The sequence below is a fragment of the Pipistrellus kuhlii genome, unplaced genomic scaffold (genome assembly GCF_014108245.1).
Source record: "Pipistrellus kuhlii isolate mPipKuh1 unplaced genomic scaffold, mPipKuh1.p scaffold_m20_p_10, whole genome shotgun sequence".
Classification (NCBI taxonomy): Eukaryota; Metazoa; Chordata; class Mammalia; order Chiroptera; family Vespertilionidae; genus Pipistrellus; species Pipistrellus kuhlii.
This window is the reverse complement of record NW_023425405.1, coordinates 38,797,801-39,086,158: the sequence shown is the minus strand read 5'-3', so window position 1 is coordinate 39,086,158 and position 288,358 is coordinate 38,797,801. Positions and strand designations below refer to the sequence as shown.

The 288,358-nt window shown below is 39.4% G+C and overlaps 9 protein-coding genes, 1 long non-coding RNA gene and 1 pseudogene across 37 annotated transcripts; 4 read left to right on the top strand and 7 right to left on the bottom strand.

The window, feature by feature from the left end:
* Window positions 1–7,661: 7,661 nt before the first annotated feature.
* On the bottom strand, window positions 7,662–33,849 carry KRIT1 (KRIT1 ankyrin repeat containing). Of its 11 annotated transcripts, none has more exons than XM_036429477.2 (17): window positions 33,482–33,849; window positions 31,015–31,118; window positions 29,312–29,471; window positions 27,857–27,949; window positions 26,898–27,027; window positions 24,422–24,665; window positions 23,970–24,085; window positions 23,658–23,801; window positions 20,311–20,467; window positions 19,549–19,656; window positions 17,612–17,768; window positions 15,898–16,049; window positions 12,018–12,184; window positions 11,240–11,327; window positions 10,291–10,497; window positions 8,647–8,763; window positions 7,662–8,153 (listed from the first exon to the last, which is right to left on the bottom strand). In XM_036429477.2, exons 2-17 carry the CDS (start codon window positions 31,114–31,116, stop codon window positions 8,085–8,087), a joined length of 2,211 nt encoding a protein of 736 aa, XP_036285370.1. In that variant the 5' UTR covers window positions 31,117–31,118; window positions 33,482–33,849; the 3' UTR covers window positions 7,662–8,084. The 11 variants fall into 11 exon arrangements, with proteins under 11 accessions (XP_036285370.1, XP_036285368.1, XP_036285367.1 ...); XM_036429475.2 differs by lacking the exon at window positions 33,482–33,849 and adding an exon at window positions 33,321–33,425; XM_036429474.2 differs by lacking the exon at window positions 33,482–33,849 and adding an exon at window positions 32,912–33,266.
* A 30-nt stretch (window positions 33,850–33,879) lies between these two features.
* On the top strand, window positions 33,880–136,686 carry ANKIB1 (ankyrin repeat and IBR domain containing 1). Of its 6 annotated transcripts, none has more exons than XM_036429469.2 (20): window positions 33,880–33,987; window positions 70,190–70,467; window positions 72,759–73,059; window positions 81,508–81,690; window positions 93,415–93,532; window positions 100,597–100,805; window positions 101,748–101,836; window positions 103,092–103,236; window positions 105,139–105,305; window positions 110,989–111,077; window positions 118,803–118,933; window positions 122,718–122,852; window positions 123,898–123,984; window positions 124,073–124,139; window positions 126,415–126,560; window positions 127,379–127,557; window positions 128,341–128,392; window positions 132,055–132,151; window positions 133,100–133,233; window positions 133,539–136,686. In XM_036429469.2, the coding sequence occupies exons 2-20, from the start codon at window positions 70,280–70,282 to the stop codon at window positions 134,280–134,282; spliced, it is 3,261 nt and encodes a 1,086-aa protein (XP_036285362.1). In that variant the 5' UTR covers window positions 33,880–33,987; window positions 70,190–70,279; the 3' UTR covers window positions 134,283–136,686. The 6 variants fall into 6 exon arrangements, with proteins under 6 accessions (XP_036285362.1, XP_036285361.1, XP_036285365.1 ...); XM_036429468.2 differs by having other exon boundaries at window positions 132,037–132,151; XM_036429472.2 differs by lacking the exon at window positions 81,508–81,690 and having other exon boundaries at window positions 132,037–132,151.
* Window positions 63,613–64,294, bottom strand: LOC118714313 (annotated as a pseudogene).
* A 3,827-nt stretch (window positions 136,687–140,513) lies between the features above and the next one.
* Window positions 140,514–151,715, bottom strand: LOC118714585 (protein lifeguard 1-like). Its single transcript, XM_036429955.2, has 9 exons — window positions 151,445–151,715; window positions 149,548–149,626; window positions 149,314–149,367; window positions 147,910–148,000; window positions 145,126–145,163; window positions 144,954–145,041; window positions 143,238–143,327; window positions 142,440–142,487; window positions 140,514–140,992 (listed from the first exon to the last, which is right to left on the bottom strand). Exons 1-9 carry the CDS (start codon window positions 151,713–151,715, stop codon window positions 140,849–140,851), a joined length of 903 nt encoding a protein of 300 aa, XP_036285848.1. The 3' UTR covers window positions 140,514–140,848.
* Window positions 143,377–176,625, top strand: GATAD1 (GATA zinc finger domain containing 1). 3 transcript variants are annotated; one of them, XM_036429455.2, is made up of 7 exons: window positions 143,377–143,384; window positions 143,473–143,482; window positions 164,519–164,905; window positions 165,868–165,996; window positions 167,544–167,603; window positions 170,220–170,403; window positions 175,096–176,625. In XM_036429455.2, exons 3-7 carry the CDS (start codon window positions 164,639–164,641, stop codon window positions 175,284–175,286), a joined length of 831 nt encoding a protein of 276 aa, XP_036285348.1. In that variant the 5' UTR covers window positions 143,377–143,384; window positions 143,473–143,482; window positions 164,519–164,638; the 3' UTR covers window positions 175,287–176,625. The 3 variants fall into 3 exon arrangements, with proteins under 3 accessions (XP_036285348.1, XP_036285347.1, XP_045434396.1); XM_036429454.2 differs by lacking the exons at window positions 143,377–143,384; window positions 143,473–143,482 and having other exon boundaries at window positions 164,466–164,905; window positions 165,871–165,996; XM_045578440.1 differs by lacking the exons at window positions 143,377–143,384; window positions 143,473–143,482 and having other exon boundaries at window positions 164,466–164,905.
* LOC118714584 (28S ribosomal protein S15, mitochondrial-like) lies at window positions 160,699–161,452 on the bottom strand. Its single transcript, XM_036429954.1, has one exon. The coding sequence runs from the start codon at window positions 161,450–161,452 to the stop codon at window positions 160,706–160,708; it is 747 nt and encodes a 248-aa protein (XP_036285847.1). The 3' UTR covers window positions 160,699–160,705.
* Window positions 176,626–192,192: 15,567 nt separating the features above from the next.
* PEX1 (peroxisomal biogenesis factor 1) lies at window positions 192,193–243,713 on the bottom strand. 7 transcript variants are annotated; one of them, XR_004986541.2, is made up of 24 exons: window positions 243,523–243,713; window positions 236,444–236,587; window positions 232,619–232,702; window positions 232,317–232,431; window positions 231,491–232,230; window positions 230,043–230,162; window positions 226,869–226,992; window positions 226,537–226,640; window positions 224,929–225,011; window positions 223,686–223,818; window positions 218,557–218,653; window positions 216,734–216,904; window positions 214,940–215,094; window positions 210,906–211,095; window positions 210,524–210,690; window positions 208,455–208,589; window positions 205,073–205,137; window positions 202,266–202,408; window positions 202,083–202,186; window positions 201,164–201,340; window positions 199,890–200,120; window positions 198,594–198,777; window positions 198,180–198,310; window positions 192,193–192,303 (listed from the first exon to the last, which is right to left on the bottom strand). XR_004986541.2 is itself a non-coding variant. In XM_036429435.2 (24 exons), the coding sequence occupies exons 1-24, from the start codon at window positions 243,643–243,645 to the stop codon at window positions 192,219–192,221; spliced, it is 3,810 nt and encodes a 1,269-aa protein (XP_036285328.1). In that variant the 5' UTR covers window positions 243,646–243,711; the 3' UTR covers window positions 192,193–192,218. The 7 variants fall into 7 exon arrangements, 6 of the variants coding, with proteins under 6 accessions (XP_036285328.1, XP_036285329.1, XP_036285332.1 ...); XM_036429435.2 differs by having other exon boundaries at window positions 198,589–198,777; window positions 243,523–243,711; XM_036429436.2 differs by lacking the exon at window positions 243,523–243,713 and adding an exon at window positions 239,261–239,523 and having other exon boundaries at window positions 198,589–198,777.
* LOC123651962 lies at window positions 192,324–197,011 on the top strand. Its single transcript, XR_006740978.1, has 2 exons — window positions 192,324–193,479; window positions 196,573–197,011. It is a non-coding gene; the product is annotated as an uncharacterized LOC123651962 (long non-coding RNA).
* Window positions 243,714–243,920: 207 nt separating the features above from the next.
* Window positions 243,921–251,280, top strand: RBM48 (RNA binding motif protein 48). Of its 5 annotated transcripts, none has more exons than XM_036429441.2 (5): window positions 243,924–244,152; window positions 244,668–244,858; window positions 247,027–247,172; window positions 248,333–248,886; window positions 250,977–251,280. In XM_036429441.2, the coding sequence occupies exons 1-5, from the start codon at window positions 243,934–243,936 to the stop codon at window positions 251,061–251,063; spliced, it is 1,197 nt and encodes a 398-aa protein (XP_036285334.1). In that variant the 5' UTR covers window positions 243,924–243,933; the 3' UTR covers window positions 251,064–251,280. The 5 variants fall into 5 exon arrangements, with proteins under 5 accessions (XP_036285335.1, XP_036285334.1, XP_036285336.1 ...); XM_045578439.1 differs by having other exon boundaries at window positions 243,926–244,197; XM_036429442.2 differs by lacking the exon at window positions 244,668–244,858 and having other exon boundaries at window positions 243,921–244,152.
* LOC118714306 (EF-hand calcium-binding domain-containing protein 1-like) lies at window positions 251,149–264,487 on the bottom strand. Its single transcript, XM_036429448.2, has 6 exons — window positions 263,081–264,487; window positions 260,123–260,278; window positions 259,006–259,110; window positions 256,518–256,672; window positions 254,014–254,118; window positions 251,149–251,704 (listed from the first exon to the last, which is right to left on the bottom strand). The coding sequence occupies exons 1-6, from the start codon at window positions 263,232–263,234 to the stop codon at window positions 251,651–251,653; spliced, it is 729 nt and encodes a 242-aa protein (XP_036285341.1). The 5' UTR covers window positions 263,235–264,487; the 3' UTR covers window positions 251,149–251,650.
* A 357-nt stretch (window positions 264,488–264,844) lies between these two features.
* Window positions 264,845–288,141, bottom strand: FAM133B (family with sequence similarity 133 member B). Its single transcript, XM_036429447.2, has 11 exons — window positions 287,988–288,141; window positions 283,774–283,871; window positions 281,991–282,069; window positions 280,867–280,941; window positions 280,396–280,428; window positions 279,934–279,996; window positions 279,169–279,261; window positions 276,415–276,465; window positions 270,521–270,613; window positions 268,304–268,351; window positions 264,845–266,431 (listed from the first exon to the last, which is right to left on the bottom strand). The coding sequence occupies exons 1-11, from the start codon at window positions 288,009–288,011 to the stop codon at window positions 266,345–266,347; spliced, it is 744 nt and encodes a 247-aa protein (XP_036285340.1). The 5' UTR covers window positions 288,012–288,141; the 3' UTR covers window positions 264,845–266,344.
* Between the last annotated feature and the right edge of the window lie 217 nt (window positions 288,142–288,358).

Below are 288,358 nucleotides of genomic sequence, written 5' to 3'. Positions count from 1 at the left end.
CCTTAACCCTCAACTGTTATCCAATTATTTTAGTGTATGGACCACCCAATCTCTTCCATCACCACCAAATTCCAATTTGGAATTTAAAGTTCAATACTGAATACAATCAACTTTACAGAATTTATGAAAAGCAGTGAGGCTCCCTTTTTTATGGAATAACTAGAGGTTCAGTGCATGAAATTCATGCACTTAGGAGGACAGGGGTGTGGGGGGGGATTCCCCCAGCCTGGCCCGTGCCCTCTCAGTGCGGGAGCCCAGTGTAAGATCACCCCAAAGAGGTAGGCCCTGCCCACCCATCCAGGGCTCCTCAATGGATTGCCCCAAAAAGGTAGGCTGGAGCCAGGGGTCCTGCCTCCACAGGTACAGGGCCACGGGAACCCCGGTGGAACCTGCCCTGAGTAGCTGCCGAGGCCCCGCCCCTGTGGTGCAATGGCAGGGCTGTGGGAACCCTGCCTTCACTGTGCCCATAGCTCTCTTGTGATGGTGTGAGGGCATTTTAATATATATACATATTTAAATAGATTTTATTGATTTTGTACAGAGAGGAAGGGAGAGAGAGAGAGAGCTAGAAACATCGATGAGAGAGAGTCATCGATCAGCCGCCTCTTGCACACCCCCTACTGGGGATATGCTCGCAACCAAGGTACATGCCCTTGCCGGGAATCGAACCCGGGACCTTTCAGTCCCCAAGCCGACGCTCTATCCATTGAGCCAAACCAGTCTCCGCATGTTTTATTGATTTTTTACAGAGAGCAAGAGAGAGGGATAGAAAGAAACACCAATGGAAGAGAAACATCAATCAGCTGCCTCTTGCACACCTTCTACTGGGGATGTGTCCACAACCAAGGTACATCCGTAGGCTGATGCTCTAGCTGCTGAGCCAAACTGGTCAGGGCCACCTAGGCTTTTATTAGTATGTATGTGTGTAGCCTTTTGGTATGCTATTTCATGGATTGGATTTGCAGGTTGTCATCTGCCTAATGACCTAAGAACTTGGTGACTAATTGGCAATACAATTTGCTGGTGTTCTAGAAATCTGTGTTGTTTTTATTAAGTTGAGATGTAATTGACATATAATAGATTAATTTTTGGGGTACAAAATGATTTGATATTTGTATATAAAGCAAATGGTGACCACAAAATATAGTTAACACATGTCACCACACATACATTTTTTTCTAGTGATGAGAACTTCTAAGATCTACTCTTTTAGCAACTTTAAAATATACAATACAGTATTATTAACTATGGTCACCATGCTATACATTTATCACCAGGATTTACATTATTACTAAAAGTTTATACCTTTGACCCCCTTCATCCATTTCCCCTACCCTAAATCCCTTTTTAAAAATATATTTTTATTGATTTCAGAGAAGAAGGGAGAGAGAAAGGTAGAAAAATCAATAATGAGAGAGGATCATTAATTGGCTGCCTCCTGCACGTCCCCCACTGGGGAACCAAGCCTACAATGTAGGCATGTGCCCTTGACCGGAATCGAACCTGGGACCCTTCAGTCCACAGGCTGACACTCTATCCATTGAGCCAAACTAGGTAGGGCCCTGAACCCTTTACCTCTGTCAACCACTGATCTGTTCTGTGTATCTATGAGCTTGTGTTCTTGTTTGTTTGTTTTGTTTAGGTTCTACATATGAGACCATATGGTATTTGTCTTTCTGGTTTACTTATTTCACTTAACATAATTCCTTTGAGATCCTCTATGTCCAGATTTATTTTTTATGGCTGAATAATATTTGTGTGTATTACATTTTTTAAGCCACTTGACTATGGATATTTAGGGTTTGTTTTTTTTAAAATATATTTTATTGATTTTTCACAGAGAGGAAGAGAGAGGGACAGAGAGTTAGAAACATCGATGAGAGAGAATCATCGATCAGCTGCCTCTTGCACACGCCCTACTGGGGATGTGCCCGCAACCAAGGTACATGCCCTTGCCTGGAATCGAACATGGGACCTTTCAGTCCGCAGGCCGACACTCTATCCGCTGAGCCAAACCGGTCTGGCTAAGGTTTTTTTCTATGTTTTGGCAATTGTAAATAATGCTGCAATAAACATATGGATTCATATTACTTTTTAAATTAGTGTTTTTGTTTCCTTGAGATAAATGCCCAAAAGTGGAATAGCTGGATCATATGATAATTCTAATTTTTTTAGGAACATCCATACTATTTTTCTTAGTGGCTGCACCAATTTACATTCCCACCAACAGTGCATGAGGGTTTCCTTTTCTCCACATTCTCATCAGTTATTTCTTGACTTTGATGATGGCCATTCTAACAGGTGTGAGGAGATATATCGTTATGGTTTTGATATGCATGACGCTAATTAGTGATATTGAGCACTTTTTGCATGTACCTGTTAGTCATCTCTATGTCTTTGGAAAAAATGTCTATTCAGATCCTCTGCCCATTTATTAAAATCAGATTTTTTCCCTACTGAGTTGTATGAGATCTTTATATATTTTGGATATTAACTTCTTATCAGATTTGAAAATATTTTCTCCCATTCAGTAAGTTGTTGGGATTTCCTTTTCATTTTCTTGATGGTTTCTTTGCTATGAAGAAGCTTTTTAGTTTGATGTAGACCCACTTGTTTATTTTTGTTTTTGGTGTCAAATCCAAAAGATCATCACCAAGGTGGATGTCAAGGAACCTACCCTCTGTTTCCATTTAGGATTTTTAGGGCTTCAAGTCTTACCTTCAAGTTTTTAATTCATCTGAATTAGTTTTTGTGGATGATGTCAGATAGCTGTCCATTCTTTTGCATGTGCTTTCCAGTTTTCCCAAAAGCATTCATTGAAGACACTATCTTTCTCTGTTGTATATTCTTGGCTGCTTTGTCATAAATTAATTGACCATATATGTGTAGGTTTATTTCTGGGAATTCTATTCTGTTCTATTGATCTATGTGTTTAGTTTTGTGCTAATACCATTTTGCTGGAAATGAAGATAATTTGCTGGTGTTCCACAAGTCTATTTGGGGGTGGGGGAGGTTTTGGGCATTAAAAGCTGCTGTTTATTAGTATATTTACCTTCTTTACTCAGCAAAAGGTAGAGGTGGAAAAAGCTTCATAATCTTAACATGGGAATTTATATTACAAGTGGTATTTTGGAATATAATTAGTTTATTTGAATCACAAGTTTATTTTCTCATAGCTTAGATAGTTTTGGTATCCTCCCCCCTTTTTTTTCTTTTAGGGAGTTTAAATACTAAGTTTCTGATTTGTGATTTAAACTCCATATTAGAAGTAGATTGGGATTAGCCTTATTTAAGAATTGTCTCAAATTTTATTCTTTAAAAAATATTTATAAAAAATATTTTTATTGCTTTCAGAGAGGAAGGGAGAGAGAGAGAACGATAGAAACATCAATGATGAGAGAGAATCATTGATCAGCTGCCTGGGGATCGGGCCTGCAACCAGTGCCCTGACAAGGAATCAAACCAGGACCTCCTGGTTCCTAGGTTGACTTTCAACTACTGAGCCATACCGGCCAGGCCAAAATTTCATTCTTAACTTGAAAATAAGTTCCAAAAACATTTTGTCCTGTAACTCCTATTAATAGCATTTATCGATTGGAAATTTTCTTTGCTGTATCTTTCCTCATTTATACAATAGTGTAAATGTGAAATATCTTACTATTTATTTCATGACTGATTATGATTAAGAAAGAGGAGAAATGGTTATTAACTTTATAGCACTTAGTAAAATCCTGTGTTTAAATTGTTGTACAACATAAAATAATATGTGGTCTGGGAACATCCATATACTTTTACATAGTAAATAACAAGTAAGCCAACAAATGAAACTAATTAAGATCCTGTGCTGTGCTCAGCATGGCCAGGGATGAACATGAGGCGGCAGGGGGCAGTGAAGGATTAAAGAAGACAGACAAGAGACTAAAGCTGAGGTTAGGGGGGGGCATTGCTCTTGGATGGAGAGACAGTGCCACAGCCTAAAAGCCGAGTATTTTATAGGCAGATCTCATGAGGCAAAGCAAGGGTGTGGTCAAGATGTTTACAATGTTCTTACAAGTTTCAAATCTACTTAATTACATGTACCTGAGAACTCTATCAAGCTTTGTTTTGGCAGCACTTGCTCCACCTATATCACTTAGCTACCTGGGACCACATAAGTTCAAGGTTACAACCATAGCTTTTGGCTATAATTGTGCTGGGAGGGCTTTGCCCTCCAAGCTGGGACCTGCACGTGGCTTTGCCACGAAAGGACTGTGGCCTCTCATAAGTCTGAGGCTTGAATCTGTCCAAACGCTATAGCTGCTCTCCACAAGATCCAACTTTTAGCTATATATACATATAATTATTTGTCAATGAAATGGCTGAAATAAATTAAAAATCCAGACTGGCTTTTCTTCCTGGTGGTTATGTAAACAAAATTCAATATTAATTGAAAGCAAACAATTAAGAAAAAAAGGCATTCATTTGACTTTAATAAAAATTGCTTATCTGTTTTCCTATCTGCAGATGACTGACCATTTTATGTTCACTTCCTTTCACTGCCCTACTGATATACAATCAGTAAAAACACAAAAAATTAGCATCTATAAAATATAATTCAGAAGGCATGTTATTAAAACATCATTTAGCATATTCCAAAAGCTAACAAATGATGCACTAATTACTGATTTGGGATACTTGTGTTATTTGCTCATATAATTAAGTTGATGGCATAATTATATGATTCTGTAACAAGTGAAGCATTTGGTGTACTCTGGGAGAGACTTATTTTAAGTCTTGACCCTAGCTAATTTGATTCAGTGAATAGCATGTCAGCCTGTAGACTGAAGGGTCCTGGGTTTGATTCCAGTCAAGGGCACATACCCAAATTTTGGGCTTGATCCCCAGTATGGGTCGTGCAGGAGGCAACCATTCAATAATTTTCTCTTGAGGATTAAAAATGGCAGAGTAGGAGGATGCTGCACGGACATGCACCAGGAACAAGCTGGAATTACAACTGAAATACAGAAAGGCTTCCTGCGTAATCAATGGAACTCACAGGAGAGAACTCTGATATTCAAGGACCGAAGATGGAGATGGCATAGAGACTGGTTGGAGGGGTGGAGGCATGAAAGGGCTGGCTGAAGTCCTGGAGACATGTCTCAGCTCTGGGGGAAGGAGGGACACTGAGAACTCTGGGATATAATACCAAAGCTGAGCCTCCCAGCAGAGAGCACCAAACTGAAGAGGGTATGTATCCACATAACATCTAGCTGTGAAAAGCAGTGGAGTGCTGTCTGCCAGGGAGTGGCAGCTGAAAGTTCAGACACCCTCTTAAAGGGCCAATGCACAAAAATTCCCTGTGGAGCCACCCACCTTGTGCTCTGGCAGAGGAAGGGTGAAGTGGACTGGAACTGTAAGAGGGAGGACTGGGGGGAAAGAGCTCAAAAGGCAGGCACTCCAAGTTTCCTGGGCTGAGTCATTCTCACAGCAGAGGACATCTTTCCCACATAGATATCTGCCTTGCCTGGGTGAAAGACATTCAACACACCATATTGAAAAACACCTTGCCCTGAGGCCACTTAAGAGATTAAAAGTAACAATTAGCCTCTAATTTTTCCTGGCAGAAGCAACTGCCAAAACTCTTGCCACACCTGAGAACGATTGTCTGGGGGCAATTCAGGTCTGAATCCTATCAGTCTGTAGACGGAGTCAGTCTCTGGAGGCTTTGAGTCTTTGCCTGATCCAATTAGTCAGAAACAACCTTTAACACTGTCCTACAGTAGAGATGGAGAGGTAAAGAAAGGTTCTACCTAAAATATAGTCACAAACCCAGACAACCAAAATGAGGAAACAAAGAAAACCACCACCTAATGAAAGAATTAGTAAATCCTCTAGAAGAGATAAATGCAGCAGAGATAATAAATTTATCTGAAACAGAGTTCAGAGTAATGATGTTAAAAATGCTCAACAGTATGAAAAATGATATATATTTTTCCATTTTCATTGTACAGAAATCATTCTCTATAGTTTAAGGTATGTGACGGCGTATTAAGGGCCCTGTTCTCAATACTAAAGAACTGAAGTTTAATTCAACATGTAGTGAAAAGGGTTTTCAAAGGGTAATGAAATAATCGGATCGATGAGAAAGGTTAGGTTGGCACCAGTGTGACAGATAGGTGAGCAGGGTGTCGAGCCTGAGTCAGAGGAGGAAGCTACAAGGAGCCTAGGAATAGATGGTGCAGACTTGAACTAGGATGGTTGCTGTGCAAACAGGGAGGAAGGAATGGGAAAGGACTGACGTTACATTGGGCAGAATTCAATAAATAGAACATGTAGGATGATTAAAGAGGGAAAAGTTGAGACCACTCTCAAGATTGCCAGGCTAAGTAATTGGATGAAATTTGATAATGCCATTAACCAATCACATAATACAAGTATAGGATGGAGCAAGTAGACAAAACAATTCTGTTTCTAGTTATGATGAAGCTAAAGATCCTTGTGTAGGTCATTTAAGTGGAGCTAGAATAGTAGGAAATTGGAAACTAAGATCTGGATTTCAGAGAGAGATTGAAGTCTTAGATTTGGGGGTCAACAGGGCTCTTAGTAACAGCTGAGGCCATTGGAATGGATGAAACTGAACCAGGCAATTGTCTATACAGAATCAAAAGTGCTTAGCACAGAATTAAATCAGGCTTTATTATTAAGCTTAACAACATAATCTTAATTTTATTAAGGCTCAGATAGAACATCATTCAAAATAAGCAGATAATGCCCTGGCTGGTTTGCCTCATTGGATAGAGCATCAGCCTTCGGACTGAAAGGTCCCAGGTTTGATGCCAGTCAAGGACACATGCCAGGGTTGCAAGCTCTGTCTCCAGTTGGGGAAATGCAGGAGGCAGCTGATTAATGATTCTCTCTCATCATTGATGTTTCAATCTCTCTCCCCTTCCTCTCTAAAACAAACAAACCAACAAACAAAAAGAAGCAGAAGTTAATGTGAAGAGATGATGATATATAAATCCTGCAATCTTTGGGTAATTATATTTATTTACTTATTTAAATTTATATTTTTTGTAGGGTAATTTTAAATATAACTATATATCTTTGAACTTACTTAGAACAAATCAGTGTATTGGCTTGGAAATGCTAGTTTCTAACTTTACTAAATAGCAGATTAATCAAGTTAGCTACTTGATATCAGTAAAGACGGTCCTAAATGAAGCAACTAAGTATTTGCTGATCTACAGCCTACAAAGGCCATATAAATAAATCATGAAGCCAACTCATAAACATACAACATGGACTTAATAAATGCAACTACAAATATCTAGAGATTGTCATTTAATCTGTTTATCTATATACATATGTGCTGTGTGCCAGGAAGTTTTATGTAATTTGTTTAACTTTAGGACATTACTTGGTCTGGAATATTTCAACAGAAAACTAACTAAAACTTAAGATTCTCTAGGTCCTGCTATTTCCAGAGAGTGAGTGGATTTACTTAAAGTGAGTCTCTGAAACCCTTATTTTATAAGAGGTTCTCAGGTAATTATGATGCAGTGGGTTCAAGAGATATACTTAAGAGAAATACTAGCTTATCTTAGATCCGTTTTAACCACGTCTTTAAAAAACGTGCTGAGAAGTGTTCACAGAAAAATGTTTTAAATAAGTGTTATTATGGCTTAAGTAGAAAATACATTTCTTTATTAAAATCATGTTGACGATAAAGTATATTTTGAAATGACACACAAAGTTATAGCAAAGCTATATGTATTTTAACTTCATCACATTCCATTCTAAATTCTTTACCATTTACCAAAAATAACTTTTTATAAGCTTACTATTTTGTCTAACATTATACAGGCTATCAACCTATACTTTTTCGTGCATTTCTCTGAAAAATTAGAATAGTTTATGAGGATATTATATAAAAGTAATTGGTATATTACACACCAAACATAAGTACAGATTCTGTACAACATAATAGTATACATATATATTACAAGAGTCTTGGTGCCTAGTTAAAAATAATAGTTTAAGAAATCTTTCATGGAAAAAAGTCTGTATCACAAAATGCGGTGGATTAAATATCAGTTGCTTCCCTCTCAAGAATTTCTTTCGGTAGGCATTAACTGTCCATTTAGCTTCATTAACAGTTTCACCACAAGGCCAGCCTACAAAGTAAAATGTTGACAATAAATAGGAAGCATGTTAGATGAGTAAATGACATAGATGGAAGTGGGCAGTTCTCTAGCTATTTTAAAGAACTTTCGTATCAGGATACATACAGCCTGTCAAGAATATTTACTTAAGCTTGAAGGGATTTAGAAAATGACCTGCTGGATTCAACTGGTGGCTCAGATAGGATACTGCTCAAGAACAGGGAAGAACCACCTGACAGAAGAGAGAGGCAATCCTCCCCAGAATTTTTTATAATGGCAGAAAAAGAGAGTTTCATGTTATAAGACTGAAATAAATTATTCAGATAAGTTTCTGACTTTGTTTGCTTAGGAAAGACCTGCTTTCCCCCCTTAAATGTTTTCATTTCATTACATATCGATATTAGCAGTTTTCCTTGAAGTAAAATGGATTGTTCTTTTATAAAAAATAATTTTACTAATATAATAGCTCATTATTAGAAATCCAGAATAATTGATGAGTACTTACCTGTTTTGTATGTACTATAAAGCTCATTTTATTTTCCATACTATGGATCTGAAAACATGTACCAGCATCTCCCAATTGCCACATAAAGCAGCCATACTTAAGACTGATGAGTAAAGCCTACAACATAATTAATAATTATTGTATATTATTATTAAAAGCACCAATCTTCTCTTACTATCTACACTTTCCTAGTCAGGTCTAATGTTAGAATAAAACTTATTCAAAGAAAGCACCACACTAACTTAAAACAACCTGCAGTACAGAGATACATATATAGTAGGCTCTCAAGATACTGCCTCAAGCAATGACACATCTTTTTTTTTTTTTTTTTTTTAATCACACTGATGACAATTTTTAAAGATGCCCATTCTGTGGTATGTGTGTACATGTGCATGCACGCATGCACACCCCCCCAAGCATATTATTCAGCCATGAGAAATAAAATCCCTGTCATCTGTGATTACATGAATAGATCTTAAGGGCATGACATTAATTGAAATAAGTCAGATACAGAAAGACAAATACTATGTAACACTTGTATGTGGAATCTAAAAATGCCAAACTCATAGAAACAGGTAGTAAAATATTAGTTACCAGGGGTTGGTGGGTTGGGGAAATCCAAGGGATGTGCGTCACAGAGCATACCTTTCAGTTAAAAGATGAGTAAGTTTGCCCTGACCGGTTTGGCTAAGTGGATAAAGCATCGGCCTGTGGACTGAAGAGTCCCAGGTTTGATTCTGGGTTGCGGGCACATCCCCAGTGTGGGGTGTGCAGGAGGCAGCTGATCAATGTTTCTAGCTCTCTATCACTCTTCCTTTCTCTCTATGAAAATCAATAAAATATATTTTAAAAAAATGAGTAAGTTCTAGTGTACAGCATAGTGACTAGAGTAAATAATGTTGGATTGTATACCTGAAAGTTGCTAAATGATCTTATATGTTCTCACCACAAATAAGAAATGATAATTATATGATGTGATGGAGGTATTAGACAATTCTTATTAGACTTATCTATTATATTCAGTTTTGTATTTTTTTTGGTAATATTCCACATATAAGTGAGATCATATAGTATTTGTCTTTCTCAGTCTAACTTACATCACTTACTGTAAGGCCCTCAAAGTCCATTCATGTTGTCACAAATGGCAAGACTTCATTTTTTTTATTTTTATGGCTGAATAATATACCATTGTGTGTGTGTATCACATTTTTTTAAATGTAGTCATCCATCGTTGGACATTTAGATTGTTTCCATATCTTGGCTGTTGTAAATAATGCTACATCAAACATGGTAGTGTAATTTCTTTGAGTCAGTCAGTGTTTTGGTTTTCTTTGGATAAATACCTACTTCCCCCATTTTTACACAAAAGGTAGCATAATACATAGGCTTTAGCACCTTGCTTTTCTACTAAATACATCTTGGAGATCATTCTACACAAAAATATTCTTCATTCTCTTGTATAGCCAAAAGATACAATATTTCAATGTAGAAATGTACTATAATTAACATGCTAATCCCTAAAGATAATAATTTGGTTTTTAACCACCTATTTTTCAATTGAAAAATGAAATTGCAATGATAGGCTTGCACATATGCCAATACTGTTGTTTTAGCTATTATAGTCAAAAAGAGCTGAAAATCTACCTTAGTTTCCATGTTGAGGAGATGAAGTCCTTTTATATTCACTCCTACATACACAGGAATGACTTTATGATTGCTGGGACTTGCCTTTGTAAATATCTGTCCTGTGAAAAAAGCTGCTCCATATGTAGGAATTTCCCAACAATTCTGTAGGAACATGCGCTGAAGGTGATGCATTTCTTTACTGATACCCTCACTTGTACTAAGATTCTAAACCAAAAAAAGTAAAATAAAGAGATGTGAAAGGAGAAGGTACCTTTGATAATCCAAAGAGGCCAACTAAGCAGTTTCTAAAATCAAGGCTAACCTCCAAGAAGAATAAGTGACATTATCCCAAAAGCAATTTTTCTTTTGAGATTTTACATTAAAAAAGAAAAAAGAAATATCAGGGTCTAAAAATATTTGTCTATCCTGCCAGGTTTTTTAAGTGCCTCATGGACAGAGATATTATTTCATGTGTTGTTGTTTTTTAAAATCACTAGTCCTTACCATCGTATCCAGCACATAAAAAGTATTTATGAAAAGATTGTACATTATTTAAAACAAAAATAACTTTCTTGCTCTGGCTAGGTGATTCAGTTGGTTGAAGCATCATCCTGTACACCAAAAGGTTCCAGGTTTGATTCCCGGTCAGGGCCTATACCTAGGTTTCAAGTTAGATCCCAGGGTCAAGGCTTATACAGGAGGCAAATGACTGATGTTTCTCTCTCATGGATGTTTCTCTCTCTCCCCCTCTTCCTCTAAAATATATTAAAAGAAAACAACAACAACAAAAAAACACACACCAGAAATATAAAAATGTCTTCCTTTCAGTTTCAGGCATGTAAACCAAAAGATCCTGTTTTAATTTCAGGACTATACGTTTATGAACTTTGTTTAAAGCATATTAATAATACTAACAAATTTTCAACTCTCTTATAAAATGTCCTTTTAGTTTTATTACACAACTTACCTTATATTCATGAAGTATTCTGTTTGTCCAGTGAGGTGCCTTACTTTTCAATTTGGTAATAGGTACAATAGATTTTAGATTTTCTTCACTGTAAGCAAATATGCCAACATATTTTTAAAAATCTTTACTAGCTAAAGTAATATAATCATTTAGACACAAAAGGTTTTTAGTAACTTGAGTTTTTAGTTAAAAAATACTGTTGTAAAATATCAAGAGAGCTCTAAGAAATTTTTAAACAAAAGCCACAATCTTAACATTCAATTCAGAGAAATGTTTTTTTTTTCAATAACCACAAAGTATTTTTGAAAATTGAAAACCACAATAAACAAATGTAAGATGTGCTAAAACCTGTTTTCTCTCAACATGAAACTAGTTTTTGTGGTGAAATTTTTAAATGCATCTGCCTTATAACATTTTCCTACCACTCATTCAAGCTTTAGTGAACTTAGAGAGTAAAACTTAAAGGATGCTTTACATAGATTTTTTGTTTTGTTTTTTTTTCCTTTCTCATTCCATGCTTTGTATTACAGTTATCTCTTGGTATCTAAGGGGGATTGGTTCCAGGACTCTCGAGGATGCTGTCCCTCAGTCAGCTCTCTATATGCGTGGGTTCAATCTGAAGTTGATTGAATCTGTGAATGTGGAGCCCACGGAAACAGAGGGCTGACTGTACTTAATTCCAAACTAATGTATAAATATTTACTTCTAAATATTCTTGGTTAAATTGAATCTTAAGCATAGCACAAGACCACACATTACATTCACATGAAATACTTACTTTAGGAAACCTTGCTTGTGCTTCTTACTCTCATAATTTCCATAAACTATTTGCAACAACAGACTTGCTAATGTTATCAGTTTGGCATCTGGAGCTGTATAAAAGCCCTTCAGTAAGTTATATCTTGCTTCGTCAAAGAGAATAAGAATAGCTAGTGGGTCTTCAATCTTAAAAGAAAAAGTATAATTTGGTTATTAAGCTATAATTTCCTGTTACAAAAGTACAACTTGTCATTATCTAATATAGAAAAATAAGAATTACATTTATGTATATAAATAAGCCATTAGTACTTAAGAGCAGGGGCTAAAAGTTTTTTTTATTGAGGACCAGACAGAATACTTAAAGTTTTGTGAGTCATAGTCTCTTATAATAACTCAACTCTGCTATTGTTAGCACAAAAGCAGCCACAGACAATACATCAACAAATGGGTGTGGTGGTATTCCAGTAACACTATATACGTGATTATTGAAATCTGAATTTCATAAAATTCTCACATGACATGAAATATTGTTCTGAAAATTTTTCAATCTAGTAATCTGCAGGATATATAAAAATATGCAGCAGATTTAGATATGGCAATAGGCCATAGTTTGCTAACCTCTGATTTACAGTCCAAAAAAATTTTCACCAGTTTATGGATATGAGATATGGTAAATCTGAGCACAAATTTACTCAAATTCTTTATATCCTTCAAACATTCTTCTATTTATGCTTCTAAAAAGAACTCATACTAAACTCAAAGAAGATAAACGGAAGTGTGTTAATTCTCAGAAATATGGTACATGTAGTTAAAAAAAATTTAATACAAACATGTTTTATTTGACTAAAAATACTTTGCACTTGCAAATAACATTAAAGGAGAGCATATGCTTCTTTTTAGGTTTTAAAAACTTTGAAGTTTCATTTTATCCAAAAAGATTAACATACTAAAAAAATGCTACTCTACAGAATATACCTCTACTTGGAAAAAATCACCAATTAACAAAGTTTCTGAATGACTACTTAAAATACTTCCAAGTATAACTTACAATGATCCAATTCTTTATGGTAAAGATTATTTTTGCCACTTTAACTAAAATAATATCTTATAATATTTTATAATATAAATATAGAATTTCATGGGGAAAAAGGAGGGAATTATTCCAGATTACAAGAAACTAGTAATCAAATGCAAAGCATGACCCTTGATTAGATCTTACGAATGGGAGCTATAAAAGACTTTAAAACAATTGGGAAAAATCTGAATACAGATCTGATATTAGATGTTATTATAGAAATATTAATTTTATTATAAAGGGTAATGTAGTATATAGATATGTCCTTTGGGAAATGCCTGTTGAAATATGCAGAGATGAAGTGCCATAATGTCTGCAACACTCTTTTAAATGGCTCACAGAGGAAAGAGAGAAAATATGAAGCAAATGTAGCAAAACATTAACTATAGTAATTAATTGAATGGGATATGGTGTAAATTTTCTTTTTCAACTTTCCTATGGGTTTTAATGTCTCAAAATAAGATGTTGGAAAGAAGATTGAAGAAAACATTTTTCTAATAAAAATTGACTTAGTGAATTTGAAGTTCCAGCTGAGTTATAATTCCTAATAGTATGTTCAGTGAGTATCAATCAACTATTGTTCTTTTTAAATGAAATCAGTCTATTTTAATCCTAAAAGAATGATGCTAACCAATAAATGCAATTATTCTATTTTTCAGACAGTACAAGTAGGAATTTCTAAATTACAATAAAAAGTGAAAGAAAACACTACTTTTCCAGATTATGATATTGATTTACCTTAAGTACTTACCAAGCCTTGTTTTTTCCCCACTTGAGCCTACTTCATATTATTTATAAAATACTTATGCAATTTATCATATATGTATTATCATTTTTGTTCTTTTTCTCTAGCAGCCAACTTCTAAAACATTACTTAGGTGAAGAAGGAAGACAGACTAAGTATACTTATATTGTTTCTAGATTTCATGAATCTAATATATTTTTAAAAGCTATGTTAAAATACATACAAATTTTTTTTTCATTTTAACCATTTTTAAGCATACAGTTCAGTGGCATTTATTACATTCACAATGTTGAGCAACCATGACCAATCACTATTTTAACCACCTAAACAAAATCTGTAACCATTAAGTGGTAACTCTTCCTTCTCCCTGTGCCACTCATCTATGGCAACTCTATAATCTACTTTCCGAGTACATGAATTTGCCTATTCCAGATACTTAATGTAAGTAGAATCATACAATATTTATCTTTTTGTGTCTGATTTATTTCATCATAATGTTTTTAGGGTCCATCCATGTTATGGCATGTATAAAGACTTCATTCCTTTTTACAGCTGAATAATATTTCATTTTAGGGATATACTACATTTTATCTATGTATCTCTTGATGGATAATGTGTTTCCACTTTTTTGGCTATTTGTGAATAGTGTTGCCATGAATGAACACTGCATACAGGTAACTGTTTGATTTCTTGTTTATAATTCTTCGGGTATATACCTAGGAGAGAAAGTGCTGGATCATATGGAATTCTGTTTAGTTTTTTGAAGAACCACTAAATTTTTTTCCATAGAGATTGCACCATTTTATACTCTCATCTGCAATGTACAGGGGTGTTCTAAATTCTCTACAGCCTACCTCACCAATACTTGCCATTTTCCTTTATAATTTTTTATTATAGCCATCCTTAATAGGTTTAAATTGGTTTCTCATTTGTGAATATAGTTTTAGTTTTCTCATATTTGGATTATTTGGATGCCTTTTCATCTTTTTTTTTTTGTCGTCTTTGTCTAATTGCTCTGGCTAAAACATCCAGTACTATGTAAAATAGCAGTGATGAAAACAGACATCCTTGTCTCGTTTCTGATCTTAAGAGGAATGTTGTCAATCTTTCAACTTGAGTATGATATTGTGAGTTGTTCATAAACTCCATTTACCTTATTGAGGAAGCTCCTATTATTTCTAGTTTTCTATGTTAGTTGAGATGATCATGTAGTTTTATTTCCTTAATTCTATTTGTACAATAATTCTAACATATTTTTAATAAATAATCAAGATCTTAGTTTTTGGTAAATTTAATACAAATTTTGATATATCTTCCAGCATATTTGGGTAACAGGATCAAATCTCAGAGGGACAATATGAATAGTCAGGCAAAAAACATTTACCAAAATTGGACATGGTCACTGAAATTTTCTTGTGCTGACATTTGCTTAATTATATGCATTATTATATTTTTTTCACAGTTTGAGACTTTCCTCCTACCGCAATTTTCATAGCTATCTAACCTTTATAGTCTAATTCAAATCCAAACATACTTGTTTGGAACAGATATTTTTATCCAATGTAAATTGTATTCTTTTTTTTAGTATCTATATAATTCTCTGCTTGAGAACAGCTACTTACTGATTGTAGAGAACAATCTTTTATGTCCCCTTTGCAAATATAATTTTCTCCACTTAGAATATTCTTTTCCGTACTCCCCATTCGACGGTATCTTTTTGCTCCTTTGAAATTTACACACTTTATTAGCCTTTTATTAAATTTCTCTTTGACACTATACTATTCTGAAAAAAATTTTTTTTTGTATAATCAGCCTTCTATCTGGTTGCTAATAATTCTCTTTAGGATAGACTTTTGCATTCTAAGACAATGGAAGGAATACAAGAAAACCAACCAGGGGCTTTAGAAAGAGGTTGACTCAAACTCTACCATTTACCAAAGGGATGTGAGGGTTGAACAGAGAAACCGAAGTAAACCCCATCTGTACAGGAAGAGCACAGTTTCTGCCTGTAGTGCCTACCATAGGAACTCAATAAATTCTGTACATTTACATGACTGTAAGTAAGATTTTCAAGCAAACCTTTTTTTCAACTTCCAAAGGAAGTCTCACATCTCTTCTTAGGAAAAGCTGTGGTGTTTCCCTCTGGGGATCCAAATTAGTCAATTCAGCCAGTATTTCTGGCCAGTCCCGAACGTGTTGCAAGGGTTTATGATATGGTTTGAGTTGAAGGCCTGAAAAACATCTTTCCTTTTATAAATGATAATGTAAAAATAGATCAATTATATCAATGCATAGAAACTTTGTATTAAACTCTTTGCACTTAAGTACTGAATACACACAAATTAAGTGCAAATTTAAATCAACATTGATTTGAATTAATACTACCCAACTAGAGTTGATTGCTTTTGCTTTTAAGAATATAAGAATTGGCCTGGCTGGTGTTTCTCAGTGGTGAGAGCATAGCTGCAAGAACTGAAGAGTCACGGGTTAGATTTCCAATCAAGGGCAGATATCCTGGTTGCAGCTTCCATCCAGGGCCTTGGTAAGGGTGCCTGAGGAAGGCAACCAGTCGATGTTTCACTCATGTTAATGTTTCTCTATCTCTATCTCTATCTCTATCTCTATCTCTATCTCTATCTCTCTCTCTCTCTTTCTCTCTCTCCCTCTCACCTTCTCCCTACCTACCATTCTCTTTAAAAATCAATGGAAAAAATATCCTTGGGTGAGGATTTAAAATAATAATAATAATAATAATAATTATTATTATTATTATTTAAGAATTATGAGGATAATTCTTAAAAGAAATAAAATTTATTAAATCTATTTAAGATCCTTAATTTCATGATAGCCTAATTAATGATACTATGAGTAGTACTTTGTTTTAAAAAATAAACCATTAGATAACCAATCAAAACAACCTCAATTAGCTGAAGCCGGTTTGGCTCAGTGGTAGAGCTTTGGTCTGCAGACTGAAAGGCCCCGGGTTCGATTCTGGTCAAGGACATATACCTTGGTTGCGGGCACATCCCCCATAGGGAGTGTGCAAGAGGCACCTAGTCGATGTTTCTCTCTCATCAACGTTTCTAGCTCTCTATCTCTCTCCCTTTCTCTCTGATAAAAATCAATAAAATATATTTAAAAACAAAAAACAAAAAAACCTCAATTAAATCCTTTATGTATTTGCAATACTTTGAGAGATAAATCTATAGTGAGATTGATTTTAAATAAAAAAGATCTGAAAGAAAATTTATATAAAGGAAAAAATTTATATTATTTTGAGCACTGAAAATAAAGGCAAGTTGGATGAGCCCACATTTAATGACATTCAAATAAAACTCCATTGCAAATAAGAAATGTTTTGGTTTTTACCACTTAAAATATTGTTTGAGTTAAGTGAGGAGGAGGCTAACCTGTTTCAACAAATAATTTATATAAAAGAGTACAACCGGGACCAGTTTGGCTCAGTGGATAGAGCATAGGCCTGCGAACTCAGGGGTCCTGGAGTTGATTCCGGTCAGGGGCATGTACTTTGGCTGTGGGCACATTCCCCGGAGGGAGTGTGCAGGAGGCACCTGATGGATGTTTCTAACTCTCTATCCCTCTCCCTTCACTCTGTAAAAAATCAATAAAATGTATTAAAAAAAACAAACTACAAATAATTTATATAAAACACTGTATCATTTTAATATTTAAAAGTTAGTAATTAACTGATGTTTGATGTTAAGTGAAACTGACCAACTCACTCTCAAAAAAGAATAATGATGTTCACACAACAAAATAATAACTTTCTTACTGAGGTTTTCTGAACAGATCCAAATAGTGAAATATTGTTGTGTTTCTTGAGAGAGACGCATTCCTTCCATTATCTGCTGCACTGTGGTATTATTTCCATGCTTTAGTTCAACAGAACGGTATGATCCATCCATTCTGTAGATTCGAACTTTTTCATACTAGAACAAAGAATGATAATAAATTATGCAATCTGGTTAGAAATTATACAACCAAACCCACCAAAATGCTTTAATTTCAACTTCATCTGCTTAATATAGATTTCTAACATGGAAAATATCAGAAAAATGGCTTCAAGTAAGAATCTGCTGGCAATAATTTTTAAATTTTTACTTTCATTATCTACATTTTCTAATACATTTTCCTCTGGATATCCCGTCGTCAAATAATTTTGAGAAACTAAGACCAATTAGTTTTTTTTTTTTATAATATATTTTTATTAATTTTTTACAGAGAGGAAGGGAGGGAGATAGAGAGCTAGAAACCTCGATGAGAGAGAAACATCGACCAGCTGCCTCCTGCACCCCCCCCACCGGGGATGTGCCCGCAACCAATGTACATGCCCTTGACCGGAATCGAACCCGGGATCCTTCAGTCCGCAGACCGACGCTCTACCACTGAGCCAAACCGGCTTCGGCCCAATTAGTTTTTTAAAAATTCAACTTCAAAATCTTCTGAGAGGATTTTTTTATAAGCTGTTATGTCCAATGTAGAGATCAAATGGGGGATATACATTGGTTAACTAAATCTGGTGTTAGTCAAATACCTCATAAGTCTAATGGGCCACAAATTATACTATAGAAATGTGCAGGTAGAACTTTTAAGCAATGGACCTTAAGCCAGTTTTTTTTTTTTTCTTCCAGTTCAGAAATTCCCAGAGACAAATGAAATTCTCAATAACATTTTTGTGGTTATGGGGCCTCCAAACGACTTCCAGGACAGTTCATTTTGGATAAAACACCTAATTCCTTTTATCTTTTACATTCCAATATAAAAAGTATGGCAAGGAAAAAAAAAGTTTTTTAACTATACTAGAAAATTAATTGCAAAGAAGTTTAACATAAAGTTGCCTATATACCACATCTATTTTCTTGCCATTGTCTTATGCTTATAGTGTTTTGACAGAATGTGCACGAGTATGCAATAATCCTTAAAGGGAGAGATCATATATTTTTTTATCAGTTATCAATTTCAGCATTTCATGGTGTTAAATTCACAGAAACATTCAAGAAAGACTTACTGTCTCGTTGATGGGAATGTCTGGAAAGACTCAGACATGAGTTATATCTGTTGGTATCAAACTTTTATCCTATATCTGTTGATATGAATCCTTTTATCTGGTTTGCAAGTTTTCAAATCTTTAAATTAATGATAGATTTATAATCATTATAACTTTTAGGATTGAGTTTTTTTCTAATTGTTAATTCTTTTCTACCTTAATGTCTCTGCTAGTAATTTTGGACATAATTAGATGGAAAGCCAGGGTGAATAGGCAGGAAAAAAAGCTATGAAATCTCCAGTCTTAACTCATTCACTTTCTTGAGGAATAAAATGAATCTGTAATAGATAACTTGCTGAAACTAAATTAATGAATGATGTTTAATGTCAGTATTTACAAATATAAAATATTGCTGAGGAGGCCTAAGTAGAGACATATGCTTCAATGAACAGATTACAATTAGTAATTAGCACAAGTATAGAGATTATAATGAAAAATAAATTAAATTTAAGTGATTAAAAGATTTACTTATTCAAGTTTCATTTTGTTAAGCAAGAATAAATGTTGAACCATTATGGATAACAAATTTAATGCTTATGAAGTCTAACCATGAGGTTTTATAAAAGCAGTAAAACCAGCCATCCTTCCACTCCTGCCACAGAACCTGAAATGACTCATCAATTTAAGTAGAATGCCTGGCTCTACTATGAAGATAATCTTACTGGTTTGTTAATGGCTTCCTTCAACAATTTCGTAGTTTCTTCCCAATTATTTTGTTTGTTTTCTTCACAAATATTTAAAGGGGATTTTCCTTGTTGGTCTGTTATATGCTAAAAATGTGGGGGGAAAGAAGAGGATAAAGAAAAAAGGCATTATAAATATATGGCAATGTAAAGGCAAATTAAGTTTGATTTAAAAAAAGACTTTTCTCAAGTAGTAAGTAAATAAGAACCATATTTAGTACATGCTATACTTAAACATGAATTACCAAATACGAAAGACTTAAAGCACAGATATCAATGTGATTATTGTTTTTCAAAAGTTCTGATTACAAATACAACTCAGGTTTTGTTAAAAATATCTTTTTTTTCCCCTTCACAAAATACTTGTTAATACAAATTCTAGAAAGTGGGTAGAAAATCTTTTTAATTCTTAAATATATTTTTGAAGAATACAATATGAAATGAAAAGAGGTTAAATTTTATGTACATTCTGTAGAAGATTGAACAGTAAAATAAACATACTTAATGCCACTGAACTGTACTCCTAAAAGTGGCTTACATGGTACATTCTATGCAAGGCATATTTTATCATCATCAAAATGTTTATGTATAAAAGCAAAGTTTACACGTAATAGGTATAGTAAGTGAAATTTGTTATTTTTCAGCTAACCTCTCAAGTATACTACTGAACATTTTAGTGCCATTATTTGTTATTCACTGCTTAAACATTAAACACACCCAACAACCTGGAAAATAACTTACTCTGTCAATTTCTGGATGGTTTAAGAGAATCTGTACTATTTCAGCATGTCCTCCACCAGCAGCAAAATGAAGAGGAGAACTAAGATGTCCATTTAAAAGGTTTGGATTGCACTTTCCTTTTTCTAACAGTATGCGAGTGGCCTCAACCTTTCCAAGCCTATTAAAAAAAAAAAAAGTCATTTCAAATGTTTTAAAACTCCAAATTTTAGAAGATATCGCAAAGAAATCTAAGATTTTTCTAGGCAGAGAGTAAGGAACTAAGATACAGACAATGTTTTCAGTGCCTAGGGACTGATTTCTTATTAATTATTCTGGTTCAATTCAATTGTGTTTATTTCTGATCAACTCCAAGAAAATATAACTTCAAACAAAAGACAGAGCACATGGAGTACAAAAATTATAAATTAAAGAGAGAAAGTTTTAGTCAAAACTTATGTCCAGAATCAGAAAGTAATTCATAAACTTTTCACAAAGGCCTGTGATTTAATAGGCCCAAAGATGTAATTCTGTATGTAGCTGCTATGTTAGGTAATGGATGACACATAAAGATATGTAAAATACAGAGTCTCTGCTCTAATAAAGGAGTACAATGTAATCAGAGAAGTAAAACAAAAACATGGAATAGTTACATAATGCTCTAAAATTTAAGTAACAGTTTAGGATACTAACCAGCAAAATAAGGTACTATGTACTTATCAAGATAGTATATAATTAATGCTTTAAAAATATTGGAAAAGGAAGATTATTATTTCAGTCTAAGATGGTCCTGTAAAGAAAGCATTTTAACAGGCAAACAACTTTAACTGGATTTTAAATAGGACTAAACTGAAGAGATATTGAAGAGAGGTCAAATATTTTAGGTAGTGGGAAAAGTAATAAGCAAAGAAAAGACCCAGAAAAGTGAGTAGTGAGTCCAACATTTGGTTACAGCCAAATACTTATGTAAGGACATAGTTTGAAGCAATGGTGGAAAAGTAATTCATTGTTTAGAAGTAAATGGGTGGGAGAGGGCAAGAGGAAAGGAAATTTGTTTTTAGATATGGTGCATTTAAGGGGGAAATTGCACATCTTCAAAACTGACCTGATTTGTTTTCATTGATTTTTAGAAAGAAGGGGCTGGGGGTGGGAAGGAGAGACATCAATCAGTTGCCTCCTGTACATATCTGGACTGGGAATAGAACCTACAATCTAGGAATATGTCCTTACAGGGAATTGAACCCACAGCCTTTTGGCAACGATGATTGATGCTCCAACCCACTGAATCACCTGGCTAGGGTGACACAAAGTTAATTTTATCAAAGGATAAAACTTTTCCTTGGTGTATTGTAGTAATAAGATTTTAAAAAAAATACTGAAGATTAATGAACTTTAGATTTAAAATAAAAATCTTTAAATTATTACAATACTTTAATAGTAATAGCCAATATTTATTGAGTGCTTATTATATGCCAGATACTCTCAAAGCATTATTTGCATTTTCTTCTTTAATCTTAAGGAAGGTACTATGAATAAGCCCATTTTGTAGATAAAGAAACAGATCCTTATAGATTTTAAATAACCTTGCGAAAGGTTATACTTTTAGGAACTAAAAATTGAGACTGAAAACTAGGGACAATCCAAAGCACATTAAATACTATATCATACTTCTGCTTTTATGCAATAGATAGTTGAAAATATTACCATTCTTTTACTGGATGAGAAAATAACCCCGTCCTTCCCCCTTTCTCCCAAAAGGGCAACAATATAGCCAAATGTAAATTGGGATTCCTAAATAAAATTCATGCCTATGTCTTTCCTAATTCCACAGTGTACTTTCTTGGGATTTGAACTACAATATATTCTCTATCTCTTTTTGTTTATTTCCAGGTAAACCATGTGCAGTTTTCTTAGTACTGTTGATACTAGTAGTATTTACTAGTAATATGTATAAACAACTGTTAAGTTTAATTTAGAAGATTTAGGGTGACTCCAAATTTGATATAAAAACTTGCTGTAATGGGCAGAGAAGAGCATATGAATAGAATAAAGAAGCATATTTTTAAGGAAATGGCATAGTTTAAAGGGAGGAAAAATGTATATTTAAAGCAACTATATTTAGCTTCTTGATCACAAATATTGGAATCAGTAAAACAAAAGACTTTGAGCTGAAAAGAACTCTAGATATTATCTAATTAATGCATTTTACATACAGATTTAAAAAAATGAGAGGCAAACAGGTGAAATGAAGTACCTTGCTCAATATCATGCAGTTAAGTATGAACATTTAAAAAGCACATAATAATATAGGCACTTCTTAAATGAGCCAAAGAAGTTCACTTTAATAAGTCAAAAGCAACTTTTCCATAAAAAGTAAATAACTTTATTACTTGCTCTCTAAAGGATGGGCTAACAGCAAACATTTAACTACTGCTATGAATACAAATTTAAGAACTCAGACCAGCGGAGTCTATGGTGTGAGAAAAGTAACTGAGCTAGAACCACATTTGGACAACTAGTGGGAAAAGCCAACCTCAAAAAAAAAACAACAAGGAAGGCTTTAATGCTAATGAATGCTTCCCAAAGAACTAAAAAGATACTTTACTAATATAATGCAAGGTCAAATCATAAGTAGCTAACACATAGATTTTATAGTAAGGGTAAACAAACATAACTCAACTCCAGTATAAAGCAGATAAATTAGGTTCCTGTGCTGGGCAATGATATTTGCTAGTCATCAGCTATCTTTCTGTATGGCCTGGTAATGCATGAGAACACTAATGATACTTTTCCTATGGGGTATACCTGGCAATTCTGAATGAAAGCACATATACAGGCACATCAAAGACATAAATAGAAAGCTCATTAGGCAAACATAGTAGAAAAAAAGTGGTTGTAATGAGTTTTGAAAAGGAACACTAACATTTATAACGAATAGAGGCCCAGTACATGAAATTCGTGCACTGGGGGAGGGCCCTCAGCCAGGCCTGCACCCTCTTGCAATCTGGTACCCCTTGACAGACATCGCTCTCGCAGTCCGGGACTCCTCACTCCTTACCACCTGCCTATTCTCTGCTACTTACCGCTCTACTTGCTGCTCCTTAGCACTGCAGAGGAGACAGAGGCAGGAGAGGCTCCTGCCACCGCCTCTGTGCTTGCCAGCTGAGCCCGGCTTCTGCCTGAGCGGTGCGCCCCCTGTGGGAGTGCACTGACCACCAGGGGGCAGCTCCTGCATTGAGCATCTGCCCCTGGTGGTCAGGGCGCATCATAGTGACCCATAGGTTCACCAATGGTTCAATTTGCATGTTAGGATTTTATTATACAGGATGATTCATTCTTTCTAAAAGGAAAATAAAAAGTAATCTATTTACCAGCATGCATAATGAATGGGCGCCCAGTGGTCATTATCTAATTGATTGACTGAAAATTTTTCATTGAGAAGACGAGTTAATAATTCTGAATCTCCTTCACAGGCACTTCGATGGAGAGGAAAATCATCTACCCATGGTCGTTCCCTATTCATAAAAACAAATTGAAAGCTATGTATCATTGAGAAGCTATAAACTGAGTCACTTATGCAATGATTATATTACATATTAATTGCATATTACATGTTAATTTTAAACCATAACAGTAAAATGCAAGTTTTAAAAAAGCAAGGTGGAGTAAAATCAAAACAGTACTTGTCTTCTGTGACACTGCTCATGCTTCTTTGCCATTTTTCCTGCTTGGGAATTTGGATTTTTGAGTAGTCTGGAGCTCCTAGTCCAAAGTATGGATTTATTACTACTTTATCAACCTAGAAAGGGAAAATAAAACAAACAAAAAAACCTTTAAGAGCTTTAGATATTTACCTTCAATATGTAAGGTATCTCCCTAAAATGTATACATTTTTTGAATAATTATAAAGACAGTATTTATTAAAATACATTTCATTTTTAAAATGTAATAGAAATCAGCTTTTAAAGTATATATACATTTTTTGGGATAACCCGTGTATAAATAGAGTTAAGTATGGATGTCATGTTAATATTTACAATTAGTAATATTTCAATAGATGCATTTATCTCAGGGGGGAAAAAACTACATTTGAGATGTCTTTTGAAATCAAAGCCAAAATTCATTCAATTCTTACCCGGTTTGTATATTGAAGATCTGATCCAAATAAAGGGTTGTAAATACAGGTATCTGCTTTCTCTAGGGCTAACATTTTACTTTTTATTTCTAGAGCACTATAGCCCATATGTAGTGAGTTTTCTGTCTGACCGGATTCAGTAGCATATGCAGGATTTATGACATTAGTTTTTATCCGCTCAAGAGGAGATGGACGGAATAAAGCTGGAATAAAGTGAGACACTGCATGACGTTCATCTAACCACCTGGCAAAATAAAGAATGAATAGTAGATACATTTGTTCAAAAGTGAAGATAAAAATAGAATACTATCCAATTCTTGTATGTGATACTTTCTAATGTTCAGATCTTTATATTTTTAATTAATGTTGGTTAAATACTTCATTTACTATTAATAAAAATTTTGTTCATGGACATAGCAAACTACTTTAAAAAATGTATAAACCATTATAATAATAAAAACCCTTTTCAAAAAACATGAAGCACTTTTAAAATTTAAACCACTGAGACACAGGTACATTAGCCCTGTTATTACAGAAAGACAAAGGCATGGTAGATTAAAAGACTTGTTCAATGATGAGAGTATCTCAATACGAAATCTAGTTTTATAACAAAGGAATCTTCATTAAAACAAGGCATTCTTTGGCATTTTTGAAGATGACATTAACATGTTGCAAGCAAACAAGGACAATCCTATCTTTGGAGTTTTTCATTTTTATATGAAACTTCAAAAACTTACCATTTCTTGCAAATCAAAACCACAAGGTATCACCTCATAATTGTTAGAAAGCTATTATTTATTTACTAGTGGCTCAGTGCACGAAATTCGTGCACAGGTAGGGTTCCTAGTGGCTGCCTGCCACCACTGTTGGCCAGGGCAGAGCTGGCCAAGGGGAGGGGCCAAAGGTGGTTGGCTGGCCAGCTCCACCCGAATGAGGGGGAAATGTGCATATTAGGCTTTTATTATATAGGATTCTTGGTTAATCCTCACCAGAGGGTATTTTTTCCATTAATTTTTAGAGCGGAAGGGAGGTAATGAAGGAGGAGGGAGGTAGAAAGGAGAGAGGGAGAGAGAGAGAAAAACATCAATGTGAGACAGACACATGACTGATTACCTCCTGAAAGTGGCCCTGTTCTAGGAACCTTGAAACACAGGTATGTGCCCTTGACCACGTACTGAACCTTAGAGCCTCCAGTGCAAAGAACAGCGCTCTAGCCACTGAACTCATTGGCCAGGGCTAGCTAGAACGGCTATTATTAAAAAGACAAGAAATAACAAGTGTTGATGAGGATGTGGGGAAAAGGAAACTATCAGGCACTGTTGGTGGGAATGTAAATTGATGCAGCCACTATGGAAAATGATATGGAGGCTCCTTAAAAAGATTAAGAATTGAACTACCATATAATCTAGCAATTCTTGTTCTGGGTATCTAACTAAAAAATATGAAAACACTAATTTTAAAAGATTTATATATCCCCTATGTTTACTGCAGCTTTATTAATAGCTAAGACATAGAAATAACCTAAGTGCCCATCAACAGATGATTGGATAAAGAAGATGTGGCATATATACAATGGAATGCTATTTAGTCATAAAAAATGATGCAACATTGCCATTTTTGACATGATGAATCTTGAGGTAATTATGCTAAGTGAAATAAGTCAAACAGAAGACAAAAATCTTATGACTTCACTCATATGTGGAATATTAAAAAAGCAACAAATGAACAAAATAAACTCATAGATTCAAAAAACAGAATAGTAGTTACCAGAGAGAAAAAAGATGGGTGAAGGTTAATTGGTTAGGGGGTCAAATATATGATATGGGAAGGAAAATAGACTTTGGGTTATGAGCACACAATAGAGTATACAGATAATGAATTCTAATATTGTACACCTGAAATTATTTAATGTTATTAACCAATGTCATCTTATAAATGTTAATTTTTATAAAATTTACCATTTAATGGAACTGGAGAGCATTATGCTAAGCAAAATAAGCCAGAGAAAGATAAATATCACATGATCCCACTCATTTGTGGAATATACTGAACAACATAAACTAACTAATAAAAATAGAACCAGAGTCATAGAAGCATCAAATAGACTGTCCAACCTATGAGGGAAAGTGGGGGGTAGGGGGTAAGAGATCAACTAAAGGACTTGTATGCATGCATATGAGCATAACCAATGGACAAAGTTGGAGAAGGGAAAGAGGGGAGGGCATGTGTTGGGGTTTGGGGGCAGCCAGGGAGAGGTCAATGGGGGAAATTAGAGATGTATGTAATACATTAAACAATAAAGAATTTAAAGTAAAAAAAAAAAAAATTAAAAACGAGAAAATAATTTACCATTTATGAATACATATAGTACTAATTTCATTATTTTCTTCGCAAAGTGTTGGTATCTATCAGAGCTAATTTCTATTATCAGCATGTATTTGATTTATTAAAAAGTATTTTTAATGGCAGTTCTTACTTATCCAAGGCTATTAGCATCCTTGCTGTAAGAGTAGCAAAGTGAGTGCTGGATTCACTACAGACTCGCATAATATCTTGTAAGCAGTAAAAAATTGGGCATCCTGGAGTATATGTATATTTAGTATTATCTGGAAAAGAAAAATGAAGAATTATGCCATCATATAAAACGTTTACAACAGCATATTTCTTATTTTAAAGAATATGTTTATAAAAATTGTTAATTATAACATAAAATATTTTAGATTTCTTTTTTAAAAAAAATATTTTTATTGATTTCAGAGAGGAAGGGGGAGGCAGAGATTCAAACATTGAAACTGGCTAGGGTTATTTTACATTTCAAATTAGAAGACCTGGAGTCAAGTGATGGGCAGCTCTGTGACCTTACCCACTTGGGTGAATATAGCATTTATAATCTTGGAAAATTAAATAAATTATTTTCTCTTTCTCAACAATATTATAAAACTGATCAATAAGATTTCCAAAATAATTTAAAATACTGAACTTTTTCCCCCGAAGTATGGCTGGGAAAAACATTAATTTTAGTCTAGAAGCCTGAATATTACTTTTAAATCAAAACATCTTTGTTTAGCCTTACCTGGTTTCGCTCAGTGGAAAGAGCATCAGCCTGTGGACTGATGGGTCCTGGGTTTGATTCCGGTCAAGGGCATATGCCCAGGTTGCAGGCTCGATCCCCAGTAGGGGGCATCTAGGAGGCAGACGATCAATGATTCTCTCTCATTATTGATGTTTCTAACTCTCCCTCTCCCTTCCTCTCTCAGTCAATAAAAACGTATATTTAAAAAAAATACATTTAAGTAACAAATTTCTCCATCTTATGTTAATTACAACATGTATTTATATAACAGTATTATGGAGTAACTATGAATGCAAATTCCTAAATAGATTTTAACTTAGCATGTAAGGCACAAAAAGATTAAGATAAAACTTGAACTTTACCTTTGACAACTGATGGAACAATAAACAATGCTGCTTCTCTGCCCATCTTCTCCCCATCCAAAGGAAATTTCTTCAGTAGTACTACTCGTTTTCCTAATCATTTTTTGAAAAGTCAGTAAAGATAAAAAAAAAAAAAAAAAATGGGCTTTTATATTTGATAAACTACTGAGAATTAAAATTACTTCAAAAAGGCATTAAGGACAGTCTATTTTTATAATATGCCCTAATAAAAACTGATAATTCTGATAACGTTTGCTTTGTAGACAATCAACGAGTACACTCATGGTCTTGGTCTTAATTCAATAAAAGGAGTTTCCTATGCCTGGCAAGAAAAACTGTCCTGCTAAGAACTGTCAGAGCAGCTCAACAGTAAGGCATTCTGCAGGTTCAAAAGGCATATAACTCCTCACTTGGCGGGGATGCAGATGTTAAGAATTTTACTACAGTCAAGGAAAAGTGGGTGGTGTGCAAGTTGCAAAATCTTAAAAAGTTTAGCATTTCTTCACTTAATCTTCAACATTTGTCCTCAATTTCAGATTTTTATTAAAATACTAGAGGCCCGGTACACAAATTTGTGCATGAGTGGGGTCTGGCCACACACCCCACTGGGAGCCCAGCCCATCAGGTCAAACCAGCAGGGGAGAGGCCATGGGAGGTTGGCTGGCCGGCCATGCCCTCAATTGCAGTGGGGGAGGCCTATTGGGGGTGGGCCGATTGGCTGCTGCAGTGAGCATTATAGCTACCAGTTGTTCCAGTTGTTCGGTTGTTCTGCCATTCTTGTCACTAGGCTTTTATATATATATATATATATAATATATATATATATATATATATATATATAATATATATAAATATATATAATATATATATACACACTGTATACACACACACACACACACACACACACACATATATATATATATATATATATATATATATATGATTAGGCTACAAACTATTGTTTTGAATTCACCACCATTCTTAGTTTATTTTCCTAATGTGGCAGCAAGGGAGACAAATAATAACCTACAAGTCTTGTACTCTAAAACCTCTCATCTTTGCAGTTCTAAGATACCTATGAAACTATGTTTCTAGCAAAAATAGTTTGTATTTTAGTTTCATGGCACCCCTCTCCCCTTGGTTGTTCTCTCTAAATCATTAAAAAAAATTAAAGTCAGGTTACTTTTTCTTTACTCAGGTTATATCTTCAAGGGGCTTAGCTGTACATTAAAATATTTTTCTGTCTCTTTAAAGTTTTTAAATGAAAAGGAGCATAACAAGAAATTGATTTTAATATATTTTTTAAATGTCTTTCTCCATAGGCATTTAAAGCAACTGTATTAAAGAAAGAGCAGCAGGAAATAATAAAGATTTATTAAAATTAAATTTAAAAAAGGAAGAGCATAAGAAAGAAAAAGAGAAAGAAACAAACAAAGTTTTATTGTTGTTTTTTACCTCTGATACCCTGGTTTGCAGGAGAAATTGGTTTGGTAGTTTCTACTACATAATCCAATATGCCTTGTGTTATTTCACTGTTGCCTTGAAGTTTAGTTTCCAACAAAACTTTCTTCCTCTTTTTTTTCTGCCCTTCAATGGGAACTTCGTGCAATAAAATCTTAAATAAGAAAAACAATAAGAGAAAGTTTAAATCAAATTTATTTACCCTAGAATATAAGCCAGCTGCATATTAGACACTAGTTGTATATTAAAATAATCTGGGAAGCTTTTTAAATAGTATTGATACCCAACTTCATCTCAAACCTATTAAATGAAAATGTTTAGGGTGCGGGGTCCTGGTACTGGAAGTTTTCAAGTTGTCCAGGTGATTCAACAGTGCAGCCAGGATTGACAACTAGGATACAGAGCACTGCTAAAGCACAGCCTTCTGAGAACCCCTGAGATATTCTAATAGATTTCAGATAACCAACCCTAAAAAGTCATTTAAGCAAAATGCTACAAAAATTAGCTGGAGTTAGGTGAGATTAGAAGTACTTTATGATGTTTGGAATCTACAGCATAGAAAAGATAATTCTATTTTGGGGTCCTCCCCTCCCATCACATCTACATGTAAAACAGGGTGTGGCAAAAGTATATTTACAGTTGTGAATACACAAAACAGTTTATTCTTGTATTATTATTTATTAATTATTAATTATTGTATCATTTTCCATACAAACAATTGGAAATCTACTTCTACTCCACTCAGTATAATTGAAGACTAAAGAAAAGTAACTTAATCTCCTAAAACTTTACTAAAGGTAAAAAGATATTTTTTAGTGAACTGTTAAAAAAACAGCTCCTTGGGAGAATAACAAAGAACAATGTGTAGACTGTAATTTTGAATAAGCTGACTTTATTTTTTTTTATTTTTTTATTTTTTTAATATATTTTATTGATTTTACACAGAGAGGAATTGAGAGGGACAGAGAGTTAGAAACGTCAATGAGAGAGAAACACCAACCAGCTGCCTCTTGCACACTCCCCACTGGGGATGTGCCCGCAACCAAGGTACATGCCCTTGACCGGAATCGAACCTGGGACCTTTCAGTCCGCAGGCTGATGCTCTATCCACTGAGCCAAACTGGTCCCAGCTGAATAAGCTGACTTTAAAATTTTTTTCTTTAATTCTGAGAGTCATTTCATAAATTGTACTAAAAACCAAATCTATAAATTATCTGGAAAACTCAAGTACCTTTTTAAAAAATATATATATATATATATACTTTATTGATATTTTACAGTGAGGAAGAGAGAGGGATAGAGTTAGAAACATCGATGAAAGAGAATCATCGATCAGCTGCCTCCTGCACACCCCCTACTGGGGACGTGCCCGCAACCAAGGTACATGCCCTTGACCGGAATCGAACCCTGGACCCTTCAGTCCACAGGTCGATGCTCTATCCACTGAGCCAAACCGGTATTGGCCAAACAAGTACCTTTTAATATCTAATAACTTATGTATCAATGAATAGAAAAATGGTCAAAAATATACAGCAGAAAAAAAAGTGATGGGCAGAGATCTAGGGTTGTCAATTTTAGCTTGTCAACATCTAGGCTGTCAACAAGGATTTACAGGATATGATAAGACTACATGTAAATAAAAATAAATGAGAATGACATTCAATAGTAGCAATCAAATGTTAGCAGATTGAACTCACTTCATATGACTTAGCTTTGTATTCCCGGGAATTTAGACTGGCAGTATTCTTTGGACGAATAACAGCAACATAAGCATCTTCTATGTTTTCTGGATTCCCCATTGCTTTATAAAACAAACAAAGAAATACCTTCAAAGATTACATTAAAGGACACATAATCACTTTGTAACGCTTCTAAATAACATTTTTATTTTTCTATCTTAGAATATATATACTACTTAAAAGGCAAGCCAGAGATGATTGATTATATCTTATCATTAAACTATTCAAAACATTAGCTTGTAATTTAAGACTTTCTTCTAATCTTTTTCCCCTTTTCTGTTAAAGGTAAAAAAACAAAAAACAAACAAAAAACCCCAACACAACATATTTTCAGAAGTTCATAGTTTCAGAAGTCTTAATTGCATAAAAATCTTCCTTTTATATTCAAAAAAGTGATACAACCCTAACCGGTTTTGCTCAGTGGATAGAGCGTTGGCCTTCGGACTCAAGGGTCCCAGGTTCGATTCCAGTCAAGAACATGTACCCTGGTTGCGGGCACATCCCCAGTAGTGGGTGTGCAGGAGGCAGCTGGTTGATGTTTCTCTCTCATCAATGTTTCTGGCTCTTTGTCCCTTTCCCTTCCTCTCTGTAAAAAAATCAATAAAACGTATTAATTAACAAATTAAAAAGTGGTACAATTATAAATTGCACAAAGTGCATATTATTTGGTTAATAGTTTGGAAGCTGTAACTAGGTAGCTGCTGCCATTGACTTTTTCCAGAATCTTTAGAGAGAACTTTGTTATGTGACATTTGAATGAGTTAAGTAAGGTATAGTTTATAATTTCCTTTGGAGGTGCCTGACACAGTCAAAAACATTTGGTTAGTTGATAAAAGCTTTCTGACAATATGTACTAGTAAAAATATTTTCTACTTCCAGAAATACAATTTTTTTCTTCCCATGTATTATATATATATATATATATACACACACACACACACACACACACACACACACACATATACATACATGCATACATACATCTGTAGACTTTTTCCCCCCGACTAATTTTAAATCTTCATTGAGCAATTTCCAATGAGTAACTGAATTTCAAGCACCCTCTTGGTTGTTTAATAGTTCTATGTTCTTAAGTGCTATTATTAAATGTTCTCATGGCTAGACTAAAATGCATCTCTTTGTATTGAATATATTATATTTATCTTCTTAAATAAGCTTTTCTCATTTACATGCCAGCAAATTTTTTTAAAAAATTGATTTTTAGAGAGAGGAAGGGAGATAAAGGGAGAGAGGGAGAGAAAGGGGAGAGATTTAATGAGTTTATTTGAGAAAAGCATGATATCCCTAGCATACCTAAATATGCTATATATTAGGTGTTACTGTGGTTCTGTAACCCAATTCTAAGGGGGGGGGGGGAAACATGGGGTTAAGGGGAGAAAGAAGATCATGGAATGAGTTTATATTGCTATAAAAATATTTTTGAGTTTCTGACATTTCCTCCAAATAAGATGAGGACAGCAAAACCGTGAAAAGACAAGATGCAAGAAGAAACCGTGAAGACGCACAAATTCTCAGAGTGAGATGAGTATGGAAGTGAGAGCGAGCTGGGCCCAGCTAGATCAGCCTGCCGGTGAAGCTAAAAGCAACGTGGAGAAAAAGCAAACAAAGAAAGCCAAAAACCCCTTTTTAAAGGATGGAGAGAGGTGTGTAGCGAGGAGAGCCGAGCTGGAATCGCGTACTGTGAACAGGTTTCCCACAAATGACAACAAAGCAATCCTTTGCCTGGGTGAGACGCTACCCCATCACGGGGGAAGGATGTGCACGCCTCTTTGCTCAAAGAACTGCCGCCCCCCCAAAAAAGTGGCTTTGGCGAACTTGGAAGAAATAAATTCCTTGCCTGGAGAAACCAGATGTAGAGTTAGTCCAGCCTCCCACCTCTGTTTTTCTCGCTGGAGTCTTGGATCTTGCAGCTCCACGTCTCACCCGTGCGGGCTGCCAAGCACACCTCCCAGACCGCTACATTCGCTCCCCTGGGTGAGACAGTCACCCTGGGGCGGAGGACAGTCAGTCACCTGGGGGCGGGGGGCCGTCCCCGCGGCCTCATTCCTCCTTCCCTTCCTTTCTCCCTAGCGGCCCGGCCCCACTTCCTGTGGCAGGAAAACGCTCGCTCGTCCCCCCGGGAGTCGCCGGATGTGTCCGGCCGCGCTCCCTCCCCCGCGCCTCTAGAGCTCGGAGGTCTGGGACTTGGAGAATCTCTAATTGTCCTTCCCTCTCTTCGCACTTCAACACCATAAACTCCGCCGCACCCTTCTCCCGAACTAGGGGGTTCCCAGATCATTCATAGGCGTTCGCTTTCATCCCGCTGCTACCGGGGCGAGGGAATCGCTTCCGGGTTCACACCCGTGACAGCCTCGCGGCGGCGGCGGCGGAAGAGCTTCCGGGTCGGCCACCGAGCCGCGGCCGTTACCTGCTGCTTCACGCTGGGGCCGCGGGCTGCGCGGGGCTGGCGGCGGCGGGAGGCTCGGGCGTCGGCGGTGGGTGCGCCCGCGGCTGAACGAGGGGCGGGCGCGGGAGGAGCCCCGGGGCTGTGCGTGCGCGGGCGCGCGCGCCGGGCTGGAGCATGAGCCGAACTTGACCGCGAGGCGGAGGCGAGAGCCACCGCCCCCTCCTCCCCTCCCGCGAGAAAGGCGGCGCGGCGGCGGCGGCCGGCGAGGGATGGGGGGCGCCTGCTGACGGAGCTGCCTCTCCGCCGACGCCCCCGGCTCACGCAGCCTTCCCCGCGGGTCCCCGGCGCTCACCCTCGGCCCCAGCAGCCTCCGCCCGGCGGGCGCACCCGGGCGGGCGAGGATAGAGAGGGGCGCCCGTCCGGGTGGGTGGGGCGGGGAGGAGGGTAACTGAGGTCACGGACTCGGCGGTTGCGGAGCTGCGGAGTCCTCCCGACCCTCACCCTCACCCTCAGCCTGGGATATAACCGTAAGTCTCCGCTTCGCGGCGCGCGTCTGTTGTTGGAGGCGAACTCAACCCATTGGGGCTCCTGGCTCCGCGCTGCCCGGTTCACGCCCTCCCCGGCTTCCTGCGAGCGCGCCTCCTTGCTCCCGGGGAGGGTGGCCCGTCTGCCGCCGTTCCTGCCGGCCCCTCCCGGAGAGTGTGCCAGCCTCCGATCCTCCCCGTTCCGGATGCCTCTCCTGGTCCCTGTCCTCAAAGGATCTGTGTTCCCCCCCCCCCCCCCTTTTTCCTTACTGCACCCCAGGCTTCACAGCCCCTCCTTGGAGATGGGGACCGCGAAGGGATCTCGAGGGCCTGAGTCCTGAGCGGGTGGGTGGGAGTGCTCTGCGGGGCTGGGATGGGTGCAGATGGCTCGTGCGGAGATGATGGTGATGATGATGATGATGATGATTCTTTGGAGCTTTTTGCCACCAAAACAAAAGAATGGGCCTATTTCCTGGACCTTCATTCCTCTCCCTTCCCACAAGCTGTTTTCTCTGCGCTGCTGTTTTGAGCCTCAGGAAATTGGAACTAGAGTTGTAATCAAGCTTTCTCTCCTAAGGAGGTTTTTGGGAATTAGTCTCACGAGCTCGATTCGCACGGAATGGAATATTGAACAACCTTGTGTTGAAGTAAAGAGCCATTCCATCGGAGCTTTCATAGTAAATCTGATAAGTGAATGTGAAAACGGAAGTCTGACGTTTCAAATGTGTTTTGGAATTTAGTTGTTAATTTACAAAGTGCGTGTGTGATGTGAAAATCTATTGGAAGTTTTTGTTTTGTTCGTGGTTAAAAAAAAAAATCCCACTAAAGTGATTTTTAAAGATTGCATCAGATTATATTTGATAGGGTATTATTTTAAGTTTTTAATTTCAGAGAGGCCTTTTTAAAGATTTTTGATTCATTTGGATCAACCACCTTGGTGCGATGTTCTTCCCGTTTCTTAGTTAAAAAAAAAAAATTAATTGTATTTCCAGATTTTGGACTAGGCATTTTTCTCACTAAAAATTTGATTGGCTTTTAAAATTGCCACTGCAGAAATTAGATTTAAAAATAATTTGAATGCTGTCAATGACTGGACAATAGCTTTTACATGCCTTCGTGCATTTGATATTTTTCAAGGCACCTTAGGAAGCAAAAGATCATGTAAGAATAACTTTACTCTGCATTGCAGACTTCTTTTATTCTGTAAACTTCCGTAACATTGCCTGTTAGCACTGGTTTTTGTTTCTAAAACCATTGTCATCTTGTTAAAGGTAGATGTGCCTGGTGATGATTTTTCTGTTTCTTTGCAAAACCTCCTTCAGGCAGTGGACTTGGGACTGTTATCTGATTTGTAACTTCAGACTGTTCACAGATTTTTAGTTTGAAGTAGGCTCAGGAGATGTAGCTCCAGCTGTCTCTCTGGAAATGTGCTTTGTCTTCAGGCACATCCCGTCCTCCCCAGGTTCAGACACCAAGCACTGTGTGAAGTTGAGTGTATTAAGTGTGCCATTCATAACATTGATCAGTTTCCAAATAAGAGTGTGGTGCCGCCCTGCTCTGTTGGCTCCATCTGTTGAAACATTGTCGCAGGCATCAGGTCAGGGCGCTGCGTACCCAGGCTGAAAAAAAGAGTGGTGGCAGACAATAACTTTAAAGGTCTTTTTTTAAAAAACTCTATTGAGCCCTATTATTCTTGGACGAAAGGTACGGAAGATAGGACTATATTTCCATATTACACTTTTTTCCTTGCCCACTGCACTGAGAATTTTGAGTCTTCAATTCAAGGTTTCCAAAACCCAGCAGCCTGTCTGCCTAAGTGTGCGCTCTAGCAGGTGTCTGCTGAGACATGGGAGAGTTTTGTTAGGTACTCTTTTATACTTTTTAGTACTGCCCACTTTTGGAATAATTGATTTTCTTTCTTTTCTGGGGTTTGCTCTCGAACTTGTGAAAGTGAAATACGTGTGTTTACGACTTGTAGTTAAAAGTTTAAGCTAATTTTTATGTATATATAGATGGAAGAGCTATGAATTAAACTTATCTGATTCTCCTTGACTGGAAGTTAGAAAAGATTCCTCAGTGTTTGGGGTACTTTTTCCATCTTTGAGGATGCACACATTTTATTTAGATAAAATTTTAAAATACTCTCTGATATTAGAATTTTTATGTGACACATTTGCCAAAACAGATTTGAGAGCGGCTCAGTCATTATTAAAAAGACCAGTCTGAAGTGAGTTTTTGTGCATGGTTCTGAAAATGCTTAGGTGTTTTCTCACAGTGACTTGCTTAGGCGCATAGTAATTTTTGGATTGCTTATTTTTCAGACTACCTCTTTCTGTCCCCCCACCCCCCCTTTCCAGATAACTTACTTCATACTCACTTCATTTCAGTAAACCTTTATTAAATACCTACTGTGTGTGCCATTCACTGTGTTAGATTCTGGGACTACAAGGATAAATAAGTTCCGATTGTTTTCCTCACTGAAAAAACTTAGGTATTTAACTATGAGTCTATCCACTGCCTTTACAGATTTCTCTTATAGGTTTTTAAGTCACTTGACTGTATCTCAGGATTGTTTCACATCCTTGCTATAATAATAAACACAATTGCCCAGCGAGTATGCCTTGATGGTTGAACATCTATCTATGAACCAGGAGGTCACTGTTAGATTGCCAGTGAGGACACAGGTTGTGAGCTCCATGCCCAGTAGGGAGCTTGCACGAGGCAGATGATGGATGATTCTCTCTCATTATTGAATTTTTTATCTCTCTTCCTCTCCCTCTCTGACATCAGTAAAAGTATATTTTTTTTAAAAAGAAGAAACACAATAAATACTGTTAAGTGCTTAATTCTTTTTTTTTTCAACTTATTTTCATTTTATTTATTTATTTATTTATTTTTATTGATTTTGTACAGAGAGGAAGGGAGAGAGATAGAGAGTCAGAAACATCGATGAGAGAGAGTCATCGATCAGCTGCCTCCTGCACACCCCCTACTGGGGATACGCCCGCAACCAAGGTACATGCCCTTGACCAGATCGAACCCAGGACCTTTCAGTCCCCAAGCCGACGCTCTATCCATTGAGCCAAACCGGTCCCGGCAAGTGCTTAATTCTTGCTAGCCACCATGCTAAGTCCTTTATCTACATTATCTCATTTCATTCTTAGAACAGTTCTAAGAAGTATTTATCTCCATTTAAAAACCATACCAAAAAAAACCCCCAAACCATACAGATTCTGGTTTATAGTAATGCTAAATTTTGTTTTATTTATAATATGCTAGAAAAGATTTGACCTTACAATTTCTCCTTATGGGGAAGAAGTTGTAATATAGTTACAACAGTTTTTAAAATATATATATTTTATTGATTTTTTACAGAGAGGAAGAGAGAGGGATAGAGAGTTAGAAACATCGATGAGAATCATCGATCAGCTGCCTCTTACCCCTACTGGGGATGTGCCCGAAAACCAAGGTACATGCCCTTGACCGGAATTGAACCCAGGACCTTTCAGTCTACAAGCCGACGCTCTATCCATTGAGCCAAACCGGTTTTGGCTAGTTATAACAGTTTTTAAGTTCCCTAATAATGCTTTAAATTGAATGATTTTACTTTTATCGGTACCTTTTGTTTTCTAGAGCAGATGAATTGTTATCAAAATGTAATTTCCAGTTGCTTAAACCTTTGAAAAGACACTTCTGAAGTTTATTATGGTTAACCATAACCAGTCTTTAGGCATTTATAATTTCTTTTTTACTAATTCAGCAAGGGCCTATAACACATATTAAAAAAATGTGTGTGTTCTCCAGGAAGGACGTAGTATTGAGGTATATGACATCTATTTAAATGCCTTGGAGAGTTTCTGTGTCTGTAATGAAAATATATTCCTTCACATTTATAAATGATTATACTCATCTATTAATAACATATATATGCTTTATTAGCAATTTCATATGTTTTATTTTAGTAAATTTTCAGACCCTCACATTTTTTAAGGTCAGTCTTCCACTGTCAACTCTTTTTACCAAAAGCCCCATTGTATTCTAAAATTTTTATTTTATTTGTGTGTTTTTTGTTTTGTTTTTGTTTTGTTTTTACCAAAAAAAGTTTGCCATTCTTTAGGCTAAGACCTTTTGTTACTAGTTACACACTCTTCTGTTTTTAGGACTGTAGGGCAAATAATTATTCCTCTTCTAAGTTTTTAAGAAAGGTAATCCTATCTACTAATCCTATCTAATAAAGAGGGAATATGCTAATTGCCTGGCCCTCAAATATGGTGGTGCCCACAGCCAATAAGGAGGGAATATGTGAATTAACTGCCACGCCCTCATAGATGGCGGCGGCCACAGCCACAAGATGGTGGAGTCCAGTCCCCTCAGCTCTGCCAGGGTGGCATGTGTGCCACAAGGCTGGGCCCACCCCCAGGAGGGCCCAGCCACTCTGGGCACCTGCCTCCGGAGTCCCCCAGCCCCCCAGCTGCCCCAGGCCAGCCCGAGGCTTAGGCAAGGCCCAAGGCTTGCACTGCTGGCAGTGGCAGCAGCAGATGTGTGATGGGGTGTCACCTTCCTCCTGCCCCTAAGGCTCTCAGACTGAGAGAGGAGGCAGGCCAGACTGAGAGAGGAGGCAGGCCAGACTGAGGGACCTCCCTCCAATGCATGAATTTTCATGCACAGGGATCTAGTCCTTGACATTTTTCTATGCTCAGTGTGATATACATATTTTAATTTGACATAGGCAGTTTCTCCCTCCCATTGTAGCAGAGTCCTTGATAATCAGGTCACTGTATTTTTTTATTGGAATAATATTGTATGTAGAATTACTGTTCAAAGACAGAACAATGATTGAATTATAATGTGTTAAGTGCCGAGACCACAAAGATGAATAAGTCAAGATTCCCTTCCTTTTTGAACTGTTTAAAGTTCATGATGAGAAAACATTGACATGCTCTTCTATAAATAGGCATGAAAACATTGCCCTCCTTATTAATGTATCGCCTCAGAATAGGGGTGTCGAACTCAATCAGAGAAGGGGCCAAAATCTAAAATCCAGCCTAAATCGCGGGCTGAATGGTTTACTGAACAGTCATAAACTGTCATTGTGATGGAAACGCAGCGGAGTGCAGTGATGACAGCGCGGTTCGGGCCACATTGCAAGGCCTGGCAGGACGGATTTGGCCCGCGGGCCTTGTGTTTGACACATGTGCCTCAGAACATTGTAAAGGAAGCCAAGTAAATAAACATATTGAGCAGGGTTTTCACTCTGTCATGGCCTCAGACAATAATGATTATCATTTGCTCTAGCACTAAATGATATATATTACATCTTTATTTCACATTTTATTATTCTGAAATCATTTCAAACTTTCAGAAAAGATTCCAGTACAGTACCAAAGTACTCCCTCACTCAAATTCTACCATTGTTAATTTTTTACTGCATTTGTTCCATCACCTGTGCGCACGCTCGCACACCCTCTCTTTCCATACATACATTACATATGTGTGTAAATACATACCCATTATATTTTTTTCTGGATCTTTTAGAGGAAGCTGCAAACATCTTCATTCCATCACCCATAATCTCTACATGCCTGTATCTCAGATACAACGTAATCTTATATAACGAGCACTTAACCCTCCAAATCAGAAAATGAGCATTGGTCCAACTACCCTCCAGTCCAAAGAACCTCTTCATATTTCATGACTGTCCCAGCAATATCTCTTTCTTTTCTGGTTCAGAATCCTATTCAGGAATACATGTTGTATTTAGTTATATCTCTTCAGACTTCTTCAGTTGCTTTTTTCCTTGACAGTTTTAGAAAGTACAGGCCCTACATTTTGTAGGATAACCGTCAACCTAGGTCCATGTGATATTTCCTCATGACTTCAATCAAGTCCTGCATTCCTGGTACGAATACCACAGAAATGGGGTTGTGCCCTTTTCAGTACATCTAATGCAGAGGACAGTGTCAAACCATACCACTACTGGTAATTAATGCCTTCATCATGTGGTGTACTTTCATATTTGATCAGTATTTGTGGAGAGGTAATCCAAAATTATACTATCATCCTGTTTCTCATCAAACTTCTGCTTACTAGCCTTAGTGGGAGTGTCAGGGATGACTCCTACCCTAATTCACCACTTTTATGATAATTGCCAAATGATAATTCTCTATTTGTATTATTCCTTTTACATGTATTGGTATTTTTTTTTTTGTAAGGTAGAACTTTCCTTTCTCCCATTTATTTGTTTATTAATAATCAGAAAGGACTCATGGTTTTCAATTTTACTTAGTGTGTTGTGATTTATTACTGTTATTATTTATTTTGCTATTTACATTGTCCCAGATTTAGTCACTGGAAATCTCTGCAAGCTGGCACCTATGCCTGTTTATCATGTGCCCATCTCATTCATTGTGCATTTCTGGCAGAACATGCTGTTCCTGGTTCATCTTGTACTTTGCCTGGTCTAGTCCTGGAATCAGCCATTTCTCCAAGGAGCCCTGTTTGATTATTGTTTATTTTTGTAAAAGATGGTATTTAAAAACAAAGAGTTTAGGGGCTTAGTGTGTTCATGGCTACTGAGGTGTCGTTCCTTATGCAGGGGTGGGGAACCTTTTTTTCTGCCAAGGGCCATTTAGATATTTATCACACCATTCTTGGGCCATAGAAAATTATCAACTTAAAAATGAGCCTGCTATATTTGTTCAAACATTTAAATAACCCAACCCCAGTGCCTTGGCAGGGCCAGACCAAATGATTTTGTGGCCTGGACGTTCCCCACCCTAGCCTGTAGGAAGTAGGAAATGTATGAGTATGTGAGTATGGTGTGTGTGTGTGTGTGTGTACGCACACTAACTAAATGTGTCCTAGAATCGGTGAAAATTGGACCAATCCCCTGTCCTTTGCCCGCTTGAGGGCCAGGTGTACCCCTTACTGGGACAAGTTTCCCCTTTTTTGGGAAGGGATCATGTATGTTAACCATTCCCTTGCTCAAGTCCTTACAGGCTCTGCAGTTTGCTTGTTCCAGATGCACTGCCAGTGCCCACCGCAGACCCTGTAGCCCGGGAACTCAGTGTGGGTAAAGAAATTCACTTCCCAAGGACTCAAAGGGACGCTGCACTGTTATCCTGAGCACACACACACACACACACACACACACACATATATGCACACTCTCACATACATTCATAATTATTTCTATGCCTGTACATATTATAAAACCATAAGTTATGTTTCTATATTTCCAATTCCAGTCCAGTTCCCCAGGCTTCTTTCTAGTCAACCTCCTTTCCATGTTTATAAATGCCTTCTCTGGCAGTAAGAAACTTGGCTTCACATTAAGCTCAATATGGTTTTACGTACTTGCTCATTGTGTTATTCTCCCTGCCATGTAGCCCATCCTGTATCTCCCTCTACTGCCCTGCATCATTGACTGCTGGGTTTGCTGGCTATTCCTCTTTGTGGGACTACAACTCCTTTCAACTCCCTATCCCCTCTCGGCACCCCATTATTCTTGGTTGTGGGCCAGTTGGCTCAGACCTCTGCAGGCCTTCCTAACTTGCCCTCAGTGCCCTGCATCTTCAGACAGCATGCTATTTTGCATGGCTCAGTATTTCATTAGTTAATTTTTAATTATATTACCAAGGCTTTACCAACATGCATATATGTGATGAAATATATACAGAACTTCCCCACATACAAATGATATCACACTATAGTAAATGTTCTATATCTTGTTTTTTTAACAACTACTAGTATATTGTATTTCATTGTGTGTGTGCACGTATGTGTGTATACATCCCAATAGACAGACACATACACACAAACGCCTCCTAACCTGAAGTAGGTTGAGTAATGACCTTAAATCCTCCCACCCTGGTATGCAGTCCCCTTTGCAATGTGATTTTGCTGCTTCTCCTAGCTAGAGGTGGAATCTGTTTCTCCATCTCCTGAGTCTTGGCTGGCCTTGTGATTTGCTTTGACCAATAAATATGGTGGAAATGATATATGAGTTCTGAAGTTTGGTCCTTAAAAGGCCTTCAAGGAATGCTTTCCTGCAACTGCCATGTAAAGACGCTGGTCTAGCCTGTAAGAGGATGAGAGGTCTTTTGGAAGAGAACCAAATATGCCTAGGCTGTCTTAGACCTACTCACTCAGCTGACCCTTAAGCTCAATGTACCTGCAGAGGAACCAGAGGTGAAAGCAACAAAGAAACCACCCAACCAACCTACAGAATGTTGAGAAATAATATTGTTTTGAGGCACTAAGTTTGGGGTCATTTGTTCTGTAGCAGTAGATATCTGAAAGCATATCTGTGTTCATTTTGAACATTTAGTTGTCTCTAGTCTTCTATTATAAACAAGATGACAATGGGGAAAAATATATATGTGTGTGTGTGTGTGTGTGTGTGTGTGTGTAATATGCAAATAAACCAGACGGCAGAATGACGGTCAGCTATGACACGCACTGACCACCAGGGGACAGACGCTCAACACAGGAGCTGCCCCCAGCCTGCGGGCCCCAAACACCCAATTGGGGCCTGCTGGCCAACCTCTCAGCCCCTCCTCCTGGCTGGCAGGTTCCGATCACCTGATAGGAAACAGGAAACTGGGGGTGGGTGGCAATATGGCCACCAGGGCCCCAATTGCCCTGCCAGTTGCCCCACATACAGAGGGTGACCAGTGGTGGCGGAGGGGCGGGGCCAGTGAGTGGGTGGGAATGACCAACATCTTGGTCCCTCCCCCTGGCCAGCAGGTTCTGATAGCCCGATGGGGAACCTGGGACCTAGGGTGGATGGCAGCTGATGTGAGTAGTGCTGCCCCCACCCCCCCACCCCGTTAGTCCCGCTGGTTGCCACACACACAGGGCAACCATGGCAACAGCAGCAGGGGGTGGGGCCAGCTGCTGACAGCCTGGGAAGATCTGCCCTGATCGCAGGCCAGGCCTTGGAAACCTACCTGTGCAGGAATTTCTTATGCCAGGCCTCTGGTCTTATATATAATATATATAATTTTAATTTTAATAATGCCAGATTATTTTCCAGAAATGTTGACACAATTATTGCTGTCATTAATGTCTGAGAGTAACTTTCCCCCATAAGCTGATGCTATCACTGATGCTTTTGTTTGTTAATGAGTATAAAGTTATTTTTTATTCTGCATTTTCCTAACTACTTGTAAAGCTGATCATCTTTTAATATACTTGTTGGTCCTTTTGGTTCTTCAATTCTCTGGATTGCTTATTCATATCTTTACTCATTTTTTTTATTAGTTTTTCCTTATCAATTTGTTGGTTTTCTTTGATATATTATGGATATGATCCTTTACTTTCGTTTGCAAATATGTTGTTAGTCTGTCTTTTGTTTTTGTCTTACGTTTATGGTATTGTTTACCATACTTTTTTTGTATTTCATATAATCATTAATGTCTATCTTTTTCTATATGGCTTTGATGAGAATATATCTCCCATATTCTAGGTTTTACTAACTTTTTCCTAACTTTTCTTCCAACTTTGTGTTATCTTTCCTATCAATTGGGAAATGATTTTTAAAGTGTGGTATTAACAAATTAGGTGGTTCATTTTCCTTAATGAGAAATTAGAGGTAGGCTATCCAGTGTGGTATGGTGGTTCCATGATGCTATCAGGAATGTAGACTTATATATCTTTCTGTTTAATCCTCATAGCAGGTATTTGTCACCTCTTGGTCCCAAGATGGCATTCCAGGCTGAGCAGCAACTTTTTATGCTCTGGGGATGGGGCCAAGATAAAGCAGGTCACTCATAAGAGAAAGTTCTTGTGAAACATATTTCTTTCTTTGAAGAAAAAAAAATAATGCTGATTTTGCTTTCTGAATCATAATAAATGTGTGTGCAAAATAAGGCCTGAGAATCTTTTTCTTTAACCTGTTGGGCAGCCCTGGTCTCCCAACCCCCAAAATTATTTATAAGCAAATAGGGAAATAAACATGATTATATTCTCAAATTGAGAAAACTAATGTTGTTGAGAACATAGGACTTTATCATTATGTTCAATAGATAATATTAAAGGTGTTTTATATGCCAGTATAAAACTGAATATTTTGTGATTCTTGTCTTCAAGAAGTTTGCCAGATAATTGGGGAAGCAGATTAAACATTTCATTACAGTATTTGATGGTAAGTGAGTGTGTTTTCAAGTTGGGGAGGCAGGACATCTATGTTGGTTGAGGTTGGAGAACCATGATCAGGATAGCTAAGTGACTAGGAGGAGCTTGTAGGGGGATGGTAAGAACATTCCAGGAGTTATCAGAGATAGGCAGTGATGATATAAATTCTGGTCTAGGCAGGACTTTTTCTTATATCCTTAAGAGCTGGGAGCCTTGGGAAGGTTTTAAAATGGAATTGGACAAGATCAGACTTGACAAAGTTAAGCTAGTTGAGTGGTGGCAATGTGGGGAGAAGAGGGTGGATACTTTGGGGAGTGAGATCTTCCTACCTATTATGTAGGAAGTTTATCTGATGTGTTAATATCTCGTCTGTATTATTTATTGAATACCTATGTGAATATAATGGAGGGGAGGAATACAGAGATATTGAAAATAGTTCCTAATCTCAAGGAGTTTGTATTTTAAAATAACCAAAGACTAGGTATCAACAATATGAGGCAGTATACTATTATTATGGCTTCTATCCTATAAAGTGAGGGCAAGTAAAGACAAGAACTAAAACTTGAACCTAGAAGATGTTCAGTGCTCCAAAGCACATATTCTTCCCATGTATACTGTGCTGCCTTCCACAGCACTTATTTAATTCTCAATATGTTGCCTGTCAGTTACCTAGAACCCTTGTGACATAAGATTGGAATACCATTACAAAGGTTTCCAGCTTGGGACACAAAGTATCAAAGGCGCTCCAGACTTTCTCCAAGCAGTTTTTCTGTTGGATCGAGTATAACCAGGAAGATAAATGTTGGTCAGAAAAATTGCCACATTATCTGAATTAAGTAGTGTTGTAAATAGTCTTGAGATTAGTTTCTAGGAAACATAATATTGAACTAATGGGACTGTGGAGGACAAGACTGGCATAGCATGCCCTGTCACTAGATAACTGATAGCATTCTTATTAATGTTAATGGTCTTTTTTCCCTTGTTAATCTGTTAAACTATTAGCTTGACTCAGGCAAAATAAAGATGGCTAGAGATGATAATTTTATCCTTTGGTGTCTAATTTTATAAGTTGATACATTTGGATAAGTACTCTTCTGAGGGTTCTTCTTACTTTGAAATGTGACTTGACATGACATCCACAGAATTACTTAAAAAGATAGGATATGAGCCAAAACCGGTTTGGCTCAGTGGATAGAGCATCAGTCTGTGTACTGAAGGGTCCCGGGTTCAATACTGGTCAAGGGCATGTACCTTGGTTGCGGGCATATCCCCAATGGCAGGAGGCAGCTGATCGATGTTTCTCACTGATGTTTCTAGCTCTCTGTCCTCCCTTCCTCTCTGTGGAAAATCAATTATATATATTGAATATATATATATATATATATATATATATATATATATATATATTTTTTTTTTTTTAAAGGATAGGATATGATATTCTGATTAGGAGAACATTATCTTTCCTATAGAATAGGGAGGACTAGGAAGGAGAGATAAAGGTTGGGCTGATACATTGGTATCACAGATGAAGGAAATTCAGAGGGAAGAGTACTTAACGATTTTTTAACTGTTCAAAAAACAATTTGTAGGTTAAATGCTAGATATGTAAGACGATTGAGAGAGAAACATTGATTTATTCTGCTTATTTATGAATTCATTGGTTGATTTGTATGTGCCCTGACTGAGGATTGAACCTACGACCTTGGCATATTGGGACAATGCTCTAACCAACCGAGCTGAGCTTCCCAGCCAGGGCCAACATCAGTGGCTTTATGTCTTAACATTAAATTGTTTATACAAAAAGTATATAATCTATACATTGCCAACTTCCAAATTATATCTCCAGCTCAGACCTTTTTTTCTCAACTTCAGATTTGTATATCCTTTGGGCTACCTGACATCTAGTAGGCCTGTCAAATGGAATGTGTTAAAAACAAAAAAAGTAGATTTCCCCCTTCCCTCTCATACCTTACCTCCTTCAATCTTGCCCTCTCAGTAATGGTAACTCCATCCTTCCAGGTGCACATGCCAAGAAACTTAGAACCATTCTTACCTTTTCCCTTTCTCTCAATGCCTACTTCCAAGATGTCAGCAAATTCTGTTGGTCCTTACCTTCATGGTATATCCAGAATCTGATCACGGATTCACCATCTCCACTGCAACCTCCCAGGTCCAAGCTACCATCATCTTTTACTTGGATTAGTGCAGCTGCTTCCTAAATAGTCTCCTTGTTTCTAGTCTTGCTGCCACCCTCATTAGTCTTTTAGACAGACAGCCAGGGTGATCTTGTTAAGTTAGGTCATTTCATTCCTTTGCTAAAAACCCCCTAGTGGCTTCCCTTTTCACCCAGAATAAAAGCCAAGTGATTTATGATGACGCTTCAAACTCTAAACAGTTCACCTGCCCTCATTACATCTCTTTGACTTCAGATAATACTTTATTCCTCACTCTACACATGTAACACTGGCCTCTTTTCTGTTCCTTGAACAGATAGGGTATCCTCCTTTTTAAATTTTTATTTTTATTTTTTATTTTTAAGAGAGGGAGAGAGAGATTGGTTCCACTTATTTATTCATTCATTGGTTGATTCTTATATGTGCCCTGACTGGGGATTGAACCTGCAACCTTGGTGTAGTGCAGTGGTTCTCAACCTTTCAAATGTTGCGACCCTTTAATACAGTTCCTCATGTTGTGGTGACCTTCAACCATAAAATAATTTTCATCTCTACTTCATAACTGTAGTTTTGCTACTGTTAATGAATCTAATATAAATATCTGTGTTTTCCAATAGTTTTAGGCTCTACAGCGGCGGTTCTCAACCTGTTGCGACCCACAGGTTGAAAACTGCTAGCAGGGTCGCCTAAGACCATCAGAAAACACAAAATTACAGTTATGAAGTAACAACGAAAATTATTTTATGGTTGGAGGTCCCCACAACATGAGGAACTATATTAAAGGGTTGCGGCATTAGAAAGGTTGAGAACCACTGGTGTAGTGGGGCGATGCCCTACCTAGGAGGGTATTTTCAGTGGCTGTTTCCTCTGCCTGGAATGCTCTTACCTCTAGATATCACATGGCTCACTACCTTCTTACTCAACTGTCAGTTTCTCTAACCATTCTTTTAAGGACATCCCAAAACTCTATCTCCTTTCTGGCTCTATTTTTTTTTTTTAAATAATACCTTACACTATTGAATATAGAATGTGTAAATCCTATGTGGGCAGCAATTTTAGTTTGTTTCTGCTGTATTCTCTTACACCTAGAGTAATGCCTGACACATGGTAGGTGCTTAATATTTGTTGCATGAATTGACCAGTCATTGACTTCCAGCCCTGCTATTTATTCTGCTTCCCCTTTTCTAAAAACAATGTCTTGTATGCCTCTGTTTTTAATTTGAAATTATTGTTTGGCTAATTTTTATTACAGCATACTTCCCTTGGCAAAAATTCTAGTTCCTAAGTTCATGTATTTTGGGAAATAATTAAACATCCTTTAATCCTCTGTAAAGTATATGAAGTTATTAATTCTTGTCATTGAATGTGGTGTTTCCTAACAGTCATAGTAATATTGGTATGCATCTTGCTTTTAGATGACTCTATATCATGATTTACAACTTTATCCCATAGCTTCCTTCATATTCTCCAACAAAGGCCAATCTCTGTTTCTTCTTATAACAACCTGGATTGAGAGTACGTGGTCTTGTTTTGGTTTTTGAGAGTTTTGTAGGTTTTAGTGTTTCTTTGTAGCCAGTGCTTAATAACTACCTTCATTGGAGCAATTAGGTCCCACAAAGGCAACTTGCTCTCTTATTATGGTTTTTTTTTTCCCTCCTGGCCCAGCAAGACTAATTTTATGTACTTGCTGTGGAAGTCGTACACTTTGAATTTTTCATTTCAGGTTTTGTGCCGAATTGTTGAATCATGTTTTGAATTATTAACTTTGCAGTTTGAAAAAGAGTCACTTATAGCACTTACTAGTATGTTCATCTTGTTGCCATTTCTTCAGTATGCAGGGAAGCATAGGTGGCTCAAATTTCCATCTTTCCTATCTTTTATAGATGTCAGTTATTATATTTTTGCCCCTCATTAATTCATTAAGATATAGAGAATATAAAGTGAATTTAAGAACATTAAGTCAAATACATAAGATTTAGGTACTTGTTTCTGATGGTGAGTTTTCATTTTCTGACTGGGTCAATGGTTTGGAAAACAGACGAAGCCCTTAGCCTTAATTATGTTTGTCACTATGGCAATAGAATGTTCTTAATGCTAGGATTTGATATTAGTAGCTAAAGATATGTAAAGTATAAATGAAATCTTTCTTCTAGATGCAAACCAGACGTGAATGTCCATATGTATAGTAATAGGTAGGGGCTTTGTCACCAAAACAGAACCTACTACATGATTTATGACATCCTGTAGGTAAAAAAAGCACAGGTAAAAAATACATGTTTACCCATAATAGTGGACAAATTAGAACCAACTTATATAAAGGAATAAAGGAATAAATTATTATTTGTATGTCAGACTTTGATAGTATTCGAGGGATATTCACATGGGAACATGTTCATGATAAAATTAAGTACAAAAGAAAAAAATGCCAACTTTATCATACAGCATGATCCAGTTCTGCACTTAAAAGACAGCTTTATAGCCTGGCCATGGTGGCTCAGTGGTTGAACATCGACCTGTGAACCAGGAGCTAACGGTTCAATTCCCAGTTGGGGCATATGTCTGAGTTAGGGACTTGATCCCCTATCGTGCAAGAGGCAGCCGATCAGTGATTCTCTCTCATTGATGTTGCTATCCCTCTCTTCCTTTCCCCTGCCTCTCTGAAATCAATAAAAATACTTTTAAAAAAAGGCTTTATACATATAGAAAGAAAATATTCCACTATGTTACCAGTGATGATTCCAAGATTTAAAAGTTATAGTCATCTTTTTATTTTCTTCTTTATATTTTTTTATATATTTTCTAATTTTATTCTTTTTGTATGTAATTTTATTAAGTATTTTTAAAAAGAACAATTGTTACTCTAGGCAAGTTAGTAATAATGATGATGACTACATTATACTGACTACTTACTGTTTAGCAAATATTGAATGTATTTTATATATTTTACCACCCTATTTTTTAATAGCCCAGAATGAAGGCTTACTTGTCTACTTTTACATATGGTGGGGGTGGGGAGGAGGGAGTCTCAACATTTTAAAGTAGCTTGTAAACTAGTGAGTATTCAAACCAGGATTGGAACAGAAGTTTGTCTTCAGAATTTTGTAAAGATACCATAGGCCTTTCCAAAATAATTAAAATCCCAAAGCCTATGTTTCTTTACTGTAAAATGCAGGTGGGATTGTTGTGCAGATTAAATGACAGAAAATAGATAAACCACAGGATTAAATTTTGTTTAATTCTGCAGCCATTTTTGGAAGTCTCGTTTTCATGAGAATCTGATATTTTGTTTAAAGGGGTAAAATTATGTTTCTTACCTTCCTTAAAGATGTTTTAAGAAACCTGCTGTTTTGTTGGAAGGACTTCCTTTTTTTCCCTGAGTTCTGAACCAATTGGGAGGTCAAAACATTCATTTTTCTCTCTCACCTAGTTTGCTAATCTCCTTAAGGTAGATGAAGGTCAGGAGTAAAATACCCATTGAGCTCCTTTCAAATGGTAAGAAAGCATTAGGAATGGGGGAAAAGTGTTACTCTAACACCTTTTTCAAGTTTCATATTTTTACTAAAGGCCCAAGTGCATGAATTTTGTGCACAGGGTGTGTGTGTGTGTGTGTGTGTGTGTGTGTGTGTGTGTGTGTTTTGTGTGTGTTTTGTGTATGTCCCTCAGCCCAACCTGTACCTGCTCCAATCTGGGACTCCCTCGAGGACAGTTTGGATGATCAGTCCAGCAGGGGAGAGCAGTTGGGAGGGACCAGGCCTGAAAGGGAGGGCAGTTAGGGGCAAACAAGCCTACAGGGAAGGCAGTTAGGGGTGGCCAGGCCAACAGAGGAGGGAAGTTGGGGGGGACCCAGGCTTGCAGGGGAGAGCAATTGGGGGAACCAGGCCTGCAAGGAAGGGCAGTTTAGGGTTGACCAGGCCTGCAGGGGTGGACAGTTAGGGGCAAACAGGCTGGCAGGGGAGCAGTTAGGCATCAATTCAGGGGAGTGGTTAGGGTGTGATTAGGCTGGCAGGCAGAAGAGGTTAGGGGCAATCAGGAAGGAAGGCAGGTGAGCAGTTGGGAGCCAGCAGTCCTGGATTGTGAGAGGGATGTTCGACTGCCCGTTTAGGTCCGATCCCTCAGACATTCCTCGAGGGGTCCCAGATTGGAGAGGGTATAGACTAGGCTGAGGGACACACACACCCTGCCCATGAATTTCGTGCACTGGGCCTCTAGTTAAATCATAAAGACCTATTTTAGCATATGGCTTACTCTTTAAGTTTTGATTATTAAGTTTAATTTTATGTGAATCAAGTCATTAGTAGAGACGTAAAACAAATCAGACTGATAAGGTGAAAGTGACCTATATGCATTTTAAGGCTGAAGCAATGTCCTAATAGCTTACACACAAAAATAGTACAATTCCAGAGGCCACACATAATACCTCTGAAAACAACTAATTCATAATGGTTGGTATATTTCAAGAAGGGACATATATTAGGTAATACAGGTTAAAGAACCCTCAGTGTGACTTATTGTGTGGCTCTGACCCTACGGTTCCTAGTCTAGTCCAATTAATTCAGTCCTGTATTTGGTTTCAGGACTCCCTTAAGGCAGACAGTTCCAAACAAATTTGCTTATTCTTGATATCAGTTTATGCTTCTCACAGATACTATTGATATCTCAAGTTATCCTCATGGAAAGTATGGGAACTAAGGTTGTCAGGTGTGATCAGAGCCCAGTTTGAATTCAAAATGCTCATTGCCTCTTGGAAAGGCGGCATTCGGAGTTGCTTCAGTAAGAGGAGAATGGACTGGATGAAAGAAGGTGAAGTGATTAGCCAAAGAACATATATGCATAACCCATAAATGGCCAGAGGGAAGTGGGGGTTAGTTTTGGGTAGATGTAGGCAAAGGGGGGTGAGGAATGAGGACATCTGTAATATTGCAAATAATAAAAATAAAGTTTAAAAAAATAATTCTAAAAAATAGAGATCATTAATATCCTTTTCCATGTTTCCCAGGGTGCTAGGTTTTTATTTTGTCTCTTGCTACAAAATGAGTGTGCCCTATTTAGCAATCATAGCTACATTTTTCAGTCATCACCTGTTCTGACCCAGACCTTTTATCCACAAAGATTGGGTGCAAAAGATACAGAAATATTTTTGTAGAAAACATTTTCATGTAATTTAACCAGAAAGACACATTATGTTCAGGATTGGTTGGGATTAAATCCTGACTTTTCAAAAATATTAAAAATTGGATAACTTATCCTCTTTTTTTGTCCTGACTAATTATCTGATGAGCAGTCTGGAAAAGGTCAACATTCTCTCTCTCTCTCTCAACTGTATTTCTCTCTCTTTCTCCCATAGTCAGTAATTAAAGTGCTTCACTAAGGTGTGTCTACCAGGATAAAGGTGAGGGAAGTAGAGCTGGGCTATCAGTCCATTGTTGTAAATTGTAACTAATTTGGAAAACCATCTCCCATGGGAGTCCAGAATCCAGTCTGTCAGGAGTGGAGTGAGTGGAGGGGTCATCACACTCCTTGTGATGTGTTCTCCAACTTGCAGCTTTTGGCAGGAATCATAAATTAGGAATGCAATTAGCCTCTGAATCAGAAATATAGAACTGATCAGTAGCCTAATTTTAGATGGTCCCATCCGAGAATAAGTCATTTCTGTGAGGCATGTGGATGTGAGCCAGACAGTTCAGCCAGCATCCAATGATGTTTTCATAGTTTAGGGCCTCACAAAGAAGTGTCCTAAATCCAGAACACTATCAGAGTCTAAATTCTGTTCATTGAGCCTCTGCCTGCCTTCTTTTCAGCTGAGCTTGTGCTGAGGCTGAAACAGCCCCTATCAGACAGCTTCAGTTTTGTTGTTGTTTATTAATCTTCACCCAAGGATATTTTGATTTTTAGAGAGAATGGAAGGGGGGGGAGAAAGAGAGAGAGAGAGACCTATATGAAAGAGACACATCAATTAGTTACCTCCTGCATGTACCAGGGCCCAGGGCTGGGTATTGAGCCTGCAACTGAGGCCTGCAATCGAGGTACATGCCCTTGATTGGAATTGAATCTGTGATCCTTTTAGTCCACAGGCCAACTCTCTAACCATTGAGAAAACTGGCCAAGGCTGACAGCTTCATTTTTTAGCAGTCATGCCAAGGTGATTGGGAACTGAATTTAGAATTCCAACAAATGTAGCAGTTAGTCTTTTGCAGATCCAAAACTCTACAAGGCCAGATAGCTGTGTTCCAAATCCAAAACAAGCATGGTTTTCTCAGCCCTTTTATCTTGTCAATCTTAGAGTCCAAATTGACCCACTCAAAAATATACATATCAGGCTGAAGGAGCATTTTCCTCTAAGGATCAGAAACTTGATTTCATAAGACCTCATTAGCAAATAAAAACTGCTTTTTAGAACTCTAAAAGTGTATCTACATCTAGAAATTGCCTCTTTTTATGTTGCCTTCTTTCTTGCAGAGGCTGCAATCGACAAAGTTAATCAGTTATGGAGATTTACTCTGTTTCAAATATTCAAAGAGTTTAAATTCCATCTGCTCACCAGCAACAAAAGGCATGGAATGGAAGTTTTGTCCCACTGCCCTATTGGTTATTTGTTTTTTGTTTTTTTAATTGCAGCCTTTTCTGATGGGGGTGAGCATTTGTGAAATTAATAAGCACATAATATTTTACATTTGTTTTCTCATACATCCAGATGTGATAGCCATAAAAAAAGGCATTTTGTAAAAATTTCCCCTTTTTTCTCATTGCAAATTTTTAAGATATCTTCATTTTGAGAGTGTTACAAATGCTCCCCTTCTTCCCCCCATTGCCCTCCCTCCAGCTAGTTCCCACCACACCCCAAGCCTTCACCACACTATTGTCTGTGTCCATAGGTAATGCCTATATACCGTATTTTTCGGACCATAAGACGCACTTTTTTCCCCCAGAAGTGGGGGGGAAAAGTCCCTGCGTCTTATGGTCCAAATATAGCCTACACATATACTTAAAAAAAAAGTTTTTTTACTTGCCCGGCTCTGTGTGGTCTCTGTGTGCTTGCCCGGCTCTAAAATGGTTCTAAATGCTGCTGTTTACTTTACAGGGTTGATTACATGTGTTTATGACTGTGATGTTGGGTTTTAATGCACATAAAATATTTTAGGACACTATTTGTTTCAGAATCTTTTTTTCTTCATTTCCCTTCTCTAAAAACTGGTGCGTCTTATGGTCCGGAGCGTCTTATGGTCCGAAAAATACGGTAAGTCCTTTGGTTAATCTCTTCCTGCTCCCCCTCTCCCCTTCCCTTTGAGACTCCTCAGTCTGTTTCATGTTTCTATGCCTTTGGTTCTATTTTATTCATCAGTTTATTTTGTTTATTAGATTCCTTGTTCATTTATTTTGATTTTTAGATTCAATTGTTTATATTTATTGCCATTTTATTGTTCATATTGTGTATCTTCCTCCTCCCCCTCTTTCTCCTCCTCCTCCACCTCCTCCTTCTTCCTCCCCCCCTCCTTCTAAGGTTCTTTCTTTTTCTTTAACCTTTGGCATTTTCATTATGATGTGGGCCTCTTTGGTTTACTCTTGTTTGGGACTCTGCTCTTTCTGGTCTAATAAGTCTATTTCTTTCACCAGATAGGGTAAGTTTTCTGTCTTTGCCTTCTGGCACCTCCATAATGTGAATGTTGGTACCCTTGAAGTTGTCCCAGAGGCTCCTTACTCTATTTTCATATTTTTGGATTCTTTTTTCCTTTAGCTCTTCTGATTGGGTGTTTTTTGCTTCCTCATATTCCAAATTATTGATTCGATTCTCGGAATTCGCTACTGTTGAATCACTGTAAATTATTCTTTATTTCATTTAGTGTATGCTTAATTTCTGACTTGTCCTTTATCATGTCTTTAAAATTCTCACTAAGTCCCCTGAAGCTCTCATTAAGATTCTTGAGCTAACCCTAGCCGATTTGGCTCAGTGGATAGAGCATCAGCCTGCAGACTGAAAGGTCCCAGGTTAGATTCCAGTCAAGGGCACGCCCAGGCCATGGGCTTGATCCCAATGAGGGGCATGTAGGAGGCAGCCAATCAATGATGCTCTCTCATCATTGATGTTTCTATCTCTTCCTCTCTGAAATCAATAAAAATGTATTTAAAAACATCCTTGAACAACCTTATAACCATTATTTTGAACCCCGTATTTAGTAGTTTGCTTGCTTCCATTTCATTCAGTTCTTTTTCTGGAAATTTCTTCTGTTCTTTCATTTGTGACATCTTTTTTTGTCTCCACATTTTGGCTGCTTCCCTGTGTTTGTTTCTGTGTATTAGGTAGAGCTGCTGTGTTTCCTGGAATTGGTAGATTGGCCTTGTGTATTAGGTGTCCTTTAGCCTCCCCAGACACCTAAGCTGGGCACTCTAGGTATGCCCCTGTGTGGCTCTGTGCATCATGTTGTAGTTGAGCCTTGATTATTGTTGGCATCACTGGGAGGAATTGATCTCCAGACCAGTTGGCTGTGAGGACCAGCTGCTATGTAGGAGACACTCCTATGGAGCAAGATTTGCTTCAGTGGGGCTCTGGTGCTTACAGAGTCTGCCTCTTGAGTGTATCACTTGTGAATGTATAAAGTTGTAATCTGATATGGTCTGAAGCCTCCCAGGAGGTGAAAGGTCAGCCACTGCTTAGGGCCACCTGGCAGGACCTAAGGAGCAATCTGCAGATGGCTGCTACAGTGTTGGGCTTGGAAGTGCCCAGATGAGGCCAAGCTGTCTTGGATCTCTTATTAATAGGTATGGGGCATGCTGGCAGCAGCTGGTGCTTGTTTGAGAGATTTTAGGAAAGTCTGAAGCCTGAGCAAGGATAGGCATTCATATGGGAAAACTGCTTGAACAGCTTGGGCGGGGCTGCAAATTGGATGAGGGAAGGTCTTAGGGAATCACTAGGGTAGAGCAAACAGTGTGAGCGAAGCTGATGGAAAATCAGATATGGCTGTCAGTCAGTACTGTACTGGGGAGGTCTCAGCATAGGGACAGTGATCCCTGTGAGCACTTGTGTCTGGGAGAAAGCCGTCCTGAGTTCTTGCTCTGATGCAAGACAATCCATTTCCTCCCTGTCTGTCCCTGGATCCCCCTGAGCCATTTCCCCAGTGCAGGAGCTCAGAGGAAGCAATTCTGTGTAAGTTTATGTGCCAACCCTTTAAGAGGAACTGCCTAGGTCTCCAGCAGCCTCCATGTCACTCAGTTGCTCTCTTCACTGGTTTTTACAGCCTTAAGTTAAGGGGGCTTCTCTTCCTAGCTCTGGAAACCTGGGTTGAGAGTCTGGTGTAGGGCTAGGACCCCTTGCTCCTCACTGGAGGCCTCCTCAGCAGAGCTATCCCTCCCAATTAAAAAAAAATTCACTCGTAGGTTTTAGATCAGCCTTCTGCCCCTCTGTCCCTCCTACCAGTCTCCTGTGCTTCTTTACTTCTCTAGTTGTAGGACTTCCATTCAGTCATATTTCAGATGGTTCTGAATGATGATTATTCTGTATTTTAGTTGTAATTTTGATGGGATCGTGGTAGACATGAGTACTAGTGTTTACCTATGCTGCCATCTTGGTTCTCCTCTCTCATTGAAAATCTATTTAAATATTCCTACAAGTTGCTGGGCCAGCATGGCTCAGTGGTTGAGCATTGGCCTATAAACCAGGAGGTCATGGTTTGATTCTCAGTCAGGGCACATGCCCAGGTTGTGGGCTCAATCCCCTTGTGGGGTATGCAGGAGGCAGCTGATTGGTGATTCTCTCTTATCATTGATGTTTCTATCTCTCCCTCTCCCTTCCTCTCTGAAATCAGCCCAATCAGAGGGTTGGGCCCATTGGCCAGCCTCCCACAGCCTCTCCCCCTGGCTGGACCACCCCTGATTGGACTCTCCCACCCTGATCAAGTGTGGGGCCAGCCGGCCAAATGCCCACCCCCCTACCTCCAGCTCCTTCTCTTCCCCCCAGCTAACCAAACCCCTGGCCTTCCCGGTCCCCCAATACGGGGCAGGGTCGGCCAGCCAACCTCCTGCAGTCCATCCAAGAGTCACCTGAACCCACACCCACCCCAATAGGGGGCAGGGCCGGCTACCCAACCTCCCACAGCCCCTCCTTCCAGCCAGCCTCACCCCTTATGAGTTCCCACCACCCTGATCAACCCACAGCCCCTGCCCCTGGCTGGCTTCAGCCCCCACCCCAATCAGTGGCAGGGCCCAGTGACCAATCACCCATGGTCCCTCTCCTCAGCTGGCCTTGCCCTGTTCAAGCCCTGCCAACCTCCTGCCATCTCCTCCTCTGGACAGTCCCAGCCCCAATCTGGCCGGATTGGAACCAGGCCGACCGGTCCCCATCTGTGCACGAATTCATACAATGGGCCTCTAGTGCGTGTGTGTGTGTCTATAGATATATTATAGATATAGATATAGATATAGATATAGATATAGATATGTATTAAATATACCTAGAAGTAAATTTAGCATTTACATGATTACCATTACGTGTTTGTGTGTTTTGGGTTGGGAGTATATCCTGGCATAATGCTAGAGGATTGTGTTTACTGCAGCAGCAGCAGCTAGGTTAAAGGAACCGTTGAAGTGTGGCTCCCTCCACTCCTCCTTTCCCCCCCCCGGGTTTATCTAAAACTTTGCTCCAGCCCTGGCAACTGATATAACCCTTTTTTCCTCTCACTTGCAGGAGAGAACAGTGCAAACTTTCAACATTTTTGGCCTACCCAAAGCTCACCTTTGAGAATGTTTAGGCCCTTTATTCTCCAACCTTCAGAAAAGAACAAAAACCAAAGATGTCACCTGGGATGTAATTCCCCCCCATCCCCACATTTTGGCCAGTTCAGGCAAAGCAGCCAGACGGTCAGCAAACCAACCATTTGAAGTTTCAGAAATTAGCTCACCTGCTGTTTCATATGGATAACTTCATAGCTATCCAGGGACCAAGGGCTCATTATTCCCCACTCTTTCAGTCTTAGATTTCTCAAACAGTGCTTTCACCATAATTTAATGAGTCCAGGGTAGTCTAGCAAATCCCACTTTTAACAACACTGTGACACCACTTCTGACCTCACCTCCATGCTCAGTGATTCTTTTGAAGGACTCACAAGATGCAGCATGTAGTTGTACTCACAACCCAAATTCATTACAGCTAAGGCAGCAAGTTAAATGCATTTAGGGCAAAGTCCAGAGGAAGCTAGACACAAGTTTCTGAGAGTCCTCTCCCCACAGCAAACAGGATGTGTGATTTCTCCAGCATCAAATTATGATAACACATGTGAAATGTTTCTACAAAGGAAGCTCACTAGAGATTCAATACCCAAGGCTTTTATTCAAAGCTGGTTACGTAGGCAAATTTTGCCTAAAATGTACCAAAATTCCAGGCTCCCTGAGGAAAAACAAATGTTTAGCATATACCACATTATTTATACAAACAACTTAGGTACAGTGAGCCAACACCAATCAGTTGTGGAATGGGGTACACCCTCCTTAAATCCACGTTTCCACACACCAGTCAAGGGCCAATCTTGTAAGCAGGTCTTTCTAAGGATAGCTATCTGCAATGCTAATAACTCTTTTCTGTAGAATAGGGTAGCACATCCTCAGAGAAATGGGGCTGTAATAGTGAATAAACTTAGTTTAACTTTATACATTATTTTAGGTTTAGCAAGACAATGGGTAAGAAATAGTATGAGCTCCTAGAAGCTAAGAGGTATTATACCTTGACTCAATATAATACTTCTAGATTTCTACCTAGAACAATAATTTAAAATGAGTCCTCCAAATGGAAGATATAGCAAAGCCATGTAGACTCAGTGAATTTAATACATTTTATTTATGTTTCGTGGTTAGCATGAGAAAGGGATTTTTTTCTCTTGTAATATTATTTTGTAAACTTGTACTAAATTTGAATATTAGAGATATGTTAGGGAGCATTGTTCCCTGACATTTAGACATCTAATTTCCAGTAAAAATTATTACCTTTATAAATAATATGTGATTACAAATTTCTAAACTTCCATAAATGGTATATATATATATATTTCAATTAGATAGACAGCTGATTTAAGTTTAGGGAGCCTCAAGTTTGAGGCTAAAGGTTTGCCTTTTGAAACATAAGTAATTTTGACTTTTTTTTTTCAATTGTATCAACTTCAAGACCTTGGCTTCCTAATACCAAGATAAAAGACTACCAGTTTAACATTTTTACTTATGTTTATGAAGTAAGGACAATACATTATTCAAAAATTGTGAACCACAAACATTGCTGCACAATCAGAGATGCCACAGTTGTTGAAATTAAGCAACCATAGCATTACAGCCTTAAATGTTAATTTTTCAGCACTATGAAATTCTGAATTCGAACTATGAGAAATTGTTGTGAAGGGAGAGTTAAAGTATAACATAATATTTTGAGTAGTCAAAAAGTCAAATGGATGAAAGCTGAATATTTCCTAAGAAAAATTTTAGCTAACTGAAAAATGTATTTGTGTGGAGAGTTCTATATTTTGTGATTATTATGTTTTGGTAGGAAATAGAAAAGTGAGAGTGATGCTTCACATATTAGTTGTACCCCAAGTTTGAACTCTACCACTTGTGGCCCTCATGCTAGCTATTTTTAGTGTTTACTTGCCAGCTTGGCAAAAAGGGCAGTCAGCTGCTGCCCTTTGCAGCTATTTTCATTTCTTCCTTCTCTAACTTCCATCCTTTTCCCCACTGTGAAAGCCATATAGATATAAAAAGTAACAAGAGCAGCAGAATATAAATAGAACATATACTGTATATATTGGGTTAATCTCCTTTTTCTTAGTTGCTGAGAAACCTCAGGCAGCCAGACTACCACTTATAATTTTTTAGTGTTATACCTTTATGTTCATGTAGCCATTTTGTTTTGAATCCTGCCTTATTTTAAGATATCATAATAACAATTCTCATTTTGGAGTGCATATTACAGGGAAGTTGCTTTCTTTGTTAAAAGATTTTTCTCAGCTTAGATCATTGTCATAATATTCGCTAATACTCATAAGTTTTCCTATAGACTGTGAGTTTTCATGAACTTCTTCCAGGAAGCCACCAAGAGTAATGCCATATTTGACTTCGATTTAATATGCAATTAGGCAAGCTAAATCCCAAATCTCTCAAACTATACTTCATTTTTAGCAACATTGTAGACTAAGATCTCTTGCTTTCTGCTAATGGTGTGTGTGTGTGTGTGTGTGTGTGTGTGTGTTCATTCCATATACTCAACAATGTGAGATTCTATCTACTGTTCCTGGTTTTATACTAAATTCTGTATCCCTTCACTTAGTATTTTTAAGTGTAATTACCTAGGAGAGACTTGTTAATATTGACAGAGACCTAGAAAACTAGTGAAAATGTAGTTATCTTGGTTCAGAAGATAGTTGAACATAGTTCCCAAAGGTCGGATATCTATTATCATAAAGTCTAAACTACCAGTTATCTGAAACAAAGGAGTTCGTGACAATTTTCTTATGGTTTTACTTTAAAAAGAATGAGTATAGCTTGCAAATCCTGATAAGGGAAGGAAGATAAAATATGTTGAGTACCTGCTATGTGCTAGGCATTGTATTACCTAGTACTTTATCTAGGTAATCTTGACAATTCTTCAAGGCAGGTGGCTTTACCCCCATGTTACAGATGAGGAAACTGAGATTCAGAGAGGTTAAGTGATTTGTACTAGAACTAGGATGTAGTAAATGTGGAATTCCAGCCCAGATTGTTCTCTGCTATGCTCCTTCCATCAAATCAGAGGTTGGCAAACTATAGCCCCTTAGCCAAATACCCATGTCTATTTTTGTAAATGGAGTACAAACACTACCACACCCATTCTATTACACATTGCCTATGGCTTTCAAGCTACAATAGCAAAATAGAGTACAGTCATGTGTTGCTTAACAACAGGGATACATTCTGAGAAATGCCTCAGTCATCATGCAAACATCATAGTGCACTGGATGTTATAACCTACTACATATCTAGGCTATATGGTATAGTCTATTATTTCTAGACTACAAAACTGTACAGCATACTGTAGTGAATATTGAAGGCAATTGTAACAGTGTATTTGTATATCTAAACAGAAAATGTACAGTAAAAATAAAGTATAAAGAGTAAAAAATGGTACACCTCTATAGGGAGATACTGACCATAAATGGGAGCTTGCAGGATTGGAAGTTGCTCAGGATGAATCAGTAAGATAACGATGAGTGAATATGAAGACCTAAGACATTATTGAATGCTACTGTAGACTCTATAAACAGTATATTCTTAAGCTATACTAAATTTATAAAAAAGAATTTTCTTTAATAATAAATTAACCTCAATTTACTGTAACTTTCTTTATAAACTTAAAAAATTTTAAGCTTTTCTACTCTTGTAATAACACACACATTGTACAGCTATACAAAAAATATATTTTTATTTGTATCCTTATTCTATAAGCTTCTCCTGATTTTAAGTTTAACTTTTTTGTACTTCATAAACTTTTTTGTTAAAAGCATAGACACAAACACACACATTAAATTAGGCCTATACAAAGTCAAGATCATCAGTATCACTGTCTTCCATCTCCACATCTTGTTTCATTAGAAGGACTTCAGGGACAGTAACATGCATTGAGCTGTCTTATCCAATGATAACAATGCCTTCTCCTGGAGTACCTCTTGAAGGACTTGCCTAAAGGCTTCCTTAAGGAGATGTCGTTCTTTTCATGTTGTGTTTCCTATGGTTTACTTGGTTTGTTTCTTCTTTTAAATCATAGATTTACTTGTAAGCAGATAGTGCACCATGAATATTTTTTTTAAAAAAACCTTTCAGTATTGTTGTCCATGTTTTCAAACTTTAAGGAGCTTGTTTATTCAGGTCTGCAAAAGCTCCTGTTAAACCTTTCACTGATTTCTCTTGGGGTTCTTCTGTTCTCCTGTGGTTTCCTTTTCTCTTGCCTTTTCTTCAGCTATTTGTTGTTGTTGTTGTTCCAGGTCCAACAACTCCTTATTAGTCAGTTTCTTAGGGACCACTTCTGGGAACCCCTCAATGTCATCCTCATCCATAGTCACATTAAATTTGTTTGCCATCTCAACCACAGCCTTTGCGCTATGACATTTTGATAGCTATGACATCAGTAGGTGATAGGAACTTTTCAGCTGCATTATAATCTTACTACAGGCTCAGTGCATGGATTTGTGCACTGGTGGGGTCCCTCGGCATGGCCTGCGGGGATCAGGCTGAAACCAGCCTGGTGCAAGAATTCGTGCACCAGGCCTCTGGTATGCATATAAGATCTTTGGTTAATCTCTTCCTGCCTTCCCCCCATCCCCTTCCCTCTGAGATTCATCAGTCTGTTCCATATTTCCATGCTTGTGCATTGAGTGTCTGCCCCCTAGTGGTCAGTGCACATGATAGCTACTGGTCAAAGGGTCACTTAGGCTTTGATAGGTAGGTAGGTAGATAGGTAGATAGATAGAATCACTGTTATATATGCAGTCCATCATTGACCAAAATATTATGTAGTGCATGACTGTATTTTATTCTTTTAGATTAGGGGTGTCGAACTCAATCAGAGAAGGGGCCAAAATCTAAAATCCAGCCTAAATCGCGGGCGAATGGTTTACTGAACAGTCATAAACTGTCATTGTGATGGAAACGCAGCGGAGTGCAGTGATGACAGCGCGGTGCGGGCCACATTGCAAGGCCTGGCGGGACGGATTTGGCCCGCGGGCCTTGTGTTTGACACATGTGTTTTAGATGCAGTTGTAAATGGGATTGTTTTCTTAATTTCTCTGATATTTTGTTATTAGTATATAGAAATGCAACAGATTTCTGCATATTGATCTTGAACCCTACAACTTAGTATCATTGTGTATCACTACATCCATTAGAACGGCTACTGAAAGGGTAAAAAAAAAAGAAAGAAAGAAACCTGGTGATTCAAAATGCTAACCAGGATAATGTATTTTTAAAAATATATATATTTTATTGATTTTCACAGAGAGGAGGGTGAGGGATAGATAGCTAGAAACATCGATGAGAGAATCATCGACCAGCTGCCTCCTGCACACCCCCTAACCGGGGATGTGCCCGCAACCAATGTACATGCCCTTGACCGGAATCGAACCTGGGACCCTTCAGTCCACAGACCAATGCTCTATCCACGAGCCGAACCGGTTTTGGCAGGATAATGTATTTTTTTTAATGAAGTGAAATAACTTACCACATGTCACAGTAATTCCACACTTGGATATTTGCCCAAGGAAAATTAAAACACATATTCACACAAAACTTATTTGTGAATGTCATTGTAGCTTTACTTAACAGTTGCCCCAAACTGGAAACAACCAGCATGTCCTGTAATATGTGAATAGTTGTTCGTTTGTTTTTGTTTTTGTTTTCCTACACCAAAGAAAATTTTTATTGATTTGAAAATATACGGGAAAAAATACACAGGAAAAGACAAACATACAAAGGCATTATCATACAACTGATTTCTAAAGTCAATACTTTTGAAATATAAAACAATTATCCCCCAAGTCAGTTTATTGAAACAAACTGATTTTAAGTTGGTCTATAACTTTTCATTCAATTTTGTTTACAAATGTTCCTAGAGTTTTCAGTTTCATCCCATATTACAACTTGGTTGTTTGGAAATCGAAGCTTCTCTAAGTCACAAGAATTCAATATGGCTGCTGCTTTAGAAATAGTTACCCTATTGGTTTATCTACAGGAAGACTCATGTACAAAATATTTCCTTTTCTAAAGAATGGTAGACTTAAATAATGAGATTGCTCAATCACATAAGCAGAGACTTTTAAGTTAGAATATACTTTAACTGTGAAATAAATTATTTTCGTAATTGACTTAGCAGCCTTGGGTCTGCAAAGGCAGCAAACCCCATTTTGTTCACAATTAGAAGGCTGACTCAGACTGTTTGTAAGATGCCTAACTACACCAGTCCGTCGTGAACATGGACCTTCCAGAACTCAGTTACTCAATGTGACAGCGATCTCATCCATCGACACACATGTTGAGCCAGCAAAATGAGAAAAAAAGTCCACTCACAAGGTAGAAATTGGCTTATGTAAAACAAGAGGGCATGTCCTCTACAGCATAAGAGGAACATATATGGCAAAAAACAACCATCTACATCAGACCTGGGAAGAGATGGTTTTGGTTTACGTGTAAGTTGGCTTAAACTGACCATGGTGGAATGATTGGAAAGTTTCTTCTCTAACATAATGCCCATTCGTTATAAACTAAGCTGGCTTAGTTTCTTATAAATCTTATTTCCTTGGATTTATCTACTATCCCCTCATTCTATAGCCATTTAACTTACAAGCTGGGCCTGCCCAGCCCACCTCTGAAGCCTCTTTTGAGAAAGGTACCCGCTGCACTGAACAGGGGCAGGAAGAATCTGCACTTCAAACAGCACAGGAAGAACCAGTACTGGGCTCTCCGTGTAATGCCTCTCATTTCACACTACCAGGGAAGCAGTGAGTTTACCAACCACCCCTTCCTCACAGGCAACTCAGTAGCTGTAAAAGCTTTTCTTCCGTTTCAACGCTTTTCAATACTTGTTAATTCCAAAAATCCAAACAGCATGCAGCTGTGGCACTTTGGGAATTAGCACACTCAGGAGAGAAGCTGTGTTCAGCATGAAGTGAGTTGGGTCATACTTCGTATAGAAACTTGCCAGAAAATATAGGATTATTGGAGAGATGGTGAAAAACTTAAGTGAAGATGTGAACTGTACTCCATAGTCCAGTTGCTCCCAGTGAGTGAGGAGCCTGGCCTTACCCTGGTCTGGTGTTTCAAACGGTGTTCCTTTCACCGCGTGCATAAACACATACATCCCCAGGCCACGGGAACGCTGAAGAAGGGGATGCTGAGCAGCACGATGTGGAGCAGGCCCACGCCCAGGGCGTACCTCAGCCAGATCCCATGGCTGTTCATGACCCGGTGTTGGGGTTCACCTCGCTGTGGGCCACGCCGACGTTCATGTTGGCCCCCGCCACACAGGAGCGGCTCCGCGGCATCGTGTGTCCCAATATGTGAATAGTTAAACGAACAGTGGTACATCCACTAAATGTACTACTACTAAGCAACAAAAAGGATTGAACTGTTGATTCATTCATCAACACAGATAAATATTAAACATATTTTTCTAAAAATGCTAAAGCCTGAAAAAGATGTAGCTCAGCCCTAGCTGGTTTGGCTCAGTGAATAGAGAGTTGGCCTGCAAACCAAAGGGTCCCATGTTCGATTCCTGTCAAGGGCACATGTCCGGATAGTGGGCTTGATCTCCAGTAGGGGGCATGCAGGAGGCCGCCAATCAATGGTTCTCTCATCATTGATGTTTCTATCTCTCCCTCTCCCTTCTTCTCTTAAATCAATAAAAATACTTTAAAAAAAAAAAGATGTAGCTCAAAAACCTATGATGGCTCCCTATCACAAACAATAAAATAAAATTTTGCAATATTTATCTTTATAATCCTACCACAATATAAACACTATAGATGCATTGGTTTCTATTTGCTCACTTATATTTGTTAACTTAAGAAAATAAATATTAATATTTCTGGTGTATAGGTGAAGAAACAACTCAAAGAGGTTAAGTTATTTGGTAAAATAGAAACAGATTTTGAACACAGGTCTTTCTGACTATTACCTTCCTTTTCCCAGTCATCACAGTTCTTGCTAATACATTAGGCTTAGCACAGTTTCAAAACCAATCCATGGTCCTTAATTTAAATCTGACCGTGTACAGTAAACTGGATAGGTTTTTAAATTTTCACTCTGGCTTCGTCCACCCTAGACCAGTTGAAATCACCCCCGCCCCATGATTCTAGTGCATGGTGATCAATAAACATTACTGCAGTTATTGAATGAGTGAATGAACAGAGTTGTTAGCTTAATATATTATTTGTCCATATGGTTTCTGTCTGCTGTAGTATATTGACTTTTCATGACTTTTTCCCTTATTTATTTTTTTATCATACACCTTAATAATTCTCTTAGAGTCTTTTTTTAAACCATCCTCTCATTTTTTTTAAATCATCTTCTAAATAACAATTAGAGCATTTCTTTGGAAATAGAGCTTTCTGGAATTTTCTTCCTTGAGGCACATCGTTCTGATTTCAAGAGGGGGGTGCAATTGGAGATACTGTTTGAATGAACTTTCTACTTGTTTCTGTTCTGGCTAAAGGAATGTTAATTGTAGATTGAGATTACTGTTATCAGTTGTTGTTCTTACCTGCAGAAAGTTGCAGGATGGTGTGTGTGTGTGTGTGTGTGTGTGTGAGAGAGAGAGAGAGAAAGAGAGAGAGAGAGAGAGAGAGAATGCGTGCACATGCACGAGGGGGTCTTCTTCCAGTTAAGTGAAAAATATGAGTCACTTATTTTGTTTAGGACAACAATTTCAATCCATAATTATGACTTTAAAATAATTTACTTTTGTGGGAACAGAAATTAGGTATTATTTATATCTGAAGTATTTCATCGTCTGTAAAAGGTTTCTGGCGATAGTTTATTAGTTTAAGTGCACTTGAGTTGTTGCACCTATGAATGGGGAAGTTGAGAGACAAAGGTTTAAAGCAATAGTTATAGAGCCCTTCACATTTAAAAGTTAATGAAAAATTAGGGAAAGCTCTCTGCTGTTCATTGGCGGTATATTTTTTCTTATTTTTTTCATTAAATACTTATTAAGTGATGTGCTTTACTAGTCAATGATGAAACTTCACCTGGATTTTTCTGTATAACTTAAAAGCCCAAAATAAGAAATTATTTTGTCTCTTTGATAATCCATCACTTGTATCTTGAAGCTGTCTAAGAGTTGGAGGAATAGTACTTAAGTGTTTGATTTCAAAAATAAAGAGGGAACAGTCACCTCAGGTTATGCTGCTATAGCTATGAAAAAGCGGAAGGACACATCTGGCATTTTTCTAGGCAAAACTTGTGAAAATAAATCTGAGAGGGAATGGAACTATGGCTGTTTTATTTATTTATTTTTATTTTCGCTTTTTTAGTTTGACGACTAGAACATTTTACATTACAAATGTGGTTCCCATTATAATTGTGTAAGGCAGCACAGAGTCAGAGCATTAAGGACCAAATTAGGTGGCTGTTCAGGTGTTTGGGGACACTTAAGCTCCAGACAAATGACGGCTTCTGTGGCTGCTGGGTTCTAGGGGCGGGCTGGGGGTGGGGGGGGTTTCCTGTCATACAAGCAAGGCAAGCTCGTCCTGGTAGTCAGGGAAGACTTCCTGGAGAAGGAGACACTTAAGTGGTGTCTTCACAGAAGAGTGAGCCTTTGCTCCAGCGAGCAGGGCTGAGCAGGATGCTCCCAGGTGGCAGTGACTGCCTGGGGTCGGGAGAGGTTAAGTGTGCTAAACCTGATGCTGGCTGCGGCCTGCCCATAGCCTGATGATCTATGGCTGTTTTAAATGATGCATTTCCTGGCGACTTTCAGGCTTATTGAACTCATATTTTAAAAATGAAACATACTTGAAAATAACTGAGAACCACAAAAAGATTTCCTGATGCCATTATGCTTTCAGCATGAGTAACAGTAATATTTAAATGCACATTTAGAGTATTATTGATTTTTTTAAAGTATCTTGGTTTTTTTTTAACTAAGTACTCTCATGATGATATCATTGCTTTCTTAGATACTTTTTTCACATATTGGATAGAAATTCTTTTTCTTTTTTTTTTTAATATATTTTATTGATTTTCCACAGAGGAAGGGAGAGGGACAGGGAGCTAGAACCGTCGATGAGAGAGAAACATGGACCAGCTGCCTCCTGCACACCCCCCAGCGGGGATGCGCCCACAACCAATGTACATGCCCTTGACCAGAATCGAAACCGAGACCCCTCAGTCCGCAGACTAACGCTCTATCCACCGAGCCAAACCGGTCCTGGCAGAAATTATTTTCTTATAGGACATTTCTCTAAAGTAATAATGTAATTCAACAAAAATGTGTTATTTTTTAGTCTAACCCAAAACTCTGAAAATGTCCATAATTTGAGCAATAGTCTATCAGGGAAGAAAGATAAGGCCAAACAACTGAAAGTTTCTAAATCCTTAGGAAAGACCTTTTAGAACCCATATAATATTCTTTATATTTTTTATAAATAAAAATATACAATAAGTATTTATAGTGTGTGTATATATATACATATATACATATGTAGTATATATGTATATATATGCATACAAACACATATTTACATATATTATAAATAAGGTGGTTATTTATCAAAATGCTAACAGTGGTTATCTTGTTATCAGTAACAAGACTATTAGTTTTTTGTCCTTTTTCTTTTTTCATATTTTCAAAACATTCTTTGTATTTGCATTTTTAGAGTAAACAGTCAGTAACAACCTTTAAAAGAACCAAAAGATAACCTCATTAAGTATAGTTGTGTGGCCCTAGCCGGTTTGGCTCAGTGGATAGAGCATCGGCTTGCGGACTGAAGGGTCCCAGGTTCCATTCCGGCCAAGGGCACATGCCTGGGTTGTGGGCTCGATCCCCAATAGGGGGCGTGCAGGAGGCAGCCGATCAATGAGTCTCATCATTGATGTTTCTATTTCTCTATCCCTCTCCCTTCCTCTCTGAAATCAATAAAGACATAAAAAAAAAAAAGTATAGTTGTATGCCAGAAAGTGTGCTGCTATAGTAAATAGGTAGTTAATACCTATCTCTAAAATAAGTTCAACAGATGTCTTGCCCTGCCTGCTCACCTTGATCTCCATACTCAGATATAACATTTAGCTAGAGGTATTCAGGAGCTTTTTATACAGTGGTGTGTGCACATTGAACTCACCTAAGGAGCTTAAATTCCAAGGCCTGGGTGCCACCCACTAGAGACTGATTTGATTCAACTCGGATGTAGTTTGGCCATTGGGACTCTGAAGTTCCCCATGTTATTAAATATATAAGCCAAAGTTGAGAGCATCTGTTATACAGAAAACTAAAAGAGAGAGAGAGAACCACCACCCCAGCCAGTGAGGCTCAGCATCGTCCCAGGAACCAAGAGGTCGCTGGTTCAATTCCCAATCAGGGCACACGCATGGGTTGCAGGCTCAATTCCCAGTAAAGGGCATGCAGGAAGCAGCAGATAGGTGATGTTCCTCTCTCATCCATGTTTCTATCTCTCTATCCCTCTCCCTTCCTCTCTCTCTAAAAATCAGTAAAAACATATTCTAAGAAATGAACCAACTAATTTGTTTTTCACTCCTTTAATTTGTATTCTGTTAAAACTGTTACTGCCTCTACAAAGCTTGTGTTGAAAAAGTATGTATTATTTTCAACTTTTCTTAATGCTGTTTTAATGTCCAGCCTGCCACTGAGTTGAATGAGTAACATGATTCTTGTATTCTCTTAAGTTTTCCTTCCTCTATCTTCTACAATGTCACAATAACTAATTTTCCAAAGCATAAAATAATTATATCACTGCCCTTCATAAAGCCTTTAATTATCTGTTCTTTACAGCTTAAAGTAAAAGTTTCTTAGTCTGGACCCAACCTATTTTCAGTTTTATTTCCTGGTAGTTCAACACTAGAGACCCTGAACTTCATCCGTACTTAAATAAGCATTTTGTTTTATACCTGCCTTTGCGTATGCTGTTTCCTTTATCACTTTTTTTTTTATTATAGTTCAAGAGTAGATTTAGAATCATTTATTGGAATGGAAGGAAGCTAGCATTTATTGAGTACACTAGTCAAGGACTGAGGTAGGTACTTCAAATAAAGTACTTATAATCCTCACAGCCATCCTTAAGAAATAGTCATTTTCTGCTCTGCCAGTGTGGCTTAGTGGTTTAGTGTCGACTTATTATATGAACCAGGATGTCCTGGTTTGATTTCTAGTCAGGGCACATGCCCGGGTTGCAAACTCGATTCCCAGTGTAGGGCATGTAGGAGGCAGCGACCAATAATTCTCTCTCATAATTGGTGTTTCTATCTTACTTTCCCTCTCCCTTCCTCTCTGAAATCAATAAAAATATATTTTTAAAAGAAATAGTCATTTTCTTTTACTGTACAGTTAGGATCCCAAGGCTTTTAGAGGGTAAATAACTCAAAATTGCAGAACTAGTATAGGTAGATAAGAGATTTTGAGTGCCACATCTAGTGATTGTTTCCATGTCCTTCTTCCTCCACCCACCTCACATTGCTTCAGTAGTTATTGCCCATATGACCATTACCATAGCCTGTTTCTAAACATAGTATTTGATGTTTTCAGTTTTGTTTTAAATTCTTTATAGTAGAAGGAAATGTAATGGTCTTTAAGATAAACAGTTTCCATTCTGTGTAATAATCAGTTTAATAGTTTACTGTGACTATCTCATTAATCACTCCAGTTGTATAGTCCTATATGTTTACATTTGTAGCCTTTTCTCTAATGTCCTTATAAGTACTGAGCAGTTTCAGTTTAACATCTATTCTGGAGTTCTTAGATGAGCAAAAATAAAAATCTACATTTTTCACTATCCGACAAATTGGTTGAGTCAGATTTATACATAGTTTATACAGAGATTTAAATACATTCACCCATAAAATTCAATTAAACGCATTCCCTGCCCAGGTAAAGAGGAACATTAAAAAGCTACTGCATGCAGATAACTTTAATAGTGCAAAGTACAGCCTCTGAACCCTTAACAGTCTCTGTACAGGAAAATGTTACAGTTTAACAAAAAGTTAATTTGGACAATGTTAAAAATTTGAGGTTTTTTTGGCTAGTAAGAGAAATTCAGTTAAATGTAATATAAGTTGTCACTTCACATCCTCTTTCCTGCATTTTATTAAGTGTTCCTAATTGTGATGGTTTCTTTAGGATACTGCTAAAATTATTGTTTCCCAATCTCATTTGATCATTTTTTTTCCTTTATTAGAATGTGAAACATGTTGCAGAAGCATTCAAGAAGTGGCTGAAGGGGGAAGGAAAAAAGTGCCACTGCCTGTCAGAAAACAACAAAACAAACATGGGAAATACAACCACCAAATTCCGTAAAGCACTCATCAATGGTGATGAAAACCTGGCCTGCCAAATATATGAAAACAACCCTCAGCTAAAAGAATCCCTTGATCCTAATACATCTTATGGGGAACCCTATCAGCACAATACTCCATTACACTATGCTGCTAGACATGGAATGAATAGAATATTAGGGTAAGTATTAGTGTAAAACAGTTGATAATAAATCAGTCAAAGGGGAAAACCATATTAGTGAAAGGCGGGGGGGGGGGGGGGGGGGGGGGGCGGGACTCTGACCTTTGAAAATATATACATACAGATGTGGGTGTTATATGGTATTGAGTGAATTGAAATTTCTAAAACTGAAATATGCTTAAATTATTAGGTATAAGTTTTTAAAATTAAGTCTAAATTAGACCAAAAGTTTTTAATAGTGAAGTTGGTTCACATATTCTTGTTGCTACAATGATTTTGATTCTAGAAAAGTACTTGTTGGCTATCAACAAATTACAGGGTCTAGGGTTTACAGCAAAGTTCTTAAGCTCTGATTCATTAGTTGAAGTTAAAAAACAAGTACCTTTGCCTTATCTAGAATGATCAGATTTGAATTTCTTTTAATGGGGTTTAGTTACTTGAAAAGTCTTTTCTAAAAGTGAAACATTTCCTTAAAACTTAAATTACTGCCGAAACCAGTTTGGCTCAGTGGATAGAGCGTCGGCCTGTGGACTAAAGGGTCCCAGGTTCGATCCCAGTCAAGGGCACGTACCTTGGTTGCGGGCACATCTCCAGTGGGGGGGGTACAGCAGGCAGCTGATCGATGTCTCCCTCTCATCAATGTTTCTAACTCTCTATCCCTCTCTCTTCCTCTCTGTAAAAAAATCAATAAAATGTATTTAAAAAACACAAAACTTAAATTACTAACAAACTTAATGCTTTTAAAGCATTAGTAACAGGAAGTATATTTATTCGAAGATTCTTACCTAATTACAAAGGAATTAAATTTTATATTTGCTAGCTTATAACATGAAAGAAGCAAAGAGTAGAAAAGTAGCTCCAAAATGAATTTATTTTTCTTAGAAGTAGATTATGCAGCTTTGGGAATCTGATGCTAGAACAGAAATAAAGAAACACTTCTTTGCTTACACAGTGAAATATAATTCTTAAACATGTATTCAACGCTTTTTAGAACTTAACAAAAAACTTTCAAGCTTTTTAAATTTCATTTTATACAAATAAACTAATATGATTTTAAGAAAATAATTTGTTCAAATTTTTACAAAAATATATATTTTATTGATTTTCCACAGAGAGGAAGGGAGAGGGATAGATAGCTAGAAATGTCGATGAGAGAGAAACATCGACCAGCTGCCTCTTGCATACCCACTACTGGGGATGTGCCCACAACCAATGTACATGCCCTTGACCGGAATTGAACCCGGGACCTTTCAGTCCACAGACCGACGCTCTATCCACTGAGCCAAACTGGTTTCAGCTAATTTGTTCAAATTAAGCTGCTTTTTTAATATACCTGAATATGCCATGTGTGTTCTTTCTACCGTGTCCATGCTGCTCTCTGTGCCCCAGTATCCCCTTCCCCACTCCACTCAGCTTTCTCTTTCTTTACCCTTCCTTCCAGGTCGTAGGCAGGCTTTATCTATCTTCTTAGTCTATCACAATCCACACGAACCTTAGTCTTTCTTTCTTTTTTAACATATATGGCTCTTTTTTTGTTTGTATTACTTGTTTGGCATACACTATTTCATTGTATTTTATAATTTTGTTTATCTTCTCTCTGCCTAACTAAATTGCAACTTTGTAATAAAAGTGTCTTTTTTTGTACTTCTAACATCTAGCATAATATCATACACAAAGTAAAAAGAAATTTTATAAAATCTTTGCACAAGGGGCCTGCCTGCATAGCTTAGTGGTTGAGTGTCAACCTATGAACCAGAAGGTCACAGTTAGATTTCCAGTCTGGGCACATGCCCAGGTTAGGGGCCAATCCCAGTGTGGGACATACAGGAGGCCGTAGATCAATGATTCTCTCTTATCATTGTTGTTTCTATCTCTTTCCCACTTTCTTTCTCTCTGAAATAAATAAGAAAAACTAATACGCTTTTAAGAAAATATTTTAAATTAAAAGTGACAACAATGAGAAAATCTGCATAACTCAGTGAATCAGTACTTTTCAGAAGATCACACTGTATATGATTTTTAAAAATTATGCACGGGTAAAAGATTATTTATAATGCAAGACAGAGCAATGAATTTTAATGTAGCAGTATAGAAGGTTCATTGATATTAATTTCAGAATCTGAACAGTAATCTTTAAGTTTGATAAGCAATAAATGACAACTTGTTAAACTTTTGGTATTATATCAAATGTGCATATTCATAATTACCTTTTAAATTTTTTATCTTCTATGTATTCTTATTTCAAAGTAGGAAATAACTGGTGTTTGTTCTTTCTTTCTTTACTACTTTAGGACTTTTCTTTTTGGTAGAGATGGAAATCCAAATAAACGGAATGTGCACAATGAAACATCTATGCATTTGTTGTGTATGGGACCTCAAATTATGATATCTGAAGGAGCCCTTCATCCTCGTTTAGCACGCCCCATGGAAGATGATTTCAGAAGAGCAGATTGTCTGCAGATGATCTTAAGATGGAAAGGAGCAAAACTTGACCAAGGCGAATATGAGAGAGCAGCTATTGATGCTGTCGATAACAAAAAAAACACACCCCTGCATTATGCTGCTGCCTCAGGGATGAAAACCTGTGTAGAGGTAAAACTTCATTGTTTTAAATATTCTGCACGGTAAAATTTTTGTCTTGAAAATATGTAATATTCAGTGTTTCTTTTGCTTTTTTAAAACTTATTTATTTTGATCTTCATCCAAGGATATTTTTTCCTTCGATTTTTTTTAGAGAGTCTAGAAGGGAGGGAGGGAGACACAGGGCTGGACAGAGGGCTGGAGTCAAACCTGTAACCCAGGTATGCACTTTTGACCACAACCCTTAGGTTTAAAGTCTGATGCTCTAACCACTGAGCAACCAACCCGAGCATGTTTTGCTTATCTTAACAGTTAATTTTCCTAGTTGTTTTTATCCCTTTTGTGGTTCTAAAAAAAAAGCAGGATTTCTTTTACATAGTCATTCCCCAGTTTTAGGGGAAATATTAAAAACAAATCCACAGTTACACCGTAAACCTTGGGAATAAAACGGTATCAAGAGCAATTGAAAATTTGCTAACATCCTTGAAGATAATAGTAATCAATTAAACACTATCATATTGAGAGTAATAGCTTTAGTAAAAAGTAGCTTTTCTACTTTTTTGCTGATTTTTAGTAGACTTTGTATAATAAAATTTATGCATATTGGGTATGGCAACTCTTGGCAATAGAAACTATAGTTATAGATCTAGAATTGATCATTAAGCAAGGGATGAATATTAATGAATACATTTATTGGGGTCTTTTAAAAATCATTGATAATTTTAAAATGTGTTTCTTTTTCTGTTTAATGGGTATTAAAGTATTCCTGAATATTGTATTTGAGCTTCTTCTATATATTTCATATTTATATCTATATATATCTATCTAAAGGCCCAGTGCACAACATTTGTGCACCGCTGAGGTGGGGGGAGGGGTCCCTCAGTCCTGCTGGTATCTTTTCACAGACTGACATCCTCAGTGCTGCCGCAGAGGCAGAGGCAGGGGCAGGAGAGGCCACTGCCGCTGCCTGTGTGCTCACCAGTCATGAATGAGTTGGGCTTCTGGCTGAGCGCACTGACCACCAAGGGCAGCTCCTGCATTGAGCATCTGCCTCCTGGTTGTCAGTGTGAGTCTTAGCAACCGGACCTTCAGCCGTTCAGTCAATTTTCATATTAGCCTTTTATTATATAGGATATCTAACAACAGGCTTAGATAAGGTCAGCCATATAATGTAGAATCTTAAGATAAGAAATCATTACTCTCTTTATAGGATCATCACTACTTATAACAGGTTTTTCTCAGTTACATTGATGTCAATTTATACATAACTCATAAAAGTTCTTTCGTATAGATATATTTATGATGGGGAGCACTCTCCATAAAATCACAGAGTATCTACCTTTCCAAAAGGTAGACCTTTATTGGAAAAAAACAGCAACAATCATAATCAGGTTAAATTATATTTCTGAAAAATTACTATTTCCTTAATATTATTCATGTATATATACTTTATACTTCTGAATTGATACCAAAAATATGGATACCCTTCATTTTCTTACTCAGGTTAAAATATTACAGTTATTTAAATGATTTTAGTGTATCTTTTTTTGTTGTTATTCACAGTTATTTACTGTATCTTAAGTGTCAATTCTTTTCATTTCTAAAACCCTTATCTTTCGTTTACTATTATTATTTGTGATATTTATTAATCTTTTAGAGTGTTTTATTTCTTGGGTTTGTGTCACCTTTGCCCACTAGTTAGTCAGTGACAGTTATTAACTTGAAACTTTTTTTTTTTCAGGCAATGTTTTCTAACATTGATTCACAGCCTGGTAGAAAGATATTCAGGATTTTGGGGGGAAAGGAGGCTATTGGCAGAATTCCTGAGGCTTTTACACAAGCCTTTTTGTATACTGTTCTATGCCCACCTCCCATGAAAGAATCCGTGCTGTAGTGACTGACCATTACTGATGGGACTGCGTCATATTTCTCAAGCGAGTGAGAGTAGACAATAGCTCAATCTTTTTTTTTCTTTTTTCTTTTTTATAGCTCATTCTTCATAGTAGTAATAATACTCTTAATTTGCTGCCTTAATATCTTACTGCCAAAAATTCTATAAACATTGCTTTAGTAAACATTGATTTTAAATATTTTTATTAATTTTTTACAGAGAGGAAGGGAGAGAGATAGAGAGTTAGAAACATCGATGAGTCATCGATCAGCTGCCTCTTGCACACCCCCTACTGGGGATGTGCCCCCAACCAAGGTACATGCCCTTGACCAGAATCAAACCCGGGACCCTTGAGTCCGCAGACTGACGCTCTATCCACTGAGCCAAACCAGTTTCAGCTGTAATGGATTTTAAACTATGTTTGCAATAACATTCTTATCAAATTGTTCAAAAACACATATAATGTTTTTACCAGCATTATTTTTTGCTCAGTGAATGAAATTGGTGCCAGGTTTTATTCTAAACTCTCTGACAGGCCTGATGATTTGCTTCATGTGAATGTCTGTATATGTTTTAACTGTTTATCAGCATATCATATTACATAAACCATACCATTTGATGACTTTTTTTTATTTCTATATATTCAGAGGAACTCTTAGACTTAATGTAAAACCTCCCAAATAAAGCCCTATAAAGCCCTAAAAACAGCCACATTCAGGCTGTTCTCAATGTTAATTGTTCAGTTGTAATTTTGATGTGGTTCTGAGAGGACATGTGTATCACATTCACCTAGGCTGCCATCTTGACCAGAAGCCTTTATTGCTTATTTCAAGGAATATTCCTAGAAATTTATAAATGTGAAATGACAACCTCTGTCATATCAACCATTTATTGGAGATTATGAATCTTAAGCCTCTAAGGCTAAATTGATTATTTCATGGCTAAGGTCAAGCTGTTTTGTTTTGTTTTGTTTTCATCGAACTCATGCTGCTTGTTTGCAGGACAGAGCTCTTGTCTCTTTTGGCCAGCTCTTCCTTTTGTTTCTGTTGTCTGCTCTTTCTAACACCAGGTCCTTACATTGAACCTTCACTTTGGGGTATTTTCACAATTTTCTTAAGTAGGAAAATCTGGAGTTTCAAAAATATTAATCATTCAAAATTATTTATGAGATAAAGTAGTGGACTGTATTGGTTTAAGAATTGGAAATACTTATATGTTAAAACATTAATTAAGGACAAACTATAAATAAAGCCCTTCTAATTCTAATTTTTTTATATTTCAAAGAATTGTTCTGAGGATCAGCAAACGTTTTTTCTGTAAAAGCCCAGATAGCAAATATTTTAGGCAATTGTTCAACTCTGCAACCGAAAAGGAGTCATAGAACAAATAGGCCTGGCAGTGTTCAATAGAACATTGTTTATGGACACTCCCACATAAATTTCTTATACATAGTATAAATAGTCTTTTTATTTTTTTTCAACTGCTTAAAATGTAAAAACAGTTTTTAGTTTATACAGAAACAAGCAACAGGCTGGGTTTGGCCCATAGGCCTTAATTTGCAGTGGATCCCTGCACTATGCAAAGAACTGGAAAAGGAAAGCTTCAGAAATTTATTTTAAATACATGAAATAACATTATCAATATCTTCAAGTGCTGTATGCTTTAAGATTATACAAAATGGAACTCCTTTAAAACACATCTTCCAAGACTTTAATAGAATAAATAATGGACTTTTTTCTTAGTTGTTGAGAGTTTTTGTTTTTCTACTTTGCAATAGAGATGGACTTTGGAGAGGAATGGTGGTTAGGTCCATTAGCATGGCCCAATTAAAATCCAGTGACTTTTCTCCTTTTGGCAAACTCCCTAGAGAATCCTCGTCAGGAGACCTCATTTTATTTATATTAGTGCTTCACATGCCATAATGATTCAATAAATGGTTGATATGATAGAGATGTATTTTTAAAAAAATAGGGCTTAAAAGCATCTTTTTAAAATGAGTATTATCTTAGGTATTTTTTGTGCATTCATGTTCTATTTGTTTATTCACAGCTTTAATTGTAGCTGCTTGTCAGATCAAATAGAGGTCACTAGAAAACCAAAGATGCTAAGTCACACTTTTTCATTTCCAGCCACAGAACCTGTTTGACACTTTGGCAGCTATCAAAGCATTTCACACTTCATTGAAAAGCCATAAAAATCATTCACAGGTCACTGAAGAGTTTTACCTAATTATATTGTATTTTAAATACCTGGAATTTTATTTATTTATTTATTTATTTATTTAAATATATTTTATTGATTTTTTACATAGAGGAAGAGAGAGGGATAGAGAGTTAGAAACATCGATGAGAAAGATCATCAATCAGCTGCCTCTTGAACACTCCCTACTGGGGATGTGCCCGCAACCAAGGTACATGCCCTTGACCTGAATCGAACCCTGGACCTTTCAGTCTGCAGGCTGATGCTCTATCCCACATGTGTCAAACACAAGGCCCGCGGGCCAAATCCGTCCCGCCAGGCCTTGCAATGTGGCCCGCACCGCGCTGTCATCACTGCACTCTGCTGCGTTTCCATCACAAGGACAGTTTATGACTGTTCAGTAAACCATTCGCCCGCGATTTAGGCTGGATTTTAGACTTTGGCCCCTTCTCTGATTGAGTTCGACACCCCTACTCTATCCACTGAGCCAAACCGGTTTCGGCAAAATACCTGGAATTTTAAAACTGAAAAGAATACAGAATTTATGGTCCCAGCTCAGCAGTGGAGTAACTCTGCCTCTCTGGGACTCAGTTTTCTAATTTTTAATCAAGAAAATTATGATCTCGTTATTGCCTCCAAAATATTATGATGCTAAGGGCCATATTAATCGCAATGGCTCAACCTCCCCATACCATGAGCACACCAGCACCTCTCCCCTCCTCTGTTCTTTCCCCCACTCAGGCATACACCTTCTAAACTCATAAGGAACCCCATGAGGCATAAGGGACCCCATGAGGCTTATAAACAAGATAGCAATGGGCAGTGGTAATTCATCTCAGGGAAACCCCCCTGAGCCTCTCTCCAAGGTCCCCTTTTCTCTGACTTTTTTTTCTTTTAATAAACTTTTATTGTTCAGATTATTACAGTTGTTCCTTTTTCCCCCCTCCTATAGCTCCCCTCTACCCGGTTCCCACCCCACCCATTGACCTTACCCCCCCCCCCATTGTCCTCATCCATAGATGTATGATTTTTGTCCAGTCTCTTCCTGCACCCCTTTCCCCCTGAGAATTGCCAGTTCACTCCCTTTCTATGCCACTGATTCTATTATATTCACCAGTTTATTCTGTTGATCAGATTTTTTATTCACTTGATTTTTAGATTCACTTGTTGATAGATATGTATTTGTTGTTCATAATTTTTATCTTTACCTTTTTCTTCTTCTTCCTCTTCTTAAAGAATACCTTTCAGTATTTCATATAACTCTGATTTGCGGTGATGAACTCCTTTAGCTTTTTATTTTATTTTAAATCTATGAAGCTCTTTATAAATGTCCTCTAAAACTCACCTGGACTTGTATTGTGAAATCTTACCTACACAAAGTCAAGAACTCACACCCAGGTCCATTTTCTGTTAATAGTAGTAAGGTTTGAGTAGGTATGGTTTTACTTTTAAGTATTTAGAGAAGGCTATTCAAAATGTGGCCCTCAGACTTGTAGCATCAGTAACTACCGGGAGCTTGTTATAATTATAATCCACCAGACTTCCAGATTCCAAGTCAGAATCTCTAGAAGGTAGACTCCAGGGATGTTTTAAGCAAGTTCTCTGTGTTATCTATTTATTTGCACATTACAGTTCTATAAAGCACTATTCTAGGTCTCAAATATATAGATTGAAATATTTTGTGGAAGGAATGATAAGACAGATCCTGTAAAATGAAGATAGAGTCCATACAAGGAGAATAAACAAAATGCCAAGGTCAAGAATTTGGGATTTATTTATAGAAAATTGAGTCACTGAATATTTTTGATTGGTGAAGTGCTATTATAAAAGAAGATACATTAAGATTAGCTTAATGGTTGTAATGTAGGACAGATTTGAATGGAGTAATTATAAAGTAGCGTTTCTTAAGGTCTTGCTATACACAGAATGATCCTGAAACTGGTGTTCTGTTATCAATCATTAGAGGCCCAGGGCACAAAATTCATGCACAGGGGAAGGGGTGTCCCTCAGCCCAGCCTGCACCCTCTCCAATCTGGGACCTCCCAGGGGCAGTCATACATCCCTCTCACAATCCGGGACTGCAGGCTCCCAACTGCTTGCCTGCCTGCCTTCCTTATTGCTCCTAACCTCTTCTGCCTGCCAGCCTGATCACCCCTAACCACATCCCTGTCAGCATGATTGATGCCTAACTGTTCCCCTGCCAGCCTGGTCACCCCTAACTGCCTTCCCCTGCAGGCCTGGTCACCCATAACTGCCCTCCCCTACAGGCCAGGTTCTCCCAATTGCCCTACTCTGCTGGCCTGGGTCCCCCCCAATTGCCCTTCCCTGCAGGCTTGGTCACCCCCAAGTTTCCTCCTCTGCCAGCGTGGTCTCCTCTAACTGCCCTCCCCTGCAGGCCTGGGTCCCCCCCCCAACTGCCCTTCCTGCAGGCTCGGTCACCCCCAACTTTACTCCTCTGCCAGCTTGGTCACCCCTAACTGCCCTCCCCTGCAGGCTTGGTCGCCCCCAACTGCCCTCCCCTGCTGGCCATCTTGTGGTGGCCATCTTGTGTCCACATGGGGGCAGGATCTTTGACCACATGGGGGCAGCCATCTTGTATTTTGGAGTGATGGTCAATCTGCATATTACTCTTTTATTAGATAGGATAGAGGTCTTGTGCACGGGTGGGGGCCAGCTGGTTTGCCCTGAAGGTTGTCCCAAATCAGGGTGGGGGCTTCCTAGGGAATGGGGTGGCCTGGACAATGGACCTGTGATGGTTTTCAGGCTGGCCACGCCCCCCGGTGACCCAAGCGGATACCCTGGTATCAGATTTATTTACCTTCTATAATTGAAACTTTGTAGCCTGGAGCGGAGCCAAGCCTCCCTCTCGCTCCTTGGCTGCTGCCATTTCTGTTGGAATGTATGTATCTTCTATAATTGAAACTTTGTAGCCTTAAGCAGAGGCCTGGGCCTGCCAGGGTGTGTGGAAATCTTGGCTTCCTCCATTGCCAAGTGGCCATAGCCATCTTGGTTAGGTTTAATTTACATATTAATATTTGCTCTGATTGGCTGGTGGGTGTGGCTGGTGGGAATAGCAGAGTGGTGGATAATTTGCATATTACTCCTTTATTATATAAGATTTGGAAACTTGCCGGAAATGCAGAATCTCATGCCTCACCTTTAACTAACTTTGCCTGGCAAAAAGCTGCTCCTGTGTACCTCGCCCTCAGGCCAGACAATTCAGTTCCTTCCCATATGTCCCTGGTACCTTTCAAGCTGCTACCATAGGGAGTGAGTCCAAGTCCATGCATGGGCCCTTTAAGAGGACTGCCCAGACTCCAGCAGCCTGAGCCTCAATCCCTACTGATTTTTACAGCCAGAAGTTATGGGGATTTCTCTTTCTGGCACAGGAACCCTGGGCTAGGGGGCTTGGTGAGAGACTGGGACACCTCACTCCTCAGAGGAAACCTCCATAAATGAGATATTCCTTCCAGTTTTTATGTGCTCCATATGGGTGTAGGACCAGCCTCTGCCTCCTACCAGTCTGGATGTGACTTCTTCTTTACATCCTTAGTTGTTCCACTAGATTTCAGGCTATTCTCAATGATAATTGTTCAGTTATAATTTTGATATGGTTGTGAAAGGATGTGTGTACCACATTCACCTATGCTGCCATCTTGACCGGAAGCCTTTATCACTTATTTTGAGGAATATTGAAAACTGTTTTGCTCATCCTAATTTCATTTCAGTGTTTGACTGAATAACAAATGATACAAATAAAAATTTTTGTCCCCTATGTCAGGACATCCAGGTATTTGTGGCTAAAGTAACTGGTATCCTTCTTGTTTAAGAATGATTCCTAGAAATTTATAAAAGGGAAAGCATTGAATAACTATAAATTGTTTTACTGATAAGTAAAACTTTATTTTTGAATTGGGCAGAATGCTTATGAATTTCTTTTTTAGCTCTAGCCGGGTAGCTCAGTTGATTAGAGTATTGTTTCCATACACCAATGTTGCAGGTTTGATCCCCTGTCAGGGCACATATAAGAATCAATCAGTGAATGGATAAATAAGTGGAACAACAAATCGATATTTCTCTCTTTCTCTGAAAATTAATTTTCAAAATGACTTTATTTTTAAAGTATAAGAAATTTGTGTTGTTGTAGCTTTTATTTTTAACCAAAGGAAATCATCTTAATACTAATAAACAAAAATTGCCAATCTTAAAATCAGAAGCAACTAATATCTAAATAACTTTTATTGTCATTTCAGGAACATAATATTGCATTTTTTGTTGTGTTTTCTTTATTAAAGGTTTTATATTTTTAACATAAAAATAACTTATTTAAATATATTGTTGCAAGTTTTTGAAAAAAACCTCTTTTTTAGCTTTTAGTAAAACATGGAGGAGACTTGTTTGCTGAGAATGAAAATAAAGATACTCCTTGTGATTGTGCTGAAAAGCAACACCACAAAGATTTAGCTCTTAATCTGGAATCCCAAATGGTATTCTCACGAGATCCTGAAGCTGAAGAAATAGAAGCTGAGTATGCTGCATTAGACAAACGAGAGGTAAGGTGTGTTTTTCTAATTAAAAAGTTATATGGATTTTAAATTAAAAACTTTTTTCTTGTGTAAAACCTAGTTTGTGTGGTTTTTTTTGCAATGGTAAATATCCAGTCATCTACATAGCCATAAGTATAAAAATACATTTAGAAACCTGGAGGTCTAAACTTTCCTCTAACATACATGAGTGTACATAAAAAGAAAAGCTGGCCTAACCTGTTTGGCTCAATGGATAGAGCATTGGCCTGTGGACTGCAGGTTCCAGTCAAAGGCATGTACCATGCTTGCGGGCACATCCCCAGTGGGGGGCATGCAGGAGACAGCTGGTCTATGTTTCTCTCTCATTGATGTTTCTAACTCTCCCTCTCCCTTCCTCTTCGTAAAAAATCAATAAAATATAAATACATATATATACATATATATATATATGTGTATATATATGTGTGTGTGTGTGTGTGTATATATATATATATATATATTTTTTTTTTTTTAAGCACAAAAGCTGATGTGTGGTATGAATCCTAACTGCTCCTACTAATCCAAGACTCCAATCCTTCTGTTCCTCCGTCTCTCTGTCTTCTGGATTGTTCTTGTCAACAAACATGCTTTGATAAATCCTATTGTAAAAAGCAAAAACAGCTAAACAGTCTTTCCATTGATCACTATTCCCCAGCCCTGTCCCTGTCCCCTGCAGTTGTAGACCATGTCTCCCATCTTTATATGGGAAAAACCAACTTAATTGTTGTCCGTCCCTACCGAATACCTCTTTCTTCCCTTCTGTGATGTAATTGAACTTATTATCATGGACATCAAGAGTCATTTAAGTCTTTCTTATCTGAGTAAGTATTACTGAGTTGTTCAGCATAAACATCCAAACAATCTGGGAATCCTGTCAGTTTTACCTTGAAAACTATAACCTAAATCAGTTTTACTCCTCCCATTCTCCACTCCTACTTCCCTAGGCACTTGCCACCCTCATTTCTCATATGGGCTAATGTAATAGTTTTTCCTTACTGGTCTCCTTTCTATTCTGGTTTCCTTAGAATCTGTCTTGTACACAGAAGCCAGAGTGACAGTTTTAAATTAAAACAAGGTTATATCACTTAAATCACTTAGTAACTTTTTATGGTACTTAAAATCCAAACTATTTACTCAGATATAATACCTTTTACGGTGTGGCTACTACCTACCTCTTCAGTGTTATGTCAAACATTTTTTCTTAACTCCCTTTGCTCTAATTACTATACCTAGACTACCAAGACTTTGCATTTGCTTTTTTTTTTTTGTCTGAAATCTCCCAGTTTCTCTCTTGACTAACTCAATATCACTTTTTCAGATAGGCAGTCTTTAATCATTCTTTCTAAAATAGGTCCATCTCCTTCCATTATTCTTCATTATAATATCCTGTTCATCCTTCTTAGCATTTATCATGTGCTGTAATTATTTTTTATATGTTTGTTTACTTGTTTACTTCCTTTCTGTCTTATTAGATTGTCAACTCCACAAAGACCAGGGTCTTAACTTGCCTTACTCAACAGTGTATACTCAGTGTCTAATCCACTAGTACACAGTAGGCACCAATAGATATTTCTTAGATAGAAAAACTATATAAGACACAATAAATTTTTCCTCCTCAAATGATCCTGATTTTAAGTTCAGTGCTAACTTGATTCTAAAAGAAATTTTATTACTCTTCTTTGTGTTTAATTGTATTGTTACTTTTCTTTTTCCCATGAATTCCCAGCAGTTTGGGGGCTGCTATACTTTCCAAATCGGCAAAAGAACTGAGTTTCTTAGAATTAAAAGATTTCCGTTTCTTTACCTTTTGTGATTCTTTAGTTAGATTGTTTAATATTTATTCAGATTAAGTATACATAGAGAGAAGGCTGATGTCCTAAGCACTTTAATGTGGTTGTTGAATTCACATAGTAACCTTGAAATGACAATTAAGACCCCTTCTTTTTTTAAAATGAGGAAGATAAACCAGAAAATAATTGAATAACTAATCTGGACCAAAGGGAGCTGAACCTGGTTCTTATGACTTAAAAATCTAAGAATCTCTATTTGCTATGCTGCCTACCTTTTGACAGCCCATACATAGAAATTATAATGCAATAATTGATAAAAATAATTCAGTCAAGACATTTAAACAATAGTATTCTAGAAATAATGTTGGTGTGAGTAAACTGAACGACATTTAGGTCTTTTCATCAAGATATCTTAATTTATTAGTAAATTTTAAAAACAGTGGTACTCATCAATAGATTTAATATCTAAATGAACATAGTATAACTATAATAAACTATTATGTTAAGGCAAAAATATTTACAGAACAAGAAAAAATATTTACAGAACAATATGACACTAATTGAAGAGCCCTACTCACAATAGCCAAAACTTGAAGACAGCCAAAATGTCTATAACACATAAATGGGTAAAATGATATATATATAAGCAATGGAATACTACTCAGCCATAAAAAGACCTGAAGTACTAAACATATGCTAAAAATATGATCAATCTCAAAAACATTATGCTAAGTGAAAAAAGTCAGGCACAAAACGGCACATATTGAGTAACTCCATGTATATGAAATGTCCAGAGTAAATAAATCCATAGAAATGAAAAGTACATTAGTGATTGCCAGGGGCTGGGAGGAAGAAGGAATGTGACTATTTTATGGATATGGGGTGTCTTTTGGGGTGATGAGAATGTTTTGGAACTAGATACAGGTGGTGGTTGTACAACATTGTGAATGTACTAGAGGCCACTGAACCTACACTTTAAAATGGTAAATTTTAAGTTATGTGAGTTTCGTAACAGTTTTTAAAAAGAATGTTTGGTGTTTGTTTTTTTATTTGAATGTAAACAATGCTTTTTTAAAATTCATTTTTGTATCTTTGACCCTGATCAATTTTTGGATTATTCTGTCTATGCTAGATTTTACGACCTGCTATGTAATTGTATTAAGTTACATAATTAGGACTTTTTAAAATTTATGTTCCCAAGGTTCAGTGTTTATTTTAGCTAAGGCTTCTTTCTATTCAGTTAATGATCTGGAGAGTGTATAATATTATATCTCTGTAATTTCTTTTTTTTTTAATAAATGTTTATTCTTCATATTATTATAAAAGTTCCTCATTTTTCCCCCTCCACCAGGTTCCCACCCCATCCTCTGCCCTTTCCCCACCCCCCATTGTCCTCATCCATAGGTGCACAGTTTATGTTCAGTCTCTTCCTTTCCCCCCTTCTCCCCCTTTCCCCAAGAATCGTCAGTCCACTCTCCTTCTATACCTCTGATTCTATTATATTCACCAGTTAATATTGTTCATAAGATTTTTTTTTAATTCCCTTGGTTTTTAGATTCACGTGTTGATAGTTACATATTTGTTGTTCATAGTTTTTATCTTTATTTACTTTCTCTTCTAAAAGAACCCCCTTCAGCAATTCATATAATTTTGGTTTCGCTGTGATGAACTCCTTTAGCTTTTTTTTTATTAGTGAAGCTCTTTATCTGGCCTTCGATTCTGAGTGATAGCTTTGCTGGGTAGATTATTTTTGGCTGTAGGTTCTTGCTATTCATTAACTTGAATATTTCTTGCCATTCTCGTCTGGCCTGCATGGTTTCTGTTGAGAAATCAGCTGACAATCATATGGGTGCTCCTTTATAGGTAACTACCTGCTTTGCTCTTGCTACTTTTAATATTCTCTCTTTGTCTTTTGCTCTTGGAATTTTAATTATGATGTGTCTTGGTGTGGTCTTCTTTGGATTCCTTTTGTTTGGAGTTCTGTGCGCTTCCTGGACTTGTAAGTCTAATTCTTTTACCAGGTGGGGGAAGTTTTCTGTCATTTCTTTCAGTATGTTTTCGATATCTTGCTCTCTCTCATCTTCTGGGACCCCCATAATTCTGATGTTGGTTCGCGTGAAGTTATCCCAGAGGTTTCTTAAATCATCTTCAACTTTCTGGATTCTCTTGACTTCTTGCTTCTGTGGAGGAGTATCTTCTGGCTCTTTATGTTCCAAATCTTTGTCTTGATTCTTGCGATCTTCCATTTTGTTTTTAGGACTCTGTATAATATTTTTTATTTCAGACAATGTATTCTTTATTTCATGTTGATCCCTTATTAGTTCTTGTTGATCCCTTATTAGTTCTTGTTGATCCCTTTTCATCTCCTCATAGGTCTTATCTACCTTTTCTAGGAAATTCTTAAAAAACCTTATAAGCGTGGTTTTGAACTCTATATCCAGTCTCTTCTTTTCCTCCATTTCTTTTGTTTGTGATCTAATTCCTTGTCTTGGCATTTTCACAGCTTCCCTGAGTTGGTAGGGTGGCTTTGTGTGCTAAGGTGTCCTATATGGTTCAATGAGTCAGCCTCCCAGTTACCTGAGGTGGACAGTCTTGGTGTAGCCCTTTGTGGGATGGGTGGGCAGTCTTGTTAAGCCTTGCTTGTTGTTGGTATCACTGGGAAGCGTTGATCTCCAAGCCAATTGGCTATGAGGATCAGAAGTGTCTCAGCTAGGAGGGTTTCTGTATTCTGCTTGGATGAGCGGAGTCTCGGGGTGGCATAGACAAGCTTTGTTGAATCCCGCACAATTGGTTGTAGGCACGCGCACCTCTTTGGTATAGGCGCAGACAATCTTTAGATTCCTGTCTGCCCCTCCCTAGGAGAGTCCTATTGGCAGCGAACAAGGGAGCTAGCCTCTGGAAGGGCCTCTATGCTCTGCTTGGATGGGGTGTAGTCTCGGGTGGTGCAGACTTCCTTTATTCAGCCCCTCCCTACGAGGGCCTGGTTTCTGAGTCCCGCAGTAATGGCCGCTGGCTTCACACACCTCCGAGAGATCTCTGCCCACTGCCTGAGAGACTGGCCTCTCCCTGTCTGGGGCCGTCTGTCAGCGCAATAGGGTGGTTTTGTTTTCCTCCTGAACAAGAAAGCCAGCCACGCATTAGCTGTCTGCCCTCTCCGCGCACAGGGAGTAAGCTGGTAGCGAACTCGGCCCGCCCTCTCCACGCTCTGCAAGCCAGCTGGCAGCGAACTCTGCGGCCGCTTTTTCACGCACACAGTTTTCCGTACCTTCACAGTTACTGAGGTTCAGCGCGCCTTCTCTCTCCTTCCCAGATGGTAGAGCCTCCCTTCAGCCAGCCATCCGGCGCTTCAGGGTGATGTTTCCCCCGTTTTTCAGTTCTAAATTCAAACTTGTTGTGGAAGGCTGCATTTGGGTGTCTGCCCTATGCCGCCATCTTGGTTGTCTCTATCTCTGTAATTTCTTATTGACACATTTTAGTTGAGCTCTTTCCTCTGCATGATTAGTTTATAAATGTAAAATCTACTTCATTTATTCATTCTACAAAACTGAGTAACTGCTCTGCCAGACAATGTTTTAGGAGCTTAGCGATTCAGTGAGGAACAAAGATAAACTCCTGCCTTCTATGGGCTTATGTTTCATCATGAATAGAGAGACACACACAAATAAGTTTAAAAATAAATGAACATGATTTCTGAGAATGGTAACAGCCATAAAAAAATAAAAACAAGATGATGTATTAGAGTGATGACTGAGAGCAGTGTGTTGGATTTATGGGAGCCCCAAGAAAGAGCAGAGAAACTAGTAAGTAATGGGCCTCATAGAGGACAGGCTGTAGGAGTGGAGTGTGTGTTTGTACCTAGGTAAATGAAGGGGAAACTGAACATTGCACTGCTATGAAAGTCATCTAAAGATTCCCACCTTCCAATCTGTAATTCAGGAAGGTTCCAGACTCTTTTTCTGGTAGGAAATTTATATGCTGGACTTTGCCTTAATTAGCTACCCCAGTTAGCATAAGGCTTAATGTACTCCATGTGCCTTCCTCTTAGTCAAAGTACACATTAGGGTAGCATAGGTCTTGATAGCCAGATGAGAACAGCTGAGTAAGTAGCATGGAAACTAAAATGAAGGGAAGAGTCTCAGAATCCTAAAGGCATTCTCTAGCTATTTGTTCCCCTCTCTTCCAGGCTAAGCTCATAGATCATTAAGGAGAGATTCGTATTAAAATGAATTGGAAATATCCTCTCCTTTCCCTGAGTGTCTTAAAATTTTAACAATTACATTATATTTTGGTAAAGAAGTACTCATTTTTTCATTTTTTAACAATGAACATGTTTTACCTATATAATTGGAGGGAGGGGACAGCTATTTTCATTGTGAGAAAAAAGAAATACTTCTTTCATAACTCCTTTGTCATAGTCTTTTCTGAAACAAGTAGGGGCCCGGTGAATGAAATTCGTGCACTGGGGCGTGGTCCCTCAGCCTAGCTTGCCCCCTATCACATACTGGGAGCCCTCAGGGGATGTCCTATGGATGGCTTAAGCCCGCTCCCCATTGGGAGCAGACCTAAGCCACAGTGTGGCCTCCGTTTGCGGGAGGTGACTGGGCTGATCAGGGGAAGGGGCTGAGAATGTTTTTTAACAGTTTTTAAAAACCAAACATTGTTTTTAAAAACTGTTATGAAACTCAAATAACTTAAAATTAACCATTTTAAAATGTACGGTTCAGTGGCCTCTAGTATATTCACAATGTTGTACAACCACCACCTGTATCTAGTTCAAAAACATTCTTATCACCAGCCCCATCACCCCACTGCTGCAGTCACTGCCAGTCACCACAGCTGCTAAGGTATTTTCATCAACACGGACTCCAGTCCCTTCACCATGAAAAATGACAACTTTCTTTAAGCATTTTTAAGATGTGTCTTTCATAGGATATGACATTTCTTTTTCTTTTTTAAAAATATATTTTATTGATTTTCTTTTACAGAGAGGAAGGGAGAGGGATAGAGAATTAGAAACATCTATGAGAGAGAAACATCTATCAGCTGCCTCCTGTACACCCCTTACTGGTACATGCCCTTGACCAGAATCAAACCTGGGACCCTTGAGTCTGCAGGCCGATACTCCAAACCAGTTAGGTCGGATATGACATTTCTTTCTTTATTTTTCTTTTTATCCTCATCTGAGGATATGTTTCCATTGATATTTTCCCCTTTCTTCCAATCCCAAGCTCAGTCCCTCCCCAAGCCTAAAGCCTCTGCCTCTCTTGCCCCCCCCCCCCCCACCTAAAGCAAGCAGGGCGGGATGGACAGGGCCTGCCCACCCCACCGTGCCCAAGGTTACCTCCTTCATCATCTCTGCAGCTGCACGCCTTGCCCCGCTCCACACGCACTGCCAGTGCTTTCCCTCCAGCAGCCACAGCCACCTTGCTTTCTACTTCCCCTCCCTCTTCCTTCTATGCGGTCTTCAGTTTTCACTCCTCTCTTCCTTTGTGTATTCAAATTAACCGCCATCTTTGTTGTTAATTTGCATACTCTGGTTGGGGGGTGTGGCTTGTGTGGCTGAGTGATGGTTAATTTGCTTATTACTCTATTAGGTTATATTTTGAAGGTACTATCACTTTATACATGGTATCAAAGTGGTTTAGTTTGTATGTTGGGCTGTTTTGCATTTCTTTGGCGATATTTTTATAGCAATAGTACGTACAGATGCAAAAGAGGCACTTTCAGCCCAGTTGGTGTGGCTCAGTGATTGAGTGTCAAGCCATGAAGCATGAGGTCACCGCTTTGATTCTCAGTCAGGGCACATGCCTGGGTTGCAGGCTTGATCCCCAGTAGGGGTCATACAGGAGGCAGCCCACTGATGTTTCTCTCTCTCTATTCCTCTCCCTTTCTCTCTAAAATCAATTTTTAAAAAACATTTAAAAACAAACAAAAAGTCATTTTCATACTCTTTTTAAATTAGGTTTCTTTTTCCTTCTTTGTATCAGGACTGACTGCTTTGAAGGTTATTTGTGTTTAATCTGAAAGTAGAAGCAGTTTGTCTTTGCAACAGGAAAGAGAAAGGCACCTTCGCTTTAATCCTTCCTGCAGAAGCAAGGACTGGTGCCCACTTGGGACTGAGCATTGTATTGAAATGCTTCACATGACCTAATTATAGTTCTGTTGCAGAGATTCAGAGTGAATATCTTACATACTCATGAAGGCAGCATGTCTTTCTCCTTCAAGAACTATTTTTCTTCTATTGTAACCTATTTAAGATTTTAAAACTGCATTTTAAAGAAACTTTATGCAGATTGCTTTTTTTTATCACTTCGTTAATATTTCTAAAGTTAAATCTTATTTTGCTCAACATAAATGAGGTAGAAGGATGGTTATTCTGGGAAAAAAATTTTTTTTTAACAAAATACCAGGAAATACACAATTGCCACCACTAGAAATACCAAGAAATATTCACCCTCTGCTAATTTAAGAGAGGTACCTGGGAATTTGGAACTCCATTTTTTAGAAGCAATGATATACATAATGTATAATTTCTAGCCTGGAATGAGTACTACAAATCCTATCTAATAGAAGGAATATGCTAACTGACCCTCACACCATCACAAAGATGCAAGCACCCACAGCCAATAAGGAGGGAATACGCTAATTGACTGTCCCACCCTCAAAGATGGCAGCGCCCACAGCCACAAAATGGCGGCACCCAGGGCTGACCTGAGGTGCAGGTAAGCCTCTGATTGCGGCTGCCTAGCCACCCAGGGCCACCCAAGGCTCAGATAACCAGGGCCAGCTGAGGCTTGTGCTGCCAGAAGTGGCAGCATCAGAGGTGTGATGGGGCGTCACCTTCCCCTGATCACTGGGTCACCTCCCATCCCTGAGGGCTCCCCGACTGTGAGAGGGAGCAGGGCAGGCTGAGGGCCTCTAGTTTAACCATAAAAGGACTTGTTAGGTTTTTGCAAGGGAATGTGTGATTCACAAGTTACCTGTACATGATGATTTGAGGAGCTTTTCAAACAATGGTTTGGATTTACTTGCAATTTTTTTTCTTTTGTAGTTAATGGTACCCCTATATAGAAGAGGTTAAATTTTCTTTTCTTTTCTTTTTTTTCTAGTTATGTTCATATGATATCTGTATATGTAGAGGTTCATAGCAGTATATGTGAATGCATACATAGATGCAGTAGACAATGCATTGTCATACGAAATGTATTTAGCATAGGTTTTCACTATTTTTAAAAGGAATAGCAGTGCAAACTGCGTGTATGCTCTGCCACTGTTGAAAGTTCTAACATCTCCAGTGATTTATCTTTTATTTTTTATTATTTTTTTCCTACAAAACATGTTCTGCATAAAAAGCAGAATGAAATGTTTATTGTTCTACTACTTATAAATAATCCTTGTAACATTGTGCAGGATTGTCTTCCATTTTTCATAACTGGAGTGATATTTTATATCTTACAGTTTCTTTCCTCATTAGCATTTCTATTTTTATTATTATTGATTTGGGGGGGCAGGAAGAAGAGAGAGAGAGAGAGAGAGAGAGAGGGAGGGGGGGGGGAGGCATCAATTTGTTGTTCCACTTATTTATACATTCATTGGTTGTTTCTTACATGTGCCCCAAGTGGGGATTGAACCCAAAACCTTGTGTATGGGATGATGATGTAACCAACTGAAGCTACCTAGGCAAAGATTTTCTTAGCCTTTCTTAATATTTACAAATTCATCATGCCAATCATCTTGAATGACTGCAGACTATTCTAACTTGTAAATGTCCTATATCTCCTTTAATGTACACTTAGTTTACTTACATTTTGTCATTTTTATAACAAACATTGCAAATGACTACAATTTCCCCCACATTTATGATTATACTTTAGGGTAGATTTCTACAAATTTCTGGGTCAAAGATAATTGTTTTAAAGATTCATAATACATGCTTGGTTGTTAAATGATATACCAATTTTTATTTTTACCCACAAGGTATCAGAGGGCCATCTCACTGAAATCTTTCCAATATTGAGTATATTCTCTTATTGGCCATAGACACTTTGCTAAATTTAAAAGTAATGCAATTTTTATGTTTAAAACTTGGCAGACATTTACACAGTCAAGTCTGTTACTCTTTTCTGTCATTAATACATACATTGCCTATATATGTGTTCCTGCTAGAAGATATGTAAGGAGCAAGAAACAGGGGTGAATGTCTAGTCTGTGGGGCAAAAGGGACATATGTAATATTTCAACAATAAAGAATTTTTTTAAAAGAAAGAAAATAAACATGTCAACTGAGAAATTATTCCTGGTTAATAGAGTCCCAGTCATACAGGATTAACTGAGAATTGATGAAATGATTTACCAAAAAAAGAAAGCAAGAAATAAAGATAATATCTAATTTTAAAATATCTGTAAGTCAACTACAATGGGTGTGTTTTGCTACCTATCACAATGGAGACTGTGATAGATGCTACCAGAGGACATCCTCAATGGTTGTTATTCTGATAAGTACTTGGTAATTTCTACTGCTTTTTAAGCTTTTGCTTTTAGTTCTGTTATGTTGTAAATCAGTGAGCCGACATGAGACGCCTTAATAAGCCAAATTAATTTGAAATTTTTTTTATTATCGTAGCGCTAGCCGGCTCAGAGTAGAATATCTATGTCAAATTCTGGGCCCCAACTTGGTAGAAGTCTTTTCTATTTATACTTTTTTCAGCTCATTGTCTTTCAAATTTGGGACCAGACTTCCAGACCTTCTGAGAAAGAAGGCCTGTGTTTTGGGATGGGGCCATGAGACAATATCTCAAGGCCTCACCTGACACCAGCACTAACAACTCTGCCTGGGGCATAGTTTATGGCCTCTCTGGAATGGGAGTAGTCTTACTTTCCCCTATTATTTAAGTAAGCAAGTGTTTACAGAAACCAAAATAGCAGGGTTAAAATTTCAAACAGCAGTTTTTACACAAAATGGAGGTTACTATGCTTCAGTTCTATGCATATTGCATGCAGCATGCTTAAAACTGTTTAAGGATTGAAATAGATATGTATATCAGTATTAATAATGCAAACACAATAAAATTTAAAAGCAGTTTGCTTTTATATATATAATGTTATGCCATAATATTATGGCAGCTATCAATCAAATTCATGGTAGTGATTGTCACAGGCAAGGATGAGGGAAATTAAGGAAGTGTACTAGGCTAACAGGTCACAGATTATGAGGTTTTGCTTCTTTTGTTTCATTTTGTTTTTAAAGTGACTTAAATAAGAAACAATGTTGTCAATAATTGAATAGTTCGATATGTTATTTTATTCTTTATACATTTTCTGTTAAAACAATAACAAAAAAGATAGGTAAAAGATAGTAAAAAAAACCTGAGGTAATATAACACCTATATGAAAACTAGGGAACATTCATGAACACTAGAATAAACATATTGAACTAATGTATTTATGGGTAAAAAGTTTGAATAGTATAGATTAGTTACTTCTCTCCAAACTAATTAATAGGTATTATATAATCCCACTAGCAGTCTAAATCGGTTCTTAAGCGTAAATGTTTTGTGGTTTCGTGATTAAAACTGCTTAAATTAACACATATTTATTTATAATTGGTTTGCAACAAAACTAGATAAAAATACTTGAGAACATCAATCATGATTGCTCGATGTATTATCCAAATTTTCAAAATGGTCTTTTCATTATAGTATGATAATAAGATGCATGATCCCTGGCATTCATTTTTCAGTTTAAAAAGACCTGAGAAAGAGTAGTTTGAAGTCCATGATAGTGGAGCATACAGAACCTTTTGAATTTCCATAACCAAACTGAAACTGAAAGATCAAATAAATAATAATCTTTTGTTTATAGGCATTTTGAACTTCCTAAGAGTATAATGGACAATTTAACTTTGTTTTCCTTCTTTTCAAAGCCATATGAAGGATTAAGGCCTCAGGATCTTCGAAGATTGAAAGATATGCTTATTGTGGAAACTGCAGACATGCTCCAGGCTCCACTGTTTACTGCGGAAGCTTTACTTCGAGCTCATGGTAATGAAACACGTTGTGCTTCTAATCATATGGGTGCCTTTTGAAGCTTTTCAGAGTTAAAATATGGCTATTTTAAAATAATAGTTTGTTAAACAAGCCTGAGTCGATCTTTGGGCAGTGATTACAGTACCTAGCATCTTTATAATATTTTGTGTTTTGAAGTGCAAACTAGCTGTAAATCACAGAGGAAAAATGGGAAATTTCTATTTAAGAATCAAGCTACTAAACCAACCCTATAGTTTGTCTAATTTTAGAAATGTAACTGATTTGAGCAGTTTTGAGCATTGCAATCCATAGTCCCAGTCCAGGTTTTACTTGTCAATTAAATACTTAACAATTGTGTTATTAGTATTATCTCTTTATTTTATATAAAAGCTGTTTCTCACCATGAAATGCACAAAGCAAAATTGTAGAGTCAATGGAAGAATATACTATCCCCTCTTAAGGTTTGTTTTGAAGGAATTACTCATTTTTCTTAGGAAAAGTACTCAGCTTGACACTTAGCATAGCCATTCTGGGAGTTGTCACATGCTGAGCTGGATATATGGACCCTTTCTTTGCACATTTGATATTTAACATTGTGCTTGGTTTCAAAGACAATTTTAACTATAAATTTTAAAAAATATACATTTTATTGATTTTTTACAGAGAGGGATAGAGAGTTAGAAACATCGATGAGAAACATTGATCAGCTGTCTCTTGCACACCCCCTACTGGGGATGTGCCCACAACCAAGCTACATGCCCTTGACCGGAATCGAACCTGGGACCTTTCAGTCCACAGGCCGATGCTCTATCCACTGAGCCAAACTGGTTTCGGCTTAACTATAAATTAATTTATACTAAAATAGACAGTTAACTTCAAAATTTTTTGATATAATCATTTGATCAGAAGAAAATTTGAAACTCCATGTTTCATTATTTTTTTATCACCACCATGAATAATTTAGTATATAGTCCTCCAGAATTGTTACCTTTAATATTATATTTCCTGGAGTACTGTACTTGACACTCGTTTTTACTTTATAACCAGCAACTGTCAAATTTTAGAGTAAATAAGAATTTCCTGGGAAACTAACCAGAGGTTCTTAGGATTAATTCTTGAGAGTCCAAGTCATTAGGTGAGGATAGGGCATAAAAAAGTGTGTTGTAAACAAGCCTACATTGCTATGTACATTTATCTAATGAAACCAAAGATTTCAAATACCATCTGAACAGTAAAGAATATATCTACAACCTGATTTGATTAGGTATTCAAGGCTGTATTTCTAACTGTCTGTTTAACATTTTCTCATTCTCAAGATGTTTACCCTGAACTTGTCATTTTTCCCATTGCCTTAATACATGGGCACCAGCATTTATCTAATTACTGTAGCCAAAAACTTGAAAGTCATATTTGACTCCTCCATTTCTATTATATTTGGCCACAGTCTTATTTCTCTTCCTAAATTTCTCTGATCCTCCTCCGACCCTCCCTAACTGATTCTATGATATTCCCACTTCCACCAACTTAAATTCAGGCCATCATTAGTTTTCATTTAACTGTAGTCTCCCGAGTCCAGGTTTCCAGTGTTTCCTTTCCTCTTTCTTTGCCTTTAGACTTTTTTTTTTTTTTTTTTTTTTTTTTTTTAATGCACATTTGAGCATCTTACTCCCCTGCTGAAAAGCCCTTCACTGGCTTTCCACAGACTTACAATCATCCAGACTCTCTAGTAGATCTTCTTCATGACATAGGTTTCTTTACTGAGGCTATCAATCTTCCTGCTTCTTTTTATTTTTAGTATCTATTTATTTCAGAGAGGAAGAGAGAGGGAGAGAGATATAGAAACATCAATGAATCAATGATGGCATTGGGGGGGCTGCCTCCTGCATGTCCTCCTTCCCCCATCTGGGGATAGAGCCCGCAACCTGGACATATGTCCTGACTGGGAATCAAACGATGACCTCCTGATTCATAGGTTGATGCTCAGCCACTGAGCCTCGCCAGCCAGGCACCACTTTTTTACTTTCCTACTCTTACTTGTCTTTAGAAATCACCTCTTCCAGGAAACCTTTTCTTCTCATTTGGTCCCAAGTCTGCTTTGAGACCCTTCCTGTCTATTCCCATTATATCCTGTGCATATCAAAGCCATACACTTAGAATAGAATATTGTGATAATCTATTTGCTTTTCCCTCTATATTAACCTGGGAGCTCTTAGAAGGCAGCTTTCATTGTTTTTGTTTGTCCATTTCTATAATATCTGACATAGATTAAATCCTCAGAAATAATAATAGAATAAGTAGACAATATAGCTGAAGTGTTATTTATATATATATTTTTAAATTCACCTTTTTATTATAAAATTACATTTCTTCATTGTCATCTTTCCAAACTTGAAGTAAATCATTTGGAAACAAATTTAAACCAGGGCCAAACATGAAATTCAGAATAGCTTTTAAAATAATAAAATTTAAAGATAAAATATTTTCTTTTTAGCCAGTAATAATGCTTAACAGTCATTATATAAAAACTTCTACAGAAGCACAGACTATCTTAAGTTGTGTTTCTTTAGCATAAGTTTCCCAGCACGAGAAAGCATATCCTTGAGCTTTTAATTACAGAGGGTACATTTAAATATACTATAAATCTGGCAGAAAAGTGGAAGCAGTCCATTAGTGGGGAGCCATGACATGACAGTTGCATTAGTTTAGGGTAGGCTAACTGTTGAAAGAAAAGTATAAACTCAAACACAGTAAACATTTATTAATCATATAATAATCAAAAGTGTTTCTCTTCATGGTTAGAAGTGGGAAAGGGATTTTGTTCACACATTTATTCAGGAACCTTAATTGATTGAGACTTTGCTATCTTATACAAAGTGATTTCCAAGCTTCATTCTGGGGATTATTTCCATTCCAGCCAGACAGTCAGAAAAAGGAAAGAGCATGGAGAAATAAATGTAGGAGAAATAAATGCTCTGCCTGATTCTCTGGTATTCCCTATTTACATATTTGGCAGTACCAACCAACCAATTGGGTAAACCTGGACACTAACTTTGACATTTCCTCTCCTTTAGACTCAATATCCTGTTTTCACCAAGTTGTCAGTTTCACCTCAAATTGTAAACTTCTACCTTTATCTTCTTCCACACTACAACCAACCACCTAGCTCCAGCTGCCATCATCTTTCACTTATACTACCCAAAAGCCTGCTCAACCTTCCCTCCAATTTTGCCCTATCCAATTTCTTCATTTGTTTCTTTGTTTTCCCTACTGTAGTCAGACTGATCTTTTCAAATGCATTCATGAAAACCTGTCTTTCCTAACTCCACACCCTACTTTTCACTGACTTCCTATCACTACTAAACTAATAATAGCAATGTTATTAAAGGAAGTCCTGCATAGCCAGCCCCTATTTCGTCAGCCTCATCTCACACAGTGCTTCCTCTCTAGTCTCCATGCTGCAGTTACATTGATCTTTTTAATTTCATGAGGTTGCGACCTTCCCTTCTGCCACAAGGTCTTTGAACACGCTATCATCTGTCCAGGATGTCTTCCTCTCTACCTTTTACCTAGGTAAATCCTACTTATCCTTCAGATGTCTCTCCAGGCCATTTTCCCAGTCACCTTCTCTGACTGGATCCTCTCTCTCTCTCTTCTTCATGTCTCTTCTGACATTGATGATTGTTTATTAAATGTGTTGATTTTCCTTTAAGGTCTTTCTCCTTATTAAACTACTAGAGGCCCAGTGCTTGAAATTCGAGCATGGGCTTGGGGGTCCCTTAGCCCGACCTGCACCCTCTCACAATCCGGACCGCTTGCTTCTAACCCCTCTGCCTGATTGCCCCTAATTACTCACCTTCCTGCCTGATTGCCCCTGACTCCCTCTGCCTGCCTGCCTTACTGCCCCTGACCACTCACCTGCCTGCTTGATCGCCCCTAACCACCTCTGCCTCTGCCCCCCACCACCAGGGCTTCGTCCGGAAGGTCATCCAAAAGGTCATTCAGCTGACAGGTCTAATTATCATATTATGCTTTTATTATAGACTAGGGGCCCAGCTCACGAATTCGTGCATCTTGAAAGGAACTGTGGGCCACAAGGCTGCAGTGGGTGCAGGGGTGGGTCTGGCCCATCCTCTGCACCCCCACCCAGTCCCTCCTGCCATGGCCCCCTCCCCTGTCTGCTGGCAGCCCTGCTCCCAGCACTGGCCCCACTCACACTCATTAATAGCATGGAGCTATTGGGGTTGGCGCCAGCAGTGGGTGTGAGTAGCAGCTGCTGCCCCGATCTCCCCTCAGGAGCATGGGGAGGTGGAGAAGCCCTCAGAGCGATCAGGCCAGAAGCTGCTGCTTGCACCCACTGACGGCACCAAGCAATCAGGACCAGCACTGGGCGCCTGCAGCAGGTATGAGCAACTGCTCTGGTGCTGGCAGTGGGTACTAGCCAGCCTGGCACCAGCAGCAGGTACAAGCACCAGGCAGGACCACGGCATACAGGAGCAAAGAATTTTCAGTAACCACCAGAGGCTTGCCCTGATGACAGCAATTAGCACCCCGCCTTGGTCTGGCACCCATGCTTACGTGCTCTACCATCCCACCGCACCAACACCCACCATGTTCTCTGCGTGCCCCTAGTGGTCAGCACAGGTCATAGCGACCAGTTGTTTGGTTGTTCCACCATTCGGTCTATTTGCATATTAGCCATTTATTATATAGGAAAGGCAGGAATTGTGCCTGGTTTTTCCTTCCATTGTATTTCTACTGTCTGACACAATGCATGGCACATAAAAGGCATTGAATAAATATTTGCTACATAAACGATGTGATAGAATCCAAACAGTTTTTTCTGAAAAATATTTGTAGTAGATAAGACTAAAGTTTACCATACTTATTTGATATCTCTATGTGTGACGTATAGTAATTATTTTTTCCTTTATTATAGTGACATAATGGAGACTTTTGAAAAGTAATCATACTCTTCTAAGAAAAGTAATTTTAACTTTTTAAGTAAGACTTATCAAAACACTGAGGTCCATTTAGCAACATTTCCTAGATTGTACTCATGAGCAGTATTTTTCAATTGTATTTTTTTTTTTTTTTTTTTTTTTTTACTTTTTTTGTATTCTGGCCCCTTTTTCTAGTCTTATTTTTCATCTCCCCAGGCCACCACATAATATAGTATAATTTTACAGAACCACACATCTGTCTCCGTTATACTTCTGTGCCTTTTCACATATGGTTTATACAGGCGGAAATGCATTCCCTCTATCTTCATTGCACGTCTGAGTCGTAATTATCCTGTTTAAACCACCAAATACATTGACATGTATGAGTCATAATTATCCTGTTTAATCAAACAAATACATGGTCGAAAACAGTCTTATATATTGTAGAAAATTTCCATAGAGAATGAGCCTACAGTAAATAATTGAGTCTGTACCACTATTGACCCTACACTTGGTTGTGCTACACTTGGAGTCACAGAAATCAGTTAAATAATCCCTTACTATCTTTGTGAGCCTTGGTAGGTTATATAACTTCTCTGAGTATTCGTTTCTTCACCTCAATAATGACTGAAAAGTTTATTGTGAAGAATAAATTAAATAATGTGAGTAAAATACCTAGCAAAATAATTGGATATGTTATTTTATTATTTTAAAGAGTTAGGATTTCATGGCTCTGGACTTTATAATAAGGTGCTTCACTTGGTTGTTTTTAAAGTGTTCATAGTAAGTATGAAGATAATATTTTTTAGGTAAACCAGATTGGAGCTCATTTACTACAGAATTTATACCCAATTCACTAAAATTTTACTTATAACCATAATCCCTTCAGAAGTTCCTTCTGCTTTCAAGCTTTTTATTAAATGACTAGAGGCCTGGTGCACGAAATTCATGCACAGGGCAGGGGTGGGGAGTGTCCCTCAGCCTAGCCTGCACCCTCTCCAATCTGGGACCCCTAGGCGATGTCTGTCTGTAAACTGGCAGTAGGACATTCCTCTCACAATCCAGGATTGCTGACTCCTAACCACTCACCCGCCTGATTGCCCCTAACCACTTCTGCCTGTCAGCCTGATTGCCCTCTATTTGCTCCCCTCCTGGCCTGATTGACGCCTACCTGTTGCCCTGCCGGCCTGATCACCCCAACTGTCCTCCCCTGCCTGCCTGGTCACCCCTAATTGCCCTCCCCTGGCAGCCATCTTGTGAAGATGTGGGGGGCAGCCATCTTGTGATGATTCAAGGGCATTAGGGCCACCTAGGCTTTTATTAGTACTATAGATTTTTAGGTATTATTGGCATTTTGACATGTTTATAGTGAGCTATGCAATAATTTTACAACTAGATACCAGTGAAGCTAATTGCAAAATTACCGTATTTTTCGGACCATAAGACGCACTTTTTCCCCCCCAGAAGTGGGGGGGAAAAGTCCCTGCGTCTTATGGTCCAAATATAGCCTACACATATACTTTTAAAAAAGTTTTTTTACTTGCCCGGCTCTGTGTGGTCTCTGTGTGCTTGCCCGGCTCTAAAATGGTTCTAAATGCTGCTGTTTACTTTACAGGGTTGATTACATGTGTTTATGACTGTGATGTTGGGTTTTAATGCACATAAAATATTTTAGGACACTATTTGTTTCAGAATCTTTTTTTCTTCATTTCCCTTCTCTAAAAACTGGTGCATCTTATGGTCCGGTGCGTCTTATGGTCCGAAAAATACGGTACATATTTTTCTTGAAAGAGTATAACAGCTAACTTGCAAAAAGAATTTAGTAAATTCCAAAAGAGATGAGCCACTTCTTTTGATTATTAGTAGAAATGACTAGAAGTTTTGACTGAATTATTGTAGACATGGTTGTAATCCATAGTAGATTATAAAAGTTTAAATTCTGTTTAAAAAATATTAATGAGTAAACATACCTGAATATTCTATTTGCAATTACTACTTTATATAAATATTTTTTCCTTGGATGGCCTATATCTTTAATTTGTCCTCACTTTTCCTTTGTTATTATGAAGCTCTTAAAACACCAATTTTCTGGGTTGTTTTTTTGTTTTTTGAGAGATAACCATTCCATTTTTCTTAAAGATTGGGACAGGGAGAAATTACTTGAAGCTTGGATGTCCAACCCAGAGAATTGCTGCCAACGATCAGGTGTGCAAATGCCAACTCCACCACCAAGTGGGTGTAATGCCTGGGACACGCTCCCTTCTCCAAGAACTCCAAGGACTACACGTTCTTCCGTCACCTCTCCAGATGAAATAAGTTTGTCTCCTGGGGATCTGGACACCAGTTTGGTATGAGTTGGTATTCAGTGTACTTCCCATAGTTTTTGTGTTTACTTTTTATTTGTTTAATATTGTTTCATAAACCCTCTAGTCATATTCTGGTCATTGAATCCTATATATTTCTTAAAGGGTTCCATTATTTCACGATTTGGTAAATATTTGTTATCACAGAATATTTTTTTGATCTCTGAATTACAAACTGAAAAATAAAGGTTTTCTTTACTCATTTCAAAACAAAAAATATAGAAGAGTTTAGGAAAACCACCTACTATATTTCCACTTAAAAGCTCCAATTGCTTAAAGTTTTTAAACACACCATACTGAAATATTAAAAGTTGAGATTGTGATAGGTACTTTACACCAAAAATATGAGAACATATATTTTCTTCAAGACATTTATACTACATTGATAATTATGTGTTTGTTTTAGTAAAGCTTCTGGAGTTTGTTTCTAATAAGTCATTGTTTAGATAATGCATAGTTTTATAGCAGAATTCCTTGGGTAGAAATCCTTAAATTGCTATTCTGAATATCCTGAGTTACTATATTGAAAAAACAGTTACTCTGTTTTTGTAGATTTTCTGGGTGAGTATAGGGTGAAGGACATGATATTGAAGTGGTTATTTTGAAATGGGCAATTTGATCTTGACCTGAATAGATAGTAATGATTTGTTTCTTGTACTTCCTTTTTCAAATGTGTAGTCACTGATTAATTTAATACATAAATTTGGACTGTAAGAGTAAATCTCACAATCATTTATAATGAGGTAGGCTTATTTGTTATTCAATCAGAGGTAAGCACACTAATTTTAATTTACCTTATAACTTTGAAAACATTAACTTTTTGTAATTACTGTATTAGTATTTTTGCCTTAAACAAATGGACAAATGAACACATTGCACTCTTTTTCAACATATGACTTTGTTTAAATCATTGCTCTTCATCTCCAGTGTGACATTTGTATGTGCAGTATTTCTGTATTTGAAGACCCAGTGGATATGCCCTGTGGACATGATTTCTGTAGAGGATGTTGGGAGTCGTGAGTATATATGCATAATATTTCTTACTGCATGAAAGCACTCTGATTTGATAAGAAAATTGTTTGCTTTTAATATTTAATTATATGGATTATTTTACTGGTTACAGAGTTATGCTGAAATGTATTACACTTCACTACTAAGGAAGAATTTTATTTTTCTTATTTTAACATTTTTCCATCTATTAACATAGTGAAATTATTTAATTTAGCAATTAGTGTTATTTTTAGCTTAATGTAAGGTACTTTAGGGAACAAAGCAGGTATAGGTAAATGCGTTTCTTAGTATTTTAATTTATATTACATCTCAAACCTACACTTAAATATCAACAGTTTCTTATATTCCAAGAATTTTTAAGCATCTATTTTTATGCTTTCTCTGAATTTTTGTAACAAATAAAAAACCTTGAAAATCTATAAGAATAAGGATATTTAAAATTCCTTTTTAATAAATTCAAAGTTAAATGCTTCTGCTAGTTGGGTATATATTACAAGTAGAAAACTTATTTTGCTTCTCATGTTTATTCTTCTTCCCATTAACTTGCCAAGATTTATACTTTGCCACATCCATTAACTTTGCTCTAATGTTGTATTTTTCTAGAGAGGCTTATAAACAAAATGAAGTTCAGTATAATGAGGAGTACGATACCATGTTTTCTCTGGAGACACATAAATATGCTAGTTAATGGCCTAAATGAAGCATGTCATTAGTATTTAAGGAAATCTTAAAAATCAGAAGTTATCCAACTATTCTTTTTTATAGAGTGCTGGGTACCACATTTAGGGAGCTGGGAAATACCATGTTGAGTAAAAGAGCCAAGAATATGAGCAAATTAAACAACTTTTGGGGGTGTAATTGACATATAATAAACCACATATTTAAAATAAATAATTTTATTAGCTTTGGCATGTGTGTGTATCCATGAAACCATTTCTGAATTTTTAATGTTAATAAATATAGTTTCAAATTTTTAGAGGAAATAGTGGAATAGGAACATGTAAAAATATGTAAAACATAAATATTTTATGTTATGTGTGTATATATATATATTTGTATAAATAATGAATGGTTGGGCAGGTAGTAAGTGTTCACTATGAATTATGTGAATCAGTGTGTTATACCTGATATTCCACACTTAGTTCATTTGTGTTATTTTAATTATAATGTAGCAGATAATTCAGCGAAAAGAAAAAAATCTTAGAATGAGTAAATAAATTTTATCTTTGCCCATTTTCTATCAATTGATCATTTTAATAGGTTTTTGAATCTGAAAATTCAAGAAGGTGAAGCCCATAATATTTTCTGCCCTGCGTATGATTGCTTCCAACTTGTACCTGTGGATATCATAGAAAGTATAGTTTCTAAGGAGATGGACAAACGATACCTACAGTTTGATATTAAGGTATGCTGGCAATTATCAGTCCAATCCCATAATTATAATTTTATGAAAACTATACAAAATATTTCATTTAATATTTTTGTTTTATTTTTGAAAACATAAAAATTGTATAAAGGAAATATAATTTACTTTTGTCTCATAAAAATTGCGTAAAGGGCCGAAGCCAGTTTGGCTCAGTGGTAGAGCATCGGTTTGTGGACTGAAAGGTCCCAGGTTCGATTCTGGGCAAGGGCATGTACCTTGGTTGCGAGCACATCCCCAGTAGGGGGTGTGCAAGAGGCAGCTGGTCGATGTTTCTCTCTCATCGACGTTTCTAGCTCTCTCTCTCCCTCCCTTTCTCTCTGTTAAAAATCAATAAAATATATTTTTAAAAATTGCATAAAGGAATGGTAGTATTAATTGAAGTTTTAAGCTAATGTGTTATTTTATAATCATGAAAGAAGTAAAAAGCTAAAGTAGTTGTTTATTAAAAGAAATAAAACTATTGCTCAGAACTATTTACTGATTTGCCTGTTGTACTTTTATAACTGATTGATCAAGATAATGTTCAAAGTAGATAGTATTACTTTAAGTTTTCCAATACATTATATTTTATACTCATAAATATTTAGAAATAAAGATAATCAACTTAGAAATATATGGGGTTTTCTTTTAGTTTCAAGTATTAGTTCATGAATTATACTGTTTATTACATTTTTTTCTATATATTTATTAAAGAGTTATTCAGAAATATATGCAAATTACTTTTTTTTTAATAATATATTTTATTGATTTTTCACAGAGAGGAAGAGAGAGGGACAGAGAGTTAGAAACATTGATGAGAGAATCAACGATCAGCTGCCTCTTGCACACCCCCCACTGGGATGTGCCCGCAATTAATGTATAATACATGCCCTTGACCGGAATCGAACCCGGGACCTTTCAGTCCGCAGGCCGAGGCTCTATCCACTGAGCCAAACCGGTTTCAGCTACTTTTTTTCTTATGATTTTAAAGTTCATCTTAAGCGCCTTGGGCAGATTTTGAGGGTTCTAAACTCCAATGTGTAGACTTTTTTAAAAGTTCTGTTTCTTTAGATAGAAAGCATCATAATATTGATTTTTATGTATTATTAGGATACCATTTAGATGCTTACTATTCTAATGCAACTAATAATCACATGTAAGATTCTTTTTATAATTATGTTAATCAGAAAATTGGCATATTGCATGAGGAAACATTTCTAAATTGTACATTTTCTGTGTGAATAATTGCATTTTTACTTTATCATCATTATCTATCATCTTGGTTTATTAAACATTAAATAAGTTTATATAAAAGAAAATGTAAATTTGAAAAATCGTGTTATTGCTGGGTAATTACCTTTCCTTCTTAGTAAATTATTTCATGATTTAACTTGAATCTTGAGGTCAAAACAGAAGAGCAAGCAGAACAAAACAGTTACAGATTCATAGACACAGAGAACGAACTGTTGGTTGCCAGAGGGGAAAGAATTGGGAGGCGTAGGTGAAACATGTGAAAGGCTCTAAGAGGTACATATTTCCGATTATAAAATAATGAAGTCAAAGAGAGTGTACAGCATAGGGAAGATAGTCAATAATATTGTAATAACTTTATATAGTGACAGAAGATTACTAGAATTGTTGGGATCCCAAAAGCTCTTAAATGATCAGATATATCCAATCACTGTGTTGAACACCTGAAACTAATGTAATAGTGTGTGTCAGTTATACTTAAAAAAAAAAAAAAGAAGTTGTTTCATATTTTTTGGTATTATTTGAGTTATATTTTGAGACTGACTGCTTTTTATTCATTTTTTTCTTCTTTAAAGTAAATTAACATAGGAACACATTTTAAAATTTAGAGATAAAATATTTTTTGTTGTTTTGTTATTACTGTTTAAACAGGCCTTTGTTGAAAATAATCCTGCCATTAAATGGTGTCCTACTCCAGGGTGTGAAAGAGCAGTCAGACTAACAAAACAAGGGTCAAATACATCTGGGTCTGATACACTCAGCTTCCCCTTGCTCAGAGCTCCTGCTGTGGACTGTGGAAAAGGACACCTCTTCTGCTGGTCAGTACAAGACTATTTGGAATTAGCCTCGTCACCTTTCTAATATTTTTTAAAGAATTTGTACCTTCAATCAGGCTTTTAAATTCTACTGTTTGATATCATTCTTATTAAGTGTATTGAGTATACATTTATTGGGTGCTTGATACGTGCTGAGTACTGTGCCAAATATTCTGATATACTGAGTTTTCCTGGCTTTGCTATGAGTTGTATGCTGTTATTATTATCCCTTTTACAGATAAAGAAACTCCAGCTCAGAGAAGTTGCCCACGGTTATGAAGCTAGGAAATGGCAGAAATGGGATTAGAACCCAACTCCATTTGATACCAGAGCCCATGCACGAATATCAGATTGTTGACCACAGATTAGAAAATGTTTAGAGTTTTACTTTATACTTTAAAATAAGTCTCTAGCCCTGGCCAGTGTGCTAAGTGGTTAGAGTAGGGGTGTCGAACTCAATCAGAGAAGGGGCCAAAATCTAAAATCCAGCCTAAATCGCGGGCCGAATGGTTTACTGAACAGTCATAAACTGTCATTGTGATGGAAACGCAGCGGAGTGCAGTGATGACAGCGCGGTGCGGGCCACATGGCAAGGCCTGGCGGGACGGATTTGGCCCGAGGGCCTTGTGTTTGACACATGTGGGTTAGAGCATTGGCTCATGCACCCAAGCGTCCTGGGTTTGATACCCAGTGAAGGGTACATACCTGGGTGGAAGGTTCACTCCCCTTCTCCAGTGAAAACTTATGCTCTCTCACATTGATGTTTCTTTTTCTTTTTCTCTCTCTCTTTCCCTCCCTCCTCCCCTTCTGCTGTCTCTGTTAATCAATGAAAAAAATATCCTCAGGAGAGAATTAACAAACAAAAAAAATCTCTAGCAGTGATTCTTAACTAGGGATGCCCAGAATTATCGACAGCTTTTCCAAATTTTCATCCCAAGCCTAGCAAGTCATATTTTGACTTAATAGGGTTTTGTTTGTTTGTTTGTTTGTGGGGGGGGGGGGAGGTCCCCCGAAAGCTCTTAAATGATTCTAAAGCACAGACCTGGTTAGGGTCTACTTTGTGTGTCTTTAATTTCCAGTGCCTGATAAGTGCCTGATGATAAATCAACAATGAGTGGTATGTAACTATGTTTGTCTGACAACAGCATTCTAACTTTATTCAGAGTAGATTCAATGAAAGTTAACTTTTATTTAATTAAATGACCAAGAAAATAAATACTATTTGTTCTTTTTTGCTTTATAGATTTATCAATATGCAAGGATGTACTTTAGATGAATATAATATTCTACTCTTATCTACTTATTAGAACCAAAATCTAATTGTAGCATTGCTAGATAGTAATGAAATATTCCTACCCTGAAAGATCTGTTTCTTACTCTCAGCATCATTGTCATTAGCTAAAAATATTTCTTCCCCTGTCAACCTATATATACCACTATTGCAAACTATTAATCCACATCAATTTTTGAAAATAAAGTTTTAGCCGAAACCGGTTTGGCTTAGTGGATAGAGCGTCGGTCTGTGGATTGAAGGATCCCAGGTTCGATTCCGGTCACGGGCATGTACCTTGATTGCGGGCACATCCCCAGTATGGGGTGTGCAGGAGATGGCTGATTGATGTTTCTCTCTCATTGATGTTTCTAGTTCTCTATCCCTCTTCTTTCCTCTCTGTAAAAAATCAATAAAATATATTTTTAAAATTTTATTGGAACAAATATTTCTTGGCCACCAAAAAATTTATAACTTCCTGTTCTTATTCCTATAGTAGAGCTTTTCCTATAGTCAGAAATTTCCAAAAAAAAATTTTTTTTTAAAGAATTCCTGAGTAGAATTCTGCTCTTCTGTAATGTCTTAAAGAGAAACAAAATCTGCTGCATGCAAAAGGAAGCTTTGCAAAAGAGATCTCTATAAAATAAAGGCATGTGATTCTAGGTTTGCTTCTTTTTTTCCCCAAAAAGCTCAGAAATATTCTTTAGCCGGGACCGGTTTGGCTCAGTGGTTAGAGCGTCGGCCTGAGGACTGAAAGGTCCCGGGTTCGATTCCGGTCAAGGGCATGTACCTTGGTTGCGGGCACATCCCCAGTAGGGGGTGTGCAAGAGGCAGCTGGTCGATGTTTCTCTCTCATCGACGTTTCTAACTCTGTCCCTCTCAATTCCTCTCTGTGTAAAATCAATAAAATATATTTTTTAAAAAATATTCTTTAAAGATGATAACAAAAACCACAAAAAATGGCAATAATAATTTCTTCTTTTTAAGAACAGCAAGTGACAGAATCAGTTTAGAGTCACTCCCAAGAGATGTTTGCCTGAGTAGAACTGAATGTAGTCATTGTTGGGAGGGAAGCTAAGAGTAGGCATTTATTTCCCTTCCCACCATGGGATAGCCTTTTCTATTATAAATTGTTCACCAACCAGTTCTCTGTCTTTTATAGCTCAATCCAGAACACTCTCTCCCCCAGCCTGTATAACTGCAGTTTGTCTCATCTTGACAATGTTACCCCATCGAAACCTGGACTCTCACTTGAGCCACTGACCTTCTTCCCTCTGTTTTTCTTTTTATTAAGTAGAACATGCTACTACTTTGCCCTCTGAACTGACACAAAGTCTTTTTTTCTCTGAGTTAACTCCTTAAAGATTTGTTATCATAAGTACTTCTTGGTCACCAAAATCTTAATCTGTGAGGAGAATATTCAGAATTACCCTGGTATAGTTAGTGGTCATTTCTCTTCTGTGCCAACTTTGAATGTCTCCAGGTTCCTTTAATCACAAATATATTCATTGGAAACTGAGAAACTTACTTGGAATTTGTCTCTTCTAAATTCATGGAAGTCAAACCTATTTTATAGTTATTCTCTGAAATTGACTGGCATGGATATTCTAAGAAATAAAAATGGTGAGGTTTTTAATATATCATGTAGCTGTGGAGCATTTATTTACTAAAACTATGCAAAGAAGCTTTTAAAATGGTGTCACCACCACCACCAGGAAACAAATTTGAATCCCAGATAGGAAGGTTTGAATCACAGTGAAACACCTGGTGAGGTCACAGTATCGAGTTTCTAGTCCTTTTAACTTTCCAGTAAATCTAGAGGGCAATGTGCAGACCTGTTAAGTACTTGGGAAAACTTGGAGTGTGAATACATTAACACTAGAATTATATAGCTCATTCTGTTCTCCTCCAATACCCAGGATGTGAAATTTGATGCCGCGTCCTCCCTTGTCAGGGTCATGAATCTTGAGTTAAAGTAACAGTTTCATGCTTCATCTCCTCCATAGACAGACAAAGGGACTCTTTAAGATTCCACTGGACAAAATAAATGAGGCTGTCCTTGTTTGTGGACCTAATAGTTGAGTCTCATCCTTTCTTGCAAAATCAGAATCTTAGACCCTTACCTTAATAGCTCTGGTTCTGGGGGAAAAAAGATTTTCCCAGACTGGCAGTATTCAGTTATTTAAGTATCAGTCTTTCCAGCTAACAGAATATTCCCCATTCTTTTTAGGCCAGGAATGAAAACAGGATGCTATTTATGTATTTGGTAGAGATCAGTTATAAGACTGTGTTTAAATATTATGTCCTCTATACAGAGTAGCATACCCATCTAAATACAGACTTACCCCACTACCCTAAAGTCTTTCTATGAAACCTTTCATAAGTGTAATAAGTGGAAATACATACAGTGAAAATGCAGTGACCATTCATTTCTATGGAAAAATTTTGAGTGTACCCAGATCCAAAATATAAACCTATCAAATCATACCAAGTATCACGTGAAACAGCACCAACATGTAGTAAAAGCGGTGCCATTCTTGATTGTCCTGGGGACTAAAGGGTCCTGGGTTCAATTCCAGTGAAGGGCACATGCCTGGGTTGGGGGCTCGATCCCCAGTAGGGGATGTGCAGGAGGCAACCAATCAATGATTCTCATCATTGATGTTTCTTTCTCTCCCTCTTCCTTCTTCTCTGAAATAAAAATATATTTTTAAAAAGACAGGAATTAAAAAAAAAAAAAAAAAAAAAGCAGTGCCACTCTCGCTGCTCCAATGCATGCTGCTTCTACAGTGGCCTGCTGCAAAACCAGCACTGAATGCCCTTTTCACTTTCTGCCTTTTTTTATTTTTCTACCAACGATTGTGCATGTTGACACATTTTCAAGGAAAGAACCATCCCTTAATCTCTTAAAATTAGTTAACCTTCGTATTTGCATAGGGTTAAGAATTTTAGGTTAGACAACAATTTTTTTCTTTATAATTTCTTACCAGGCATTTTTCCTCCTAAATTTACCCACTGTATTAGTGTCACTAAATTTCAGTTGACTATGTACCAAAATTCCTCTTCCCATTCACTTGTTTTTAGTGACATTTTGGGATGCAATCTCAACAACAGGTACCAGGTATGTCAGAGTACTTGTCATCAATCATTGGTGTCTTTTTTTCTTTCTTTTTTTTTATTGATTTTTCACAGAGAGGAAGAGAGAGGGATAGAGTTAGAAACATCGATGAGTGAGAAACATCGATCAGCTGCCTCTTGCACACCCCCCACTGGGGATGTGCCTGCAACCAAGGTACATGCCCTTGACCGGAATCGAACCTGGGACCTTTCAGTCTGCAGGCCGACGCTCTATCTACTGAGCCAAACCAGTTTCAGCATTCATTGGTGTCTTTATTAAAACTTTTTCAGGAATTTATGTTTCAAGTACCTGAGAACATTCCAGTATCTTCATTACTTCTCTCAGAAGAACCTCACTCCCTACACATCGATAATAGTATTAAGTGGCAGCCTCTAGTTCTCTAATTTATGATCCTTGCTCTAGCTTCTCCTTTTTATACCCACTCTTAGCATTGCATTGAGAACTAGTGGAAGTTGTGCCAGTCAGTTATAGCACCCAGAAGAGATCCCACTGCTGGGGCTAGCACCTGAGGAGGCAGCAGGTCTGTCCTGTGAGAGTCTAGAAAAGGAAACCAGCTGCTGCTAACGCAGCACAACTTTAGAGAATCAAGCATACTGATAAATACTAGTAGTTGTGGACTTTTAAAGAAGTAGCATTTATATTTTCAGACCCCTGTGATTATTTTCTGGGTCCTGTCAGAAATTGTTCTAACAGCAGAGCCAGTCATTCTGGTATTGATGCTTTGGGGGGGAGGGGGGAGTATAGGGGGGGTATTGTAAACAGAATGGGTTTGAATTAGCACATTTTATTGAGTGACACAGGGCACAGGCATTGTAAACAGAATGGGCTTGAATTTCCAGGGGATGAAAATCTTAAACTTGATGAAAATAATTTATTTCACTGACTTCATTTGTTTTAAGTAGAGCAGATATATAAGGCTATTCTGCAGCTTAATTTTTGTTTTAAATTAGTCATGAGAAATACAGATTCTGTATATCTACATACATTCTCAAGCACCATATATATAGAAACACTGTTCTTAGTTCTGTGGAGTATTTCTAGTACTAGTGAATGGTAGTATATGTGCCAATTTAAAATTAACAGTTATTACAGATATCCCTTACATTTTAGGAAAGCAGAGTTGATTTTTATATGTACTAAAATAAGTTTAATATATCTAATTCCATGCCTCAGTTTTCTCAACTTCAGAGTTGGAAAAGTTACCTTCCACCTATTCTTTTACCTGATGCTGATGAAGAATATTTTGTAAATTGCCATTTCTATGTTTTCCTCTTTAGGGAGTGCCTTGGTGAAGCACATGAGCCTTGTGACTGCCAAACATGGAAAAATTGGCTACAAAAGATAACTGAAATGAAACCAGAAGAACGTAAGCAAAATTTTTAGATAGCTATGCTACATATTTTCTGATAGCATACAAAAGATAATGTGGTTATATTAGAGTCCTCATTTAAGAAGTTTTCAAGTTCGTTCATGCTAGGGTTTCCCTGTTTAATATCACCCCCTTAATCAACATCCTTTTGGAGATGACAGAATTTGCAAGAGGGACTCAATACAGGTTCCATGTTTCTAGCTGACTTATTTTCCAACCTAAAACAGACAGGGTAAATGGGCCTCCAGCCTTCCCTGTTATCCTGGGTTAGGCCAACTGTGATCTGTAGTGAGAGGAAGCTTATTTCCCTGTAAGCTTCCAGTGGAGAAAACAAATTAATTTCTTGCTACTGCATTTCTGTGGACTTATTAAATGCCATGTCAATATGATTTTTATTGAGGCTTTTATATATACATTATCTCTGTTAATTCTCACAGAAATTGATGTGATTAATATTAGTAATCCTATTTTACAAATGAGGAAATTAGCACATTTTATTGAGTGACACAGGGCACAGGCATTGTAAACAGAATGGGTTTGAATTAGCCTTCCTAATAGCAATTCCTACATTTAACAAGTAAATATATATGCTTTATAACAGCTTTTATCTTCTGAAGTGTTTTATTCAACTATTTTCTTTGAAATTAATATAAATGAAAATTAACTTGGGGGGGGTTCTTTGCTTTTTAGATAATGGAGTTAGTTTGAGGAATTGCAAATCAGGAGTAAGAATTTACTCAGTGAGTCTACACTTATTTGTGAGAAAAGTGTGTGATAAAAATGATGCTATCCTTCAAAGAGTGCAGAGGCTAGAAGGGAAACAGTCAGATAATTACAATATTGTATGATAACTAATATGGGCTTGTCTTGTGTTGGGCAATAATATATCATAGCCCAAGAGCTAGTCCTCAGCATTTCAAATTCACAAGATCCATTGTGTGCACCAACTCTGGGTTATTCACACCATGGAGAAGAAACTACAGTGTATACCAGAATACCAGCTTGCTAATTGCTAATGAGGGAGATCCCTTTCACATTTTGAGAAGGCCCATGTCCCTTATCCAGAAGCAAAAGGAAGTATAAAATCTCAGGATATTTTATAGTGAGGTCTGATTAAATACTTCTGTACATTCATCATTCAATCATTAATTTTTTTTAGTACTAGGTACTATGTACTAGGCACTTCCCAAATAAAAAACACTTTTATAAATTGTTTCTGTTCCCCAAGTTCATCATGTCTCTCTCTTGAAAGCAGATTTAGCTTGCCATTTCTCTCTAGACACCCACCCATTTTCCCTGTTCTGATATTTATGAGTCTGTATATGTGTATGAGTTCTATAAATAGATTAGTACCATTACCTACAACATCTTTAAACATGACAACACAATTAGATGTGCTTTCTTTTCTTGCTTCTGACATCTGTGTTTCTATTAGAGGTGGCTTGCTGTTATCCACATACCTATATATTTTATACATATCTAAGAAGCGTAAAGTTAAGGTCCAGGGAGAAGATTGCAAAAGATGAGGCTTGAAAGATGGGTTTTTCCAGATTGAGAGGGTTCTTGCCAAATTGTCTGAATTTATCCTAATAACAGAATAAGCCATAGAATGCATTTTTAAAAATAGGGATGTGGCATTATCAGAAATACTTTTATTAAGATAGACAACTAGGAAGGGTAGACTAAAGGAGAGAGAAACCAGATGTAAGGCAGTGAACTTCTACATTGGCTCAGGTGGTGGATCATGATATTAGTGGTCAACTTAGGAACTTCAGATAAAAGAGTAACATTCAGGGGGAAATAATGAGTTTTATGGACATTTTGAACTTGAGGAACTTTCAGGACATATGTCAGAGATGTGGTAGAAGTGGTAGAAGTGGCCTGCGGCTCCAAAGTGATGCTTAGGAGGAACTTGTTAAGTTTTGAGTGATATCTTCATTGTTTAACTTTTTTTCTCTCCTTTGTTTGAATACAGAAATAAGGTACCCTCTACGCTCTTGAAATGTACATTTTAGAGATGGAAATAGCTATATACAAAACTAAGAAAAAAAAGAGTATTATAAATGCTGTGAGAGAACAGTGTACCTGCAATACATTGTGAGGATGGGGAGGGACAAAAAGAGATTAGTTGTGTTATCTCCAAGGAGAGAGTTAGGAAAAGCTTTATAAAAGAATCATGCATAAGCTGCATCTTGAAAGCAGGTAGATGCCCTTCACAGAGACCAGAATCTGAAGGGCATTCCAGGCATAGGCTGAGGGATGCGAAGCAACATGGCATAGTCAAGGACTACAGACAATTCAATGCAGCCAGTGCAAAGGAAGGCATATTGAGGGATCAAACTGCACAGGCAGAAGTGTGAATCAGGTGTCTGGGTGGGTTATATGCAATCCTGGAAGATCTGGCTTTATCCTGAAACACTGAGAAAGTAGGTGTTGCTAGATTGCTAGGGTTCTTGCCAAATTTATTATAGAAGCCATAGAAAGCATTTTTTTAAAGTAGGGAAGTGGCATTATCAGAAATATTTTTATCAAGGTAAATAGATGACTGGGAAGGGCAGACTGAAGGAAGGAAGGAGTTTGGAGTAGGAGAGTGGTAACTGAAGATGCTTGCTTAGATCACGTGGGCAAAGGTGTGGATGAGTTAGAGATTATTGAAACATATTAGGTAAGAAGTTGTTTCTGAGACAACTTCAGAGTCCAGGTAAGAGGATTTGAAGGCTTGAACAAGACAGGCAATGCAGATGAGAGAGAAGTGTTTGCAGGGGAGTTAAGATGTCATATTAAGATGTCATGAAAAAGTGAAGGAGGGTTATATTAACTCTTTTGTTGCCTAAAAGAGTTAATATGCCACAGGAAGTAATTAGTACAATATAGTATTTGATTCTTTAATAGAAAATAGCTGTAAGTGTCTGATTTGATCTGTAAAGCAAGTATTTTGAAATGTGTGATTATTTTCAGTTATCCCTTACAGTTCTAAAGTTAGATCAATTACTCCTTATCCTCTAACAAGCTTTCCTATGGAAGGAGAGGAAGAATGGCCAGGCCAGTAAGTTCAGATTATTGGTGGCACTGTGACAGAATATCCTTACATGTGAAAGTGATGCTGGTAATAGGGAAGGAAATATAATAGAATTAGAAAATAGTATACATGGTGTATACATGTTTACTTCTGGCGGCCAAATTAAAAACAGGCATATTGAGAAACTGAGGCATACTGAAACACTGAGAAAGATCACACTCAAAAAGTTCCAAATGGGGCTTTAATTCTGAGACATGGAGTAACTATAGAAAATTGGATAGTGGACAAGAGTAAGGATACTTAACAAATGTCTACCAGAAGAGACAAAGCCAAGGCAGTAGAGAATGTTCCCAACTGCTGGGAAAAACCCAAGAGTTTACTCAATTTCCTCCCACCAGAAGGTGTTGACTAGTAAGATTATTATAATGGCTACTTAAGTTTATGAAATTGAGCCCTGACCGATGTGACTCAGTGCTCAGAACATCGGCCCAAGCACCAAAGGATTGTGGGTTCATTCTGGGTCAAGGGCACATACTTAGGTTACAGGTTCAAATGCTGGCCCCAGTCAGGTATTTGTGGGAGGCAACCAATCAATGTCTCTCTCTCTCTCTCTCTCTCTCTCTCTCTCTCTCTCTCTCTCTCTCTCTCTCTTTCTCTCTCTCTCTCTCTTCCTCCCTCTCTTCCTCCCTCTCCCTCCCTCCTTCCCTCCCTCCTTCCCTTCCTCTCTCTTCTCCCCCTTTCTCTCTCCTTCTCTATTTTTCCCTCCCATTTTCTAAAAAACATAAATGGAAAAAATATCTTCAGGTGAGGATTAACAAAAAGAAAATTTAAGTTGAGGCTTAAAGCAAATAGTAATAGACCAAGTATAATATTTAAGTAGAACATCATCATTATATTTAAAAGAAAAGTATGATTAAGTACACCATGGACTTTATATATTACTTTGGCTCACGATCTCATATCTGGCATAAACATTTTCAACCAAACTTATATTAATAGATTCATGGGAAAGATTTCTCCCTTATGCCCAGTTTTCCAAAGTCATTGAATTATGAGACTCAAAAGGAGCAACAAAATCTAATGTATGAAAAAAAGTATAATAAAATAAACAGATCAGTTTAAAGAATTAATTCCACATAAAGATTCAGGTACTATTTTTAAGTTCTGAAACTGCTCTAGTATGTCTAAATCAAAGCAAGAAGCAGGAATATTTTCTGAGAAATAATGGTTATTTATAAAATTATCAAATCAGCCCTGGCTGGTGTGGTTCGTGGTTAGAGCGCCAGCTGGCACACCAGTGTCTCCTATTCAGTTCCCAGTCAAGGGCGTGTACCTGCATTTTGTATTTGATCCCGGCTCCAATTAGGGTACATTCAGTAGATAATCAATCTCTCTCTCTCTCGCTCTCTCTCGCTCTCCCTCTCTCTCTCTCTCGCTCTCTCTCTCTCTCTCTCTTTTTCTCCCTCCCCCCATTTCCCCTTATCTCTCTTCTCCCTCTTTTCCTCTCTCTCTCCCTCTTTCCAAAATTCAATGGAAAAAATATCCTCAGGTGAAGATTAACAAAAATAAGAAAATAAGATTGTCAAATCAGTTTTTTTCATAGTACATAACAAATTGTTATTGGATGGAATTCAAATCGTCTTTTTAAAAATTCAGTCTTTAGCCGAAACCGGTTTGGCTCAGTGGTAGAGTGTCGGTCTGCGGACTGAAAGGTCCCAGGTTCGATTCCGGTCAAGGGCATGTACATTGGTTGCGGGCATATCCCCAGTAGGGGGTGTGCAAGAGGCAGCTGGTCGATGTTTCTCTCTCATCGACGTTTCTAGCTCTCTATCTCTCTCCCTTCTTCTCTGTAAAAAAATCAATAAAATATATTTTTTTTTAAAAATTTGGTCTTTAGCTGAAACTGGTTTGGCTCAGTGGGCTGAAAGGTCCCAGGTTCGATTCCGGTCAAGGGCATGTACATAGGTTGCAGGCACATCCCCAGTGAGGGGTGTGCAGGAGGCAGCTGAGTTGATTTTTCTCTTATTGATGTTTCTAACTATCTGTTCCTCTCCTTTCCTCTTTGTGAAAAATCAATAAAATATATATTTTTTTAAATTCAGTCTTTAAAAAAACTTTGTTTTCACTTTCATACATGTTGACTCTACTAATAGGTCTTAGATTCTGTTACTCTCTAATATTTTATTAAATGAAGATAATATTTCTTAGAAAGAGACCTAAGCACACGAGATTATAAAGGAAAGAAGACCAAGATATATAGACATGTAACAAGTAAAGGCAAGAGTATGGAAGTCAGTACAAGCGAAGAAGACTCACCAGGTAGATTGAAGGGAGGTAAGGTATTGAAGGTATGAAGAACAGTATGTGTAAAGGCAGATGTATGAAATAAGCATGTTCAGAGAACGAAGTGAAGGCTTTTTTTCAGCACAAGTTTTTGTTGTAATAGTGGTCATTTTCTGAACATGACTTACTTCATGCAATCTACTAGAATGCAGCTAGGAATTAGCATTCTCTCCAAGGGTGGGAGAAAAACACTTAGATTGCAGGCCACACAGCTACTTTGTTTTAATGGCTTTGTGCTTTTTTTATTATAACAATGGACAATAAGGTCATAAGAACATGTGAGAATCTCTGAGCTAAAAATAATGTTGATGCCGAAGGGAAGAGAAAGGCTGCTACATATAAACAAAAATTAGACATTTGTACTTAGTAATTAATTTTATAACTATACCCTTTATAAACAGCATTCCCTCTTCAGCTTGACCTTATTGGCCATGATGTAGTACGTTCCTTTTAACACCATCATCTACCAAGTGGGTTTTGAACTGGAGTGGAGTGTGATCAGTTCATTGTTGCTGTTGCTGCTGTTTGTTTTTTGCTGTGTGAAATTGAAAACCAGTGCTTTACAGTCCAGTAGATGCTGTGCTGTTGTTGGCACAAACTAAAGTGTTTCTTGTGGCAAGATGGCCCCCTTCTATACTGCTGGGCTTCATCAGAGGGCTGCTCCTCATATGCAGAGCCATTTCCAAGGGAGGGCTCAGTTAGGTCAAACCATTGCCTCCTTCCCTTTCCAGGGATTTTCTTCTGGAGGTTGGGTAATTTTTTCTTTTAAACATCAGTACTCACAACATCTGATTTCTCTGCTGCTTCTTTTTTTTAAAATTTCCTTATGCCCCCATTGCCCTCCCTCCACTCCTCCACTCATGCCCTCAACCCCCTGTTGTCTCTGTCCATTGGTTAGGCTTATATGCGTACATACAAGTCCTTTGATGATCTCTCTCCCTTAATCTCACCTTCCCCTACCTTCCCTCTGAGGTTTGATTAGAACTAATTCCTTACCCCATCCTTCTGAGAGTGTCTGCATATAATCAGAGCCTTGATTAGACGGGCCACTTTGAGTGATTCCAAGGTGATTTCCCAACACCTCTCTCAGTTAGAAAACATAGGGCTTCCCTGAGCATAAAGAGCTAGAAAACAAAACAAACTTGATTATTGACATTTCTTACAGGAAAAAAATAAGTTTTTAATTGTGCATCTAGAACTGCCTCCAGCCCCTAACTCTTCCCACTGTGGAGGGAAAGTTTATAGGATGTTAAATGTCAAATTTACAATATTTTAAAACCATGGAATTCCTTTAAGAATGTAGTTTTTTTCCCCAAATTTATCTTTAATGTTGAAAATATTACAGTTGTCCTCTTTTTTTCTCCATTGACCCTCTCCAGCCTGCCCTGGCCTCCAGATCTCAAATTTAGTAGAATAATTTGAGTTTAAGATGATGAAGAACGTAGGTTCATGTGTGGACAGAATGTGGGAAAAGTTTGCTAGGTAGACAGTGGCTAAATTATAAAAGGTTTTATATTCTTTGTTAAAGCAATTTGGTTTTATTTTGTAGGCCGTAGTAATAAGAGATTACTATGTAGGCTGTATTGTGGGGGGTGGGAGCAGGGAGAAGGAGCTGGGGAGATAAGTTGGTTGTCTATGTTTTAATTGTCTAGGCAGGAAGTGTGGAGGACCCTCGCTAAAGCAATAAAATTGGAAATGGAGAGGAATGGGTATGAAAAAGATGTAGAATTGATGGGACATGGTGGGTTAAGGAAAGAAAAGGGTATGTCCAAGATAATGCTCTTCCTGGATTGACTTAGGTAGATGACCTTATCTTTACCAGAGTAGGGGATAGAGAAAGAAGTGATTTGGGTGGGGCAATGGTAAGTTTAATTTTAGACATGTCACATTGGGTTTTAGCTCATCTAAAATAATCATGGGTAAAATGATGTCAATATTTCAATATAACTTCCATGGTTTTTACTATGAGGAAGACTTTATGGCAATTATATTGACAACTGGCCTGTTTCAGAAATTATTGTCTAAAGTAACCATTTTTTCTATGTTTTCTGATGCAATAGTTATTTTAAACAGAGAATAACATACTGCTTTCTTTTAACTTTGGATATATTTCTTCCCCAGTTTAGGGAGAAAATCTCTTTTAAATCAGATTTCCTAAACAGAGCTTTTGGAACACAGCTCCTTATCCTACAGTCATGCTATTCAAAATGAGGCAGTTTAAAAGTTTTACTATAGAGCCTAGTGGGAAAATAAATTTTTGTTTAAAATTGAGAGGCAACCTGCAAAGAATACTTGGGGGTTTTCCCTTGCAGTTGTATACTAAATCATTTATTTTTGTATTTGTGCTTAATATCCCAAAGTTGTGGGAGTTAGTGAAGCTTATGAGGATGCTGCCAACTGTCTCTGGTTGTTAACTAACTCCAAGCCTTGTGCTAACTGTAAATCTCCAATACAGAAGAATGAGGGATGCAATCACATGCAGTGTGCTAAGGTAAGAACTTGAAGAGGATTATGAATGTTTTGCAGTTGATTGGCAATTTGATTGGTAATCCAAATAAGAAATGTTATGAACATAAAAATCTTTTTGGATTTCAGATGGATCCTAGGAGATTGCATTCTGCATTATTTAATAACTTAAGTATTGATTTATATTACTTAATTTGACACTCATGGTGAATGTTAAAAATAAGAGTAAGGATCCAGTGGTATTTGGCCAGAAGGTCCAAAATGCCTGAGTCCTTCCCTGCCAGTCCCCTTCCCCAGTGAGGGTCCTGAGAGAGTTTCGTTGATGTATAAATAACAGTATTAAATGTTAGCATACTACTGTGTATAGATCTCTTGCAAAGCTTGTTTCAGAACACATAAGTTAGACTCAAGTCCCAAGCCAGGCCCCAGGAAATCCCCATACTTCCAAATCTAAATCTTGGTGTCTTTGTATAAGATATGTGTATAATAAAGGTACCCAAAGCATTGGGCAGACTTTAGGTCTGCTAAGGAAACTGTTAATAAGTAATTCATTCTTAAATTGAAAATGAAAATGCCAATAAAGACCTACTTGGCTGAAAATGATTAATATGTGTAATTACTATTAGCTACCTTCCTGACTTAGTTGCATAGAAAGAAACTACCATATTTAAAACAAGCATTCTGGAATTAGGTTAATAATATTTTATTTCATGCTTACATGTATAAACATTTTTAAAAATTCTAATGATACTCCAAATTTTTTCTTGTCACTGAATGCCGTGAATGTAAAAATATTTTAAATTATTGAGAGGACAGTGTAATTTCTGTTATTTAGGATTAGAGGCCCAGTGCACAAAATTTGCGCATGGGTAGGGTCCCTAGTGGCTGCCAGCTGGGTCAGTCAGGGCCTTCCTTCATCCCACACTGCCTTGTGGTCAGTGCACATTATAGCGAGTGATCAAACTCCCAGTCAGTTAAACTCCTGAGGGACACTTTGCATATTAGGCTTTTATATACATAGATGTGAAAGAAATGCAAATAGTTAAGATTCTGATAAAATATATTAATATCTTCTAAGTATTATTTGATTTTCAATCTTGAAACTAATGATCATTATTATTATTATGACTTTTAAAATAATGGCAGTTACCCAGTGATTTTTACAAGCATATATAGATATAGATATAGATAGATATATATAGAGATAGATAGATAGATGCCTCTCTCTTTCTCTCTCTCTCTCTCTCATATCATTCCCTCTCCCTCCCTCCCTCCCTTTATCCCTATCTCCTTCCCTTTCTTTATCCCTTCCTCCCTCCTTCTTTCCCTCTTTTCCACTCTCTCTAAAAACCAATGAAAAAGATACCTCAGGTGAGGATTAATTTTTTTTTTTTTAAGTTATTGCTGTACCTCATCTTATTAGTAGAACCATGGAGAAAACTCATGTGTAATTTTTGTAGATGCTAAAAAGACATTTGAGAAAAAATTAACAACCATTCTTTTTAAGACACTCAAAGAAACGGTAATAAACAAAATCTTCTTGCCGAAACCTGTATGGCTCAGTGGATAGAGCGTCGGCCTGTGGACTGAAAGGTCCTGGGTTCGATTCCGGTCAAGGGCATGTACCTTGGTTGCAGGCATATCCCCAGAAGGGGGTGTGCAGGAGGCAGCTGATAGATGTTTCTCTCTCATCGATGTTTCTGGCTCTCTATCCCTCTCTCTTCCTCTCTGTAAAAAATCAATAAAATATATATTTTTTTAAATCTTCCTTAGTATGATAAAAAGAAGTCCACCACCGAAACCGGTTTGGCTCAGTGGATGGAGTGTTGGCCTGCGGAATGAAAGGTCCCAGGTTCAGTTTTGGTGAAGGGCATGTACCTTGGTTGCAGGCACATTCCCAGTAGGGGGTGTGCAGGAGGCAGCTGATCGATGTTGCTCTCTCATCGATGTTTCTGGCTCTCTATCCTTCTCCCTTCCTCTCTGTAAAATATCAATAAAATATATTTAAAAAAAAAAAAAAAAAAGTCCACCTGAGTCCACAATATTTGGTGAGGAAGTTAGAGGTACTTTCACTAAAATCAAGAATAAGATAAGAGTGTGCTCTCCATCACAGGTATTATTAATGTTGGACTGGAGTACAATCAGTATAATTAGACAATGGGAAGAAGTTGGAGATATAAAAGATAGAAGTAGGTGATAAAATTCTCATTTTTTATAAACAGCATGATTGCATACCTAAAACCCCACAGAATCAACTGAAAAACTACAAACAACAAAATTTTAAAAACTACAAATAACAAATTACAAAATGAATGTAGTATTAGCCTTCATATGTACCAACAACATCCAGATAAAATACTGAAAGAGAAGATCTCGTTAATCTAGAAACTTAAGTAATAAACGAAGTATACGACATATGAAGGGGGAAAAATTTTAATATGAAGAAAATTTTAAGAACCCTCTCTGTAAGACACAAAAGATGATCAACAAATGAAAAGATAAAGTTCTTGGATAGAAAGATTCCAACAAAAATACGAACAGATTTTTGTTTCTGCATCTAGATAAGCAAAAGTTCATATGGGAAAACAAAGCAACAATAGCTGGGAAAACTCTGAAAAAGAACAATGAGGAACTGGCCTTATCAAATATTAAGTGATGTTATAAAAGCTCAATAATTAAAATAGCACAGTGCTGGCACATGAATCTACAGATCAGTGGAACAGAGTAGAAAGAAAACCCAGAAAATAGACACAGACAAATGGGAATTTAGCATATGGTAAAGGAGGCATCTCCAAACAGTGGATTAACCTGAACTGTTCAAAATGGTAGTGAGACAACTGGACAGCTGTGTGGAAAAAATGGAAGTTGAATTCATATTGTATACCCAGATAACATATAAACAGCTCAAAGACTTACATTTTAAAAAAGAGAGAGACTATTAAAGTATAAAAAAAAAAAGAACATAGCCTTGGAATGAGAAGATCTTTCTGATGAAAAACCCGTAAGTATAAAAAAGGGAGGAGGTGCATTTTCATTCTGGAATGCTCAGTTTTTTGGCTTTGTCTAGTAAGTATAGTAATTGAAAAAGTGAAAATTCCTTAAAAAAAAAAAAAAAAAAGAAATGGGTTTTATATCAGCTGTTCTACTAAGAGACTTTTAAACTAGTTCTCAATTTCAAAACCAATTTGTCAGTTACCAGATGTTTTCAAATAGACTGGTAAAGCCTTATAAGACCTAAGATTACCATGCACTTAGAAATGAAACACTTGTTGGTATGTTTTTATTATTTGTAAAAAAAAAAAAAAAAAAAATCCTATTGATATTTTTTTCCTTATTGATATTTTTAAAAATTCCTTGAGATTGCTGAAACCGGTTTGGCTCAGTGGTAGAGCGTCAGACTGTGGACTGAAAGGTCCCAAGTTCGATTCTGGTCAAGGACATGTACATTGGTTGCAGGCACATCCCTGGTAGGGGATGTGCAAGAGGCAGCTGGTCGATGTTTCTCTCTCATCGACGTTTCTAACTCTCTCTCCCTCTCCCTTCCTCTCTGTAAAAAATCAATAAAATATATTTTGAAAAATATAAATAAAAATTCCTTGAGATTATCCATAATATTATGACTTCCATTTAGCTTAAACTAACCCCACATCTTTCCAGAGTGCAGACAAGATCTCCAGAGGAAATGTGAAAAAGAGGGTGTGTCTTTAAGATTTATTTCTGGTCACACAGGCCGGATTGGTAAACCAGAAATCGAAAATAACTTGCATATTAGCATGGAGAGATGTTTGCATGTATGTTTTCTTTTGAAGTGCAAGTATGACTTTTGCTGGATTTGCCTAGAAGAATGGAAAAAGCATAGTTCCTCCACGGGTGGTTATTACAGATGTACTCGCTATGAAGTCATTCAGCATGTGGAAGAGCAATCCAAGGAAATGACTGTGGAGGTAAAGAGAACTTTTTAAGCCAACACTTCTGGCTAAGCCACTTAATACTATTGCAAGTACTTTGCATTTCTCCTTTTCCCATCTTCATCGTAATGAGGCATTACATTGAATATACCTTAACCTTTAATTTAAACAAAATGGCTCTGTAAACTTAAGAGCTATTTTTCCCCTCTTTTTATGGGGAATATATGGAAAGTCATATGTATCCCAGCCTCCCTCTGTAATGACTTAAAAACAATTTCTGTATTAAAGTATAGTTGACATACAATATTATATTAGTTTCAGGTATACAACATAGTGATTTGCTAGTTATATGCCATATGATATGATCACCAGAGTAAGTGTAGTAACCATCTGTCACCATACAGAGTTATAATATTATTGACTATACTTTGTGTACTGTACATTACATCCCTGGGACAAAAACAATTTTAATATATTAATAGTAGAGTATTATGTTACATCATGTAATAAATACCTTAGTCCGCTTGGCTGCCAAAATAAAATACCATAAACTGGGTGTCTTAAACACAGAAGCGTGTTTCTCACAATTATGGTGGTGACTCTTCCTGGCTTGCAGACAGCTCTGTTTTTGCTTTGTCCTCACATGGTGAAGAGAGAGTTCTGGTGTCTCTTCTTCTTATAAGGGCACTAGCTCTTTGGGATTATAACCTAATCTTTATTACCTCACAGGCCCTTTCTCCAAATAGTCACATTGGGGGTTAGGGCTTCCACATGAATTTTTTAGGGGAGCTTAATTCAATTCTTAGCAATAAGATGTAAGCATACAGCTTGAGAAACATTTTTGACTTACACTCTGGGATTGTGGATTCAGTGGTTTGTCTCAGGGAACATATGCAGGATTTTGCCCTGGGAGCCTTTAAATGTATTGTTTATTATTTTCTCTCAATAAGATAGTAAAAAGTCTGTATAAATTAGTACCTATTACTAATAGAATCATTAAGTGATTTTTTTTTTTAAAAAAGCAAAATTAAGAGCTAGTACTTTTACTTATTAAAGTCACTTATGGAGTTTTATTTCCTAGGCTGAGAAAAAACACAAACGGTTTCAGGAACTTGACAGATTTATGCACTATTACACAAGATTTAAAAACCATGAGCATAGCTATCAGGTATGTCCCAAATCATTTCAAATGCAGACTTACACTGTTGTGGATAAATAAAGACAATGATATAAATTATTCATTTCTGTTTCTTTAGTTAGAACAACGCCTTCTTAAAACAGCTAAAGAAAAGATGGAACAATTGAGTAGAGCTCTCAAAGAAAGTAAGTTGTAAGTGGCATGTGTGATGATAAGCATAAAATAGCCTTCGGTGCTTAAGTCAGTAGCTTCATTGGTAGGAAGTTAAGGCCCTTCAGGAAATGCATTTATTTCCATTCTCTCACTTAGGTACTATTTGGAATACTCTGAAACCCAGAGTTGTACTTAGCATTTGAATCCTCTGTGACTAGGTTTCCACATCTGGCTTACCTCATCTCCTCATAATGTAGCCTATGCTGTTAGCAGATGAATACATATTATGGTTTTGTTTGCTCTCTGCCACTGCTGACGCTCTACAATGTTGAGAAAAGTGGATGGGCCCTAAAAGTCATCGCTGACCTGGTCAAAAGAGCAAGATCTGCATGCCACCCAATTGTCTGTGACTGAGTTCCCAACGGATCTTGAGAAAATTTAGCCGAGTGCCTAGTGGGGTGGAAATCAAGGACAGATGGGAGAAATTCTCTCGCTGGTGGATAATAGACTCTGGACTCAAAAAGCAAAGACATGAGTTAGGGAAAACTTACAGATCCTGACATGGAAGTTTGAAAAGAACATTCCTAAAAATGGAATTAAAATGTACTATCTCGCATTAGAATATAATATCTGACAATGACTGCACAGAGTATATACAGGTTCTGACAGGTTTGTTTGAGTCACATTTTTAAATTGGAGTTTATTTATAAAAAGTATTAAGCCTAAAAATGTCATCAGTTATGTGTGTTTTTTCCCGTTTATAAAAGTAATGAGTACTGCCCTGGTCTGTGTGTCCCAGCGGGTTGGGTGTCATACTGTGCACCAAAAGGTTACCAGTTCAATTAGCAGTCAGGGCGTATGCCCGGGTTTCTGACTCTATCCCTAGTAGGGGGCATGCAGGAGGCAGCTGATTGGTGTTTCGCTTTCACATGGATGTTTCTCTCCCACTCCCTTCCTCTGTCTCCAAAAATCAATAAAAATATATATGCTTTTTAAAGTAATGAGTACTAACATCCTTTTTATGAGGATAATTCCCTAATTAAGATTAACCATATGTGTTACTAGAAGCTTAGTTTCTTATTAATTATTAGTCCTTTTACAATGATGTAACTATATCACATCAATATAAAACTCATGAAGTATAGTCCATGGTACAAATTGAAAAGAAAAACCCTCACAGGTTCTATAGTTCTTCATCAGGGATTTTTGTCTGTCTCATCACTGATGTATTCCTAATGCTTAGAATAGTGCTTAACACACTAAACATTCAATAAATACCTGTGGATATGTATTACTGTTTCTGTTCAATCTTTTGCAGGCTAAAGTAAGATATGAAAGAGTACTAAAAGATACAGGATTAGAAAGAAGAAATAAAACTTCACATACTTCTCACTTATAATGAGCAGGGGTGTTTGTTTTATTTATTTTTTTACATCTTAGTTCAGATCCCTATGCTATGGCAGGTGTTTTGGGATGGTCTGTATTTCAGGGTGTGTACAGACTGAAATACAGACTACAAAATATTATACCATGCTAGCTTTTTCCTGAACTACAAATGAGTCAAAATTAAGCAGAATTTATTTCAAAAATACTTTTGAATATAAGATTATTCTGATCGTCTGCAGAAAGAAATCGTTCTACAGACGAACAGAATAATCTTATATTCAAAAGTATTTATGAAATAAATTCTGCTTAATTTCAATTTATTTGTAGTTCACGAAAAAGCTAACATGGTATAATATTTTGGGAGGGAACACTCCCTCCTCCCACTCTCTCTCCCTTTCTCTCTCTCTCTGGAGTTTTCTGTTTACTAGCATTAGTTATTCAGTTGTTCTTGTGTTGTGTCTTTTCCTCCTTACATAATTGTTTCTATAGAGGCATAACTATAACTTGGCTTTTATTTTTTCTTAGCAAAACATTTGTTCTAACTCTTATTCAGCAAGGTTCCAACAGGGATAACCTAAAAAACTTAGTAAAGCATGGGACCTCTTGAGTTGGCATAAAGCTAGATTGGCTGCCATCAGGTGAGAACAGAATCCAGGATCAGTTTTTGTGTGTTCTTTCATGGCTGCCACGCGCTGCTGGGCTTGTGTGAGTGTTCCATTTATAAATGCATACAAGTCACACACAAGTATCCTATGAAGGATTTTAGTCTGCTTCCAATAAATACTATTATGCAGCTACTTTGAGCTGTTTCTTCTTAGGGAGGTTTTTTGTTTTTGTTTTTTGGAAAATTTAGTTGTGTAATTAACTTTACATCAGCATACTTACAAAAGACTTTTTTACCCTGCCTGGTTTACTTCATAGCTGAAGGAGGCTGTCCAGATACCACTTTCATTGAAGATGCAGTTCATGTGCTCTTAAAAACTCGGCGTATCCTTAAGTGTTCTTATCCCTATGGATTCTTCTTAGAACCTAAAAGCACAAAGAAAGAAATTTTTGAACTCATGCAAGTAAGATATCCTTTTTAAGTTAAATTTAAATGTAATTATTATGAAAAGCAAATTTTCTCCTTTTTTGACCACTTAACTTTTTTGGTGTAACTAGTCAACATTTTTGTTTTCATTTAGAATGGTTTTTAAATAGTAATAAATTGAAATTTTCTTTATGTTTAAATTTGTCATTCTGCAGTTCTGAGCTATGGAAACATTTCTTACTACATTTATTTCTTTGTTTTAAATTATTTGAGGTTGAAATCTGGCCTAATCTTAATTACATAATTAGGAATTTTATCTCCAAAAATTGGGGGAGGGAGGCATATTACATATTAAGTGGGAAAGTTGGTATTTACCAATTTATTTTAGGAGTGCAATTAAAAAAGTAGTGTACTTTAAAAAACAAAACAACTAAGTCAGCTGATATCTCAGAGACTGACCAACTTCATTTTACATTCCTCTTCTAGACCTAACCCCACATCACAGGGGTCTTGCCTTCAGCATTTAGTCTGCAACACATATGCATCTGCATGTACAGTAACTTGACTTGAAATTTATTAGTTTTTTTCACATAGATGCATTATAAATTCCTTGTACACAGCTGGTGTTCTCACTCCTTCATGATCTATACCAACTACCTTGCTTGAATGCCTATCAAATGAGTGCTGATTCCTATAATATGAAAATAGAAACATATGTTAAATGCAGTTACTTCAAAGATTGGATTAATTTCTGATTTCAAAAGACTTAGAGTTAACTGAGAAACCAGGTAGACTTTGGATTTGCTATTGACTAATCCACTCAGCCTATAATTTTTTTTTCTCTTCTTACCATAGACAGATCTAGAAATGGTCACTGAAGACCTTGCCCAAAAAGTCAATAGGCCTTACCTTCGCACACCCCGCCACAAGATCATCAAGGCGGCATGCCTTGTGCAGCAGAAGAGGCAGGAGTTCCTGGCTTCTGTGGCTCGGGGAGTTGCTCCTGCAGACTCACCGGAAGCTCCCAGGCGCAGGTAAAAGGGATGCACTGTGGGATCATTCTGGCTTCAGCCACAAGCACAAGCAGGTTGATTCTTTTTTATCCTACTAGAGTTCAGATATCTAAAATATGGATAAAGTATGGTAGCTTCTTTTTGGTGATTTTTCCCCAAGCACTGTTTCTTTTTTTCCTCATTTTTTGTTTGTCATTGTGTAGTTTCACACCAAGTTAGGCTTGGTGAGTTTCACACTTCAGTGAACTCTTTGCATTTCAGATATGTAATATGTATAGTGATATGATAGCCATAAACATGTTGTAGAATTTGGAAGCCTTGCCAATTTGTCACAGACTTACTTGTATTTTGTGCTGAGGTTGTGAAAAAAACTAGAAATCTGATATTAGTAAAATTATTTAAGTGATACATATTTATCCTTTAAAGAATAGTTGAATTTTGGTTGTTTTACATACTTATACTACTAATGCCATTATAAGTTCAAGTATTCTCTATTCATAATAATTGCAAGCATTAGAAATTCCTTTGACTCTGTTTTTACATAAACATCTATAACCTACAAGAACAGAAAGCAGTCATAAAATACTCTGTTATTTTTTCACCATTTTACACAAACATAAAGTAGCTTAGAATTTAAAAGAAATAATAAAAGTATCATTTTAATTATATTCTATGGTTGATCTGCTTTGGTTAAGCAAGTTCCAAGCAGAGGAATTAAAATTAATGTTTAAAAGGCAAGGGTCTGATTGTTTATACTTTGCAGTACTGGTAATAAATCAAATGGTATGTCTAATTTCTTTGTAGCTTTGCTGGTGGAACATGGGATTGGGAATATTTAGGATTTGCATCACCTGAGGTAATTGTTTTTTGGGGGTTTTGCTTGTTTTGTTATATTTGTCCTTAGTGCAACTCTGCTTGTTATTTGCACCCTTTTCTATTCTAAATCCTGAAATTATCAGCACTGTTTTTCTTGTATAATAAAAATGTCTCAGCAGAGCCTACATTTTAGTTATTTATGGTATTGGGTTATTATCATATTATTAAATGCATCTCCCCTTTATCATTTTTAATTAGTGAATAGTCAGAACTAAGGCCAATTTATAAATGTATTTTTGGAAAATATCTTCAATTGATTAATAGAAATATAAATTTCATTTATTAGAAATTCATTTCTAGTTGTAATATTGTTTCAGTCTGAATCTAGTTTTTTTAAGTTATTGAGAACTGGTTTATAATCAGTTGCTAAGGTGGAAACTTAACATTAGTGGTGTTTTTGCAGTAAGAAATGCTTTTCTTAATTGCTTCCTGCTTCTCTTTAAGATTTTCACACTCTTCTTGTTTTTTCTTTGTTGCCATATACCATTTTAAAATTTAGAAGGTCTGGTAAAATACTAACACTGCAAATAGTATTTGCCGCAAATAAAAATAAGGCAGAGTGAAAATCTTAATCATATTGCTATTTTCTGAGATTTAAATTGCCACCGTCACTATTGAGTCTCATTTTTTATATGGTTTTAACAATTCTCTACACTTTGTCTTCTCTACACTTTGTCACTTGCTCTTTTATGTCATCCAGTGCTTGAAAGGGTGGCAGGACAAGCAATGAATCTTTTATCCTTTGCAGCCCGTTTATTAACTGCAACGGAAAGACAGTGAAATTGGTTATTATCCAGAAGTGACCGTGGCTTATTTAAATCAGATGCTTTCTCTTTTCAGCTACTGAGGATACTTGCAATCACCTTGGGGCTTTTGTATTGGTAGATATATCCAAGAAAATATTGACTTGAGAAAACAATTTATAGTTAGAGCTCTGATATGAGGGTTTTAGATCTACTTAAATTCCCCCCCAATGGTAATATCTTAATTAAATGTTATAAAACAAATTATGAACGTTTCCTTTACCTGATTTGTACTTATTATTTCTTTATTTTAATTACAGCTTTAGAGATATTGAGGGAAATGTCCACATATAGAGAGAAATAAACAAGCTTCAATTATAAAACAAAACAAAACAAAAAAAACACTAAAGCTTTTAGAATTTCAAGATAAAAACGCAATTTAGCAAAAATAAAACTTTACCAGTGTAGTCACCATCATGCATGCAGGCATCATCTTGCAGCCTTTGGCTCACAGTAACATTAGGAATCCTGAAATACTTGCCCTTGACTATTTTGGACCTGCTAATATGACTGATACAGATTCATTTTGCAAAAAATAGGAAGGCTTGCCACCTCACATGTGAATATTTATAAGTTGAATTATTGAACTTTTGTTTTCCAGATTGAGAATTGTGAAAGTATCAATAACAATTCCTTCTTAAATTTATTTTTTATGAACCAATAAAATTTACAAAAATTATTGAACTCACTTTTACTCTTCTCTTATTTAAAGTTTTTGGCACATTGAAAGACCAAGCTTTTATGTAAACCTTATTGCAAGTCTAAAGAATGACCACACAGTGTGAAACTTTAAAACTTTGCATGTATGTAACTATTAAGTAACTGACAAAATTTTATCTTTAAAAGTAAGCTTTTTTGCCTTTATATAGTCTCTGAAAAAAATATTGCCAAACTCCAGTAGACTTTTAGGTTGAATTCGTATTTTTCCCAGTAAAGTTAATTCCACCTTAATTGTTTTAAATTAAACTGAATGACTCAATGGCAAGAGTAAATATAGTGTTTTATGCTGCCTTAAAGGCAGTGGAGCTCAGGAAGTCTAGGGGACACTTAAATGCAAGGTCTAGCTCTGTAAGTCTCTAGACCTTGGTCTGTGTTCTTCTTTAATTTGTTATCTTCCAAATGTGGATGGTGATACCATGGAAGTTCTGGCAAAATTAGAGCATCTCTTTAAGTTGTTGACAAAATTGATGCTCAGTAAATGCTAGGGATTATTATTTTAAAAAAAATAAAAATCCCCTAGCAGTTTTTTCCCCCTGTAAATCTTACAATCTCTTAATCTTTGTAGCATTAACACTCTCAAACCTATTGGAGTATCCCAACTAAATCCTTTTCATATGCTTACTTGAAGACCTTAGGGATCCTTAGAAATTTTCAGTTAAGTTTAATTTTATGACAACAAATTTTTTTAAGCCTATTGCATCCTGAGAATGCCATGTGAGTTTTCTATCAGAAAAAAATATATAACTAACTTCTTTAGTTTTTAAACTTTCATTTTCTTTATTTGGAAATATTTATATTCTATGGTCATTAATAGATTATTTAATTCAGAATAATTTTATGCCATTATCGAGTATACAAAGTAAATAAATTCTCCCTAGGTATAAGTCTTGTACTGAGGTAAGAGTTTCATGTCATCTTTGTCTAAGAAATGCGATGGGCCTCAGTGGCGCAGTGAACCATATTAACACATACAGGCATCCAGTTTGGGATCCTGGGCCTCCAGGCAAAGAGGAAATGATATCCCAGCTCAGCAGGAAATTTCAGAGAACCTTAATAATTCATCCAGGCACTTATATCTTTCATGTTTTTGTTTCTAACCTGGCAAGATAGCTGCCATCTCTTATCTATAATAATAAAAGCATAATATGCTAATTAGACTAGACGACCTTATAGACGAAGCCAAAGCTGCAAGGGAAGCCTGGGTCCCAGATGCTTCCAGGGTGCCAGCAGGAAGCTGGTGCCGACAGCTGGGGGAAGGAAGGCCTACTCTTGCACAAATTTCGTTAGTTATATAATAGTTAGATTATACCAATGAAGGACTTCAAATAAATTTAACCAGAGTGGTATGATAATGGAAGTTTCATTTGTAATATAAAACCTGTTCGGTACTTTCACAATATAACCATAGTGAGTCCTCAAGGGTAACCTGGATAACCGTAGACCTGAGTATCTTAGTGTTTATCACTGAAAAAATCTATAATTCACCTCAGATTTAGCCTTCTTATGTTGGTATCATACATACTGACCTCTCATCTCTTGTGTCACTAAAATCTGGAAAATAAACTCAGAGACATCTGCCTGGATTGTGCTCTTCCCATACATTAAGTAGAAAACACTGCCCCTGCCTGTGTGGGAGATAGCCCCACATGTTAGCTGATGCAGAGAAGAAACCAAGCACCATCTCATCTTCAAGCTAATCTCACATTTCTCCCTTAACCTGGTCATTTTTTTAGAACCAAACCTCCAGGGAGAGCCTAACTTACATTAGCAAAATCATTATACGTAGAATTAGCTATAATATTAAATAATAAGACACGGGCAGAAATAAGAAATAAGGCTCAGTTGCAATCTGGTATTGGAGTTTGCAAGTATTCCCAATTTATCCAGGCAATTATAATGACTACTTAAAATTTTTATTTTTCCTTTCTGTTTCCTTGGCATGACAAAACCTGAAGTTTCTTTTTCTAAAGCCATTTGATTTTATAGCATGTATATAAAATCACACATTTTTTCTCCTGGGGGGAAAAAGTGTGCTGTTGGTTTAATTTGCATTAGAAAAGCTGCATGCTCTCCTGTATTTTATAACCTGTGGTTTATGCAGGAATATGCTGAATTTCAGTATCGGAGGAGGCACAGACAGCAGCGCCGGCGAGGAGACCTGCACAGTCTGCTCAGTAACCCTCCAGACCCTGATGAGCCCAGTGAAAGCACTTTAGGTAAGTTCTTGGGTTGGGTATGTCTTAATCTCTTAGCTCTCTTGAGTTTATTCTTAAAACTGAGTAGGTGATTGTGAAAGAATTTGTAATTTAGATACACAAATATCTAATAAGTAGCTGCTTCTAAGGTCACAGGGTACAGAAAACCAGGGGGTTAAGAACACAGGTTGTGGAGAGTCAGACAGACCTGGGTTCATGACCGCATCTCCACTGCCTGTCAGGGAGACACTTCAGTTGAGTCACTGAACCCTGCTCCAAGCAGCAGTCTCCTCATTCCAAAGAAGCAATACTGAGAGTGCCACTAGGAGGCACATGTGAGCTTTAATGAGATAATGCTTGTAAAATCCTTGGGCATGAACAGTACTAGTGAGCATTCATGAATTGTAACTGCTGGTTACTGTTGGCTGTGTTCATGGAATGTTTTTCTCTTAGCCTCACTTCTCCTATAAGCATTCTTTAAAAGAAAATTTCTGGTATTAGGAATAAATTATCTTAATTATCAACTTTTAAATATTAAATTATAATTGAAAGTCTTTATAATATCAGCAGAGCAACTTTAGTAAATCAGGATCAACAGGCCTGAAGATTTGTTCTTCAGGCATTGTGGTTCCCAAATTCTTTGCATTTAAAAAATAACTCTGAAAACTAAAACACCTTTATTTATTGTTGCTTAAGAAAACAAAGAGGAGTAGCATTGGCCTTTCTGAATAGAACCATATGTAGTGCAAGCACAAATGCAAATAATAATCATGGATTTGAAGCAAATGGCATGAGATAGATGCTGTTGCTTCTGGTGAGACAGATATGCATGAGAAGTCTCTGGGAGATTAAGTGAATGTGTGAACATAGGTTTTCACTTGCACTGAAAGAGGAATTGCCAGTTGAACTAAGAAGACGTATACAATCTGTATGGCTGAACTGTCTCTGGTACCACTTGCTCTGAAACAGATCTCCCAGAAGGCGGCAGTGGCCGCAGGCCGGGCACGTCCGTGGTCAGCTCTGCGTCCATGAGTGTGCTACACAGCTCTTCCTTGCGCGACTACACCCCTGCCAGTCGCTCTGAGAACCAAGACTCTCTTCAGGTAGTTTCCTGGCAGGCCCTGGCCCTGCTCCCACTCTTGCTCTGTTTGGCCTGGTTTCCTGATTTCACTTTTATTGCTTTCCTTTTTCTTCCTTCCATTCAAAATTACAAGAAAAGAGATTTAGCTTAATTTTTCTCTATTTTAATGGAAACTAAAATAAGTTTTGAGTAGATAAAATAATTCTTCTATATAAACAGAGGTAATATTAATTATCTGTTGGGTAAAAACGACAATGGCAAACCTCATTGAGTTAAGTCATTTTTTTCTTTTAAATTTTAAGTGATTTTACTTTCTGTTGCCCTCAGGCTCTGAGTTCCTTGGATGAAGATGATCCTAATATACTTCTCGCAATCCAGTTATCATTGCAAGAATCGGGTCTGTCCATCGATGAAGGAAACAGAGACTTCCTCAGTGGCGACACTTCCATAGGGGCAATAGGCACTTCTCTACCCTCCAGGCTGGACTCCGGCCCCAGGAACACAGATAGCCCTGCAGCTGCATTGAGCAGCTCCGAGCTATTGGAACTTGGTGACAGCCTCTTGAGACTAGGAGCTGAAAGTGACTCATTTTCAACTGACACCCTGAGTTCACACCCTCTCAGTGAGGCAAGAAATGAATTGTATCCCTCATCCAGTGACCCTGACTCAGCTGGCCAGGATGCCAACATCAGTGACAATCTTCTGGGCAATATCATGGCTTGGTTTCACGACATGAACCCTCAGAGTATTGTCCTGATTCCTCCAGCACCTACAGAAAGCAGTGCAGATTCCCAGCCCCCCTGTGGCGGAGATGGGTCAGAAGGCGGGAGGGATGTGGAACTGGTGCCGCCGGAAGAAGACCCAGTGTTTGAAGATGCTGTGGTCAGTGAAGGTAGAGGAACCCAAAGAGAAGAAGAAAGCCCTTTGGAAGAGAATATTCTGGCTGGGGAAGCAGCATCTCAAGCTGGTGAAAGTGGTACTGAGGCAACCAGCAAGGAAGCTGGATCAGATGTCTCGAGCCAAACACCTCAAACCTCAAGTGACTGGCTGGAACAAGGACACTTAGTGTGAGCTGCACACCTCTGGCTCTAAGCGCATCGCGGTACAGGTGGCATGGTGGTGGAGTGTGCTTCATGGAAACTGGATCCACTTAATTCCAACTCAGCTCTAAACCCCTGACATTAGGGTTGAATACGAGGAGTTCCCTTGAATGGTGGCTTCGTTTTGGAGTTTAACCTCACAGGAAACTTCTTGGTATTTAATTGGATAGCTTTCCCCTTTTAAGAGCAGGGGAGAAAGAAAAACAAATGGATAGGTTAGATTCCACACTCTAAGAAAATGCAGTCCTCTGTTTAGCCTAAGGTCAGCAATACTTAAATGGAACATTTAAATTAAAGGCTTACTCCCTCATCTTTGGATTGTTTTTCTCTTTAAAAAGAAGAAAGAAAAAAAAAGGTTTTCTTCATTTTAGAAGTTCTTTTGGACAGATCTGGTAACCCTGAGTTCCTCGATCTCTTTGCGCTCTTCCATAACTTCCTGCCTCTTTGAGGAGTGTGAATCAGTGTCCAAAGCTTCTCTATAGTGCTGCATCTCCCACAATGTCATTAGTTTTCATTTCCACATGAGTCAAAAATTTCTTTTCATGTCTTACAGTCCACTTGTGCCAAACTCTGACTCGTGAGCTGAGAAGGCGTTCAGGTGTGGCGTCCCAGAGGGCTCCAGGGCAGTGTCAGTTCTCGGGAGTGAAAGGTGCCACTTGGTAGCCATGAAAAACCAGGCTTTAATGGGCTTTTGTTGCCATGGAGACTGCATTTAAACAAATGTAGCCTGTAGCTTAAGTTAACTAAACCTAATGCTGCTGTTAAAAACAGTTTATTTTAATATTAAAATACAGTTGATTAGCAACAGCGGTGCTGTATTTTAAGAGACACTTTATTGAAAGTGCAATCATAGTTCTTTGTTTTCATAATTTTACAGTGCATTCTAATTACTAATGGGTGCAATTACTTTTAATGGTAAGTGTTTTATAAAATAGAAAAAAGTGGAGTTTTTATGGGTTATAGTAAATCCAACAATTATTAAAAAGTCCAATAAGACATCCTGCGCAACATGTTACCGTGCCTTTGCCTAACCTCAATGGATAGTTGCCAGTTAAATAAGTGACTCATTCAAATTTCAGTGTCTCTTCTAAAGTAACTATGCTATGAATTGCAGAGACCTCCATAAACCACCCATGGCCTTGCCTTTCCAGTCAATATAACAACTAAATAATTGTTCAGTCCGTTTGTTTGCCTCAGTAGCAAATGCTGATGTGTTTGTTCTGTTGCACAATACTCATTTGCTGTGTGACTACTGTTCAGTGTTGAAAAAATCAATTTCCTGGTTATCAGTGTCTTACTGTGAAGAAAATACTGATCTTACTTGTAATTAAGATTCAATGGTACAGTGTGTAATTAAAACTAGAGTAAACTATTGGAATGGCTCTTTTACTTACATATTACCCAAACTAGCATAACATAAGCAAAGTAGTTAGCCAACACTCCATTTAATGTTTTGCCAGATTTTTACCAGAAGTCTACAATTACCAAAATTTCAGTACTGAGTTTGTACAGGCAAGTCCTGAACTGGGTGAAAGGTTGTATTAGTATTGATATCCACATGAGTTGTAATTATGTTTTTTTATTACATTTTATTTTCTAAACCCTATTTTTGAAATAGTCTTATATTTGGGATTCATGTGACCTAGGACATTATATTATTTAATATTCCTCAGATTTTCCTGGGATTAAAAAGAAACTATGTAGGAATTGTCCCTATGCTTTGGATGTCACAAGTCCACATTAGTTTTTATTTCCCCAATTATCAGAAACATTGATATCAACCCTTACTAATTTGTTGGGATAAATATTAACTTTTTTCTACAGTGTATTACTATTAAACTGAAATATTCCATTACAGGATTTTTTTTACAAATTTATTTTGGATTAAAAATATCAACACCGATCAGTTTTTAGACCAAGTGGTAATATTCTCAGAAGAAAGTCTCTGTATCCTATGGAGGTGTCTCGCAGAGTGTGGGAGCGCTGTGTGGGGCTGGGAGCGCATGTCCCTGGTGAGGCTGGCGCCGGGCACCTGGCGCAGTGAGTAGCCTTGTTCCTGTGCTGTTCTCTCCTGAGCATGAGAAAAGATCATTATCCAGTTTGTACTTCCTTGGTACATATTTTAAAAACAACACAGTCATTGACTTTACAGTTCAGAAATAAAGTTTGGCAAAGCCTATTTTGTAAACACGTTAATTTTATAATGTAAAAAAAATTACTCTAACCTTGAATTGTTATTTGCACTTTCATAGTCTATACTTGATACATTCCCCCTTTATATACAATAGGATTCTACAACCGTGTAGATGTTTGGCCAAATGAATGCTGTTAATAATATGTAAAATTCTTTGATTAAACATTTATTACTTAAACTACTTCACTTTGGTCTTATTACATTATAGACTCTGTTTTAACCAAGTCAGGAAGCTGATCTTCTTCCAGTTAAATTCCTTTGAATATGATGGGACTAGTTTGATTCTTACATGTAATCAATCAGTGCCTGATATTTTTTACAGTGAGCATTTTATATCTCAGAAGAGTAGATTTCTTTCTAGAAAGATGTAAGTGGACTTTTCTAGACGATGACATGGCTGTTCTTATCTTAGGAATTGCGGTAGTCATACTTCTTAAAGAAAGATGGCCAGAAAAGCTTGCTTTGGCTCTCTGTTCCACTAGGACTGACAGATGGATGACAAACTGAGTGTGGCCAAACCTGAAGGAATTATTCGTCCTCTATCTTTGAAAATGTTTGTGAGCAAGCTGTATGTTACCTTTTAACCAGCTATTTGCACAAGGGACAGTTTACAGACTGGCTGAGACCAGCCTGCACGAGGCACCAGTTTACGGACTGCTGAGAAGGAGATTTATGAAAGAGCGAACAAAGCACAATATAGAAAAGGATAACTGCTGGACAAAACAGTCCAGTCCTGTGCACCCACACATCTTGTTGGGTGTGCCTGACAAAACCGCCTGGGCCATTCGTGCAGCCAAAGACCTTAAGCGACAGGCTTGCTGTCAGGGCGTCGCTGTCCTGACCCCTAGCTCAGCTGCAGCACACCCACTGCGTGCTTAAATAAATGTGCCTGTGGCTACGGGCCTGCGATGTTGCTCCTATGGAACTGGTCAAGGAAGCTGACACAAATGTGCTGATGTTCATTCTGCATGCTGTGCTGTGAGTGCTTTCCCTCTGACCCCCGATCTCGTCCTGTCAGCAGCCGTGGAACTGTGACAGGCTGACTTCCTGGTCTGTGAGCAGGTAAAAGGAAGTCGCAGACCCCACAGTTTGACAATAAGGATGGGATGCTGACAGACATGATTTTCTGCAAGAGGAACTGGGCCTTGTTTGGGAATATAAGACTCCCTGGAATCTGTGTGGTAGTGAACACTCACCCAAGTGAGAGATTAGGGGTGGGGCAGATGAAGGGTTCCTGCTGTCCTTCCTGTTACTGAACAGGAGTTGAACTGATGTTGACAGGCTGAGGGATAAGAGGTAGGATTGAAACAAACTGTCAGGGGTGCTTTGGTTGCTGCTCACTCCTGCAGGCGAGCAGATGAAGGAATGTGTTCCTGACCAGGAGTCAGCAGTTCCTGGAGCCTACCTGAAACACAGAGCCTCAGTTATCTTTGCAACTTCCTGTAAATCTATATTTCAAAATAAAAAGTTGGTGTGTTTTGGGCTTTTTATTTTTAAGATAAGCCAGATTTGGCATGCGGACTATAGTTTGCTACCCCTGCTCCAGAACAACAATCAGGCAAATATTATATCTTAGTACATTGTGAGCTGTCGGCAGTGCTACAACCTGGGGACCGTTGAGATCTTCAGCAGTTTCATTTGTCTCAAGGACTTTGATTAAGCAAATGATAAACTGCCAACATCCGTTCTTGGCAGTAATGTCAAATATATGCCACAGCACTTTGGCGCTGACACTCTGAGCCTGTGAGTGGCGCATGGCACGCTAGGACAGGCCGACTGCACTAGCCCTTCACATGCGTGGTTTCACAAGGTCACTTCTGTATAGATAGATGTGCTTATCAAACCATGTCTGGGGCTAGAAGTGGGGGTGCCCATTTGGGATAATATAAAGAACAAAAGTTAAAAGTAAGCCGAGACCGGTTTGGCTCAGTGGATAGAGCGTCGGCCTGTGGACTGAAAGGTCCCGGTGTTCGATTCCGGTCAAGAGCATGTACCTTGGTTGCGGGCACATCCCCAGTAGGGGGTGTGCAAGAGGCAGCTGGTTGATGTTTCTAACTCTCTATCCCTCTCAATTCCTCTCTGTGTAAAATCAATAAAATATATATTTTTTTTAAAAAAAGAAAGTTAAAAGTAAGTTACAGGTCCCAAATTTGTGGGCATTATAGAAAGTGTAGCCTGAATCCTATGGGTTTTCCTATAAGCTTCCATTGTCCCATGATGGGACACCTTAAGTTGATTTGTAGATGGGTTTAGGATCATTCTTGCCAGATGTTCAGATTGTGGACTCTTCTACATTAGCATATATAGCATATTACTATATATGCTAATTAGACCAGGCATTCCAGATGTCCTTCCTGACGAAGCTGGAGCCAGAGGGAAGCCAGCCTGGGTCTCAGGTGCCTGCGGGCACCGGAGGAGGGAAGGCCTCTTGCACAAATTTTATATATAGTTGATTTCAGAGAGGAAGGGAGAAGGGGGGAGAGAGAGCAAGATCAATTATGAGAGAGAGGCGTCAATTGATTGTCTCTTGCATGTGCTCCTACCAGGGCCAGGGGTCAAGCCTGCAACTAAGATACATGCCCTTGACTGGAATCAAATCCGGAGCCCTTCATTCTGCAAGCTGACACTCATCTGCTGAGCCAAACCTGCAAAAGATGAATTTCTAATACTGAGAACAAATTAGTCTACTTATTTGATTCACCTTAAGAGGTGTGTCCTGCTCAGTCTTTACTAAATGCAGAAATGAAAAGATTGTCATAGAAGCATTAGAACTTCTTTAAATTGAGTCATCACCACTGTGGAATGGCACACACAGGAGATGCACACAATGACTATGTGGTTGGGGACATTGTTGAGGCAACAGAAACGCCTGCTGAGGTTGCTGGGTCATCAGAAACTTTGGTAGAGAAAAAAATCTGCCAGCATTCCTTATTATATGCTGGAAGGTTTTCTTGATGCCAGGAGGATATGCAAAACCTGAGGCTTTCCAGCTGCATTTGCTTTCTTGTGTGGACTTAACTCACCATGACTGGTAGCAAAGCCTGTAACAGGTACGGACACAGTAATACTTGTCAAACTATCCAGACTAGGAAGGGACCACCCTGATTTTTTTCTGGAAGACTTTCATGTCCCTTTCTCTTCTACATGCTCACTTTTCAGAGGTTACGCCCATCTTCAGGACTTTGCTGGCAGTAACGAGATTAAAAACAATGAGCAGCTCTACCAAAGTTGCGGAGGATAGGGCTAATCTGAGATTCCAGGTGATCAAATAGGTGTGTGTGACTACAGTGCTTATACTTCAAATGTCCTCCTTGAGACCTGTAAGTTTAGTTCAATCTAGAAGTTGAGCACTTGTGAATAATTCTAGAGACCAGAAGAGTCCATCTAATTTCCCCATCCTCCCCGCTGCACAGTTCACCCAGGATGTGAAGATCTGTCCGGTCTGTGTCCCTTGGGGACATAATCAAATGGGTTAATCAAATAAGAGGTGTGTGACTAAATAAGTCAGTGCAAAATGCATGACTTCTTGTTGTTTAATGGGATGGAGTTTCAGTTTTGCAAGGTGGAAAAATTCTGGAGATTGGTTGCACAATAATGCGAATGTACTTACTGCTATTGAAGTATACACTTGAAAATGGTTAAGATGATAAATTTTGTTATGTGTATTTTATCACAATTAAAATTGAAATTTTGATATATTATGGGACTTCAAAGGAGGCCAGTTGTCCCAGACAACCAGGGGAGGTGGTCTCTGAGTTGAGCCCAAAAGTGTAGGTGGGACAGTGACATCGGCAGGTAACACTGTGTTCTCCAGCCTTTCATGTACATTAACTTCATTAATCCTCTCCACTCCCTACCGGGAATATCCTGTTCTCTTCCATCTGACTCTGGAATCCAGGAAAGGCCGAGTACTTTGGCTTACCTTACTCTTAAAGTCAGGCTGTGCAGAAATATATAGAATGTCCGAATCGAGAGAAGAGAATAGAGTAAATACAGATTTTGGTAATCAATTTTATTCATTGAGATGTTTACAGCTTTAACTAGTGCCTGGAAAACGTCAACAAAATAACAGGCTTCTAAGAAATGTTTAAGTATGGTATTTTGATACTCATCTTTTGAAATTATGAAAATCAGAAATGTCCCACAGAAAGTTTTGCACCGTAACAATGGAACTTAAAATATATAACTAAAGTTACAGCTACCATTAACTGAATGTTTGCTTTCATTTGAAAAAAAAATAAGTACTCTAAAATATATATATTTTTAATAACATCTGAGCTAGCGGCACTTCGCAGGTGGCCCTCCTTCCCTCTGGTCAGCACGAGCCAGCTTTGGCCAGAGGCCTACCGTCCAATCAGTTGCAAAACAAAAAGGAAAATGTTGATTATATCCAAGTAGATGTTCAGAGCAGCAAACACATACTCTTCAGGGTCCAGGCTCATATGATGTTTCCCCCCAACCATCAGCTGCACATCCATCACCAAGTACTTAAAGAAAAGAAAGAAGAATGAGCTATTTAACCTGTTCATTTCTACCCAATAACTGTCCTAAATCATCTGGGAAAGTCAGCATCAATACACATGATTGTGGAAAGTTGGCTTGTGGCTATGTATGTTGTTATTACAGCCTCCACCATTTACAACGTTCACAGGTTTGTTCTCCATTAAGGCAAATGCTTTGTCCTTCCAAGTCCAGTAGTCTTGTGCCTTTAGTTAGCGATATGGGCCAGGTGGGCATATTGGACACACTGATACCACAAAATGCCCTGTGTTCTCACTGAACGAAGAATGAAAATGAAATGGTTCCCCAGCAGTTAGATTCACACACAGCGATGATTCTGAATTCCTGGAGCTTTGTGGTGATGTTAGTTTTTCCAAAATAGTATGAGGGAAAGTCACGTGAGTGATCAGAGTGGCAGAGAAGGGAGTCAGACACGAGGCTGGGGGATGCTAAAGCGGACACGGGCCTGGACCACTGAGGCCCTTCCCCCCACTTCCCCTCCCTGCTCCCTATGTGATTCCATGGGAGAAGATTTTTACTTTTACCGTGTGATCCAGCAGCCACACTCCTTGGTATCTACCCAAAGGAGCTGAAATTTTATGTTCATACAAAAACCTGCACGTGGACGTTTAGAGCAGCTTCATGCGAAATTGCCAAAACTTGGGAGCAACCAAGATGTCCTTCAGTAGGTGGCTGATTACGTAAACTGTGATACATCCAGACCGAAATGAGCTCCCAAGTCATGAAAAGACACAGAGGAACCTTAAGTGCACATTACGAGGTAAGAGAAGCCAGTCAGATTGCAACTATGACTCCTGGAAAAGGCAAAACTTGGAAACAGTAAAGAGGTCAGTGGTTGCCAAAGGTTGGAGCCTGGGGAGGAAGTTTTAGGCAGAGCACAGGATATTTAGGGCAGTGACAATGCTCTGATTGCTACCATAACGATGGAACATGTCGTTTATTATCCACTTTTCCAAATGCATAGAATGTGCACCCACAGTGAACCTAATGTAAACTGTGGAGTTTGGGTGATAGCGACACCTCAATATAGGTTCACTGTAGGTGAGTGTAGTTGATAATAGGGGGGGCTATGCATGTGTGGGCAGAGGTATATGGGAAATCTCTGTTTTCCTCTTGATTTTGCTCTGAAATTAAAAGTGCTCTAAAAAATCATCCTTATAAAAAGGAGGAGGAGGAGGAGGAGGAGGAGGAGGAGGAGGAGGAGGAGGAGGAGGAGGAGGAGGAGGAGGAGGAGGAAGAAGATGAGAAGGAGGAGGAGGAGGAGGAAGAGGAGAAGCAGCAGCAACAAGTCCCCAGGAGTGCTTTCCAGTGAATTACTGGCTCCACTTGACTCCACGCTTAGCACCAAGGCTAAGGCGGGCACCTTCCATGCATGTACCCGACTCTGCCCCAGAGAAGGAGAGAGGGACTTACAAAGGAGAAGAGCACAGTTCCGAGCCCAGCATACAGCAGATGCAGCCACTGCAAGAAGAAAGGACAGGATTGAATGTTAAGAACAAGATCTGAAGTAACAAAAGGGCGCCCTTGGGTCCCTGCTGTTAGACAGGGACCCAGCTTTAGGAAAGTCACATCTGGCTTTAATCCTTCTGCCTGTCTGTCTGTCTGATGAGTAGATTTAAAGCAAAAAAGGGAATAAAGGGAAAAATAGGGGCTCCCCTAGGCCGCTGTTGGGAAAGTCCTCGGATGCCCGTTCCTTTCCGCCATCGCCTCACACGAGCAGCACGAGGTAGAGTCTGGTCTGCCCTGAGGGCGTCCTCCCCACCTCCCCAGGGACGGACAGCGGAGGTCCAGGGTGGGAGCTCCACCGTCCTGGTCCAGACCTCCTGTCCATGGGACCCCAACCACCTGGCCAGCCCCTGGGACGGGCCTCAGACCCACTGCCCAGGGCCGCTGCAGCCCACGTCTGGGCCACACTCCACCCCCCACTGCGCTGGGACGGCCAGCGTGAGCTCCAGGACCTCCTGGCGGCCGTGCCGAACCTTCCATGGTCCGGACTGCTCCCACGGAGCCCCTTCCGGCCCCTCACCTGGGGCCGCATTGGCCCTCCAGGTCTGACAGCTCTCCCTGCCTTCGTGGCTCCCCACCCCTCCTCTCTCACAGACATTTCCCCCAGGAGGGTTCCCCGCAGCTCTGCCACTCGGGGGCTCCATCCTGACCCCACCAGCCCTTCCCCCTGCATCCCTCACGGTCCTCCGAACGGGGCCCACTCACGTAGGACCGTATGAAGATAAAGAGGATTCCGAAGATGAAAAGCACCACCAGCGCGACGAACAGCACTCCGTGGAGCAGGGTGAAGTCCAGCTGAGGAAACCCGACGGCAGGCACAGCTCAGTCACCGCCTCCACGGGTCCCGGGGTGGTCAGAGGTGCACCTCACACCCCACAGACAGACAGACAGACAGACAGACGCTGGCCGGTGCTAACAATGCCCCCGGGCCAGGTCCAAGGACAGGGGAGAGCCATCAGCCCCCCACTGGAGACAAGGCCTGACTGCCTGCTGCCTGGGACTGGCTGCCGGTGGAGGGAGGAGGGCTGTGGGGAACAGCGGGGCGCGAGGGGGTGGTTTTTGAAGCTGGGCAATGGGCACGTGGAGTTGTTTTTGCTGCTCTGTTTTTGTGTTTCTATAAAATGTCCCCTAAGGAAAAGGCACATTGGGTGAGGAGGATTAAATTTGTGTGTACAGCTTGATCATAGTTATGCTCATAATTACTCATATCTTCAAAGTGTGGGCATAGACTACACTAATGGAATAAAATAGACCAAGAGGTTAATTAACCGGGTCCTTTTTCCACATTTTTCACATCTTATTCAAAGGTATGCATGCCTTTGAATAAGAAAAAAAAAAAAAAAATATATATATATATATATATATATATATATATATATATACACTAAACTTTCAAAAATTACTATGAATGATTCTTTTGTAAATTTTGAAATTTATCAACTTTTTTGGTTTTGCCTTCATAAATCAGTGACCAAATCAGCCGGGGAAGGGAGATTAAAATTTCTTCTAAAGAAAGGGGAATATTAATCTTCTGGCCTGAGAAATTTGGGATGGTACAGCAAAAAGAAGATCCTCTAACCCAAGATATTTTCTTGCAAGAGCTTTTTTCCTAGTCCCTCTAGTTCTGCCCTCACTCCCTACCCGTAACACGCCAAGGAAATATACTCAAGTCCTGCGTCACCTATGTGGTCCTTAGCTCAGCAGCCTGGGCACCACCTGGGATGCAGGTTGACCTTCTGGCTCTGCGTGTCCGGGGGGTGGAGCCAGCAAGCTGCGGTTTAGCAGGTTTCCCGGGGACGTGCTGCTGAGAGCTTGTCCACGCGTGTGCTTCCCACACCTGCGGCCACTGAGCTCGGGGAAACGTGGCTAATCCAAGCTGAGATGTGCTATCGGTACAAAACACACACTGGAGCCAAAACCGGTGTGGCTCAGTGGATAGAGCGTCGGCCTGCGGACTGAAAGGTCCCAGGTTCGATTCCGGTCAAGGGCCTGTACCTTGGTTGCGGGCACATCCCGGGTGGGGGTGTGCAGGAGGCAGGTGGTCGATGATTCTCTCTCATCGATGTTTCTAGCTCTCTATCCCTCTCTCCTCTCTGTAAAAAAATCAATAAAATATATATATATATTTTTAAAAGAGGATGTAAACCAGCTCATTCACATTTTTGTCATGCTGATTACTTGTGGAAATGATCATGCCTCACGTACATTGGGTTAAGTGAAAGATATTATTCAGATTAAGTTCGCCTTATTCCTTTTTACTTTTTCAATGTTGTTCCTGGGAAGGCCCAAAGCCCCAAGGGAGGAGGCCGAGGGGGCGAGGCCACAGGATGGCGGGGAGGGGAGCGGAGGGGGAGGCAGGGGCAGGAGGGAGGAGCAGGGCCCGCACTCCCTTAGGGCGGAGTCTGTCTCGGGGATACATACTTTCGTTTGGAGAGCAAATAGAGTGAGCGACAACGTCACCAAGGCAGTCGCCCCGATGGCCCATAACACCTCCTCGTGGTCAAAGAAACTAAAACCAGAGGCCGCAGTCATTGTTCGCATACAATCGAAGGAAAAGCGCGTGTGAAAAAGAAAATGTGCATCCCGGACTTACACTGACACGGCTCCGAGCATCAGACCTTCCAAAACTGTCTGCAAACAAAATGCACAATCAGAGGGCTGGTTCCCGAGGCCCAACTGCAGGGCAAATGGTTATTTAAAAACAAACAGTGTGGCCGAAACCCGTTTGGCTCAGTGGTAGAGCATCCGTCTGCGGACTGAAAGGTCCCGGGGATCGATTCCGGTCAGGGGCATGTATGTTGGTTGCGGGCACATCCCCGGTAAGGGGTGTGCAGGAGGCGGCTGGTCGATGTTTCTCATCGACGTTTCTGGCTCTCTATCTCTCTCTCCCTTCCTCTCTATAAAAAAAAATCAATAAAATATATTAAAAACATCAACAACAAAAAATACAACAGTATGACCAAACATTCTCCCTAAGGTGAACAAGAGAAAATTCTCTTACCAGAAAAAAAAAAATAAATAAATAAATTAGGACACCATAGCACCTTTCAACATATTTAGTGAAGTAAGGAAACCAACTTACAGGGTTTATCTGCAGGCCATATTATCATTAATCAACTGGGGCCATCCACACGGAATCCTAACATTTGGTCAGAACAGGATATGCTATTTCTACCACAGCGTCACCACCTGTTCCAGCACGGACCTTCCTCGTGGAGCCTGGGTGAGAATAAAACACCTCTTCCAGCTGCGGGGTGGGCGGAGGCCGCCTCGGTGCGAGGGGTGGTGGGAGGCACTATCTGCAGAGCATGCGCTGCACCTGCAGGTGCCCGTGCCGGCTCGGAGCAGAGCTGCTCTGGGGCTGCCTCAGGCTGCAGGGCTCCCACCGGCCGGTGCTGAGAGCACGCAGACAGCCAGCAGGGAGGGTGCCAGGCCTGTGGCAGCCGCCTGCTCCCCAAGCCTGTGATCCTACTTTCCCACATTTCTTCGTCCTTCTGCCCAAACACTCATCTGGGACTCCACCCAGTCTCTGCTTAACTGAGTCAAGGAGTAGCCTTGATCCAGGCCCGTGGGTTGTCCAGTTTTACATTCCGGCCACTCTGGTGGGATGAGAAGAAGGGGAATCCTCTGGGGTGAGTCCCGGGGGCACTGCCAGGAGTGTTCCCGTTGGGAGTCTCAGCCGCAGCCTCAGCCGTCGCCGTGGGCGGCGCCATACGGGACGAAAGACTGCAGAAGAGCCCGCAATGGCCTCTCCACGTCCCAGGCCTGGTGAGAAAGGGCCTACGGTGCTCCACGTACAAGTAAGCAAGCTGTCTTCATTTTCATTACAGGCCAAAAGGAAAAGCTTAAATACGGTGCTTGTTTCTGACCTTCCTTTCAAGATTAGTTTTCTTCTACTTGCTCAATTGTTTCACATTTCTCCATCCCAGGAGCACATGAAAGAGACAGCGAGGGAGAGAGAGAGAAGGGGGAGAAGGGGGAGAAGGGGATGGGAGGAAGGAGAGAAATGATTTCAAGCTGGAAACTCCCCTTCAGTTTTCCCAAGGGCAGGACAGTGAGAAACAAGAGGCCTTAGACGTCAAACCTGCCCCGCGGCTTCGAGAGCTCAGAACGCCGGCTCGGAGGCCACAGATCCAGGGGCAAGAGCAGTCTTCAGGGTGCGCGCGGTTTCCTTTCTCCCCTCAGGTCCTTTTCTGAAATGGTTTTCTCTGGGCATTCCCTAACACGTGGGCAAGGCATGAAGTCTGGGAAATAGAGCTAATTCTTACCCCTCTATAATATTCCTTCTCTTTGAGCTTTCCCCTGCTTTGGAATAAACAGCAAGACTTCAGAAAGGAGAGCTTCCTTTAAGACCAATAGCTCTGATCTCTTCTTGTAATAACAAACTTAAAACAACCACTGAAAACGCACTGAGACGTTCTGGATTTTTTTTGGAGAGAAAACGCTCACAGTCAGTGAATGTCTGAGAGAACACCGCCCGAGGAAGGCGAGAGGCTTGGCCTGACTGGGAAGCAGGAAGAGCCTGGGGAACGGGGGATGATGCTGCCGAGTCCCTGAGGAAGCTGCCCTGGGGTGGGGTGGGGAACTGATAGAAACGGAGGTCTCCTTTAGCTTCTAGAAGGCGAGGAGCTCTAGGCACCTGCTGAGAGTTGCCCAGACTCTAGAGTCCCCGCAGCCAGCACAGAAAGGAACTGGCGAGGTCCGGAGGGCAAACAGCCCTCGCTGCCCAGCCCCTGGGAACTGGGCAGGGCCTCCTGTCAACTGAAATCCAGGGAACAGGAGGAGCCTGAGCAGAGCTGGTTCCGGCTCCCAGGGAGGCTTGAAATTCGTTTTACAAAAATGAGGACAATTATGTTCTTTTTTTTCTTTTAATATATATTTTATTGATTTTACACAGAGAGGAATTGAGAGGGACAGAGAGTTAGAAACGTCGATGAGAGAGAAGCACCGACCAGCTGCCTCTTGCACACCCCCCAACGGGGATGTGCCCGCAACCAAGGTACATGCCCTTGACCAGAATCGAACCCGGGACCTTTCAGTCCGCAGGCTGACGCTCTATCCACTGAGCCACACTGGTCCCGGCGGCAATTATGTTCTGTGCACATGAGTTTGGGAACTAAATGTGGAACCCACTCTCCATAGCAAGTACGTGTGCTGTGGGTGCGGGTTCCCGGGGGGGGGGGGGGGGGGGGGGGAAGGACCTCCAGGGGAGCGGCCCTGGGCCACCCCCCCCCCAAACCCCCCGGTTGACTAAGAGGGTGCGGGTCCGATCTTTGGGACCGGACCCTGCCAGAAGGTGTCACACATGACCCCCACCTGCATTCTGCCACCGGAAGCCGGCCCACACCAAAGGGGAGCGGCCGCGAGGTTTACTTACAAACAGTATGAGGAGGATGTAGTTGGCAGGCACCTGGCGGCGCAGGTTCTCACAGAAGATGAGCACAATGAGCACGGTGAAAAATGCTGCGCTGAGGGGAATTCAAAGCCACGTGTCACTGGCTGCCAGTGACCACATCATGTGACACAGGTGGGTGGAGATACAGATACCATCGTGTGCTATTAATACCTGGTAATAGGTTTTATAGAGTGAACCAAAGTGTGATATCATCATCATTACCTCTCCTTTCTTTTTAGCTTTTTAAAAAAATATATATTGTTTTATTGATTTTTTTACAGAGAGGAAGGGAGAGAGATAGAGAGCTAGAAACGTCGATGAGAGAGAAACATCGACCAGCTGCCTCTTGCACACCCCCTACTGGGGATGGGCCCGCAACCAAGGTACAGGCCCTTGACCGGAATCGAACCCGGGACTTTTCAGTCCGCAGGCCCGACGCTCTACCACTGAGCCAAGCCGGTTTCGGCTTTTCTTTTTAACTTTTAAAACTAACTTTTCTCATTGCTGTCTATCCACAGGTAGTTTTGTGGGCTCTTTTAAAATTCTTCATTTTGAAATGATTGTGAATTCATAGAGGTACCCTTTACTTAGTTTTCCCTTAATGGGGCCCATTTCACATTATTTATCTCTACCGAATAAAGGAGGGAAACATGCTAATTGCCTGTACCTTCACAATGCCTACCAGCCAATCAGGAGTGGATATGCAAATCAAGCCAACAAAGATGCTGGGTTAATTTGCATACACGGGTGCCCAAGCTGCTGGAGGCGGGTGAGACACTTGCATAGTCGTGAGGCAGCACAGGCGTTCTGCACCACCCCAGCCGCTCCGGCCTCTGGGCAGCGTGGGAAGGCAGAAAGGCGGTTCCGGCCAGAGCGAAGGGGCTGCCGGCAGCCAGGGGAAGGAAGGCCCCTTCTTGCACGAGTCTTTGTGCACCCAGCTTCTAGTAGTATACGATACTAATAACATAGCCAGTAATGTGACAGTAGTCCAGGGTGCATATATAGCGCTATGCATAGGACTATGGCATAAGTCTGTGTGTAGATACATGTAACCAGCACCACAATCAAGATGTGAAACTACCCAATCATTAAGACATTAGCAAAGATCTACCTGTGCGGTCCCTTTATGGTAACACACACACACACACATACCCCTAACTCCTTGTTTTCCATCTCTATAATGTTGTCATTTCGAGAATGTTGTATCTTTACGGGGTGAGGGTGTGGGTAGAGATGGAGGAGGGCATGGGGTGGGATAAAAGGTGACAGAGAAAGATAAATAGCTATAAAAACAGAACATCTTAATTTTTAAATGAAGAACCTTGGTCAATAGCTAGTAGGGAAAAAAAAAACAAAACACTTTTTATTAAATGCAATAATACTTACAAGAGTACATAGGTGAACCAGGGAGTCCTGATCACCCAGTCTTTTAAACCTGTCCTGGTTTAAAAAAAAAAAAAAATCAATAGTTTTACTCAGTAAGTACTTAATTTTGCTAAATAATGTAATACTTACGTAGAGGTAAAACCATCTCCTGAGAAGGGGGGATGGTTTTAAATGACGGACAGGGACAGATGTGAGCAGCTCAGTGCTTCGTTAGCATCAGTAGCCAAGACTTACCAGAAAATAAATACACACATGATTGTCGCCGTGATCACCAGCTGAGCAGACAGGATGAGGAACACTTTTACAATGAAAGCTGAGGAGACAGAAACGTCGTTTTTGTGATGTAATCTTCAGAAGTAGTAACATAAAGGCAATTGCCTGTTTTTGATACGTAGCAAAAAGAAACGTTTCCTCCGGCTTTTTGAGGGTGGGAAAGGAGTGTGAGTTTTGAGTGAGCCGATGGAGGGAGGGCGGCTCTGCAGGACCCGTGGCCCACGGTCTGGGCCGTCTGAGTGTGTCGCTGGAGGTCTGCGGGTTTGTCCACGGAGGCCCTGGCATGCGGAAGGCAGAGTCAGGCATTTAGTTCCCCCGGACGCACACGCTGTCCACTCAGGCCCCAGAGTGATGACGGGAGAGTCACACAATGTCACAGGCCCGGGGGCATCCAGACACACCCTTGGGCAAAACAGAGACCAGAGAAGGCGGAAGGAAGGCTGGTGGAGCTGGTGTGCCCCCCGAGTGGGCCTGGCCGTGGCCGTGGGCTGTGGGGAGTTTCCACCACGTTTCTCTCCCACCACCTGCCTTTGGCCACTCCCTTCCCTTCTGCCTGAGTAGAAACTAGGCCACCGGATGGGCGGTGAGCCAGACCAAGGAGCCCCACGGGAGTGGCACCCCAAGCAGAGCCGAGGCCTCTCTGCTGCCTGCTTCCTACTGCACAGCTGATCCTGGGGTCTCTCAGGTGGTGCTGGCAACGGCGAGTTATCTTTTGGTGGGTTTATGCCAGTTTAAAAAAAAAAAAAAAAAAAAAAAAAAAAGGCCGAAACCGGTTTGGCTCAGTGGAGAGAGCGTTGGCCTGCAGACTGAAGGGTCCGGGATTCGATTCCAGTCAAGGGCATGTATTACACCTGGGTTGCGGGCACATCCCCAGTAGGAGGTGTGCAAGAGGCAGCTGATCGATGATTCTCTCTCATCGATGTTTCTAACTCTCTATCCCTCTCCTTTCCTCTCTGTAAAAAAAAAAAAAAAAAAAAAAAAAAAAAAAAATCAATAAAAAAATCAATAATAAAATAAATAAAAGGAAAAAGAAAAGAAAAGAAAAAGAAGAAATGCTGCTTAAAGTTGACTTAGATGCAGTGGTCGGCAAACTGCGGCTCGCGAGCCACATGCGGCTCTTTGGCCCCTTGAGTGTTGCTCTTCCACAAAATACGCCAAGAAGTGGCGTTAGAAAAAGTTCAAGCTTTAAAAATCTGGCTCTCAAAAATAAATTTTGATCGTTGTGCTGTTGATGTTTGGCCCTGTGGACGGATGAGTGTGCCGACCACTGGCTGAGAGGACCACAGCTGTGTCCTTTTGCTGGGTGGTTTGTGGGCATAGGAGGTGTGACGGTGGCAAACTGGGCCTGAGCTACCAGAACATAGCTACCCCAATGTGCGCTGCCTACATTGTAACGGTCACATCTCCACCCTAACCGGTCTGGCTCAGTGGATAGAGCATGGGCCTGCGGACTGAAGGGTCCCGCCCCCAAGGGCGTAAACAATAGAGTAAACCATATTGGGATAATGCATGTATTTCCTGTGCAGAATTATTGTCTAAAGGCATTGCATTCACATCCTTTAAAGCTGAAGCCAATACTACGGAATTCACGTTGTACATAGGTAAGGACATTCTACCATCAGTGACTGCTTCACAGTTCCTAAGAAAACCACACGCGTTTTCACTGCGACATGTTCCCTAGGACTTTCTGAATGTTCTGGACACTGCGGGGGTGGCCTGTCCACCGAGGCCCTACCCCATCTCTCATGGGGAAGCCTGGCTGGGAAAAACTGAAAGCAACTAAAAGCAATTTCGGGGGAAACACGTTAAGACGGCATTTGCTTTTTCTCTCCCCAAAAGGACATTTCTTTCTTCTCACCTCTGCGGATGGCTTCCTCTGAGAAGGGGTTGTTGGGCACAGCAGTGATCTCTTCGGAGCTGGTCTCCTCCGAAATCTGCACCACGTAGGCCTCCTTGCGCTTCTCAGCCTTCGGAGATGGTTTCCCATGCGTCTGCTTGGCCTCGGCTGGCTGCGACCCGGCCTTGGCCTTCTGACGGGTGGGCTGTGCTGAGGGGTGCGCTGGGTGCTGCTGTCCGCTGCTTTCTGCACCAGGCGCTGATGCTCGCTGGCCCCCTGACCTCGTGTCCATTTCCCTGAAGGGGAGGATGGTGATCCGGGTCCTTATGGTCCTACCATTGCAACCATAACGTGCAGATGTTTTACCCTGATTTTAACCCCCGTGGCTCAGTACCTACAAAGTCAGTGCTCATTGACTGAACGATGAACGCTTTTTAAAATATATATATATATATATTTTTTAAATTGATTTTAGAGAGGAAGGGAGAGGGATAGAGAAATAGAAACATCAATGATGAGAGAGAAACATTGATCAGCTGCCTCCTGCACACCCCCTACTTGGGGATCAAGCCCACAGGCCAGGCATGTGCCCTTGGCCAGAATTGAACCTGGGACCCTTCAGTCCGCAGGCCGATGCTCTATCCACTGAGCCAAGCTGGCCAGGGCACGGTGAATGCTTTTAAGAGGACACCTATGGAGTAAGGCTATTCGCATTCTATTATGAAATCACATCCATGCAGCGAGGAGTTTAAGTCCCCTCTTCTGGGCCAAGTGCGGGGAGCTGCCCTCAGACAGCTTCCGTGGTGGAAGAGAAGAGGACCAAACAGACAGGGGCATTCTGAGGCCAGGAACAAGGGAGGTTGGCACGGCAGCCTCTAATGGAGTCTGGAAGAACATGCAAGGCGTAGAAGAGGTGGTCGAAAGCTTCCAGGAGAAGTGAGGTTTAAGCCAAGGCTGCAAAACGAGGAGGAGTTGGTCAGGTGAGGCGGTGGGGAAAGGCTTTCCCAGGCAGAAGGACCAGCCTGGACCAGGACTGGAGGAGCAAAAGGGGCAGGTTTCAGAACTGGAGCAGGGAGTTCAAAGGGGAGAGGAGAATGAGTGTAAGCAGATGATCCGCGGGGCAGGTCACTGATGGGCTGGTGAGCCAAGTTAATCCCCGAGGCCATGGCTGTGGAAGGCGGAGTAATGTCCCTCAGGGACGCCCGCGTCCTAACCCCTGGAACCTAAGGAGATGGTCCCTCACGTGGCAAAAGGAAAGTTGCAGATGCGGTTAAGTTAAGGACTTTGAGGCGGGATTGGATCCTGGATTATCTGGGTGAGCCCAATAGAATCACAAGGGTCCTTATGATCATACTTACCGGGGGAGGCAGGGGGGCCCCGAGCCAGAGAAGGAGATGTGACGACAGACACAGGGGTCGGTCAGAGCCATGCAGTGGCTGTCTTTGAAGATGAAGGAAGGGGCCATGAGCCAAGAAAAGCAGGCAGATCTAGCAGATGGAAACGGTGGGAAACGTGTGTCCCCCCCCCCCCCCCAAGAGCTCCAGAGAAGGAAGACAGCACCTGGATTCTAGACCAGCGAGAATGACTTTGGCCTTATAATTTCCAGACAATAAATACGTGTTGTTTTAAGGTAGGGGTGTCGAACTCAATCAGAGAAGGGGCCAAAATCTAAAATCCAGCCTAAATCGCGGGCCAAATGGTTTACTGAACAGTCATAAACTGTCATTGTGATGGAAACGCAGCGGAGTGCAGTGATGACAGCGCGGTGTGGGCCACATTGCAAGGCCTGGCGGGACGGATTTGGCCCGCGGGCCTTGTGTTTGACACATGTGTTTTAAGGCATGATGTTTGTAGCAATTTGTTACAGCAGCAATAAGGGACTAAGAGAACGGGGAATCACTGAGGGGTTTCCAGGAGAGGACCACAGGGACCTGACTAGGAAGATTATGCTGGGCCCAGAGTAGAGAATGAACCAGAGGAAGCACAAGTGGAAGCAAAGAGACCAGAAACCACTGGTTTGGCTTAGTGGATAGAGCGCTGGCCTGCGGACTAAAGGGTCCCACCCAGGTTTGATTCTGGTCAAGGGCACATGCCCGGGTTGCGGGCTTGATCCCTAGTAAGCAAGGGGGAGAGGGGGGGAGAGGGTGCAGGAGACTGCTAATCAATGATTCTCTCTCATCATTGATGTTTCTATCTCTCTCCCTCTCCCTTTCTCTCTGGAATCAATAAAAATGTATTTTTTAAAAAGCGAAAGACCAGAGATCGTGGTGGGCTTTTGCCACGGTGCTTTGCAGCGGAACACAGTTCTTAGAGAATTAGTACTAAAAAGGGCAAAATTGGCAAAAGAGAAGGTCCCCTTTAGCCTCCTGGGGACGAGAAGGTCCCCTTTAGCCCCCTGCTGCTGGCCGCCTGGCCCCAGAGAGAGCCGAGGAGGAGTCTGAGCAGGAGACGGCTGAGCTGGCCGGGCTTAGACAAAACAGGGGGTGCTTGTAAAGAGGTCTGAGCAGCCATGCTCTGGGAGAGGCAGATGTCCCTTCTCAAACCGATCTGTAAAGTTTTACAAAACTCACTGGGATTTTTTTCAGTACTTGAAAACGTGAAGTTCATCCAAAAAGAGTAAACGTATGAGAATAATCAAGAGAAAAATTGAAAGAGAAGTGATTTGCCATATCAGAAATCAAAATATCCTAAAGCTATGGAATTGAAAGTGTGGCCCTCGTTGGTTTGGCTCAGTGCATAGAGCATCGGCCTGCGAACTGAAGGGTCCGGGATTCGATTCCTGTCAAGGGCGTGGACCTGGGCTGCAGGCTCCTCCCCAGCCTGGGCCCTGGGCAGGGCATGTGCAGGAGGCAACTAATCGATGTTTCTCTCACATTGATATTTCTATCTTTCCCCCTCTCTTCCACTTTTCCTAAAAATCAATAGAAAAATATCCTCAGGTGAAGATTTTTTAAAAAGTGTGGAGTTTGCATAAACAATAGATGAATGGACCTATGAAATGGAAGAGATTCAAGAAATAGTCATGTATATATGATAATTTAATATTTGATAAAAATGATATTTTAAGTTATTGTCCCAAGATGCTGGAAAACAAAGATTACTAACTATTTCACATCTTTTACAGAAATGCATTTCAGATGAATTAAAGACACTATCATCTAAAATAATAAAAACATAATATGCTAATTAGATCAGACAGCCAATGACCTTCCAGACGTCCTTCCAGAGAAGCCTCAGCAGTGGGGGCTGAGGTAGAGGTGGTTAGGGGCGATCAGGCAGGCAGACAGGGGGGTTAAGGGTGATCAGGCAGGCAGGCAAGCAGTTCGGAGCCAGCAGTCTCAGATTGCAAAAGGGTGCAGACTGGGCTGAAGGCCCCCACCCCAATGCATGAATTTTGTGCATTGGTCCTTTAGTAAATAATTATAGCCATAGATATTCTACAAGAAAATATCAATGAATATTTGTGTAAGCCCTTGCAAGAATGATACCATAAACTTAAATGCCTGACAGATTCAGGGTATGGAAAACCTTCAAGTATCATGACAAAAAGATACCAGTTAATCTGAAATGCAAAATGTTTAGCAAAGAAAAGATGAGCAACTGAATAGAAAGGCGAGATAAGAACATAAATAGGCAATTCATAGAGGACATTTCAAGGATCAACACACATAGGTGACCTACCTCATGAATAGCCAAAGACTTGCAGGTAGAAACAATTGTGAAATGGCGCATTTTTTTATTTGCATAAAAGACTAGCAAAGACTAAAAAAATACTTCTCAGAGTTGCAGGGGTGTGGAGAAATAGGAGATCCAGGGTGTGACTTGCACGCTCTATGCACAATGGCCTTATGGATTCCCTCTTCATAAAAATAAAAAATAAAAAAAGAAAGGAAAAAGTATATTTTATAGCTGCACTGGTATATAAAATATGCAATCCAGTCTGGATCTATTGTGTATTACAAAGTCATTGGTACCATATTTTCTCCTGATTTTAAAGTTAAAACACTTCTATAATCCCTAAAGCTATCGTGGGCCTTGGCAATGGGGAATTGGCAGGTTTGTAAGCTTTTTGGTGAGCAATTTAGAAGCACCTACCAAAACTCAAAATGTGCCTTCCTTTAGACCCTGTGGTTTCATTGTAGGAATGTATCCCATAAAAAATACCCCCACACACAGGCAGCCATACATGTATAAGGAAGTTCATTACATCCTTCCCTGTTTGTAACTGAAAGAAATGTAAAACACGCTAAATACACAATATTACAGGGAATGGTGAAGTTAATTTCAGCCAGGAAACTGCAGGTCTATATGGGCTGGAAAGTTCACTTTTACATACTTTTGAATTTAAAAGGCAGGGTTATGGGATAACACTTAGTTACGTCGCATCAGTGTTTCACACAGATGCACACACTTCCAGAGACTGAAAAGCCAGGCCACCAACTAGAATGTGGTTGTCTCTGGTCACACAGCGGGGTGTGTGTGTGTGTGTGTGTGTGTGTGTGTGTGTGTGTGTGCCTCTGCATTGTACTCATTTTTACAATGAGCATTTACTATTTATATAAAAAGTATTTACATTTTGAAGAGAAAAAGAACCTTCTCTCTCTCTCTCTCTCTCTCTCTCTCTCTCTCTCTCTCTCTCTCTCTCTCTCTCTCTCTCTCTCTCTCTCTCTCTCTCCCTCCCTCCCTCCCTCCCTCCCTCCCTCCCTCCCTCCCTCCCCCAAGTCCGGAGCCCCTCGGAGGGAGGGAGGGAGCGTCCTCACGCCCGGCTTGAAGCACCCAGGGATGCTCACACAGCCCCGCGCGGCCTCCCCCAGATCCTGCAAACCAGAGGGCAGGGGCAGCCAAGGTTTCCGGGCGCCGAAGCCGACCCCAAACAAACGGAGCCAGCTGCGCTCCCCTCTCCACACCCGGGCTGGCGCCCAGCCCCAGAGCAGCTTTCACCTGGTCTCCGGACGCCGCCGCTCGCCAGCGGTCACCCCGGGGCAGAGTTCCGACGGCAGTTGGGGGAGTGGCCGTTGGGCTGGGGTGCCCTGCGAACCCCGCTACCCAGGAGGGGGGCCCTGAGCCGCGTCCACCCGCCCGGCCCCGTCCCGGTCAGAGTGGCGGCGGCTGGACGCGGTGCCCAGTGCCCGGCGGCCACACCCGCCCCCGCGCCTCCCGGCCGGGCGCCCTGCAGCCCGGGCAGCGGCTCCCGCACGGCCGCCCCGCGGGGCAGGGGGACCTGCCGGTGAGGACGGCCGCGGGGCAGGGGGACCTGCCGGTGAGGAAGCGGGCCTGGCAGGGGGGGGGGGTGCTGCCGCACGATGACCGCGGTGCCGCCCGCCACCCGAGGAGAAGCCCAGCCCGGGCTGCAGGCCCAGGAGGACTCGGGCTGTTCGGTGAGAGGTGTGTGTGTGTGTGTGTGTGTGTGTGTGTGTGTGTGTGTGTGTGTGTGTAAGCGGAGGGGCTGGGAGCAGACACTGGTCCTGCAGGGAGACTTTTGCTGGGGAAAGCTCAGTGGTGTAGGAACCCACGTGTTGAACTGCTAAGGAGGACGGCCTACTGGGGGCGAGGCGTGGGGAAGACACAGGAGGAAAAGGCAGAGGCCCTTGCCTCCCTGAGCCTGCTCCCTGCGCAGCGGAGGAGCCATAGGAAGGTGTGGGCCGGGGCAGGGGAGGGTGTGGACGGGGCAGGAGGAGGGTGTGGGCCGGGGCAGGGGGAGGGTGTGGCCGGGGCAGGGGGAGGGTGTGGGCCGGGGCAGGGGGAGGGTGTGGGCCGGGGCAGGGGGAGGGTGTGGGCCGGGGCAGGGGGAGGGCGTGGCTGGGGCAGGGGGAGGGTGGGGGCCGGGGCAGGGGGAGAGTGTGGGCCGGGGCAGAGGCAGGGTGTGGGCCGGGGCAGGGGGAGGGTGGGGGCCGGGGCAGAGGGAGGGTGGGGGCCGGGGCAGGGGGAGGGTGGGGGCCGGGGCAGAGGGAGGGTGGGGGCCGGGGCAGGGGGAGAGTGTGGACCGGGGCAGAGGCAGGGTGTGGGCCGGGGCAGGGGGAGGGTGGGGGCCGGGGCAGGGGGAGGGTGTGGGCCGGGGCAGAGGCAGGGTGTGGAGGGGGAGGGTGTGGCTGGGGCAGAAGGAGGGTGTGGGCTGGGGCAGAGGGAGAGTGTGGCTGGGGCAGAAGGAAGGGTCCCTGCCGGGAACAGCTGGTGGAGCTCCGGAGGTGGAGAAAGGGGCTGGGACCCCTGGCAGAAGCCCCTGAAGGCAGTGAGCCCCTTCTGGGCAGGTGGACAGGGCTGGGTGTGAAGTGTTGGGAGGAGGCATTTTCCGGGCAAAGAGGGCACCCTGGAGGAGGAGGGGGCACCGTGGGGCACATCTACAAAACAAGGCGTCTGTCAGCGGATAACGTAGAGGGTCTGAGTGCAGTGGGTGTCTTGCCGGCCCCCAGGGAGGAAAGGGAAAAGGTCAGCAAGGACACCTGCCTTGGCCCTTATCCCCTTGCTGTTTCATAGGTCTCACTTTCTCTCTCTCTACTATTCTGTAGATTGCTTTTTCCACTTTTAAAAAAGCCATAGTAAAGTATTATTGACATATAACATTAATTACTTTCAGGTGTACAACATAATGGTTTGCTATTTATGTGTGTGTGTGTGTGTGTGTGTGTGTGTGTGTGTATATATATATATATATATATATATATATATATATATATTAATATATAAATTTCAGAGAAGAAGGGAGAGGAAGAGAGAGATGGAAACATCAATGATAGAGGGAATCATTGATTAGCTGCCTCCTGCAGGTTGGACCAAGCCCAAAACCCAGGAGGATATGAATCTGGGACCCTTCAGTCTGAAGGCCCGACGCTCTATCCACTGAGCCAAACCGGCTAGGGCATGGTTCCCTATTTGTATAGATTGTGAAGTGATCACACATAAGTGCAGTTAACATTCATTACCATTCATTACAAAATTTTCTTGTGATGGGAACTTACAAGATCTACTCTTTTAGCAACTTTTAAATATTGTAATTGTAACTATAGTCACCCATGCCCTTAACATCCCCTTGACTTATTTTATAACTGGAAGTTTATAACTTTTTTTTTTTAATAAATCTTTATTTTTCAGACCATTACAAATGTGATCCTCTTCCCCCCCTCAATTGCTCCCCTTCACCAGGTTCCCACCCCACCCTCTGTCCCTTCCCCATCCCCCATCCATAGGTGCACAGTTCCTGCTCAGTCCCCCCCCCCCCCGCATCCCTACCCCCCCTCTCCAAGAATCGTCAGTCCACTCCCCTTCCATACTCCACTATATTCACCAGTCAATATTGTTCATCAGATTCCCCAATTCCCCTGGTTTTTAGATTCACTTGTTGATAGCTACGTATTTGTTGATCATAATTTTTATCTTTATCTTCTTCCTCTTCCTAAATAACCCCCTTCAGCAATTCATATAATTCTGGTTTGGTGGTGATGAACTCTTTTAGCTTTTTTTATTAGTGAAGCTCTTTATCTGTCCTTTGATTCTGAGTGATAGCTTTGCTGGGTAGATTATTTTTGGCTGTAGGTTCTTGCTGTTCATCACCTTGAATATTTCTTGCCATTCCTGTCTGGCCTGCATGGTTTCTGTTGAGAAATCAGCTGACAATCTTATGGGTGCTCCTTTATAGGTCACTACCTGCTTTTCTCTTGCTGCTTTTAATATTCTCTCTTTGTCTTTTGCTCTTGGAATTTTAATTATGATATGTCTTGGTGTGGTCCTCCTTGGATTCCTTTTGTTTGGGGTTCTGCGGACTTCCTGGATTTGTAAGTTTATTTCTTTCCCCAGGTGGGGGAAGTTTTCTGTCACTATGTCTTCTAGTATTCTTTCGGTATCTTGCTCTCTCTCTTCTGGAATCCCCATAATTCTGATGTTGGTTCGCTTGAAATTGTCCCAGAGGTTTCTTACACTATCTTCAACTTTCTGGATTCTCTTTTCTTCTCCCTTCTGCAGAGGAGTGTCCTCTGGCTCTTTTTGTTCTAAATCTTTGTCTTGATTCTTGCGATCTTCCAGTCTGTTTTTAGGACTTTGTATAATATTTTTTATTTCAGACAATGTTTTCTTCATTTATTGTTGATCCCTTATTATTTCTAGTTGCTCCCTTTTCATATCCTCATAGGTCTCATTTATTTTATCGGCCTTTTTTAGGATATTATTGAATAACCTTATAACTGTAGTTTTGAACTCAATGTCCAATCTTTTCTTTTCCTCCATCTCCTTCCTTTGTGTCCTTCTTCTTGTCTGCATTTTAGTTGTTTCCCTGATTTGATGGAATAGCTTTGTGTGCTAGGTGTTCTGATAGAGCCCAGTAGCACAGCCTTCCCAGTTACCTGCGGTGGACAGTCTTGGTGTAGCCCTTTGTGGGCTGTGTGTGCAGTCTTGTTGTTAAGCCTTGCTTATTGTTGGTATCACTGGGAAGCGTTGATTTCCAAGCCAATTGGCTGTGAGGATCAGCAGTGTCTCAGCTAGGAGGGTTTCCGTACTCTGCTTGAATAGGGCGGGGTCTCAGGGTGGCGTAGACAATCTTTGGTTCCCTGTCAATCTCGCCTTAGAAAAGTCCTGTTCGTGGAGAGTTTTGGAAGATTGGTTGCAGGCGTGCGTGCACCTCTTTGGTAAAGGCGCAGACAAGCTTTGGATTCCAGCCAGTCTCTCCTTAGAGAAAGCCAGCTTCTGGGAGAGCTTCTGTGCTCAGCCAGAGATTGGGCGGAGTCTCAGGTTGGTACAGACAAACTGTTTTCCCTTGGGCTCCTCCCCAAGTCCCGCAGTAATGGCCTCTGGCTTCACACACCTCCAAGAGATCTCTGCCCACTGCCTGACAGTCTGGCCTCTCCTTGTCTGGGGCCGTCTATCAGAGCAACAGGGTGATTCTGTTTTCCTCTCGGACAAGAAAGCCAGCCGAGTTAGCTGTCCGCCCTCTCCGCGCCAGGAGTAAGCCAGTAGCAAACTCATCCCGGCCCGCCCTCTCTGCGTGCAGGGAGTAAGCCAGCAGCAATCTCGGTCCGGCCCTTCCTCTCCGCACTGGGATTAAGCCAGCGCCTTTTTGCGCACACAGTTCTCCGTACCTTCACAGTTCCTGAGGTTCAGCGTACCTTCTCTCTCCTTCCCAGATGGCAGAGCCTCCTCTCAACCAGCTGTCTGGCGCTTCAGGGCAATGCCTCCCCTGTTTTTCAGTTCTAAATTCAAATTTGTTGTGGCAGGCTGCATTCGGGTGTCTACCTTATGCCGCCATTTTGGTTTCTTCTCAACTTTTTTTTTTTTTTTAATAAAGCTTGAACAAAATTATTTGTTTTCCTTGATTGCCTCTGGTTCAGCTTGGGAAATGCTTATTGGGTTCGTCTGGCGTTGTTTCTGGGCAGCTGCTGCTGCTTTTAAGGCCCTTCTTTGCTTCTTTAGCTTTTGTGCCTCCTGGTAAACCAGAATGCACAAAGCCTTCTTGGCCACCCAGCGGCGGTGGGCTCTTCGGTAGTACATAGGGGGGAAGATGCACTCAGTCCCCAGGTCCTTGCACATCTTCTCAAAGACTTTGTAGTTGGTCTTACTGAGGTTTTTGAGCATCTTTTGCCTCTGGTCAATGCTCGTGATCAGATAGCGCTTGAGAGCTTTGTCCTTTCGATGTTTCTGCATGTGTTCTTCATAATTGCGGATCTTGACAGTCAAGGCAACAATTCGAGCCTCCAGGGCGCTGGTGTCCTCGGGGTTTGCCACAACCTTGTTCATCAATTGTTCTTTCTTGACTTTTAGCTTCTCCTTCTGATTCCCCATTTCCAAAGACAAGAGTCTTTTCCCGACATCATCAACCTTGTCAATTCCAGGGACGTCCTGGTGATCTTTGAGGAGCGTGGAAGGGGGCGGGTCATCTTCTTGGCTGGGCCGGACTGGCTTCTGGATGGCATATCCGCGGGCGGCCGGGGAGACCCTCCTCCGCCTCCGCGGAACCCTTTCCCTACTCCTGCAGTCCCGGTTCTCAGCTCCTCCCCGCGGGGAGGGGAGGGGCGCAAGTTTATAACTCTTCACCCATTTACCCATCCCCCACCTCGGGCAACCATCAATCTGTTCTCTGTATCTATGAGTTTGGTTATTTGTTTTAGGTTTCTTAGTGTGTGTGTGTGTGTGTGTGTGTGTGTGTGTGTGTTTGGTTTTTTTTTAGATTCCACATATAAGTGAGATTATATGGTATTTGTCTTTCTCAGACTGACTTATTTAGCAGCATAATGTCCTCCAGGTCCATCCATGTTGTCCTAAATGGCAAGATGTTTTCCATACAGTTTTCCATAGTGTCTGCACTAATTTACATTCCCACCAACAGTGCACAGGTTTCCTTTTCTTAACATCCTCACCAACACATTTATCTTTTTTTTTTTTTTTTTAATAATAGCCATCCTAAAAGATATGAGGAGATATCTCCTTGTGGTTTTTGATTTGCATTTCCCTGATGACTAGTGATGTAGATCATCTTTTCATGTGCCTGTTGACCAGCTGTATGTCTTTTTTAAAAAGACATCTTATTCAGCTCCTATGCTCATTTTTTAAAAATCAGATTATTATTTTGCTATTGAGCTGCATGAATTCTTCATATGTTTTGGATATTAATCCCTTACCAAATAAATGACTTGCAAAACACTTTCTCCTGTTTGGTAACCTACCCATTTTGCTTTTGGTAACAGTTGTGGGTGGTTTTTTTAAGTCATTGCCACCCTAGCCAATTTGGCTCAGTGGATAGAGTGTTGGCCTGCAGATGAAGGGTCCCAGGTTCAATGCCCATCAGAAGCACATGCTCAGGTTGTGGGCTCCATCCCCAGTGTGGGATCTATCCCTCTCCCTTCCTCTCTGTGAAAAATCAATAAAATTAAAAAATATCTACATTTGTGATGAAAATAGAAAATCGCAGGGAACTTCCTTAACCTGACAAAAGGAATCTGCAAAATCTACAGTGTTGGAAGTCATGCCAGTGGAACTTTCTGTGTAAAGGGCAAGCGCCAGGGGACTCTTATGGCAGTCACGTTCTATTTCTTAATCTGGTTGCTCAAGTGTGGTTACTTTGTGATAAGTTGTGCAGGAATGAGTTGGATACTTTACAGTATGTGTATTAGACTTCATTTTAAAAGGTTGTAACAAATTTTTACAAGGAAAAAAAAATGTAGTTCTTCCAATTATCTCAGAAAGGTAGAGGGTGTGACCAGGGAGCTGTCAAGAACAGAAGCTGGAGATCAGGGAGTTGAGGGGATGCTGCGTGGCAATGCAGGTGGCTATTTACTCCACCCAGGACAGAGTGGTTTGGTGGAGAGGAAGTACAATAGTTGAACCAGAGGCCTATGTTTTCAGTGAAGAGAGGGAGTAACTTGGCAATCAGATGCAGAGGGGACACATTACCAAGAAAACAAAATTAGGGAGCATGAAGGTGCACACCCAGATGCCCCTTGCAGAGTGCATCGTTCTAAAATAAGGGAACAGCATCGTTTACCTATTCTCCTCAACCACTTTCACAGTTGATCATAATCCCCACAGCAGCCCTGGAGGGCAGTTAATATTCTGTTTTACTGTTGGGAAAACCTAGACTCAGAGAGAGGACGACCAAGCAAAGCCCGGCCCCAGCGCTGCTCTAAAGGCCTGTCCAGATATGACACCGAGAGCAGCCACCGTGTTGGCCGCCAGCCCACATCATGGCTCTTCTGTTGATCAGCTAACAGTAAAATAGGAACATTAATATCTTGTTCCACTGGAGTGATAAGCACTGAGATTTTATGACGTCATAGGCATTCAACACATTTGCCTTTCCCCTCTCCCACTCAGCCCACACCACCAACACATTCGTCAAGACCTCTCCAGAAATGTCCAGTCCCCGAGCCCCAGGATCACGGACACAGACATGCAACCACAACTTTACCAAGTGAGGCTGAGGTGACAGTCCTTTTCCTGGTGAGGCCTAAGCTTGACTAGACATTAACAGAGGGAATGGCTTTTCATAATGAGTTTGTCCTAAGCCACCCATTCTAGATTGTAGTCCAGGAAGGTCCCAAGACCCTTGCAAGGAGTCTTTGGGGTCAAAATGGTCTCGCAACAATGCCAAGCCACTCATTTGCCTTTCCCTTCTCATTTTGCTGGCATACTGTTCAGAGGGCTGCAGGCCATACGATGACATCACCCAACTACGATGACATCACTCAATGGTTAATGTGTGCTTTGCCCTGGCTTGTTTGGCTCAGTGGATAGAGCATTGGCCTGCACACTGAAGGGTCTCAGGTTCCACTCCAGTTGAGGGCACATGCCTGGGTTGCAGGCTCAATTCCCTGAGTAGGGGTGTGTGTAGGAGGCAGCTGATCAATGATTCTCTCTCATTATTGATGTTTTTGTCTCTCTCTCCCTCTCCTTTTCTCTCTGAAATCAATAAAAAAATATTTAAAAAATAATAAATGTGTGCTTTGCATCTTAAGCTGAAATGTCTACTTCAACTCCTAACACATAAATGTCCATGGATATAATCTATAACAGCAAAAATACTGGGGGTGGTCTAAGTTATAATTACAAAATTACTATTGCAGAAGTCCCCATTTCTCCCGCCTTTATGCACCTCCACCTAGCCCCCCCTTCCCTCTATCACCACACTGTTGTCCACATCTGTAGGAGATATATCTATATATCTATATATCTATATCTATATCTATCTATATCTATCTATCTATCTATCTATCTATCTCCAGTCCCCCCTCTCCCTTGCCCTGGGACAGCTGTCAGTCTGCTCCATGTATCCATGCCTCTGGTTCTATCTTCTTAAGCGTATAAAGGGGTCCTGAGTAGGAGAGCCAGATTTTGCAAATGAAAACACAGGACGCCCAGTTAAGTTTGAATTTCAGATAAATACGAATATTGCAATATATATATATATCATTTGCTCATATGAAATTTAAATTTAATTGCACGGTCTGTATTTAAGGCCAAAAAAATGCAAACAGCAACCACCTGAATGGCAGTGCGCCCCCTATCCGGGGGCACTTCCGGTCAGCGGGGCGCGGGCCCCGCCCACCGCCGGAAGCTGCCTCAGGTCCGCTGCTCCGCCTCCGCTGGGCTGGCTTCCGGCCTCCGGGGGCTGGGTACCGCCCGCGCCCAGTCGCTCTCCCCGTCGCTGGACGTGGCGGGCCGGCCGGCGGGCGGCCGGGGTCGGCGGTCGCCATTCCCGTGTCGCTGCGCCCGCGGGGGCCGCCCGAGCCGGCCACCATGCCCCTGGGCCTGAAGCCCACCTGCAGCGTCTGCAAGACCACGTCGTCGTCCATGTGGAAGAAGAGCCCGCAGGGGGACATCCTCTGCCTCCACTGCTCGGGCCGGGGCGGCGGGGGCGCGGGCTCCGGGGCCGCCGGCGGGACCGGGGGCAGCGGCCTCAGCGGCGGCGGCGGCGGCGGCGGCGGCGCGGGCCTCGGGGCGGCCACCTTCCCCAGCACCTCGGCCGCCCCTTCGCAGAGCAACGGGGGCGGGGGCGGCAAGCAGGTGAGCTCCCCCCGAGGGCGCATGCGCACGGGCGGGGCGCGGCCCGGGGACCCCAGTGTCCGCCGTGTCCAGCCGGGCCGGGCCGGCCGCCACCCCCACCCCTGATGAGATCTTAGCTGGTTCGGCCCGATCTAAGCACCTTTTCTTTGGAGAAATGGGTAGCCTAAAGAAGCTTGAGCCGGGACCGGTTTGGCTCAGTGGATAGAGCGTCAGCCTGCGGACTGAAAGGTCCCGGGTTCGATTCCGGTCAAGGACGTGTACCTTGGTTGCCGGCACATCCCCAGTAGGGGGTGTGCAAGAGGCAGCTGATCGATGATTCTCTCATGGATGTTTCTGACTCTTCCTCTCTGTGAAAAATCAATAAAATATATTTTTAAAAAATAAAAAAATAAAGAAGCTTGAAAAGTAAAAATCCTTGGGAAATCCCTCCATTGGGATATTTTGGGTAGCAACCAGACGTCACCTTAGCGTTAGCCATGCGTGTGCGCAGGCAGGTGCATGGGGTCCTGCCACAGGGCTTGTCCTTGATCATTGAGGGCATGTGTCGTCGTGTCCCGTTAATACCATCGTGCCGTGTAAACGGCAGCATGAGCACTCCATGGTAGGAAGGCGGTGGCATGCCTAACCGGATCTCCGGCGCCTCGCCGGAGAGTTGAGTTGTTGGGGTGCTTCTCCTTTACCAAGGCCTGTGAATGGACTTGCACCTCGCCCAGGCCTTGGCCCTATGGCAGGCAGCTCACTCCTTTTTGGAGGCTCCGGAGTGGCTGGCCGAGGCCCCTCCTTGTTTTCCTGACCCCTCAAGGCGGGGTTACCCAGCAGGAAAAGAAAAGGTGCGCCCTGACTTGATTTTTGAAGGCCCGGATAAAGTGCATACTCGGGGACCCCTACAGGGGTGTTGTATCGGGACAGCATCCTTTCCACACTTTTTAATTCCTTTCTCTTTTTTTTCTTTCTTGCTGTAGCAGAGTAAGCAGGAAATTCACAGGAGGTCTGCTCGGCTCAGAAACACCAAGTACAAATCTGCTCCAGCTGCTGAGAAGAAAGTTTCCACCAAAGGAAAAGGGAGAAGACATATTTTTAAATTAAAAAATGTAAGGTGGTTGTGGATAGTGTTTTTGTTGGTTTGTTTTTTTCACTGTAACAGCCTTGTGTCCTGCCACTACCTTCATCTTCCTCCGAGGACTTCCTCCTTCCTCCTGGGAGCTGCTTCGTGGTGTCCTGGGGAGTGGCCCACCCTGGCCCTGGGGCTTCCTCTCTGTTTGGGGAAGCTCAGGTTTTCCTTTTCCTCTGGGAGGTGTGCAGTAGGCTGTAGAGGAAACCTACACTTTGGATGTGGGTGTGTGTGTTTTTTTGCTTTATGCAAAGGATTATGATACGGCCAAGTGCACTAGGAAACCCTTTTTTCCTTCTTGAAAGATCTGAGTAAATAATAACACTGAAACTTGTTTCCATATTTGTTATTTTAGCCCCAGAAAAATGTATTTATTTTACTGACTTACGATCAGTTTGATGAATATGAATTGAAATTTTGCTAAACCTTTCTCTATTCTGCTGTAAGAAAACAGATTGTTGAAAGATTTTTTTGTGGGGGTGGTAGGAAGCACACTTTCAATGCAATCAATTCTCATTACCTTTGTACACACAAGGGGACCTGGTCAGACACAAAGGATAATGCATTATAGGCAACTTTTTAAAACCTCAGTGTGATACTTCCTTTTTGGAACAGGAATGACTGACCAATAAAGGCATATTCTTTCATAAGACACAAAGGGGTCTCCAGTATATTGTATAGATTGTGGATTCTTTTCTTACTAAGATTAGTTGCCTCTAATTTAAGATTTTTATAATTTAATTTTCTAAAAATGAGGCATTTGTTGGCTAGACAAAACATGTTAAGTAAATATTCCTTTGATTATTTATAGTGTATCACTTAAACATGTTTTATTCTTACGTATGATAGACTATATTCTCTGCAATTATTTCAGTATCAGTTTTTCTATCAAACTCTTCATGGATGATACCAAGACACATTTTGGGAGGGCTGCTTTCTCTGTGGTGGCATAAAATTGTATATTTCAGCTTAAGAACAGATTTCAGTGATGGGTGGATGGTGGCAGGTTAATAAGAACTCCCAAGGAAGTTTCTTTTAGCCTTAGTTCAGCCTTGCTAGAAAATGGGTTCTGATAATATCTCAAGTGTTACAGCTGGCTTCATAGTCAGGTTGAGATGGAAAATGTCATCAAGGAAGCACTTTTTCAGTTAGTGCTCACCATTTTATTTTATTTTTTTTCATTTATGTTATGCTCTGGCCGCTAGAGGCAATATATTTTTATAACTAAAATGTTAATGTATAATAAAGCTCTGAAAGGGCTTGTGTTAGCTCTCAGCAGCATAATCAGAAGCTTGTCCTCTAGTTCCCAGCAATTTTTAAGCAAATGATAGCAGAAATAGCAGTGGAAATATTCATATTACACTTGGCCACAACATTCAGAAAATCATTTGTCTTTTTGCATTTTTTGTCACCAAATAACAAATTTAGTATTTCTCAAATTACAGAACTCTCATATGGTTGGAAAAAATGCCTATATACACACATTGTGAATGTGCTAATAATTTTCCTTTTTTTTTTTTTTCATAGCCAATCAAAGCACCTGAGTCAGTTTCCACCATAATCACTGCAGAATCAATCTTCTACAAGGTAAACACCTGAGGTTACTGGGGAAGATTTGGGCCTACTGTATAATAGGCTACTAAAACATTGGGTCGGTCTGAAGGTCTCTGTGTGTTTTTTGTTCTTTAAGCTGTTTCTCCCAGAGGTAGCTGTTAGAAAACATCTCACTTAGAGCTGAGATGGGAGGGGAAGTTGCCTATTGAAATATGAAGAGGATCTTGAGAATTTTTAGCACAGATCACGAGAATCGTTTTTAAAATACCGATGTATGGTGTGTAGCTGTGAGAGGGAGCCATCCTAAACAATGTGATGGAGCTGAAGGGTGAGAAGAACAGAGGCAGGATTCAGACTCGTAGAGGATGACTAGTGGACAGAGTCAGCACTGGGATTTTACAGTGCCTTTAAGCAGAAGTGGGAGGATAAGGACAGTAGGGAGTAGCGCCTATTGGAAGTTGATGGTTAGAGAGAGGGAGTCCATGAATCCTCACCTGAGGAGATATATACACACACACATACACATACACACACCCATATATAGATATATAAAATTTTAGAGTGAGAGAGTAGAATGGGGTGCGGTGGGAGAGAGAGGAAGAGAAAAACATCTGTGTGAGAAAGACATCAATTGGTTGCCTCCCGCACATGCCCTAACCAGGACGGAGATTGAACCTGTAACCCAGGTACCTTGCCCTTGACCTGGAATCAAATCCATGACCCTTCAGTGCGAGGGCCGGCACTCCAACCACTGAGCCCCACTGGCCAGGGCTCTCTGATGTTTCTTCATCTACTGTATATTACATAGACTCTATAAAATAGGGGTTGTAAATAGAAACTACTCGTTGGGTCAAGTGAGATCATGTATCGATATATCTAAGCACCTAACTCCAAGTGAATAGGAACAGTTACCATCATCACATTTTCACATGTGTGCGTTATTTTCACAGCTAAACATAGACTTTACAGATTAAGTTTAGGAGCAACTGACTAAGCTAAGAACTTCGTGTGCTGATGCTTTTTAGGCATGTGTCAATGGAAAGCACGAGGCCTGTTATTGCAGGTATCAGTAATTATTGTCTTCCATTGTTCGTGAACCAGCGGGTAGGAGATTGTGGCCCACAATGACTATACCCGTCCATAATGATCCAGATGCAACAGTCACCCTCGGACATATAGATAAAAGCGTCAGGAGAAACTCCTGGTCTGTCAGGTGCTCATGTCACAGCTCAGTTACTAGAAACATTTTCTCAGAATCACTTTTATGGTTGAGCTGCACACCCTAGCAGTTTTATCTGCTGCCAAGGCCCTGTTTTGAGAGGAGCAATAATGACTCACCCCTGCAGGCTGGTGCACCTATCTAAGGAAGTGCTGAGTGGCCGAAACTGGTTTGGCTCAGCGGTGGAGTGTCGGTCTGCAGACTGAGGGGTTCCGGGTTTGATTCCGGTCGGGGGCATGTACGTTGGTGGCGGGCACATCCTCAGTGGGGGCGTGCAGGAGGCAGCTGGTCGATGTTTCTGTCTCATCGATGTTTCTGGCTCTCTATCTCTCTCCCTTCCTCTCTGTAGAAAATCAGTGAAATATATTAAAAAAAAGAAAAAAGAAAAAAAAAGAGTGCTGAGTGTCATAAATATTTGCATCAGCCATTATGTATGTTCAAATGAGAGATTATTTCCAGTTCGAGACCCAGGGAAGAGGAAATGGGGTAGAAGGCAGTGGCAGAGTTCTAAGGGTTCTAAACACAAAATATGCACAAGTTAGTTAGCTGGGTATGAAGCAGAGTAAGGATAAGACACAAAGCCTTGCCCAGTAACTGCCTTGTCGGAGAATATCACAGAGAATAGGAAGGGAGAAGACAGCTGCCGGGGAGACGGGAAAGTAGGGTAAATTGAAGGTAAAACCTACCCTGAAGACCTCTTACAATCGAAGAGCTTCTATCATTTCTTTGGTTTCAGTTTGTAGTATCTCTTTTCCCTAGTTGATGGTTGAGGAGGAAGGTGTATAGAGCATATTTTCACCAGATAAGCACTGATTTTCAAGCCAGTACAGGGTTAGACCGCTTAGCTAGTGTAGGAACCTCAGCTGCAGCTCTGCCTTTGTGGCTTTCACCAAGTCACTTCGGCAGCTCAATTTTTCTAGCTAAAAAAGTAGCGATAGTACTGTTGGTGATAGAAAATTAAAGTATTTTTTTAATATATATTTTATTAACTTTTTACAGAGAGGAAGGGAGAGAGATAGAGAGCTAGAAACGTCGATGAGAGAGAAACATCGACCAGCTGCCTCTTGCACACTCCCTACCGGGGATGTGCCTGCAACCAAGGTACATGCCCTTGACCAGAATCGAACCCAGGACCTTTCAGTCCACAGACCGACACTCTACCACTGAGCCAAACTGGTTTTGGCTTAAAGTATTTTTTTTTAAGCACATTTCCTTCAGATGCAAGCTGTGTGTGTGTGTAAACTTTTTTTCATTCAAAAGTGAGACAATTTTAGAATTGGCTTCAACCATATACACATTAGTTTGTCCATCTCAGAGACCTTTTATTGACCACTTAGAAAACTCTTGCTTTTACATTAAGGAAGTTTCTATTCATAATTCTGTTGCTGTTCTATTTATTTTAAATGTAGGTTTATCTTCTATTTCCACAGGGGGTATATTACCAAATTGGAGATGTTGTTTCTGTGATTGATGAGCAAGATGGAAAATCCTACTATGCTCAGATCAGGGGTTTTATCCAGGACCAGTACTGTGAGAAGAGCGCAGCACTGACCTGGCTCATTCCCACTCTTTCTAGCCCCGCGGACCGATTCGATCCTGCATCCTACATCATAGGTGAGTCTGACAAAGGGTATAGGTCCTTGGACCCAGTTAAGTCTCTGTTATTAGGTATAAGAATGCATAAGTCTGCCTAGGCTGCCATAACAAAATACCACAGACTGAATGGCTTAAACAACGGAAATGTCTGTTCTCATTGTTCTGGAAGCTGGAAGAACCAGGTGAAGGTGCTCTCAGGGTTAGTCGCTGGTGGAGCTCTTTTCCTGGCTTGTGGACTCTCTCAGTCTTGTTGTACACAGTCCTCCTCAGTCTCTTCTTATAAGAACTTCAATCCTGGCGTGTTAGGGTTCCACACTTATGACCTCAATTAACCTTGATTACCTCCCTAAACCCTGTCTCCAAACACCACCATTTGAGGGTTAGGGCTTCAACATATGAATTAGGGAGGGATACAATTCAGTCCATACAAAGAAGCATAAGTATCATTAAGTACTCATCGCCTTATAGAAAACAGAAGAACGTTTTATACACCTAAACTTTGATTGCTGTCAGTTGTTTAGAGTTATGCCTGCATGCACCTACTAAAAAGCAATGTGGATAAGATTTTTTTAAGTGATCCAAGATTAAACTATTAAAAGAATTTATTGCTCAGGATCTAGGTTATTTAGGTTACTTATAAAAATATACTAAAAATAATTTCTGAAGGAACTATCACAGTTATTTCTACAATCTTACATATTTAATATGCGTTCTTCATGTCACACATAATCATTCTATAGACTAAGCATGTCAAACTCAAAGGCTAACATGGGCCAAATAAATAAAGTAAGTTTAGCCCTAACTAATTTGGCTCAGTGGATAGAGCATCAGCCTGCAGACTCAAGGGTCCCAGGTTTGATTCTGGTCAAGGGCATGTGCCTTGGTTGCAGGCATATCCCCAGTAGAAGGTGTGCAGGAGGTTGCTGATCTATGTTTCTCTCTCATCAATGTTTCTGACTATCCCTCTTCTTTCCTCTCTGTAGAAAATTAATAAAACAAGGTTTAAGTTTATGTGGGCCGCAAAAAAACAAAAGCTTCAATTTTCATAGAAACATAGATTTATTTCAATAGAGTCATGCTGAATACAAAGGGCTGAAATAAATGAGTCATCATTAAAATAATAGAACATTTTAATAAAAAAATATTTTTTCTTGAACATTAACTTAATCAGACACTGAATAACTGCACAAATTAATAAGTATAACAAAAATAAACCCATTTTTCTTGTTCTCCAAAAGCGAAATATTTCCTGTTGTGCACACCAAATAAGTCAGTACAAGACTAATGATGTGGCGGTCGGCTGCTAAAATATTTGCTGATAGTATTAGTGGAGAGAAATGGTACATCTGTGCATAAGTCTCGTAAGGGTAATGAATGCAACACAATTATAGTAATTAGTCATTAGCGAATGTTGTAGTTCTTTATTAATAATTATGTATAACAAGCCGAAACCAGTTTGGCTCAGTGGATAGAGCATTGGTCTGTGGACTGAAAGGTCCCAGGTTCAATTCTGGTCAAGGGCATGTACACTGGTTGCGGGCACATCCCCCATAGAGGGTGTGCAGGAGTCAGCTGATAGATGTTTCTCTTTCATCGATGTTTCTAGCTCTCTATCCCTCTCCCTTCCTCTCTGTAAAAAATCAATAAAATATATTTTAAAAATAATAAATAATTATGTATAACAGGATATTGTAAAAATTAAGTCACGAAATTTTTATTAAAACATTTCTTACATACTGTTATATTGACTGAGCCACGAGTTTGACATGCTTGTTCTAGACCTTTTATAACATCATTGTTGATCATTGAAAATGCAGCCAACTGTACTCTGACTAATTTCAGTACTGCCAAAAGAAATGGTATAAGCAGTGCTTTCTATAGACTCACAAAAAGTTACTGAGTAATTCAAGGTTGAAAGTATTCAGAGTTCTGTAACTCTGAACTTTGTAACTTTTCTGCAATTGGCATAGGTTACTTTTGCACTGAGGAAAAAAAGTAACATTTTTTAGGGAGAACTAAGAGACAAATAATATTCCACTGTTAATGTCTCCTGCATGTCAAGTTTGATATATGACCAGTTTTCTGCTTATCCTATCTAATAAAAGCATAATATGCAAATTGACCATCACTTCAAGACACAAGATGGCCACCACAAGATGGCCTGCAGTTAGGGGTGATCAGTTAGGGGTGATCAGGCCAGCAGAGGAGCGCAGTTGGGGGAGACCAGGCCAGCAAGGGCAGTTGGGAGGGATACAGGCCTATAGGGGAGGGCAGTTGTAGGGGGACAAGGCCTGCAGGGGAGGGCAGTTGGGTAGGACCAGGCCAGCAGGGAGGGCAGTTAGGTGTGACCAGGCCAGCAGAGAAGGGCAGTTGGGGGAGATCAGACCAGCATGGGAGGGCAGTTGGGGGTACCAGGCCTATAGGGGAGGGCAGTTGGGGGGGGTGGCCAGGCCTGCAGGGAGGGGCAGTTGTGAGGGACCAGGCCTGCAGGGGAAGGAAGTTAGGGACAACCAGACTGGCAGAGGAGGGTAGTTAGGGATGACCAGACTGGCAGGGGAGGGCAGTTAAGGGACAATCAGGCCATCGGGGAGCAGTTAGGCATCAATCAGGCTGGTAGGGGAGTGGTTAGGGGGTGATCAGGCTGGCAGGCAGAAGCGGTTAGGGGCAATCAGGCAGAGGCAGGCGAGCAGTTGGAGCCAGCAGCCCTGGATTGTGAGAAGGATGTCCCAGATTGGAGAGGGTGCAGGCTGGGCAGACGGACCCCTCTCCCCCATGCATGAATTTTGTGCACCAGGCCTCTAGTCTTATTTAATACAAGCTTAATATGCTAAGTGTCCAGCCAGCCAGTCATCCAAAGCGTAATCTATAATAATAAAAGTATACTATTCTAATTAGAGCAGCTGTCCTTCCGGATGAAGCCGGGGCTGCGAGAGAAGCCCAGGTCCTGGATGCCTGTTGGTGGCTGGAAGGAAGGCTGGTCCCAGATGCAGAGGGAAGCTGGTCCAGCACCCAGGGGAAGGAGGACCTACACTTGCACAAATTTCATGCACCGGGCCTCTAATATTGCTAATGATATGCTAAGGCTGCTCAACCACTTGGTATGATATGCACTGACCACTAGGGGCCAGTCAGCTGGTCAACCAGCCACTATGATGTGTACTGACCACCAGGGGGCAGACGCTCCAACTGGTAGGTTAGCTTGCTGCTCATGTCCGGCTGATTGGGACTGAGCAAGATGGGCTGGACATGTCCTGGAGCCCTACCATGGTCCCTCCTCAGCTGGCCAACCTTCAGTGTCCCTCCCCGACCTTGATGGTGTGCTGATGGGGTCCCTTGGCCTGACCTGTGCATCTAGGACTCCTTGGGGCAGGCGTCCTCAAACTTTTTAAAGTGGGGGCCAGATCACGGTCCCTCAGAGAGCTGGAGGGCCAGACTATATGAACTACTAATTCCTACTGTAACACCTCGGCTGCGCTCACTGCCCAAAAAACCTGGCGGGCCGGATCAGACTCCTCTGCGGGCCGCATGTGGCCCATGGGTCATAGTTTGAAGACGCCTGCCTTGGGGGAATGTCAGCCAGGTTTGGCCCGATGGTGGAATGACTAGTTGCTATGGTGCACACTGACTACCAGGGGGCAAATGCTTAATGCAGGAGCTGCCCCCTGATGGTCACTGCACTCCCATGGGGAATACCGCTCGGCCAGAAGCCAGGCTCACGGCTGGCAAGCGCAGCCATGGTGGCGGAAGCCTCTGTTGCCTCCGCGGTGAGCAGGCCTAAGCTGTCAGTCAGACATTCCTCAAGGGCTCCCTCCCGGGTGAGAGGGTGCAGGCTATGCTGAGGGACCCAACCCCCAGTGCATGAATTTCAAGCCTCTAGTAAGTATATATAAGGGTAGACTTTCATTACCTGATCAATTGGATAGGACTGTCAGCAGAGGCAGTGATATGACAGAATTTACTCCAGCTTCTCTCCCACCTCCTCTTCTTTTCCTCAGAAGCCAGAGCACAAACTCGGGGGCCAGACTGTCTGGGTTTGTAGCCTCTACACTTACTAGCTGTGTGATATCGGGCAAGTTCCTTAATCCTTCTTATCTCATTTTCCCCATATGTAAAATGGAAATAATAATGATAGTGCCTACCACAGAGGGCTTTGTGAGGATTCAATGTATTGATATACACTGAGTGGCCAGATTATTATCTCTGAATACATAATAATCTGGCCACTCAGTGTATATCCTACATAATAAAAGGCTAACATGCAAATTGTCCCCTTGACCAGGAGTTCCACTAGTAGGTAGGCTGGCCAACTGCCCATGTCCTCTCGCCCTGGCCAGGCTGGCTGGACGCCACCCATGCACAAATACATGCACTGGGCCTCACATACACACACGCGCGCGCCTGCCCGCCAGCCCGAGTGTATGTCAGTACTAAGAACAGCGCAGACATATAATAATCACTATGTAAGGCTAAATATTATTTTTTTAAGGTTCCTTTCTATATTAAGTCACTGTTTCAGGGAGAATGCTATATTCCTTAAGCAGTTAAAATAAAATTTAAAAAAATGATGAGTAACTTCATAGTAATATATGTTCCAAGGGCTAATGTCAAGTACCACCAGACTGGTTTCTCCTAGTGTCTAGGCATTTTAACATTTTATGAAAATGATACCTATGTTCAAAATGTGTTTAACCTTTCCATTGGCGCCTTTAGGACCAGAGGAGGATCTTCCCAGGAAGATGGAATACTTGGAGTTTGTTTGTCATGCACCCTCTGAATATTTCAAGTCACTTTCATCACCCTTTCCCACAATTCCCACCAGACCAGAAAAGGGCTATATATGGACTCATGTTGGACCTACTCCTGCAATAACTATTAAGGAAACAGTTGCCAACCATTTGTAGTTTAAAAAGTAAAACTGGATTTCCAGTTGTCGTCTGTTCATACTACTACAAGATATGTCACATGTTCATTTAATGAAATTCTTAGATGGAAAAATGACTAAAAAGTTTTTTCTTACCACACAATAATTAGTTTATTTATTACTAGTCACTGGAAAACAAAAAAGGATAGGAAAGAATTAAACATATTTTGAAGTTAAATGTTACAATCTTGTATTGGGTATCTTCCCAAGGACTATTAGAAACATAGTGTCTATTTTTTTATCCATAATTTATTTCTAGAAACTCATAAAATGGATTTTATTTTTCTATAAGGACAAATATGAATTAAGGTTTGGATTTCTGATGAAGGACTTAACTCAATAAAATGTAGCTATGACCAGTTTATTTGTCACAAAGTTACACAGACTTTTATATAGGAAGTGCCATTGCAGATTGCTGGCTGTTTTAACCTGAAAAAAAGTGATTGGTGGATAATTTTATTAGCCCAGGCCATTCAAATTTGCATCTAATTCTTCTGTAGCAAAGAGGGATTCAGAATCATTTTGTTGATCTTACTATCACTTATCAGTCAAAACAAGCCTTTCAGTGAAACCATAAAATTTTATAATGCAGACAGTTAACTTCACTAAAAGCACACGGGAACATTGACAGTTGAGGTACTCCACTTGGTCATTTCTTGACTACCATTAGAACAACTGTTAGTCGTAAAAATGATTAATAGGTCAACTATAATTGGAAATTGTAAAAAAAAATTTGTAATTAAAAAATAAAGGTTTAATAGACCATCAGCATTAATATCTGAAAAAGTCAAAGTTAAACCACCTGCTGTAAACTCATAATAATGGGCTTAAAGCAGTACCGTGGATTTAGAAGGCCTGTTGTTTATGAAATTCCCCAGAATTCAGGTGTCAGTTTACTTCAAGTGCAACTCAGTTAAGTCAGGGTGCGACCGTATGAAGATGGGAAGAAGAGATTGTACACACTTGCCTTCTCTTCTGACTTAGCATTTTTTAACGCAGGAGAATTTGTCAGGACCTGATTTAATCAGTGATTTTGAACTGTAGCATTTTTAACCGTTATCCCCTTATACCCAGTTACCATTTGTGTGTTAGAAAGAAGCAGCTGGAGATAGTTTTATGTCCATAGTTAGCTCTCTGTTATCTTTCTGTTCACAAAAATTATGGTAAAATTGATTGTAAATCCCATTGTAAATAACTATCTAAATGCTAATGTTCAATGTATTTTAAATGTATTAAAATGTGTTTTAAAAAACACATTTTAATACAATGTATATTTCACTATGTATTTTCCACAATGTATTAAAATGTATTTTTAAAATAAATCTTTATTATTTAGATTAGTTGTTCCTCTCCCCCCCACCCCCATACCTCCACCTGGTCCGTCCGTCCGTCCGTCCCCCCCCCCCCACTGTCCTCATCCACAGGTGCACCATTTTTGTCCGGTCTCTTCCCACATTCCCATTCCCACACCCCTTTTCCCCCAAGAACTGTCAGTCCACTCCCTTTCTATGCCCCTGATTATATTATATTCACCAGTTTATTCTGTTCATTAGACTTTTTATCCACTTGATTTTTAGATTCACTTGTTGATAGATATGTATTTTTTTATCATAATTTTTACCTTTGATATATTCATTTAATAATTCTAGGAAATGACTCAGAGGTGACATTTTTCGGCTTCCTCAGCTTCTGGGCCAGGCACAGGTTTAGCTCTGAGGAACAGCTCCTGCCTCATCCAAGTTGGAGGCTTGGCAAGAGGGAGAAACTGGTGCAGGTTCAAGTTAGTCCTTTTTCTCCTCCAGCTCAAGTGTACCTTCCCTTCCAGACTGCCTGTCCTGCTGATGTTAGGCCTGGGGCCCAGAAGCAGAAGCAAAGCCTTGCACAGACTCTTGCACAGGTTCCCACAATTGTGTCAGGTAACATCTCTCTGACAGCTCCTTTATTCTATAGCATTGCTAGTGTTGTTTCTCTGATTAAGTCCTGATGCTGAAACCTTGATGGATAAGTCCCTGCTGTTTTTCATTATAAGCTACATAGAATTATTTGGCTTAAAAAAAAACCCAACAACTATGTATATGTATTATTTTGATACATTTTCTTACAATGAAAAGTAATGAAGGCAACCACTTAGAGAAAGAGATACAGATTGGATTATAAAAATTAATTTCTGTCACAAAATGTGTATACAAAATTAAAATCCAAACAACTCTCTCTTCCTTTTTCTTTTTTCTGTTAAAGAAGTGGAATCATTAACTCATATTTCTTTTTTTTTTTTTTAATATTTTATTGATTTTGTACAGAGAGGAAGGGAGAGAGAGAGTTAGAAACATCGATGAGAGAGAGTCATTGATCAGCTGCCTCTTGCACACCCCCCACTGGGGATATGCCCGCAACCAAGGTACATGCCCCTGACCGGAATCGAACCCGGGACTCTTCAATCTCCAAGCCGACACTCTATCCATTGAGCCAAACCGGTCTCGGCCATTAACTCATATTTCTTATTCAACACGTCAGACTGGCATGTAATTACTCGACTACAAGTCTAAAAATTATAATCATAGCCTCAACTTCTTGTAACATCACTATTTCCAATTACTTTAACTTTTATGGTAGATGCTGGGTAGAAGGGAGGAGGTTTATAACAAAAACATCTATATGCCTTGCCCTGGCTGGGTGGCTCCATTAGCTGGACTGTGGACCCAACACCGAAAAGTTGTGGGTTTGCTTCCTGGTCAGGGCACATGTCTGGGCTGTGGGTTCAAAACCCGGTCGGAGCTGATAGGAAAGGCAACCAACGGATGTTTCTCACATCAATATTTTGCTTTCACTTCTTCTAAAATCAAAACACCTTCCAGCGAGGAGTTTAAAAATATATAACAAAGCAAGCCACCCCACCTGTTTACCTAAAGTACTTCTTTGCATGGATCTGGAAGGTGTGAGTAATAAACAGTCACTTCAGAATGAAGGATGAAAGTGCTGCTGTAAAAATATAATTTAACACACACACACACATCTTTCAGCACAGAAATCCTCTCCACAAAGGTAACGGCAGAAGAAAACACTTCTATGCACCGAGCATTAAGTCAGAGCATGATGCCTCTCGCAGGCACGTGGCCAAGGGGTTGATTGCAAAAACAGAAAGAACTCTCAACCCTTTCTAGAGCCAAACAGATGCGGCCCATCGCATCTAAGTTCTCAAACAATAACTAGTTGCAAACGAAGAGAACCCGACGGCACCATTAGTTACACACAGCTCTTCCTAACGTAACCTGTTAACTGGGGAGACGACGCATGAACTTCAACCAGAGGGCGGGGGGACAGGCTGTCCTCATGACGGGAAGTCCTGCCACAGCCTGGAGCCAGCCTCCTGTGTCCCCAGACACAGAGCCGCCCCCCATGCCCGTCTTGTAAAGAGGTGGCTCCCAGGTCTTGGAGGAAGACATTCCTATTTTTACATAAAGCTGACAGGGCTTATCTAGTTTCTAACAAGATACATTTCAACGAGCCTGAGAAAACAGCTGTATTTATACGTTTGCTAAGGTAGGTATTCTGACAAAGAGGGAGGGCCAGTGAATCTCTCCCCTTATTTTGCACAGGGAAGGAAGCCTCTTACTTGAAGGTCCTATTTGCTAAGGGAGCACCCTGTAAACTGGGAAGAGGCGGTGGGCAGCTTCTGACATCCCCCCGCACAGCAGGGCCCCCACTGGCCCTCTGGTGTCTTTGCCATCGTGTTAAGGTGGAGGTCACTTCAGGGTTTGGTTAGAGAAGGGGTGGTGTGTGTGTGGGGGGGGGGGCGAGGAGGGAGGGCGGATTCCATTCTCGGCTCCCGCAGAAGCCTTTGGGAGGCCACAGCCTGCACAGCCACAGCTGGTGACCCTCAGCACTGGCTCTGCTAACAGGTCCAAGAGGTCCTGAAATTTACTGACAAAGTTCCAAAACTACCTGTGCCAGAGGAAGGCTCATGGTCTGTCAGTCTCCTCTGTGCCTGGCAGGGTCACAAACAGATCTCACCGAATAATCCGCCTTCTATTTCAACGCGTAATCTTGCGGATTTTGATCCCGCCGTCCTCCCCACCTTGATGGCCAGGAATCACAAACACCAGAATCACCTGAGGCTTTAGAAAGCAAACGAACTACAGCTGCTGCTCCAGGCGCTGGGCGGCCAGTTACATGGGAGCTTCTGAGAGGGAGCCGGGCCGCGCTGGTGCCACAGAATGCAGTAAAACCTGAACAGGTTTTGAAACGTTTTACAGTTTTGAGGTGCTTCTAATTTGCCCCCAGCAATGAGAGGCCTGCTGAGGCTCGTTCTCTGGTATCTATTATCAAGCTCAGCTGACACAAGCTTGGATTTCTACAAAGGGAGAAGGAGAGCTGCCAGAACCCTGCTTTGGGCAATTCAGGAAGGTAAAGGCCTGTTTACACCAATTAACCTCCAAGAAGGTAACTCAGATTCCAGGGCCATGGATCTGAGCCCGCACCCAGCCCGGTGGGACCTGCAGGCGCACCTGTGCGGCCAGCTCAGCTGCAGGCGGTTCCCGGGCCCGGACGCGGGCGTCTGGCCGCCAACCCCGCTCCTCCGCTCCCCGGGCCCGCACCCCCCGCGCGCACGGCGCTTCCTCTCCCGCCGGCACCCAGGACCGGGCTCCGGCCTGCGGGCTCGGGCTCCCCAGCCCCGGGCTGCTTCCTCCGGAGTAACGGGCATCGCACCTGTTACTGAACTGTCTTAGTTCTGTCCACGGAAAGCTCTGGCGGGAAGACGGTGCGGGGTTCGGGCGCCCGGCCCAGGTGGAGGACCCACGGAGCCCTGCCTGCCGCGCGCCTCTCGGTGAGTTCCCCTCGGGGTGAGCTCCGCTTGGGGTGCATTCTGAGCTCTTGGGGTTGTTTGTCCTAAAACTTTGTCCTAAACCGGGGATTGCGGTGAGAGCCCAGAGTGTCATGGGGAGGCCTGGGGGGCCTCACGTTTGGGAGTGTAGCCGCCCTCATCCACGGGGTCAGCGAGGAAAACAGTGGGTGCCCCTCCAGCTAAGCAAGAATAGCAGCCCTTAGGGGACGCACCGAGCCCTCTTCTAGCTCAGCGTGGACTGCGGGGCCTGGGGGAAAGGAAGTCAGACTGCTTTTCTCAGTGACACATCCACAGTGAAGCAGCTCGGCCTGGCCCTTAGCCCGTTGTGGGTCCTCCCTGGTCAGGGAGCTCACAGGAATCAGCCGATGAGGCGTAAGTCAGTGGGACAACAAATTGATAGTTCGCTATCAAATCAGTAAGTTTAAAAAAAAAAATCAAAATAGGCACAAGCCAGACTATTGAAAGCCTGACTCCTCCCCCGCCCCCCCATTACCATCAACATATGCTCCTATATAATAAAAGGCTCATATGCAAATTATCCCCTTGGGAGTTCCACTGCTCACCCTCAGGAACTAAGGAAGGCCCCATTAGCCCTGTTGCTGGCCAGGTGTAGGGACCTTACCCTTGAACTTGTGCTCTGGCCCTCTAGTACAGTGTTTCCCAACCTTCTCTCATGATGAGAATCACCTGGTGGAGTTGTTAAGACACAGATTCCCGGATCCCAACTAAGAAGTGCTAAACTAGAATTTTTGAGAACATATAGGTAAAATTGCATACCTAACTTAGTGCTCTGTATATAAAATCTGTCTTAGAGCACTAGTTAAGTATACAATTTTACCTATATGTTCCCAAAAATTCTAGTTTAGCACTTCTTAGTTGGGATCCGGGAATCTGTTTTAACAACTCCACCAGGTGATTCTCATCATGAGAGAAGGTTGGGAAACACTGCTCTAGTAGTATTATATTGGTATCAGGTGTACAGCCTAGATTATACATTTATATAATTACAAACTGACCCCTCCAATAAATCTAGTACCCACCTGGCACCACACATAGTTATTACAATATTATTGACTATATTCCGTATGTTGCACTTTAAAGCCATGACTCTTTCATAACTGCTGATTTGTACTCCTTAATCCCTCTCCCTTTTTCACCTAGCCTCCCAAGCTCCTTCCTATCTATATCTAGGAGGTTTTTTTTCATCAGTTTACTAGAGACCCAGAGCATGAAATTCGTGTATGGGTGGGGTCCCTTGGCCTGGCCTGCAATCAGGGCCAATTCCCCATCTGGTGATGGGAGCCTGAGGACTGGGAAAGCCCCCTAGTGGTCAGTGCATGTCATAGCGATCTGCCATCCAATTGATTTGCATATTATACATACATACATATATATATATATATATATATATATATACACACAGTGTATATATATATATATATATATATATATATTCTCTGTATCTATGAGTTTGTTAATTTGTTTTTTAAATTCTACTTATAAGTGAAATCATATGGTATTTGTCTTTCTCTGACTTAATTTTCTTAGCATAATACTCTCTATGTCTATCCATGTTGTTGCAAATGGCAATATTTCATTCATTTTTTTTTATTGCTGAGTGATATTCTATTGTATATATGCACCATTTCTTCTTTATGCATTTGTCTATCTATGGACACTTCGGTTGCTTCCATGTGTTGGCTATTGTAAATAATGCTGGAATGAACATGGGGCCATAGATCTTTTTGAATTAGTGTTTTAGATTTCTTCTAATATATTTTCAGAAGTGGAATTTCTGGGTCATAAGGCAGTTCCATTATTTAATTGTTTTAAATATATTTCTTTATTGATTTCAGAGAGGAAGGGAGAGGGATAGAGAGATAGAAATATTAATGATGAGAGAGAACCATTGATCAGTTGCCTCCCGCACGCCCCCTACTGGAGTTGGAGCCCACAACCCGGGCATGTGCCCTTGTCTAGAATCAAACCTGGGTCCCTTCAGTCTGCAGGCCGATGCTTTATCCACTGAGCCAAACTAGCCAGGGCCATTATCTAATTTTTTGAGGAATCTCCATACTGTTTTCCATAGTGGCTGCACCAATCTACATTCCCACCAATAGTACATGAGGGTTCTCTTTTCTCCACATCCTCACCAACATTGTTGATTTATTAATGATAACCATTCTGACAATTGTGAGGTGACATCTTATTGTCGTTTTAATTTGCATTTCTCTGGTGATTAGTGATGTTGAACATCTTTTCATTTCTGTTGGCCATCTGTATGTCCTCTCTGGAAAAATGTCTGTTCAGGCCCTCTGTCCATTTTTAATTGGATTGTTCAGTTTTTGTTGTTAAGTTGTATGATGAATTCCTTACATATTTGGATATTAATCCTTATCGGATGTATAATATTTTCATTTTATTGGTTGTTTTCTTTGCTGTACAAAACCTTTTTAGTTTGACATAATTTCATTTGTTAATTTTTTCTTGTTTCCTTTGCCCAAGGAAACACATCCAAAAATGTTTTGGGAGAGATGTAGAAGAGTTTAATTAATGCTAGGAGCTTATGTTTCAGGTCTTATATTTAAATTTTTTTTTAATAATAGCTGTATTCAAGTTTTTATTTTTTATTTTACTTATTTTAATTTTTTTATTAAGGTATTATATCTTACCATTGCCCCCCCCACCCCGTTCCGCACCCCCCAGAGTTTTGCATCCATTGGTCATGCTTATATGCATTCATACAAGTACTTTGGTTGATCTCTTATCTCCCCCAACTCTCCCTAACCTTCCCACTGTAATTTGACAGTCTCTGTATCTATCTTTTTGTTCATAGTTTATAATGTTCTTTATTATCCATAATAATGATGTTGAATCTACTAATTCATGAACAAGGTATGTTTGTCCATCTGTTTACAACTTCCTCTATCACTTTTTTCAGTATCCTGTAGTTTTCCGAATATAGGTCTTTTACCTCCTTAGTTAAGTTTATTCCTAGGTATCATAATTTTTGTGTGTGATGGTAAATGGGATTGCTTTTTTAATCTCTCTTTCTGTAAGTTCACTATTGTTGAATTCATTTATTTAGTCTATTAGTTTTTTTATGGAGTCTTTCGGTTTTTTTAATGTACAATATCATGTCATCTGTTTGAGTTCTGTTATTGAGTTCTTTACAGCAGCAATGTCATTTTTTATTTCTTCTTGTTCTTCATTTCCCCTTGATTCTTACTCATATTGTCAAAGTTGTCTTCCATTTTTTTCATCCACCTTATGACCATTTCTCTGAATTTTTTTTTTTTTTTTTTTTTTTTTTTTTTTTTTTTTTTTTTTATTAGTTTTTTTTTTTTTTTTTATTTCAAATGTTCCTCCCCCCCCCCCCCCCCATTGCTCTCCTCCACCAGGTTCCCACCCCACCCTCTGCCCTTTCCCCTCTCCCCATTGTCCTCATCCATAGGTGCACAGTTTATGTTCAGTCTCTTTCCACGCCCCCCTCTCCCCTTTTCCCCAAGAATCGTCAGTTCACTCCCCTTCCATACCTCTGATTCTATTATATTCAACAGTTAATATTGTTCATCAGATTTTTTTAATTTCCTTGGTTTTTAGATTCACTTGTTGATAGTTACGTATTTGTTGTTCATAATTTTTATCTTTGTTTACTTTCTCTTCTGAAAGAACCCCCTTCAGCAATTCATATAATTCTGGTTTGGTGGTGATGAACTCCTTTAACTTTTTTTTATTAGTGAAGCTCTTTATCTGACCTTCGATTCTGAGTGATAGCTTTGCTGGGTAGATTATTTTTGGCTGTAGGTTCTTACTATTCATCACCTTGAATATTTCTTGCCATTCCCTTCTGGCCTGCATGGTTTCTGTTGAGAAGTCAGCTGACAATCGTATAGGTGCTCCTTTATAGGTAACTACCTTCTTTGCTCTTGCTTCTTTTAATATTCTCTCTTTGTCTTTTGCTCTTGGAATTTTAATAATGATGTGTCTCGGTGTGGTCCTCTTTGGATTCCTTTTGTTTGGAGTTCTGTGCGCTTCCTGAACTTGTAAGTCTAATTCTTTCACCAGGTGGGGGAAGTTTTCTGTCACTATTTCTTTCAGTATGTTTTCGATATCTTGCTCTCTCTCATCTTCTGGGACCCCCATAATTCTGATGTTGGTTCACTTGAAGTTGTCCCAGAGGTTTCTTACATTATCTTCAATTTTCTGGATTCTCTTGCCTTCTAGCTTCTGTGGAGGAGTGTCTTCTGGCTCTTTATGTTCCAAATCTTTGACTTGATTCTTGCGATCTTCCCTTCTGTTTTTAGGACTCTGTGAAATATTTTTATTTCAGACAAGGTATTCTTTATTTCTTGTTGATCCCTTATCATTTCTTGTTGACTCCTTATTAATTCTAGTTGATCTCTTTTCATATCCTCATAGACCTTATCCATCTTTTCTAGGAAATTCTTGAAAAACCTTATAAGCGTAGATTTGAACTCTATATCCAGATGCTTTTTGTCCTCCATTTCTTTCGTTTGTGATATATTTTGTTGTCGCATTTCGCAGTTACAGATGGGACGGGGTTTCAGGGTGGAGCCTGCAGCTTTGGATTCCGTCAGCCCCGCCCTATGCGGGTCCTTCAGTGCTTGCTGCCGGCGCCTTTGAGAGAAAGGTGCCCTCGATTTTCGCCTGTTGCCAAACAGTCTATGCCAGGCGTCTTCAAACTACAGCCCGCGGGCCACATGCGGCCCGCAGAGGAGTCTGATCCGGCCCGCCAGGTTTTTTGGGCAGTGAGCGCAGCTGAGGTGTTACAGTAGGAATTAGTAGTTCATATAGTCTGGCCCTCCAGCTCTCTGAGGGACCGTGATCTGGCCCCCACTTTAAAAAGTTTGAGGACGCCTGGCTATGCTCTCCCACAATGAGCCAGGTATTGGGGTTCAGTTCAGTTGGAAGTGGAGTTGGAGGTGGCGTTCAGAGCGGTCTGGAGCCCCAGTCTCCTTCCCGTCAGGGCAATCCCGCGGCACAGCCGACCGTCCCTTCTCTGTGTGCAGTGTGCGTGCTGCCGGGACCTCCTTTCATCGCTCCCCGGGGTTCCGCCTTATAGCCCGGCTCCCTATGGCTGAGCCTGAGTCCCTGGGGTCTGGCCTAGAACTGGGGTTCAGAGCAGTCGGGGGCCCAGCACAGTCGGAGTTTTGTCTCCTTTCCGCTAGGGAACGCCCGCCAGGCACTCCGCCTCCCCCTCCTCTCCGGCTCCGTCCTCTCCGCGCTGCGTCTCCGTACCTTGGGCTTTTCCAGCTCCTCCGCGCCTCCTTCTGGTTTTCTCCTTGCTTCTCGCTGTAGAATTTCCAGTCAATCAACCTTCCTGTAGTTCTGGGCAATGTCCGTTTTATATTTTAGTTGTATTTTATTGAAATTGTTGTGTATGGCTGCGGCTAGGTGTTCACCTGGGCGCAGCCATCTTGGATCTCCCATTTCTCTGAATTCTTTCTCTGATAGGTTGCTTGCCTCTAATTTGTTTACTTCCTTTTCTGGTGATGTCTGCTTTTCTTTCATATTCGGGCTCTTTGTCTCCCCATGCTCTCTCTTCTCCAGATGTCTGGTTATGTAGTTCTCTCTCTCCTTATCCCTGGCAAAATCTGACCTTTCCGTGGTGGAGTGAAGAGCTCCCTTGAATCAGAGTGTTTGCGCCAACTGGGGACAGGTGTTGTTGGGCTCTCAGCCATTCAGTGGTTGCTGCAGTTGTGGGTTTTCAGGCTTCTGATAACATCCACTTTCCCTTTCAAGATAGTGCAGTCTCTAGGTCTGAGCCTGTAGCTCTGGGTGGGGACCCAGCCAGAGTGGGGGCTGCCCAGTCAGGGGAACCCCATCTAGCAGTTCTCCACCTTCTCCTGGAGTTTAGCTGTCCCTTTAGCTTGCTAACAAACATTCCCAGCGTGACCCTCAACTGTTCTTCCTTTCTGCTCCGGGTCAAGACTCAAAACACGTATGTCTATTTGGCCGCCATTTTCTCACTCCCCCTCAAGTTTTCTTATATTTTAGTCTTAAATCAATTTTGAGTTTATTCTTGTATAGAGTGTAAGAAAGCTGTCTAGTTTATTTTTGTTTTTATCTGTCCAGTTTTCCCTGCATAATTTATTGAATAGACTGTCTTCACCCCATTGTACTTATCATCATAAATTGGTTATATAGTTATGGGTTTACTTTTTGGATTCTCTATTCTATTCCATTGATCCGTGTGTCTGTTTTTATGTGAGTTGCATGCTGTTTTGACTAGTATAGCCTGGTAGTATAGTTTGATATCAGGTAGCATGATACCTCCACTTTGTTCTTCTTTCCTAAGATTGAGAAGCCTGTCTTTTAGGTCCACAAAAACATTGCATGTGCAATGTTTGTAATCCCTTTAAAGTCGGGAAGGGTAAACTAATTCAAGAATTGATCCAAATAATCTTGTGGTGGGATTAATTTAATGATAATTTCACTTATCCGAATTTACTGGAGAACATGAGAGCTTCCAAATGCCATTGAATAAAAGTTGCATCAAAGAAAAAAAAATCTACCTACTGTAGAATTTTATAATAGTTTTGTAACTATAAGGCATGTTTTTACTTACATGCATTTTACTTTGCTGAGAAAGCTGTTTTGTGCATGTGTGTGTTCAACATGCATACATTTATGATCATAAAATAATAAATCAGTTCTGTATTCTAGTACTTTATTCCTATTTATGCCAGTGTTTTTCAATTTGCAAGTCTCAACCCAATAATGGGCCAAAGCTAGCATTCTTATATGAAATATAATAAAATGAGAAAGAATAGAGCAGAATAAGAGAGAATGGAAAGTAACAGAGAAATCACATGTGGTAAGAGTCGGTATTGTTTAGTGATAGTTGTAACTTCCTAGGAGGTTGAGTCTTATGCTAGTTTTCCTAAAATATCAGGTTATCTATTATAGGAAACTAGTGAATTCCATGAAATAATGCCCTTGTCCAGTGTTGTACATTTAACATTTTAACTTTCTTCTTTATACCTATGAGATTGAGTATTTTACTGTAGGAAAAAAAGATGCTCATCCCAATTTTAAGAATCCATGTTTCTATGTCCTGCAACTATTGTAGATGGGCAATTCCCATTGCTTTTACAATCAAACTGATTTCTGACAATCACTTCTGCTCTAATCTTAAAAAAAAAAAAAAAGTTAAGGACTAACATACTAGCTGGATTGTTTTGTTTTTCTTTCCCCCTTCTTTATTTACTCAGAAAAGGATTATTCCAATTTCATTTGAGAAATAAGAACAATTCATTTACACAGATTGTTCATTTATTTATTTAGTGACTCCCCCCCCCCCCCACCCCAGTATAAGGCACTGCTCTTAATTACAGCAGTGAATAATGTGCCTGGAAACCCAGCTCTTTGTGGAATTTCCAGCATACTGTGGAGACAATGGATGTGGTATTAAAAAAAAACCTGTCGCCGAAACCGGTTTGGCTCAGTGGTAGAGCTTTGGTCTGCGGACTGAAAGGTCCCGGGTTCGATTCCAGTTGAGGGCATGTACCTTGGTTGCAGGCACATCCCCGGTAGGGGGTGTGCAAGAGGCAGCTGGTCGATGTTTCTCTCATCGACGTTTCTGGCTCTCTATCTCTCTCCCTTCCTCTCTGTAAAAAGTCAATAAAATATATAAAAAATAAAAATAAAATCCTGTCAATTAGTAGTGCTCACAATACTTGTTCTCCCAGTCCGACCCTTAGATGACTCTATTTCCGTTTAGGAATTATTAATACCGATTAGAGAAGTATCAAAGGATGATGAGGCCACCTCTCCCTATTTGCAATAAAAATATAAAGCAGGGTTTTTTGTTTGCTGTAGTAATTATAAGTGAGGCTGTTGGGGCCCACCTCCCTTCACAGAGAGGACTGCTGACCGTGGAAGGGGTTTTCGGGAGCTGGGAGTTCAGAGTGGGCAGACTGTGAAGGGGGTGAGTGGGAGGATGTCATCCACAGCGTGGTCTTTGCGTGGCTGGTTTTGAGGGATTGGCTCTTGGAGGCCTGTTTTTTTGGAGCGGGGCCCCTTTAAGCCGGTTTTTGCCCAGTTTTAACATCATTCCGTGTCACGTAGATTGATAATGTGACCCAGCTAGTCTTTGAGCATCTCTTTGCTTCCTAGCCTCAATAACGTTTTTTACAAATTCCTTTCCTGCTCGGAAAGAGTGGGACTGGTTTCTCCTGTTTACAACTAATGTAACTGCTTACATCTGATGGATGCATAAATCAGTACCAAAAGTGATTGCAGGCAACACACTTTCAAGGCAATAAGGAAGAATTTGGGACTCCTGAAGGCTGAAGGCAAGGAAAATCTAATTGGTATTAAGGGGCAGGAATCTGGCAGTCCATAGCAGACGGTGCCAATACAGCTAACTGAAATATCACAAATTAGTCAGTCCCAGGAAGGAAGTGACCAGCTAAGGGATTGCTGCTATAGAACATTATGAAACACCTCGAAAAAGTAGTTGAGCTGACCACAGCATGAGAGAGCTTTAAAAAAAAAAAAAAAAAAAAAGAGAAAGGTGCCCTGGCCTGTGTTTCTAAGTGGTTAGAGAGCATCGACTCAAGTACCCAATGGTCACAAGTTAGATTTCCAGTCAAGGGCACATACCTACCTGGGTTACAGGTTCCATCCCAGGCCCAGGTCAGGGCGCCTGCTAGAGGCAACCAACTGATGTGTCTCTCTCACATCAATGTTTCTCAATCTCTGCTTCTCTTCCTGTGAACTCCTTCCACTCTCCCTGAAAAATCAATGGAAAACATATCCTCACGTGAGGATTAAAAAAAGAGAGAAGCTCAGATCATTCCAGTTCAAGATACAGATTGAAAATTAGGGATTTGAATGACTGCCTTAAGTATCCCTTGTCTTTTGGAGTCTTGAGGCTGAGAGCTGAAAATCAATGCAGAGTTTGATCCCACAGTTGGCTGGATTGCATTGTCCATTGGATTTGTAGCCAACAGATCTCTTATCAGAACATTAAGGCATTGGTTGGAAAAGTGAGCCCCTGAAGTTGAGATGGGGTCACAGAAGGAACTGGATTCCCTTGAATCCCCACCCTCCTTTTTTCTTTTTCTTTTTTCAATTTTCTATTTATTTATTTTTTAAAATATATTTTATTGATTTTTTTTGCCCCCCTCCCTCCCCAGAGTTTTATGTCCATTGGTTGTACTTATATGCATGTATAGAAGTCCTTCGGTTGACCTATAATCTCCCCCAGATCTCCCTCCCTTCCCCACTGTAATTTGACAGTCTGCTTGTTGCTTTACTGTCTCTATATCTATCTTTTGGTTCATCAGTTTATAATGTTCTTTATTATCCATAAATGAGTGAGGTCATGTGGTGTTTCTCTTTCATTGATTGGCTTATTTCATTCAACATGATGTTCTCCAATTCCATCCAGGTTGCTGCAAATGATAATTCCTTCTTTTTTATAGTATTCCATTGTGTAGATGTACCATAGTTTTTTGATCCAATCATCTGCTGACGGACACTTAGGCTGTTTCCAAATTCTGGCTATTATAGATTGTGCTGCTATGAACATAGGGGTTCATATATCCTTTCTGATTGGTGTTTCTAGTTTCTTGGGATATGTTCCTAGGAGTGGGATTACTGGGTCAAATGGGAGTTCCATTTTCAGTTTTTTGAGGAAACTCCACACTGTTCTCCACAGTGGTTGCACCAGTCAAATCCCCACCCCTTTTGAATTTGTCTTGTCAGTGAACAGCCCCTGTGTCCCTTGCTCGAGTGCCCTGCAATGCCCACATCTATGGGGGATCTGTCCTGCAAAGGAAGTTGATTCATGCATCCCAACCCATCCGCTGTCAGATCCCAACCTGTCCCAGGGAGTGAATAAAAGTCAAACCAGGAGGAAGCTTAGACAATAAAAGAACTACATTTTGCTTTTTCAGATCTGAAGAATAAGTGTAGATAGCATGTATGTGTAGGTATTAGCCTAAGTAGGTGTTAACCTCAAAAAAAAAAAAAAAAAAAAAGGCCAAAGTGAGAGGCAACAAAGTCTTGAGAGCCAAAAGAAGTTACTCTGTGAGCACTGACTCAGGCAGAAACTGTTCTGATTAGGAAGTGGAGGCCTGAGGTGCTAATGCGGAAGTGTAGCGGAACAATTACATGAAGAGAAGGAAGGAGTTTCTGTGGGTGCAGACAAGCTAACATAGTGATACTGATTCGAAAGAACGTCTTTAATTTCCAGTCCAGTAGTTATGTCTCCTTTCTTATCTTTGCAAACAGTTGTTCAGTTTACAATGCCGCTTTAGGGCCACTTCATGGGTTATTTTGCCCAGTTTTAACATTCCAGAGGTTTGAGGGTTAACACATACAAAGCAGTTCCTCTGGGATGGCAGCTCTGATTCAATTTTTAAATGGCTGTTTGTCATTTTTTCTTACATTGGGAAAAACAAAATTATTGGTCAAACTTGCTGTATTAATGCATTTAGCTTTTTTTTAAATTAAAATTTAATTTCTGACTCAGTGCGCTGCATCAGCACCCAGGCATGTTCTCATTGATCTCATGGTTAGGTAACTGGGGCTCGGTGGCTCCCACTGAATAAGGTTGAGATGCCTGAAATATCTCAGAATAATATAAAGAAATCAGGAGAATTTGTGAGATAGGCATGTTGAGTGAATGAATGAATCGTGTACAGCTCACCCATTTACCACCACCCCAGCTCTGTCCCCCAAGATAGTGAGGATGTACGAAAAAGCAAGGCCTTAAGAAATACACTGGTGTACTTATTAGGATTAGTTTGGGCTATAAGAGGAACCCTACTTAGAGAAGCAAACAAGGGGTTTGTCTGTCTCTGGCAGGTGTGGCTTGTGGTTGAGGTCAGAGTTCAGTTCCTGGTCAGAGCACAAGCCCAGGTTGCAGGCTCAATCCCCTGTAGAGCGCGTGTGGGAGGCAGCTGATCCGTGATTCTCATCTTTGATGTTTCTCTCCCTTCCTTTCTGAAACCAATCACACACACACGGACTAGTAGGACATCTGGGCTGGAGTCAGCTCAGGGCTGCCATCAGAGTTTCTTTGCTCTGCCATCAGTTGCTGGTGGTTTTCGCCTCATGTTTATGGGATGGTTGTTGCCTCTCCCGACATTGTGTCCTTGTTCCAGGAAGCCCAGGGACTTCTACCAACCCACATTTCGGTCTGGAACTATGTTACAGACACGCAGGGCTGTAATGAAGATCATGTGACTCAGTAATTCGCTTTCCAGGGAGCACAGGAAGGAAAGGGAGGTCTTGGAATGGACGTTGAATGAATCAGTCTATGAATCCCCAGTTGGTGGGGATGCAAGTGGGAGATGTGATTTCAGTGGGGACGGGTGCGTTCTGGAGTAGAAGTCAGTGAGCTGCCATGTGCATGTGGCTTCCACATTCAGCAGCAAAGCCCACAATTAGGCAGTACCTGGTCTTAGGGTTCTTAAGACCAAAATAGATGGTTCTACACATAGTTTGTGTTGATGGAGGCTGACTGTACAATGTGGTTCATGAATTCAATATCAAAATAAAGTCAAGATGAAGCGGGGGGAGGAATAGACATCATTCAAGATCCTGGCCTTGGAATTGGATAGAGTATATAGAGGGATGTGATTAATTTCTGGTCAAGGGAGTAATTAACTTATTTGAGTTTTGTAAAAATGGCACATTTGCTGATATAAGAAAAGGTAATTGGATATTTTGTTTCCAACACAGTTAAGAAGTTGCTAAACATAAAACTTTTCAAATGCAAGAAAGATATTGAATATGGAATTGTTAGGTTTAAAATGTATTTAATTACATTCTCTATTATTTAGCCAATGTTATTTCATTAAGGGTTTAATATAGATGTATAGGAAATAAGATAAAGAATTATAAATATTCCAAAATAATTATAAATATTCCAATTTATTATATATTAATCTCAAGTAATCCTGATCATTATATAACCACAGTTTTACAAATCTGTGATTTTATAGATTATTAAATAAATTTATAAAGAAATTTACAGACACCATATTTACTTTTACAACATAGACAAGTCATACACAAAAAAAGTTTATTTTATGCCAGGGTTACTTTCTGCCCAGGTCGAAACATTATTCCACTTTGATTTTTCCTCTTCTTTGGATGTTGAAAGTTTTCATACCTTAAAAAGAAGTGAGATAATATGTTTTAAGAAACATAAGGGAAACTGGAAAAAAGTGCTCATAACAGAAATTAAAGTTCCTACACATATATTTTAAAAATTGAACACCTCTCTAGAAAAGGAGCAAAGGGGATAAACAATTTAGAAAGATAAAATACAAAAGGTAATGAATAATAAACAAGATGGCCTTTTCATCCAATCGGCCAAGATTAGAGAAAAATGTGATACTCATTGTTAGTGATGTTGTGAAAGGGGCACTCATCGCAGTTGGAATACACACGGGTATTTTTGAAAAGCAGTAACACAATAGATTTCAAAAGCCTTACAAAATGTGAGTGCCTTGTGATGCACAATTTTGCCTCTATCCCAGTGAAATAATTAAGGATATCAGCTCTAAGAATGTTAGTTATCACAATGCTTGTAAGTGAAAAGCTGAAAAAAAGTCTCAAAATTGGATTGACATAGCTATTTTATGTGATGAAAACAAAATATTAACATTTGAAATGTGAAAGAATGTTCAAGATATACGGATGGACGAAAGGGGCTGCTATACAGCAATGTCTTTTCTTATTCTTAGGAAAACAACATCAGAGCATACAAACAAACATGCTTGGGGAGGCTAAGGAAGTTTGTTCTGATTTTCTACAGTGAGCACGTACCACTTAAGTACGGTGAGCAAAACGGGTCACGCCACGTGGCCACTCGGGCAGGTGCGGCACTTTGAGCTGCAGGGAATCGCGCCCCAGCAGACTGGGGAGGAAGCAGCTTTGTGCGCTCCCACAACTGCCTGGAATTGAGATAGGGAGCCTGAGGCAGAAAGGGAGCTACACCAGAGGACTCTGTCTGAAGCCTTACCTGCCCTAGGGCAAACAGGTTAGCACACACCTGCTTCTCTCTGGCTGTGACCTGCCTTCCTCCCCGTCCCTTTCCTTGGCTCAGAACAGCACACAAGCTGCAAATGCCCGAGTCTCACATGTTCACGTGGCTCCCACAGGTACAAAATTAAATGTTTTTCTCCTGTCAATCTGTCTTAGGCCAGTTTAATTGGATCAGCCAAAGAGCCCTGGAAGAGACATCTTTTCTACCTCTACGGTTGGGCTGGTGCCAAGCACGGGCCCCGTGTGGCTTGCTGCTGCAGCCAGGAGATCCTGGGACTTCTGACCAGAGTCGGCGAAGGTAAGAACTATTACTGGAGAGTCCTTTTCCTTCCTCTAAGTTTAGATCACTAGTTCCTCGGATAAAAACGACTCTGACAAAGATCTGTCCTGAGTACTCATTTCCTATTGGTCTCTTCCACTTTTGTCTGTCTTTTGTGTCATTTGTCATAAGGAAAATCCTAGGGTAGAAAGTAGGTAAGTCCTATAAGCCCATGGTTTGAGCCAGCCCTGCTGTTTCAGGGGACTTTGATGCAGGTCCCCTAATTAAAAAAAAAGAAAGAGGTAAATAAGCACTTATTAAGTTAAATAATTCTAAACTCTCAAAAATACAATAGAAACTATCTCAAATGCTTTTCAAATTTACATGATCTGGGATAATCTTTAGTTTAAAAAAGTTTGTTGGTTTAATTACAATGGGCATGTTTTCAGTTATTAGCATTTAATATAGCTCATGTTACAAAATTTTATCATTAATGGTCATCTAATGTCTCATGAAATTTTCACTAGTATTAAGAAAAAGTAAATTACAGTTCATAAGTGAACTTTTTTTTTCTTTTTTTTTTCTTTGTAATCAGGGTTTAATTAGCTCACTCACATTCACTCAGGAGGCAACAGGAGGTAGAAAAATGGGGTGATCAGCGGGGTCCAAAGTAGTACCATGAGTTAGGGGAGGTCTGAGGTAACAATGAGCATGTTATGTATGGTGTGATAACAGAGTAGCTTGGGTTTAGGGGAGGGGCATAGTTAGAGAAAGGCAAGGAAGGAGGGAGAAGATGGAAGTTTTGAAGGTAACTCTCAGGGGACTCTCAAGAAGTAATAAAAATAGAAACAAAGGGAAAGGCTGAGGATTTAAAATGACATAAGTGAACTTTTCAATAATAATTGTTTTATGAGGTTATGAGGTCTACTTGAATAATTTTCCAAAACTTTTTGGTAACTTACATTCTTAGAGTTTTGCTAATTTAAATGATGGGTGCTCACTGACTAGATAATTTTTAAATAAAATACTGAACCACTACTGAACCTAGGTTTATATATTTTTGGTTTCTTACTATAATATTTGGATGTATTAGTACACATGTTCTATGCTACAGTGAAAAATTGTACTAGTAGAAAGAGGGTTATGACTGGCAAATTTATGAATGCATTTAATAATTTCTAATCTACAGAATGCTGGTATAACATTTCACAATTACTAGAAATTAAGGTTTTCAAGGGTTAGGGATTCTAATTAATATCTATAATTAAGACTAGTAAAGGAAAGTAAGTTTGTTTTTGGTAAAAAGGTCTGAGGGCTCTGGCCGGGTGGCTCAGTTGGTTGGGGCATCATCTGTGGGTTCAATCCCCAGTCAGGGTGCGCATGGGAGGCAACTGATCGATGTTTCTCTAACGTTTTTAAAAAATTTTAGAGAAAAATAAAAAATATGGAGGTAGGTATTTGGTAAGGGAAACAGGAAGTTGAAGATGGAATTTTTGTGGAGTCAAGCTGGCTAAAATGGAAGGAAAATTTTTTCTTGATCTATTGGTTTGCTAATGATAAGACTGAAAGGTTTTCTTTACCTTTTGTTAAAACATATCAACATAATTTCCTATGTCTCATGTTTGATTATTTAAGAAAATGAATTCTTCTCTTATTAGAAGAGCTACAGGGTTGTTGTTTTTACAACTATAACTTTTTTTGACACTCGGGTTATGGGTTATAGTGTTTCACAGTGATACAGAATCTACAGAATCCTATTTCACCATTTAAAAATCTTTTTATATTTTTGACAAATGTTCCCTAAATGAAGTATTTGGAACATCTCAAAAGATTTGTCAAACTAGCCAAGACCGGTTTGGCTCAGTGGATAGAGCGTCGGCTTGGGGACTGAGGGACCCGGGTTCGATTCCGGTCAAGGGCATGTACCTTGGCTGCGGGCATATCCCCAGTAGGGGGTGTGCAAGAGGCAGCTGATTGATGACTCTCTCTCATCGATGTTTCTAGCTCTCTATCTCTCTCCCTTCCTCTCTGGACAAAATCAATAAAATATATTTAAAAAAAAAAAAAAAAAAAAAAAAAAAAAGATTTGTCAAACTAATTAGGCTTGTTACACAGTCATGCACTGCTTGATGTGATATATTGAGAAACATGTCAATAGACAGTTTTGTGGAACATCATGGAGTGTATTTACCCACCCAAATCTAGAAGTAATACTAAACCTTCTTTTGGTTATATCTGTATGGATATGTGTTATTTTGGAAACTGTATACAATTTCTAAAAATCTGATATATAATGATAGCAGTCATAATTCTAAGTATCATCTTAAAAATGTTGTGTGTCACAGACAGAAATAATTATAATGAACTCATATCTTGCAACATGACCATTTTTGTCATTTACAGACAATTACTGTTTTACTTCGATGCTTTTGCAAAAGTGCTACATTTTTAAGGAAACTTGTTCAAGTTCAGGTTTCTCATAACCTTCAGATCATACCACTGAATTGGGTAAGAACTGACCTCTGGTGGAGAAATCGATGGCTTCCTAAAACTGCTAACCAAAAAGCAAGATCAACAAGAATTAATTACAAGGGACTCAGTGAGTTAATGAGGATGATTATAACAGTTACAGTGTTGGTTCTTTTGTTCCCCTCCCTCCATGCCCCACCCCCAGATTTAAGGGAATCTTCTTATAAGCTATCAGTAAATTGGTAAAAAAAAATCTTTGTAATCAAAGATTAACACATGCAACTAAATTTGTTTTTCTGCTAATCTATCTAATGTAAATTTAATTATTGACTAGCCAGATTTTTTTGCAGATTCTTACCCAGTTCAATGTTATGATCTGAAGGTTGTCAGAAACCTGTACTTGTTCGTCTTCTTAAAAATGTAGTACTCCCTACCTGATCCTTCCAGAATTCAGCAACTCTTAGGGAACATTCTTCCAGCTGCTTCTTGCCCGCCACCAAGGTACATGCCCTTGACTGGAATCGAACCTGGGACCTTTCAGTCCGCAGGCCGACACTCTATCTACTGAGCCAAACCGGTTTTGGCAGGGAACAATCTTACAAGATAGTTCTTTGCCTAAGTTCTTTGCATAAGTTCAGTAAGTTCCTTTTCTCCTTGTAACAGACACAGTTAGAAACACTGATTATACTTTGAAGACTTGAACTGGAATATCTGTTTGAGAATGCACATAGAAGGAACACTTTATGGAGCTAATGAAGCACCTTGGAAAACCAGCCTGGTACCTGCTTACAGGGTTCCCAGCTTTATCAGGTGAGTAAAGAACATCGCTTCCTGGCAGATGCAGGGACCTCAAGAGGCTTTGAGAAGTTCCAGTAAAGCAGACATACAAGAACATAAATGGTCGATTATTTATATACGTGCAACAGGAATAGTAATCAGGCCAAATTTATTGAAACTACACTTAATGTGCAGATTAGTCTCACTGTGGTTACCTTTGCTAGAAAACAGGGGTGAATGTAGAGAGGAATTATGTTTCAGTAATACACCTTTGCGGGTATCGGATTCTAGTGCTGTTAATTTTGTCTTTGATGTTTTGTCCAGTGTTTGATTACCACACATCTGCTTTCCTTCCCTGTCAATAAAAACTACCCTTTTCCTGAAAAATGAATGCAACCAACTTGGTATAAACTTTGCAGAAATCACAACAGGATATGCATGGGCAATCTTACGGCCTGTTGCTGTGTGAGCCACTCAGAAAGTTTACCTGAGCAGCCAACCTGCAAAAGATGCTTTTATTTGACACCTAGAAATCTCAACTGGCAACCCTCAGAATTGATTTATGGTCTGCTCTAATCATTAACCTTTGTTTTTCTTTTGTACCTGATTGCCTACACAGTAGAAGCCTAACTTTAGGAGCGAACCTGCATCACCACCTCCTGCAAACAGACCTATTCTCAGGACTAACAGGCAGCTCCGGGGAGCTGGAACAATCTACCAACTCAGCTTTTGGACGTGAAACTTCTTGGGGAAGTTTCAAAGGTGGGGACTGAAAGGAACAGAATGTGCCACTTTGGCAGGTGTGTCATTTCGAGCTGAAGGGAATCAAGACCCAGCAGACTACGAGTTTTTACCTCCCTTATCTGTCTACAAGAATTTATACAGGAGGCCAGTGGGAGAAAGAGAGATATGACCAGAGGTAACTTTTTTATCTGCAAAGCAGGGCAAACAGTGATTACCACACATCTGCTTTTCTCACCTCCTCCCCATTTAAATCCCTGGCTCCTACCCAGGTCCTGAGCTTAGGATAGTATATAAAAGCCTCAATTGTCTTTGAGTCTCTTATTTTTATGGGGCTCCCATAACGTGCAATTAAGTGTTTTTTTGTTAGACTCTCTTATGTAAATTGAATCATTTACCTAGTTTATGGGTCACAAACTTCAAAGTCACTACAGAGGCAATTGTAAGAAACCTGTAACTCCAAATGTGTACAAGTGAGATTAATAAAATACACATTATTTTTGAAAGTGAAGACAATTTTTTCAAACTATATGTTGAAACCATATTGAGCTTTTAATTTTCCTTTTATTCAAAGCTCTTAAAATTATATTTGAATTAATGAATGATTCAATCAAAGAATTGGTTAATGAAAATGCATAGCTACTAAACAAATTCCTGAATTGGTTTTTAAATAATCAAAATATTATTTGTGATTTTAAGAAAGAACTTTAACTGTCACTTCTAATAAGGTGAAAACAGAACCTGTTACTCACAGCTCAGTAAAGCTCTTCCAGTCATCTTCAGTGAGGGATGGCCTCGTGTGGCTGAGAGCGGTCAGTAAGTGCGACTGACTGATGGCCAGGCTGGTTTTGATTGGTCCTGGTTGGTGAAGGGAGTCATCCTCCTCAAATGAAAATAACAAAAAGTTACCTCAGGGACATGATTAAAAAGCAGTCCAAGTGTTACCTCTTTTTGTCAGTTTTTCAGGACACTTTGTGTCCCTTTCTGATAAATTTCTGTGTGCTTCCTAACAAGTTTTAGTAATCTTGACTGACCAATGAGTTTCAGTCTCTTGTTTATAAATATTGCTCACCTACAAATCAAATCAAATCAATGTATATAAAAAAAGGAAACACAATTAAGTTTTTACAGTGATAATGGGTGGGGAGAGAAAAGCCTTACTCCACTTTGGCTCCGGTATCTGCTCTTGATCACACTGATGTCTGCTCTCAGCTGGTCTCTCTGTTCCTGGGTAAGTTCTTGGTAGCCGTCTTGTGAAGCTGTCCTGAACATTGGGGGCCGTGAAAACAACTGGTCCTTCCCAGGAGCATCCTGAGTCATGGAGCTTGGTGCAGACAGGCACAGTGAGCTCTGCGGGGTCAGGTGCAGTAGTGAGGAGGAGAGAGAAAAAAGGATGTATTTATCAAAGGTAAAGTAAAAAATGTTAAGCACTAAAACCTTAAGATGGATACGCTTATAATTTAACTGAAGTTAAGCAAACTGTTCATTTATAATAAAAGCATAATATGCTAATTAGACCGGACATCCTTCCAGATGAAGCTGAGTCTGCAAGGGAAACCAGTGCGGCAGCTGGGGGAAGAAGGCCTACTCCTGCACGAATTTTGTGCATCGGGCCTCTAGTATTCTATTGTATAAAGGCCATTTATAGCTATGCTGGTGACCCACTGGGGTGAAAACTGCCACAACACAAAGTTCTTTTAACACTTTGTTATTGTATCTAAACCACACTAATGCCCTAGAGATAGATTACAAGTGTGTTTTAGTTTTCAACAAATATATAAGGTTCTTCTATTCTATATAGAAGTGAAGAAATAGAAAAACAATAGCTTACTATTCTTAGGAATAAAAATATGTCGTTTTTATAGTTTTAAAAACCTGAATTAACGCAAATTTACAAAAATCAAGAAAAAGATAAATATCTGTAAAAATGTTACATGTGCCAATAAAGTAACTGCAAGCCACTGTTCATTTTTGGGGGGAATGTGTTAAATGCTATTTTAATTTAGTAAAACAATGATACTGCCCATATTTAATCTTAACATTTTTCTTGTGGAAACACTACTACTACCCATAACATTTTTACTGTGCTTATACTTTCCACCAGAAGTATTACAAATAGATACCACTTTGTGGTAAAAAAAATTTTGCATACCAACTTTCTCATCTTCAAATGCTCTATAATAATAGAATTTAGGTTTAATATAAAATGGATCTGCTACTGAAGATGTCTGACAACTAGTGATGAAGGGAGATAAACCTGAAGGAAACCAACTGGCTACTCTGATGCCCGTTTGTTGCCAACTCTTAGTTCTTATCAAGGAATGAAAAATGACTAGTCAGTGTAAGGAAAACAGGACCGTTTTACTGAAGAACCAGTCCATCAGAAAGAACATGTGGGCTGGTTAGGAGAAAATCACTGTCCACCTTTGCATCCCAACACGACTGATGACTGCACTACATACCAAATCAGAAGAGGTTCCATTCCCAAGCTCCGATTCGTAAGAGCTCCCAAAGTAGAGCCGGTACATATTGAGTTTTGACTCATCTGGAAGCATCTCAGACATCTCTAGAGAAACAAGAGACTGCTCTAAGCCACACTCTCCATCCCCAGCTGAATCGTCAGAGCCACTGCTGTGGTTAAGAAAAACCATTGAAGACAGACTTAGGTCACTGTCGGAACTGGAACTTCCATCCTAAAACACAAAAAGGCAACCAGTTGTAGAGATCTAAATAATACTAGTACAATTCAGAAATAAACAATATTTTCATTTTCTAACAGGCAGTACAAGGAAACTTTAGGTTTTTTTTATTAAAGTATTAAAATAAAAAACAGTAAGATGGAATTGTAGATAATGTGTCAACCCTCCTCCCGCCCCCCTCAACTCTGTAACAAACCTGGGAGAGTTAAACCTCTGATTTTTTTTTTGTTTCTTTCAATTCAAATTTTTCTACTCTAAAATGATGACTCAACCATGTTATAGAATCTTTACAGATACATACCTTTTCTGATAATAAAAGGGGTAAAATAGAGAACTTCAGTGGCTTGCCAAAATTAATAACAAAACTTAGTATCTGATTTAGGAATATCAGGCTCTGCAAGAGTCTCCAATAAAACGTAGGGAAGAGGAGTACACAAGAAAACCCTTCCTAGAAAATGTATGATAAAGCCCATAATGTAGCAGAGTTCAAATTACCTGCCATAAAAATCACTATCCTTAGAGAACAGGCTGATTTCAGGGGACGGGGGGCAGAAAGTACAAAATGAATGGAGAACACTGTTGTATGGGGAAGTAAGTTAAGTGACCAAAGAATGAAAGCACATATCAAAGGGACACAAAAGCTATCCAAAAGCAGCTCCGATTGGCCAGATCTGGGATAATTTGGGTTTCAAAATAAATATACTTAAAAAAACAAAAACAAAAAAACACTAAAAACTCCCAATATTTTTCTGTCTATATTACCTAACTCATGATATCCTATTTTAAATAATACCCTTCCACACACCAACACATTTTGCCAACAGGAAGGTAAAAGAAAAAAAAAGACACCAAACTCTTCATAAATTAGAAACTCTCTGCAAAGCCAATATTCCAATGAGGGGACGTCGGACTAAAGGTAATTTTCTATCTAGCTTACTAAAGTTGCTAAAAAATAGGAATTTTTTAAGATTGAGGTTTTGATACTGAGCTTCTCATCACTCATAAAACACCTTGTAACGATCTCCTCAGTCACTTACTGGAAGCCCCCAGGACGGCAGCCTCCCATGCAAGGCCTCCAGCTGGGCGTTGTACAGTAACGCCTTCAGATCGGCTCCCGTGAAGGAGTCGGTCACGGAGGCCATGTGCTGCAGGTCCACATCATCCGCCAGAGGCAGGGTGCTGCTGAGGACGTGTAAAATTTCAAGACGTGACACCTGAAGGAGAAAAACTGATTTAACCAAAGAGACAAAATTAAATATTGAACTCTGTATCTCACCATTTTCAATAAATTAACTTCAGATATCTAATAATTGCACCACCAGTCTACTATCTATCCTCGTTAGATCTTGTCCCTAACAGAAGGAACAAAGGGAGGAAAATGAACAAAAATATTCTTAGCTATTCAGTGTAAATCATTCTTATTCAGACAGTGCTTATTTTCTAGACTTGGACAAATGTGCTGAGACAGTGTTTCAAAAGGAAAGTTAAAATAATTTAAGTAGTTATATGTGACAGAGTTAGGTGTTTTTGATTACTTTTTAGTTTATAAATTTGAGAACAAGAGTTGAAACAACACAGGATTAAGAACAGTTAAAAATCTTATCTTTGTGCGCCCTGTCATATGCTTGATTCTGTATCAGAGTCTTTTGCTGGGATAATGAAACATGTGAACTTTAAACACAGCGAATGTGGACATGCAGTACTTGAGGTTTCCTTCCTTTTACCCCAACTGGCCAACACTGCCGCTCACACAGTTTTCAGGCTTGCATGGGGATGGCTGGGCCAAAGAGCAGCTTTATATCTAATCAGAATCTTTCGTGCTTTGAGCAAACAGTGACTACGACCTCTGCCTAAAGCTGATCTTCTGAGGACATCTGCCATTACCCGGCATAAGTAAAGTTCACAAGAAACGAGTGTAGCATTGTTGGGTTTGAACTGTAAATATGAAATTGTCACCTGGTCAGGAGGAGGACAGTAGACACATTTATCTAGTCGGCCAGGCCTAAGCAGGGCAGGGTCAATCAAGTCAGGGCGACTAGTAGCAGCCAACACATAAACACCTGGAGGGAAGAATAAATGCTCGCTAAGCCCTGGTGAGATCTTTGTTATAATAGCTATTTTGGTATTTACTATTATTACCCTGTAAGCCTTCTACTCCATCCAGCTGAGTTAGCAACTGATTAACCACGCGGTCTGTGACTCCTGTATTATCATGGCCTCGCCGAGGAGCAATGGATTCAAATTCATCGAAGAAAAGGATGCAGGGTTTTGCAGCCTGAGCTCTGGGAGAAACAAACAGTATTTAATAGTTTTGAATAGGGCTTCAGAATTTGCAAGGTAATTTTAACACACACACACACACACACACACACACACACACACACACGTTATGTATTTATTTAAAGCCCACAACAAACCTTTGAGAAAGGCAAGGCCTAAGTAATTTGCTAGTTCTCAGTAAGCTGGGACTTAGTGAGGTCCAAGTGTTTGCCTAGACACAGGCCTTCTGGCCAAGAACTAAAGCCAGAGTCTTAGTCAATAAGTGAAATGCTGCTTTGGTTCTTAATATAAGTAAACATTTTTATATGCCTACTAGCGGCCGGTGCATGGAATTCGTGCACTTGGGGGAGAAGGCCTCGGCCTGGCCTGCGTCCTCTCGCAGTCCGAGAGGCCTCGGGGGATGTCCAACTGCTGGAAGTGGGGCATCCTTACCACTGAACACCAGGGGCCAGCTCCTGCTTCAAGAGTCTGCCCCTGGGTGGTCAATGCTCATCATAGCGACCAGTCATCGGTCAATTTGCGTATTAGCCTTTTATAAGACTAGAGGCCTGGTGCATGAATTCGTGCATGGGTGGGGACTCTCAGGGTGGCCTGTGGGGATGGAGCTGAAACCCATAGTACAACGATGCCTGCCACTCCTATCCGCAGCTCCTACTCATTCTGGCCAGTGCCACTGGCATGATCCCAACAGCACCACTGGCCTCCTGCAAGTTGACCGCGGGTTCTGCAGCCGCTTCCCCTCCCTAGACACTCCACAAGAAAGAAATGATGTAAAAGCAGCTCCTGAGAACTGACACGAACATCAATAAAATAAACCTGAGGCCAACAACAGACTAGAATGATCTACTCATGGAATGATTGCCAAACTTTCCTAGAAAACCAACTGGGTCTGATATTGGATTTGAGTAAAGATTTTGAACAAGTGACTTATTTTCCCTTACAGTTACAGGCCTATTTGAATTTTGTTTCTTCTTTCCTTGATTTTGATCCATTATATTTTTGTCCATGTCACCCAAATTTCAAAAGTGTTGGCATAAAGTTTGTAATATTATTTCATAATTTTCCCTTTTACATTTTTGGTATATCATTGGTCATGTCCCTTTTTTACCCCTAATATTTTTTATTCATACTTGCTTTCTTCTTGATCATTTTGTTAGCGATCAATCAACTGTACCAGGCTTTCAAAAAATATTTTGAACTTCTCTACTAAATTGTTTTTTATTTCATTAATTTTTTATCTTAAGTTTATTACTTCCTTTTATTCTTAGTATATGCCTATACTTTCCTAAGTTCATGAGATGGATATCTACTGATCAATTTTAACCTTTCCCCCCTAAGAATTTAAGGCTATACATTATCCTTGAAATAAGTTGTACAGCATCTGCTAATTTTAATAGGTAGAATTTTCATTATTTAATAGTGCCAACTATTTTCCATTATGATCTCCTTTTTAACCAATGAGTTGTTTAGAAGAGTTCTTTTTCATATATATATATATATATATATATATATGTATATATATATGTATATATATATATAAATAAATGTATGGAAGGAGATTATCCTTTTGTCATTTATTTTAATTTGTGTTTTCAGAAAATAGTCTGTGAGTTACTGTTTCTTTGAAACTTACTGTAATGGCTATATATGGCCTGACACATGGCCAATTTTCGAATATGTTCTAGGTGTGCTTGAAGAGAATACATCTTCTCCAGTTGTTGGGTACATGTTCTAAATATGCTTAGAGCAATCTTGCTGAATATGTTGTTTAAATCTAATTTTTTTCTGTTTTAATTCTCTAACTAATTACGGAGACCTATGTTAAAATATTCTCCTATGAAGGTGGATTTGTCAATTTCTCCTTGCAATTCTGTCAATTTTTGTATTAAATATTTTGAAGCTATAATATTAGATACAAACAATAGAACTGTACTGTCTTCCTGGTAAATTGACCTTTTTGTCAATATGGTGACTGTCTTTATCTATAACAATGCTTTCATGGTAATGTTCCATTTCTAAAATTGGGTGGTGGATATACAAGAATTCATAGCTATTATTCTTCAAAATGCATATGTACATTACATATATTATCCTAATTGCTTACTTTATATTAAATTTTAGAAAAATGAAACAAAGTAGCTTTTTAATTTGAAAACTCCCTAGAACCTAATCACATTTAAATAATTATTTTGATTCTTAAACATTAGCTTTTTATTCATATGTATCTATAAATATAAAAGCCTAAGTGACCCTTCGACTGGTAGCTATGAGGTGCACTGACCACCAGGGGACAGATGCTCAGCACACAGGCATGGAAATATGAATAGACTGATCTCAGATTCCTTTGCCAAATACCACTTAAATTTAAAACATACATCATACTGATGTATGATTCCACTTTCAGCATTTTAGGAATATTTCTTTTATCAACATAAAACCAAATAATTTCCCAAAATTAGCATTGAAAATGTTTTAAATTTAAGTGGTATTTGGCAAAAACAGAATCTTTGTTTTCTATATTATTAATAATCCACATAAATCACAGCTTTCAAATATCAGTTCTTAACACACACACACACACACACACACACACAAATAACTGAAGACCAGAAAGCATTGACTAATAAATAATAGAGTTACTTAAAAAACACTCATAGAGAACCAACCTAGTAAAAATATCCCGAACAGCTTGCTCACTTGCTCCAATATATTTGCTGAGTAACTCTGGACCCTATTAGATAAAGTAAAATTAAATTAGAATTAAGATAAAATTGTTTAAAATCAATATATAATTTTTGTTTATGACTACATCTAAATGCAGTCATGGAAAATTTTAATATGATTGTCTCTTAAACCCATTTAAAAATTATGTGTCTAGAATAAATAACACAAGTTGTACACTTGGTGTTTCTCTGCCTAGGCACTTGTCCCCAGATAGTCTCAGGCCCATTCATTGCTTCAATCATTTAGATCTATGACAAAATGCCACATTCTCAGAAAAGCCTTACCCAAAACCAAATAGCATTACCACCACCAACATATTCAATATTATATATTGAATGTGTCTGTTTATTATCTTTCACCATCAATAGAATGTAAACTCCAAAAAAGCAATTTTATTTGGCACTGAATCCCCAGTGCCAAAACAATGCCTGCCACATAGTACCAAACAGTTATTTATTTAGTAAAGTAATGAATGGTTTACAAGGGGAAATGTTCTATTTCAAATTTTTAGAGACTCCAAAAAATATGTACTGAGATAAATTATTTTAATTGGCATCTTGAATTACTGAGACCAATTTATTTGTACACAAGTTGGACACTATATCATCCAAAACAAACTTTATTACATATAACAAAATCAATAATGAGGCCTTGGCCGGTGTGGCTCAGTTGGCTGAACATCATCCTGTGCACTGAGGGTCTCTGGTTCAATTTCCAGGCATGCCCAGGTTGTGGGTCCATCCAACAGGAGGCAACGGATTGATGTTTCTCTCCTTCCCTTCCTCTATACAGTGGTTCTCAACCTTTCTAATGCTGCAACCCTTTAATACAGTTCTTCATGTTGTGGTGACCTCCAACCATAAAATTATTTTCATTGCTACTCCATAACTGTCATTTTGCTACTGTAATGAATCGTAATGTAAATACCTGTGTTTTCCGATGGTCTTAGGGTCATTTAAGGCTATCAGAAAACACAGATATTTACATTATGATTCACAACAGTAGCAAAAATACAGTTATGAAGTAGCAATGAAAACAATTTTATGGTTGGAGGTCACCACAACATGAGGAACTGTATTAAAGGGTCCTGGCGTTAGAAAGGTTGAGAAGCAGTGCTCTAAAACGTCTTTAACAACAACAACCAAACAACGAGGATAGTCTTTTAAATTGGGATCTTTAAGAAAAACACACACACATCTGAATAGGCCCTAAAGTGAACTTCAGTGAAAGATCATTACCTCGAAAAGACCAAACACTGATCAGGATATGTAACCAAAATAAGGAACATCTAGCTCGACCAGTGTGGCTCAGTGATGAAGTGTCAACCCCTAAACTGAGAGGTCATGGCTCAATTCCTGGTCAGGGCACATGCTCAGGTTGTGGGCTAGATCCCCAGTAGGGAGCGTGCAGGAGGCAGATCAATGATTCTCTCTCATCATTGATGCATCTCTCTCTCCTCCCTCTCTCTCTCCTCCTCTTCCTCTCTTTGAAATCAATAAAAACTTATAAAATTAAAAAAGAACATCTAATATGAAGCTATCTAGATTCCTATTAATGTACTAGTATTTAATTAGATTTCCTTAATGTAATCAGAGAACTATAGAGGACGGAACAAGAAAAAACAAGGTAAATAGTAGGGACAAGGCAACAAATTCCCGTCAGTGAAAGGCCTCTGTCTTTGTACCTGGTAGGATTGACTCTGGTCCATCCAGAGAATTAGCTCTCCTCTGAAACCTTTCCATAGAGAACTCACCCAGATAGTGTTTTGAAGATCTACTAACGGCGTAAGATGTCCTCCCTAAATTCTAAAATTCAACAATATTCACAAGCTTTACTCTTGAAAATTATGTTTTTTAAAACTAGTGAAACTACATTCCAGTGACAAGGAAAAAAATAAACAAGGTCACAGTTATTCCAGAACCCAGAAGAAAAGATAAGAAAATTTAAACGTTACAGTGTTTCTCCATTATTACCAGAGTACCCAGGTCACACAAAAAATCATATGATAAAAGAAAGGTAAGCATAATTCAATTGCAAGTTACTAAACTGGCTTTCAGTTTATATATCAATTTTGAATAAGGTTAAAATATATGATTCCTTTGCCTGAAACCTAATCACTCTTGATAAACTAATACTGCTGGTTGCTGAAACTGTACAACTAAGATATCAGAACCCAGACTAGTGGACTATGAGACATGCTGGCATGTCCCTTCATTACCACACTCACCTTGTATCGGAAAAACTCAGAACTAGTGTGACACAAGTGAAGATGAAATAGCCATCAGTAAGAGAACCACAAACCCAGCTTCCTGCCTCAGTGTGGTCTCCAGTCCTAGTCTTTTGGGCTTTCTTCTCCCTTCAAATATAGTGAGCTCTTTGATTTATTTATGTATAATTCCATTTATAAAGCACGAAGATTTGCCTTAACCAAGAGCATAAGCCCTACAAAAGAGAGGTGGCTCATTATTCAATTTGCTCACAGCTTTAATAAATGGATCACTGCTCCTACTAGCTTTCCAAATATCAGACTAACCCATTGTCTTGTACACAAAGATGGCGGGTTCAATTCTCCGTCAGGGCACACACCCAGATTGTGGGTTTGGTCCCCAGTTGGGGCACATGCAACCGATAGATGTTTCTCTCTCACATTGGTATTTCTCTCCCTCTCCCTCTTGCTACCTTCCCCTTCCATTCTCTAAAAGTCAATTAAAAAAGAGAAACATAAATGGTGGTGGCAAGAATGTAGAGAAAGAAGCACCTTCATACATACTGGTGAGAACGTACAATGGTGGAATCACTGTGAAATACAGTTTGACAGTTCCTCAAAAAGTTACACATAGAATTAAAATATCACCCAGCAATTACACTCCAAGGTATATAGATTCAAGAGAAACAAAAACATGTCCACACAGAAATTTGAACATAATTTATAGCAGTATGATTCATAATAGCCAAAAGATGGAAACAACCCAACTGTTCAGTGATGAACAGATAAACTGTGGCATATCCATACAATGAAATATTATTCAGGCATAAAAAGGACTAAAGTACATGCTACATCTTGGATGACCATTGAAAACATTATGCTAAATAAAAGAAGCCAGACACAACAGGTGGGACATGTCCAGAACAGGCAAATCCATAGACAGAAAGCAGATAACTGGTTGCCAGTAAAAGAAGGGAATAAGGAACGGGATGAAGAAGTTGTGGAAGTGGAGAGCATTGTGACTGCATTACATGCCACTAAATTATACACTTTAAAATAGTTAATTACATATAAGTTTTACCTCAATAAAAAGGAAAGACAAATGCAAAACAACATACCTTGACACTAATAAAATTCATTCCACTCTCTCGTGCAATTACCCCAGCTAGTAAGGTTTTTCCCGTCCCTGGAGGGCCATACAACAGTACTCCTGTTCTCTGTCGTATGGGCAAGTTTGCAAATAATTCTGGGTACTGAAAAATACAAAAACATGACAGCTCAGATCTAATCAATGACTAAGCAGCAGCCAAAGATCAATGTATACAGGAGGTATTCAGATGGGGATAATTGCCACCTTTATCAACAGAACAATGATAGAAAATAAAATTACTACTCAAAATAATAAACTCCTTAGACCTCCCCTCCCATTAGATCATGGAACACATTCTACACAAAGTGCATGTAGCTGCATAGAATTTCTTTTCATTTTTTTTCTCTGTGTGTTTTTATTTAATATGATACTATAAAAGCACTACAGCTCTAGTCAGTTTTGCTCAGTGGATGGAGTGTCGGCCCTGGCACCAAAGGGTCCCCAATTCCATTCCAGTCAAGGGCACATACACAAGTTGTGGGCTCAATCCCTGGCCCTGGCAGGGGCACGAGCGGGAGGCAACCGATCAATATGTCTCTCTCACAAATCAATGGAAAAATATCCTTAAGTGAGGATTAAAAGAAAAAATACATTAAGAAAATAAAAACCAGTCTTTTAATAAGTATACTGCCTTCCACTTACAAGGTTCATGGGCAAGTTCTGACAGCTATGCAAATTCAAAGAAAGAGAAGAAATCATGGAAAGGCTTGGGTAATAATAGACAGTAAAGTTTCCCATTTGATTACATTAACTGAGGTCCTTACCCATTTCTCTCCTCTTTGCATAGGTCCCTGGTCTCATGCAATGATGCTTCTCTCTCAGGTTTCCCATTCAAACAAACGGCCCCCTAGTCTCTACCTGGTGACCTGAAGAACAATCTACATTTGCCCATATATTGTGCCATCTGCTTGGTCTATGCTGCCTGATCACTCTGCCTTTCCAGGACTGACACCCAGAGTCTGGAAATGTGGCTTTATCCATCAGTTCTGTGGCCTAAATGACTCTCCACCTCCTAGTTATTCCTATTTCTGTTCAAATCCCAGCTGACAGTTCATTTAGCTTTAGTGCAACCTGAATGAATCAAACAAAACATAAGAATTATGAAATTCACATAAAAATGTATTTAATGTGCCCTACCTGGTTTGGCTCGGTGGATAGAGCGTCAGCTTGGTGGATAGGGCACATGCCCAGGTTGCGGGCTTGATCCCCAGCGGGGGGGTGTACAGGAGGCAGCCAATCAATGGTTTTCTCTCATCATTGATGTTTCTATCTCCATCTCCCTTACTCTTTGAAATCAATAATATATATATATATATATATATATATATATATATATATATATATATATATATATTTAAAGTATTTAATGTAAATATCACCCCACTTTCTTTTTTCTTTTTCTTTTTAAATATATATTTATTGATTTCCAATAGGAAGTGAAAGGGAGAAACATCAATGATGAGAAAGAACCATTGATCGGCTGCCTCCTGCATGCTCTCCACTGGGAACTGAGCCCGCAACCCAGGCATGTGGCCCAGACCAGAAATGAACCTGGGGCCCTTTAGTCCACAAGCCGATGCTCTATCCACTGAGCCAAACCAGCCAAGGCCAGGCTTTCTTTATAACCTTCTTATGCGCAAGGAGTAAAGTCTGTTAACGTACCAAAAAAGAGTGCTGCACATTTCTTTGGTAACTAAGAAAATGCTTGTTGAATCAAACTGAGAAAGGGCAGGCCAACACATAAAGCCAAAGCCAGTGACTCAGTGGACCTCTGGGAGTAAGTACTTGATTTTAAAAATATATATATTTTTTATTAATTTTGTACAGAGAGGAAGAGAGAGGGATAGAGAGTTAGAAACATTGATGAGAGAGAGTCATCAATCAGCTGCCTCTTGCACACCCCCTACTGGGGATATGCCCGCAACCAAGGTACATGCCCTTGACCGGAATCGAACCCGGGACCTTTCAGTCCCCAAGCCGACGCTCTATCCATTGAGCCAAACCGGTTTCGGCAAGTACTTGATTTTTTTAAAGTACCTTTGCTGGTAACTGAATAGTATCCATAAGGATCTGCCGAACTTCATGTAATCCACCAATCTTATCCCAGCCCACGTCCTGAGGTTTATGCAGGTTGACGTTTCGCAGAGATGCAGGAATAAATCCTCGGAGAGCCTTTCGGAAGTCCAGTGTTGTTAAAAGCAATTCTGTTTAAAAATAAACAAAACTTCTTTTGGTAGTCATATCACTGTACAAATTTTCAAAATATGCTATCTACTTAGCTGACAATGCCAATCTTCTACTCACATAACTACATATTTGAATACTAAAATGGAATATATTTAATTCGTGCTTTACTACAATTACACTTCACCACCACGGAACGAAGATTCTAAATTTTGGTTTTAGTGGTAAAACATACCTTCCCTGGTGGATACACTCTGATGAGAGAGATGAGAATGTATAGCTCGATCCACAAGCACTGTAAAATCTCTGGCCACAAACCCTTCAGTTTCTTTAGCTATACGATGCAGGTCAAGGTCAGTGAACTTGTTTATATCACAGGCTAGTTTATTTTTTATTACATTATGCAGAATTTCACATCTTTGTTCCTAAAGAAAAAACACAAAACTCAAATTTCCAATTTTTGCTCAGCTGTAAATTTTAGTACATATACTTTGAGAACTATCAGGTTGGCGTAATCTACCGTGACAGAAAGCAGATTAGTGACTGTCTGCAGATGGAGTGGGGGAGGGCTGGACTGCAAAGGGGCACCAGGAAACTTCTGAGAGTGATGGAAATGTCTGCTGTCCTAATTGTGGTGATGGTGCCATGGTATATACACATATTAAACGCAATCCAATTTGCGCTGGCCCACGTTTCTAAGTGGTTAAAGCACTGCCCCATGCGCCGAAGGGTCTTGGGTTTGATTCCCAGTCAAGGGCACGCTCAATCTCTGACCCCGGCCAGGGTGCATGCAGGGGCAACCAATAGATGTGTCTTACTCACATCCATGTTTCTCTCTCCCTCTCTCCCATTCTCTCTAAATATCAATGGGGAAAATATCCTCAGGTGAGGATTAATGACAACCAAAGAAAGTAAGCAAACTATACATTTTACATAATGAGTTTGTCTTCTTCAATTATATCTCAGTAAGTTATAAAAAAAACATTGATAAATAATTGCTATTTCTTGCTTCACTAAGAAAAGCCTTTTTTAGTAAAATCTGGTTCTTTTCGGTGTTTTTTTTTTTTGTTCCTATAAAACTTATTTTTAAAAAACATGTTCAATGGCCAAAACCACCATCATTTTGTTATACTTAATAACAGGTATAATACTTTTATTCTCTTTTTTAAAGATATGTATTTATTGATTTTAGAGGAGGGAGAGGGGAGAGAGAGAGAGAGAGAGAAAAACATCAATATGAGAGAGAAACAATGATCAACTGCCTCCCATACCCACCCCAATCCATACCTCGATCAGGGATGGAATCCAAAACCTGGGCAGGTGCCCTGATTGGAATTAAACCGGCAATATTTTGGTGCATGGGGCAATCCTCCAACCAATTGAGCCAGGTCACTATTTTATTCTTTAATAACAGTTAGTTAGCACAGGGGTGTTAAGCATTTAGAGTAAGTAGATGATAGGTAAGAATTTCAAATAAGAAATTAAATGTGCTTGCCAATCCCAGATGAGCTATCACCATGTAAACCATCATGAACTTGAGTGCCCAAAGGGTTCATGTGCCTTATGTGCTTGTGAAATCGTGATTTATAATCTACACTAATGAAAGAGAAACATGCAAATTGACCATCACTCCACTACACCCACCAGCCAATCAGGAGGGAATATGCAAAGATGGCAGCTGCCCAGCTGCTCCAGGGGCAGGGCAGGATGCCTGCTATAAGTGGGATGAAGGGATCTACAGGAACAGAATGCTGCAGCCAAGATGAACACTGGCAGTCTGCAGCAAAGCAATGAAGATGAAGATGGAAGACTCCAGCCAGAGTCTGCAGTGAAGATGAAGGAGGCAGACCCTGGTTGGAGCGAAGGCCTGGGTCCCAGGTGCCGGCAGAAAACTGGTGCTGGAATCCAAGGGAAGGCCTACTGCCTGAATATCTTCATGTAATGGGCCTCTAGTATACAATATATATTTGGTCTTTGCCCCCATTTCTGGCACCAATTTCCTAAAACCCTTAGAATTTCCTAAGTGATGAGAGTGATAAAGGTGTTCTGATATTCACAACAAACCCCTTTCAATCACATCTGAGTTTATGTTAATGAGATGACTTTTGGAAAACACCTAAGGACGGGGGCTGGTTGCCAGTGGAACCAACCATAATTATAGAGTTGAAATCTCCCAACTTCCCAGGAGAGGAGTGGGGCTGGAGGCTGAATCAACTGCCCAAGTTAATGATTTAATCAATCATGCCAATATAATAATGAAGCCTCCATAAAAACCCAAAGGAGGGGGTTCAGAGAGCTTCTAACTTGGTGAACCAGACACTTCTGTGTGCCAAAGTGCTGGGCCCCAACCTCCATGGACAGAAACTCTTTTGTGAGGACAGGACCTCATCCTATGTATCTTTTTATCTAGGCATTGATTCATATCCTTCAACATCCTCTGTAATAAAACAGTAGTCTAGTGAGTAAACTAGTAACCTAAATTGTGTGAGCTGACCTAGCAAATTAATCGAACCCAAGAAGGGGGCTGTAGGAATCTCAAATTTATCCAGGCAGAAGTGCAGGGTCTGGCCCTAACTGGTTTGGCTCAGTGGACGGAGCGTCGACCTGCAGACTGAGGTGTCCCAGGTTCGATCCGGTTATGAGCATGTGCCTTGGTTGCGGGCACATCCCCAGTGGGAGGTGTGCAGGAGGCAGCTGATGTTTCTCTCTCATCAATGTTTCTATCTCTCTCCCTTCCTCTCCGTAAAAAAATCAATAAAATATATATTTTAAAAAAAAGTGCAGGGTCTGAGTATTTAGGGTAGATAATAGGACTTGAAATTGGACCTGGACTTAAAATCAGCATCTGAAGTGGAGGGCTGTCTTGTGGGATTGAGTCCTTAACACATTGAGTCTTGTGGTATCTGACTATATCTCCAGGTAGATAGTGTCAGAATTGAGTTGAGTTGAATTGTAGAACTCCCAGCTGGTGTCCAAGAATTTGCTTAGTGGTGTGAGGAAAAGATGCACACATTGGAACTGGATGCTGAAATCACTGAATACAAAATATCAGTGCTATTAAAAAAAACACAAAAAAACAGTCTGGCCAGTATGGCTCAGTGATTGAGTGTCAACTCATACACCAAGAGGTCACAGGTTGGATTTCTGGTCAGGGTACACGTCCAGGTTGTGGACTTGATCTCAGCAGGGGGTATGCAGAAGGCAATCAATCGATGTTCTCCTCTCATTGATGTTTCTATCTCTACCTCCTCCTTACTTTTTCTCTAAAAAAATCAAAGCATATTTTTAAATCAAATTTTTAAAAGACATCTATTTGCATTCTCATTGTTCTTATTCATTAAGAAAAAATGCTTGAAAAAGCAATTATGGCCGAAACCGGTTTGGCTCAGTGGTAGAGCATCGGTCTGCGGACTGAAAGGTCCCAGGCTCGATTCCGGTCAAGGGCATGTACATGGGTTGCGGGCACATCCCCGGTAGGGGGTGTGCAAGAGGCAGCTGGTCGACATTTCTCTCCCATCGACATTTCTAGCTCTCTATCCTCCTTCTCTGCTCCTCTCTGTAAAAAATCAATAAAAAATATATATAAAAAAGAAAAAGAAAAAGCAATTATGTGAGGTGACGGATGTGTTAAGATGATGGTGGTAAATATTTCACAATGTGTATCAAATCATGTACACTTTAAATATATGCAAATTTTGTCAATTATATGTCAATAAAGCTGAAAAAATTCTAATTTCCATGATGTATTTACACATTCCACCAAAAAAACAAAACAAAAAACTGAAGCAGTTCGGAATTCTTAGGTTATTTCTTTTAAATGCAATTAAAAAAAAAAAAAAAGAAAGCTTAAGTTTAAAAAAGAAGAAATGCTGTTTCAAAAAGCCATTTCCTCAGAAAGTACATAGTAATATTTCAGGCAGTTATACATGAAAATTGTTTCTAATCACAATATGCACCAAATGTCACCTTTTAAAATATTCTTAAAATAAATATTTTTTTCTATTTGATGAGGTGGTGAGGGGGGAGAAAGAAAGGAGTGGGGAAGGAAGACACTGATTTTTTGTTCCACTTATTTATGAATTCACTGGTTGCTTCTTCCATGTGCCCTGAGGATTAAAGCTGCAACCTTGGTGTATTGGGATGATGCCCTAACCAACTGAGCTACCTGGTCAGGGTCTAAAATATTTTTAAGATCACTAACATAAGCAAGCATACGTTTAGAGTCATAAATCAATAAAACTGAAACATTTTTCACAAGCAGTGTGTTACCTGGTCAGGAGGTTGAATATGCTGGACACACTGAAATATGTGAATTCCTTGAGGAGAAACAAGTGTAGGATGCAGGGAATGTTGAGACTGGCTTGTGGCAATCAGTGCAACCAAACTTCCCATGGAAATAAACTCTTTCAAAATATTGTTCAAAGCTAGAATCAAGCAACATAGTGTAAAAGCTTAGTAAATCCAGACATAGAAATTTTAAATTAAAAATAATAAGCTAAAATCATGCTTTAAGGCAGAATATGAATGGTTAGGCTCCTTCATACTTTTTAATAATTAAATCTTCTATTCATTCAATGCTCTCATTTATCTATTAAGGACCTAAAATATTTGACCTGGCCCTAACCAATCTAATGGAGCAGACATACGAGGCACTGAATGCTCAGAAATCCACTAGGCATTTAGTTCCTTACTTCTGGATCTTATAAAGTAAATGAAAAGGAGTCTCTGAAATAAATATTATGGAAGGGTAATAAATTTCCACATTGTGTTCTGTAATAAAGCAAAATATAGCTCCATGAGTTCCTGAACAATTGCTTTCCACCTCAGGACTTGCAGCTTTGGGTAGTTATACGTCAAACACTGAGCCAGGCATTAGTAATGTGTATGTGAGTCCTGACCTAGAAATTCGCAGCATTCCCTTAAACGCCATGGTTACAAGCCTTGCAAATGCTATAGAATTCAAAAAGTGAAACTAACATGGTTTAATAACCCAAGCCTCTGTGTTGTACTTTGTATCTATTTTCGCTCTCCAGAACCTTGAGGCTCCAGTGCCCTTGCCCCAGCCCCCTCCTTGAATTCTAAGCTCCATCCATGGGCTATTCCATAACATACCATGATTCTTGTAACTCTTGTGCTTTTGCCTGTGGACCACACTTACTTCATGATAATTTCTACTCCATCAAAATTCATCTCAGCCAAAACCGGTTTGGTTCAGTGGATAGAGCGTCAGTCTGAGGACTGAAAAGTCCCAGGTTCAATTCTGGTCAAAAGCATGTACATTGGTTGCAGGCACATCCCCAGTAGGGGGTGTGCAGGAGGCAGCTGGTCGATGTTTCTCTCTCATCGATGTTTCTCACTCTTCCTTCCTCTCTGTAAAAAATTAAATATATTATATAAAAAAAACACACAAAACACCTCAACTGTTATCAACTCCTCCAAGAAGCCTTTCCTGTCAAGTCCTCACCCTTATACTACCCCCAATTTGGGGTATGTGCTCCCATAGTGCCCTGCAAAACTCCAGGCAGAGCGTACCGCCCTCCTCTTAGTTGGGTCACCCTGGTCAGATTACCTGTTCTTTGAATATCTCTTTACCCACCTGTAAAACCAGGAGGATATCTGCATGTAGAGTACAAAGCAATCTGTAGCCCAGACAGGGCATGCAGCACATGGCAGCTACCATTATTACCATCAATATTCTAAATTAAAATTGTCTTTTTACTTTTCTCTCTTCTCCCAGACTTTGAAAATAAAGACTGCACAAGCATTAGACAAATATTTGTCAAATGAACAAAGCAGGAGTAAATCTGTACATTAAGCAATTTCCTATCAGTACAGGAGAATGAAAAGGCCCCAAAGCCTGTCATGAAGGTGCAGAATTTCCACACTGCTCTTATTCTACAGATTTTGCTAACACAGACCAAGTATAGAATGCTATCAGAAGCTCGATACATAACAGCATATATTCTATTTATCTCTGAAGAGAGCAGATTTACCATTAAGACTAAAAATGCTGCCTGACGAAAGAAAAGGGCCTGAAGCCAGTGATGGATGTGCTGCCATTACCATGCGCCAGCCGCTGGCTCTGCACCATCTCAGGACCTCGCTCCTGCTCCGGTGCAGCAGGCAGGCCGACAATGAGATCCAGGTCATCCAGCAGAACAACGGAAGGCTGCCTCCAGGCCGCCTCTGAGAAAGCCGCCTCTAGAGTCTTTTGAATGCTTTCAAGCCTTTTTCCTTAAGAAAGAAGATAACAGTGGTTTAATGTTATTTCAGGGCTGAGAAAGTTCAGGCTACCATTTTGAAAGCATTAGACAAGCTCAATATTAAGTATTAAAATTGGATCCATATTTTGTTAATATACCAAATTTTAAAATTTGTTAATTATTGGTATGGTTTAGTTAATATAGCACCAAAGAATGAAGGGATTTTATAAAACTGAAAAAAAAAGGAATATGTTATTATAGTTTCTGAATGTATGTATTTATCTATGCCTCGCCTCATTCCATAGGAATTTCAGGTGGCTTACAACAAAACAGTAAAATAAAGGCAGAGAGTGGGAAAATGTAAATGAGAACAGGGGATCAGGATTCAGATAAAATAAAACACGAATGATCCTAGAGTTGCTGTATTTGAAGAATAAATTTGGCTTCAAAGTTCCTGGTGAATTATAAAGTCTTAATTTTCAAAAAATAGAAAACATACCAAATTATGAACCAATGTAAAGAATTATTTAGCTATAAAACCAAATTTTCACATGAGGCTCCAAACAGGACTGGGAGATGGGCAATCTCGCCAAAACCACCTTTAGGGCATATGGGATAATGGGTTCGAAAGCTATTTCTAGTTTCTTATGATAAACTAGATAAAAAACAAACGTGAAATTAAACAAAAAGTTGGAACTATATGGTAGAGGTAGCGAGCAGCGGGGGGGGGGGGGGGGGGGCACGCAGGGAAATAACTACTCAAAGTAGAATCTTTCCAATCATTTAAAAAATTTGAGTAGATAATAATGTCAAATGTTAACGACTTTTAAAAGCATAAAGTGCAGCCCTAGCTGGTTTGGCTCTGTGGATAGAGCATCGTCCTTCGGACCCAAGGGTCCTGGGTTCCATTTTGTCAAGGGCATGCCCCTCAGTTGCAGGCTCCTTCCCAGCCCAGGCCCTGGTAAGGGCTTGTGCAGGAGGCAACCAATCAATGTTTCTCTCACATCGATGTTTCTCTCTGTATTCCTCTCTTCCTTCCACTCTAAAAATCAATGGAAAAACAGCCTTGGGTGAAGATTAATAGAAATACAGAAGTGCATTTGGTAAATTGTAATTCATTCTGCTGTCCACTTCTACTCACCTTCCCTCCCGAGGCAACCATCTGCCAATTTTTCTTAACAATTCAGGAATAATTTATACCCTTTGGAACAGGGGTGGGGAACAGAATTATTTGGCCTCGCCCTGACAATGCATTAAGAGCGAGCTAGTTAAATGTTTGATCAAACACAACATGCTAATTTTTAAGTTGATAATTTTGTTATGGTCCTTGAATCATAAATTTTATAAAACTGGGGGGAAAAAAGGAATATGCTATAATTTCTGAATGTATGTATTTATCTAATGCTTCAAATGGCTCTTGGCAGAAAAAAGGTTCCCCACCCCTGCTATAGAGTATATTCTAAATACTAACTTCCTCAGAGTGGCATTTCCAGGAATACAGTCTACACAGAGTTTTGGCTAGAAAAAAAAATGGCCTCCATTCATATGGAGGGTTTAAATTTTTTTATTAAATATATTAGAAAGCCAATCAAAGATTTAATTTTTTAAGAAATTTAAGATATTTGTATTTACTAGCCTAATAGCATTTAAATTATTTTTGTTTTTCTACCTAGACAGTCATACCTCGTAAAACCTTACAGTCAACCATCTCCACATGAGCATCCAATGTGTCAAATGCTTCCTTACAGATCGCTTTGGCTAGAGTTGATTTTCCACTCCCCTACAAAATAATTTAACTCATAAGAACTCGCAATATAGTCAATCACAGAAATAGCCCGTCACCATGGCAACCACAAAAATTAGGCCTCATCAATCAAGGACACACTATTATGGTATATGACAATATAGCTCAGTAAAGCTGGGGGGGGGGGGGAAGGGGCCCACATCCCTGGAACTCTAGGATCACTTTACAGTGAGTGACATGTAACATAAAATAACAGGAAGGAGCGAGCACCTGGATTCCCACTTATCATAACGCAGGCTAATTGGGAAAAACTAATTCCTAAATACTCAAGGCTAGCAAAGAAAACACATTTTATTCTACAAAGAAACCAAAAGGTTTCAGCTTCCTAGGCTTAATAGCAGGGTTCAAGTATTCTATAACCATATTAAAGGTTAACAGATGGCAGCACAATCTCAGGAATATAAACCCATAAAAGGGGCACTTCCCCACCCCAACTCCAACCTCAATTTGTACTAACATTAAAAATATTAAATTGCTTTGAAAAAAAGTTAGGGGAAAAAAAGAGTATACACCAATTTAGCTGCTGTGTGAGATATGCAGCAGTTACTAAAGTAGGGCTTTTTTTTTTTTTAAAGCTTATAGGAGCTGTATATATGCATCCTATGTCATCATAGTGCCTACATGGCAAATAAACTAACTTGGTTTTTACAATTTGTTAATTAAAACAATCACTAATATGTAAATCTCTTTAAAAACAGGTAATGCTTCATTATTTATTAATAGAAGGAAATATGAACATTCAATAATTATTTTGATAAATAAAACTTATTCCTATTTAATTTAAATTATTTTTAATAAAAAATATTGCCCACTTCTCTTATTATCTTAAATAAACTATAACTTTAATTCAGTTTCTTGGCACAGCATAACTTGACAATTAGGGTACAATGAAGCCCACAGAGACTATTAAGGTGGGTAGAATAGTTTACTTTTTACATGAAATAACTCCACATTATATAGGGTTTTGATCCAAGGTGTACTTTTTTCCTAATTTTAAAAATTTAATTTTTTCCTGATTATAAAATAATTGGTAACACATACATAATATATTTATAATTAGTAGAGAAAGCTAAAAAATTCTCTGGTAATTATCCTAACACACAGAATTACCCTTTGCCAATTGTTCTGATGTGTCATCCTTACAAGGACTCCATTAACATTTTATGCAAATTTATAAAGATGGGATTACAGTATTCATGCAAATTTGCAGTAAAATCATCGTCCTCTTTATCAACAAATACAGAGTGGCATCTGCTCCTTAGTATATCACCACTGTGGGATGTATTGGACCACAATGTTCAAAAAGCCCCTTCCTAAGTGTATGTTTATGCTGCTCCCAATTTTTAATTATTATAAGCTAAAATATACACAGACATACATATACGTTTACTTGTCAGATTATACCTTTAGGATAAATTTCTAGAAGCAGAATTCTACATCAAAACCATTTTTGTTTGTTTTTACATACTTAAAATTTTGCTAAGCATAGCTAGAGTGCCCCCTTAAAAAGCTAAACACTGGCAGATTTTTATAGTTCTTTTAATAAATATTGATTTCCTCCCTCAAACTATTATTATTTTTTTTACCACTGTTGTTGTCTAGCTTTAGCAACTCTACATTAGTTCTAATATGTTATTTTTCATTATTGCAGACTAAGAAAACAGCCAAGGTTTTGATGAAAAGTTGAAACTCAACAGGCACTCAACAAATACTACCATTATTAGAGTTTACAGAATTACATTTATATCTGAAGCCAATGGGTTTCAAAAAGAAATTAGGGCTGTTGTAGGATAGGTCTACAGTCATAACCATTTTGCCTACTCAGAGGGCTTTTTCTCCTTACTGAAAATAATTCACATTTGTATAGCACTTTTTAGTTTACAGAGCTTTTTCGTATATATTATTTCCTTAAATGAGGTGATTCTAAGAAGTCAAATAAGACACTAAAAAAATGCCTGAAGTCAGGGCCAGTAAGTACATGCGAGAAATGGGACACAAATCCAGTCTCTGGTTGTTCTTCCTATTTAGCCACGCTATCCTACACGAGACTTTGGTAGCTGAGTCAGTAGAAAATCCCTTAAAAAAAAATTCTACTATAATGCATTTTGAAATTTGACATAATCTAGAAACATCAGAGTATCTGCTATATTTTACTATCCTTGCACACCTGTGCTATATTTTACTATCCTTGCACACCTGTGCAATTATTGTGGCATATAATTCTTTTCACACATTGATCTAATTTGCTATTATTTTGTTGATAATTTTTTTAAAATCTATGTTTGAGAGGTACTCTGGTTTGTAGTTTTCTTTTCCTGTAATGTCTTTGTCTGGTTCTGGTACTAGAGAAATGCTGGCCCAATAGAATGAGTTAGGAAGTATTATCTTTGCTTGTATTCTCTGAAAGAGACTGTTAGTGAAGTCGTATAATTTCTTGTTTGGCAGAATTAACCCAAGAACCCATCTGGGGCCTGGTGCTTTCTGTTCTGGAAGATTGTTAATTATCGACTCAATTTCTTTAATAGATACAGGCCTTTTTATATTGTCTGTTTCTTCTTGTGTGAGTTTTGGCAGCTTGTGTCTTCCAAAGGAATTAGTCTATTCACCTATGTCATCATATTTGTGGGCATAGAGTTTTCATTACTAATACTATTTTATTATCTTTTTTTCTATTTTCACCTAAGGATACTTTTCTTAAATTGATTTTTAGACAGGGGGAGGGAAGGGGATGGAAGAAAGGAAGGAGGGAGGGTGGGAGAGAGGGAGAGAAATATTGATGAGAGAAACATTGATCAGTTGCCTCCTGTATGTGCCCTAACTCAGAATGCTCCATCCTACCTAGCCACCTGGCCAGGGCACTTTATCCTTTTAATGTCCATAGAAAATTTAGTGATACCCCCCTTTCATTTCACATATTGGTAATTTCTTCCCCCCTCCCCCCTGCCGTGTGTGTGTGTGTGTGTGTGTGTGTGTGTGTGTGTGTGTGTTTGTTCTAAATTTTTATTAGGCTGTTACACAAGAGGTTTACTTTGTAATAATCCATTTGGTTTACAATTTTTGCACATTGTTTTTGTGCTCCACTTCAACTTAAATAATGCAAACTTTATCATGGTCTTTTCTTGTTCTTATATAATTCAAAATATATTTTTCCTTCTCTTTTTCCAGCTTTATTGAGCTATAATTGCCAAATAACTTTAAGTTTAAGTTATACAACATGATGATTTAGTACATTTATATACCGGGAACTGACTACCCCAGTAGGGTTAATTAATGCCTCCATCACCTCATGTAATTACCATTTCTTTTTTGTGGTGATAACATTTAAGATCTACTCTCTTAGCAACTTTTAGGTATATAATACAGTACTGTTAACTATTATCACCATGCTGTACATTAGATCATCTCTTTTTATTTTTTCTTGACTAGAGGCTTATCAATTTCATTGGTCTTTTCAGAGAACCAGGTTTTTTTGTTTCATATATTTTCTCTATTTCCTGTTTTCAATTCATTGATTTCTGATCTAATTATTATTACTTTTCTTCTGCTTACACTGAATTTCATTTATTCTTCTTTTTCTAGTTTCCTGAGGTGGGAATGTAGATTATTGGAGTAGTTGCTGTATTTTAAACAAAAATCAGAAGAAGGCAACTGGGCTAGTAACAGGAAAAAAGTTATTATACTAGAGTTAAAAGTGAAGAGAAATTTTAAAAGCCTTAAAATTTTGAACTGCAAAAAAGCATAAAGATTCACAAAGATCAAACTATACCCCTGGTGACAATACTTTTAGTAGAAAATAAAACTATAAGCCCTTTAAAAGGCCAGGGGACCTCTAACAAGATTGACAAAGCTTAAAAGGAGAGAAGACACAGAGCACTAGTATTAGAAAACAAGCCTTCACAGCAGATTCCGCAGTCATAAGAGAACAAGACAACACTATGAACAGTTCTATGCTCATTAAGTTTGACAATGTAGAATAGAACAAGTCATCAAAAATGACAAATTACCAAATGTCTGCCAAGATAAAAAAGACAAATAAGGAAATTGAATTTACAATTAAACAGTTAACAATAAAAAACATCTCCAGGTCCAGCCCTTAACTGGTTCGGCTCAGTGGGTAGAGCGTTGGCCTGCAGACTCAAGGGTCCTAGGTTCAGTACAGGAAAAAGACATGTACCTTGGTTGCGGGCACATCCCCAGTAGGGGGTGTACAGAAGGCAGCTGGTCGATGTTTCTCTCTTATCGATGTTTCTAACTCGCTATCCCTCTCCCTTCCTCTGTGTAAAAAATCAATAAAATTTTTTTTTTTAAATCTCCAGGTTCAGATGGTTTTATTGGAGTTTTTACCATTTAAAGAACAATGAATACAAATTTCATGTAATCTCTTCCAGAAAATAGAACAGTAGGAAAACACCTCTCAACACTTTATTACCCTGACAGCAAAACCAGACAAAGAAATTATGAAAACAGAAAATTATAGGCTAATATCTCTCATAAATTAGATACCTTATTCATCACCACTTTCCAATATCTACTAGTAGGCCCTCAGAAATATTGAATGAATGAATGCTTTCCAGATCTCATAATAATCCTATATAATAAAAGCCTAATATGCTAAGTGTCCGACCCTTTGACAAGTCATTATAATGCGCACTATCCACCAGGGGGCAGACTCTTCGACTGGTAGGTTAGCTTGTTGCTGGGGTCTGGCCAATTGGGACTGGGTGAAACAGGTCGGACATACCCTGGAGCCCTCCCGAGGTGCCTCCCCAGCCCAGATTATGCAATGGTGGGGTCCCTCAGCCTGATCTGTGCCGTCTCACAATCCAGGACCCCTTGGGGGATGTCAGAGAGCCGGTTTCAGCCCACTCCCTGCAGGCCAGGACGAGGGACCCCACCAGTGCACAAATCTGTGTGCGTGGGTCCTCTAGTAACCCTATTTAACAGATGGTCAGAACTCAGAGAGGAATTAAAAGTTACTAATGAAAATGAGCATCTTTTAACCTCATACCTTTCCTCCTGTGAGTAAAACAGCTCCATTTCTAAGTCCAGACACAAGAGACATTAGCTGCCGAGACAAAGGGCGTCCCAGGAGACTATGAGTGATGTGCTCCACGGAGGATATGCCTAAGGAATTCACTCCTCTGCAAAATATGTAAATTGTTGCAGGATAAAACACTGAAGCAGAATAAAAAATCTAGCTATAAAAAATTAGGAACCTCTCCTTCCCAGGCTAGTTAATGATTTTTAAAAGAGGAACATCTTACTCTTCCTTACTTGAAAGTATATTAAATTAATGCCAATCTGAGTTACAGCTTTAAAACTATTTTTTTACTTTCAAACATGTGCAAAACTAAGTTAAGAAATCTGTCTTAACATATACAAACAACCCCCTCAAAATGGTTTTCAGTTTGGTAATCAACATAATCATAAATGGGTGCTTATGAAATGGTAGGATACTTGAAGACTTATTTCCTCTTATAAATTGCCTTTGAAATCCAATTTGATCTGTAGATTATAAAACATGAACTTCAACCTAGTACTTCCTGTCTCTGACTGCTAATTTACTTCTGATAATATCAGAAATTCCTAAATTATAGACTTAACTAAGGAGATTTTACTTTATACATGAATATTATGCTATAAACATTATTACTTTTTGGTTTAATTATTTTAATAAAACATTTGCATACTATTAAAGGAAATCATATCATTACTATTACCTCTACTAAAAGCCTCTGTAAAAATGCTAAGAGGTAATGTTTAGATGTGATTTCATACTGTTTAAGTGATTAAAAAAATTAATAGGTTCTTTCAGATGTCTAAAAGTTGAAAAACCACAAATAATCCCAATTAATACATTAATAAAATACTAAAGGAATAACTTAATTTGAAATATTTTAAACATTCAACTAATGTTTTCAAATTTAACTTTCAAAATAAATTTATTAGCTCTAAGAATTATTGTTTTATTCAAGCATATATAATACAGATAATATCTAGTTGCTTTCTTCTCACAATCAAATCTCAAAGTAAAATTTCTAATAAGCTTCAGACTTTGTTATCTAAGAAGACAAGGCAAATTACTAAGCTTGGTGTGAAAACAGAAACAATCCTTGAAAAAATATCTACTAATGCATTAGTAAGATTATTCAATGACATTAATATCTACTTTAATATTGACACATAAAAACCCTGCTGGAGATAATGTTGAACACGTCTCTAAACATACTAGTTTGGCCATAACTTCTTACCCCAGGCAGTTCAGCTTTAAAAAAGGAAGAATAAAGTCAATTTCCTCACTGTTTTCTTCTTTTAGCATAGGATCTAGAAGGACCTATAGTAGCAAGGAAAAATCAGTTTTACATTTCAAAGCTGTATCTTCCGCCTGTTTTTCTTGAGTCCCAGAAAACGGAATTGCTGATTGTTACACCAGAGAGAAAAGATACAGTGTGCATGCAAGATCATTACTTAAAATAGCCTTGACAACAATAATTTACTCATCCAAGGAACACAAATATTTATGGTCAACAAGAAGTAAAGAATGTTACTCCTTAATGCATTTTTATAGGCCTATCTTTATTTGGAAATTTGATTTTTGTGTCACATATTCTTTTTTATTTTATTTATTTATTAAATTATTATCTGTGTGCATATTTTAACATTGCCCCCCCCCACATACTCTCCCTCCCCAGAGTTTTGTGTCCATTAGTTGTACTTATATGCATGTATACAAGTCCTTCGGTTGATCTCTTATCTCCCCCAGATCTCCCTACTCTCCCCGGTGTAATTTTACAGTCTGCTTGTTGCTTTACTGTCTTTATATCTATCTTTTGGTTTGTCAGTTTATAATGTTTTTTAATGTCCATAAATGAGTGAGGCCATGTGGTATTTCTCTTTTATTGACTGGCTTATTTCACTCAGCATAATGTTCTCTAGTTCTATCCAGGTTGCTTCAAATGATGAGAATTCCTTCTTTTTTATGGCAGCATAGTATTCCATTGTGTAGATGTACCATAGTTTTTTGATTCAATCATCTGCTGACGGGCACCTAGGCTGTTTCCAGATTCTAGCTATTGTAGATTGTGCTGCTATGAACATAGGGGTGCATATATCCTTTCTGATTGGTGTTTTTAGTTTCTTGGGATATATTCCTAAAAGTGGGATTACTGGGTCAAATGGGAGTTCCATTTTCAGTTTTTTGAGGAAACTCCACACTGTTCTCCACAGTGGTTGCACCAGTCTGCATTCCCACCAGCAGTGTGTCACATATTCTTTTCACAGTTCTTACATTTGTATTTTCTCTAAATCATATTCCTTCAATTAAAATTTAAAAGCAGAGAAATGGTGTCTATATCCAAACCACTGAAATTCTAAATGATAACAGCAACTTCAATTTTACAATAACAAGTATCCTAACTAAAACATAATAGTCTAAAATAACCACTTTAAAAATACTCCTGGAATAAAAGTGATAATATTCATAAAGAGTTGAGAATTTACAAATTGCCAGAATAATATGAATAATGCAGCAAAACTGCAAGTAAAAATCTGAATTTTAAAACTCAAACCACTAAAGCTGTTTTCCTTTGTTTCAAATACAGGAAGAATTTTAAATCATGATCCACTTACCATTAACACTATCAACTCTACTCCTGAAATTAAACTGTGCTAAGGAATTGATTTTAAATTTACAGCAAATCAACAATTTAATTAGATAAGTTAAAGAGATTATAGAATAAAATATTTTAAATCAAGTTATTCCTTATTCTTATCATTTGCGCTTCTAATACACTTAAGCATGCAAGGAGTTACAAGTAAATTCATAACATTTCACTGAATATTCAATAGGATGTAATTACTTGTAATGTGATCTTCTGCAGCAGATTGGTACTCAACAGAAAAATATTATTTTTTCTTTCTTTTTCCCCAGAATGAACTGTATTTAGAGAAAACTCCTTCAACCCTATTGAAAAGAAAGTATAAATGTTTAGTACTGAAGCCTAGATGAAATACTATAAGATTTTAAAGTATTAAATTTATCTAAATTTAACTAGAGGCATTATTTGGTATGTAAAATCTTTTTAATTACCACTGTTATTTCTTGTTCACATGTGTCACAAGTTGAAAAGACAATAAAAAAATTTTATGACTTCTACAATGGGAAAACAATCAAAGTAACAAATTTACACACCGTCTTTCGTTTCCAGCTTAATATATTCTTCCTCTGATATTACCAAAGGAAGTGTGGTTGTAGTCGACTGCTGTAGCCATGAAGAGAACACAGTTTTTATGTCTTCTTCACTTATGTCTTTAGGCTGAAAAGAAAAAAAAAGAACAGTAATAAATTGTCAGAATAGCTGACCTTAACCTTAAAATCCTTTTGATCAACTTATCTTGCTAATAAAATGAACACCTTACCAAACTAAACCAGGAAGATGTTCACATTATATAGGCATACACCAGTTTCTAAAGAATTAACAGAGTAGAAAAGTGAAACAGTCTAGCACTCTTTGAGGCTGAAAGATTAATACTAAAAACAACATGGGAGAAAATGTTTTAAATTACATAAATAAATGTGGCAAAAATATCAACGTTTAAAAAGCCAAAACTGATCATATTTGTATTGGCACAACATATATAATAAGTATACTGTTTACTAAAGTCCTCTTGGTTTCTCAGAAAGTTACACACAGAATTACACATGATCTAGCAATTTAATTCCTAGATATGGTATATTCCAAAACAATTGAAAGCAGGGACTCAAACAGATACTTGTACATCAACATTTATAGCATTATTCACAATAGCCAAAAAGGTGGAAACAACCTTAGTATCCACCAACAGATCAATGGATACACATACACACACACACACACACACACACACACACACACATTTCAGCCATAAAAAGGAATGAAGTTCTGATACATGCCACAACATGGATGAATCTTGAAAGCATTTAAGTAAAATAAGCCTGACACGAAGGACAAATATTGTGTGATTCCATTTACCAGGTGTACCAGTTACTAATGCAGATTTTTTTCAATAGATGGAGTTATACATATGTTGATATTTTCTGTGATTTGACATGTATGCAATTTTGTTGTATTGTCAGCAAGCTTCAAAACTTATGTCAAATTTTCTGAAGATGTTAACAACATAGATATTTTTACGCTTAAAAATGTCAAATTTTGTGTAAAAAAAAAAAAGAGCGTTTTCCGGAATTCATTACTTTATTTTAAAATTTTAAAATTAATTCATTACTTTATTTTTTTATTTTTTTTATTGATTTTTTACAGAGAGGAAGGGAGAGAGATAGAAACATCGATGAGAGAGAGTCATCGATCAGCTGCCTCTTGCACACCCCCTACTGGGGATATGCCTCTTGCACATCCCCTACTGGAATCGAACCTGGGACCTTTCAGTCCCCACGCTGACACTCTATCCATTGTGCCAAACCGGTTTCGGCTCATTACTTTATTTTTTAAAAAATATATTTTATTGATTTTTTACAGAGAGGAAGAGAGAGGGATAGAGAGTTAGAAACATCGATGGGAGAGAATCATCGATCGGCTGCCTCTTGCACGCCCCCTACTGGGGATGTGCCCGCAACCAAGGTACAGCCCTTGACCGGAATCGAACCCGGGACCTTTCAGTCTGCAGACCGACGCTCTACCACTACGGATATTAAGATTAATATCCTTAATAAAGTAATGAACCGGTTTCAGCTCATTATTTTGAAGAAAAGTGCTGCTGAATACTTTTGAAAGTTTATGGTGAACATGCTCCATCTCAAGATACTGTGAACGTTGGCTTAGATGCTTTAAAAGTGATGATTCTGTTGTGAAAGAAAAAGAACCTCCAGGCCAACCAAAGAAGTTTGAAGACCAATTACAAGCGTTATTGGATGAAGATGCGTGTCAAACTCAAAAACAACTTTCAGAAAGATTAAACATTGCTAAGCAAACAATTTCTAATAGTTTACAAGCAACAGGAAAGATTTTAAAGGAAGGAAAATAAGTGCCACATCAACTGAACGAAAAAAAGACAAATGGAAAACCAAAAAGTCATCAGTAAAATGTTGCTCAACGGCACAAGTTTTTTTTGTTTTTTGTTTTTGTTTTTTTTTTAAATTGATTTCAGAGAGGAAGGGAGAGGAAGAGAGATAGAAACATCAATGATGAAAGGGAATCATTGATTGGCTGCCTTCTTCACGTTGGACCAAGCCCATAACTCAGGCATGAGTCCTTGACTGGAATCGAACATGTGACCCTCCTGTCTGCAGGCTGACACTCTATCCACTGAGCCAAATCAGCAAGAGCGAAAAAAAAGGACTTTTTTCGCAACAAAGAGTGGCTGGTGATGAAAAGTGGATTTATTTTGAGAATCCCAAATGCACAAAATCATGGGTTGATCCAGGTCAATCATCAACATCAACTGCAAGGCCAAATCACTTCGGAAAGAAGACAATGCTCTGGGTTTGGTGGGATCAGGAAGGTGTGGTGTAATGAGCTTCTAAAACCAGGTAAAATCGATAATACTGATCACTACCAACAACAAATAATACATTTGAACCACACTTTGATCATAAATCGACCAGAATGGGCCAGAAGACATGGCAAAGTAAGTTTGCTTCATAACTCACAATCACACACTTTAAAACCAGTTAAAGACACATTAAAGATCTTGCCTGGGAAGTATTAACCCACCCGTCTTATTCACCAGACCTTGCTCCTTCAGATTACCACTAGTTCTGATAGATGGCACACACACTTTCTGGCAGCACTTCAAAACGTATGAAGATGTAGAAAATTGGGTCTTTGAATAGTCTGCCTCAAAACAAGGAAAGTTCTAATTGGAACGGTATACACAAATTACCTGACAGATGGGGGAAATGTGTAGCTAGCGACATTATTTGGAATAAAGCATTTTTGATGTTTCTCTTGAAATTATGTTTTCTTTGACTGCAAAATCTGCATTATTAACCGGTACACCTGGTATATGACATATTTAAAATAAGCAAATTCACAGAGTCTACAGATTAGAGGTACTAGGAACTGGGGGATGTGAAGGTGGAGAGTTATTGCTAAATGAACATAGAGCTTCTGTTGGGGTGATGGAAAGTTTTGGAAATAGTGATGATGGCTTCACAACATTATGAATGGAATTAATGCCACTGAATTGTACACCTAAAAATGGTTAAAACAGCATTTTTATGTTACATCCATTTTACTATGATGGGGGTGTGTGTGTATTTGCCCTTCTAACAAAAAAGGAGTACTGCATTATTATTCTTTAGCTAAAGCAACTAGAAATTTTACAACAAATGTGAAACAATTGATATAACATATAAATTTTAACTTACTAAGTTTTCTCTAGGTTGTAATTTTAGAGATCTTGGGATTTTAGGGATCATTTCCACTGGAGTTATCCTGACTACTGCATGCATTTCTATATTTAGTCTCTTTCTCAGGTCATCTGGAATCTGAAATTTTGAAATAAACAAAAACATAATTATGTCCAATGCTTGATTAAAATATTCCATAGCACAGATATTCATATTAACTTTTTTGAATTCAGGTGACATTATGGTATCATGATTCATTGTATAAACAGATAATTTAGGTATCGTTATATCTCAAACATTTCAATTTCCTCCTACATTTCTTTCTTTCAACATACTCTTCAGAATGTGCTCAATGTCGACCTATCAAATCAAGCCTGTTTGAGTACTTGATGGCTACTGATTAGCCATAGCTCCCAACCTGTTAAATAGGGTGGGAAGTACGGACTCCTCACTGATCTCTTATGTGGTCCTCAAGACTTTACCATCATCACTCCTTCACCCTGTCCTCACCACACAATTTCAAGGAAATAAGAGGGTATTGACACCTCATGGCAGAACCATTCATAAAGGTGGTAAGTCAAAACAAGTTATTCTTGGACAATGCAGTGGGGTCTCCTAAACTGAGTTTAGGGCTAACAGAAAATAATGAAGCAATGGTCCGGTGCTTAGAAAATTATGTTCATCAGAGATTAAAATTTTGTAAGTTGCTGCATAAAGATCACTGGTTCCACTGTGAGAATAAAATAAATCTACAGAAGAAACCTCTACTCCTTCCTATTTTTCTTCACTATCTTAATAATTTCTTCCCTTTTCCACCATAAAGTTTCACTTTACAATAATGGTTCCAAATTAGGTTCAAATAAATGGGGCTGGTGACTCATTTCACATAAGTGTAGCAATCATATTTGAGGCCAAGAAGAGAGGGTAGAACACTAGCTTTTCTTGTCTACTTTCTCTCCTGGTCACACACATGTGAAAGAGTCCATACCAACAAGGTAAGCAGCTTCCGGGTACACTGTGAATCAGGTGCTGTTAGAGGCAGCCATGGGACTCTCCTTACACTGGGCATTCACCCCCAATACATAACAAACCCTTTCTTTGCTTTTAAAGAACTTGGAAACAAACATTCTGCAGGTATTATAGATGTGAGGCTTTATAGGGCACCCCAAACTAAGCATGAACTCTAGAGACACCCTGCCTGGGTTTGACTCCTAGTTCTACTTACTAGCTATTTAATCCCTGGCAAGTAATTTTGACCTCTCTGGGCCTGTATTTAAGATTTTACTGTCAAAGTTTACTTCGGCAGAAAATACAGAGTCATTACCCAAACAAGGACTTCACCCTACAATCAGAAATGTGTCCCTGCAGGGATTTTAGATATTTATTATACTGGTTTTCAATTTACATATAAAACATTATTCTAAACATACAATCATTTCTTCCCTAATTATAAAATTTATACTAACCCAGACTTTCCCAAGATGAAGAGCTTCTACATTTTTGGTGTATTTTATGGCATTATTTAATTCCTCAAGTCCATTCCAGACTACCTTTAGCACACAGGTCTTACCCGCTTCTTCACTATGGTCTGGGTTAACTTGTCTTTGATTTAACGGTTCTGACACCTGCTTTTCTATTTCAGGTGACAGGGCATTTTGCTTTGTTTTACTTTGCTGTTGCTTTGGAGAAAGCAGGTGAACTAGGTTTCCATAGGTCACAGTAAAGCTGGGCTCTGTATCAAAATATTCTTGGTCCCATGGAAATATATGAATGGCAGAGTGTTTGTAAAACATAGACGTTGCTGATGCGTTGCATATACTGGGAGGCTGAGATTTGCACACTCTGAAAATATTTCCTAGAGGAACATGTGACTGCATATTTTTGAATGCATTGATTTCAGTTACACCCCAGTAGGTCTCTTGTTTCTTCTCAGACCCAAAAGAAAAGATGCTTCCTATCATAGACCATAAGCTTGGGACTGATGGTGAGTCCACTGTGTACTCTGGATCTGTAGTATTTGACTGAAATTGCTTGGTTTGGAGTTCTTTTGTCAATCCTTTATGATCTCTTCCATAATTGTGAAATGGTTCATGGGCATCATCTGCTTTTGAAAATGTACTCTCTTTGGGTTGGCGGGTCTTTGGTTGAATGAGGAGTCTGGTGTCAGTCTCCAACCTTCCATAAGTGGCAGTTGGTATGAGTGCAACTGTATAGGAAATAAAGCTCATTAGTGCACGTTCCCCTCTGCTTTGGACTCAATGCTGCGTTGTACAGTATTACAATGGCACCTACCAATTTGGATAAATATGTAAGTTTGTTGATCAACCCAAACAGGAAAAATGGCTTTTGGAAAAACTATTCGAATTTGATTTAGAAGATGCTGTTCCAGGGAAGCAGCATGCAGTTCCTAGAACCAACAACAAAAAGATCAACTCACTTTACATTTTGTTTACTTCATATCTAGTAGGAAAATATCAAGTCATTCTTATAACTCAAACCAACTCAGAATATAGGATGGCTCAAAGAAATCTAAAGACACCGATATTTTGAAGTAGTTTAATATTCAACTAGAATAGTTATTTTATTTTCTTTACCAGTATTTCCCAATCGTCTGCTGAGAGAGGTTCCACCTCAACTTGTTGACAAGACACCACATGGGAACATGGCTTGAGAAATACCTGGAAAAGATTAAAAATATAAAACTACTTTTAAGAGACATTTTTGTATTCCTGAAAAATAAGTTCTCCCTTTAGGTGTATGATTAAGTGTGTGTGTGTGTGTGTGTGTGTGTGTGTGTGTGTGTGTAGTCCTTCACTTGACCAATTCAACATTTTAGGAAAAATCCTATCTAATAAAAGAGTAATATGCAAATTGACTGTCACTCCAAGGCACAAGATGGCCGTCCCCACATGGTCAAAGATGGCTACCCCCATGTGGACACAAGATGGCCACCACACCGAAACTTGTTTGGCTCAATGGATAGAGAGTCAGCCTGCGGACTGAAAGGTCCCAGGTTCGATTCTGGTCAAGGGCATGTACCTTGGTTGCGGGCACATCCCCAGTTGGGGGTGTGCAAGAGGCAGCTGATTGATGATTCTCTCTCACTGATGTTTCTAACTCTCTATCACTCTCTCTTCCTCTCTGTAAAAAATCAATAAAATATTAAAAAAAAAAAAAAAAAAAAAGATGGCCACCACAAGATGATCTGTATGGGAGGGCAGTTATGGGTGAGCAGGCCAGCAGAGGAGGGCAGTTGAGGGTGACCAGGCTGGCAGACCAGGCCTGCAGGGGAGGGAAATCAGGGAGGACCAGGCCTGCAGGGAAAGGCAGTTGGGAGGAGGAGGAAAAACAAGCCTTCAATGGAGGACAGTTGGGGGGGACCCAGGCCTGCAGGGGAGGGAAGTTGGGGGGGACCAGTCCTGCAGGGAAAGGTAGTTGGGGGGAGAGAGGGGACCAGGCCTGCAGTGGAGGGCAGTTGGGGGGGGACCCAGGCCTGCAGGAGAGGGCAGTAGGTGGGGGGGACCAGGCCAGCATGGAAGGGCAACTGGGGGGGTGGGTATCAGGCCTGCAGGGGAGAGCAGTGGGGGGGGGGGAAGACCAGGCCTGCAGGGGAGGGCAGTTCAGTGGGGGGGGGGGGGCACCAGGCCAACAAGGGAGGGCAGTTGGGGGGCGGGGCAAGCCTAGAGGGGAGCGCAGTTGGGGGCAATCAGGCTGTCTGAGGAGTAGTTAGGCATCAATCAGGCTGGTAGGGGGTTGGTTAGCGGGTAATCAGGTTGGCAGGCAGAAGTGGTTAGGGGCAGTCAGGCAGAGGTAGGTGAGCAGTTGGGAGCCAGCAGTCCTGGATTGTGAGAGGGATGTCCGACTGACAGTTAGGCCTGATCCCACCAGGTGATCCAGTCAAGGGGTCCCAGACTGGAGGGGGTGCAGGCTTGGCTGAGGTACCACCCCTACCCCCCTGTGCATGAATTTCGTGCACCAGGCCTCTAGTTATTTCATAATGAATTATAGCAAAAAGAAATACATCCTACCTCAACACATTTCTAAAAAACTTAAATAAAAAAGCACTTTAAAAAATTTAAGTCAAAAAATGCAAGAAGAAACAATGTCATCAAGTCATGACCTGATCCAGTATATAAATACCATTTGCATCTATTTGTTTGTAACTGCAAGACATGCTGCCTCTATTGTAGAGAAAAAATACACTCTGAAATAGAGAACACAGCCAATTATTTAGATTTAGAGGTATTATCATTCACAGCCAAAAGTAAAGTAAAACAAATAACCCCTCATCCCAAACTATAGATATAGTTGAAATGATAGTGTGTCATAAGAAGCTGGAATCTCCTTCCTTCTGCCTTTCCTTCCCCTTCCCTTCCCCTTCTCTTCCCCTTCCCTTCCCTTCCCCTCCCTTCCTTCCCTTTCCCTTCCTTCCCTTTCCTTTCCCTCTCTCCCTCCCTCCCTCCCTCCCTCCCTCCCTTCCTTTTCTTTCCTCTTCTGTAAGCATTTAGAGATTAGAGGATTAAAATCCCAAGCCACCAAGTATTAAATGCTCCAGGTAACTATCTCCTCCTTATCTGCCTCTGCTGATTGGAGCAAAATGTCCTCACATGATTCCTCAGTGAATGTCCCTTCAGGACCCTCCATATGCCCTATTTGAAAGGGGTGATTCTGAGGAATCACAAAGCAGCTCCTGCCCACTAGAATGCAGAATCCTAGGCAAGTCAGTCCATTTCCTATTTCTCTTCCTTTGGGAAACAGCACCTAATGGCATTGCTACAATATAGAGAATCTAAAAAAAAAAAAAAAATCAGGTAAAAGTTCACTTTGAAGCAAACAGAAGCTAAAAACAAGCAGGACTGCTCAGAGTGCTGCTGAGACATCAGGTCAGGAAGAGAAGTGGGTATTCCCCACAGGAGAGTGGCACAGACTCAAGGAGAGCAGAACTGAACTTGCTGTGAAATCCTGGTCTTGCAAAGTCAGACACTGAAATTACTGATTTCTATCATCACTCTGATGGTAATTTCAAGATTCTAGCAAAAACGTAGGGTAAGCAAAGGACTAGCGCCAGGCCTATGGATTTCTAACCTGTGGTCTATTTTCATGATGAAAAACATGCATGTGTTCAAAGTAAGTTAAAAAATATGACATTTTGTGTAATATTTCTTTCCATGTATACAGAAATGTTCAATGCATACTGTTTGTAACACGTGGAAAGGTAATTCTGACACGAGATCCCAACAACAGTACCCATTCGTTCTGAGGCTGGGATTAGAGAAAGGGGAAAGGTTTTTTTTTTTTACTTTTAGTGTCAAGTACTTGTAATAAATAATGTATTATTTCTGTAGTTTAAAATTTTAAAAAATATATATTTTATTGATTTCTCACAGAGAGAAAGGGAGAGGGATAGAGATTTAGAAACATATCAGCTACCTCCTGCACACCTACCACTAGGGATGTGTCCGCAACCAAGGCACATGCCCTTGACTGGAATTGAACCTGGGACCCTTCAGTCCGCAGGCTGACGCTCCATCCACTAAGCCAAACTGGCTGGGGTTTAAAATATTTAAAAATAATTAATAATATAATAATATAATATAATAATATAATAAAATAATTTATATTTATAATAAAATAAAATATTTTAAAATAATTAATTAATAATATAATAATATAATATAATAATATAATAATTATAAAATACAACATGAGTTCTTAAGCTTTGGAGTTTATAATCTAAGTACATTTAATTCATAGGCAAGACAAAAATGAAAAATAACGTTTTGTAAGACAGATCTTTTTTTTTTTTTAAATATATTTTATTGATTTTTTTAGAGAGGAAGAGAGAGAGATAGAGAGCTAGAAATGTCGATGAGAGAGAAACATCAACCAGCTGCTTCCTGCACACCCCCTACCAGAGAGATGCGCCCGCAACCAAGGTACATGCCCTTGACTGGAATTGAACCTGGGACCTTTCAGTCCGCAGACCCGACGCTCTACCACTGAGGTAAACCAGTTTCGGCTGTAAGACAGATCTTTTAAAATTTAAGTATTCCCTGGAAGGTTAGAAAATTCATCAGAAGCAAATAAAATGAAGTTCAATAATAGAAAGTAAAATGAAAGAATTTATAAAGCAAAAATAACTGCACAAAAACAAAATTAGGGAACCTGGAAAGTGAGTAAAATAGAAGACAAAATCAACTAGAGAGCACAGTAGACTATAAGATAGTGACTTAAATGAGTGCACTGTAGAGAATGACAGCAATGGGATATGCCGTCAAGTTGAATATCCTGGACTAATTACAGTAGCACAGTTAGGTGTCATCTCTCCTTAAAAAAAAAATCTGAACTTTACATTTTATCTCCATCGCTATATTATGTGATATTAGAAGAAAGTCAGTGTCATCACATTTTATGCTTACCTGTTCCCCATTTGAGAGTCCAAGTTTCTGACCAACTTGTCTGTTAATTTCAGCCACATTTTCACCTTGATCACTAAAATGCCTGCCTTCCACCCAGCTCAAGAATGCAGGCTGGTGACCCCACGCTACTTCGACAGCTTGATTCTATTTATTCAAGAAATTAAAAATGGGGAGAAGGGTTTTGAAAGTTTTAACATGCTTTACTGGATTCACATAAATGGTAAAACTACAAACAAAAAAAGTTCTACAGATAGTTAATTGCTCTGTTACCCACCTCTATCATAGTATCCAAAATACTATAATCATTTTCAACACCCAACACTGGTGATGCTATGGATGAAAGCATACACTTACATTTCTATGATGGCATTATAAATTTAAAATGGCAATAGGTAGCCAATGAACTTATATAGCCTTGAGATATATATTCTGAATTAATGATTCAAAGAAGGAAAAACCTACAGAACATATCTCTGCTGTAGTTTCTGTAATAATAAAAACTTAGGATTGGCATAAGTGTCTATCAATATGGAAATTACTTAATAAGCTACACATTTACTATTTTAGTAAAATATGAGTCAGTAACATGATTATTAAAAATATAACTATTTATTAGAAGAAGAAACACACATGGTAAAAGTACAAAAGCATGACACAAGAGAACAGATCCCTGTTCCCAGAGGTAATTACTGTTAATAGCTTATGTACACTCCTAGAAATTATATATTATGCAGCTTCTTAAATAAAAAAATTTTAAAGTTCTAGAACTATGGAAACATTTATAAGTTAAAAAATAGCAAAATAACATTTATTCTCATTAAGAGTATTTACATAAAATATGTAAAGATTAAAACAATGTTTTCTATGATTAAAGAATTACAAACCCATCAGAGAAACCTTAAAAAATATATATAAACATGGATGGAGAAACAGTAATTATTGATATTTCCTTCACAAAAAGACAACCACGCAAACAATTCTACCTATTTCTGGCTAATCCTCCTTTCTGAGTGCATTTATTGGGGTCACATGGGTTAACAACATTATATAAATGTCAGGCATATGACTTTATAACACGGCATCTGTAATACTCCATGCTCACCACCCAAAGTCTAGTCTCCTTTCGTCATCACACAGTTGACTCCCTGTAGGCTCTTCATCCTTTCTGACCTTCCTTCCCCTCAGTAACAAGTTAATTTTTTACACAGTTGTATATTATTGCATGATTTAGTATCCTTCCCCCTTTAACATTTTGTCATAGCATTTTTACACATAGATCATTTAATAAAACAAAAGAATTTCATGCATAGCTACTGACACTTAACATATCAGGAAATTTTAGTATTATTAAATTCATTTACTTGTATCAAAATAAATCCACTAAATTTAAGTTATTAAATAATAAATCCATTGATATATATTTTTTTTACCATTTCAAAACTGGTAAGAGGCTGCTTACTGTGTTTCTTTAAACAGAACAAATTTCAAAAAACTGAGTGAGTTAAAGCAGCTGTTCTCAAATGGGGGTGATTTTAAGCTACTTCTGAGGCAATCTAATGTACCTTGAATCGACCATGTTATTCAAACTTTGTATTAAAAAGTCATTGTGTATCATTCAGTTATGTAATTTTTCTTACAATTCTTCACAGGACAGTCCCAGTGTGCTGGCTGACAAAAATCTTTCTACTGAGTAAGGTTTGATCAAGTGGAAAGAGCCCTAGATTTGGAGTCAAAAACTATGTCAGCTGTAAAGGTAGGAGCTGAGGTTATAAGAGTGAAGTTGACCAATCCCAGATGCTTTCTATGGGATTTCATCAGTCAGTGAGATAATAGTGCAGATCAGTTCCTGTATTTCACATGAAGTAACTTTTAAAGCCAGAGATGCTGCCCTGGCTGGTTTAACTCAGTGGTTAGAGCACCAGCCCACGGACTGAAGGGTCCTGGGTTTGATTCCCAGTCAAGGGCATGTATCTCAGTTTCCGATTCTACCCCTGCGTGGGGTGCAGGAAGCAACCAATTGTGTGTGTCTCTCTCCCACTTCCACCCTGAAAATCAATAGAAAAAATATCCTCAGGTGAGGACTTAAATAACCAAAGGCGCTAAATGAGAAAATACAAAATATGCCCTAAGCCCTAGTCAATTTGGCTCCGTGGATAGTCTCAGCCTGCAAACTCAAAGGTCCTAGGTTCAATTCCAGTCAAGGGCATATGCCCAGGGTTTCGGGCTCAATCCACAGTAGGAAGCATGTAAGAGGCAACCAATCAATTATTCTCTCATCACTGATATTTCTCTCTCTCTCTCTCTCTCTCTCTCTCTCTTTCTCTCCTTTCCTCTCTGAAATCAATAAAAATATATATTTAAACATTTTTAAAAATAAAATATGCCCTGAAATATCAAAAAGGAGAATTCCATCAACTCACTGGAAAAGGGGGAAATCAACTTTATTAAACAGGAAAAATACTTCAATTATTCATTTGGTCAAAATGTAGTAACCAGCCCCATAAAGTCATCTTTTACGTTCGGTTGGATTTGGTAAACTTTGCAGACTAATAATGTTCTGAGTTCATTTTTATGCCAAAAGTTTTTCACTTGGACTACAGAGCCCCAGGGCAGAAGAGAGAGAGAGAAAGAGAGAAAGAGAGAGAGAGAGAGAGAGAGAGAGAGAGAGAGAGAGAGAGAGAGAGAGAGAGAGAGAGAGAGAGAGAGGGAGGGAGGGAGGGAGGGAGGGAGGGAGGGAGGGAGGGAGGGAGGGAGGGGAGATAGAAGATAGGCTGGAGAGAAAGGAGCCCCCTTTCCAGTTTAATCTGATCAACATACCATCGACTGTCTGCTTTTGGCCAAACCTCCAGGTGAAACCATTGGTTGCAATGCCTTAGGACTGGCCAAGTTATTTCTGGTTAATACAAGGGAAATGACAAATCTGTACCTGGCCACTTCTGGAAGGTGATTTAGGTTCATCTGTTTGTATTCTGTGTGGATATGAATCCTCTCCCCTATTTCATCAATCACAGCAAGTACTGAGCCCAGAACACAGACAAACGAGTTAAAGCAGTTGTTCTCAGCTGGGGGTGATTTTGTCCCCGAGGAGACACGGAGACATGTGTGTTTGTCAGCTCTGGGAGGAGGGGTACCACCGCACCAAATGGAGAGAGGCCAGCGATGTTGCTGAGTATCTTCCAATGCCGGGGACAGCAACCCACAACAAGAAATTATCCAGCGTCAAATGGCAATAGTGCCACGGTTAAGAAATTCTGAGTTAAAACAATTACTGCACAACTAGTCCTGAAAATAGGACTTGTATAAACTAAAGAGAATACTGAAAAGCAGAGAAGAGTGTAACAAGTAAATGTGTCACATAAGCACAGTTATGAAATTCTGAAAAGGACACAAATGTAGGCGACAGAGAATTTGAGAGCTTGTTTGGAGGTTCTAGCAAGGGAGCGCAGCTACTCGTATACCCTTGACCGAAGACCGGTCCTCTCCTCTTGGGGGAAAGTCGTCCTCTTGGACCGAGCGCGCAGCTTCGGGAGGGACGCACATGGATCAGTGAGGGAGGAGGGGGACACCCGCCTAGCCAGCCAGATCAGCCGAATCAACCCTGTGGGGTGACAGATGTCGCAGCCAGATCGCCCTCACATCCGCGACAGAAAATTTGAATGAGGGAAAATGTACCGAAGTGGGGAGGAGCTGGTTACAGGAGAAACCTGAGAAGGCTTGTTGGATGGTGCAGAGTGAATTATAGACAAGGCACATTCCCTGCATGGAAATGATACTGGCCTAGGAATGCCACTTTCCTTCTGTAAAAGTACAGAAAGGCCTATAGGCACACCTTGTTTCATTGCACTTCGCTTTATTGAGCTTTACAGATGCCCATCCTTTTTTTTTTTTTTTTTTTTAGATGTAACATTTAAAAATATATATATTTTATTGATTTTTCACAGAGAGGAAGGGAGAGGGACAGAGCTAGAAACATCGATGAGAGAGAAACATCCACCAGCCGCCTCCTGCACACCCCCCTCTGGGGACGTGCCGGCACACCAAAGTACATGCCCTTGATCGGAATCAAAGCCAGGACCCCTCAATCCACAGGCCGACGCTCTGTCCACTGAGCCAAACCGATTTCGGCATAGATGTTGCATTTTTTAACATTGAAGGCAAGACCCTCCAACCAGCAAAAAACATTAACTCGTTTTATTGCCATACCTGCTTTATTGTGGTTGCCTGAAATTGAACCGCAATATTTCTGAGGTATGGCTATGGAGTAACCAAGGTCCCTTTCATCATTAACAGTTTATGATTCTATAACAGTGGGTTTCAACTCATTTCTGAAGAAAAAATTTAAAACTATAGAAGCCTATCGCCCCAAGTTCTGATTCCATAGGCCTGAGGAAGAACCAGAACATCTGTATTTTTAAAAGCTTCAAGGTAAGTCTGACACAGACCCCAGAGAACCACAGTTGTGACCTCTTCCCATTACAGCATTATCTGTGTTATGTACTCAATGCTTCAGCCCAAATAAAACAACTCAAACTATTAACTCCCAACTCAGGGCTTTCTGCTTTAATAATTACCTACGCCCTCTCACCCAGTGATTTCCAACTGGTGTGCCACAAGAATTTTTAAAACATGCAATACCTAACTATTTAGACAGGGGTATTGACCTCTTTTCCTTAGGTTGTCAAATAAAAAAAATGTCAATAGCCAACACAATGAGAGCCATCCAGTATGAATGAGTCAAAATTATACCTATTTTTTTGTCAGATGGGCAAAACATACTTTTTGTTTATGTGTGCCAAGAGATGAAAAAGTTAAAAATCGCTGCTCTAAACCCAATAATTCTGGGAAACTTTCTTAAATAAACAAATAAAAAACAATGTTTTATAGACAAAGATGTCCTATTTTAAACTTTTAATTAATTATAGCATCACCTTTAATCTCTAAAAGTTAAATATAATATGTGTTCAATCACAGTGAATTATTAAATTATGACAAATTTATGATAGAATACAAATTAACAATGAAAATGATTATTACCTTTTAACAAGTAAAACACTCAATAACACTATAGGAAAACTATGTATAGTGCAGGACTTCATTTGTGTTAAAAATAATTAAAGATTAGAAAAAAAAAACCCTAGAAGATGTGATTCAAACTGTTAAAATTAGCTACCTTTAGTTTTGGGGATTATGGGCAACTTTTATTTTCTTGTTTATAATTTTCTGTGCTTTCCAAATTTTCTATAAATTATGTTACTTTAAAATTTAAAGTTGGCCTGTTCTGCTGATATAGGCCAGACGGAAACAATTCGTGCTAAGGTTAAAGAGATTTAATTTGCAAAAAGGTATTCATGGCTTCTTATGAATACTTACTGAGGGCTCAAAATTTAAAACGAAGATCAAAACCACTAAATTCTTAAATAATGATGAATATGACTTAGCATTCACACTGGGATCAAATTATTATGTAGTTACTATTAAGAGAGCATTCCTATAATCTCCTTAGGTGGGGAGTCTATTGTTTTAAACTCAGGTGGGGACTGAGAGCAGGCTGAAAATCGTCCCAGCTGACCGAGCACAGGGCAGTCTACCAGGATGTGGTGATAGTGACCAGGCTCCAGGAATGAAGCCTGTCAGGGCCAAAAGGTTGCCTGCCTTAGGGTAAAAGAAATAACGGAAGATCTGCTGGATTTGGTATGCTTTGAAAGACGGTGGGGAAGGGGGAGGGAGGATAATCTAGAACTGAGATTTTTCAATCTTTTTCATCTCTTCGTACACATAAACTAATTACTAAAATCCTGCAGCATACCAAAAAATATAATTTTTGTTGATGTGACAAAAAAAAAGATATAATTTTGATTCATTCATACCGGATGGCTATTGGGGTCTTGGCTGTTATCTTTTTTTTTTTTCTTTCTTTCATCTTTTAATTTGACAACCTTAAGGAAAAAGAGGTCAGTGACCCTTGCCTTCATGGTCAGGTATTACATGTTTTAAAAATTCTTGCGGTGCATGGGTTGAAAATTGCTGTTCTAGAAAAATAGGTACCGAGAAGCAGCTCAGGTGGAAATTATTTTTCAATTATTGTAAAATCTTACATAATTCCTGCGTGAATTAGCTAGTGCTGGCTGCCACACATGAGGGTTTCCAAGGACGTCAAGTACAGGTGCATCTCCTTCTGCTGGGCTCCGCTTAATTGCGCTCCACAGACATTGACAGTTTTTACAAATTAAAAGCAAGACCCTCCTTCACCAGCAAAAGATGACCCCTGGCTTCACGGCCACTCTCGGTTCACTGAAGTGGCCTGGAACCAGTTATGCACGCCTCTATTCCAGGCCCCTGCCCCACAAAAACACACTCCCACTCGCAGGCCAGGTGCCTGCTTTTAGGTATGGAAGTAGGGGCGCTGTATCTCTGCCACGAATCCCAATCCCAACCTCTAGAAGGGCAACTGACAGCCGGGTCACACGATGCTAACTGCACTCGTCCGAGGTGCAAACCCGCTGCCGTCCCGCCGCACGCCCCCGGGGGCCCCGAGCCAGACCCGCCCGGGTGAGCCCAGCCCGCCGGGGGAGCGGCGCTCGGCCCGGTCACCCCGGACCCCGCAAACCAAGCCTCCCTCCGCCGGAGGCCGGCCACAGCCGCGCAGGCGCCTGGCAATCTCTGGCGGGAAAAGGTTTTCAACAAACACACACAAGCAACAAAAGAGACGACTTCCCAAGAGCTTTCCAACTGGAGTAAATATCTGGACGCAAACACAGAGCGCAAAGTAGTTAGAAGCCCGGTTGCGCCGGCCAAGGGGGCGCTGGAATCAGGCCGCTGGACTTTCCCGCGGGCCGCCTGCCCCGACGCCGTGGGGCTGCGAGACGCCCCCCACCCCCGACGCCTCCCCGGCCCGGCCCTGCCTCCACGGGCCCTCGGTCCGGCCTCCTCGCCGTCAGCGGCGCCGGGAAAGCAGCCCCGTGGCCGCCGCCGCGAGAGGCCCGAGGCCACCGCGTCCCTGGAGCGCTCGGCCCGCCCGATCCCCGACCCCCGACTCCCGCCCAGGTGTCCGGCCTCCAGGGGCGAGGCCGGCGCGTTACCTGCAGCAGGTGCAGCTGGGACACGAGGCGCCGCGGCAGATGGAGGAAGCAGTCGCGGGCGTTGGTGAAGGCCACAGTCACGGCCGCCCCGCCCGCCCCCGCCAGGCGCTCGCTGCCCCACATCGTCCGCCAGCCCCGACACCCCGGCCGTCCGCCCCCGCCGACTCTCGCCGAGCCGCAGGCCCGGGCGTAGGAGCTGGATAACATCGATCGGCCCCGCCCCTTTCCAAGCGGCCCCGCCCCTCAGCCCCTGCTTGAGGCCCCGCCCCCTTTCCTGTGGCGCTTCTCACCGTGCATAGGGGCGGGGCCAGCAAGCCTTCTGCCTCCTTCCCGGCCCCTCCGCCGCGCCGCTGGGGGGCAGCACGCCGTTCACAAACCCTCTTTTGGAGGAAACGACGGCCGACGCTGTCGATGCTCCAGCCAATCCCGGCACGCCGGGACCCATCCCTCCCTCTCATTGGATCGACGGGAGTGCAGCCGGCGGATGTTGTCGTTTCTGAGCGCGCCGAAGCCCGCAAGATGGCGTCGGGCGGCGGGGAGCTCGGCGGCTTGTTCGACCACCACGTCCAAAGGGCTGCTTGCGACTCGCGGGCCAAGTACCGGGAGGGGCGACGGCCTCGATCCGTGAGGGTAAGGTGATTTTTTAATTTCCTTTGTCACCCTCAATAGTGGTATGTGAGTTCTAGCCCCGCACGCCCAGCCCATGTAAGTAAAGGCCTGGGCGGCTGCGGGCGGACCCCTCTCTCGTCGCAGATGGTTGTGAGGAGTCCTCACCAGCTACCGAGGTCCTCACGGCCCCTCTGGGCAACGGCGAGGCCGCCAGCGCTGCGAAAACAGGGCTTGGCTCTCACCATTGTATCTTTCCTGGGGACGGCTCTCCTGGGCACAGAGTAGGCGCTCAGGGAATATCTGACTCTTTCCAGTAACTGTACCCAGCCCATTTCTGGAAAGTATCCACTGAAGGTAGTCTATTTTGTGCTTTAGTTAGGTGAATTCACGTGGAGGGAGCTATTTATCAGAGAGAAGGGCACATTTTTTTAAGTTTTGTTTTCTGGAAACTGATTGAAAAATATTTCTTGTTTTTAATGCATATTTGTCTTGGGCTTATTTGCGAAATACATTTAACTTGTTTGCATTTCCTTTAGGTATATACAATTAATTTGGAATCTCGGTACTTAATAATACAAGGAGTTCCTGCAGTGGGAGCGATGAAGGAATTAGTTGAACGATTTGCTCTGTATGGTGCAATCGAACAGTATAATGCTCTAGATGAATACCCAGCAGAAGAATTTACAGAAGTTTATCTTATTAAATACATGAACTTACAAAGTGCAAGGTAATGTGCAAGTTAAGCACTGTCCTACTGCCCCCATTCCCATGGCCATTGAGGTCCCAGGTTTCCCACATTCATACCTCAATTACTCAGTAACATGGCCCTTGTTGTTCTCTAGTCTTTTTAAATGTTTGCCTTCCCAAAAACACTTTCTATCGCATCATTCTCGTGTGTGACACTTTGTCATGTGGGGCAGTAGATTAAAGTAAGCCCTGACCAATTTGGCTAGTTGGATAGACCGTCGGCCTGCGGACTCAAGGGTCCCAGGTTCGATTCAGGTCAAGGACACGTACCTTGGTTGTGGGCACATCCCCAGTGTGAGGTGTGCAAGGGGCAGCTCATTGATGATTCTCTCATCGATGTTTTTAACTCTCTCTCTCTCTCCCTTCCTCTCTGTAAAAAAGAAAAAATAATTTTTTTTTTTAATTGGGTTTAGAGTAAGTTTTCCAATTCCCTTGCTTACTAACATCATGATCGTGGACAAGTTATTAAACCCTAGTAAGCCTGTTTTGCTTATTCTATAAAATCCATATGATCAAAGGACCTGCTTATTGAGGTTGTGTGAGGCTGAAATGAGGTAAACCATGTAAAGGGCTTAGCAGAATGCAGTAAACATTAGTTATTGAGGTTCTTACTATTGTACACCTATATGAATTAATGCCATCTCTTCCAGCTTTCTATATAACATAAACTCTGTTCCAAAAGTGCTGAAATGTAAAATGCCATACTGGTTTTTATGTAAACCCTCCCTCCTACTAATTTGTTCCAAGACGTATCCTTCCCTGGTTATTACAATTCATGTTTTCTTTTCTGTGCAACAAATAGCACTTACTTTATGCGGTCAGGTGTTATTCTCAGGTTGCTCTTTATATATATATATATATATATTTTTTTTTTTTTTTTTTTTAATTGATTTTTTACAGAGAGGAAAGGAGAGGGATAGAGAATTAGAAACATCGATGAGAGAGAACCATTGATCAGCTGCCTCCTGCACATCCCCTACTGGGGATGTGCCCGCAACCCACGTACATGCCCTTGACCGGAATCGAACCCGGGACCTTTCAGTCCGCAGGCCGACGCTCTATCCACTGAGCCAAACCGGTTACGGCTCAGGTTGCTCTTAAATGCAGTCCCACTTTCCTAACCAACTTGCCAGGTTCTCATCCTTAGGGAAGCTGTTTTCTAGAGGCTTTGCATTTCCCACAGCACCTACCTAGTACAATTGGCCTTGGAGTTCGACATCTAGATTTGAATCCCAGCTCCACTCTCCAAGGTAAACATGGCCAAGTTCAAAATCTCCTCAGGCCATACATTCATCATAGGGTTCTTGTGAAGTGTTAATTCAAGTGAAGCACTCAGGGCACTGCCTGGCATGTGGTAAAAAACTCAATAAGTGCCAAGACCGGTTTGGCTCAGTGGATAGAGAGTCAGCCTGTGGACTGAAGGGCATGTACCTGGATTGCGGGCACGTCCCCAGTGGGGGGTGTTCAGGAGGCAGCTGGTCAATGACTCTCTCATCGAGATTTCTAACTCTATCCCTCTCTTTTCCTCTCTGTAAAAAATCAATAAAATATATTTAAAAAACAAAACAAAAATCAACTCAGTAAGTACTTCAGTATTTATTATAATGCCAGATCAGTTATAGATGTTTAGTACTATTATTTATTGAATGATACCATCCTCTCATTGATTAGTTGTTATATATTCAGTATTTCCTCGATTATTGAAGGTTTTGCAGTTATAATATTTTTATTAATTTTTTATATAGGAACACATTGTGCTGAGAAGGCTAACCTGGGTTATGAGCTAACACTCAAAGGCCACTTAACTCAACACAGAGAAAATCTCTATGCTATGGATTGTGTACCTTAGTCTAACCAGCTGGATTCTAAGTTGGTTAAAGGAAGTCTAGATATTTGTGGATGACTTAGCTCAAACCCCATTAACACTGTTGGGAGAAGGGAGGAAAGGCTCTTAGGAGTATGCACTACTAGATCAAGAAGGTCAATTCCATCCATAAGCAAATTACTTAATTCCCAAACCATATGATGTACACACATACAGGAAAAGCTGGTCTTTGCTCTTTAGATCTATGCATTGTATACTGGTCAAGTTTTTCATCCTAAGAAAATCTAGATTAATAAACCATGCTATCATGTCCTTCTGTTTAGGATAGCCAAGAGGAAAATGGATGAACAGAGTTTCTTTGGTGGATTGCTTCATGTGTGCTATGCTCCAGAATTTGAGACAATTGAAGAAACTAGAAAAAAATTACAAGAGAGGAAGGCTTATATAGCAAGAGTTACTAAAAATAAAGGTATGGGAAGCCTGTTACTAAACATCTAGGTGTCCGGTATTCTGCTAAGTATAGCTTCATGAAGCGCTCAGTCTAGTGGGAAAGGGGGCAAACAAATGATCTCAATATTCAACAGCTGTACCACGATTCTTTGTAGCACTCAATGTAATCTGGGCTGGGAAGAGAGGTGTTGGTTTGTGGGAGACTTCCTACAGGATGTGAGAGGGGGCTGGGTTTTGACAGATTCAGTGGACATGATTCAGAAGGGGAGAGGAAGAAGGGAAAGGTGGGCCAGATAGCATGTTTAAAGGCCAGGTGCCTCATATGCCCAACTGAGTTTCCCTCCCTTGACACAAATTCCAGATGCCTGGAATGCAGTCCTGGCATGGGTTATGTGGGTTGTAGAACTAGAGCAGTCAGAATTAGATTAAGATAGCATGTGTGGTCTGAAACCTGAATGTTACTAGAGGCTAAATTACCAAATGTCCACCCTTTGGGTCAAAGTCAATGTCCATAAAGCTGTTGAATATGAGGAGTTTGTGGCTGATTGGGGAATGGGCATGTGGCAATGTTGAAGAGAGAAATAAGTGGAGAGATTCTTTAAAAACTTACCTAAAAAAATTGGCAAGAGAGCTGTTGAGAGTCCCTGGTAATTTGTAGAGACTGAACTTTAACCTATGGAATATATAAATAACTAGCTCCATACAAACTTGTACATGTGTGTGTGGAATTAAATATGGGCCCAGCATATTGCTTCCTATAAAAACTAAGCAGCATATACATTCATACTGTAAGTAATAACGGAGAAACTCTCCAAGATCTACAGTTAACTGGAAAACACAAAGGTGCAAAGAAATGGATGTTTCAGGAGAGAAAGAGGGGTAGGTAGAAGGAAGACATACTGGACAGATGAGTAAGAAAGTAAAAATAATGATTATTTTTGGGGGTGGAAACCAGGCATAAGGGGAGCAAAAATGTAGTGAAACACTACTATACCTTTATCCTTTTTAGCTTTTAAACCACATGAATGTATTGCCTGCCCAAGAAATAAAATTGTAAGGGTAACAATGGTTAACATTTTAAAGCAATGTTTGTTTTTAGAATTACACTTTTCTGAATGATGAAAACAAATGAACTATTTCTGTTTCCTTTCCTCCCACCTTTTAAATTATAATATAAAGATTATTTTATGACAAAGAAGAATAAAGATACAAAAGATTTTAGACAGAACTTCCACTCAAAGAAATCTGGATTTTGTGAAGCTGTGCTGAACACTTCTTCTGGGAACTCAGATCCTTGTCTTCCTTATTCTTGTGAATTGCCTTTATGTTATTTCTCCTCAACATGTATGTGTTCATCAGGAGAGTATGAGAACGAAGCATCAAGCTCCTCTCAGTTTGGGAGAAACTGTGATGAAACAGTGGGGCAGTGTCACCACAATGACTCTTTGCAGAAAATGCAGATGAAAACTTTAAAAACTTCAGTGGCCTGCCCTGGTGCACAGAAGGCTCTTACTCCTTCAGAGGCAGTGGATAGATTTATGCCTAGGACAACACAACTGCAGGAGCGGAAGAGAAGAAGAGAAGATGATCGTAAACTTGGATCTTTTCTTGAAACAAGCACTAGCAGTAATGAGGTGCTAATTGGGCCTCAGTTACCAGACATACCCAAAGTGGATATGCATGATGACTCCTTGAATACAACAGCGAATTTAATTCGGAATAAACTTAAAGAGGTAAGATCATTTAAAGAAGACTTCTAAGAGATGATTTGATTATAGGATTAACCATAAATGGAGAATTATTTATGAGAACTTTAGTATTGTCATTCACTATTTTTCATTTTTAGTTTTTGACGTGTTTACTGAATTTTACTAACAAATACCATTTGCTTTGATACCATTAATCCTTGTCTTAAACAAGAAATATAATACTAGCCCTGCTGGTGTGGCTCAGTTGGTTGGGTGTCATCCTGTGTACTGAAAGGTTGTTGGTTCAATTCTTGGTCAGGGTACATGCCTGGGTTGGGGGCTTGATCTCCATCACGGGCATGCAGGAGGTAGCTGACCGAAACTCAAGTGTTTTTCTCTCTCCCCATCCCTCCTCTAAAAATCCTCTAGAGCACATGTGTCAAACACAAGGCCCGCGGGCCAAATCCGTCCCGCCAGGCCTTGCAATGTGGCCCGCACCGCGCTGTCATCACTGCACTCCGCTGCGTTTCCATCACAATGACAGTTTATGACTGTTCAGTAAACCATTCGGCCCGCGATTTAGGCTGGATTTTAGATTTTGGCCCCTTCTCTGATTGAGTTCGACACCCCTACTAGAGGTATCTCCCTCTCCTGTCTCTAAAAATCAATAAAAAACATCTTTAACAAAAGAAACAGAATATTATGTTTTATAATGTGACTAAGGAGGGGCAAGGTAGCTTATTTTATGTACATTTTTTACCTGAAAATTATTATCTGATTAAGGATAAGTGGTTGTTTTATAGTAATAAAAATCCAGGGACACAGTTTTTATGCTTAAGCCTCTTTTAAGTTTTTTAGTTTGTGCTGGCAACCCTTCCTTTCTTCACATACAGCTGAACTAAGGCATGGATATAGACACAGAGCTGTTTAAGCCAGAGCTGATTGTATTTTCAAGAAAAAATATATTAGTTCCAAATCCTAGGAATAGAATAAGGAGGAGAAATCCTATATAATAAAAGGCTAATATGCAAATTGTCCCCTGGACCAGAAGTTCTATTGGAAATTTGACCAGTTCAACCAGGGAGCGGAGCCAACCAGCCAACCACTCACAGCCCTCCTTCCCCCCCACCCCCCCAGCCAGCCCTGCCTATGCATGGATCTGTTTACTGGGCCTCTAGTACCAAGCGTAATTTATGGTTTCAAATAATTTCACAGTTTAAGTGAAGACTGTCTTATTCTGCTTTAACTTACTGTCTACTCTTTTTCCATGATACATTTGATTGCCTAAGAAATTGAGGGTTATAATATTTTCTGATTATGTCTTTAAATTTTTCACTACCATTATCCCCCAGACCTCCACATCACTAAATATACCAAACATTATCAGTGTTTCAAGTTTATGCAAGCAGGATATCTATCTGTACCCATAAAATAACAAGGGACTTCAGATCTAAAAAGGAATGTTAAGTAGAGCATGTTTACTTCCCCCTCAAAATTATTTTCTTATTAAATGGCTTTAAAAATGAATGTGGGGCCCTAACTGGTTTGGCTCAGTGGATAAAGCACCGGCCTGCAGACTGAAAGGTCCCAGGTTTAATTCTGGTCAAGGGCATGTACCTTGGTTGCGGGCACATCCCCAGTAGAGGGAGTGTAGGAGGCAGCTGATTGATGTTTCTCTTTCATTGATGTTTCTAAATCTCTATTCCTCTCCCTCTCTAAAAAAATAAATAAATAAATAAAAATCAAAATATATTTAAAAAATAAAAATGAAGGTGGGGTGAGGGGGTAAGAGATCAACCAAAAGACTTGTATGAATGCATATGAGCATAACCAATGGACACAGACAGTAGGGGATGGGAGTGGCTGTGGAGAGGTCAATGGGGGAAAAAGAAGACTCATGTAATACAATAAAGAATTTAAATTAAAAATTTTTTTTACTCCCATCAGTGTTTGGACAGAAAACTTTGCTCTGTGCCTAGATTGTATCTAGGATGTACCTTGAACTTGGGTTAGCTCTGCTTCAAACATTATAGCAAGGATTGAACTACTGGATATATGATGTCTTCTGATAGTTTGCTTATTCTTTTACTATAAAATTAAGTTTTTCTGGTTCTCTTTTTTTTTTTTTTAACTAGGTGATTTCAACTGTGCCAAAGCAACCAGAGGACAAGCTAGAAGATGTGCATACAAGTCATCCATTAAAACAAAGAAGAAGAATATAAGATTACTAGTAGCAAATCAAAATATCTACGAATATTTATTTTTAGCCTGTCATTTTCATTCTTGAAGAGATTTTTTGCTGCTATGTTTTTAATGCACTCTTCTTTGTAATTTCGTTCAAGCTTCTTGTTTAATTTAGTCTCATCTTTTAAAATTAGTTTATTGTGGACAAAATACTTGCCAGCCAACCGTTTCCTTTAATAAAAACTTTTCTAGAAATACCATCTACTGACTTTAATTATATCTTATTGGCTAGAACTGGGCCCATGACTGTTTCTGAGGAGTCTGGAATAGTGAATGTTTTAGGTTTCCAACTTCTATGTTTGAGGAAGCAAGAGAAAAGAGGGTTGAGAATGCCTGACTTGATGCTACAAGATACAAGGTTGTTGACTAACTTAAATAAATTAGCTTATCATTACCTATTATAAGTGCTGTTTTGATCCATACTTACTATTACAGAAATGATTCTTAAAATATTACCTCTCATAGTGCAATAACTATATGTGAATTAGTTGAAAGAAATAAAGATAGGCATCCAAAATCTGTTTTTTTATTTTAATACAAGTATTGAGTGATTCACTTTAAAAAACTAGACAGAATTCAGGATGTGTTTGAATGCCAGGGTTTCAAAATCAAGACAAGTCTGTAAAGTAAGAAAGTTAATAAACGATTAGAACTAAGCTGAAATTAAAAGCTTACATGCTTTAGTTAACTTGTAAGAATAATTTATTTGATCTATGGCAGAAACAAATTAGAATTCGAAATTACTAAACTTCTACCACTACAGTTAGCACACTCACTTTTCCCCCCCGTTAGTAGACCACATAATGAAATCCAATTGTGTCCAGCCTGTTTACACATTTTTACTGATAAAAATAACTGGAGAAGGCCCATACCAAATGGTATCTGCTTTTCGTTTCTCCCTATCCTTAAGGGCCTCTGGCCTAATGGATTGAATTTGAACATATCAGTTAAGAAAGTTCATCTTCAGTTATAATTTACTGATCCAAACTTGTTAGGATGGGTTTTTTGTTTTGTTTTTTGTTTTTTAATTTCAGAGAGGAACATCAATGATGAGAATCATTGATTGGCTGCCTCCTACACGCCCCCTACTGGGGATTGAGCCCAAAAACGCAGCATGTGCCCTTGATCAGAATCAAACCTGGGACCCTTGAGTCTAAAAGCTGATGTTTTTATCTACTGAGCCAAACCGGCTAGGGCTAGATGGTCTTAATAAAAGCTGCAGGCAAGGGGGTTGGCCCTAGTTCCTCATAAGGCAATTAGATATATTTTTGCTGAATTTAGGTAAAATATTAGAGACCTGACCATAGAATTAGGAAGAATACACTGCTGTCTAGGTCGGCCTTCTCAGACATAAAAGTGTTATGAACCTCCACTTCAGGGTCTTATTGTAATTCTGATGCTGGTAGCCTGGAGCTGGCGGGGCAGGAGTGGGGAGTTAATGGGCACAAAGTTTCAGTTTTGCAAGATGAAGAGTTCTGGAGATTGCTGTCCAACAGTGCGAATGTACTTTACTGAACTTGAATGCTTAAAATTGATTTGGATGGTAAAGTTTATGTTAGGTGTCTTTTATCACATACACACACAAAGTCTGACAGTCCTAAAGGGAGGAGCTGCTAAGTGGATTCTTCGTTCTTGAATGGATTCCTGATCTGTGAGTGGAGGCCAACACTCCTCCCCATCCCTGCCAACATACACAATACACTATTTGATCATGATGAGAGAAAGAAACCTTTCTCATGTCAGCACCAAACAAGATTCTGATTCAGTTGGTTTGGGGTGGGGTCTGAGATTCTGCATTTCTCATAAGTTCCTAGGTGATACCATTGTGCTGGTGCACAGACTCCACTGAGTAGCCAGACTCTAGAAAACTGGGCGACAGAAGGAGTCTGGGAAAAACTCAAGAACTGTCAGACATAAGTAGTTACTCCAACCCAGTCCATTATTCTGCACTGTTTCACCCACCAGTCTCTTAAAATGAGAAGTCTGTCTTTCATATATTGGGTTTTACCTCATATTTCCAGACAAAATGTGGGAATAGCCCTGGCCAGGTGGCTGAATTGGAGTATTGTCCCATAGACCTAAAGGTTGTAGGTTCGATTCCTGGTCAGGGCACATACCTAGGTTTTGGGTTCAATCCCTAGATATCGATCTCTCTTTCTTTCTCTCCTCTCCCTCGGTCCCTCCTCTGTCCCTCCCTCTACAATCAATAAACATATCCGTAGGTGAGGATTAAAAAAAAAAAAGGAATAAACTATATTGGAACAAATTAAAAGAGATGAGCTAAAATAGATAAGGATAGTTTATGCAAGTGCATTCACAAAATCATCTAAATTACCACAGAATAAGAAGTTACTTCAAAAAAGAAAAGTGTCTTTTTTAGGTTTGCAAAGCAGAGTTGATCAGAGGCAGAATTAAAGAAAATGTTAATGAGTCAAATAAATTATTAGACTGGCTCTTCTAGCTCAAAAAACTTGTCAAATCCAAACATGAAAATAAACCTTATGACCACAAAATACTATATATGTGTCCAATTTTTAAAAATTTTTTTAATTTATTCTCATTGACAACATTTGGGTTGAAAGACATAAAATTTTCTTCTAGCAGTTCTTGCTGAACCCACTCTTTATTCACTGTTCTATCCCTTAAGTAAGCCCAATATACCCTGGTTTTTTTTGAGAAATATTAACATACAGGAAATCAAGACTTGTGTACAGTTGAAGTTACAAGCTCAAAAGAAAAGCCTGTTGAATGGAATTACTTAACAGTCACTACTGTCTTGGCTCCCAAAGCACTAGGATGGGCTGAACTCTTCATGGTTGCCTAAACTTAGCAGTGAGCTGAAGCCCTAAAGAGGTGAGTGTCTAACAAGTATTATTTTCAGATCCTTTAAAATGTTCCCTCCTCCTTTTGGGGCTGATGGCACTGTACCTTTTCTTCTGGTAAACATTGTCCAAACACCTCCAACAAAAGTCTATCTTCTTTCACTGCTTTTTCAAAGTCGGCGAAAGATATCTTGCCATCGTTGTCATAATCCTAAAGAGGAATCCTATATTGAACAACTATTTTTGTGATTAAGTACCACAGTGCAAAAATTCTCAAGCTTAATTTTTAGTACTAGAACTTGTTCCTGAAAGGATCTCTTACTTGGGGGCTCACCATGCAAAAAGGGTTAAGAGTGGAGTTGCTCAGATAAGGACCAGGGCACCGGGGAGTTAGAGTACTCACAGCCCAAGTTGGACTAGAGTCATGCAGACCACCGCTAGGCCTTTAGGGATGGTTGGGATCTGATAGGTAGGGAAGTGTGTGGAGGAAGTACATAATGGCCCAACCTGAATTATGACAGTAAGCAGGAGCGTAAGTCAGGAGAAGAGAGACCTGCCTCAAGTGGAGCATTTGTGACAGAGGCTATGGGTGATTATGTAAATCATGGGGATAGAATGTGTGGGTGTTACATAGGCCTTTAGCTGCTTCAGTGAATTTGGATTTGATCGGTTGGGTCTTTGTTACTGTTTTTTTTCTCACTTCAGGGTATAACTAAAGCAGGGCTGCTGAAAGTCTAACCTAGAGAAAGGTTTGAATAATTGTCAGAATAAAAGTTCACTCCATAACATTTCCTTTCAAAAAAGAAGATGAGGGGTTTGGTAATAGGGAACATACTGTCTCTCAACAAGTCTAGCCTGTGCCCTGGCAGGCTCTAGTGAGTACTTCCAGTGGAAGAGGATACTCTGGGTCTGTGTCAGCTGAGTCTGAGACTTGGCAGTCCACATCATGTTTATTTCTTAAACTCCAGAGTCATGGGTTAGCCACGCCCACAAATCATAGGGTCACAAATCTTCACTGGTATCCAGTTTAGGGTTACAGTAAGAAAGGAGAGAAATTACTAGTATGCCCATTAGAAAAGGATATTATTGGTTTCACTGAATTCTGCACCCAATTTTCTAGTGTGATCTTGAGTAAACCCATCTTTAATTCAGTTTTCTCATCTGCCAAATAGAGATGTCTACTTCACAGGGTTGTTTTGAAGATAAAATGAATTCACATATTAAATATGAAGGGCCTGGCATATAGCAAGCACTCTATAAAAACAACCTTTTATCATTGTTATTCTATTATATTGAGTATGTAGAAGAATTGGAAGACTAAGGTCATGAAGACAGACAAGAATAGCATCCAATTTAATACACATTAAATCTGCTGCCATTCCCAAAATTAGTGAGGTTTTACTAAATATTAAAATATTTCAAAATGAGAAAATTAACATTCACTTGGAATAGTGATTCATTTAATCACCTGGCAATTCCACAAATATTTTCTGAGCACCCACGATCAGCCAGGCAATGGACAGAGCAGAAAACAAAAACTCCTGCCCTCATAAAGGCTGCATTTATTATGGAGGGAAATAATTTCTTCATCTGAGCTTTATCCAACATCCACTTGCTTGGTTATAATGAACTAGTGGCCCAGGGTTCCCTCAGCCCAGCCTGCACCCTCTCCAATTGGACACCCCTCTCACAATCTGGGACTGCTGGCTCCTAACCACTCACCTTCCTGCCTGCCGGCCTATCCCTAACTGCTTCTGTCTGTGTGATCACCCCTAATTGCCCTCCCCTCCCGACCTGATCTCTCCCCCAACAGCCCTCCCCTGCCGGCCTAATCTCACCCCCAACTTCCCTCCTCTGTTGGCCTGGTTACCCCAACTGCCCTCCCCTGCTGGCCTGATCACCCCTAACTGCCTCTGCCTCAGCCTTCACTATCATGGCTTTGTCTGGAAGGAAGTCAGACATCCAAAAGATGGCTGGTCGACCCTAATTAGCATATTACCCTTTTATTACCGTAGTATAGATGAATTATACAGGATAAGATTGCTTAAATGGGAGGGGGGGAGCCTTTTTCAGCAGGAGGAGAGGCTCTTGGCAGACAAAAATACATAATCCCTACTGATAGCCAGCCATATGCACTATACTGCCAAACCAATCATTAAAAAATTGAACCGCTTTCTTACACCTTATACCAAACAGCTGTTGCCCTTAAAACTTCTCCTCAGCCCCCACCTTAGGTTCTGCCTTCAAAGTTCACCCAGATTAGGTTCTGATTGGTTGGTTTCTATGCCAGTCATCGTCTCTGAGCCTATCTCCAGGTCTGATCAGAGAGGCAGGGCTGATCATCAGCCCCTGCAGAGGCCCAGAGAAAAAGAGAGGCATGGCTGCTGGCAAAGCCCAGAGAGAAAAAGACGGGCAAAGGCTGATCAACAGCTGCCACAGAGGCTACGGATCAGACCCTGCCTCTCTTTCCGGGACTCTTTCCAGGCCTGATCTACAGCCATGGCAACCCAGCACAGACTGCAGGATTGATTTCCAGTGTTCAGTCGAGCCTTCTGTCATTACACACCCTGGGTTTTAATATATATTAGGATTACAGTATTTCATTCTTACCATTTTCTTCAGTGTTATCTCTACCAATTCTCTTATTCCTTCATCAGTCTCTTCCTCAGATAACTCCTGGTGTAGACTGTTCTTCAACATGTCAAATATTTCCTCTCGAGAAATGTAACCATCATCACCATTCAAATAATAAACTTCAAAACAGACTTTTCAAAGCATAATATATTTAACAACTTGGATAAGGACAGTTAAAATAATAATAATAATAAAAGCCTAATATGCTAAGTATCTGGTCGGCCATTCAACCAAAGCATAATATGCTAATGATATGCTAAGGACACTCAACCACTCGCTATGATGTGCACTGACCACCAGGGGGCAGACTCTCCAACCAGTAGGTTGGCTTGCTGCTGGGCTCTGGCTGACCGGGACTGAGTGAGACAAACCGGACATGCCCTGGAGCCTTCCCACGGTCCCTCCCTGGCTGGCCAACCTCCTGCATCCCTCCCAGCTCGATTGAGGCATCAGTGGGGTCCCTCAACCTGGCCTGCACCCTCTCGCAATCTGGCATGAGGGACTCCCCCACCCGAGTGCATGAATTTTGTGCACTGGGCCTCTATTACAATAATAAAAACAATTTATATAACCTACAATTATTGGTCTATATGGTAAAGAGATTTTAACCTTTTATTATATTTCTTTCCACAAGATAAAATACATCTTGGAATGTGAAAAGAAAGACTTGTAACTTCTGGATTTTGAAACTGAGAGTTGAAGCTGAAATAAAGGGGATACATATTTTTAAATCTCTGATCATATAAAACATTTATACAAATGTGTGTAAAAATCTCAGCTTTATGATTCTCTTGTTACATAGAGAACAAAAACTAAGTACACACTTTGCTATGTCACAGACAACATTTTTCAGGGTATTTGGCTAGTGAGTCTGTCATTTCTTTGGGGCCTGCCTGTCTGCATAACTCAGAAAAACTGATCTCTCCCTGGAGTGACTTCCACCTCACAGAGTAACTACTACAATTCACTCACTCATACACAAGTGACTTACTCAGTCCTGGGAATACAGCAGTGAAAGAGCTCTTGTGGTGTTTGTAACCCAGTTAAGTGTTTTACAAAAGCAAAAGAACCATGTAAAAAGCTCCAGAGTATTAGATTAGCTGTGCCTTTTTGTCGAGTTTCTCCAATCTATTGCATACATGGGTTTGCAACACCACCTTACTATTAATAGAAGTAGTATCTTCCCCCAAATTAACATATTTTGAAATGTATATAAAACATTTTTAGGAAGTGGGGTTAGAGGATGAAACATTTTTTGATAGTGTGATGCTATTCAGTTACTATACAACTACTTTCAACATCACAACCATTTTCACTGGGTATTAGTATTACCACAAGAATTTACATCCAAGAAACTTAGCTTTTCACTTTTCCGTGAGACTTTTGTATAGGAATGTTGCAATAAGCTTAATGGCAACTATATTTAAATGTTATCCTGTAAAAAATTAGACTGAAGAAGAAAACACACAAAACTAGAAAAAAAAAAGTATGTCAGAAAGTTGGTGATTTTCTTTAAAACTGTGCTATCACTTTAAAATGTGTTTAATTTAGGGATTCTTTTTTGAACATTCCAAATTCAAGTGGAAGAAGGGATTAAAAAAACAAAACTTACTTCCTCAGCACTCTGCTGTCTTCTCTTAAGCAATCTGTTTCTTTGAAAACTATTTAAAATTGTTCCTATTATCTTTCCAGGGCTCTCCGCCCCAAATCCTGGAATCAGAGGTGTAAAACATAGGAAATACACACCACACCAATGGTACAGGTGAGGGGAGGCCTCAGCTAATTCTAGGCAAAATTGAGAACTGGGATGTCTTTGGAATTCCTAACATTCCTTTTCTGTAAGAAGCTCTCTTTATAACCCTCCTCCCTTTGGGCTTTCATTGTCCTTGGCTTTCCCCCCCTTTTCACTCATCTACACTAACACTACAGTATTGATGTTTGATAGTTAGTGTGTTTTACCTTGTTTTATGTTTGTGTGTCTGTATATATTTATACACACACACACACACAGCGAGAGAGAGAGAGAGAGAGAGAGAGAGAGAGAGAGAGAGAGAGAGAGAGAGAGAGAGAGAACTTATGCACTGCTAATATCAAGGACTATTTCCTGCTGAGCTCAGAGACAGTCTCAGAAATGTCCACCTTGTTAGCTGATAAGAGTTGGCATAAGTCCTAACACTTAGTTTCTGTTATTAGACTGGACCTTAAGCCAAAGGCCCATCCTGGTGACAGGTAAACATTACAGAACCAGTGAATGAAGTGTTTAGGGATCTTGGGACTAGGGACTCGCTTATGAAACAGCCTACCCTTCTCATCAGGCTTGTATTTTTAAAACTGTCATGAACTATTTTTGCAAGGTTGCTATAGAGAACACTAATTATATATATTTTAAAATATTTAAACATTCACTAAATACAAAATTAACCATATATATTACTAAGCCAGTAATCCCATATAGAATTCTTACACTTCAGCTTTTCTTCCAAAGTCCCTCGAAGAAACACCGATAATCCTTTAACCCACTCATTTACACTTATGCAGTTATCACTGTCTTTGTCAAATGCAAAAAATACTGAAAAAAAGCACATATAAGTGTACTATAATTTACAGCTATTTTATAATTCAAGAATATGTATGTATAGAAATGTTTCCCCTAGATTTCTATAGGAAGAAAAGTCATTCACCTCCATGACCAATGATGATCTTGTTTGGTATAGTTACTACGGTATGTACGATGATGGAGCCAATCAATGTAGTAATTTTTATTCTAAAAAAGTGGCAAAATTCTGTTCTAAAGAGCTTGTGCAATGCCTAAACGTAAATTACTAAAATAATTCTATTTTTAAATTACCAATGAAATCTTAATATAATCCTATAGAAAGTAAAATATTATTGACTCTCTTGGGAGTGATGAATGTTAATTATTTTGACTATGGTTATGGGTACAAGGGTGTACATACATAGATCAAAACTTACCAAATTGAACACAAAAAATCAGTTAAAATGAATGGCTCATATTAAATAACTTCCTATTTTAAACAAATGACCTTTTATTTTTTTCAGTATAATGAATATCATGTTTCATTTTTATGAGGAAAAAGAAATCATTGAAAAATGTCCATGTCTACAGCATATGAATTTATAGACATCATGATTAAGTCACATGCTTATCTTTGAAAAAACAATACTGCTGGTTTATTTAGCCCATTACTAGTTATCTCTCAAAGTGGTACAGTTATAAGACATCCTGAGCAAAATTTATATTAAAAACATCCTGACAATAAAATCAACTACTGATTTGTATTGGCAGCACTGCCAGAATTGTCTTTCTAGTTTGTCAATAAGAAATTCAGTCTTTGATGAAAATTGAATATAAAATATTTGCCACTTATTAATCTATTTATATATGCCATATATAAGTATAATAAATATTTTATATATACATATATACATACATATATACATACACACACACACACACACACACACACACACACACATATATATATATATATATATATATATATATATATATATGTCTGCCAGCTCAGCTTGGCTCATTTCAGACCCTTATGACTTCTTACCCCTATTCATTAGCTTATCATCAGTCATTCCAAACAAGCCGTGCAGGACCATTCGAAATGTGCTCCGATCTAGTCTAGCGTTATCAAGCCTCTCATCAGGTTTTTCCACCAAGCCGTGAAAAAGTATTACGAGGCTCTCGACTTCACTTTTCTTGACTGTAAAATAAAAATATGAATATGACTCGAGTTCCTCAACCTAATTTCCAATATTTTACTAAAAACTTTTTTCCCCCCTTGATACGAGTATGACATGGACTTGTTACTCAAGAGCTTACAATTAAAATGGTTCTCACTTGGAAAGAGGAGTTGGGCCCCTTTCATGGGGATGGGCTTGGAATTGGGCCTTGAAGGATGCATAGTATTTTTATAGGAAGGAATGAGTTGGGGGTAGTAAAGAAGTGGAGAATTCCAGGGAGAAGGAACAATATAAAGAGGTAGAATGGAGGTTGAGGTTGAACATGTCTTCCTGGGAGCCAGCAAGTGGGAAGTGAAAAATAAGATGGAAGAGAATGGGGAGGAGGGGGAGAGCCTTGAATGCATGGTTAGAGGATTAACATTTATTTTACTGGAACAGTGTCTCTCATGGTGTCATCTTTGGTCCATTTGTATGAAAATCAATACTTCTCCATTGCTTGTTAAATATGCAAATTGCCAGGCCTCGCCCCAGACCTATCTCAGAATTGCTAACAGCAGGCCCAGGAATTAAGATTTAAGACAAGAGTTCAGTTGACTTTTCTATGCCTTAAAGGGTGAGAAGTGTTTCAGGAAAAGAGAAGTGGCAATCTGTATTGAAAGGAAAACTGGAAGCACAGAAGCCAGGTTTGAAGTGAGGGGGCCAGGGAGATAGAAGTGAGGTCAGAGAGTGGGGAAGGGGCCTGAGATACTGCTAAACAAATAAAAACACACACAAAAAACTAGGAGGACTTGACTGGCTTCAAACTGAAACTTTTTAATACTCATGTACCTGGATCTCACTCCAGACTTAGTGACCTAAGGGGTAGATTTAAGAATTGCACAGGTGATTCTAATGCACCATCAGGACTGAGAACTAGGGGATTAGATTTATGGGTTGGGGGTAGTAGACTTAAGTATAGGTTCTACTTCCATTTCTGAGAGACTAAATAGTTGAGAGATAGACAAGTTATGTAGCATCTTTACGCCTCAGAGCCCTCAACTATGGAAATTGGGTATCGTCTGCCCTAAATGATTTCTGAGTCCTTAAATTTCTAAAAGTCTGATTCTATGAATCAAAGGTTGAGAGAACTGAAAGAGGGAAAGCTGGTTACTATTTTTCTTGTTCTCTTCCTTGTCCTCCCTCCCTCCTTTCTTGTTTGTGCCTGGGGAAGGTGGGGAGAAAAAACCTGTTAGTTTAGATGCTGTCTTTGAAATGACTTCAGGTTACCAAACTGAAGTTAATTATAACACATAGCAAATATGCAGTTTACCATAATAGGGCTTCCACTGTGGTCAGAATGACTTGGTTCTTAGGATGATTGACAAATCTAAAGAATAAGCAATTACAAAGATACCCAATAGTATTTTACTAACTGAATTAGATCCTCAGGCTTCACACTGTAGCTAGTATCACATAGGACTTAAAGGTCTTTTTGATCCATCTAATAAGCATTTATTAAGGGTCTTCCATGAACCAGGCAATGAATACTTCCTGCCTCAAGGTTGTTACACTTTGATGGAGATAAAGTGCAGTAAGGTAATACAAACACTATGATTGATGGTGGTTGGGGATAGCCCAAAGAAAGGAATAATCAATTGTTAGGAAAGCAGCAAGTGACAAAAGACATTACATTAAACACTGGCTCAATCTGCCAGATACGACTTAAGGGACACATTGACAGCAGGGTTGGAAACAGGCCCTACAAGTACTTGAGGAGTTTAGATCATTTAAAATGTATCTGGAATAAGAGAAAACAGAATTAAATCTACAAGGAGAATTTTAGAAAAGTGGTGCCTATCCTAATGAGAAAAAGTGGAAGAGCTTAATAATGAGGCTGTCCAAGTGGCTGAAATAAAAGTAACTTCCTCAAATTCTAAAAACAGATTTTCAGTGTTATCAGAATGGCTGGTGGTCATTACCAGAGAGAAAAAAACTTTCACGAAGATTACTTTTTAATGTCTTTCAGGGCAGGGGACCCCCACCCCCCCAAAAACAAACAAACAAACAAACAAAAAAACAACCAACAGCCAAGACCGGTTTAGCTCAATGGATAGAGCGTCGGCTTGGGGACTGACGGGACCCGGGTTCGATTCCAGTATAGGGCATGTACCTTGGTTGCGGGCATATCCCCAGTAGGGGGTGTGCAAGAGGCAACTGATCGATGACTCTCTCTCATCGATGTTTCTAACTATCTCTCTCCCTTCCTCTCTGTACAAAATCAATAAAATGTATTTAAAAAACACACAAACAAACAAAAAAAAACACACAAAAAACAACCAACAACAATCTGTTAGGACTAGTTTTCATAAACACTATGTTCAAGGCACCATGCTATTGCAACATCTACAGTATCCTATGTTACACATCTCTCCCAGCTGCCTAAAGCCCAGCCACTGTCTGCTTCAATGGGTTTTGTGCCAGAGAACTTGGGGCACTGGTCCAAGTCCACCTTTATACTCTGAACCCCTTAGTAAATTTTAGATTATTTATCAGCCCTTGGTTGGCAGATAATCCTTTAGCACTTACGACCTCATGTATTCTTAAGCTCTTCCTTCCACATACACAAATGTATTTTAGGATAGCTGGCTATTACAGTGTAAGTGCATGGATAATTGTTCACTTGCTGTCTGTTTTTTTCAAGTGATCAAAACATTGTATAGGAAACAGAGGAACTCTAATTTGGAGCTTACACAGCACTTGTTAATGTCCAGCTAGTATGTCTACCAATGTTTCTTTTTGAACCAAGATGCTCAGGCAGTGCTGGATGTCTGGTCAGTACTCACAGCTCTTGACGGTTTTACTGATGGATTCCACCAGTTTCCCTAAAGCCTTCGGGTCCATATTGAATGTGGCTTCAACACACAGCAGACTTCTCAGATAGCGTAGCTCCACGCTTGGGCATTCTGGGCTGCTATTGGTTCCAGATGACCATGTCATACCCAACACAGAATGTGATGATGGCAACAATGGTTCTCAAGTAATTGGAAAAATATGCAACAATGGTTGTTACCTCTTAGTACTCATGTCATGCTTTCATTAATGTTATTGTGATCTGAAATATCATAACAATTCTAACATCTATCTTTTCTTTGGGTCTAAACACCACTGACAGTAGTACTTGATATTACTGCCATTTATATTTTCCAGCACAAATTCTACAGTTGAAAATGTTTCTCTCCTATTTGAACAATTAAACTAAATACGATTACAAAGACCTTAAACTTTAAGTTGAAATAAATTCCCAGGCTATAAAAAGCTTCTTCAAAGATTATAACGTCATTTGCAAACTCAAACCCAGTACCTTCTCATGATATCCAAACAGAGGCTTTACTCTAGGTGCTTCTAAAGAAACGTTAAAAAACACCACTTTTATCCCTCCAACTTACATCTGACTAATTGGTAAGAAAACATGATGCCAAAGGTGGACAAACAACTGTCTAAACTCTTGTCTATTGTCAAATCTTAGAGACCAAGCATCTTCTAGTTTGTCTCTGCTGGTCTTCACTGTGGTAAGGAAGAAAAAAAAAGTACTAAAATAAATTTTAATAAAATATAAAAAAACTTAAAATAAGGCAAATACAACTGGGGGAAAAAGCTTTCTTAAAACTCTTCTAATCTAATAGATTTTAAGTTCAAAATGGGCAATTTTAAAAGTTTGAAACCTGTCACTTAAGTCTGAATACTGCTCTCCTCTCAGTTCTCTGAGGTTAGTCTATTGTTCGCCATAAAAGAAAAGAAAATTGGGCACGAGGCTTTATAGCGCTTCTTGACTGATAGACTATGAACCCATATTCTAGATAAAATAAACGCAGGACACTCTTGTGGTATTTAAAACACCTAAATATATTAAGGGCAACCAAACGACCCCAAACAACCAGAAAGAGGTAGCACTGGTATAATTTCAATTTTTCTGTCCAGACACTCATCAATTTTGTCTGTTACCTTGGCATAATTATCTGAGTAATATGGTATTGGTGGAGGGAGGAAGTAAGAGATGTTGACTTGCACCATAACACTACTAGTCAATTTTTCTCCCCATACCTTAAGAGGAGACTGTAAAGGCCACCACAAGAGAAACAATGAAAAAGGTTATCTCCCAGACAGTTAACAGCCTGGAAAAAGTACATTTTTTTGCCACATCACTTTCTTCCCCAGTCTAATAAAACAGACTGTCGCCTCTAGTGGAACAAAATCATCATATATTGGACCAGTCTGCAAAGGTACACCTTTTAAGATCATAGTAAAACCCTGATCATCAAATAACTTATCTTTTAGCATTTTCATAAACAATTCTGAGAAACTTCCTTTTGGGTACAAAATAGCCCTCAAACTTGCTGTATTCTCAATGGCATATAGATATCTTTTATTAGGTAACAGTACAAAGCTTTATGCCTAAAATTTAAGGAAACTAACCAAGGAACAAGTTGTTTTTTCAGCTAAAAACTTGGGAGATAATGTCTTATCCTCCTACCACTTAACACCTCGTAGTGTTTCTTAACCATTATAACTTTACTTGTGACTCAAAGGAAGCTGATAGAACAGGGCTATTTTTAAGTAAAATAGCTATTTATTCAGCCTCTTGCCATGCCAAAATGGTTTGTGCATATACCACTGTAATTAGCACACAGGCAAATTTATACATCAAATTATATTTCATATTACCCGATTATATAAAAATGTAAAGTGAAAATGACTTATCAGTTCCTTTTAACATAACTAGTAAACAATTCACAGCAGGAGATACGAGGCACAAAATCTTAGTAAAATGACACAGAAAGAGCAATAATGTAATTTTCACTTAAGTTTAACTTGTCATATTTTTTATGAATATACAAAGACAAACTTTTAAAACATTATATTTACTAAGATTCTGGCAAGAGCTTTATGTAACAAGACACAGCATACCAGGCTTGCCACTCAACTTGTATATGGTAAGTCTCAGCTTCAATATGAAGCTGTTACAAACAAAACCAACCAAACCAAATCTAAACTCTGCTTTTCACATGCTAAATATTTTGGCAAGAACGCCATTAAATGCAGTAAAGTATTTAAGATAGCAAGAATAAAAAGTTAATAAAAGCTAAACATTACAGCCTAAACAAAATTCATACAAAAAATAGCTATCACTGGTTACATAAAATATTCCTGACTGGTTAAAACTTAACAGTATAAAACATGCATTTTAGAATCTGTAGCTATCAAGTTCAAAAAGTACCAGTGTCTATTGGAAATGACTCCTTCCCAAAGCCAAAGTGTAGTCAAAATTAATCCAAATGTTACAACACATTCTAATGCTAAAAAAAAAAATCATTCAGTACTATTGAAATGGAGGTAAATTCCAGAGCTTCTCAGGCTTTCTCGTGCTGAAAAAGGCTGCTTCTCTGATTCACTCAAAGCAGCATATGACAGACCAAGGATGTAACTAAGCTCAATAAAGCACAAGACTGTCATACCCAGCTCTGATCTCCTCATGAAGCATGGCTACTGTGTCCGCAAAAATAGGATGTGTGAGGATAAAAGGCACGCTATTCTGCTAGCTAAAGAAATAGCAAACCACCTCCACCCTTAAAAGCTCCTTCCCCAAGTAAATAAAAGTATACAGGGGAAAAAATTAAAATACACTTATCTACAGAGTAAGGATTTTAAAATATCATTGTAATCCCTACTTCAAAAACATTACCTAGAGTCATCTGATCATTTCTGTTTATACCTTAATGATGTATCCAGACTCAATTTCTGTTGATTTATCATTCGATACTTCTAGTCAAAAATATTAACTTTATTCCCAAATGTCAACCACCAGTACGACTGCAGCATATTATCTCCCAGGGTTATTAAGCAATGGAAGAGAACGAAGACAGATGTTCAAGGAGCAGGCAACTCTTATAGCCCTTTCACACAGCGGCATCTGAGTGGCTACTGAACAATCCAGGAATAACTCTAGAAACAACAAAGGTCATGCATTTTAGTAAATACGTCATTGTTTTCACAGCTGAGATCTCCTCAGACATTGCACTTTCTTTATAAGGGAATCCTGATTTTGCCTTTCACGGTGAGTCAGGACTTGAACCAGCAGCCTTCTTTTTCTTTTTCTTACTGTGTTTCTTGTGCTTCTTTTTCTTCTTTGTCTTTTCCTGTAGAGATAGTTCCATATTAGACATTTCTACATGAAAATATGCAAATTAAAAACAACTTTACCATAGTACTTCTGAGCTAATATACAGTTTTTTCCACAATCCACACAATCAAGTAAGCTACTCAAAACATTTCTTGACAAGTCTCAGTAACCAATAACAATCATGAAGAGTGCTTTCGATTTCCAAAAGGGTAAGGAAAGACTTTTAAATTATTAGCACATTAATGTAGCTTTAATCAAAATTTCCCATAGAAAATAACATATCAGCTGCTAATTTCATTTATTTACTTTCTAAAGGTAAAATAACTGTAGTTACTGCAAAGTAATCCCCACACCACAGCAAAATAATAGTTTATGCAAAAATCAGTTTTCAAAGAACATCTCTATGAAATCTGCCATTTTTAAGTAAATAGAAGCAGTTATTATGTACTGCTTAGTCTGAGAGCACTTGAATTAGGTTAACAACTACCTGGCACAAAATACTGACGGATAGTTGAAAAGTCTTTTTAATCTTTATTGATTAAAGTATTACATATATCTCCTCTTTTCCCCATTGACCTCTCTCCCGCCACTCCCACTCCCTAGCATATGAGTTCAAAAGTCTTATTTAGCTTGTAAAACAGATGCTTGACTGTGGAAAATGCCATTGAAGCCTTGTAAAAGCAGTCTAATTGTCATTGGATAGATGGAATTAGAATTTTGCTGAACTCGGATTTTTGTGACTACATCAGATGCAGAAGAGAAAGTGGAACTTTTAGAAACAGATACTGGAAAGATGATATCAAACGATAGACTGTTTTAGGAGAAGAAAATAAAAAGCAAGGAGACATAAAAGGGTATTAAAGTAAAGCTTCCCACTCATTTCCTTATCTATTTAACTTTCCATAATCCTCCCTTCTCTCTCACAGGTCTCTAACACTTTGTGGACCTCAGCTGTCATCATTCTTTTCATTACAAGTCAAGTACACAGGGACAAAGAGTCCAAAATCTTGTGTTTGGGCTTTTAAAAATAAGTTTTGGCCATGCCCAGTGGTTCAGTTGGTTGGAACATCAGCCTATACACCAGAATGTTAATTCTGAATCACACATTACCAAATAAACCTTCTTATCAGAGAAGGACCCCCATCTTAAGAGCTAGGGAAATGATGGGAGTTACCCTCAAATCTACAAATGATGTTCTCATTTTTATTTCACCTCCCCCTAAAAAAAATGCCTTTAAAGGCCATGGTCCACATTTAGTATACTAAGTGCCCCAGGTTACTTTGCTGACAGAGTCTGCATAAGCTATCTGTATTCACTTTTTCTAGGTGGGTCTACTTCGAATACTGCTTCTGTTTCCCTTATTCTCCTCCTCCTTCTCTTCCTCCTCCTCCTCCCCCTCCTCCTTTCCTACTTCTCAATCTACATAACAGCAGGGATGGCTTTAGAAATGATCAAAAGAATAATCTTCATTAGTGAACCATTTATGTTGTCATATTCCAGTTTATTACTCACTGCAGTTTGAGCTTAGAGAGGCTTTTACTGTTATTACCAGGTTTGGTTGATCTGGAAGTAACTACTATTGAAGATAGAGGGAATCACCATACCTTAATATCATATTTCATACTACACCTTCAGAAAGTCAAATGAAAGTTTGAGCTTACATTTCTAATCGTAAAATACTGAAATGGAAACAGAACATGCTTGGCACAAGGACATTCTTACTTTTCCCTGAACCAACTTAATTTTCTCCAACTCATTAAATGAAGCTGAACACCACAATAAATATTTATTTGGTCCTAGTAAATGCAATTATGCTTTACCATGACTCAATTTATATTAAATAAAACTAGCTATACTGTTGCCATGTAAAAACATAAGTGATACTTGCTGATGCTTTTTCTCTGTCTTCACTGCTTTTCTTCTTTTTTGCCCGTACCTAAAAAGTTTAAGTTTTTGTGGAGAAAAGACGACAAATAAGTACTTGCACTCATGGCATTTCTTTTTCATTCCCTAATATACCTTGCACCTTTAAAATGTATATGTCAAAAACATTTTGACAATCAAATGACATCTTAAGTGCCTTGTATAACCTCAAACCCGTTAGATCACGATGAGGATTAAATTAAAAAATTAAAAATATATATTTTTACTGATTTTTCCAGAGAGGAAGGGAGAGGGGCAGATAATTAGAAACATCAATTGGCTGCCTCCTGCACACCTCCTACTGGGGATGTGCCCGCAACCAAGGTACATGCCCTTGACCGGAATTGAACTGGGACTCTTCAGTCCACAGGCCGAGGCTCTACCCACTGAGTCAAACAGATTTCGGCTAAAAAAATGTTTTTTAAAGAGAGGGAAATTAAGATCTCAAATCTCTAAAGGGCTTCTCTTATATTCCCTTTCAGCACCTAAAAAAGCAGTGAGGTGCAACGGATAAAAAACATGAGCACTGCCAAAACCAGTTTTGCTCAGTGGATAGAGCGTCGGTCTGTGGACTGAAGGGTCCCAGGTTCGATTCCGGTCAGGGGCATGTTCGTTGGTTGCGGGCACATCCCCAGTGGGGGGGTGTGCGGGAAGCAGCTGTTCAATGTTTCTCTCTCATCGATGTTTCTAGCTCTCTATTCCTCTCCCTTCTTCTCTGTGAAAAATCAATAAAATGTTAAAAAAAAACCAACAACAAAAACATGAGCACTGAAATAAATAAAATAGACCAGCTCTAAATCCTACCTCTGCCATGTATTACCCTCAGTTTAATCATCTGTAAAATGGAAATTATATCCACCCTCAGGGGAAGTGCCTGTAATCTAGTGGGGATTTCTCTAACTCTATGATATTCAATGAATAAGTTATACACATAATGTATGCAGTATATATTAATTAAAATTCTTTTAAGTAATAATTATTACTCCATTAATATTTTATTTTAATCTTTTAAAGTATGGTACACTGGATACAGATAAAATTCAAAGTTGCTAAAGCTTGCATGTATTAATGTTACGTCCAATGTAATGTAATTTATGTATTAAGATAAATGCTCTAGATAGCACTCAGGAAATTATTTTTTGTTATCTTATCATAACAATGATGGGAATGGTGGCAGTTCTACATTTAACCAGGCCAACACAGATGATATCGTCACACAATGTCCAGGACAGCCATGACAGGACTGGCAAATAGCCTGCTAGACATTCATATAATGAGCCTATTTATAATAGAGAAGTTAAATTTACTCTACTGTGAACAGAAAGTACTTAGTACAGGGTTTTAAGATATACTCAACCATCTACATATTGAAATGTAATTTAATAAAAACTATGAATTATTATTTTCTTGTATTTCTTCCATTTCTGTTAGGGGACAGTAACATATAAAAATGTATAGGTTTTATATATATATTTATATCAAAGCTACAAATTTCATTTCAGGGGGCATTCCAAAACATTGCTAAAAAATGAGAGTAATAGGCCCTATTTTACAGATCTAAAGCTAAAAATGGACTATAATTCTAAGAGTACAAAATTTAAGACAGGGATATCAGCTGAAAAGGACTGTATAGATGACCTCATCCTGTTCCTTATTTTACAGATAGAAAAACTGAGATCACGTAAACATTTCTGCTCCACCGCATCACCTTTGTACTCCCTAAATAGCAGATCCAAACAAAAACAAAGGAATGCTGGGTTTTATTTATTTTTTTATATATTTTTTTTATTAAATTATTATCTGTGTACATATCTTACCATTCCCCCTTCCATACATACCCTCCCTCCCCAGGGTTTTGTGTCCACTGGTTGTGAATGCCGGGTTTTAATCTACTTTATACTATACAGCATTTTTCATGTAATTAAAAATACAATAAAATATTAGAAAAATAAAAATAACATACATATCTCAGATTGGAAAGATATCTGAGAATATCATTAATTGTAAAAATAATAGTAATATAAAAATGCAAAAATTATTCTGAAATGGAACTTCTTTTTCTTGGTACATCAAACTAGAAAAATAAATCAAATACGAAGTATTTTGTTTTTCAATTAATATTTATTAAACCAAATAACTAGACATTTTATAGTGAAGAAAATAGACTTAATCATATACTTACCTCCTCAATATAATCTGACTCTGACAAAGACTCAGATGATGAAGGTTTATCTTCAGGATACATCTTTCTCTTTTTGCTGAGCCCCTTAATGTCCTATTAAACAACAAAAATATACATGTACCTTGACATATTACTATGCCATGCAAATTTTATTTCTAAGTTTTAGTAACATTTCTTCCAATTATCATGAAATGATAATCCATTTTCATTTTAGAGATGTCTAAAAGTGACATTTACTGCCGGGACCGGTTTAGCTCAGTGGATAGAGTGTTGGCCTGCGGACTGAAAGGTCCTGGGTTCGATTCCGGTCAAGGGCATGTACCTTGGTTGCAGGTATATCCCCAGTAAAGGGTGTGCAAGAGGCAGCTGATCGATGACTCTCTCATCGATGTTTCTAACTTTCTATCTCTCTCCCTTCCTCTCTGTACAAAATCAATATATTTAAATAAATAAATAAATAAAAGTGACATTTACCAGTATTTGGTCTTTAATTCCAATGAAGTAATGCTTTTATTCAGAAGAAATACTACATATCCACTTTGATGTAATATCCTTCTTATTTAACTATACACGATAGAATTTTACAAAGTCATAAGGAACTATATAGACGGTACAAGATTTGGGTTCCTTGTATTCTAATTCCTTTGTTTCTAGCCAAAGTTGGATCAGACAGGCCTGATCTAGACAGTGTTGTAGAAAAGAAAATCAATGGATAATTATTTGCAATGATCTAAAAGGAACTGTGCACCATAATTCCTTTAGTGCATTAAGTATTAAATTCACATTTAAAAAAAATCTTTGTCTCTAAGTATTTTTATAATATGTTTTTATTGATTTTTTACAGAGAGGAAGGGAGAGAGATAGATAGCTAGAAACGTCGATGAGAGAGAAATACCGACCAGCTGCCTCTTGCACACCCCCTACCGGGGATGTGCCTGCAACCAACGTACACGCCCCTGACCGGAATCGAACCTGGGACCCTTCGGTCCACAGACCGATGCTTTACCACTGAGCCAAACCGGTTTCGGCTGTCTCTAAGTATTTTTAATGATGAAAAAGTGCATACCTGGAGAAGGAGTGAGTCTCAGAGTGAGAATGGAGGAGAACTTAGGACTTAAATATATATTTTAAGAACTAAAGTGTTAGGATTTACTAAAGCTTCAAAGTGGACATGCTTGTTATCATTTTACTATTTTCCCATATACTTTTTCTGTATGTCTCAAGTAGTTTCTAACAACAAAAACAACAGAACCACACAATGACAAACGCTCACCCCAATCAAAATATAAAAATAATATAAAACTTTATGCAGCATGAACCCAATTTTGAAGATATAAACAAAAAATTCATGTAGAAAATAAACAGTGATGATCTTATGTACTGGAAGACAGGTGATTAACAGGTTTATTATTTTGGTAGAAATTATAAATGCTCACTGTAAGAAAATTCACCTAAATCCCACTACCTAAACCATTAAGATTTTTGTAAACATCCTCCTATGTGTATATTTACAAGTTTACACCAATACTTGCTGTTTGGAACCTGCTCTTCTCACCCAATAGTATCTTTCCATGCCAACTACATCGTCACTTATGGCAGCCTTTGACATTCATTGAAAGTATATGCCACAATTTACTTAACCAATCTTTCTGGAAGGCAGCCATGTGTATTCTTTGCTATTAAAAACAAAGTTGAAATACAGTGAAGGGTACTTAAGTGTAAAACCTTGATCTAATAATAATGACTAAGGCAAAGACCAAAATAGCCTTCACTCAAATGATTTTCTCAATCTCCCACAACCCCACAATTGTTTTTTATTTCATTTTTTGAGTCACACTTTTATCATATTAATGTCAGATTGGATCACAGTTCATATTTACTTTTAGATTTACTAAACACATATTTTAACAATTTTTCTGTTTGTGAAATGTTCTTTAATATTGAAGATCACTACGATTCTGAATGATGTATTACTACTTTTTCTTAAGTCTGTTCATTATATTTAAACTTCATTCATGGTTTATTTTTTGTGATCTTTTTTGCCACTCAGAGTTAGAATTATATGGTCACAAGTTTTTTGAGGCACAGTCTTTCACTACCTCAATATTATATTCATCATGTCTATCTCCAGTTATATTTCCATAATTTAAAACTGACTTATCTAGAATTTATTTGGCTTTAAATGAGTGCCCAGCTTTATATTTCACAAATGGTTAGTCATTTTGTCCCAAGAAAAGCCATTTTTATCATATACTAAATTCCACAACCACTTAAAAATTTTAACCTGAACTCTATATTGTTCCATTGTTTTGTTTTTTGTTTCGTACCATACTACATTGTTTTAATCAAAGCATTTAAAATGTTTTAACATCTAGTAGGGAATGTCATACCCAGGAACATTTATTAAATCTTCATATGCATCTCTGAATAGATTTATAGTTTTCTCCAAATAAGTCCTGTTCAATTCTTCCATTATGTTTTTTAACTGGACATCACACTGTACTTTCACAACAATTTAAACTAAAAATGGTGCTAAAAACAATGATTGATATATATGACTTAAAATTACAACCTATCCCTTAAAACAGAAAACCAAAACAAGATTAAGAGACATAAAAGATGATAGTTATGTGTATAAAAGAGTAATAGTATCCAAAAATATTTAACTCTTATCAATCAGAAAGATCACAAACAACCCAACAAAAAAATGGGCAAAGACGAAACAAGCAATTCACAGCTCACAAAAAATGAAATCTGAATGGCTAAGAAGAAAATGGAAAGGCTCAACCATCCATACCAGTGATGTTCAACCTTTTTCATCTCATGGTATACACAAACTCATTAATAGAATTCTGTGGCAACCAAAAAATATATTTTTTGCCAATCTGACAAAAAGATAGGTACAATTTTTATTCATTCACATTGAACAACTATTGTTGTGTTGATTGTCATTTTTTCATTTGACAATCTGAGGAAAAAGAAGTCAGTGCCCTTGACTAAATAGTCAGGTATCGCCATGTTTTAAAAATTTCTGCAGCACACTAGTTAAAAGTGCTAAAGCCTCCCAGTGTTGACAAGTATGTTTATAACAAAAATACTATCATATGCTACTAGCAGAAATGCAAATTAATAATAAGCACTTTGGTGAGCAAAAGGTAGACAAGTTAAATGTGTGTACATCCTAGCACCTAGTTCCAAGTATATGTCAGAATATTAACAATAACTTGTAGAAAAGAAAAATGGATACAAAAACAGCCACTGAAGCACTATTTGCATTACTGAAAAATGAAAACAATCCAGATGTCCACAATCAGAATGGAGCTATAACTGGCAAATTAATATAATGGAATACTACAAGCAACAAACTTGAGAGTATCAACAAGGATAAATGTCAACAGCAATGTTGACTGAAAAAAGCAAGTTTCAGAAGCAAACGTGATACCATTTTGAAAATAAAAAACCCTACACTATTTATGAATATATGTATAAATGTGGAAGGAAGGATGCACACTAATTCAGAAATAGCTGCCTCTAAAGAAGGAGAAAGTGTCTGGTACTTTTGCTCCCTTTGGTAACTATCATTCTGTTGTCTGTATCTATGAGTTTGTTTGGTTTGTTTGTTTGCTGCTTTTGGTTTTATAACCCCCACATGACATATACATTTTAAAAAAATATATTTCATTGATTTTTTACAGAGAGGAAGGGAAAGACATAGACAGCTACCCTGTTTCCCCGAAAATAAGACAGTGTCTTATATTAATTTTTTTCTACCAAAGTTGTGCTAGGTCTTATTTTCAGGGGATGTCTTATCTTTCCATGCACTAGGTCTTATTTTCGGAGGATATCTTATTTTCGGGGAAACACGATAGAAACATCCATCAGCTGCCTCCTGCACACCCCCTACTGGGGATGTGCCTGCAACCAAGGTACATGCCCTTGACCAGAATCGAACCTGGGACCTTTCAGTCCACAGGCCAACTCTCTGTTCACTGAACCAAACCAGTTTCAGTGACATATACATTTTTTTTTTTTTAAACATGTAAGTAATCACTTATTCTATAATGGTTTTTAAAATGAGAAATTAATGTTGACTCACTATTAAAATAACCATATGGTTTCTTTTGGCCAGTTTACATCACAAATTATATAAATACACTTATCTTTGAATTCATATAGTTAACCCAACTTAGCCATAAGTTTCTTTTTTTAGTGCCTTAGTGAATTTTTATTTGCAAATTGATATGAAAAGCACTCCTAGGTATATCCCAAGATCAATGAAAACATTATGTTTATACAGAAACTTGTATACTTATGTTCACAGCAGTATTATTCATCTTAGCCAAAAGGTAGATACAATTCAAACATCTACTAATAGAGGAGTGGATAAATATATTGTGGTATATACATACAATGGAATGTTATTCTATCTATAAAAAGGAGCTAAGTAATGATATACATGCCATCACTTGGATGAGCCTCAAAAACATTACACTAAAGGAAAGAAGTCAGTCAGGAAAGGTTACATATTGTATGACTGCTTTTATGGTATATCCAGAATATACAAATCCATAGACATAGAAAGCAGATTAGAGGTTATGTGGTTATGTTGCTTTTGTTTAGAATATTCTACTTTATAGGTTGTTTTCAAAGGGGCGATGAAAAAGTTTTAAAATTAGAGTGAGGTGGTTGTTGCACAGCATTGCACATACACTAAACACCATCAAATTGTAATTTTAAGATAAGTAATAGAATATTATGTGAATTTCACCTCCATTCTTAAAAATACAGTGACACTTGTTCAGTTTTCTTTCATTTAGTAATTGCTTTCCTTAGGCTTTATCCTATATAATAAAAGCCTAATATACTATTATAAGTGTCTGGTCAACCGGTCGGCCATTCAACCGATCAAAGTGTAATATACTAATGATATGCTAAGGCAGCTCAACCACTATGACATGCACTGACTTGGGCAGACAGTCAACCAGTAGCTATGATCTGCACTGACCATCAGGGGCAGATGCTCCAACTGGTAGGTTAGCTTGCTGCTGGGGTCCAGCAATCAAGACTGAGCAAGATGGGCCAGACATGCCCTGGAGCCTTCCTGAGGTCCCTCCTCAACTGGCCAACATCCTGATCATGTACCAGTGGGGTCCCTCAGCTTGGCCTGAGCCCTCTCGCAATCTTGGGCTCCTTGGAAGATGTTGGAGAGCCAGTTTTGGCCTGATCTCACAGGAGCACCGCTCAACCAGGGGTTGGGCGCACAGCTGGCGAGCGCAGCGGTGGCGGGAGCCTCTCCCGCCTCTGCAGCAGTGCTAAGGATGTTCAAAGGAGAGTGGGCCTAAACTGTCAGTCGGATAACCCTCAAAGACTCCCAGACTGCAAGAAGGCACAGGCTGGGCTGAGGGGATCCCCCCACACCCCCGAGTGCACAAATTTTGTGCACCAGGCCTCTAGTTTTTAATAATCAGATCAAGATTTTAAAATGTAAATCAAAAAATGGGTAGGGATAAATTCAGAATTATAGTTAAATCACAAATGAAGATAAAATAAGTTTTTCAAAACTTATCTATGATCTACTCAATTTGAAACAGAAGTCCATGTTCTTTAATTAAAAGGGCCTCTTTTAAAATGACTTGAACAAAGGAAATATTTAATCTCCATTACTTAAAATTGTAATCTGAGATAATCCATTAAATTACATAAATTCAAACTTTCTGCAGGAATATTCTTCTATCTTCTAATCAATAATGAAACCAACAAATAATTTCCTTAAGTCAATATGAAATGCCATAAAAGCAAAAAAACTCAAGTTAAAAAGGGAAACACATTGTTTATTCCTTTAAATGAAATATTGTATGACAGACTACTTTAAGGCAATGTAAAATTATAATTACCTTTTCTTTCTCACTTGCATCCTTTGACTTCTTTTTCTTTTTTAAACTATCCTAAACAAACAAATATTTAATCAATTTTAAATGTAAAAGATACAGCATAAAAGCATAAAGATAAAAATAACAAAAAGGTGACTGGTTCTATAACTGAAAAAAGTTTACTTCAGTACCAGAATTTTATTTTAAAAATATAAAAGACCCTTAACTGGTTTGGCTCAGTGGATAGAGCGTCAGCCTATAGACTGAAGGGTCTCAGGTTTGATTCCGGTCAGGAGCATGTACCTTGGTTGTTGGCACATCCCCAGTAGGGGGTGTGCAAGAGGCAGCTGATCAATGTTTCTCTCTCATCAATATTCCTAACTCTCTATCCCTCTCCCTTCCTCTGTAAAAATCAATAAAATATATTTTAAAAAAGTATGTAGAAGAAATGTGTTGTGTATACATGTGATTATAAAGAAATAGGCTTTTTCATGTATCTGTCCATGACTCAAATCTATGTACACTAAAAATGACATACTGTCTGGTGTATTTTACTATAAGACTTTGTCATTGCCTAATTTTGCCTGTGGCGGTCTTATGCATGGGAGTTCTAATTCACTGTGTGCTTAGACATCTACCAATCTGATTTCCCTACTCTCTTTATAAGGAGGGGAGGTAAGAATTTTTGCTTTTGAATCCCTCAGTTCCAGTTATTAATAACCTCCCTGAGCTTTTCTTACCCATAAAGTGGGATAACAAATACCTACTTCATAGGTTTTTGAGGGAATTGAGTTAACATGTCAAGTGCTTAGAACTGTGAATAACATGTAGCAGGCATTCAATACATATTAGCTATCAATATTATTAGATTGGCTCTTTTGCTTTAAAAGAGAAAAAACAAAAAAACAACAACAAAAAACAATTTTGCTCAATACTCCTTAGACTCCAAGCATTTTGTCAGAAGAAATCTCACTAGGGAAGTAGCTATCTGCCACAAAACAAAACAGCTGCTTTGTTCTCCTGGGAGCCTAGGACAGTTTGTCCAATGTGGTCCATGGACACCCTGTATCAGAATCAGAGAACATCTGTTAAAAATGTAGACTTTTGAGACTAATCAGACTCTGAAAATGAGGCCCAGGAAACTACATTTTTGTTGCAACATGTACGTTTTCTTATGACCACTAATGTTTAAGAGCATATTTGTCAAACAATTCTGGTTAGTACAGAACAGACTTAGGTACAGGAGAAAAGACACTAGACCAGATAAAACACATATTCAAGTTCTAATTCTAATACTAGCTGTATAAATTTAAGCAAGACATTTTTTTCTGAACTTTTTTTTAAAAAAGCTTTTTCATCAATTTTTTTTTTTTTTGAGAGAGGGAGAGGGAGAGGAAGAGATAAAACATTGATGACAGACCAGCTGCTTCCCACATGCCCCCACCACTGGGGATCAAGCCTGAAACCCAGGCATGTGCTCTGATCAGGAGTCGACCCAGCAACCTCTTGGTACATGGGGCGATGCTCAACCAATGGAGCCACACCAGCTGGGCTCAACTTTGACATTTCATGAAAACTAGAGGCCCCGGAGCAGCCGGGTCTGGTGTGGCCAGGCCCGGAGCAGCAGCTGCCAGGCTGGGAGTGGCCAGGCCCGGAGCAGCCGGGTCTGGTGCGGCCAGGCCCGGAGCAGCAGCTGCCAGGCTGGGAGTGGCCAGGCCCGGAGCAGCAGCTGCCAGGCTGGGAGCGGCCAGGCCTGGAGCAGCCGAGCCCAGAGCAGCCGGGTCGGGTGCGGCCAGGCCCAGGGCAGCAGCAGCCAAGTCCAGAGCAACTAGGTCGGGAGCGGCAGTGACCAGACCCAGAGCAGCTGGTTGTGGAACGAACCAGAGCAACAGAGGCCAGGCCCAGAGCAGCCAGGCCCGGAACAGCTCGCTCCTCGCCTGCCCCTGCCCCACGGCTGCCTCTCAGACATGGCTGGAAACTTTTGTGGGAACTTGAGGGTCTGCTGAATCAAGTGATGAAGGCTTAGATCTGGATGTGTTGAGTTAGTATAGCGCTGGGGTGTTGATCTGTGAGTGCCTTGGGTGGGGCCTGGATGAGGCTAGTTGACCTATTAGGAAATGTCTTTTGTGTGAAGTGTATCATTGGGCATGTGGAGGTATTATTGATATGAGAAAATGCTAAGTAACTGATTTACTATCTGAAAAGGGATTTACTATCGGGGAAAGGGAGGGAGGAAGAAACTGAACATAAACTGTGCACCTATGGATGAGGACAATGGGGGATGGGGAGGGGATGGAGGGTGGGGTGGGAACCTGGTGGAGGGGGGAAGAAATGAGGAACCTTTGTAATAATATGAACAATAAAGATTGATTTAAAAACAAAACAAAACAAAAAACTAGAGGCCCGATGCACAAAATTCATGCAAGAGTAGGCCTTCCTTCCCCCGGCTGCTGGCACCAGCTTCCCTCTGGCTCCCTGGACCCGGGCTGCCCTTACACCCCCAGCTTTATCCAGTTCAATTAGCATATTACCCTTTTATTATTATAGAAGGGAAAAATAATGCCAACCAGGCTTATCATAAAACTATCATGGATGTGTTGAGAAAGAAACATGTGTGTGAAAAAATTTAGAGAACAATTAAATGCCATATGTAAGGTAGTAAGTGGTACAGAACATCTCAATTTGAATCTGAGAGCAATTTAAGATAGGAAGAACTAAAAGAGAAACCTAATTACATGTCTTCACTATCCAACATGGTACTTATTTAAGTAATTTTACCTTACTGTCTGATTCAGTCTCTGACATGGAGCTTTCAGAAGATTTATGTGAACGGTTCTTCTTTTTCTTTTTCCTTTTTCCTTGTTTCTTATCCTATATAAAACATTTTTAGAAATATTTGCTTTCCGTTTCAAAAATATAATAGAAACATTTTGGTATTATCAAATCTTTATCAATATACAAAAGTTAATGAAAGGATCAGCTTTACTTAATATTTAAAATGTAACGTATCATTTCCCTGTTTTATAAAAAGTCGAGTGATTTGAGTCACACATAATTCCTACCATCTTGTCAAATAGCATTTTACGTTTTTCAAATCCATTTCTTCTACTCATATTTTTAAATGAAGACGAATTCAAAAATCTAAAAAATATATACATCAATATTTAAATATCTAAATACCTATTTATATCAGTGCTCTCAGAGGTAATAAAAACCTTGCCCTAACCAGTTTGGCTTAGTGGATAGAGCGTCAGCCTGCAGACTCAAGGGTCCCAGGTTCTATTCCGGTCAAGGGCATGTACCCTTGGTTACCAGCACATCCCCAGTAGGGGGTGTGCAGGAGGCAGCTGATAGATGTTTCTCTCCCATCGATGTTTCTAACTCTCTATCCCTGTCCCTTCCTCTCTGTAAAAAAATTAATAAAATATATATTTTTTAAAACTAACCTGCAAATAAACATTTTAAACTAATATTTCATAATGTGTTTCTTTTGTCATTAAAGAAATTAGAAATATTTCATGGGTCATCATAGACAAACCTTACCTCATCTTCAGAATCTGAAGAACTGCTGGAAGAATCAGAGCTTGATGAAGAAGAAGATGAATACTTGACCAAGCACAAAACAATTAAAGCTTGTGAGATGCAGGAATTTTTTCTTTTACTAAGTTTCTCAAATACTTAACAAAATCAACCTAGTGTCTGAGAAACAGATACCATCTTCATAAGACGTAAGTATTAAAATGTCAAATGCCACATTTTCTCACAGAAAAGGCTCAACAACTAACAGATATAGCAATGGTGGCCAATTTCCCCTCTTTAATAGCAATACAAGAGTTACTAGGTTATAAGGAGTAACCGTCTTTTATATCAGAACTAGAACAAAACCACCCATAATAATGAAAGGACCTCCAAAGAGTTATTAGTATACAGACTATATAAATTATTCTTACTTTTTTCGTAGGCTTTTAACTATAATATTTAGAAAAATGGAAAAGTTTTGCTCACCCTACCAGATTTCTTTTTTTCTTTTTTCTTTCTCTGTAAGCAAACAAAAATACAAACCTAAATAAGCTAATGTAAATTTTCAAATGTGTATATATATATATATATATATATATATATATATATATATATACACACACACACATACATACACACACACACACACACACACACACACACATATATATAAAAGCTTAATATGCTAAGTGTCCGACTGATCAGTCAACCGTTTGGTGGACCACTTGCTATGACATGCACTGACCACCAGGGGGCAGATGCTCAAACTGGTAGGTTAGATTACTGCTGGGGACCTCAGTCCCTCCCTGGTCTCTCAAATATTTCTTCTAATTAATTTCCTTTCAATGTGCGTGAATTTGTACATTGGACCTCTAGTCTATTAATAATAGCACACAGCAATATTATGGAAACCCAACTGTGAAATTAAAGATAGCAGTAAAGTAAAAATGGTCTTACCTGTCTTTTTTTGGATGAGCTCTCATTTCCACTTAGTAATTTCTCCCTGTGTTTTTCTAGTTCTTTCTTCCAGTTCTGCAAAAAGGTTATAAACACCATCAGAGGGTACCTATCAATACTTCTAATAGGTTAACTTTCTCAATTCTCTCACCCATCCGGCCTCTAATTACAAAAGTTACTCCAGGTGTCAGAATCCTCTACTCTATCATCAAACAAGCCTTTGCAGTTGTTTTCAAAGAGGACATTAAGAGATAGGAATTCTCCACTGTATATTGAGACTAGGTATTCTTGAGGCTAAGAATTTTTTTTTTTTTAAATATATTTTATTGATTTTTCACAGAGAGGAAGAGAGAGGGATAGAGAGTTAGAAACATCGATGAGAGAGAATCATCGATCAGCTGCCTCTTGCACACCCACTACTGGGGATGCGCCTGCAACCAAGGTACATGCCCTTGACCGGAATCGAACCCGGACCCTTCAGTCCCCAGGCCGACGCTCTATCCACTTGAGCCAAACCGGTCCCGGCGAGGCTAGGAATTTTTTATTTTTCTAACAAACATGGTTAGATTCCTTTTCCAAACAGTGAAAATTAAATTAATCTATACTGTGGCTGAAATGCTGACACGTGTTTGTAATCAAAGCAAGCAAATATCACCATGGAAATCTCAGAATACGATTCTGATGGGGAAGAGAAGGGAAAACATGATTTTCCTCTCTTTCTTAAAAGAGTCATACATTTACTGTACATACAAACCTGTACTCAATAAAACAAAAACACCTATGAAATACAGGGCCCCCTTAAACTAGAGGTAGGCCAAAACGCTTCATTTATTAAAAAATTATTTCAACTGAAACCGGTTTGGCTCAGTGGATAGAGCGTCGTTCTGTGGAGTGAAAGGTCCCAGATTCAATTCCTGTCAAGGGCATGTACATTGGTTGTGGGCACATCCCCAGTAGGGGGGGTTGGGGGGGGGTGCAGGAGACAGCTGGTTGATGTTTCTCATCAATGTTTCTAGCTCTCTATCCCTCTCCTTTCCTCTCTGTAAGAATCAATAAAATATATTTTTAAAAAATTATTTCATTCTTCTTACAACATTAGCCTATTTTTTAAAAAAGGTACAAACCTCATTCATTTTTTCTTCAAATTCAGCCAATGCCTTGGAGCCTTTCTTTTTCTTTTCTAGTTGTTCTTTCACTTCTTCCCTTAAAAAATAGAATGCAAAAACTTGTTTTTAAAAATTCAAATTAGAGATGGACATTTATAAATAAAACAAAATTTCATAAACAAATTTTTCTTAGTATCCTAACTTATAAATCTCCATTCCAGTGTTGATGCATTTCGAATTTGTGTTCACATCCCTGTGAATCAATTAACACAATAAAGCCTATCAGATAACACTAATCACTCCTTTTCTAAACATGGATTATAAAAGTTTAATACAGGAGACATTTGAGTACTACATGTTACAGGAGACATTTGAGTACTACATGTTACAGGCACTGTTTTAAATACATTTTCCTTCAGTTCTCACAACAATCCTGTGAGAAAAAGTGTTCTTTTACCCCAAGATGAATTAAATTACTGTAGCTGCAGTCTGGGGCAGTTTAGAAATATGCCTAATGTCACAAAGCTTTAGTAGTTTCAGCATTAGAGTGAGCTAAGGTCTATTTGACTGAAACACTACCTTCTATTAGTAAATCACCCATCTTATAATGTACACATGTGCAGAAAAGAGAGCACAGCACACCGACTGCTTATTTTAGAAAGGCCGGCTTACACAGAGGGCTCTGGCTGGTGTCTCGGATCTCGGATTTTAGGTGGGTCCTTACCATTCCCTTATAAGAGTGGTTTACTATGCCTGTTTGTACAAACTCTATAGTTTAGGATGAACACCTGCATTCCTTCTGGGAGTCTGGAGTTTTGGCCTCTGATAGGCAGTGAACCCCCTTGTTTGGCAACATCTCACATGTGTTATCACAGCTCTTGCCATGGGAATTAAAACACATCCTGTGCAATGGCACGAGAGGAAGCTTTGGAAGCCTGCACCCAGTCTTCCTCAGACTTCACCCCTGTGCCTTCTCCCTTTGCTGACTATGACTGGTATCCTTTAGCTGAAATAAATCTACCCACAATTAGAACTATCTGTGAGTCCTAGGGAATTACTCAACCTTGGATTTTTCTTGGGGACCTCTGACACACATGTTATACTTGATTAAGCATAATCCTCTTTAAATTCATTCATTCCCCCCAATTTTAAAAACAAAATATACATTGTTTTGGAATAATTTATTCTCTGTTATCCTGCAACAGTCAACAATAACACTCATGAATTCTGTAAGAGATGGACATGCTTACTTCCTGTTTAAGTCAAAGAAGGATTCCCTTATATGTAAGCACAACTTTCAACTACACTTGCCCATCTTCCAGAGGCACTTAGGAGTCTACATCACAACTCACAAGCTTGTCATGTGTCACCTCAAGAGTATGATATTTAATAATAAGGAAGACACCAAAAATAGTAAGGCCAGTGCTATCAACGTTATTTACAAAAGATCAGTGCCACTCAACCAGGGCAAAACACATCAATTTAAAGCAAAAATCTTACAATGGGAAAAACTAGAAACAAGTTTTAAAAAGAAAAATGCAAGGTTAAGTTCTTTTTCTGGGAATAGGGAAGAGACTGGTGTGAAAAGATTATCTGGTAATGTGTTAGCTATTTTGGGTGGTGGGTTCTCAAATGTTTGCTTTACATTCATGCGTGAGTTTCATACATTTAAAAATACCATATCAAATATTACTTCAAAATTACGTATCTGGCAGTTGCTTGGCAATCAATAAAAGTTATAGCAGGAACCATTTAAACATGTATGAAAACTTCATAAACAGGTAAATGATTTCACAAATACCAGGTAGGCCTTGGTCGATTCAGATAATCTTGGATTGTTGGCCCTGAAGACTGGACTGGACCCCTTGATCTGGCCATTGCTATTGGGTTCATATAGGCCTTTAGGAAAGAACAAAAATTTACTTCATTAAAATGACCATTAAAAATACTTATTAAGCCATTTAAAAAAATGTTATTTATTTTAGAGAATGAGGGAGAGGGAGAGAGAGAGAGAGAAACAACTACATGAGAGAGAAACATCAATTGGCTGCCTCCTACGTGCCCCCTTCTGGGGAATCCATCAAGCAACCTTTCAGTGCATGGGACGACACTCAACCAACTGAGCCACACCAGCAGGGCTAGTATTCTGTTTCTTGTTTAAGGCAAGGATTAATGGAATCAAAGCAAATGGTATTTGTCAGTACGTAAGTTCTTTGGTTTATCTCTTCTCATTCCCCCAGCTCCACATCGAGGTGTATCGGTCTGTTCCATGCCTCCATGCTTCAGGTCTTATTTTGTTGGTCAATTCATTTGTTCATTAGATTCAACAAATAAGTGAGATCATTTGATATTTGTTTTCTTCAGTTTGTGCTCATAATCATTGAGCAACAATACTTTTACTATGCACGAGAAACTTTTAAAACAAAAAAGGTAACTGTTTTACAAAGGTAAGGCTTTTTTACTGTTATGCTTCAGTGTGGAAAATACTAACATTAAGAGGGTGGTTGATTATGAATTAGTTAAAATAAAAAAGTTGAGTGATTTCTTGAAACATCTCACTATCACTCAATTGCTTTAAATGCTTGTATTAATATGTATTATAACAACTAGAGGCCCAAGGCACAAAATTTGTGAAAGGAGCTCCGCCCTCACAGCTCGGTGGCTTCATGGGGAAGGTCATTCAACTGTCCGATCTAATTAGCATATTACGCTTTTATATTTGGAGCCTGTGGCTCCAAACTGCTGCATGAATTTGGGTAAAAGAAAACAATCTGTTTTTGAAACTCAGGATGGCAAACTGGGCTCACAGGAATTTAAGTGGGCAGGTTGGAAAGAGCATACAGTAAAACTAAGGACAAAATGTGCAGAACTTCATTTGTTACTTTAGTTACCTAATTTTATCTAGAGTTGACATCTACTTCGAGAGTACAAAGTAACAGGAGAGAAAAAAAAAAAAAAAACCACGAAGGAAACTTCTGGAAAACAATGGGTACAAAGAGTGACTGACCATCATGATTTAAGGGCCCTTTATAAATCTCGACAATATAATGTTTAATTAAAACACACACACACACACACTCTGTTCAAGAATGCTCAATATCACCCTAACTGGAATGTATGATACCTTGGTTGCGTAGGAGGTGTGCAGGAGGCAGCTTGATCCATGTTTCTCTCTTATCGATGTTTTTAGTTCTCTATCTCCCTCCCTTCCTCTCTGTAAAAATTCAATAAAATATATTTTAAAAATTATATATATACATATATGCTTAATATCAAAGTGAATCCTAATGCAGCTATGGACTTGGGGTAAAAGGTGTGTCATGTTGGTTCTCCCATAGTAACAAATGTACCTGGAGCAGGATGTTGACAATGGGGGAGGCTGTGCACATGCTGGCAAGGGGAATACATGCAGCTGGAATTGTTTCTCTTCTACAAGATTCTGCTCAATCTTTTTTTTTTTTTTTAATATATTTTACTGATTTTTTACAGAGAGGAAGGGAGAGAGATAGAATTAGAAACATCGATGAGAGATCTCAACATTGATGAGAGAGAATCATCAATCAGCTGCCTCTTGCACATCCCCTACTGGGGATGTGCCCGCAACCAAGGTACATGCCTTTGACAGGAATTGAACCTGGGACACACTATCCACTAAGCCAAACTGGTCTCGGCTCTGCTCAATCTTGCTGTGAACCTAAAACTGCTCTAAAATATAATCTATTTTAAATTTTTCCCCCTCTGGAATTTAATGGTTTTTAAAAAAGCAATTGTGTCATCTTTAAAGCTATAATTTTATCAATGTAAGAAGAAAAATGCCAATATCTTCATTTTATTTGAAATCAAGAATTATGATGTACTACTGGGCTAAGTGTCAGATGATCCAAGCTTTGGTCCCAATTTAGACAGTTCCATCGCCTCCTCCATTACAGTGGAACACTGACAATCTGTGCCTTTTCATGTTTTCATACCAACAACTTTTGAAGTGCAAACAAAATGTCATCAGAACACTCTGCGCCAAGACACCACACAGAGAATAAGCAGAGCCCAGAGTTATCAAAATGCCCTGAGGTTAGCAAAGCTCACTGGTGAACATTTTTCAAATAGTTTAAAGGGATTCTTTAAACCAACACATTTCCCAAGTAAAACAAAACATTCCAGGCCTCTGTATGAACCTGTACCCGAGGCCTGATTACATTCTAAACATTCAAGGCCCACACACACCACAGAGCCAAAACACTCAGCACTTCAAGCCTGAAGGATGCTCCAGCCCACCATCATTTCCACTCTAGGAGAAGCAGGACACAAGCTCTGACCCACAGCCAGGGGCGCAGGAGAACACTGTTCAATCCTGTAATCAACGTTCCCTACAGTTGTTTCTAAGACATCTCTGACTCATGAAGACTACATAAAATTAAAACAAACGTTCTGAAGATGGACAATGCCATCTGTACTGATAAAAGGGTAACACGCTCATTAGACTGGGAGGCCTTCCCGATGTCGTTCCAGACAAAGCCATGGTGGTGGCGGAGCCGATGCAGAGGCAGTGAGGAGCGAGCAGGCCAACAGGGGAGGCAGTTGAGGGTGAGCAGGCGAGCAGGGGGGTAGTAGGGAGGGCGAAAGTTGGGGGCAAGCAGGCTGGGGTGGGCAGTTGGGGACGAGCAGGCCAGCAGGCAGAGTGGTTAGGGTCAATCAAGCAGGAAGGCGAGCAGTTAGAAGCCAGTAGTCCCGGATTGCAAGAGGGATGTCCCAGATTGGAGAGTGTGCAGGCTGGGCTGAGGGGACCCCCCTCACTGGCACGAATTTTGTGCACTGAGCCACTAGTCATTTCATAAAAGCGAAGATCATTTAGCAACCCCCCCAAAAAAAAACAACAAAAATAAACCACACACACACGCACACACAAAAACCCACACAAACAACTGTGTAAAGGAAATAATCGAGAAAAGCGAGTTCATTCAATTTAGTACATTCACTTTCCTCCGACATAGGCAAGCCTAGGAACCCGTAAGACGGTTACTGCTCATCTTTTATGTGGACGGCCCAATCCAGTCTGCTGCCTCACCTGGGCTTTCCTCGGAGCCCTCCAGAATGCCTTCTTCCCAACCCCTCCTGCCAAAAGCACCGTCTCCGCTGAATGCCCTCGGAGCCTCACACCTCCATCAGATAACCGCATCTCGCTCTTTTTAATCTCCTCTACTAGAATAACAACTCCCATGCCAAGCATTTGCCTGGCCATGTTCCTTTCTGGGTGGGTCTCCACTACACAGGCTGAGGGTTAAACACTTATCTTGTACAGAAGTAGAAGAAACTGAGGCTCGGAGAAGGAAAAAAAAAAAAAAGAACTTGTATCACGTCCCCCAACTCCCCGAGGGGATCAACACCGATATGCCACACAGTCAGCACTCGGAGCCGACTCCAAAGCCAGCCATTTCCACGCCATCCCTTCCTCCCCGGGGCCCCCTAGGCGCCGGGCAGTGCTGGACCCCCAGCCAAACGCCGCCGCCGCGCTGGTTTTCAAACGGGAGGGAGCGCGCCTGCGCCTGCGCCGGGGCCGGGGTGCGGGGTGCGCCTCCATCCCACCCGGGTGCGCGCGGGAGGGGCGCGCAGAAGCGGGGTGCAGCGGGGCGCGAGCCCCCGCGCCTCCGTGAACCTCAGATTTATTGGAGACAACAGGCGCCCCTGAGCTCTTGCAGCTCTAAAAACAAAGGGGGGAGGGAGGAGGGGGGGATGTTGGTCCCGGTTCGGCAGGTAGGGAGCCAGGGAGCCCTGGCAAAGGGTAGGAGAGCCAAGAGGAGGGAAGAGGGGGCGAAGAGTGAGGGGGACCCCAAGACGCCAGCTGCGAGCTCGGCGCACGCGCGTCCCGACCCGCGCGCGTGGGGGCTGGGACGGAGGGGCCTGGGGCTCCGGGTCCCAGCGCCGCAACCGACCCTCAGGCCCGGCCGGGAAGGCTGCGGGCCCCCGCTCCTCCGCCGCGGGCCCCGCGTCGCCCCCCGGTTCCTCCCGCCAGATACTCACCACCCGGTTGTCCCGCTTCCCCATGGTGCAGGGCTGAGCGGGCGGGCGGGCTGAGCGGGCGCCGAGGGAGACGGGCGGCGGAGCGGCCGAAGCGGGCGCTCACCAGACCTTCTGGCGACGGCCCCACCCCGCCCCGAGAGCGGCGCCGCCGCGCGCACCGGGCGGCCGCGGCTGGCCACAGCGCCACCTACCGGCGCGGAGGAGAGGCCGGCGCCGGCGGCCCCCGGTCCAGTTCCTGACTATCCACCCACCAGGGACAGGCTCTCTGTACAGCAGCCTTCACCAGGACAGCTCGCCTACCTCCTTTTGGCATTGGATTGTTTTTGCTCTCTTCCATTTCTAATGGCCTGAAGTACTCAATCTAGGGGATT

Bases quoted from the DNA above. Each gene is read 5' to 3' on its own strand.
- KRIT1 (XM_036429477.2), bottom strand. From the start codon at position 31,116: ATGGGGAATCCAGAAAACATAGAAGATGCTTATGTTGCTGTTATTCGT. The intron at 20,468-23,657 runs GTAAATAGATTA...TTTTTTTAATAG, and splicing joins CCCATTCATTATGCATGCTG to GCTTGGAAAGGTTGAGGCCA. The intron at 11,328-12,017 runs GTAAGTATTTCA...ATTTGCTTACAG, and splicing joins CACAAGCAAGGTTTCCTAAA to TGAAGAAAATCTAAAATCTA.
- ANKIB1 (XM_036429468.2), top strand. From the start codon at position 70,280: ATGGGAAATACAACCACCAAATTCCGTAAAGCACTCATCAATGGTGAT. The intron at 70,468-72,758 runs GTAAGTATTAGT...TTACTACTTTAG, and splicing joins GGAATGAATAGAATATTAGG to GACTTTTCTTTTTGGTAGAG. The intron at 103,237-105,138 runs GTATGCTGGCAA...CTGTTTAAACAG, and splicing joins ACCTACAGTTTGATATTAAG to GCCTTTGTTGAAAATAATCC.
- LOC118714585 (XM_036429955.2), bottom strand. From the start codon at position 151,715: ATGGACACGAGGTCAGGGGGCCAGCGAGCATCAGCGCCTGGTGCAGAA. The intron at 148,001-149,313 runs GTAAGTATTATT...AATTCCCCTCAG, and splicing joins TGGTTCACCTATGTACTCTT to CGCAGCATTTTTCACCGTGC. The intron at 145,164-147,909 runs GTAAGTAAACCT...TTTTGTTTGCAG, and splicing joins ACATCCTCCTCATACTGTTT to ACAGTTTTGGAAGGTCTGAT.
- LOC118714584 (XM_036429954.1), bottom strand. From the start codon at position 161,452: ATGGGTAAATGGGTGAAGAGTTATAAACTTGCGCCCCTCCCCTCCCCG.
- GATAD1 (XM_036429455.2), top strand. From the start codon at position 164,639: ATGCCCCTGGGCCTGAAGCCCACCTGCAGCGTCTGCAAGACCACGTCG. The intron at 164,906-165,867 runs GTGAGCTCCCCC...TTCTTGCTGTAG, and splicing joins GGGGCGGGGGCGGCAAGCAG to CAGAGTAAGCAGGAAATTCA. The intron at 165,997-167,543 runs GTAAGGTGGTTG...TTTTTTTCATAG, and splicing joins ATATTTTTAAATTAAAAAAT to CCAATCAAAGCACCTGAGTC.
- PEX1 (XM_036429436.2), bottom strand. From the start codon at position 239,401: ATGAACCTAAATCACCTTCCAGAAGTGGCCAGGTACAGATTTGTCATT. The intron at 223,819-224,928 runs GTAAGAAGTTAT...CATATTTTGCAG, and splicing joins TTAAAGCTGAACTGCCTGGG to AGGAGTGAATTCCTTAGGCA. The intron at 208,590-210,523 runs GTACTTTAAAAA...TGTATTTTTCAG, and splicing joins CTATTCAGTTACCAGCAAAG to TACCCAGAATTATTTGCAAA.
- RBM48 (XM_036429441.2), top strand. From the start codon at position 243,934: ATGCTCCAGCCAATCCCGGCACGCCGGGACCCATCCCTCCCTCTCATT. The intron at 244,153-244,667 runs GTAAGGTGATTT...CATTTCCTTTAG, and splicing joins GACGGCCTCGATCCGTGAGG to GTATATACAATTAATTTGGA. The intron at 244,859-247,026 runs GTAATGTGCAAG...CCTTCTGTTTAG, and splicing joins ATGAACTTACAAAGTGCAAG to GATAGCCAAGAGGAAAATGG.
- LOC118714306 (XM_036429448.2), bottom strand. From the start codon at position 263,234: ATGACATGGTCATCTGGAACCAATAGCAGCCCAGAATGCCCAAGCGTG. The intron at 259,111-260,122 runs GTAAGAAGTCAT...GCTTTTTTTCAG, and splicing joins TGATAAGCTAATGAATAGGG to TATTTTTTGCATTTGACAAA. The intron at 256,673-259,005 runs GTAAGAATTCTA...TGCTTTGAAAAG, and splicing joins TTTGGAAGAAAAGCTGAAGT to TCTGTTTTGAAGTTTATTAT.
- FAM133B (XM_036429447.2), bottom strand. From the start codon at position 288,011: ATGGGGAAGCGGGACAACCGGGTG. The intron at 283,872-287,987 runs GTGAGTATCTGG...TCTTTCCTAAAG, and splicing joins GGAAGCGGGACAACCGGGTG to GCCTATATGAACCCAATAGC. The intron at 279,997-280,395 runs GTGAGCAAAACT...TGCTTGGTCAAG, and splicing joins AAAAAAAGAAATCTGGTAGG to TATTCATCTTCTTCTTCATC.